The 283,074-nt window shown below is 47.1% G+C and overlaps 6 protein-coding genes across 12 annotated transcripts; 3 read left to right on the top strand and 3 right to left on the bottom strand.

Moving 5' to 3' along the window:
• The first annotated feature begins 2,668 nt into the window (after positions 1-2,668).
• LOC134346490 (cytochrome P450 2K6-like) lies at positions 2,669-40,763 on the top strand. The gene is made up of 9 exons (XM_063047865.1): positions 2,669-2,899; positions 3,521-3,683; positions 12,657-12,806; positions 22,923-23,083; positions 29,611-29,784; positions 33,397-33,538; positions 36,624-36,811; positions 38,168-38,309; positions 40,503-40,763. Exons 1-9 carry the CDS (start codon positions 2,699-2,701, stop codon positions 40,679-40,681), a joined length of 1,500 nt encoding a protein of 499 aa, XP_062903935.1. The 5' UTR covers positions 2,669-2,698; the 3' UTR covers positions 40,682-40,763.
• Positions 40,764-66,164: 25,401 nt separating this feature from the next.
• Positions 66,165-101,853, top strand: LOC134346415 (zinc-binding protein A33-like). The gene is made up of 8 exons (XM_063047785.1): positions 66,165-66,519; positions 73,742-73,917; positions 75,757-75,933; positions 83,003-83,098; positions 86,878-87,111; positions 88,886-88,908; positions 89,000-89,115; positions 101,195-101,853. Exons 1-8 carry the CDS (start codon positions 66,165-66,167, stop codon positions 101,842-101,844), a joined length of 1,827 nt encoding a protein of 608 aa, XP_062903855.1. The 3' UTR covers positions 101,845-101,853.
• Positions 101,854-104,103: 2,250 nt separating this feature from the next.
• On the bottom strand, positions 104,104-199,801 carry vps52 (VPS52 subunit of GARP complex). Of its 2 annotated transcripts, none has more exons than XM_063047866.1 (20): positions 199,673-199,801; positions 194,020-194,107; positions 189,797-189,849; positions 185,673-185,748; positions 184,268-184,335; positions 177,339-177,514; positions 172,848-172,998; positions 156,262-156,362; positions 152,206-152,338; positions 148,511-148,568; positions 140,189-140,322; positions 137,013-137,168; positions 132,786-132,904; positions 126,234-126,357; positions 123,170-123,265; positions 109,426-109,533; positions 108,637-108,702; positions 106,437-106,548; positions 104,756-104,874; positions 104,104-104,483 (listed from the first exon to the last, which is right to left on the bottom strand). In XM_063047866.1, exons 1-20 carry the CDS (start codon positions 199,751-199,753, stop codon positions 104,337-104,339), a joined length of 2,166 nt encoding a protein of 721 aa, XP_062903936.1. In that variant the 5' UTR covers positions 199,754-199,801; the 3' UTR covers positions 104,104-104,336. The 2 variants fall into 2 exon arrangements, with proteins under 2 accessions (XP_062903936.1, XP_062903937.1); XM_063047867.1 differs by having other exon boundaries at positions 199,655-199,703.
• Positions 199,802-200,572: 771 nt separating this feature from the next.
• On the top strand, positions 200,573-224,603 carry gpank1 (G patch domain and ankyrin repeats 1). The gene is made up of 3 exons (XM_063047868.1): positions 200,573-200,825; positions 202,049-202,397; positions 216,534-224,603. The coding sequence occupies exons 1-3, from the start codon at positions 200,573-200,575 to the stop codon at positions 216,985-216,987; spliced, it is 1,056 nt and encodes a 351-aa protein (XP_062903938.1). The 3' UTR covers positions 216,988-224,603.
• Positions 224,604-224,725: 122 nt separating this feature from the next.
• Positions 224,726-243,819, bottom strand: LOC134346493 (uncharacterized). 3 transcript variants are annotated; one of them, XR_010017938.1, is made up of 6 exons: positions 241,922-242,268; positions 235,751-236,110; positions 233,315-233,575; positions 232,709-232,793; positions 226,739-229,634; positions 224,732-225,419 (listed from the first exon to the last, which is right to left on the bottom strand). XR_010017938.1 is itself a non-coding variant. In XM_063047869.1 (5 exons), the coding sequence occupies exons 1-5, from the start codon at positions 241,968-241,970 to the stop codon at positions 229,592-229,594; spliced, it is 798 nt and encodes a 265-aa protein (XP_062903939.1). In that variant the 5' UTR covers positions 241,971-242,268; the 3' UTR covers positions 224,726-229,591. The 3 variants fall into 3 exon arrangements, 2 of the variants coding, with proteins under 2 accessions (XP_062903939.1, XP_062903940.1); XM_063047869.1 differs by having other exon boundaries at positions 224,726-229,634; XM_063047870.1 differs by lacking the exon at positions 226,739-229,634 and having other exon boundaries at positions 224,739-225,419; positions 241,922-243,819.
• Positions 243,820-247,878: 4,059 nt separating this feature from the next.
• LOC134346494 (uncharacterized) lies at positions 247,879-260,632 on the bottom strand. Of its 4 annotated transcripts, none has more exons than XM_063047871.1 (6): positions 260,545-260,632; positions 255,497-255,639; positions 253,088-253,447; positions 251,796-252,056; positions 251,189-251,273; positions 247,879-250,773 (listed from the first exon to the last, which is right to left on the bottom strand). In XM_063047871.1, exons 2-6 carry the CDS (start codon positions 255,543-255,545, stop codon positions 250,731-250,733), a joined length of 798 nt encoding a protein of 265 aa, XP_062903941.1. In that variant the 5' UTR covers positions 255,546-255,639; positions 260,545-260,632; the 3' UTR covers positions 247,879-250,730. The 4 variants fall into 4 exon arrangements, with proteins under 4 accessions (XP_062903941.1, XP_062903944.1, XP_062903943.1 ...); XM_063047874.1 differs by lacking the exon at positions 260,545-260,632 and adding an exon at positions 260,392-260,417; XM_063047873.1 differs by lacking the exon at positions 260,545-260,632 and adding an exon at positions 260,070-260,203.
• Positions 260,633-283,074: the final 22,442 nt, after the last annotated feature.

The following is a 283,074-nucleotide window of genomic DNA, read 5'->3' on the forward strand; positions in this document are numbered from 1 at the left end:
GCACAGTTCATAGGGGTAATTCAGGACCCCGTCACACAAGCGATGGAAATTATTTTAAGAGCGGAAAGAGAAACAATTCCAACTCAGGTTAGAGACAAAACCCAATACACATCAGCTCTGGCAAAGTTTGCAGGCTATTATTTCCTGCAAAATGAGAGCATTCATCACGAATGGTAGATAATGGCACTCAAAAACTTTTATACTTGTACTGTGGAATGCGTTCTGAGAGGCTGCATCACTGTCTGCTATGGAGGGGCTACTGCACAGGACCGAAAGAAGCTGCAGAGGGTTGTAAATCTAGTCAGCTCCATCTTGGGCACTAGCCTACAAAGTACCCAGGACATCTTTAGGGAGCGGTGTCTGAGAAAGGCAGCGTCCATTATTAAGGACCTCCAGCACCCAGGACATGCCCTTTTCTCACTGTTACCATCAGGGAGGAGATACAGAAGCCTGAAGGCACACACTCAGCGATTCAGGAACAGCTTCTTCCCCTCTGCCATCCGATTCCTAAATGAACATTGAACTCTTGGACACTACCTCATTTTTTTTAGTATAGAGTATTTTTGTTTTTTTGCATGTTTTAAAAATCTATGGTATATGGTGACAGAAATGCATTTTGATAATACTTTTACTTTAAACTTCGAACTAGCCATTTTAATTCCTCTTTCCACTCCCACACGGACTCCTCTCTTGACAGGATGAGGCGAAGCGCCAACGAGAAGTACATTACTTGGCTATTCTACCAGCTGACTGCCTGAACACTGAAGGCTCCATTTCACCTACCCTGCTCCCGCATCTTCACTGCAGTATATGGTGACTTTCTGCACTTTGACAATAAATAAGTGTATCTTTCCTCATAACTGAAGAGGCGGCAACCCAACACCTCAGACCCGGATTTAATCACGACCTCGGGTGCTGTCTGCATGAAGTTTGCACGTCCTCCCTGTGATCACGTCTGGTGCTCTCGGGCTTCTTCCCACATCCCAGAAATGTGGTGTGTCGGTGGAAACACACTCCACATGCTGGGGAATTCAACAAGTCAGGCAGCATCTCCGGAGGTAACTGAACGGACAATGTTTCGATTGAGACCCTTCATCGGACTGGAAGGGTGTGAGCGGTGATGGTGGCGGGGGAAAAGCCAGAAAAAGATTAGGGGAGGAGAAGGAGTATAAGCTGGTAGCTTATAGGTGAGACCGAGTGATGGGGAAGGTGCGTAAGAAGCTGGGAGAGTATAGGTGGGAGGGTATAGGTGGGAGGGTATAGGTGGGAGGGTATAGGTGGGAAGGTATAGGTGGGAGGGTATAGGTGGGAGGGTATAAGTGGGAAGGTATAGATGGAAGGGTATAGGTGGATGTATATAGGTGGGAAGGTATAGGCGGGAAGGTATAGGTGGGAGGGTATAGGTGGGAGAATATTGGTGAGAGGGTATAGGTGGGAAGGTATAGGTGGAAAGGTATAGGTGGATGTATATAGGTGGGAAGGTATAGGTGGGAAGGTATAGGTGGAAGGGTATAGGTGGGAGGGTATAGGTGGGAGAGTATAGGTGGGAGAATATTGGTGGGAGGGTATAGGTGCGAAGGTATAGGTGGAAGGGTATAGGTGGATGTATGTAGGTGGGAAGGTATAGGTGGGAAGGTATAGGTGGAAGGGTATAGGTGGGAGAATATTGGTGGAAGAGTATAGGTGGGAGGGTATAGGTGGGAGGGTATAAGTGGAAGAGGGAAGGACTGGAGAAGAAGGAATCTGATAGGTGTCAGTAGACCATGAATCAGAAATAGATTCAGGGTTGATATCACAAGCATTTCTCATGAAATATGTTGTTGAAGCTGCAGGATATTAGAATAGTTAATATAAAGCTATAATTTTCAATAAGAAAGTATTTATATTTAAAAGATAACATTTAATCTGTAGGGCAATACTCAACAGAAAAATGGCGAGGTAGTGTACATTCAGAAATCTGATGGCGAAGGGGAAGAAGCTGTTTCTGCACCGTTGAGTGCGTTTCCACGGGCTCCGGTGCGGTACCTTGACGGTTGTACTAAGAAGGGGGTGCGTCCTGGGTGATGGGGGTCCTCAAGTACGCACGGAAGCAAGAGCGGAACCGCTTCGTTACCTCACATACGTTGCAAGTTAGTGCAAGAGTTTCCAACCCTTTTATGCCAGGGGCTCCTCCCATAAACCGAGCGGTCTGCGGACTCCAGGTTGGCAACCCCTGGGCTCGTGTTAAATCGGAGCGGAGTGAGGGGCCGGTGAAGTGAGAGTTAATGGGACTGTGGAGTGTAATGGGTGGTCATTGTGATCTGGGCAGAACAGTCTGCTACCGTTCCGTATCTTTCTGCACCTCTGCGGCGTTGAGAAATTTCGCACTTTCGACTCCGCTGCCTTTCCCGTTCATTCCCGACCTGTGCAATCAACAGCAGCTCCCCTTTCCCCTACTGACTGCCGGCCTTCACAAGGAGACTAAAAAGCTATTCTACTCCCTGGGTCAATGCTGATAACGCGTCCTATCTGAATAGGGAGATTACCGATCAAACATGCCACACAATTTGTGTGCAACTTCTAGTTTACGGTTAACTTCGGTGCAAACAGATAAAGAGCGGAAGGTGCAGCTGATTGGCGGCGGTGAGCGGGTGGGGGCTCACCGTTTTAGGGGTTCTAAGAGGTTCGGCAAGGCGCAGTGGGCACAACGCTACCGACCATGGTGTTGCGGGATCTGCCCGCGCTCGACGCCGGAACAGGCTTGCTCCTGTGCGCGCTTCTCGTGATCTTAGTGCTGATGCTCCTAGTCAGGGAACAGAAGCGTTCCGCGCCCCGATACCCTCCCGGTCCGAAGGGGCTGCCGGTAATCGGCAACTTACACCAGGTCGATCTGCGGAAACTCCACCTGTCGCTGCAGGAGGTAAAGGGAAGCCAGGATGTCATTTAGGCAGAGAAGGGGCGCTCTTTCCCGGGACCAGGGACCCGGGTTCGATTCCGACCTCGGCGCTGGCTGTGTGGAGTTTGCACGTTACCCCTTCCCCCACTCCCCACCACACACATACACCGCGTGGTTTTCTCCCACATTCCAGAGACGTCTCAGGGCGTTCGGGTAGCGGGGGGTGGTTGGCGCAACGTTTTCCTGCGCTAGCGACCTGTCGCTATCTGTAAGGTATTTATACATTTTCCTTGTGCTGTGTGGGTTTCTCCGGATGCTCCGGTTTCCACCCACGATGACAGCTCCGGCGACCCGGGTTTCATTCCCGAGGGTGTTTGTCAGGGTTTGCTGTGGGTTCCAGTGCGTTTCCAGTCTGTTTGTTCTATACAGAGCAGTAAGCCTGGTCTGCGCTGCCCGGGGTAGTGGCAGGGGCAGGTACACCAGTTCGGCACATTACTGTTGAGAAAGTGGAAGGATATTGTGTCGGCAGAGGTGATGTTCAGTTCGCCATTAGACTACTAATTTAATTGGCTGTACACAACATTGTGGGCCGAAGGGCCTGCCCCTGTACTGTATTGTTATATCGTCTATGTTCCATGTTCCAAGCTGTCCAAGATTTACGGACCCATCTTCTCACTGCGCCTGGGCTTGGAGCGGGCGGTGGTGCTGAGCGGCTACGAGGTGGTGAAGGACGCGCTTGTCAACCGTGCTGAGGAATTCATGGGGCGACACCAGAACAGAATGACCCAGAAGATCAGGAAAAATCACGGTGAGTTCGCATCGCCAGCGCCCGGTGGCCGGGCCTGCAAAACCAGCACGGCAGCTTCGAGGTTAGCACGCCCTTACTACAGCTCAGAGCGTGGGAGCTTGGGGCTCCACTCCGATAACATCTGTGAAAGGTTTGTACTTTCTTCCCGTGACAGCGTGGGCGTCCTCCGGGTACCCCGTTTCCTCCCGCCGTTCAAGCACGTTCCGCTTCGCAGGGTAATTGGCCATTGTAAGTTGCCCTGTGTTTAGGCTAGGGTCAAACCGATGTGTTTCTGGGTGGTCCGGTTCGATCGGCGTGGAAGGTCTTTTCCACGCTGTTTCTGTCAATAAATAGACCGATGGAGAAGTAATTAAACAAACAAATAAATAAATAGACATGCGAATGACGTGTGTGAGAAATGGGGCGAAAGTTCGAGAGCGAGTCGCGCACGGGGCCCTTCCGAACTCCAGCCGGAGGTACACGGCAGGCCAGGCAGCGTCTGTGGAGAGAAATAGGAAGCTGACGTACAAGTCCCAAGTGTTGACTGTCCCTTCCCCTCCACAGAGGCTGCCCGATCTGGCTGTTTCCCCCCCCCCCCCCACCACCCCTTCTGCTTGGCAAGTGCATCCAACTTTCCGGCATCTCCCATCTCTGCAGACTTCAACCGGCGTTGGAGGAGGGTGAATGGGGATGGGGGTGGGGGGTGAGAATCAGAATGTGAGTGCAGAGATTAGGGTAGAAGGACAAGGGCATGATGCTATGTGTTCTGAGTTGGTGAGGAAGGACAGGCAGGGGACAAAACATAAATGTAGCCAGTTAGAGGGGTTGACGTATTTCAACGCTAGGAAAAAGGGAGCTGAACTTAGAGCATGGATCAGTACGTGGGACTACGATGTTGTGGCCGTTACTGAAACTTGGCTGGAGGAAGGGCAGGATTGGCTGATGCAGTTACTGGGGTTTCAGTGTTTTAAAAGGAATAGGATGGGAGGTAGAAAAGGGGAGTGGGGAGTAGCATTACTGGTCAGGGATAGTATCACGGCTATAGAAAGGGATGACGCTGCAGAGGGAGTGTCCACTGAGTCGGTGTGGGTGGAAGTCAGAAACAGGAATGGATCAATCACTGTGCTGGGAGTAGTCTATAGGCCCCCAAATAGCCCTCGGGACAAGATAAGCAGGCAGATTTTAGAAAATGGTGCAGGAAATAGCGAGAGGATTCGAGTACAGGAGCAGGGAGGTACTACTGCAGTTGTACAAGGCCTTGGTGAGACCACACCTGGAGTATTGTGTGCAGTTTTGGTCCCCTAATCTGAGGAAAGACATCTTTGCCATAGAGGGAGTACAAAGAAGGTTCACCAGATTGATTCCTGGGATGGCAGGTCATTCATATGAAGAAAGACTGGATGAACTGGGCTTGTACTTGTTGGAATTTAGAAGATTGAGGGGGGATCTGATTGAAACGTATAAGATCCTAAAGGGATTGGATAGGCTAGATGTGGGAAGATTGTTCCCGATGTTGGGGAGGTCTAGAACGAGGGGTCACAGTTTGAGGATAGAGGGGAAGCCTTTTAGGACCGAGGTTAGGAAAAACTTCTTCACACAGAGAGTGGTGAATCTGTGGAATTCTCTGCCACAGCAAACTGTTGAGGCCAGTTCATTAGCTATGTTTAAAAGGAAGTTAGATATGGCCCTTGTGGCTACAGGGGTCAGGGGGTATGGAGGGAAGGCTGGGTTCTGAGTTGGATGATCAGCCATGATCATAATAAATGGTGGTGCAGGCTCGAAGGGCCGAATGGCCTACTCCTGCACCTATTTTCTATGTTTCTATGTTTCTATGAAATACAGGGTTGTAGTTATGGGTGATTTCGACTTCCCTCATATTGACTGGCACCTCCTGACTGCAAAGGGGATAGATGGGACTGAATTTGTCAGGTGTGTTCAAGAAGGATTCCTGACACAGTATGTGGACCGGCCGACGAGAGGAGAGGCCATACTGGATTTAGTTCTGGGTTATAAACCTGGTCAGGTGGCAGACCGCTTGGTGGGGGAGCATTTTGGTGAGAGTAACCACAACTCCCTTAGCTTCAGCATAGCTATGGAAAAGGATAAAAACAGACAAAATAGGAAAGTGCTTAACTGGGGAAGGGCTAACTATGAAGGATGAGGCAGCAACTAGCGAGAGCAAATTGGAAACAGATGTTCAGGGTGAAAGCAGAGAAGTAATGTGGAGGAAGTTTAGGGACCACTTTTGCTGGGTTCAGGATAGGTTTGTCCCACTGAGGCAGGAAAAAATGGTAGGAAAAGGGAACCGTGGTTGACAAAACACATGAGGCAACTTGTCAAGAGGAAGAAGGAAGCATATGTTAGATATAAGAAGCAGGAAGGGCTCATGAGAAATATAGGGTAGCCAGGAAGGAGCTTAAGAAAGGATTTAGGAGAGCTCGAAGGGGGCATGAGAAGGCCTTGGCATGTAGGATTAAGGAGAATCCCAAGGCGTTCTATGCGTATGTGAAGAACAGAAGGATGACAAGAATGAAGGTGGGGCCGCTAAAGGATAAAGAGGCAACATGTGCCTGGAGGCGGAGGAGGTTGGGGAGGTCCTAAATGAATACTTTGCTTCAGTATTCACAAGTGAAAAGGATCTTGATCAGGGTGAGGTCGAAATAGAACAGGCCTGGGTGCTGGACAATGTGGAGATTAAGGAAGAAGAAGTGTTGGATTATCTTAAAAACATCAAGATTGATAAATCCCCAGGCCCCGACGTGATATACCCCAGGTTGCTGTGGGAAGTGAGAGAAGAGATCACTGGAGCAGTAGCTATGATCTTTGAATCCTCTCTGGCTGCAGGGGAGGTGCCGGTGGGTTGGAGAATGGTGAATGTAGTTCCCTTGTTTAAAAAAGGTAATAGGGAGAATCCTGGGAACTATAGACCGGTGAGTCTTGCGTCGGTGGTCTGCAAACTATTGGAAAGGATTCTTAAGAATAGGATCTACGAGCACTTGGAGAAGTACAGTCTACTCAAGGATAGTCAACATGGCTTTGTGAAGAGAAGGTCGTGCCTCACGAGCCTAATTGAGTTTTTTGAAGAGGTAACAAAAGAAATTGATGAGGGCAGGGCAGTAGATGTGGTCTACATGGATTTTAGCAAGGCATTTGACAAGGTCCTTCACGAGAGACTCATCCAGCAAGTCATGAGGCATGGGATCAGTGGAATCTTGGCTGTCTGGATAAAATATTGGCGTAAAGGAAGAAAGCAGAGGGGAGTTGTGGAAGGAAAGTATTCTGACTGGAGGTCAGTGACCAGTGGAGGGCCATAGAGATCTATCCTGGGACCCCTGCTATTTGTGATTTTTATAAATGAACTGGATGAAGAGGCGGAAGGATGGGTGAGTAAGTTTGCGGATGATACGAAGATTGGAGGAGTTGTGGATGGAGCTGTAGGTTGTCGAAGGTTAGAAGAGGATACAGACAGGATGCAGAGTTGGGTAGAAAAGTGGCAGATGAAGTTCAATCCGGATAAGTGTGAGGTGATGCATTTTGGAAGAACAAACCAAAAGGCTGAGTACAGGTTTAATGGTCGGTTGGATGAACAAAGGGACCTTGGGGTTCAAATCCATACATCCCTCAAGGCCGCTGCACAGGTTGATAGGATAGTTAAGAAGGCCTGTGGGACGCTAGGCTTCATTAATAGGGGGATTGAGTTCAAGAGTAGAGAGGTCATGTTGCAACTCTACAAATCTCTGGTGAGACCACACTTAGAGTACTGTGTTCAGTTCTGGTCACCTCATTATAGGAAGGATGTGGAAGTTATGGAGAGGGTGCAGAGGAGATTTACCAGGATGTTGCCTGGATTGGAAAACAAGTCTTATGAGGCAAGGTTAGCAGAGCTGGGACTTCTCTCTTTGGAGTGTAGAAGAATGAGAGGGGAGTTGATAGAGGTCTACAAGATTATGAGAGGCATAGATAGGGTGGATAGCCAGTACCTGTTTCCCAGGGCAGAAATAGCAAACACTAGAGGGCATATGTACAAAGTTAAGGGAGGGAAGTTTAGGGGAGACATCAGGGGTAAGTTTTTTACACAGAGGGTTGTGGGTGCCTGGAATGACTTGCCAGGGATGGTGGTGGAGGCTAAAACATTCGGGGTATTTAAGAGCCTCTTGGACAGGCACATGGATGAAAGAAAAATAGAGGGTTATGGGGTAGTGTGGGTTTAGTTCGGTTTTTAAGGATTATATGGGTCAGCACAACATCGAGGGCAGAAGGGCCTGTACTGTGCTGTAATGTTCTATGGTCCTATGGTTCTATGGTGTGGAAAGGATGTTTCCCATGGTGGGGGAGTCTAGGACAAGGGGGCACAGCCTCAGGATAGAGGGGTGTCCATTCAAAACAGATGGTGAAGTTGTGCAATTTAATAGGTTGGGTAGGTGTGGATGCCAGGTTGCTGGTGTATTTAAGGGAGTGCTTGATAGGTTCCTGACTGGACATGGCATCAGATGTTATAGGGAGAAGGCTGGCGTGTGTCACTGAGGAGTAGGAAGGATCAGCCATGATGGAATGGTGGAGCAGCTTGACGGGCCTTTGCATCTCAGTTTTTTTTTGTATTTTCTCTCCATTTAGAAATTGGTTAACCCCTTTAATTTCTTCTACCAAAGAACACAGCCATCAATTTCCCTCCACTGTATGCCTTCTGCCACATCTTTGCCCATTCATCTTAATCTGTCTAACTCCTTTTCCTTTCCTCAAAATTACCTGCCTATCTTCACATCTTGCCACATGCCAAGAATTCCATCATCCATATCTTTGATATATACCATAAATAGAATCGGTCGCAATACATACACCTGTGGACCATCACGTGTCCCCGGCAGCCAGTCAAAAAGGCTCCCTTTATTGCCCGACCATGTCTCCTGCCATTCAGCCACTGCTTTATCCATGCCAGAATCTTTCCTGTAATGCCAAGTGTATGTACCTTGTTCAGCAGCCTCATGTGTCAAAGACCTCCTGAAAATCCAAGTTCACAACATCAGCTGATTCCCCTTTGTCTATCCAGCTTGTTATTTCTTCAAAGAATTCCAGCTGATTTGTTGGGCAAGCTTCTCCCTTGAGGAAACCATGCCAACTATGGCCTATTTTATTATGAGCCTCCATGTACCCTGAGACCTCATCCTTACTAATCAACTCCAACATCTTCCCAATGACTGAGAAACTAACTGGCCTATCGTTTCTTTTCTTCTGCCTCTCTCCCTTCATAAAGAGTGGAATGACCTTTGCAATTTTCCAGTCTTCTGGAAGAATTCCAGAATTTAATGATTCTTGAAAGATCAAGAGAGATTGGGAAACGAAATGGTCTGAAGTTAGATAAGACTGGGCTTGTACACGCTGGAATTAAGGAGATTGAGGGGGGATCTGATTGAGACATATAAGATTATTAAGGGATTGGACAAGATAGAGGCAGGAAATATGTTCCAGATGCTGGGAGAGTCCAGTACCAGAGGGCATGGTTTAAGAATAAGGGGTAGGTCATTTAGGACAGAGTTGAGAAGGAACTTCTTCTCCCAGAGAGTTGTGGAGGTGTGGAACGCGTTGCCTCAGAAGGCAGTGGAGACCAATTCTCTGGATGCTTTCAAGAAGGAGCTAGATAGGTACCTTATGGATAGGGGAATCAAGGGTTATGGGGACAAGGCGGGAACGGGGTATTGATAGTAGATGATCAGCCACGATCTCAGAATGGCGGTGCAGGCTCGAAGGGCCAAATGGTCTACTTCTGCACCTATTGTCTATTGTCTATCATTACTATTGCTTGCACGATCTCTTCAGCCTTCTCTTTCTGAATTCTGGGGTGTGCACCATCTGGTCCAGGTGACTTATCTAACTTCAGACCATTTCATTTCCCAAGAACCTTCTCTCTAGTTATGGTATCTTCACATATCATGCCACCAGACACCTGGAACTCCTACCACACTGTAGTATCTTCCAAAGTGAAGATTGATGTAAAATGCTGTACTAATTTGTTGTCTCCCAGCATCATTTCCCAGTGGTATGATATCCAATCTCGCTTCTCTTTTACATGTTATGTACCCAAAGAAACTTTTGTTACACTCCTTAATATTATTGGCTAGCTTACTTTCATATACCATCTTTACCTTCTTAATTATTTTTCATTGTCTTCTGTTGGGTTTTAAAAACTTCCCAATCCTTTTACTTCCTACTAATTATATCTCAATTATATGACTTCTCTTTAGCTTTTAGGTTGGCTTTGACTGTTCTTGTTAGCTGTAATTGTGTCATCTTTCCTTTAGAACACTTCTTTCTCTTCGGGATGTAGATATCCTCTGCCTTCCAAATTGCTTCCAGAAATTCCTGCCATTGCTGCTCTGCTGTCATCCCCGCCAAGGTTCTTTTCCAATCAATTCTGGCCAATTCCTCTCTCATGGCTCTGCAATTCCCTTTATTCCACTGTAATAATTATACATCTGAATTGAGATTCTCCTCAAACTTTAGGGTGAATTCGATCATATTATGATCGCTTTCTCCTGAGAGTTCTTTTACATTAAGTTCCCTGATCAATTCTGGTTCAATAAGGCAGATGAATTTGTAGCACAGTATGAGATTGGCATGTATGATGTTTTCGGCATTACTGAATCATTGGAAGCTTAACATCCAAGGATACACACTGTAAAAAAAGATCAGACAGATAGGCCCAGGGGGTGGGGTCGTTCTGTCGGTAAAAATAAAAGAAATCAAATAATTAGAAAGAGGAGGTGTAGAATAAGAAAGTGTAGAATCATTTTGCGTAGAGCTAAGAAACTGCCTGGGTAAAGAGATCGGAATGAGAATTAAACATAGACATCCCAACTGTAGTAAAGATGTGGCCTACAAATTACAAAGAGTGATAGAAAACGCGTGTCAAAAGGGCAAAGTTATGGTAGTCACGGGAAATTTAAATATGCAGGTTGATTTGGAAAATCTGATTGATGCTGGATCCTAAGCAGAGGAATTTTAGACTGGCCACAAGATGGATTTTTAGAGCAGTTCATGGTTCAGCCATGAGTATTCTGGATGTATGTTGTGCAATGAACTGGAATTGATTAGAGAGCTTGAGGAAAATGATCCTTACAATGACCATAATATGATACAATTTACCATGCAACTTGAGAAGGAGAAGCTAAAGTCAGATGTATCAGTATACACTATGTCAAGGGAATTGCAGAAGCATGAGACAGGCTGCCTAAAATTAATTGAAAGGGAACACTAGCATGGATGGCAGCAGAATGGCAATGGCTGGAATTTCTGGGAGCAATTCAAAAGGCACAGGATAGATATATCCTAGAGAAAAAGAAAAGCAGGATGACGCAACCATAGCTGACTAGAGAAGTTAAAGCCAGCATCAAAGCCAAAGAGAAGGCATATAATAGAGCAGAAATCAGAGGGGAGTGAGAGAATTTGAAAGCTTTTACAATGCAACAAAGCCACATAAAGTCATAAAGAAGGAAAAGGTGGACTACAAAGGGATGATAGGAAATAATATTACTCATATACCAGGAGTTTCTTCAGATGTATAACGAGAGTAAATGTCAGACCACTGCTGAGGTGGTGCTAATGGCGCCAAGGAAATGGCAGACAAACTGAATAAGTACTTTCCATCAGTCTTGATTCAGGCTGTTGACAAGGTGCCACACATGAGCTGGTGAACAAGCCAGGAGCCCATGGTATTACAGGAAATATACCAGCATGGAGAGAGCATTAGCTGATGGGCCAGAGGCAAAAGAATGTGAATAAAGGGGTCTTTTTTGTGGCTGGTCATGGCGACAGGTGGTGCTCTACAGCGTCAGCGTTGAGACCACTTATTTTTAGGTCATCTATCAATGACTTGTATCACAGAATTGACGGCTTTGTGGCCAAGTTTGCAGACAGAACAAAGATATGTGGGTGTCACGTAGTGTTGAGGAAGCAGAAGGGCCAAGAAAGATGAGGAGAATGGGCAAGGAAGTGACAGATTGGAATTCAGTGTCAGGACATGTATGGTCATGTACTTTGGGGGAAGAAATCAAAGTTTTAATTATTTGCCACATGGAGGGAAAGTTGAGAAATCTGAGATGCAATGGGCCTCCAGCGTCATTGTGCAGGATTCTCTAAAGGTCAGTCGGCGGTGAGGGAGGAAAACGTGATGTTATCAGTCATATCGAAAGGACAGGAATATAAAAGCAAGGCTGTAACATTGAACTATTAGAAGGCGCTGGTGAGGCCTCACTTGGAGCATTGCGAGCAGTTTTGAGCTCCTTATCTCAGAAAAGATGTGGGGCCTTTGGGGTGGGGTCAAAGGTGGTTCACGATAATTATTCCGGAATTGAAAGGCTTATTATATGATGAGCTTGTGATGGCTCTGGGCCTGTAATCACTAGAATTCAGAATAATGTGGGTGGGGTGGGGGCTCATTGAAGCCTGCCGAATGGTGACATGCCTCATAAGGGTGGATGTACTGTATAGAGATTGTTTCTTATAGTGGGCGAGTCTAGAACCAGAGGACACCACCTCAGATTGAGGGCTGTCCGTTTTGAACGGAGTTGATGAGTATTTCCTTTAGCCAGAAAGTGGTGAATCTGCAGAATTTGCTGCCGAAGGTGGCTGCGGAGGCCAATTCATCTGGTATCTTTACAGTAGAGGTTGATAGGTTCTCGATTAGCCGGGCGTGAATGGGTAAGTAGGGAAGGCAGTTTGATGGGGATAATAACTCAGCCTTGATGGAACAGAGGAGCAGGCCACAATGGCCAAACGTTCTCTGCTCTTACATCTCCTGGTCTTACGGACATCCGTGGGTTTGCAGGGTTTGATCGTGGGGTGGAGAGGCATGTGGCCATGCATCGTTGGGATTAAATTCCACATAGTGACAACATAGCTAGCTAGAGAATCACGTTGGCACAGACCCCGGATGCACGGTGACACGGGCAACCCGAAGGCCCGCCAAGGCGATGATTAAACTTTTCCTGCTCTCCACAGGTATTATCTTTGCTGAGGGAGAGTCCTGGAAACAGATGCGACGGTTCACCATCTCCACCCTGCGGGACTTTGGCATGGGCAAGCGGAGCATTGAAGAGAGGATATTGGAAGAGGTGTCACACCTGAGGGATCTGTTTCAGTCCTTTGAAGGTCAGGATCGAGAACATGGTCAGGGACGGGCGAGGGGTGGGGTCACTGTTCCGGAGAGAGACGGGTCTGCCCTGATGCTGTAATATTATGCTCGGATCGTCGGAGTTCCGTCTTCAATTCTGGAGCCGTGTGTAAGGAGTCTATACGTTAATAACTTAATTAGTACGTCCTCTCTGTGGAATGCGTGGGTTTTACTCAGAGCTCCGCTTTCCTCCCACGGTACAAAACATAGAACGTAGAATAGTACAGCACAGTACAGGCCCTTCGGCCCACAATGTTGTGCCGAGCCTCAAACCCTGCCTCCCATATAACCCCCCACCTTAAATTCCTCCATATACCTGTCTAGTAGTCTCTTAAACTTCACTAGTGTATCTGCCTCCACCACTGACTCAGGCAGTGCATTCCACGCACTGTTACGTACCCCGTAACTGGGTTGCCAAACCAGCAGAAATGGATCACTCAGTTGGAGTCTGGATTACTAGAACTAAGAAAGTTTTATTAAAGAAACAAGCAACACCATGATCAAAAGGATAATAAATGCAACAGTTCAGCAATGATAAACACACATGTGCACAGAATTAAGATAACAGCATCAATCAAGCTCTATTGTTGTCTAGGGGTAAATGACCAATTTCAAAGTGACACAAAAGTTCAGTCCAATTTAGTAGTTCAGTTCGCAATAATCGTTGCCATGGCGATGGACAACGTGGGGGGAGGGAGAGAGAGAGAACGGGAACGACTGATCATTCAGAAACGGCTTCCACTCACAGACCGGCGATATTTGCTCACAAGCAGCTTTCGGGCGGGTCCTTTGTGATGTCACCTGAGGTCACCGACTGTGACCCCTCCTCCAGATGCGGTCGATCCTCTGCAGTGAACCCGGCACCCAGGCAAGGGCGGACACACACCGGGTTCCCGCTGATCGTACCTTTCCACCCTGTGCGTTTAAGGTCCGATGCTTCCCACCGACTCGTGAGAGGTGCACCGCTTCCAGGGTCTCGTTACCCCGGGTGTCGTGTGTGTCCTGCCTTAGCGAACCTGTCCCTTTTTATCCCCCTGCTGGGGTATCGCCTGTCCATCACTTCAAACAGTTCAGAGTTCAAAGGGGGAGCCACTCCAGACAGCTCTCTCCCGTCCCTTCATTACACATCTCCAGATGCTGCTTCATTGTTCCTTAATCTCTCCTTCCCCTGAGGACAGGTGGCAGACCAACTGCTGATGCCACTGATGCTAACCCAGGCCAGCAAACATCTTAATTTTATGTGTATTCTCGTCACAGCACCAACCACTCTCTGAGTGAAAAACCTTCCTCTAATATCCCCCTTGAACTTCCCACCCCTTACCTTAAAGCCATGTCCTCTTGTATTGAGCAGTGGTGCCCTATGGAAGAGGCGCTGGCTATCCACTCTATCTATTCCTCTTATTATCTTGTACACCTCTATCATGTCTCCTCTCATCCTTCTTCTCTCCAAAGAGTAAAGCCCTAGCTCCCTTAATCTCTGATCATAATGCATACTTTCTAAACCAGGCAGCATCCTGGTAAATCTCCTCTGTACCCTTTCCAATGCTTCCACATCCTTCCTATAGTGAGGCGACCAGAACTGGACACAGTACTCCAAGTGTGGCCTAACCAGAGTTTTATAGAGCTGCATCATTACATCGCGACTCTTAAACTCTATCCCTCGACTTATGAAAGCTAACACCCCATAAGCTTTCTTAACTTTCAGAGATCTGTGGACATGTACCGCCAGATCCCTCTGCTCCTCCACACTACCAAGTATCCTGCCATTTACTTTGTACTCTGCCTTGGAGTTTGTCCTTCCAAAGTGTACTACCTCACAATTCTCCAGGTTGAACTCTATCTGCCACTTCTCAGCCCACTTCTGCATCCTATCAATGTCTCTCTGCAATCTTCGACAATCCTCTACACTATCCACAACACCAACCTTGGTGTCATCTGCAAACTTGCCAACCCACCCTTCTATCCCCACATCCAGGTCATGAATAAAAATCACAAAAAGTAGAGGTCTCAGAACTGATCCTTGTGGGACACCACTAGTCACAACCTTCCAATCAGAAAGTGCTCCCTCCACCACGACTCTCTGCTTTCTGCAGGCAAGCCAATTCTGAATTAACCTGGCCAAACTTCCCTGGATCCCGTGCCTTCTGACTTTCTGAATAAGCCTACTGTGTGGAACCTTGTCAAGTGCCTTACTAAAATCCATATAGATCACATCCACTGCACTACCCTCATCTATATGCCTGGTCACCTCTTCAAACACAGAAACATAGAAAATAGGTGCAGGAGTAGGCCATTCGGCCCTTCGAGTCTGCACCGCCGTTCAGTATGATCATGGCTGATCATCCAACTCAGAACCCTGTACCAGCCTTCCCTCCATACCCCCTGATCCCTTTAGCCACAAGGGCCATATCTAACTCCCTGTTAAATATAGCTAATGAACTGGCCTCAACTGGTTCCTGTGGCAGAGAATTCCACAGATTCACCACTCTCTGTGTGAAGAAGTTTTTCCTAAGCTCGGTCCTAGAAGGCTTCCCCTTTATCCTCAAACTGTGACCCCTCGTTCTGGACTTCCCCAACATCGGGAACAATCTTCCTGCATCTAGCCTGTCCAATCCCTTCAGGATTTTATACGTTTCAATAAGATTCCCCCTCAATCTTCTAAATTCCAACAAGTATAAACCTAGTCGATCCAGTCTTTCATCATATGAAAGTCCTGCCATCCCAGGAATCAATCTGGTGAACCTTCTTTGTACTCCCTCTATGGCAAGAATGTCTTTCCTCAGATTAGGGGACCAAAACTGCACACAATACTCCAGGTGTGGTCTCACCAAGGCCTTGTACAACTGCAGTAGTACCTCCCTGCTCCTGTACTCGAATCCTCTTGCTATGAATGCCAGCATACCATTCGCTTTTTTCACCGCCTGCTGTACCTGCATGCCCAAAGAACTCCATATGTCTTGTTAGACACAAAGCCACGCTGACTCTTCCTGATCAGACCATAATTCTCTAAATGCCTAGAGGTCCTAAGAATTTTTTCCAACAGCTTTCCCACCGCAGACGTAAGACTCCCTGGTCTATAATTACCCAGACTATCCCTATTACTTTTTTTGAACAAGGGGACAACATTCGTCTCTCTCCAATCCTCCGGTACAATTCCCGTGGATAATGAGGACATAAAGATCCTAGCCAGAGGCTCAGCAATCTCTTCCCTCACCTCATGGAGCAGACTGGATATATTCCGTCAGACCCTGGGGACCTATCTGTCCTAATGTATTTTAATAACTCCAACACCTCCTCTCCCTTAATATCAGCATGCTCCAGAACATCAACCTCACTCATATTGTCCTCATCGTCATCAAGTTCCCTCTCATTGGTGAATACCGAAGAGAAGTATTCATTGAGGACCTCACTCACTTCCACAGCCTCCAGGAACATCTTCCCACCTTTATCTCTAATTGGTCCTATCTTCACTCCTGTCATCCTTTTGTTCTTCACATAATTGAAGAATGCCTTGGGGTTTTCCTTTACCCTACTCACCAAGGCCTTCTCATGCCCCCTTCTTGCTCTCCTCAGCCCCTTCTTAAGCTCTTTTCTTGCTTCCCTATATTCCTCAATAGACCCATCTGATCCTTGCTTCCGAAACCTCATGTATGCTGCCTTCTTCCACCTAACTAGATTTTCCACCTCACTTGTCACCCATGGTTCCTTCACCCTACTATTCTTTATCTTCCTCACTGGGACAAATTTATCCCTTACATCCCGCAAGAGATCTCTAAACATCGACCACATGTCCATAGAACATTTCCCTACAAAAACATCACCCCAATTCACACCCTCAAGTTCTAGCCTTATAGCCTCATAATTTGCCCTTCCCCAATTAAAACATTTCCTGTCCTCTCTGATTTGATCCTTTTCCATGATAATGCTAAAGACTGTCCCCCACCTGTGTTTAAACCAACCCACTGTGGGTAATGTTCCGAGGTTCATTGTCCGTTCAGAAATCTGATGATGGAGGGGAAGAAGCTGTTCCTGAATCAATGAGTGTGTGCCTTCATGCTCAGCTACATCCTACTAGATGGTAGCAACGAGAAGATGGGACATCCTGGATGGAGGAGGTCCTAAATGATGGTTGCCTACTTCACCAGGAATCAGCTTCTGAAGATGTCTATTACTGGGCAGCTAGAGTTTGTGACGAAACAGGCTAAGTTTCTCTGCAGCATTTTCCGATCCTGTGTGCACCAGACGGCAATGCCAGCATTCAGAGTGCTCTCCATTACACATCTGTACAATTTTGCTCGAGTCTTTGGTGACATACCAATTGTCCGCAAATGTCTTCTCACATGTAGCTGCAGACGTGCCTTCTTTCCAGTTGCATTATCCTGTTGAGCCGAGGATACTCAGAGATGTTGACACTTAGCAGCGCGCATATTCTTACCCCCAGGGTGCATCGATGTTGGGTGTCAGCCCTGACTGCGGTCTCCGGTGGGCAAGTGAAGGATCTAGTTGCGGTGGGAGGCACGTAGGCTCGGATTTTGGAGTTTGTTAATCAGTACTGAGGGTATTGACAGGTGAGAGTAGATATAGGACCGATAGAAAATGATGCTGGAGAAATTGTAATGGGAGATGAGGAGATGGCAGAGGAACTGAACAAGTATTTTGCATCAGTCTTCACTGAGGAAGACATCAGCAGTATACCGGACACTCAAGGGTGGCAGGGAAGAGAAGTGTGCGCAGTCACAATTATGACAGAGAAAGTACTCAGGAAGCTGAATAGGCTAAAGGTCGATAAATCTCCTGGACCAGATGGAATGCACCCTCGTGTTCTGAAGGAAGTAGCCGTGGAGATTGTGGAGGCATTAGCGATGATCTTTCAAAAGTAGCTAGATTCTGGCATGATTCCGGAGGACTGGGAGATTGCAAATGTCACTCCGCTATTTAAGAAGGGGGCAAGGAACCAAAAAGGAAATTATAGACCTGTTAGCTTGACATCGGTGGTTGGGAAGTTGTTGGAGTCGATTGTCAAGGATGAGGTTACAGAGTACCTGGAGGCATATGACAAGATAGGCAGAACTCAGCATGGATTCCTTAAAGGAAAATCCTGCCTGACAAACCTATTACAATTTTTTGAGGAAATTACCAGTAGGCTAGACAAGGGAGATGCAGTGGAGGTTGTATATTTGGATTTTTAGAAGGCCTTTGACAAGGTGCCACACATGAGGCTACTTAACAAGATAAGAGCCCATGGAATTACAGGAAAGTTACATACGTGCATAGAGCATTGGCTGATTGGCAGGAAACAGAGAGTGGGAATAAAGGGATCCTATTCTGGTTGGCTGCCGGTTACCAGTGGTGTTCCGCAGGGATCAGTGTTGGGGCCGCTTCTTTTTACATTGTACATCAACGATTTAGATTATGGAATAGATGGCTTTGTGGCTAAGTTTGCTGATGATACGAAGATAGGTGGAGGGGCCGGTAGTGCTGAGGAAACAGAGAGTCTGCAGAGAGACTTGGATAGATTGGAAGAATGGGCAGAGAAGTGGCAAATGAAGTACAATGTTGGAAAGTGTATGGTTATGCACTTTGGCAGAAAAAATAAACGGGAAGACTATTATTTAAATGGGGAAAGAATTCAAAGTTCTGAGATGCAACGGGACTTGGGAGTCCTCGTACAGCACACCCTTAAGGTTAACCTCCAGGTTGAGTCAGTAGTGAAGAAGGCGAATGCAATGTTGGCATTCATTTCTAGAGGAATAGAGTATAGGAGCAGGGATGTGATGTTGAGGCTCTATAAGGCGCTGGTGAGACCTCACTTGGAGTACTGTGGGCAGTTTTGGTCTCCTTATTTAAGAAAGGATGTGCTGACGTTGGAGAGGGTACAGAGAAGATTCACTAGAATGATTCTGGGAATGAGAGGGTTAACATGTGAGGAACGTTTGTCCGCTCTTGGACTGTATTCCTTGGAGTTTAGAAGAATGAGGGGAGACCTCATAGAAACATTTCAAATGTTAAAAGGCATGGACAGAGTGGATGTTGCAAAGTTGTTTCCCATGATGGGGGAGTCTAGTACGAGAGGGCATGACTTAAGGATTGAAGGGCGCCCTTTCAGAACAGAAATGTGAAGAAATTTTTTTAGTCAGAGGGTGGTGAATCTATGGAATGTGTTGCCATGGGCAGCAGTGGAGGCCAAGTCATTGGGTGTATTTAAGGCAGAGATTGATAGGTATCTGAGTAGCCAGGGCATCAAAGGTTATGGTGAGAAGGCGGGGCAGTGGGACTAAATAGGAGAAAATGGATCAGCTCATGATTAAATGGCGGAGCAGACTCAATGGGCCGAATGGCCTACTTCTGCTCCTTTGTCTTATGGTCTTGTGGTCTTATGATGGTGTTGAGCACTGGGCTGTAATCAGTAAACATCAGTCTGACGTACGGGATACAACACCGGGTGGAGAAAAGAGAAAACAAAGTCCATTTAAGTGCAAAGTGATCGAAGTAGTCGTAGTTGCTAAATTGTCATGATTAGTGTTGTGCTGGTTGGCTCAAGATCTGAATAGTTGAAGGGAAGTAGCTTTTATTGAACCTGGCAGTGTGGCACTTCAGGTTTCTGTACCTCCTGCCCCATGGCGCTGGAACAGATGGCGCATCTTGGACGGCGGTGATCTTTCATGGCAGATGTTGCTTCTTGAAGCAGCGCCCCTGTAGGTACCACAGACACTGCTCGCTGCAGTGATACAGCTTTGAACGGGGAGTGAATAATGCCGCCACGTTACCAGTAAAGCAGATTCGGATTCGAATTGATTTATCACGTGTACACGGAAACGTGCATTGAAATGCGCCGTTTGCGTTAACAACCAGCACAAATGGCGATATGTTGTGCAGCCCGCAAGCGTCAAAACACATTCTGGTGCCAAACTAGCATGCAGAAGAAGTTCAGCAGAATAACTCAAGCAGAAAAACGTCACCAACAACAACAAAACGACAACAGGGAAAAATCACTTCTCTACCCTCCCATCCGCTCAGATAAGCCTTCATCCTCAGGATGTCTAGTCCTCAGCTCCAGACTCACAGATTGGCAGGCATCGAGGCTCCGACCTCCAGTTCCCGGCCCAAGCTCACATCTCCCGATTCTACCCCTCACCCGCACACCATTGTAAACCAACAGCCGCCAATTAACATGCTGAACTGCAGGCGTTTGGGTTGTGGGTAGAAACGGAAGCATTCTGGAGAGACCTGGGCGTGGGCTGTTTGAAGGAGGTGGAGGTTACGAGGCTCTGGAGCTGTGGAGAATGGGACGTGTGACTGGTTGAGAGGTCGTTGGAGGGGACTGCTCTACCCATGACTGTGTGGCCATGTACAACTTAAACCATATGTGGACGAGGAGGCTTACAGGAATGAAATAGATCATGCGGTTGAGTGATACAACAAGCTCGCTGGCACTCAATGCCAACAAGACCACGGGATTGACTGTGGACTTCGGGAAGGTGTGTGTGTGTGTGTGTGTGTGTGTGTGGGGGGGGGGGGTTGGCAAGGACCCCATAAGAGCATAAGGCATAGGAGCAGAATTGGGGGTGGCATGGACCCCTTCATGCCCTGACCAATACAGAATCTGCCAACCCGTGCCTTAAATATGCATAAAGACTTGGCCTCCACAGCTGCCTTTGGCAAAGAATTCAACAGATTTACCACCCTCTGGCTAAAGAAATTCCTCCTCATCTCCATTCTAAAAGGATTCTGCCCTATTCTCTCCCACCATAGGAAACATTCACTCCACATACACTCTGTCAAGGACTTTCACCATTCGATACGTTTCAATTAGGTCACCCAACATTCTTCTGAATTCCAGAGAATTCAGGCCCAGGGCCCTCAAACGCTCTTCACATGACAAGCCATTGAAACATCGAACCATTTTGTGAACCTCCTTTGAAAGCTCCCTAGTTTCAGCACATCTTTTCCAAGATAAGGGACCCTAAACTGCCCACAGTACTCCAAGTGAAGTCTCGCCGGTGCTTTATAAAGTCTCAACTTTACATCCTTGCTTGAAATGAGGGCTAATATCGCATTTGCCTTCCTCAACACAGCCTTGGGGAATCTTGCAAGGACACTCCAGTACCTTTGCGACTCAGATTTTTGAATTTTCTCTCCATTTAGAAATAGCCTACCCTTTTATTTCTTCTACCAAAGTGCATGACCTTATACCTCCTGATACTGTATTCTATCGACCATGTCTTTGCCCATTCTCCTAATCTAAGTCCTTCTGTAGCTGCTCTACTTCCTCAAAACTACCTGCCCCTGCAGCTATCTTCATATTGTACGCAAGATTTGCAACATCTTACATGCAGTGCAAAGAGAGTCGGTCCCAGAATAGACCCCGCGGAACACTATTACCGGCAACCAACCAAAAAAGGCTCCCTTTATTCCCACTCTGCAATACCATGGGCCCTTAACGTGTTAAACTGCCTCATATGCGGCACCTTGTCAAATCCTTCTGCAAATCCAAGTACGCAAAATCAACCGATTCTGCTTTGCTTATCCTGCTTGCAATTCCTTCCAACAATTCCATCAGATTTGTCAGGCATGATTTTCCCTTGAGGAAACCGTGCTGACTATCGCCTATTTTATCACGTGTCTCCATGTACCCCCAAAGAACATCCTTAACAATAGACTGTAACAACCACTGAGGTCAGACTAACTGAGTATAATTTCCCTTCTTCGGCTCCTCTCTCTCCTTGAAGGGTTGTGTGCATTGGCAATTTTACAATCTTCTGGAAACAATCCAGAATCTAGTGATTCTTTAAAGATCATTACTGAGGCCTCCAGCACCTCTTTCAGAACCCTGGGTGGACACCAACTGGTCCAGGTGACTTTTCTAACTTCAGATCTTTCACCTTCCCAAGGATCTTCTGTCTGGTAATGGCAAGGTCACACACTTCTGTCCCCTGACACTCTGGAACTTCCAGCGTACAATCTCCCACAGTTAAGACAGATGCGAAAACTTGATCAGTTCACCCTTCATTTCCTTGTCCCCCATTACTACCCCTGCAGCATTGTTTTCCAGCAGTCCGATATCCACTCTCCCCTTATAGTTTATGTATCTGAAGACACTTTCATATCCTCTTTAATATTATTGGCTCGGTGAATTTCGTATTTCATCTTTTGCTTCTCAATGACTTTTTATTGCCTCTGTTGCTTTTTGAAAGCTTCCCAATCCTCTAACTTTCCACTAACCTATGCACTGTCTTTGGCTTTTATGTTGGCTTTGACTTCTCTTGTTATCCATGGTTGTGGCATCTTGCCTTTAGGATACTTCTGCCTCCTTGCGATGTATCTATCCTGTGCCTTCCAATTTGCTTCCAGGAATTGGAGATGAGGAGGAATTTTCTTTAGCTAGAGAGTGATCAATCTGTAGAATTCTTTACCATAGGCTGCTGTGGAGGCCATGTGTTTATGTATATTTAAGACAGAGGTTGATGGATTCTTGCTTGGTCAGGGCATGAGCGGCAGGAGACTGGGCCTGAAAGGAGAATTAGATCAGCAATTGTGATCCTTTTAAACCTTGATCTCAGACCTGATTGACAGCTGGCTCTTGCCACTTGTTCACTGGTCGCTGCCAACTCAAATCTATTCTCTTGCCTTCTTCCCGAAACTTTTGATGTCATGACTAATTAAGGGCCAATCAACTTCCTCTTTAAATATACCAATGACTTGGCCTCCACGTGAATCTGTGGCAATCAGTCCCACAGGTTCACCATCATCTGGCAAAAGAAATTCCTCCTCATCGCTGTACAGAGCCAATAGTAAACACACATCGCAATCCTTTTATTCCCTTGATAATTCTCTTGAACCTCCCCTGGAGCCTCTCCAAAGCTAGCACGTCCATTCTCGGGTAAGGAGACCCAATACTGCTCCAAGTGTGGTCCAACCAATTCCAAATGGAAAGGGTTGCCTGTCCATCAGGCTGTGGAGACCATACCAGTCCCAGCAGGATACCATTCTTGGAATGTCAAGAATGGCCCAACAAGGACTGGGACCGGGAGGGAGGTGTGGATACGGCAGGATGAAGTGTGGGTCTCCTCTCTGACTCTCCCTTCTCTCTCCAGGTCGCCCCTTCGATACCACCATCCCTATGAACTGCACCATCGCCAATATCATCTGCACGATTGTGCTCGGAAAGCGATTTACTTATGAGGATGAAACGTTTGTGACCCTCATCAATCTGGTGAACGAAAACTTCCAGCTAGTTGCATCTCCTCTGGTCCAGGTGAGGTCCAAGAGTGGTAGCGTAATGCAGCACGGAGACCATGCAGTCTGTGTCAAATTATTATTCCGCCCGATCCCACCAACTCACACCCAGACCACAGGGGTCCATATCCCTTCCATTCATCTACCTATCCAAATTTCCCTCAAATGCCGAAATCAAACCCACGTCCACCACTCCGCTGGCAGCTCGTTCCACAGTCTCACCGCCCTCTGAGTGAAGAAGTTTCCCCTGAAATATTTGACCTTTCTCCCTGAACCCATGACCCCTGGTGCTCGTCTCACCCATCCTCAGTGGGGAAAACTTGTTTTCATTTACCTTGTCTATACCGCCCAAGTCTCTGTCCATCCTCCTTTGCCCTAAGGAATAAAGTCCAAACCTATGCACACTTTCCATACAACTCACGTTCCAGCACCTTCCTTGTAAATGTTCTATCTGCTCTTTCAATATTGTTTACATCTTTCCCATAGCTAGGTGACCAGAACTGAAAACAATACTTCAAATTAGGCCTCACTAATGTCTTACAGAATGTCAGCATTAACATCCCAAAACCTATATCTTTTCTCTGACCTGAAACCCCAGCCTACTCCTTCTGTCCCCAAATCGAATCATGGAACTCTCTGACCCCAACACCAAGCCTATTTGACCAAACCTGCTACTGATCCCGACCCCCAACCCCTACCCTATAACCATATAACCATATAACAATTACAACATGGAAACAGGCCATCTCAGCCCTTCCAGTCCATGCTGAGCTCTTATTCTCACCTAGTCCCACCGACCTGCATGCAGCCCATAACCCTCCATTCCCTTCCTGTCCATATATCTATCCAATTTAACTTTAAATGACAACATCGAAACTGCCACAACCACTTCTGCTGGAAGCTCATTCCACACAGCTACCACTCTCTGAGTAAAGAAGTTCCCCCTCATGTTACCCCTAAACTTTTGTTCTCTAATTCTCAGCTCATGTCCTCTTGTTTGAATCTCCCACACTCTCAAAGGAAAAAGCCTATCCATGTCATCTCTAACTATCCCCCTCATAATTTTAAATACCTCTATCAAATCCCCCCTCAACCTTCTACGATCCAAAGAATAAAGACCCAACTTGTTCAACCTTTCCCTGTAACTTAGGAGATGAAACCCAGGTAACATTCTAGTAAATCTTCTCTGTACTTCCTCAATTTTGTTGACAACTTTCCTATAATTTGGTGACCAGAACTGTATACAATACTCCAAATTTGGTCTTACCATTGCCTTGTACAATTTTAACATTACATCCCAACTCCTATACTCAATGCTCTGATTTATAAAGGCGAGCATACCAAAAGCTTTCTTCACCACCCTATCCATATGAGATTCCACCTTCAGGGAACTATGCACCAAGAAGGAGTCTGAGAGTCTGAGTGGGAGTGCCGAGAAAGACATTTTTGAAATTTTCGTTATTTTTTTTTCTCCAACGGCTTTCAGAGAGGCGGGACTGCGCAGGCGTGTGACGTTGGGCAGTGTAGCGCGGCAGATTTAAAAGGAACATAGCCTCATAGAGCGGGCAGCGTAGTTTGCGGGCTGCGGACTGAGCCGGGAGCAGAGTGAAGACTTAAGGCTTCAGCTCAACGGGCTTAGGCGGAAACGGGCGAGGCGAGGAAGGTTTGGCATTCATTTTCTGTTGCTATTTGAGGAGAGGGGCAGTATGAGTGTGAGGGCAGTTTGTTGTTCTCGGTGTCGGATGTGGGAGGCCCTGGAGTCTCCAAGCCTCCCGGACGTCTACATCTGCGCCAAGTGCATCGAGATGCAGCTCCTAAGGGACCACGTTACGGAACTGGAGCTGCAGCTCGATGACCTTCATCTGGTCAGGGAGAGTGAGGAGTTGATAGAGAGGAGTTGAAGGCAGGTGATCACGCCGGGGCCACGGGAGGCAGACAAGTGGGTCACGGTTAGGAGGGGGAAGGGGAAAAGTCAGGTAATAGGGAGTACCCCGGTGGCTGTGCCCTTTAACAATAGGTACTCCTGTTTGAGTACTGTTGGGGGGGACAGCTTACCTGGGGGAAGCAACAGTGGCCGTGCCTCCGGCACAGAGTCTGGCCCTGTAGCTCAGAAGGGTAGGGCAAGGAAGAGGAGGGCAGTTGTGATAGGGGACTCGATAGTAAGGGGGTCAGATAGGCGATTCTGTGGACGCAGACCAGAGACCCGGATGGTAGTTTGCCTCCCTGGTGCCAGGGTCCGGGATATTTCTGATCCTGTCCAAGATATCCTGAAGTAAGAGGGTGAGGAGCCAGAGGTCGTGGTACATATAGGTACCAATGACATAGGTAGGAAAAGGGATGAGGTCCTGAAAGGAGAATATAGGGAGCTAGGAAGGGAGTTGAGAAAAAGGACCGCAAAGGTAGTAATCTTGGGATTACTGCCTGTGCCACGCGACAGTGAGAGTAGGAATGCAATGAGGTGGAGGATAAATGCGTGGCTGAGGGATTCGAGCAGGGGACAGGGATTCAAGTTTTTGGATCATTGGGACCTCTTTTGGCGCAGGCGTGACCTGTACAAAAAGGACGGGTTACACTTGAATCCTAGGGGGACCAATATCCTGGCAGGGAGATTAACGAGGGCTACTGAGGTGACTTTAAACTAGAATGGTTGGGGGGTGGGAATCAAATTAAAGAGGCTAGGCGTGAGGAGGTTAGTTCACAACAGGGGGATGGGAACCAGTGCAGAGAGACAGAGGGGTGTAAAGTGAGGGTAGAAGCAAAAAGTACCAAGGAGAAAAGTAAAAGTGGCAGGCCGACAAATCCAGGGCAAGCATTAAAAGGGGCCACTTTTCAACACAATTGTATAAGGGCTAAGAGAGTTGTAAAAGAGCGCCTGAAGGCTTTGTGTGTCAATGCAAGGAGCATTCGTAATAAGGTGGATGAATTGAAAGTGCAGATTGTTATTAATGATTATGATATAGTTGGGATCACAGAGACATGGCTCCAGGGTGACCAAGGATGGGAGCTCAACGTTCAGGGATATTCAATATTCAGGAGGGATAGACATGATGGAAGGGGAGGTGGGGTGGCGTTGCTGGTTAAAGAAGAGATTAACACAATAGAAAGGAGGGACATAAGCCGGGAAGATGTGAAATCGATATGGGTAGAGCTGCGTAACACTAAGGGGCAGAAGACGCAGGTGGGAGTTGTGTACAGGCCACCTAACAGTAGTAGTGAGGTCGGAGATGGTATTAAGCAGGAAATTAGAAATGTGTGCAATAAAGGAACAGCAGTTATAATGGGTGACTTCAATCTACATGTAGATTGGGTGAACCAAATTGGTAAAGGTGCTGAGGAAGAGGATTTCTTGGAATGTATGCGGGATGGTTTTTTGAACCAACATGTCGAGAAACCAACTAGAGAGCAGGCTATTCTGGACTGGGTTTTGAGCAATGAGGAAGGGTTAATTAGCAATCTTGTCATGAGAGGCCCCTTGGGTAAGAGTGACCATAATATGGTGGAATTCTTCATTAAGATGGAGAGTGACATAGTTAATTCAGAAACAAAGGTTCTGAACTTAAAGAGGGGTAACTTTGAAGGTATGAGACGTGAATTAGCTAAAATAGACTGGCAAATGACACTTAAAGGATTGACGGTGGATATGCAATGGCAAGAATTTAAAGGTTGCATGGATGAACTACAACAATTGTTCATCCCAGTTTGGCAAAATAATAAATCAAGGAAGGTAGTGCACCCGTGGCTGACAAGAGAAATTAGGGATAGTATCAATTCCAAAGAAGAAGCATACAAATTAGCCAGAGAAAGTGGCTCACCTGAGGACTGGAAGAAATTCAGAGTTCAGCAGAGGAGGACAAAGGGCTTAATTAGGAAGGGGAAAAAAGATTATGAGAGAAAACTGGCAGGGAACATAAAAACTGACTGTAAAAGCTTTTATAGATATGTAAAAAGGAAAAGACTGGTAAAGACAAATGTAGGTCCCCTGCAGACAGAAACAGGTGAATTGATTATGGGGAGCAAGGACATGGCAGACCAATTGAATAATTACTTTGGTTCTGTCTTCACTAAGGAGGACTTAAATAATCTTCCAGAAATAGTAGGGGACAGAGGGTCCAGTGAGATGGAGGAACTGAGTGAAATACATGTTAGTAGGGAAGTGGTGTTAGGTAAATTGAAGGGATTGAAGGCAGATAAATCCCCAGGGCCAGATGGTCTGCATCCTAGAGTGCTTAAGGAAGTAGCCCAAGAAATAGTGGATGCATTAGTGATAATTTTTCAAAACTCGTTAGATTCTGGACTAGTTCCTGAGGATTGGAGGGTGGCTAATGTAACTCCACTTTTTAAAAAAGGAGGGAGAGAGAAACTGGGGAATTATAGACCGGTTAGCCTTATGTCGGTGGTGGGGAAACTGCTGGAGTCAGTTATCAAGGATGTGATAACAGCACATTTGGAAAGCGGTGAAATGATCAGACAAAGTCAGCATGGATTTGTGAAAGGAAAATCATGTCTGACGAATACCATAGAATTTTATGAGGATGCAACTAGTAGAGTGGATAGGGGAGAACCAGTGGATGTGGTATATTTGGATTTTCAAAAGGCTTTTGACAAGGTCCCACACAGGAGATTAGTGTGCAAACTTAAAGCACATGGTATTGGGGGTAAGGTATTGGTGTGGGTGGAGAATTGGTTAGCAGACAGGAAGCAAAGAGTGGGAATAAACGGGACCTTTTCAGAATGGCAGGTGGTGACTAGTGGGGTACCGCAAGGCTCAGTGCTGGGACCCCAGTTGTTTACAATATATATTAGTGACTTGAACGAGGGAATTAAATGCAGCATCTCCAAGTTTGCGGATGACTCGAAGCTGGGTGGCAGTGTTAGCTGTGAGGAGGATGCTAAGGGGATGCAGGGTGACTTGGATAGGTTGGGTGAGTAGGCAAATTCATGGCAGATGCAAATTAATGTGGATAAATGTGAAGTTATCCACTTTGGTGGCAAAAATAGGAAAACAGATTATTATCTGAATGGTGGCCGATTAGGAAAATAGGGGAGGTGCAACGAGACCTGGGTGTCATTATACACCAGTCATTGAAAGTGGGCATGCAGGTACAGCAGGCGATGAAAAAGGCGAATGGTATGCTGGCATTTATAGCGAGAGGATTTGAGTACAGGAGCAGGGAGGTACTACTGCAGTTGTACAAGCCCTTGGTGAGACCACACCTGGAGTATTTGTGCAGTTTTGGTCCCCTAATCTGAGGAAAGACATCCTTGCCATAGAGGGAGTACAAAGAAGGTTCACCAGATTGATTCCTGGGATGGCAGGACTTTCATATGAAGAAAGACTGGATGAACTGGGCTTGTACTCGTTGGAATTTAGAAGATTGAGGGGGGATCTGATTGAAACGTATAAGATCCTAAAGGGATTGGACAGGCTGGATGCAGGAAGATTGTTGGGGAAGTCCAGAACGAGGGGCCACAGTTTAAGGATAGAGGGGAAGCCTTTTAGGACCGAGATTAGGAAAAACTTCTTCACACAGAGAGTGGTGAATCTGTGGAATTCTCTGCCACAGGAAACAGTTGAGGCCAGTTCATTGGCTATACTTAAGAGGGAGTTAGATTATGGCCCTTGTGGCTATGGGGGTCAGGGGGTATGGAGGGAAGGGTGGGGCGGGGTTCTGAGTTGGATGATCAGCCATGATCATAATAAATGGCGGTGCAGGCTCGAAGGGCCGAATGGCCTACTCCTGCACCTATTTTCTATGTTTCTATTATTCCTAGATCCCTCTGTTCTACTACATTCTCAATGCCCTACCACTTACCATGTCTGTCCTATTTTGATTAGTCCTACCAAAATGTAGCACCTCACATTTATCAGCATTAAACTCCATCTGCCATCTTTCAGCCCACTCTTCTAACTGGCTTAAATCTCTCTGCAAGCTTTGAAAGCCTACTTCAATATCCACAACTCCACCTATCTTGGTATCATCTGCATATCCTCGACCCCCAACCCCTACCCTATCCCCACCCCCAACCCCTCCTCCATCCTCGACCTCAACCCCTACCCTATCTCTGACCGCCAACCCCTCCCCAATCTCCGACCCCAACCCCTCCCTTATCTCTGACCCCAACCCCTATCCCCGACCCCCAACCTCTACCCTATCCCCAACCCTAATCCCTCCCCTGTCCCCGACGCCCAACCCCTACCCTATCCCGCCCCCAAACCCTACCCTATCCCCGATCCCCAGATCCTCCCCTATCCCCGACCCCCAACCCCTTCCCTATCTCTGACCCCAACCCCTCCCCTATCCCCAATCCCCAACCGCTCCACTATCCCGACCCCCAACCCTTGCCCTATCTCTGACACCAACTCCTGCCCTATCCCGCCCCCAAACCCTCCCCTATCCCTGACCCCCAAGCCCTTCCCTATCCCCGATCCCCAACCCCTGCCCTATCTCTGACCCCAACCCGTTCCCTATCTCCGCCCCCAGTGCTACTCCCGCCGCGGCCCTTCTGCTCCTAACCTCTCACCTCTCCTCACCTTTCCTGCTGCAGCTTTGGAATTCGTTCCCAGCGCTGGACATCTTCCCGGGGTCCCACCACAAGGTATTGAACAATATCAGGAAGGTACACGACTTGCTCCGCTATTTCCTAAAAAAGAACCGGCAGGGGCTGGAAGAGGAGTGCTTACGCAGTTTCACGGATGTCTTCATGCTGAGGCAGGAGGAGGTAAAACGGGCTGCCAGGTAGGACGGGGCGGGGCACGGAAAGAAGGTGGGAAAGGTGTCCAACAAAGAGCTTTGGAGATGGGATAGATATATATATGTGTGTGTGTGTAGAGACAGTGAGTGCCTGTAGTGACCTACCAGGTGCACCGTTGCTGCACGCTGATTTGCGAGGGTTCACCCGCTTTAAAGGTGTTCTGATGTCGGCCTCTGAGACACAGATGAGAAGGGTCACCAGATGCTGCAGGGGTTCCCACAGGAAGGGTTTTATTCCACCTTTCAAAGGGTGCATAAAAAGACTTTGAGCCCATCTGGGAGGGAAGCATCTCCGAATCGGGTTTACTATCACCGCCATGTGACGTGAAATTTGTTAACTTAGCAGAAGCAGTTCCATGCAATACATAATATAGAAGAGAGAAAAAAATAAATAAAATAAAAATGATAATAAATTAACAAGTAAATCAATTACAGTATACGTATATTGTGTTGGCGCGTGGCCAAGTGGTTAAGGCGTCGGTCTAGTGATCTGAAGGTCGTGAGTTCGAGCCTCAGCTGAGGTAGCGTGTTGTGTCCTTGAGCAAGGCACTTAACCACACATTGCTCTGCGACGACACTGGTGCAAAGCTGTGTGGGTCCTAATGCCCTTCCCTTGGACAACATTGGTGGCGTGGAGAGGAGAGAGGGGAGACATGGGCAACCAGTCTTCCATACAACCTTGCCCAGGCCTGCGCCCTGGAGACCTTCCAAGGCACAAATCCATGGTCTCATGAGACTAACAGATGCCTATATATATTATAATATTGAATAGATTTTTAAAAAACGTGCCAAAATAAAAATACTGTATATTAAAATACGTGAGGTAGTGTCCATGGTTTAAATGTCCATTTCCCAGAGGGGAAGAATCTATTCCTGAATCACTGAGTGTGTGCCTTCAGGCTTATGTACCTCTTACCTGAGGGTAACAGTGAGAACAGGACATGCCCTGGGTGCTTATGGTCCTTAATAACGGACCCTGCCTTTCTGACCCAAGATGGAGCTGACTAAATTTACAACCTTCTGCAGCTTCTTTCCGTCCTGTGCAGTAGCCCGTCCTCACCAGACAGTGACACGGCCTGTCAGAATGCTCTTCACGGTACAACTGTAGAAGTTTTGAATACCATTCTCTACCATTCACGATCATTGCTTTCGCTTTGCAGGACAAAATAGCCTGCAAACTTTGCCAGAGCTGACGTGCATTGGGTTTTGTCTCGAACCTGAATTGGAATTGTTTCTCTTTCCGCTCTTAAAATAATTTCCATCGCTTGTATCTGAACTTCTAGAAGATTTGTGCATCACCGGTCAGAATGAGAGAATGGGCAAAGGATTGGCGGATGAAATCTGGTGCACTGAAGTGGGCGGTGATACACCTCGAGAGAAGGAATAAAGGCAGAGGCTGTTTTTTTTTTAAAGCGTGTGAGAATTCTTTCCGTCGAACACCGGGAAGACGGTTCAGGGCAACGAGGCTCCCCGGCACGCCTCAGAACTTGGCAATCAACTGGTGTTGTTTCACCGCACTCCGCCACACCGGGGAGCTGCTTCACCAGAGGGTCTGCTGCCGTTCTGAGATCTTAACATTTCCATGACACGCGTTTGACTTACCCATTGTAAAGCCTTCCTGCCCACCACAGTGCAGTTTCCGCGCTGAGCTGTTAGGATATTAGCTTGCTAGGATGCTCTGGTCTGCGCCTTTGCAGAATGAGGTGAACATAGGCCAGCTCCGTTCGGCCTTCTCAGATCACGGAGACGTTGCTGAGCATTCCTGGTTGTGCACGATGCATTCGGGGACCATGACAGGTTCTGTGAGATGTGCAGTCCCAGGAGTTTGTAGCTGCTCGCAGTTTTCACTGCTGTGTCATGTGTGGTGAGCGTTCTCCTGAAGCCGGTAGCCAGGATGCTGCCTGGTTTAGAGAGTATGCATTATGATCAGAGATTAAGGGAACTAGGGCTTTACTCTTCGGAGAGAAGGAGGATGAGATGAGACATGATGGAGATGTACAAGATAATAAGAGGAATAGATGGAGTGGATAGCCAGCACCTCTTCCCCAGGGCACCACTGCTCAATACAAGAGGACATGGCTTTAAGGTAAGGGGTGGGAAGTTCAAGGGGGATATTAGAGGAAGGTTTTTTACTCAGAGAGTGGTTGGTGCATGGAATACACCGCCTGAGTCAGTGTGGAGGCAGATACACTAGTGAAGTTTAAGAGACTACTAGACAGATATATGAAGGGATTTAAGGTGGGGGGTTATATGGGAGGCAGGCTTTAAGGGTCGGCACAACATTGTGGGCCGAAGGGCCTGTACTGTGCTGTACTATTCTATGTTCTATGTTCTATCTCCTTTGTCTTGTTGGCATTGTACTTACTTATGTAGCCTCCTGGTAAGCCTAGGGATCGCTCAGCTCGCTTTCGTCTAGGGGGAGCAGTCTTCGGCCCCACCAAACTGGGTAATCAAGTTTCTGTTGATACCGTGTGATGTACCCCACCCCGCCAAATATAGATCTTACTGGAACTATGTAATTAATAGAGATACAATATAAAAGGAAAGTAAAAGGCGCCAAACTTATCAAGGTTCAACCACCTCGTGCACAGGTGTTGGAGTCCAATTAACGGAATCTTCTTTCCACCATTTGATCTACTCCGACCTCCTCGACCCGCCGCCTGGGACCAACCGCGGTGGTCGACCAGAGCGCGTCCAGCACGGCCTCCCTTTGCGTGCTGGAGGTCCTTAAGCTGGCCAATCTTCTGCCAATGCGAGTGCATATTCTGTAGTTTGTCAAGCAGCAGCATGTGCGGCACCTTGTTGAAGGCCTTCTGAAAGCCCAGCGACTCTCCTTTGTCTATACCGCTTTTTGTTTCTTCGAAGAATTCCAAGATTTGTCAGACAACGTTCCTCCTTAAGGAAACCATGTTGACGTTGGTCTACTTTATCACGTGACTCCAAGTACCCTGAAGCCTCGCCTTTAATCATGAAGTCCAAACTCTTCCCGCACACTAAGGTGTAACAGTTGTAGGTAAAGTGTACGGATCGGTACAAAAGAGGCATATTCTGGTTGGTTTGTGGTGACCAGTAATGTTCCGCAGGGGTCAGTATGGGCCTCGTTGTTTTCACGCCATATGTCAACGAATTGACTGACTAAATTGATGAGTTTGTGGCGAAATTTGCAGACTATATAAAGATAGGTGGTGGGGGGGGGCAGTTCGTGTTGAAACAGCGAGTCTGCAGAACGTCTTGGACAGTGAGAGAATAGGCAAGGAATACTCAGATAAAGTCTGCTGCGGTGAAGTGAGTGGTGATACGCTTCGGAGAAGCAATAAAGGCGAAGACTATTTTTTAACGGGAAGAAAATTCAGAAATCGGATGTGCAGGTGGACCTGGGAGTTCTGGTGCTGAATGGGGTTGATAGAGATAATAAATCAGCCATGATGGAAAGGCAGAGCGGACTCCACGTACCGAGATCCCTAATTCTGCTCATCTGTCTTATGATCTTATGGTCTGAACAAATAACAGCCAAAGGGCAGGTGCGGAATAAAGTGTGACATTTAAGGAGAAAGTACATTTGTCCTTTTCCATTCCCCAGGAAGCAGGGAAACCAGGGACGCACTTCCATGAAGACAACCTGTTGATAACGACCAGCGATCTGTTTGTCGCTGGCATGGAGACCACGTCCACGACCCTCCGCTGGGGGCTGATGCTGATGGCTATCCGACCGGAGATACAGAGTGAGGGGACTCCTTACTCCCCCACCCCCCGGCCCCCCGGCCGACTCTGAATTCATCCGACCAGGCGGCATCAACACCCATTCTCAGACCTCCTGTGCCAGGGTCTGTCCCTCCCTCTCTCTCTCTCTCTCTCTCTGTCTGTCTCTCTCTCTCTCCCTGTCTGTCTCGCTCTCTGTCTCTGTCTCTCTCGTCTCTCTCTCTCTGTCTCTCTCTCTCTCTGTCTCTCTCTCTCTGTCTCTCTGTCTGTCTCTCTCTCTCTCTGACTCTCTCTCTGTCTCTCTCTCTCTCTCTGTCTCTCTGTCTCTCTCTCTCGTCTCTCTCTCTCTCTCTGTCTCTCTCTCTCGTCTCTCTCTCTCTCTTTCTCTCTCGTCTCTCTCTCTCTCTGTCTCTCTCTCTCTGTCTCTCTCTCTCTCTCTCTCTCTGTCTCTCTCTCTCGTCTCTCTCTCTCTGTCTCTCTGTCTCTCTCTCTCTCTCTCTCTGTACTCGCTCTCTCTTTCTCTGTATTCTCTCAATATTGTTCATTCCTTTATTTATTTATGTTGGCTCTCTATTCTCTCTATTCTCTTTCTATTCTTTCAATATTGTTCATTTATTTATTGATTTATTTATGTTCGCGATGCAGCGCGGAGTACTCCTTCCATCCCTTCCAGCCACGCTGCCTCAGCAACTCTACAATCCTGATTAACCCTAAGCTAATTACGGAACGATTTAAAATTACAATTACTGTCCCCGGTAGGTCTTTGGACAGTGGGAGGAAACCGGGGCATCCGGGGAAAACCCCACGCATTCCATGGGGAGGGCTTACAGGGAGCCCTCACCGAGCGGTACCGGAATTTAGCTCCGAACTCTGGATCGGCTTCAGCGAAATTAACGTCGCGCTAGCCGCAATGCTACTGTGGCGCCCATAAAGGGTATCAGTGAAATGGAGAAGGAAATGATCGTTTCTCCCCATCCGATTGTCTACCTGCCCCATCACACCATGTCTCCCCACCATCCACCCCGACCCCTCGTCCGATCAGCCTAACACCGACACCTTCTTCCCCCCAGCTCTCGTCCCCACCGCCTTCCCTTTATTGCACGGTCTACCGACCTCATCCAACAGGTTCTGCCTTCAACGATAGACACGGAGCACTCTAACATGGGAAAAAGCCCTTCAGCCCATCAAGTTATTCTGTCTAGTCTATGGACCTGCGCCCGTGCTGTAGACCTCATATGCATGTACCTATCCAATTTTGTCTTCAGTGATGAAATTGAACCCGCATTCACCACTTCCGCTGTCAGCCCATTCCACACTCTAACGGCCCTCTGAGAGACGAAGTTCCCCCTCTTGTTCCCTTAAATATTCCATCTTTCACATGTAAAACCATGACCTGTAGTTCTAGTCTCACCCTGCCTCAGTAGCAGAAGATTGCTTGCACATACCTTATCTGTACCCCTCATAACTGTGTAGACCTCGATTACTTCCTCCCTCATTCTAGCCAATAAAATGATAACCTATTCAACCTGTCCCTATATCTCAGGTGTTGAGGTCCCGGCCACAGCCTTGTAAATTTTCCTTTTCCTTGTTCACCCTTCAACTCCCAGCTTCTTATATTGTTTCCGCGGTGTCTCTCCCACACTTGCCTATCACCTCTCCCTTTCAGCTGATTCCACTGGTCATCGCCACTCGCTCCACCGCTCCCCTGCACTTTTCCACACGCTCCGACTGTCCTCGGACGCAAGCGCCGACTGCTTGCTCTTTGGCGTAGATACGGTCTGATCTGCTGAGTTCCTCCAGCATTTTGTGTGTGTTGCTCTCCACCCTATCTGACAGTCCTGGGGAAAGATCTCGGCTGGAAATCCCCTACAGATACTGCCCCACACATTGAGTTTCTCCAGGGTCTGTGCGCATTACAGCTGTCCCGTATCTCAGGATCAACCGGGCCTTTTGTAAAGTCTGCAGCTCTCATTTTTATTTTCATTTATTGCGAGATACAGCGTGGAACAGTCTCTTCCCGCCACCGAGCCACGCGCCCAGAGAACCCACTGATGTAAAAGGCATCCGTAAGTCTTGCGAGACCATGGATCTGCGCCTGGGAAGTCTTCACTCTCCAGGGCGCAGGCCTGGGCAAGATTGTATGGAGGACCGGCAGTTGCCCATGCTGCAAGTCTCCCCTCTCCACGACACCAATGTTGACCAAGGGAAGGGCAAGGGCCGATACGGCTTGGCACCGGTGTCGTCGCAGAGCACGGTGCGGTTAAGTGCCTTGCTCCAGGACACAACACGCTGCCTCGGCGAATGCCTTAACCACGTGCCCACCGATTTAACCCCAGCCTAATAACAGGGCAGTTTACAGTGACCAATTAACCTACTAACCGGTTCTTCCTTGGGCTGTAAGAGGAAACCGGGGCGCCCGGAAGAAACAGATGAGCTCACGGGGAGAAGGTACGATCTCCTTAAGACGGGGTCGGAACTGAAACCCGAACTCCTTCGACCTGAGCTGTAACAGCGCCGCACTAACCGCGGGGCTACCTTGGCGACTTCTGATAAAGGGATGTCCACTTGTCCTCCTCTCCACCACCGCCCATGGGGCTGTTCAAGGTGCTGAGTGTTACCGGCTCTATCCTGGTTTAATTCGGGATCTCCCGCAGTTTCAGCGTGTCGATTTCCAATCGACCAGCCCGCCATTCACTGAAACCCACGACCCAGATCCCAGGCGCCAGTGCCCGGACCAATAGAGCCAATTCAACCAATTTCCCCCGGGATCAATAAAGTATGACTATGAGTGAGTATAACCGCAAGGCAGCGGAGGTCCGAGCTCAGATTTGCCTTCTCCTAGACGAGTTACCAACCACCATTGAGGAACCCCCACCTGCACGAACAGGCTGGTTTAACGCTCCAGGAACCGGCCCTTGTCCTTTCTCCTGGCGGAAAAAACGGTTCCACCGGGCTTAGTAGCTAAGACAGACGTGAAGGCCAGGACTGCACCGGATTGTCAGAAGTTATTTTAAATGCACGCCATTGGTAGGTTGAGAGAGCCTGCAGGACACTAATCCCGAATCCAGACCAGGACTGAAACCCACCTCTCCTCCGCTCGCCCTCCAGAGAAGGTCCAGGAGGAACTAGACGCAGTGATCGGCCGGGAGCGGGAGCCGCGGCTGGACGATCGCCGACATCTGCCCTACACGGACGCCGTGATCCACGAGACGCAGAGATTCGCCAACATCGTCCCTCTTAACCTGCCTCACCGGACCACGACCGACGTCAGCTTCCGAGGGTTCCTCATCCCCAAGGTGCGAGCGAGCAGCAGTGGTCCTGGCAGCTTGGGTCGCGGAGGGTGGGCTGCGGAGGAAGGGGGGAGTTTGCCCCAGACGGAGTATCCAAAACAGCGGAGGAGTGGGCAGGGTAACGGGGGGAAGTGGAGAGAGAATTAAAAACATTCAGAGATGCAAAAGAGCAAAACAGACCTTGTGCAGGATTCTCGCCTGCTATAGGGAGGATGTGGAAGCATTGGAAAGGGTACAGAGGAGATTTACCAGGATGCTGCCTGGTTCAGAGGATATGCATTATGATCAGAGATTAAGGGAGCTAGGGCTTTACTCTTTGGAGAGAAGGAGGATGAGAGGAGACATGATAGAGGTGTACAAGATAATAAGAGGAATAGATAGGGTGGATAGCCAGCGCCTCTTCCCCAGGGCACCACTGCTCAATACAAGAGGACATGGCTTTAAGGTAAGGGGTGGGAAGTTCAAGGGGGATATTAGAGGAATGTTTTTTACTCAGAGAGTGGTTGGTACGTGGAATGCACTGCCTGAGTCAGTGGTGGAGGCAGATACACTAGTGAAGTTTAAGAGACTACTACACAGGTGTATGGAGTTATTTAAGTTGAGGGGATATATGGGAGGCAGGGTTTGAGGGTCGAAGGGCCAGTAATATTCTATGTACTATGTTCTAAGATTCCCTAAAAGTTAGCTTGTAGGTTGAATCGGTGGTAATTAAGGGATATGCTGTGTTAACATTTATTTGGAGAGAACGAGAATGTAAGAGATGTACTGCTGCAGCTTTTATATAACACGTTGGTCAGGCCGCGCTTAGACTATGGTCAGCAGTGTTATCTGAGGAATGATAGAGAGAGTGAAGGTATGGACAGCGTTTGAGGGCTCTGCATTTTTACTGGGAGTTTAGAAGAATGAGAGTGAAACTGGTTGAAACCTATCAAATTTGAAAAGTCTAGATAGGGTGGCTGTGGAGAGGATGTTCCCAATAGTAGCTGAGTCTAGGACCAGGCCACGGCCGAAGATTAGAGGGGAAGAGCTGCGGTGAGGAGGAATTTATTGAATCACAAGGTGGCGAATATGTGGAAAACATTGTCACAGAGCCCAAGTCATTGCGTGTATTGAAAGTGGAGTTTGACAGGTTCATGATTAGTCAGGACGTGAAAGGTTACTTAGCGACGACAGGTGAATGTGGTTCAGATGGACAATAAATCAGTAACAGCAGAGCAGACCCGTTGGGCCGAATGGCATAATTCTGGTCTGAACAGGAGCCCACTGTGGGTGGAAGTCGGCATGGATCCCGTCACTGAATGAGAGGTCAGAGGGGTAATGCGGCGCTGGGCCCTGTTTCAGTAAACGTCTTGGCCCTTCCAGGGGACGCACATCATTCCGTCGCTGACGTCGGTGATGCGGGATAAGTCGCAGTGGGAGAGACCGGAGGAGTTCCACCCGGCCCACTTTCTGGACGGAGAGGGCAAATTTGTCCGGAGGGAAGCCTTCATCCCTTTCTCCGCAGGTGAGGCCTGGGATGGGAAGGTGTTTGAAGGTCAACACACCCTGGCGGTCATTGGGTTCAGACCCGGGGATGGGGCGGAGAATTTCCCCCAGGTTCGGACCTGAGGATGGTGGGGGAGGCGTCAATGTGGGTCGCCCAGGTCGGTGATGAGAGGTCGAACACAACAATTGTGTGGAGTGAAGGTATGGAGTGAACTCATACCAAAGCCCTAAACTGTTATAAGCTTGAATATTTATTGAATTTACTTTTATTTAGAGATACCGAGTGGAATAGGCCCTTCCGCCCCAATATCTTGCACCCCATCACTTTACCCTTAACGTAATCACGGGAGAAATTTACAATGACTCATTAACCTCGGAGGAAGCAGACAGGGAGAATGTGCAAACTCTCTCATAGAGGTCGGCAGAATTGAACACTCGACTCTGCTACCTCGAGTTGAAACAGCATCACGCTAAACGCTCCAGTACCGTGGCTTGGAACCATCCACGGCGGAGTTATAGACAATCAGATTCGTTTCCCCGAGGTAGAAATGTCAAACAACAGACGAAATACCTTTAAATTCGGCAGGGTGGGGTGGGGGGCGGCGGAGCTTGGAGCTTCGGGACGATTTGAAAGGCAGGTTTTACACACAGAGAGCGATAGGCGCCTGTAAGGGGTGACCAGGTGTGGAAGCCGGCAGCTTAGCGGAGTTCGAGGGGATTTTAGACACGTGAACAGGAAGGAAAGGGAGGGGTATGGATGATACGCAGAATGAGAGCTTTTAGTGTAAATTGGCTCTAGAATCGGTTCAACCGCGCGGGCCGAATGGCCTGCAGTGCTTTACTGTGTCTGTTCTGTGTTTTCACCTGAGAGTGGGGGTGGGTGGTTTATTCCCCCACCGTTGGGGCACTCCGATTCCATCACCACTTCCGACCTGTCTCTGTGGGGTTTGTGAGTTCTCACTGTGACTCTGCGGGTTCCCCATCGGTGCTCCAATTCTCCCCCACATCCAGAGACAAGGGGAGCGGCGGTGAATCGGTCGCTGTGAATTGACTGTCCTGTGTGTAGGTGAGGGGTGGTTGCTGGGGAGAATGAATGGGATCGATGTAAGATTGGTGTGGGTGGGTGGGTGGGCACGGACCCAGTGGGCCGAAAGTCCTCCTTCTTCTCTCCCTATCGCTCTCTATCTTCATCTCCCTATATCCGAATCAAGCCGTCTCCATCGCCACCTCTATCCTCCCCCCCCCTTCAATCCCACTCCCTCGCCCGCTCCCAGTCCGTCTCGCTCTTCTATCTCCCTCTTCATCTCCAATTCTCAGTCTCTTACTTCCCAACACTATCTCCATATTATTAAGAATATTAATAATAAGAAGAAGGTTATTAAGAAGGCAAACGGAATGTTGGCCATTGCTAGAGGGATTGAATTCACGAGCAGGGAGGTCATGCTGCAACTGTACAGGGTACTGGTGAGGCCGCATCTGGAGTACTGTGTGCAGTTCTGGTCTCCTTACTTGAGGAAGGATATACTGGCTTTGGAGGCAGTGCAGAAGAGGTTCACCAGGTTGATTCCAGAGATGAGGGGGTTAGACTGTGAGGAGAGATTGAGTCACCTGGGACTATACTCTCTGGAATTCAGAAGAATGAGAGGGGATCTTAGAGAAACATACTAAATTTTGAAAGGGATAGATCAAATAGAAGTAGGAAAGTTGTTTCCATTGGTAGATGAGACTAGAACTAGGAGACATTGCCTCAAGATTCAGGGGAGAAGATTTAGGACGGAGATGAGGAGAAACTGTTTTTCCCAGAGAGTGGTGAATCTGTGGAATTCTCTGCCCAGGGAAGCAGTTGAGGCTTCCTCACTAAATATATTTAAGAAACAGTTAGATAGATTTTTACATAGTAAGGGAATTAAGGGTTATGAGGAAAGGGCAGGTAGGTGGAATTGAGTTTACCGATAGATCAGCCATGATCTTATTGAATGGCGGGGCAGACTCGATGGGCCGGATGGCCTACTCCTGCTCCTATTTCTTATGTTTTATATCCCTCTCCTTCTCACTCCCCATCACTCCCTCTCTCTGTCCATCTTCCCTCTTTCGCTCTCTCTTCCTACCACTCGATCTCAGTCTCTGTCGTGTACTCTTTCTGCCTCTCTCTCTCTCTCTCTCTCTCTCTCAGATTGGCTCAGTGTTTGACCGGCCCATATCTGTCCACCAGGCCGCAGATCCTGTGCGGGGGAGAGCCTGGCCAAGGCAGAGTTGTTCCTTTTCTTCTGCGCCCTCCTGCAGACCTTCTCCTTCCGAGTGCCGGCGGGGGCGAAGGCCCCGGACCTCACCGCCCGCGTGGGTGTCACCCTCAGCCCGCAGCCCCACGAGATCTGCGCCGTCCTCCGCTGACCCGCCACTCCGGGTGGGAGGAGGGCCCCGGCGGTAAAAAGGCACCGGGCCGCCCGGCCGGAATTCCAACTGCGCCGAATGGATTGGGCACGGGTGCGGTGGGTTGGGGTTGCGCTGGGGATTAGGGGAACCGTGACAGTAAACGAGAGCGCCGAGACAGGGGTGAGGAGTTGGGGAGGAGGGGTTGGGGAGTGGGTTTGGAGGGGTGGGGAGCAGTGGGATCAAGGGGGGGGGGGTGGGGAGGGGAGAGGGCGGTTTTGGAAGCGAGGATGGGGCAAAGGGAGAGAGGGCGGGGGGAGCGTAGATGTGGGATGTTTGTGGGAGGAAATAAGGAATGAATAGGGATAGAAGTGGGAAGCAGGGAAAGAGAGTGGGAGAACTGGGCGGAGGGTGGGGGAACGGGATGGAGGGTGAGGTTAGATGATGGGGAGAGCGGGGATAGGGCGTGTGGGATAGAAGAGCGTGGTAGTGTCAGGCCGGGTGGTGTGGTGTGGTGTGATTACGGAGGGGTGTGTGTGGGAGTGTTGTGGATGAGGCAGGGTAACGGCGGGGTTTGGGTTTGCGGTATGGGTAGGCGTGAAGGTTGGGATTTGGTGATTGGGGTACGGATGGGGGCGGGTAACGGTGCTGCTGGTGGCGGGGAAGTTTTCTTTTACTAATAACACTAGTTCCCACATCAAATCCAAATAAAACAGAACAGTGTGGAAACACTCAGCGAGATGTGAAGCGTCTTTGAGGAAAGAACCCAACAACAGGGACGTGTCGCATCACACACCGGCAGTGCGAGGGTATTAGTCTTTATACTTTATACTTTATTGTCGCCAAACAATTGGTACTGGAACGTACAATCATCATAGTGATGTTTGATTCTGCGCTTCACACTCCCTGGATGACAAATATTAAATATTATAAATATTACAAAATAGTTAAAATTAGTAAATATTAAAAATTTAAATTATAAATCATAAATAGAAAAATGGGAAGTAAGGTAGTGCAAAAAAACCAAGAGGCAGGTCCGGATATTTGGAGGCTACGGCCCAGATCCGGGTCAGGATCCGGGTCTGAAGGAGAGCGGGAGGGAATACCTCCGATTGGGTGGGACCGGGTTGCCATGGTGATGTCCAACTAGACGGGGGGGGGGGGTGTACAGCTGACGTTTCGGGCTGAGACCCTTCGTCAGGACTCCTTTTGATGCTGGCTGACCTGCTGCGTTCCGCCAGCATTTTGTGTCTATAATTAGGGGCTCAGGCAGGTGATTCTGTGGATGAAGGAATGAAACACGGATGATAGTTTGCTTACCCGGTGCCAGGGTCCGGGCTGTTTCTGATCGCGTCCTGAAGTGGGAAGGTGAACAGCCAGAAGCCGTAGAGTCCATATTGGTACCAATGACATCGGTCCTGAAAACAGACTACAGGGAGTTAGGAAGGAAGCTGAGAAGCAGGACCGTAGAGGTAGTAATCTCAGGATTACTGACTGTGCGACGTGACAGGGAGTATAGGAATAGAATGAGGTGGAGGATAAAATGAGTGGCTGAGGGATTGGAGCAGGGGACAGGGCTTCAGATTTCTGGATCATTGGGACCTCTTTCGGGGCATGATGATGATGCTGATGATGATAATGATGATGATGTTGTTGATGATGATGATGATGATAATGATGATGATGCTGATGATGATAATAATGATGATGATGATGATGATGACGACGATGTCGTCTCAGGTCTGAGAGGCCAGCGTCAGGCATTTTCATGCTTTACAAGGCGCGGATCGGAAGGCTGTGTGGGGCGCCACTCTTTGCATTATTTTACGAGACCGAGTTGCGAGCTCGACATCAACCCGGCCCAGATGGAAAGCGCGCTCGGGGCCGGTCTGTCACTGGATTGAACTCGGGAACCTCCGTTCTCGAGCCCGGCGCTGATCTCACTGCGCCACCAGCCGACCAGCAATTCATCATCATCATCATCACCATCACCATCATTCGGGCAGGAGTGACCTGTACAAACAGGACGGGTTAGGGGCTCACTTGAATCCAAGGGGAACCAATATCCTGGCAGGGAGGTTTGCTAAGGGTAATTTAAACCAGAATTGCTGGGGTTTGGGAACTGAACTGAAGAGACGGAGGAAGGGGCGATTGGCTTACAAATAGACAAAGCTTGTAGGCAGTGTGAGAGGGAGAAAAGGCAGGTGACAGAGAAGGGCTGCGTTCAGACTGATAGTTTGAGATGAGTCCATTTTATCGCAAGAAGCATTATAGAAACAGAGAAACATAGAAAACCTACAGCACAATATAGGCCCTTCGGCCCATGATGCTGTGCTGAACATGCAGTTACTTTAGAAATTACCTGAAGTTACCCATAGCCCTCTGTTCTTCTAAGCTCCATGTACCTATGCAGGAGTCTCTTAAAAGACCCTATCGTATCCGCCTCCACCACCGTCACCAGCAGCCCATTCCACGCACTCACCACGCTCTGCTTAAAAAACTTACCCCTCACATCTCCTCTGTACCTAATTCCAAGCACCTTAAAACTGTGCCCTCTCGTGTTAGCCATTTCAGCCCTGGGGAAAAGCCTCTAACTATCCACACGATCAATGCCTCATGAACAAAGCGGATGAGCTCAGAACGGGGATCAGTACTTGGAGCTATGATGTTGTGGTCATTACAGAGACTTGGATGGTTCAGGGGAAGGAATGGTTACTTAGAGTGCCAGGCTTTAGATGTTTCAGAAAGGACAGGGAGGGAGGCAAAAGAGGTGGGGGGCATGGCACTGTTGATCAGAGATAGTGTCACGGCTGTGGAAAAGGAGGAAGTCATGGACGGATTGTCTACGGAGTCTCTGTGGGTGGAACTTAGGAACAGGAAGGGGCTAATAACTCTACTGGGTGTTTTCTATAGAACACCCAATAATAACAGGGACATTGAGGTACAGATAGGGAGACAGATTCTGGAAATGTGTGATAATAACAGGGTCGTGGTGGTGGGAGATTTAAATTTCCCAAATATTAATTGGCATCTTCCCAGGGCAAGGAGTATAGATGGGGTGGAGTTTGTTAGGTGTGTTCAGGAAGGTTTCTTGACGCAGTATGTAGATAAGCCTGCAAGAGGAGAGGGTGTACTTGATCTGGTATTGGGAAATGAACCTGGTCAGGTGTCAGGTCTCTCAGTGGGAGAGCATTTTGGAGACATTGATCACAACCTTTACCATAGAATTGGAGAGAGATAGGAGCAGACAAGATAGGGAAACGTTTAATTGGAGTAAGGGGAAATATGAAGCTATCAGGCAGGAATTTGGAGGCATAAATTGGGAACAAATGTTCTCAGGGAAATGTATGGCAAAAATGTGGCAAATGTTCAGGGGATATTTGCGTGATGTTCTGCATAGGTACATTCCAATGAGTCAGGGAAAGGATGGTAGGGTACAGGAACAGTAGTGTATCATCATCATAGCTTGTCAGACCAGAGAGCCAGCCACTCTAGTGTTGTTTGGTTGATGTTGAGCAGGTCAGTGTCAGCTAAATCAGGTGAGAGTGGGCAGTTGCACAGAACGTTTTGCATAGTAAAACGTTTCTGCATAGGTAAGTTCCAATGAGACAGGGAAAGGATGGCAGGGTACAGGAACATTAGTGTACAAAGTCTGTTGAAAATCTAGTCAAGGAGAAAAGAAAAGCTTATGAAAGGTTCAAAAAACTAGGCAATGATAGATCTAGAAAATTATAAGGCTAGCAGGAAGGAGCTTAAGAATGAAAGTAGGAGAAGGGGCCATGAGAAGGCCTTGGTGAATAGGATTAAAAAAAACCCCAAGGCATTCTACTAGTATGTGAAGAGCAAGAGGGTAAGACATGAGAGAATAGGTCAAGTGTGACAGTGGAAAAGTGTATATGGAACCGGAGGAGATAGCAGAGGTATCTAGTGAGTACTTTGCTTCAGTATTCACCACGGAAGAGGACCTTGACAATTGTAGAGATGACTTAAAGTGGACCTAAAAGCTTGAGCATGTGGACATTAAGAAAGAGGATGTGCTAGAGCTTCTGATCCTCTGGTGATGATCTTTGCATCATCAATGGGGGCGGAAGAGGTTCGGAGGATTGGAGGGTTGCGGATGTTGTTACCTTACTCAAAAAAGGGCGTAGGGATAGCCCAGGAAATTATAGACCAGTGAGTCTTACTTCAGTGGTTGGTAAGTTGAAGTCCAGACCAAAAGCTGAGGATAAAGCAGAAGGTACGTCAGAATCAGAATCAGAATCAGGTTTATTATCACGGGCATGTGACGTGAAATTTGTTAACGTAGCAGCAGCAGTTCAATGCAATACAGAGAGAAGAGAGAGAAATGCAGGCTTCTGTACCTCCTAGCTGATGGTAACAGTGAGAAAAGGGCATGCCCTGGGTGCTGAAGGTCCTTAATAATGGGCGCTGCCTTTCTGAGACACCGCTTCCTAAAGATGCCCTGGGTACTTTGTAGGCTGGTGCCCAAGATGGAGCTGACTAGATTTACAACCTTCTGCAGCTTCTTTCAGTCCTGTGCAGTAGCCCCTCCATACCAGACAGTGATGCAGCCTGTCAGAATGCTCTCCAGGGTACAACTATAGAAGCTTTTGAGTTTATTTATTGACATGCCAAAACTCTTCAAACTCCTAATAAAGTATAGCCGCTGTCTTATCTTCTTTGTGACTACATCGATATGTTGGGACCATGTTAGCTCTTCAGAGATCTTGAAGCTGCTCACTCCCTCTACTTCTGATCCCTCTATGAGGATTGGTATGTGTTCCTTCGTCTTGCCCTTCCTGAAGTCCACAATCAGCTCTTTCGTCTTACTGACGTTGAGTGCCAGGTTGTTGCTGTGACACCACTCCACTAGTTGGCACATCTCACTCCTGTAGGCCCTCTCATCACCACCTGAGATTCTACCAACAATAGTTGTATCATCAGCAAATTTGTAGATGAAGGCTATCATTTGCTGAAGGCCAGATCTATGGCATTCAAGTCTGGTGACCCAGGCCTGTACCAGAAAACCAGGTAAGATTTGCAGCAAGCTATTCCAAGGGCGAGGAGACAACTTTGATCGAGGTTGGAGGCGACATTGGATGCACAGAAACTCTGGCAGGGTTTGCGAGACTTACTTCCTATAAAGCAAAACCCAATAGCATGAATGGCGGCGATGCTTCACTACCAGATGAACTCAATGCCTTCCATGCCCGCTTTGAAAGGGAGAACACAACCACAGCTGTGAAGATCCCTGCTGCACCTGATGACCCTGTGATCTCCGTCTCAGAGGCCGATGTTAGGTTATCTTTAAAGAGAGTGAACCCTCGCAAGGCAGAAGGTCCCGATGGAGTATCTGGTAAGGCTCTGAAAACCTGTGCCAACCACCTAGCTGGAGTATTCAAGGACATTTTCAACTTCTCACTGCGACAAACGGAAGTTACCACTTGCTTCAAAAGGGCAACAATTATACCAGTTCCAAAGAAGAATAATGTGAGCTGCCTTAATGACTATCGCCTGGTAACACTCACATCGACAGTGATGAAATGCTTTGAGAGGTTGGCCATGACTAGACTGAACTCCTGCCTCAGCAAGGACCTGGACCCATTGCAGTTTGCCTGTCGCCACAATAGGTCAACAGCAGACACAATCTCAATGGCTCTCCACACGGCTTTAGACCACCTGGACAACACGAACACCTATGTCAGGATGCTGTTCATTGACCATAACTCAGCATTTAATGCCATCATTCCCACAATCCTGATTGAGAAGTTGCAGAACCTGGGCCTCTGTACTTTCCTCTGCAATTGGATCCTCGACTTCCTAACCAGAAGACCACAATCTGTATGGATTGGTGATAACATCTCCTCCTCGTTCGCGATCAACACTGGCACACTTCAGGGGTGTGTGCTTATCCCACTGCTCTACTCTCTATATACACATGACTGTGTGACTAGGCATAGCTCAAATCATTATCATCATCAGGTGCCGTGCCCAGTTTGAGCTTTGACTGCCATGGCCCACCACTCCTGTTTCGGGTTAAGTGGATCAATTCATTGGTATTCATTTCCAGTTCTCTGGCTGCTGTCTCCATCATCATTTGTCTTTGTCTTCCTCTTGCTTTCTTTCCTTCAATATTTCTTAGAATTCCAAGAAGGGCCAAAAGGCCTGTTTCTGTGCTGTAGTTTCTATGGTTCTATGGTTCTAATTACCGTGCATTCTAACTCCTCTTTCCTAATCACATGTCCAATGTAGTTACATCCTTCCCATACAGGGAGTACAAAGAAGGTTCACCAGATTGATTCCTGGGATGGCAGGACTTTCATATGAAGAAAGACTGGATGAACTGGGCTTGTACTCGTTGGAATTTAGAAGATTGAGGGGGGATCTGATTGAAACGTATAAAATCCCAAAGGGATTGGACAGGCTAGATGCAGGAAGATTGTTCCTGATGTTGGGGAAGTCCAGAACGAGGGGTAACAGTTTGAGGATAAAGGGGAAGCCTTTTAGGACCGAGATTAGGAAAAACTTCTTCACACAGAGAGTGGTGAATCTGTGGAATTCTCTGCCACAGGAAACAGTTGAGGCCAGTTCATTGGCTATATTTAAGAGGGAGTTAGATATGGCCCTTGTGGCTATGGGGATCAGGGGGTATGGAGGGAAGGCTGGGGCAGGGTTCTCAATTGGATGATCAGCCATGATCATAATAAATGGCGGTGCAGGCTCGAAGGGCCGAATGGCCTACTCCTGCATCTATTTTCTATGTTTCTATGTTTCTATGTTGCCTTTTCATGATCTCATACATGATTTCTCTTTTTGTGTTTGTTCTGTTCATGACATCCTCATTAGATATTCGTTTCGTTTATGATATTCTTTCTATCCTCCTCAAAAACCACATCTCTGCCACTACAATTCGTTTCCTCATGTTATCAGATATTGTCCAACATTCAGAGCCATATAACATAACTGGATAAACGTAACATTTCAGTACTCTGACGCGGGTTGTCATACCTAGTTTAGTGTTGGTCAGTATACTCTTCATTCTCGTAAAGGTGTCTTTTGCCATCCCCATTCTTCTTTTGATGTCCATGTCGCACCTGGCATCTGATGTCACCCAGCTTCCTAAGTAGCAAAAGTTCTGAACTTGTTTTATGTCTTCCCCGTTTATTCTCAGCCTGCAGATAGGAATCTCCTTCTTTTTGGATATCACCATACATTTTTTTTTTGCAGTTCATAGTTAAACCCATTTTTGCACCTTCTTCAACAATAATATCAATTAAGTTTTGTAGTTCTTCCTCTGTACTTGCAATTAACACCAAATACCATCTAAAAATTTGCTAACGATAAAACCATTGTTGGTAGAATCTCAGATGGTGACGAGAAGGCGTACAGGAGTGAGATATGCCAACTAGTGGAGTGGTGCTACAGCAACAACCTGGCACTCAACATCAGTAAGACAAAAGAGCTGATTGTGGACTTCAGGAAGGGTAAGACAAAGGAACACATACCAATCCTCATAGAGGGATCAGAAATGGAGACAGTGAACAGGTTCAAGTTTCTGGGTGTCAAGATCTCTGAGGACCTAACCTGGTCCCAACATATTGAAGCAGTTATAAAGAAGGCAAGACAGCGACTATACTTCATTAGGAGTTTGAAGAGATTTGGTATGTCAACAAATACTCTCAAAAACTTCTATAGACGTACTGTGGAGAGCATTCTGACAGGCTGCATCACTGTCTGGTATGGAGGGGCTACTGCACAGGACTGAAAGAAGCTGAAGAAGGTTGTAAATCTAATCAGCTCCATCTTGGGCACCAGCCTACAAAGTACCCAGGGCATCTTCAGGGAGCGGTGTCTCAGAAAGGCAGCGTCCATTATTAAGGACCTCCAGCACCCAGGGCATGGCCTTTTCTCACTGTTACCATCAGGTAGGAGATACAGAAGCCTGAAGACACACACCCAGCAATTCAGGAACAGCTTCTTCCCCTCTGCCATCCGATTCCTAAATGGACATTGAACCCTTGGACCCTACCTCACTTTTTAATATACAGTATTTCTGATTTTTGCACAATTTTTAACATCTTCTATATACTATACTTTAATTAATTTTTTTCTCTTCTGTATTATGTACTGCATTGAACTGCTGCTGCTAAGTTAAAAAATTTTGTGTCACATGCCAGTGATGATAAACCTAATTCTGACTGTGAAGCCGTGTCAGATTGCATGGGAATCGTGAGTGAACAACCCTTTTCAGTTCAGCCAAAATTCTGAATTGGATTGAGGTCTGGACTCTGACTTGGCCACTCCAGGACATTAACTTTGTTGTTTTAAGCCTTTCCTGTGTAGCTTTGGCTTTATGCTTGGGGTAGTTCCCTTGCTGGAAAACAAATCTCCCAAGTCGCAGTTCTCTTGCAGACCACATCAGGGTTTCCTCCAGGATTTCCCTGAATTTTGCTGAATTCATTTCACCCTCTGCCTTCACAAGCCCTCCAGGGCCTGCTACAGTGAAGCATCCCCACAGCATGATGCAGCCACCACCATGCTTCACGTGCTAGCCATTTCACCCTTGGGAAAAAGCCTCTGACTATCCACATCATCAATGTTTCTCATCGTCTTAGACACCTCAGTCATGTCACCTCTCATCCTCCGTTGCTCCAAGGAGAAAAGGCCAAGTTCACTCAACCTATTCTCATAAGGCATACTCCCCAAATCCAGGCAATATCCTTGTATATATCCACTGCACCCTTTCTATGGTTTCCACATCCTTCCTGTAGTGAGGCGACCAGAACTGAGCACAGTAGGCCAAGTGGGGTCTGACCAGGGTCCTATATAGTTGTAACATTACCTCTTGGCTCCTAAACTCAAACCCACAATTGATGAAGACCAATGCACCATATGGCTTCTTAATCAGCTTTGAGTGTCCAATGGACTCGGACCCCAAGATCCCTCTGATTCTCCCCACTGCCAAGAGTCTTACCATTAATACTATATTCTGCCATCATATTTGACCTACCAAAATGAACAACCTGAAAGAGTCTTTCTCTGCTGATCTGTGTTAAAATAGCCAAACTAAATCCACTGTGATTCAATGTTGTAGAACGATAAAACATCCAAACTTCCAAGGGGTGTGAATAGTTTTTATGGGCACTATGTATATATATGTCACCATATATATGTATGTATCTATACATATATATGTCACCATCCTGAGAGTCATTTTCTTGTCAGCATTTACAGGAAAATAAGAAAGACAATAGAATTTATGAAAGACTATACAGAAACACAGAATGACAACAACTAATGCACAAAAGAAGACAAACTGTACAAATATAAAACAACACTGAGAACATGAGTTGTAAAAACTCATTAAAGTGAGAGTACAGGTTATAGAATCAGTTTCGAGTTGAGGATGAGTGAAGTTATCCACACAGGTTCAAGAGTCTGATCATGGTAGGGTAATAACTGTTACTCAATCTGTTGGGACCTACGGTTCCTGTATGTCCAACCGAATGGAAGTAATGAGAGGAGAGCTTCACACATCAAAGTTGCTGGTGAACGAAAGTGGGGGACAGATACCAGAATAGGTTTGGAACATAGATTGTTAGAGGAGAGCTTGGCTGAATTGTGGGGGTCCTTGATAATGAAAGAATGTTGGTTTATCTGGTCAGTCAGAGAGTGTGGGTAGAGTAGCAGTTGAGAAATACAGAGAATGGATTTTGCATTTCTATGGTATGAGTTTTCACTATCTTTACGAAATAGCTTACAGCTGAGCCTGCCATGGAGTTGACGCCAGAAATCTCTCAGAACTGGCCAAATTCAGTTGGCTCCAGCTTAAAGGTGTGTGGAGAGGGAGTGGAGAAGTCTAAATGCTCTCCAAAAGACGTTGCTGCACGTCACAAGTTTGCAAAGACCACCTGGATGTTCCATGATGCTTCTTGGACAAAGTTCTGTGGACAGATTAGATGGATGTTGAACTTCTTGGCAGAAATGCACTCTGCTTGTTTGGAGGGAAAAGGGCACTGCACACCAGCACCAAAACCGCATTGGAACTGGAAGGAGCACGATGGTTTGGGGCTGCTTTCTTCCTCGCGTCGTGCAGATCAGCAGCTACAGAAAATATTTGGTGGAGGTTATTGCTGCAAAAGAAGGTTCTATCAGTTAGTAAATACAAGGGCTGGCATACTTTTTTTGCAGCCTGGACTGTGAATGATTAAACAATGTGTTCAACAAAAACATGAAGAGTGCAATTGTTTGTGTGTTAGTTTAGGGAGATTGTGTTTGTCTATTATTGTGACTGAGAACAGCGTCAGACCACGTTTTATGAGTAATTAATGCAGAAACCATGTAATTGCAGAAAGTTCCCTAACTTTTTCTTGCAATTGTATGCCCCATGTTAAAGACTCTACTACACCTGGAGTATTGTGTGCAGTTTTGGTCTCCAAATTTGAGGAAGGACATTCTTGCTATTGAGGGAGTGCAGCGTAGGTTCACAAGGTTAATTCCCGGGATGGTGGGACGTTCATGTGTTGAAAGATTGGAGCGACTGGGGTTGTATACGCTGGAACTTAGAAGGATGAGAAGAGATCTGATTGAAACATATAAGATTATTAAGGGATTGGACACACTGGAGGCAGGAAACATGCTCCCGATGTTGGGGGAGTCCAGAACCAAAGGTCACAGTTTAAGAATAAGGGGTAGACAATTTAGAATGGAGTTGAGGAAAAACTTTTTCACCCAGAGAGTTGTGGATCTGTGGAATGCTCTGCCTCAGAAGGCAGTGGAGGCCAATTCTCTGGATTCTTTCAAGAAAGAGTTAGATAGAGCTCTTAAAGATAGCGGAGTGAAGGGATATGGGAAGAAGGCAGGAAAAGGGTACTGATTGTGGATGATCAGCCATGATCACAGTGAATGGTGGTGCTGGCTCAGGCCTACTCCTGAACCTATTGTCTATTGTCTATAATCGAAACATCTCAACATCTACTGAATTGTGCTTCTTCCTCACACTTTCTTCTAAACTCCAAAGAATACACATCCAACCTCTCCCGACAGGACAAGCTTTCCTTACCCTTCAATCCAAAGAGAAAAGACAGCTAATCCTCTCCTCATCAGACATGCTCTCTAATCCAGGCAGCGTTCAGGCCAGGACCATCAGACTCAAAAACACTTTACTTCCCCAAGTAGTAAGGCTGATCAGTACTCCACTCACTAACTCAACCCTCCACAATCCCAACCACCACGACTTTATCATTTTCTGTCAGTCACCTCATGTACAGGTAGTCCCATGTCTAGCATCACTTTATACTCTGATAAAGCATACTATGAGTCCAGAATGGATTCCTGTCACAGTATGTTGACAGGTCGACTAGGGGGATGCCATACTAGATCTAGTACTAGGTAATGAACCGGGTCAGGTCACAGATCTCTCAGTGGGTGAGCATCTGGGGGACAGTGACCACCGCTCCCTGGCCTTTAGCATTATCATGGAAAAGGATAGAATCAGAGAGGACAGGAAAATTTTTAATTGGGGAAGGGCAAATTATGAGGCTGTAAGGCTAAAACTTGCGGGTGTGAATTGGGATGATGTTTTTGCAGGGAAATGTACTATGGACATGTGGTCGATGTTCAGAGATCTCTTGCAGAATGTTAGGGGTAAATTTGTCCCAGTGAGGAAGATAAAGAATGGTAGGGTGAAGGAACCATGGGTGACAAGTGAGGTGGAAAATCTAGTCAGGTGGAAGAAGGCAGCATACATGAGGTTTAGGAAGCAAGGATCAGATGGGTCTATTGAGGAATGTAGGGAAGCAAGAAAGGAGCTTAAGAAGGGGCTGAGAAGAGCAAGAAGGGGGCATGAGAAGGCCTTGGCAAGTAGGGTAAAGGAAAACCCCAAGGAATTCTTCAATTATATAAAGAACAAAAGGCTGACAAGAGTAAAGGTAAGACCGATTAGAGATAAAGGTGGGAAGTTGTGCCTGGAGGCTGTGGAAGTGAGCGAGGTCCTCAATGAATACTTCTCTTCGGTATTCACCAATGAGAGGGAACTTGATGATGGTGAGGACAATATGAGTGAGGTTGATGTTCTGGAGCATGAATGATATTAAGGGAAAGGAGGTGCTGGAGTTGTTAAAATACATTAGGACAGATAAGTCCCCAGGGCCTGACGGAATATTCCCCAGGCTGCTCCACGAGGTGAGAGAAGAGATTGCTGAGCCTCTGGCTAGGATCTTTATGTCCTCATTGTCCACGGGAATGGTACCGGAGGATTGGAGGGAGGTGAATGTTTTCCCCTTGTTCAAAAAAGGTAGTCGGGATAGTCCGGGTAATTATAGTCCAGTGAGCCTTACGTCTGTGGTGGGAAAGCTGTTGGAAAAGATTCTTAGAGATAGGATCTCTGGGCATTTAGAGAATCATGGTCTGATCAGGGACAGTCAGCATGGCTTTGTGTAGGGCAGATCATGTCTAACAAGCCTGATAGAGTTCTTTGAGGAGGTGACCAGGCATATAGATGAGGGTAGTGCAGTGGATGTGATCTGTATGGATTTTAGTAAGACATTTGACAAGGTTTCATACGGTGGGCTTATTCAGCAAGTCAGAAGGCATGGGATCCAGGGAAGTTTGGCCAGGTGGATTCAGAATTGGCTTGCCTGCAGAAGGCAGAGGGTGGTGGTGGAGGGAGTACATTCAGATTGGAGGATTGTGACTAGTGGTGTCCCACAAGGATCCGTTCTGGGACCTCTACTTTTCGTGATTTTTATTAACGACCTGGATGTGGGGGTAGAAGGGTGGGTTGGAAAGTTTGCAGATGACACAAAGGTTGCTGGTGTTGTAGATAGTGTAGAAGATTGTCGAAGATTGCAGAGAGACATTGATAAGATGCAGAAGTGGGCTGAGAAGTGGCAGATGGAGTTCAATCCGGAGAAGTATGAGGTGGTACACTTTAGAAGGACAAACTCCAGGGCAGGGTACAAAGTAAATGGCAGGATACTTGGTAGTGTGGAGGAGCAGAGGGATCTGGGTGTACATGTCCACAGATCCCTGAAAGTTGCCTCACAGGTGGATAGGGTAGTTAGGAAAGCTTATGGGGTGTTAGCTTTCATAAGTCGAGGGATAGAGTTTAAGAGTCACGATGTAAAGATGCAGCTCTATAAAACTCTGGTTAGGCCACACTTGAAGTACTGTGTCCAGTTCTGGTTGCTTCACAATAAGAAGGATGTGGAAGCATCGGAAAGGGTACAGAGGAGATTTACCAGGATGCTGCCTGGTTTAAAGAGTATGCATTATGATCAGAGATTAAGGGAGCTAGGGCTTTACTCTTTGGAGAGAAGGAGGATGAGAGGAGACATGATAGAGGTGTACAAGATAATAAGAGGAATAGATAGAATGGATATCCAGCGCCTCTTCCCCAGGGCACCACCGCTCAATACAAGAGGACATGGCTTTAAGGTAAGGGGTGGGAAGTTCAAGGGGGATATTAGAGGAAGGTTTTTTATTCAGAGGGTGGTTGGTGCATGGAATGCACTGCCTGAGTCAGTGGTGGAGGCAGATACACTAGTGAAGTTTAAGAGACTACTAGACCGGTATATGGAGGAATTTAAGGTGGGGGGCTTATATGGGAGGCAGGGTTTGAGGGTCGGCACAACTTTGTGGGCCGAAGGGCCTGTACTGTGCTGTACTATTCTATGTTCTATGTTCTATGTTCAAATCAGAAAGAGTGAAGTCGTGCATCTTGGAAGGTAGAATTTGATGGCAGAGTACAAAGTTAATGCCATGATTCTTGGTGCAAAGGAACAGAATAATCTTGGGGTTCACAGCCATAGATCCCTCACAGTCGCCAAGCAAGTTAACAGGGTGGTAAAGAAATTTGTATGGTATGTTGGCCTTCGTTAGTGGGGAGATTAAGTTCAAGAGCTACGAGGTAATGTGGCAGCTCTAATCCCCGGTGGACCACATTGGAATATTGTGTTCAGTTCTGATGCCTCAGTATTGGAAGGATGTGGAAGTTTTAGAGAGGTTGCAGAGGGGATTTACCAGGATGCCGCCTGGATTAGAGGGCATGTCTCATGAGGAGAAGTTGACTGAGGTAGGACACTTGACTCTGAAGTGAAAAAGGATGAGAGGTGACTTGAAGGAGGTGCACAAGATGAAAAGAATCATGGATAGAGTGGATGGTCAGAGACTTCTTCCCAGGGCAGGATTGGTGAATATGTTGAGCCATTTCCACACCAAGTTTAATACATACTGTAATTCGAAGGTGACTGGATGCAAAGGGACATTGCAGAGGTACTGTGTTTATTTTACACACATATAAGGGGTTTCTTCTTTAATGTTACTGCATAGGCTAATTAAAATGGCTTCTTTGTTATGTTATAATTGAAATAGCTTCTTTGTTATGTTAACTGCTGAGAAAGTCCTCCCGCTAGTAGTTTGTTTGGATTGTGTTATTGATAAGAGGATGAAAGAACCAATGGGGATAGATGTTATTCTTTCTAGTGTGTCTGTAAGTTCGTGTGATGCGCGGGTTTTTGGGCAGAAGGCGCACGAGAGAGAGAGAGAGAGAGAGAGAGAGAGAGAGAGCGCGGATGGACCAGGTGCTGTGAGTCGGCTAATGGGGTCGGACCCCGAGCAGGAGTCCGAGGTTCAGGGTGTCCGGCGAGGAGAGGTGACGTAGACGGACTCGTGTGGAGCGTCTGGTCGACCATCGTTGTTGGTCCCAGGCGGCAGGTCGAGGTGGTCCGAGGGGATCGCAGGGTGAAGAATGAAGGTCCCGAGCTCCAACTGTTTGTGTACGAAGAGATTGAACTTTGATAAGTGTGGTGCCTTTTATTTTCCTTTTATATTTTATTCTCTATTAATTATATAGTTCCAGTAATGTCTATAAACTGTAAATCATTTAATCGTATCGGGTGTATTGTCTGTTGTTTGGCAGGGTGGGGTACATCACATAGCATCAACACTAACTTTTTTACCAAGTTTGGAGGGGCTGAGGGCTGTTTCCCTAGACGACAGCGATCTGAGCGACCCTGAGGCTGGCCAGGGGGGCTACACACAGGTTGTGGGTGTGTGGAGCACGCTGCCAGGAATGGTGGAGGCAGTTGCATTAGGGACCTTTAAGAAACACTTAGATGGGCGCATGGATGAAAGAAAAATAGACAACTATGTGGGAGGGAAGGGTTAGAATGATTTTGGGGTACGTTAAAGGCTTGACAGAACATTGTGGACTGAAGGGCCTGTTCTGTTCTAAGTTCAGACCTCCCTAGTTATAAACTACAGGCCTTTCTGTAAATAATAACTTCATTTACAGAGCACTTTCCTTACTGATGTTGTTGTTCAAAATGCTCTATAATGGGATAAGGGAAAAACATGAAAATCAAATAAAAAATAAATTGAAATCAAAGGAGAAAAAGATTTTAGTTAAAAGGTTAAATAAATAGGGTTTGAGCTACATTTAAAAGTGTATAACATCCGTTATAGTTTTAGGATTTGAATTCCACAGTTTAAGAAAGTAGTTCCAAAAAGCTGAGCTACCAATTACCTGTTGAGGGGGCAACACATACGAAATGCTGGAGGGAGCAACTGAAAGGTTACTAAAGAAGTTTAGATGGCATACAAAATACACCTATCTATCATATTTAAGAGGATGCCAGAAGTTTCTTCAGATACACAAAATCCTAATGAAAGGCAAGCATGTATATTGGACCACTGGAGAACGATGCTGGAAAGGTAGAAAAAGGGGACACGGATTTGGCGGATGAACTGAACAAATATTTTGCATCAGCCTTCACTGTGGAAGATACTAGCAGCTTGGTGGAAGTTCCAGATGTCAGGGGTCATGAGCTGTGTGAAGTTGACATTACTAGAGACGCTGAAGGGCCTGAAGGTAGATAAGTCACTTGGACCTGATGGTGTACACCCCAGAGTACCAGAAGGGGTGGCTCAAGAGATTCTGGTGGCATCAATAATGATCTTTCAAGAATCATTAGGTTCTGGCATGGCTCCAGAAGATTGGAAAATTGAAAATGTTACTGCAGAGGGAGAAAGGCAGAAGAAAGGAAACTACAGGCCAGTTAGTCTGACCTCAGAGGTTGGGAAGATGTTGGAATTGATTATTATGGATGAAGTCTCAGGGTACTTGGAGGCACATGGTAAAGTGGGGTTTAGTCAGCATGGTTTCCTCAAGGGAAAATCTTGCCTGACAAATCTCTTGGAATTCTTTGAAGAAATAAGGCTGCTTTACAAGCTACGAGCCCATGGTATTACAGGGAAGATTCTAGCATGGATACAGCAGTGGGTGACTGGCAGGAGGCAAAGTAGGGGAATAAAGAGAGCTTTTTCTGATAGGCTGCCGGTGACTAGTGTTGTTCCACAGGGGTCTGTGTTGGATCCGATTCTTTTTATGTTATATGCCATTGATTGGGATGATGGAATTGATGGCTTTGTGGTTAGGTTTGCAGATCATATGAAGAGAGGTGGAGGGGCAGGTAGTTTTGAGGAAATAGAGAAGCTACAGAAGGACAGACAAATTGGGAGAATGGACAAAGAAATGGCAGATAGAGTAGTGTTGGGAAGTGTATGTTCATGCACTTTGGTAGAAAAAATGAAAGGACTAGTTATTTTCTAAAAAGAAAAGATAATCAAAAAAACTGAGATGCAAAGGGAGCTGGGAGTCCTTGTGTAGAATTCCCTAAGGGTAAATTTGCTGGTTGGGTCTGTGATGAGGAAGGCAAATGCAATGTTAGCATTCGTTTCAAGAGGACTTGAATATAAAAGCCAGGATGTAATGTTGAGACACTAGCGAGGACTCACTTGGAGAATTGTGAGCAGTTTTGGGTCCCTCATTGTAGTAAGGATGTTCTGAAACTGGAGAGAGTTCAAAGGAGTTCATTGAAAATGATTCCAGGATTGAATGGGTTGCCATGTGAAGAGTGTTTGATGGCTCTGGGCCTGTATTCACTGGAATTCAAGTGAATGATGGGTGACCTCATTGAAACCTATCGAATGGTGAACGGCCTTTATACAGTGAGTGTGAAGAAGGTGTTTCCCAAGTTGGGAGACTCTAAGACCAGAGAACAGTCTCAGACTAAAGGGTAGTAAAATGGAAATGAGGAGGAATTTCTTTAGCCAGAGAGTGGTAAATCTGTGGAATTCTTTGCCAAGGGCAGATGTGGAGGCCAGGTCTTTATGGATATTTAAGGCAGAGGTTTATAAATTCTTGATTGGACAGGGCATGAAGGGATACGGGGAGAAGGAAGGAGATTGAGGCTGAGAGGAAAATTGGATCAGCCGTGATGAAAAGGACGAGCAGACTCACTGGGCCAAATGGCCTAATTCTCCTTATGATCTTATGGTATAACTCATGTAGGATTATAAAATGAAAACAATTCTGTGATGTAATCAGGTCCCAGTCCACGTAAGAGCTTTAAAGTAGTTAGAAAACTTTAAAATCAATTTTAAAAGATACAGGAAGCCAGTGCAGAGAAGCTAGGAGTGGAGAGGTATGTTCCTCAGAAGTTTTCGTAATGTTCTGCATGAATGTAACTTTATCAATAGGCTGCTTTGGAAGGTCAGTAGAAAGTGTATTGCAGTAATCCAGTCTGTTCCACCCACTGGCAGTTTCTTTCCATTCAAATAATAATCTGCTTTTTGATTCTCTCATCAGTCTATGACCTTGCACCTCCCAAATTAAACTCCATTTGCCAGCTCCCTATCAGCAACTGTACAAGCCGATAAGAGGCTCAGATTCAGTGGACAACAACAGACCTTTCCCCAGGGCAGAAATGGCGACTGGGAAAGGGCATCATTTTAAAGTGATTGGAGGAAGAGAGAGAGGAAATGTTAGAGATAGTTTTCTTACACAGTGGTGAGTGTGTGGAATGCCCTGACATGGGTGGTAATAGACATTTAGAAGCTCGTAGATACGCAGATGAATGACAGAAAAATGGAGCATTATGTGGGAGGGAGGCAGGGAAGAGGGAAGGAATTGTGGAAGCTTTGGGTCCAAACGCTGCTCCAGGACTGAGAGAGGTCAGCAGGATTAGACAGAAAAACACATTGACATGGACGAGATGTGCCAGAAGGCCTGTTTCTCTGCTGTAGTGCTATATGGTGCTGTGAAGGCAAAGTGGTGTTTCTTGTCATTTACACATAAAAGTTCTCGGGTGCAATGAAAACCTGCAGCAAATAACATTATAAAAGCAACTATGTCGAGAAAACATGAATTAAACATAAATTGCTGCATAATTTTTACCAAGAAGAGCACAATTAGAACAAGATAATACAAAGCCCATTTAGTGTAAAATTCAAGATTGAAGATGGTTTAATGTCATTTCCAGTAGAGAAGTGTAAAGGAGAATGAAATCATTGTTACTCCACATCCGATGCAGCATACAAAAACACAGTAAGATAAAGAACACACCAAAAATTTAAAAAAATACAATAAGTTTAAATACATAAGGTAGGTTTTATATGCAGAGATTGATCAAATGTCCATAAAGTGACACTTGCCACAGGAATGTGTACATAAAGTGACTGACGGGAGATGATAAATTAGTGGTGGTTGGAAGTGTGGAATGATATAGGCCAGTGGGTGGAGGTTTAATCACCCTTACAGCCTTCTGCCTATTCTCAGTCTGTTGCATCTGGTCCAAGTCTCCCCCATTATAGGAAACACCCTCTCCACGGTCACTCTATTGAGGCCTTTCAAAATTCGATAGGTTTAATGAGATAGATTTCAATAGTCAAAGAACCTTGATCCATCAGTTTTTAGTCATGGAGAAACCGGTGGGTGGCTTTCTCTTCAATGGTGTTCACAGTAGAAGAGTGTTGGGTTGGTCTAAACTGGGGTGACAGAGCACAGAAACAGACCCTGCAGCCGCTGTGAGTTAACTAGCCCAGGTCTCCTTAAGCTGTTCTGACTCTTTGGTCCCGAGTTGTCTTCAGCAAGGCAGATGCCAGGAATTGAACACAATACTGGGGGAACACAGCACGTCAGCCAGCATCTGTGGAGAGGAATAAACAGTTGAAACTTCGGACTGATGGAGAGAGGGTCTGTGTTATGGGCCGGATTGTAAACACACTGCTGGGGAACTCAGCACGTCAGGCAGCATCTATGAAGAGGTATAAACAGTCAACACTTTGGACCCAGAACCTCCCTTCATCAGTCCTGCAGCTGTGTTGTTCTGCATTTCCAGCATCTGCAGAATCTCGTGTTTATGGCCAGCGTTGTAAACTGATACATAATTTCTCCTGATTAGGGTCAATGTTCTGGCCCCGTTTGATAAGAACAGTACACAAAACAATCTTTGTCTCGAGCACTCTCTGCCTTTGACTGCAGCTCCGTTGATTCAATGTTTGTTTTACCTTGACCCACTGTTCACGCTTTTTCTCCAAACCATCGCTGAAAAACCGGAACACTATTTTTACCTTGGGAAACCGAGGTAATGTGATCGTGCCGTCGGAACTGGAAGGGCCCATCATAGTGCCCCATGCAGCACAGAAGAATGATACTCGGGTAAGCTTGGCCATCTCTAGAGAGTAGGCAGCCCCCTCAGACTGATATTCAGATGTATTTATGACATGCACAGGGAAACATACAGTGAAATACGTCGTTTGCATCAAGGACCAGCAGAATTCTAATGCTGTGCTGGGGACAGCCTGCAAATGTTGCCACGTGTGCCAATGCCAATGTAGCAATCCTACCATGCTTGGCAGAATAACACAACAAAATAACACCAGCAAGGCAACCAACCTCAGGAAAGGTCGCCTCTGGCCACTGACCACTGACCCCTGACCCCATTCCTTGGTCCTGGACTGCAGACATCAGGTTTCTACTTCCATTCCCTGGCCTGGACTCTCAGATACGTAGACATCACCCCTCCAACCTCCATTCCCTGGCCTGGACTCTCAGATACGTAGACATCACCCCTCCAACCTCCATTCCCTGTACTGGACTCTCAGATACGTAGGCTTTGGGGATTCTTGAAAGATTATTACTAATGCCTCCACAATCTCTAATGCTACCTCTTTTAGAACGCTAGGGTGCAGTTCATCTGGTCCAGGTGAATTATGTACCTTTAGGTCTTTCAGCTTTTTGAGCACCTTCTCCCTTGTAATCGTGACTGCACCCACTTCTCTTCCCCTACACCATTCAACACCTAGCACACTGCTAGTGTCTTCCACAGAGAAGACCCATGTAAAATACTCATTTCCTTCGTCTGCCATCTCCTTGGCTCTCATCATTATTTCTCCGGCTGCATTTTCTAGCGGTCCTACATCCATTTTAATCTCTCTTTTAGTTTTTTATATATGAGAAAAAACTGTGTCTATCCGCCTTGATATTGTTTGCCAGCTGGCTTTCATAATTCATCTTTGCCCTCATAAAGATGCTTTTAGTTCCTTTCTGTAGATTTTAAAAGCTTCCCAGTCCTCCATCATCCGACAAATTTTTGCTTTACTATACATCCTCTCTTTTGCTTTTACATTAACTTTGACTTCCCTTGTCAGCCACCGTTGTACTATTTTGTCATTTGAGTACTTTGTTTTTAGAATACATCTATCATACACTTTCTTCATTTTCCCAGTAACCTACACCACTACCGCTCTGCTGTCATCCCTACCAGAATCTTCTTCCAATTTACTTTGGCCAGCTCCTCTTTCTGTAATTTCCTTTACTCCACTGAAATTAAATAAGTATTTTGTATCATGTTCATTTTGGAAGACACCAGCAATGTGCCAGATGTTGAAGGGTGTGAGGAAAAAAAGGATGTTACTATTACAAGGGAGAAGGCGCTCAAAAAGCTGAAAGACCCAAGGGTACATATATAAGTCACCCAGACCAGATTAACTGCACCCTAGGGTTCTGAAAGAGGTAGCAGTAGAGATTGTGGAGGCATTTGTAATGATCTTTGAAAATTCATTGGAGCTTGGCATGGTTCCAGAGGACTGGAAAATGGCAAATGTCACTCCACTCTATAAAAAAGAAGGAAGGCAGGAGAGATGAAATTATGGACCAGTTAGCCTGACCTCAGTGGTTAGGAAGATGCTGGGGTCAATTGTTAAGGATGAGGCTATGAAGTATTTAGTGGCACAGGACAAGATAGGTCAATAGCAGTATAGTTTCCTTAAGGGAAAACCTTGCCTGAGGAACCTGTTGGAATTCTTTGAGATTACATGTAGGATAGATAAAGGGGATGTAGTGGATGTTATATATTTAGACTTTCAGAAGGTCTTTGACAAGGTGCCACACACGAGGCTGCTTACCAAGTTAAGATCCTGTGGTATTACAGGAAATTTACTAACATCGTTAGAACATTGGCTGATTGGTAGGAGGTAGCGAGTGGAAATAAAAGGATCCTTGTCTGGCTGGCTGCCAGTGACTAGTGGTGTTCCGCAGGGGTCGGTGTTGGGACAGCTTCTCTTATGCTGTATATAAATGATTTAGATAATGAAAAAGATGGCTTTTCCATCATAGTTGCCAAGTTTGAAATGCAAATGAGACAAAGACTGGTGGAGGAGCAGATAGTGTTGAGGAAATAGGTAGGCTGCAGGAGGCCTTAGACAGATTAGGATAATAGACAAGAGAATGGCGAATAAAATATAATGTTAGAAAATGGAAAGTCATAAATATGCGGACAATTTTCTAAATAGGGAGAAAGTCCAAAAATCTGAGCTGCAAAGTCCTTGTGCAGAACACTCTGAAGGGTAACTTGTAGGCGTGGCCAAGTGGTTAGGGCGTTCGTCCAGTGATTTGAAGGTTGCTAGTTCGCACCTTGGCTGGGGTAGCGTGTTGTGTCCTTGAGCAAGGCACTTAATCACACATTGCTCTGCAACGACACTGGTGCCAAGCTGTATGGGTCCTAATGCCCTTCCCTTGGACAACATCAGTGTCGTGGAGAGGGGAGACTTGCAGCATGGGCAACTGCTGGTCTTCCATACAACCTTGCCCAGGCCTGCGCCCTGAAAACCTTCCAAGGCACAAATCCATGGTCTCATGAGACTAATGGATCCTTATAAAAAAAAAGGGCTGAGTCAGTGTTGAGGAAGGCAAATACCATGTTAGCATTCATTTCAAGAGGTCTAGAATACTAGAGCAAGGATGTGATGCTGAGGCTTTATAAGGCACTGGTGAGGCATCACCTTGAGTGTTGTGAACAGTTTTAGGTTCCTCATCTAAGAAACGATGTGCTGGTATTGGAGAGGCTTCAGAGGAGGTTCACAAGGATGATTCCGGGAATGAAAGGATTATCTTGCAAGGAACATTTGATAGCTCTGGGCCTGTACTCACTGGAATTTAGAAGTATGATGGGGATCTCATTGAATGTTGAAAGGCCTAGACAGAGTAGATGTGGAAAGGATGTTTCCCATGGTGGGAGAGTCTAGGACAAGAGGGCATAGCCTCACGATAGAGGGGCGTGCATTCAAAACAGAGATGCAGAGAAATTTCTTTAGCCAGAGAATTTGTAGAATTTATTACCACAGGCAGACGTGGAGGCCAGATTGTTGGGTGTGTTTAAGGCAGTGTTTTTGATCGAACACAGCATCAAAGGTTATTTAGAGAAGGCTGGGGAATGGGTGCTGAAGAGAGGGAAAAGCTATGATTGAATGGCAGAGCAGACTCGATTGGCCAAATGGCCTAATTCAGCTCCAATGTCTTATGGTCTTATACATATACAAACAGGCTAAACACATATACAAACAGAGAGTCGAGGAGCATTTCAACTCCTCAGAACCCCAGCGCACGTGGCATGGCATACAGGTCATTACAGAATTTAAACCACCTAGTTCTGTGCCCCCTTCCAGCTCTGCTTCCCTCCCTGATGAGCTCAATTACTTCTACGCTCGCTTTGACCGAGAGAACAAGGTCACCCTCAAAGCGGATCTCCCACCTGGTGAACTGCCTCTCTCACTTTCCACCTCTGACATTTGCACCACCCTGAGCAGGGTGAATGTACGGAAGGCAGCTGGTCCGGATGGAATATCACCCGTGTGCTCAGAGTCTGTGCAGGACAGTTGGCCGGGGTCTTCACAGACATTTTTAATCTGCCCCTGGCCCAGGCAGTGGTCCCCACAAGCTTCAAGATCGCCACCATCGTGCCAGTGCTGAAGCATTCCACTGCCACGGGCCTGAATGACTTCCGCCCAATTGCACTCACCCCCACCATTGCAAAGTGCTTTGAGAGACTGGTTCTGTCACATCTGAAATCCTGTCTACCCTCTACACTGGACCCCCATCAATTTGCCTATCGCACCAACGGGTCAACAGAGGACGCCATCTCCACAGCACTTCACTCTGCCCTGACCCACCTGGACAGCCCCAACTCTTACGTCAGAATGCTGTTCATCGACTTTAGTTCAGCATTCAATACTATGATCCCCTCCAAGCTGACTGCCAAACTTCGCCAGCTTGGTATCAGCTCATCACTCTGCAATTGGACCTTGGACTTTCTGACTAACAGACCCCAATCAGTTAAGTTAGACAACCTCTCCTCCTCCACTCTCACCCTGAACACCGGCGTGCCTCAAGGCTGTGTGCTGAGCCCTCTTCTGTACTCCTTTTTTACCTATGACTGTGTTTCTAACTCCATAATCAAGTTTGCAGACGACACCACGGTGGTTGGTCTGATCAGAGGGGATGACGAGATGGCCTACAGGGACGAGATCCGGCACCTGGCCGCGTGGTGTGCTGACAACAACCTGACCCTTAATACCCAGAAGACCAAGGAGATCATTGTGGACTTCGGGCATGCTAGGAGTCACACTCATGTCCCCATCTACATCAATGTAGTGGAGCGTGTATCAAGCTTCAAATTCCTTGGTATCCACATTTCCGAGGATCTCACCTGGTCCCTGAAATCCTCCATCCTGGTCAAAAAGGCACAACAGCACCTTTATTTCCTGCGGAGCATCAAGAAAGCTCTCCTCTGTCCCAGGATACTGACGGACTTTTACCGCTGTACCATTGAGAGCATACTCACCAACTGCATCTCAGTGTGGTATGGCAATTGTCCCGTATCGGACCACAAAGCACTCCAGCATGTGGTGAAAACTGCCCAGCGGATTATTGGCACCCAATTGCCCACCATTGAGAACGTCTACCATAAACACTGCCTGGGCAGGGCGAAAAGCATTATCAAGGATACATCTCACCCTAACCATGGACTTTTTACTCTCCTCCCATCCGGTAGGCGCTACAGGAGCCTCCACTCCCGCACCAGCAGGCACAGGTAGAGCTTCTTCCCTGAGGCTGTGACCCTGCTGAACCTCACATCACAGCGTTAAGCAGTATTGCACCCATATTGTACTGTCTCAGTACTTTTATATTTGTGTGCTGTAGCACTTACTTTTTATTCACAGTTATTTTGTAAATAACACTATTCTTTGCATTTCTGGTCAGATGCTAACTGTATTTCATTGGCTTTGTATCTGTACTCCGCACAGTGACAATAAAGTTGAATCTAATCTAATCTAATCTTATGGAAATACTGCTATGTCAGACTTTACTTTCTCCTTATCAAATTTCACGTTGAACTCAATCATATTGTGATCACTGTCTCCTAAGGGTTCCTTTACCTTAACCATCCTAATCGCTTCCGTTTCATTACATAACACCCAATCCAGTTTCATTATTAGGCTCAGCAGAAGCTGCTCTAAAAAACCATCCTGCAGGTATTCAACAAACTCACTCTTTTCAGTTCCATTACCAACCTGATTTTCCCAATCGACCTGCATGTTATAGTCTCCCATGACTAACATAACATTGCCATTTTGACACGCCTTTTCTATTTCCCATTGTAACCTGTGGTCCACATCCCAGCCACTGTTGGGAGGCCTGTATATAACTGCCATCAGAGTCCTGTTACCCTTGCAGTTTCTTCACTCAACCCACAAGGATTCAACATCTTCCGATTCTATTTCACATCTTTCTACTGATTTGTCGCCATTCTCTATCAGCAGATCCCCACCCCCTCTACCTACCTTCCCATCCCTCTGATATAACGTGTAACCTTGTACATTCAGCTCCCAACTACAACCAACCTTCAGCCTCGATTCAGTGATGGCCGCAACTTCATATCTGGCAATCTGTAATATTGCAACAAGTTCATCCACCTTATTTCTTAACACCACGCACATTTAGATACACCACCTTGAGCACCGTATTTACTATCCTTTCTGACTCTGCATCCTTAATGTTTTGATACTCAGCCTGTTGGCTGTAACCAAGTCCTATCACCTGCCTGCCCTTCCTGACAGTCTGACTGCACGCTTTGTTTTTTTACCATCCGTCCTATCTTCACTACGGTTCCGATCCCCGGGCCAAATTAGTTAGTGTTCAGCTTCAAGCGGTGTCTCATCACCATGGAATAATACCCGATGTCCAATGTGTTCAATATTTTACAATGAGATGCCCCTGCCCCCAGCTTTCTAAACCCCAGAGAGTAGGCGGAGGCTCAGTGTTGCTCGCTCCGTCTTTGAGGTCCGAACTGAAAAAGTAGAGAGTCTTGCTGAAGGTTTGGAGATGAACCATCCCGTCTATATTGTAGAACCACAACTGTCCACCCTCGTAGTCCAAGTAGACACTCACCGTTCGGGTGCTAAGCCGGGTGCGGGGCTCCATCAGCGCCCCCTAGTCGCGGCCGTTCCGCAGCTACACTCTCCAGTACCCGGGCGACAGGCCATGGTGGCTCCACGCCCCAACTCTGCTTGCCGCCGGTTTCTACCTCCCGGGGGCGCCGGAAGCGAGAGCCCGCGCACACGTGGCAGCGACGAAAGCCGGACTCAGTCAGGGGCAGGCTGCCGTCGCCGTGGCAGCCACGAAGAGCAGGGGGAGGCGCTGAGCGGTATCGGGGCCAGGGCGGGGACCGGGGTAAAGCGTGAGAAGGGAGAAGTGGGTGGAAGAAAGAGGGGGCGTGGGTGAAGAAAGGGAGTGGGGTAAAGAGGGTAGAGAGTTCGGTCCACCGCTCCATCAGCCTTATCTCCCTGGTCTAATATAAATAAGGCGAGATCACCAACAAATTCTCCCCCCTCACCCAACTATTCCGCCGCAGACCGTCGGACCACTTCCCGATACGCACCATCCACTCCCCAACCTTCGATACCCTGACTAACTCAAAACATTATCAAACTAGGATTTGCATATTGTGACAAAGTGACAATGAATTCCACACATTCACTACCCTTTGACGAAAGAAATTCCACACCTCAGTCACAGAACCAACAAAGCCGAGAGCTCCGGTATCCCCTCCGACGTCCCCACTCCCTCACTGTGGTACCATCCCCACCCGCGGGCGACACACGACCCACCCCACCGGAGGCCCGCAGCACAGAGACAATAATCCTCATCGTTACGTTCGCTTCCCCACTTTACCAGAGAACCTTCGATTTTCACAGCCTGGCCATCATCTCTCAGAGACCTTTACTTCCAGCCCACCGACCCCGCTGTCCCAGAATCCCCACACGTCCCATCCCCTCTCCCGACCCCGCTCTCCCAGAGATCCCACACTTCCCTTCTCCTCTCCCGACCCCGCTCTCCCAGAGTCCCCACACTTCCCATCCCCTCTCCCGACCCCGCTCTCCCAGAGTCCCCACACTTCCCATCCCCCTCCCGATCCCGCTCTCCCAGAGACCCCACACTTCCCATCCCCCTCCCGATCCCGCTCTCCCAGAGACCCCACACTTCCCTTCCCCTCTCCTGACCCCGCTCTCCCAGAGTCCCCACACTTCCCTTCCCCTCTCCTGACCCCGCTCTCCCAGAGTCCCCACACTTCCCTTCCCCCCTCCCGACCCCGCTCTCCCAGAGACCCCACACTTCCCTTCCCCTCTCCCGACCCCGCTCTCCCAGAGACCCCACACTTCCCTTCCCCTCTCCCGACCCCGCTCTCCCAGAGACCCCACTTCCCATCCTCTCCCGACCCCGCTCTCCCAGAGACCCCACACTTCCCTTCCCCTCTCCCGACCCCGCTCTCCCAGAGATCCCTTCCCCTCTCCCGACTCCACTCTCCCAGAGACCCCACACTTCCCTTCACCTCTCCCGACCCCGCTCTCCCAGAGTCCCCACACTTCCCATCCACTCTCCCGACCCCGCTCTCCCAGAGACCCCACACTTCCCTTCCCCTCTCCCGACTCCGCTCTCCCAGAGACCCCACACTTCCCTTCTCCTCTCCCGACCCCGCTCTCCCGCAAACCCCACACTTCCCTTCCAATCTCCCGACCCCGCTCTCCCAGAGACCCACGCTTCCCTTCCCCTCTCCCGACCCCGCTCTCCCAGAGACCCCGCACTTCCCTTCTCCATCCGACCCCGCTCTCCCAGAGACCCCACACTTCCCTTCCCCTCTCCCGACCCCGTTCTCCCAGAGTCCCCATCCTTCCCTTCCCCTCTCCCGACCCTGCTGTCCCAGAGTCCCCACACTTCCCATTCCCTCCCGACCCCGCTCTCCCAGAGACCCCACACTTCCCTTCCCCTCTCCCGACCCCGCTCTCCCAGAGACCCCACACTTCACTTCCCCTCTCCCGACCCCGCTCTCCCAGACACCCCACACTTCCCTTCCAATCTCCCCACCCCGTTCTCCCAGACACCCACACTTCCCATCCCCTCTCCCGACCCCGCTCTCCCAGAGTCCCCACACTTCCCATCCCCTCTCCCGACCCCGCTCTCCCAGAGACCCCACTTCCCATCCCCTCTCCCGACCCCACTCTCCCAGAGTCCCCACACTTCCCTTCCCCTCTCCCGACCCCGGTCTCCCAGAGACCCCACACTTCCCTTCCAATCTCCCGACCTCGCTCTCCCAGAGTCCCCACATTTCCCTTCCCCTCTCCCGACCCCGCTCTCCCAGAGACCCCACACTTCCCTTCCAATCTCCCGACCTCGCTCTCCCAGAGTCCCCACATTTCCCTTCCCCTCTCCCGACCCGCTCTCCCAGTCCCCACTACTTCCCTTCCCCTCTCCCGACCCCGGTCTCCCAGAGACCCCACACTTCCCTTCCCCTCTCCCGACCCCGGTCTCCCAGAGACCCCACACTTCCCTTCCAATCTCCCGACTCGCTCTCCCAGAGTCCCCACACTTCCCTTCCCCTCTCCCGACCCCGCTCTCCCAGTCCCCACTACTTCCCTTCCCCTCTCCAGACCCCGGTCTCCCAGAGACCCCACACTTCCCTTCCCTCTCCGAAACCCGGTCGCCCAGCGACCCCTCTCACCCTTATTCTCTTCCGACTTCCGTCCCCCAGAGATGCTCCACCCTCACTCTCCTACCTTTTCCCCCAAAGACCCCACTCTCACCCAAATACCCTCCCCTCCCCGCACTGCCAGAGTCCCCTCCATTCTACCCTCCCCTCCCGACCCCTCTTTTCGAGGGTCCCCTCCATTCTCCCGCTCCCCTCTCGCCCCTCCTCTCCCCGATACCCCCTCCCGATCCCGCCCTTCTAGAAACCCCTCTCATCCCACAGTCCTGACCCCGCTCTCCCAGAGACCTCTCCCTTCCCCTTCACTTGCGAACCGGCTTTCCCGGAGACCTCTTCCGATCCCGCTCTCTCTCCCACCCCTTTGCCCCAACGACTCACCTCCTCCGAATGCCTCTCCCATCCTCAAACCCTCCCTTCCCCGCTCTCCTCGAAACTTTTCCCTTCGCCCTTCAGTCCCGAAGCCGCTCACCCGGAGACTCCACTCTTCCCCCGCCCTCTGAACCTGCTGTCTCTGAGATCCCTCTCTTGCCCGCTCTCGTTCCCCTCCTCTCCCCTCCCAATCCCGCTCTCTTAGAGACCCCTCACTTCCCTTATCACTCCCAATCCCACCCTGCTAGTGCCCCTCCTTCCCCTTTCCCCATCGATGCCCCACAGCCGGAGACACGCCTCTTTCGTCCTCTTCCCCCCTGCCGACCGCGGTCTCTCAGAAACCCGAATCCTGCACCCTACCAAACCGGCCCACTGAGAGACCCTTTTTATCCCGCTCCCCTCGAGACCTCTCTCCCCCAGAGACCCCCGACCCCGATCGCCTGGAGATGTCTCTCATCCCCCTCCCTTCCCGACTACGCTCTCACAGACACCCCCACCCCTTTACTTCCCCGCTGTTCCAGAGACCCTCCCCTTCTCTGTCGTACATTCGTTGTGGTTTGGAATTTTCCCTCATTGGCTCCTAAATAGGATCACGGCCTATGTGTTTGATTGCAGAATTGTTGGTGGGAAACCAAGCTTCTGGGAATTCCCTTACACGAGTAAAGCTACAGATTATTCTCGTTCCCCGGCTCTCCCGTTCGTTCGTTCCTCCCTCCATCTCTCTCTCCCTCTGTCCAATGCCTCCCTTTTCCCTCCTTTCCTCTCTCTCCCCGACTCTGACATTTTCTCTCGCCCTCTCTCCTCCCTCTCCGCCTCTCCCTCTCTTTATTGTCACCCTCTCCCTCCGTTGCTCTCCCATCCTCTCGCCTTCCGTTCCCCCATAGAACAGTACAGCAAGGCCATTCGGCCCACAATGTTGTGCTGAGCAGCTAAAAAGCAAATCAATAACACCAGAATACTAATCCTTCCTACCTAAACCATCTCCATATCCCCCCAAACTCCTTACATGGTGCCTTTCCAAACCCCCCCTTAAAAGCCCCTAATGTATTTGCCTCTACCACCATACCAGGCAGCGCATTCCAGGCGTCCACAACTCTCTGAGCAACAAAAAACTTACCCCCACATCCCCCTTGAACCTACCCCCTCTCGCTTTCGATGCATGCCTCTGGTGTTAGATATTTCAACCCTGGGAAACAGATGCTGTCTGTCCACTCTATCTATACCTCTCACAATCTTACAATCCTCTCTCAGATCTCCCCTCAGCATCCGCCGCTCCAGAGTAAACATTCAGAAAGATTTATCCAGCCTCTCGAGATAGTACATACCCTTTAAACCGGGCAGCACCAGCATCTTCTGCATCTTCTCCAAAGCCCCAACACACTTTCTACAGTGGGGCGACCAGAACTGATGTGACGTAACCAGAGTTTGCAACCAAAGCTGTAATATAACCTCCTGACCTTTGAACTCAATGCCTCGACTAAAAATGCAAACATTCCATAAGCATTAATCACTTCTAAGAAGCTACGAACTTGGATCCCAAGAACTCTTTGCTCATCAACATTTTTAAGGATCTTGTCTTAAGTGTACTGTCTCCTCGTATTTGCCCCGACCAAGGTGCCACACCTCACATTTAGTTGTATTAAACTCCATCTGCCACTTCTCTGCCCATATCTGCAACTGATCTATATCGTGCTGTATTCTTTGCTAGTCTTCATTATCCACAATTCCGCCAATCTAACCCACCCATCTACATTTTCATCCAGATCATCCAGATATACATCACAAACAGCAGAGATCCCAGCACAGATCCCTGAGAAACACCACCAGCTTGAAAAAGTCCCTTCATCCAAAACCCTCTGTCATCTATGTGCATGTCAGTGCTGAATCCAAACAGCCAATTCACCTCAGATCCCATACATCTGAACCTTCTGGATGAACATTCCGTGAGGGACTTTGTCAAACACCTTAGACAACACCAGTTGTCCCACCCTCATCAATCTCTCTCGTCACCTTGTCAAGTTGGTAAGGATCAACGTGCCCCACAGAAAAGGCATGCTGGTTCTCCGTAATTAGGTTATTGGTTTTCAAATGCTTGTAAATCCTACACTAAGAATTTTCTCCAACATATGCCTTACGACTGACCTGAGACTCACCGGTCTATAATCCCAGGATTTTCCATTGTTCCCCTCTTAAATATAGGTACAACACTAGCCACTCACCAGTCCTCCGGGACCTCACTGTGCCTGGAGAGGACACCAAGGTACAGGTCAAGGGCTCAGAAATTTCTGATTCTGATTATGATTCTGAATTTCATCTCTTGCCCTCTGCAATAACCTGGGGGAAATCCCACCAGGTTCTGGGGACTTATCCACCTTCACGAGAAGGCCCAGCACTCCCTCCTTCTTGACTTCTAAAAGTCCTAACATATTTATATGCTCAGCACTGATCTCCTGGTCCTCCAAATCCTTTTTCTTGGTAAATATTGAAGCAAAGTACTCTTTACATACTACACTCGCATTCTCTGCAAGCCAGCAAATGTTCCTGCTCTTTATCCTTGAGTTGTCCTACCTGGTTATCCTCTTGCTCTTCATATAGAATGCCTTGGAACTGACCTTAATCCTGCTTGCCAGGGACTTTTCATGGCCTCTCCTGGTCTTCCTAATTCCCTTTAGTTCTTTTCTGGCTTCCTTATACTCCTCATGTGCTTCGTCTGATCCTGACTTCTGAAGCTTTACATACTTTTCCCTTTTCCTGTTGAGTAAAATCATCACCTATCTGGAATCCGAAGTTCTCTTATTGTCCCATCCCCGTCCTTCCTTCTAACAGCAACATCCCTTTCGTCTACTCTGTGCAATTGATCTCCACACGTCTGATGTGGACTTGCTAGAGAAGAGTCGGTCTCAATTAATCCTTCTTAGTTCCTGGCTAATGCCCTCGTAATTTGACCTACTGCAATTTAAAACTCTCCCAAAAGCTCACCTATACTTAACTATCCTGAAAGTTAAGGAGTTGTGGTCACTGTTTCCTGACTATTCGTCCGCTGAAAGGTCAGTCATCTGGCCAGGCTCATTACCCAACTCCAGTACGGCACCTCCTCCTGTTGGACTGCCCACATATTGAATTAAGAAATCTTCCTGGACACACTTAACAAATTCTGCCTCGTCTAAAACTCCTTGCACTAAGAATGTCCGAGTTTATATCAGGGAAGTTGAAATCCTCCATGACAACAAACCTAAAACGAGGAAATCTGCAGGTGCTGGAATTTCAAGCAACACACATAAAAATTGCTGGTGAACGCAGCAGGCCAGGCAGCATCTCTAGGAAAAGGTACAGTCGACGTTTCAGGCTGAGACCCTTCGTCAGGACTAACTGAAAGAAGAGATAGTAAGAGATTTGAAAGTGGGAGGGGAGGGGGAGATCCAAAATGATAGGAGGTGGATGGATGGAGCCAAGAGCTGGAAAGTTGTTTGGCAAAAGGGATACCAGGCTGGAGAAGGGAGAGGATCATGGGACGGGAGGCCCAGGGAGAAAGAAAGGGGGAGGGGAGCCGAGGATGGGCAAGGAGTTATAGTGAGGGGGACAGAGGAAGAGAAAAGAGAGAAAAAAGGGGAAATAAATAAATAAACAAACAAATAAATGAATAGATAGATAAATAAATAAATAACTGACGGGTACGAGGGAGAGGTGGGGCATTAGCGGAAGTTAGAGAAATCGATGTTCATGCCATCAGGTTGGAGGCTACCCAGACGGAATATAAGGTGTTGTTCCTCCAACCTGAGTGTGGCTTCATCTTTACAGTAGAGGCGGCCGTGGTTAGACATGTCAGAATGGGAATGGGATGTGGAATTGAAATGTGTGGCCACTGGGAGATCCTGCCTTCTCTGGCGGACAGAGCGTAGATGTTCAGCAAAGCGGTCTCCCAGTCTGTGTCGGGTCTCACCAATATATAAAAGGCCACATCGGGAGCACCGGACGCAGTATATCACCCCAGCCGACTCACAGGTGAAGTGTCGCCTCACCTGGAAGGACTGTCTGGGGCCCTGAATGCTGGTAAGGGAGGAAGTGTAAGGGCGTGTGTAGCACTTGTTCCGCTTACACGGATAAGTGCCAGGAGGGAGATCAGTGGGGAGGTATGGGGGAGACGAGTGGACAAGGGAGTCGCGTAGGGAGCGATCCCTGCGGAAAAGCCGGGGGGGGGGAGGGAAAGATGTGCTTAGTGGTGGGATCTTGTTGGAGGTGGCGGAAGTTACGGAGAATAATATGTTGGACCATATAATTTTTATATATTTCCTTAATCTGATTACACGTCTGTTTCTTGATGTCGTGGTCTGCCCCAGTCTCAATCATAATACTCCCAGCATTAAAATATACACACTTCAAACTATCCGACCCAACATCACTGTTTTTTCCTGTTATTTCGATTGTCTTCCTCTCCCTCTCCCCCGCCACCTCTCTTTCTCTCGCTCTCTCTCTCTCTCCCTCCCTCCCTCTTCTCCCTCCTTACCTGTCCCTCCTTCCCTCTCCCTCGTCCCCTCCCTCCCTCGCACAGACTGCAGGGAATCAGGAAGTCGAGTCCCGCTCTGCTCAAGGATCGAACCGGCCTCCCGCCGCGCCGAGCGTCCCGCAAAGCCAGTGGCTCGGCCTCGGAACTGGCGGCCGCAGAAGCGGAGGGTCCCCGGCAGAGCCCGGTCCAGCCCCGCAGTGAGAGCTCGGCCGCCAGTGGGCGTCAGAGAGAGGGACAGAAAGGGGTCTAAGGGAGAGGGAGAGGGACCGAGAGGGGTTTGAGGGAGAGGGAGAGGGACAGAGAGGGGTTTGAGGGAGAGGGAGAGAGGGACAGAGAGGGGTTTGAGGCAGAGGGAGAGAGGGACAGAGAGGGGTTTGAGGGAGAGAGAGTGGGACAGAGAGGGGTTTGAGGGAGAGGGAGAAGTGGTGAGTGAGTGAGTGAGAGAGAGAGGGGGGACCATTGGGGAAGTGGATAGGACAGGGAGGAGTCACAGGGGGAGGGAGGAAGAGATGAGGAAGGGGGAGAGGGAGGGGAGGGGAGGGGAAAGGAGGGGAGGGGAGGGGGAGAAAGACTGGAGGGGAAATGAGATGCAGAGTGTGAGGGAGGAGGACGAGGTTAGAGAAAGGGCGCCGGTGAGGCAGAGAGGTGGCGAGGGAGAGAGAGGGAGGAGAAGGGAGAGAGATAGTGTGAGCCAAAGGGTCGGGATGAGTGAGAGAGGGGAGGTGAGGGAGAGAAAGAAAGAGGGGGAAGGAGAGGAGATTGAGAGAGGCAGCTGGAGGGAAAGGGAGGGTGCGAGAGAGAGGCAGAGAGTGAGGGAAGGGGAAAGGGCAACAGAAGGAGAGGTGAATGAGAGAGAAAGATGGAGAGAGAGAAAGGGAGAGGGGCAGAGAGCAAGGAAGGGGGAGAGTGAGAGGCTCAGGGAGGGTGGGGGTGAGAGTGAGAGGCAGAGGCTCAGGGAGGGTGGGGGTGAGAGTGAGAGGCAGAGGCTCAGGGAGGGTGGGGGTGAGAGTGAGAGGCAGAGGCTCAGGGAGGGTGGGGGTGTCACAGAGACGGAAGGGAATGGTGCGCGGGTGGGGGAGGGTGAGAGGGCGAGGGAGCAGGGGGACAGGCGGAGGGACAACAGGAAGCTGAGGGAGGGAGAGAGAGTGACACTGATGGGTGGGGATAGTGAGGGAGGGAGGCGAGGGGAGAGGGACAGTGGAGGGGACAGGCAGAGAGCGAGGAAAAGGGAAAGGGAGAGAGCAGAGGTGAGTGAGAGGGAAAGGGGGGGTGGGAGGACAGGAGAAGGGGAGCAAAAGGAGGAGAGGTGGAGGGGGGGTGAGGGGGTTGTAGAGAGAGTGGGGAATGGTGCGAGGACAAGGGAGAGACGGAGAGGGGGTGAGGGCGAAGTGGTGGAAGTCAGGCCGAAGGAGGGAGCAGGTGCAGGAGTGACCGAGGATGAAGAGGAGCAGTGGAAGATGAGGGCGAGGGGAAGGGACAGAGTGAGGGAATGGACGAGGGAGAGTGAGAGAGAGAAGCAGAGGGAGAGGGGGGAGGAGGATGATAGAGAGGGGGAGAGAGAGGAGGGGGAGAGGATTAGGGAGTATGGGAGGGTGGGAAACACTGCAAGGAAGAGCGAGGGTAAGAGGGAAAGATGGAGGGAGAGGGGAAATGAGGATGAGAATGAGGGAGAGAGTTGGAGGGAAATTGGGAGGGTTTCAAAGAGGGAGAGAGCACAGCTAAGGGAGAAAGGAAGGGTATGGGATGGGGAGGAGGAGAGGTGGAGGGAGGAGTCGGGGGATACAGGGTCACATTTGGAGAGTGAGAGAGCAGGGCCAAGGGAGGAGGGAAGGGTGTGGGATGGGGGGGAGGAGAGGTGGAGGGAGGCATCTAGGAAGAGAGAGTCAGGTTTAGAGAGGGAGAGGATGACAGGCTGGGAGGGTGGGAGGGAGTGGGATGAGGAGAGAGAAAGAGAGCACAGGAGGAGGGAGGCTGGGAGGAATGGGGAGGAGGGACACAACAGGAAGGAGGGTGGGAGGGGGAGGAGTGAAGAGGAGGGAGAAAGTTGTGGGGAGGGACAGTGGGAGGGTGACAGGGGGTGCAGGCATCTCCCACGCCTCTTCTGCCCACTCCACGAGGAGGAACTGAAACTGTTCTGCGAGACGGACGGGAAGCTGATCTGTGGGATTTGCCGGGACAGCCGGGAGCACAAGTATCACCACTACATCCCAGTGAATGAGGCGCTGGACATCTACCAGGTGAGCCTCGCCTCAGAACACTCCCCCCCCCCACCTCCGAGAGGACGCCAGCTTCACTCCAATTTCCCTCATCGGGGGGACCCTCATTTGGGATCAGACTCTGCTACAGGGGCAGGGAGTGGGTGGCAGGACAGCTGGCCAAGTGGGAGTGGGGTTGGGTGTAGGGTGGTGGGACTGCTTCTTCCAACAGGACTCCCTGATCCATAGCAGAGCCTTCCTCTACACAGTTTCCATTCAGTGCAACGATGGGAAGTTCTCTGCTGTGCATCTGTGCAAAGACATAACAATGTGAGCATGAGTGTGCAGAGTCCAGTTCCCTTCAGCTTCCTCAGAAATCATTACTCCTCATGGCTTCATACACCTTTATAAAGTTACCTAACAGTCTCCTCAGCTCCAGGGAATAACGTTCTCCCAAACACTCACCATCACCTGGTCCCAGCAACTTCCTCATAAATTTCCTCTGTACTCTGTCCAGCATAATGGCATCTTTCCCAGTGCAGGTCAGCCAGGACTGTACACAATACTCCCCTACCTTCCACCCACCCTGGTCTCGCCCAATCACTTTGTAGTTTGTAGCCCTTCCCTTCCCTCCACCTTCTTACTCTGGCTTCTTCCCCCTTCCTCTCCCGTCCTGACGAAGGATCTTGTCCTGAAACGTCGACTGTTTGTTCCCCTCCATAGACGCTAGCTGACCTGCTGAGTTGTTCACTCTGCACACAGTACTCCAAGTGTGGCCTCACTGACACTTTCTACATCTGCAACATAACATCCAACTTCTGAACTGAATGCTCTGGCTGATAAAGGCCAGTGTGCCAAACACCTTCTTCACCGGCACAAAGTACTGGAAGAACTCTGCAGGCCGGGGAGTATCTAGAAACAGTCGACATTCATGCCGAGACCCTGCGTCACGATTGGAAAGGAAGTGGGGCAGAAGTCAGATTAAAACCTCATAGAAACATTTCGAATGTTGAAAGGCATGGACAGAGTGGATGTGGCAAAGTTGTTTCCCATGATGGGGGAGTCTACTACGAGAGGGAGTGACTTAAGGATTGAAGGGCACCCATTCAGAACAGAGATGCAAAGAAATTTTTTTAGTCAGAGGGTGGTGAATCTATGGAATTTGTTGCCACGGGCGGCAGTGGAGACCAAGTCATTGGGTGTATTTAAGGCAGAGATTGATAGGTATCTGAGTAGCCAGGGCATTAAGGTTATGGTGAGAAGGCAGGGGAGTGGGACTAAATGGGAGAATGGATCTGCTCATGATAAAATGGCGGAGCAGACTCGATGGGCCAAATGGCCGACTTCTGCTCCTTTGTCTTATGGTCTAAAATGATGGGGAAGGAGTGAAGGGGAGGGAGTACAAGCTGGCAGGTGAGAGGTAAAACCAGGTGAGGGGAAGGTGTGCAGGTGGGGCAGACTGGATGAGGTGAGGAGCTGGGAGGGAATAGGTAGGCTGAAGAAAATGGCAGAAGAAATAAGGTGACCAGAGGGAGGTAAGAAACATAGAAACATAGAAAATAGGTGCAGGAGTAGGCCATTCGGCCCTTCGAGCCTGCACCGCCATTTATTATGATCATGGCTGATCATCCAACTCAGAACCCTGCACCAGCCTTCCCTCCATACCCCCTGATCCCCCTAGCCACAAGGGCCATATCTAACTCCCTCTTAAATATAGCCAATGAACTGGCTTCAACTGTTTCCTGTGGCAGAGAATTCCACAGATTCACCACTCTCTGTGTGAAGAAGTTTTTCCTAATCTCGGTCCTAAAAGGCTTCCCCTTTATCCTCAAACTGTGACCCCTCGTTCTGGACTTCCCCAACATCGGGAACAATCTTCCTGCATCTAGCCTGTCCAATTCCTTCAGGATTTTATACGTTTCAATCAGATCCCCCCTCAATCTTCTAAATTCCAACGAGTACAAGCCCAGTTCATCCAGTCTTTCTTCATATGAAAGTCCTGCCATCCCAGGAATCAATCTGGTGAACCTTCTTTGTACTCCCTCTATGGCAAGGATGTCTTTCCTCAGATTAGGGGACCAAAACTGTACACAATACTCCAGGTGTGGTCTCACCAAGGCCTTGTACAACTGCAGTAGTACCTCCCCGCTCCTGTATTCAAATCCTCTCGCTATAAATGCCAGCATACCATTCGCCTTTTTCACCGCCTGCTGTACCTGCATGCCCACTTTCAATGACTGGTGTATAATGACACCCAGGTCTCGTTGCAGCTCCCCTTCTCCTAATTGGCCACCATTCAGATAATAATCTGTTTTCCTATTTTTGCCACCAAAGTGGATAACTTCGCATTTATCCACATTAAAATGCATCTGCCATGAACTTGCCCACTCACCCAACCTATCCAAGTCACCCTGCATCCTCTTAGCATCCTCCTCACAGCTAACACTGCCGCCCAGCTTCGTGTCATCTGCAAACTTGGAGATGCTGCATTCAATTCCCTCATCCAAGTCATTAATATATATTGTAAACAACTGGGGTCCCAGCACTGAGCCTTGCGGTACCCCACTAGTCACTGCCTGCCATTCTGAAAGGGTCCCGTTTATTCCCACTCTTTGCTTCCTGTCTGCTAACCAATTCTCTATCCACATCAATACCTTACCCCCAATACCGTGTGCTTTAAGTTTGCACACTGATCTCCTGTGTGGGACCTTGTCAAAAGCCTTTTGAAAATCCAAATATACCACATCCACTGGTTCTCCCCTATCCACTCTACTAGTTACATCCTCAAAAAATTCTATGAGATTCGTCAGACATGATTTTCCTTTCACAAATCCATGCTGACTTTGTCCGATGATTTCACCGCTTTCCAAATGTGCTGTTATCACATCTTTGATAACTGACTCCAGCAGTTTCCCCACCACCGATGTTAGGCTAACTGGTCTATAATTCCCCGGTTTCTTTCTCCCTCCTTTTTTAAAAAGTGGGGTTACATTAGCCACCCTCCAATCCTCAGGAACTAGTCCAAAATCTAACGAGTTTTGAAAAATTATCACTAATGCATCCACTATTTCTTGGGCTACTTTCTTAAGCACTCTGGGATGCAGCCCATCTGGCCCTGGGGATTTATCTGCCTTTAATCCCTTCAATTTACCCAACACCACTTCCCTACTAACATGTATTTCACTCAGTTCCTCCATCTCACTGGACCCTACTATTTCTGGAAGATTATTTATGTCCTCCTTAGTGAAGACAGAATCAAAGTAATTATTCAATTGGTCTGCCATGTCCTTGCTTCCCATAATCAATTCACCTGTTTCTGTCTGTAGGGGACCTACATTTGTCTTTACCAGTCTTTTCCTTTTTACATATCTATAAAAGCTTTTACAGTCAGTTTTTATGTTCCCTGCCAGTTTTCTCTCATAATCTTTTTCCCCCTTCCTAATTAAACCCTTTGTCCTCCTCTGCTGAACTCTGAATTTCTCCCAGTCCTCAGGTGAGCCACTTTCTCTGGCTAATTTGTATGCTTCTTCTTTGGAATTGATACTATCCCTAATTTCTCTTGTCAGCCACGGGTGCACTACCTTCCTTGATTTATTCTTTTGCCAAACTGGGATGAACAATTGTTGTAGTTCATCCATGCAACCTTTAAATTCTTGCCATTGCATATCCACCGTCAATCCTTTAAGTGTCATTTGCCAGTCTATCTCAGCTAATTCACGTCTCATACCTTCAAAGTTACCCCTCTTTAAGTTCAGAACCTGTTTCTGAATTAACTATGTCACTCTCCATCTTAATGAAGAATTCCACCATATTATGGTCACTCTTACCCAAGGGGCCTCTCACGACAAGATTGCTAATTAACCCTTCCTCATTGCTCAAAACCCAGTCCAGAATAGCCTGCTCTCTAGTTGGTTCCTCGACATGTTGGTTCAAAAAACCATCCCGCATACATTCCAAGAAATCCTCTTCCTCAGCACCTTTACCAATTTGGTTCACCCAATCTACATGTAGATTGAAGTCACCCATTATAACTGCTGTTCCTTTATTGCACACATTTCTAATTTCCTGTTTAATACCATCTCCGACCTCACTACTACTGTTAGGTGGCCTGTACACAACTTCCACCAGCGTCTTCTGCCCCTTAGTGTTATGCAGCTCTACCCATAAGGAAAGATGAGGAGAGAAGGGGCGAGAGGGGAATGAAAATAGAGAGGGCGGCGGGGGATTACTGGAAGCTAGAGAAGTCAATGTCAGGTTGAAGGCTGCCCAGACTATGAGGTGCTGTTCCTCCAACCTGACAGTGGCCTCATCAGCACGCTGCCTACCAACAATGCCACTTTCAGGGAACCATGTAGTTCTACTCTTAAACACAAAATACTCTGCAGATGCTGGGGTCAAAGCAACACTCACAATACGCTGGAGGAACTCAGCAGGTCAGGCAGCATCCATGGAAACGATCAGTCAACGTTTCAGGCCGGAACCCTTCGTCAGGACTGTAGAGGGAAGGGGCAGAGGCCCTATAAAGGTGGGGGGAGAGTGGGAAGGAGAAGGCTGGTAGGTTCCAGGTGAAAAACCAGTAAGGGGAAAGATAAAGGGGTGGGGAAGGGAGGCAGGGAGGTGATAGGCAGGAAAGGTGAAGAGAGAATAGGGGAAAACACAATGGGTAGTAGAAGGAGGTGGAACCATGAGGGAGGTGGTAGGCAGCTGGGGGAGGGGGCAGAGTGAAACTGGGATAGGGGAAGGGAGGGGGAGGGAATTACCGGAAGTTGGAGAATTCTATGTTCATACCAAGGGGCTGGAGACTACCTGGACGGTATATGAGGTGTTGCTCCTCCAGTTCTACTCTTGGGTCTCTCTGTTCTACAACATTCCCCAGGGCCTGACCTCCCCTCAATCATCTTCCCAAGGTTCAGCAGTGGTGTAGCAGTTCTTCTTGGCCCAATCACCCCTTCTAGGGCATGGGTGGTCAACAGCAGCTCTACCCTTGATCACTACTTCATACACCTACCAGGCGACCATCCTTCCTCTCCCACGAATGAGGTCTTTGGAGCTTCTGTTGGCATTTCTGCCACGCTGGGTTTTTCTGGGACGGGGCAGCTCGCCTCACGCCCAGCCCTCTTCCTCGCGCAGTCAGGCTTGGTGAGCTAGCGTTGCGGCTAGCACGGTGCCAGTACAGCTCAGGGCATCGGAGCTGAGTTCAGTTCGGGTGTCGTCTGTACCTCCTCCCCATGGGTGTGTGGGTTTCCTCCCACAATCCAAAGACGTACACTTAGTGGGTTAATCAGTGATGGTAAATTTTCCTGTGATTGGGCTAGGGTTGAATAGGTGAGTCACTAGGCAGAGGGGGTTCGTTGGACCAGAACAGCCTGCTCCACCCTGTGTCACTAGACGCCATTTTCCATTCCTTGTCTGTGATTCTTGACCACCTGCACACTGTCTACAACACCTCCTATTGTATTGTGGGAACGTTGCTTTCCTGCAGTGAAGCTCCGCGCACCGCTGCCGACCCCTCCCTCAGTGTGCTCAGGAGTGTCCTGCCGTGATGGAGACCAGAGCAACTGTCCTGCTTTGCAGACCTGAATCCGCCTCCTCTGCTACTGGCATCCATTACTGGAGACAGCTGCCCCCTCCTGAGTGACAGTGTCGGGGTGACGAGGCTGGCTTGGTTCTCCCAGGAGCAGAGGGGGCTGAGGCAGGGGAGATCAGATGAGGTGCACAAAACAATGAGAAGCATGCTTAGTTGGAACTTCTCCCCCCTGCAGTCAGACATTCCGAGAAACACACAGTCGTGTGGTCATGCACATCGGCAGAAGAAATAAAGGCATAGACTATTTTCTAAAATAGGAGAAACTTCAAAAGTGAGAGTTAGACCATAAGATATAGGAGCAGAATTAGGCCATTTGGCCCATCGAGTCTGCTCCACTATTTCATCGCGGCTGATCCATTTTCCCTCTCAGTTCCAATCTCCAACCTTCTCTCAGTATCCCTTCATGCCCTGACCAATCAACCTCTACCTTAAATATACCCAAAGGCCTGGCCTCCACAGCCGCCTGTGGAAACAGATTCCACAGATTTGCCACCCTCTGACTAAAGAAATCCCTCCTTATCTTTGTTCTAAAAGGATGCCCATTTACTCTGAGGCTGTGTCCTTTAGTCCTAACTATAGGAAATATCCTCTCCACACCCACTCTATCAATGTTGCAAAGAACGGGTAAACCCAAACACAGGACGCTAGCACGGAGATAGAGTCAGGATGCAGACGAGAGCGTGAGCGTGGCGGGAGCTGAACGGCAAACAGGAAGGTGAACGGAAAAGCAGGAGGCAGGGAAAACTTATCTTGACACACGGCGTTGCTGGAGCTGAACGGCAGACAAGAGACAGGCAGCACGCAACAGTTACCTTGACACGGAGCGTTAAATGGAAAGGCAAATGGCAGGCAATACTTATCTTGACACGGAGAGACAGAGTTACACAGGCAAACCTCAGTACTGAAACAAGACCTAGAATACACAATCCTAAGCAGCCAGGAATGTGAATTACCGCACTGGCTGAAACAACGATCTGGCGATGAGTGGATGCAAAGCCGGGGTGTTTATGTTGCAGGTCTAGATGCGAATCAGGTGTGCCACAATCAAAGGGAATTAGGAGAAAATGGGGAATTAACAGTTGGGACCGTGACAATCAAGGCCTTTCACCATTCGATAGGTTTCGATTAGTGGTTGGCTACGGTGGCAAGTTAGTGTCGTGGTGAGTTCCACCTGCTTGCAGCTGCCCAGGGGAGGTTGTTGGAGTGAAGCAGTCCACTGGAGTGCCAGAGGCTGTGTGGCATAGTGTCGTCACTGGATCCCATGTTGCCCCAAGTGGTCATCAACAGAAGACAAGCTGTATTGTGTTCATCTGCAGACTGGTGCAACATTCAGGGAGTCAGGGATTTGGATTATATATTTTGTGTGTGACTTGCTATCTTATATGTGCTGTGTGTGACTGTTGGGTCTGTGTTTTGCACTTTGGCCCCAGAGTAACGATTTTTCATTTGGCTGTATTCGTGTATGGTTACTTGACAATTGAACTTGAACTAATCGGCCATGATGTCTCTCTTGCCTCCTCCCAGGATAAGCTGAGGTCTCACCGGGAGACTGCCAGGCAAAGGAGGGCCGCTGCCCTGAAGGCCAGGCTCCAGCAGAGGCAGAAGATCTCTGAAGTGCGGGTGAGGCTGGGGTTTCAGTGGGGTCTCTCAGTTCCTCCCTCTCCACCGGCCACTCTCCCACTTCACTGTCTGCACTCAGAACCATGTAGCCCGACAACACCGAAACTATTAATCTGTCTAGTCCCATTGACCTGCACCCAGACCATAGCCCTCCATGCCCTTCCCACCCAAACTTCTCTTAAATATTGCTTTCAAACCCACATCCACCACCTCTGCTGGCACCTCATTTCACACTCACCACCCTCTGAATAAAAACGTTCTCACTGAGGTTCCCCTGAGCAGTTCACCTTTCATCCTTAACTAATAACCTTTGGTTGTAGTCTCGTTCGACCTCAGTGGAAAAAGTCTGCTTGCATTTACCCTATCTGTATCCCTCATAGTTCTGTACACCTCCATCAAATCTCCCCTCATTCTCCTGCTCTTCGGGGAATAAAGTCCCAACCGATTGAGCCTTTCCCTATAACTCGGGTCCTCAAGTCCTTCTAACTGTTCTCTGTTCTCCCTCAATCTTATTTACATCTTTCCTGTAGGTGGGTGACCAGAACTGCACACGATACTCCAAATGAGGCCTCACTCTCACCAGCATCTTGTACAACTTTACCTCCTGTACTAAATACACTGATTTATGAAGGCCAATGTGCCAATATCTTTCTTTAAGACCTTATCCATGTATGTGATGCCACTTTCAAGGAATTGTGTATCTGTATTCAAAGTTCAAAGTAAATTTGTTGTCAAAGTACAAATGCACCCCTGAGAATTGTTTTATAACACTGTAAGAGCATAAATCATTGGACATTTTCTTGCAGGCATACTCAATAAGTCCAACAGCCATAACAGAATCAATGAAAGACGTCGTCAATATGGCAGACAACTAGCAGGGGAAACAACAAAAGCCGTACACATACTAAAAGAAAGAAAAAAAAGTAATAATAAATTCACTTTGGCCCTATCTAGCTTTAAACCCGTCTCTAACTGATTGAATTGGACAACAACTGGATATCAGATCAGAAAGAAACAAACAAATTACACATTGACGCATCCTCTATTGATTTGAAATTATGCGCTCCTTCATAAGTAAAACTAAAACAATTCAGCCAACTAGAACTATTTTCTGAAGAAGTGAACATGAACTTTGGATGGGATAATTGCAGAACATTAAACATAAAGGTGCAATAGAGCTCATTGAGTACAAAACAGAGCATTAGGATATGATACAACCGACGGATGAATAAGAAACGTAAGCATTTGGGATATCAACAAGCAAAGAAGATAGATCATAGTGCAATAATGGGAAAACTTTTGACAGGATTTCTTCAAGGCTTAAGAAAATATGTCAAGTTGAGCTCAATGGTAAAAATATAACCAAGGTGATAACACTTTCACTGTACCCATGTTCATGTATTGTTTTGGAATAATATCTGGAAAATTTACAAAGAATATCATAAAAATGATCACAAATACATAATAAAAGACCAACAAATTTAAGATGATAAATGCAGGAAATGCCAAGTGAAACCAGAAACAGTTGAACAAGTTACAGGATCCTGTAGCAGTTTAACTCAATCTGATTACTTACACAGGCACAATCAAGTGGCAAACATCATTCACCAAAATCTTGCTTTAAAATACAAACTCATAAAAGACCATACCTTACTATAAATACCTGCCTGATCCAGTTTTAGAGCCTGAGTCCCACAAATTATATTATGACCAATCCATTATTACCGATAGGAGAGCCTCTAATAACCACCCAGCTATAATAATTCTGGGTAAATAAGCAAGAACAATTTACTTAACAGATAGAGCCATTCCAAACTCACATAACTTACAGAAATCAATAAGTGAAAACACCAGAAATATGCTGAAATGAAAGAGGAAATTGAAAGACTATGGAACATGAACGTTGTCGACAACTGGTAGCATCCCAAAGGCGCTACACAATAGAATTAAACAATTAGGCCTACACTGCACTACTTATGTAAATCTCCAGAAAGCCACAAAACTAAACACCATGAGAATAGCCTGAAAGCTCCTTACAATTGAGAAATTAATGTGCTTGGCTGTGCTCATACCTCAGGTTTCACCAGTTTGAGCTAAGAAAATATAAAAAAACACAATAATAATAGTAAATAATTAAGCAATAAATACCAAGAACACGAGATGAAGAGTGGCCTCAGTCGTAGTGAGGTCTAGGATCCCTCTGTTCTCCCGCACTCGTCAATGATCTACTGCTCACCGTACAAGTCCTACACTGGTTGGTCATCCTAAAGTGCAATGCTTCACTAATGTATGTCTGCATTAAATTCCATCTGCCATTTTTCCAGTTGATCCAGCTTTGATAATCTTCCTCGCTGTCCACTACACCCCCAGTCCTGCTGTCATCCCCAAATTTGCCATTTTAGTGGATTGCCATGCTCTCTTCTTGCTGCCACCATCAGGCAGGAGGTACAGGAGCCTCAGGACTCACACCCCCAGGTTCAGGAGCAGTTATTACCCCTCAACCAGCAGGAACCACCACCCAGGACATGCTGTTGTCTCACTGCTGCCATCATCAGGCAGGATGTACAGGAGCCTCAGGACTCTCACCACCAGGTTCAGGAACAGTTATTATTCTTTAACTGTCTGGCTTTTCAACTAGAGGGGATAACTTAACTTCATTCGTCCCATCACTGAACTGTTCCCACAACCTCTGGACTCCCTTTGAAGAACCCTTCATCTCGTGTTCTTGATACTTATTACATACAGCTCATTGCCTTTTGCACATTGATTGTGCAACCTCTCACCATGGCTCGTTAGCTAACTCTGCTAACAGGCATGAGACTCAGTGGTGAGACTCACCTTACAGAAGTAAAATACGTCTAGGGTCGGTGTGATTTGGGGTTCAACCAAACCGGAAGATAAGGATGTTCCAATTAGGGAACTTTGATTGTAGCGAATGCTGTGTAAATATTGCTCACACTCAATTACCAGTCACCAAGAAATGACAGATCATACACCAGAATAAAATTTCAACTTTGTCAAATAGTTAACAGGAAAAGAAAAGAAAGAGGAAAGGGCCTATTACAGTTAAACCCATCCATATGTGCACATGAACATTGGAGCTCATTTCTGATTTAGTTGGGATGCTTTGCTTTGATTACTTACGCTGAACCCACATTCTGCACTAAGGACACAAGCTATAGTTTGAACTTCCTTCGAAGGCCATTTCAAGTGAACTGGCTAACCCAGGAGTATTGGTACTCCCTCCTTCAAACACATAGCTTCCTGAACCATTCTTCAGCTCAAAACACTTCTTACAATGGGGTCTCTCCTTCGGACAGCACTTGGTGGCATCTTCCCTTGAGCCCTGCTCCCAAACCAGACTACCGTCATTCAGAAATCTATTCCCACCCAGCTCTCAAGAATATGCATTCCCATCACACTGGGCAGAAAGCTACAACACGACCCAAGGCAATCCTCAATGGCTGATACAACATCCCTAAGTTGGACACCATGGTTCCTTACCTTTAGCCAAAACCAAGACACTCTTACCAGCAGAGCACCGCTTTTACGGAAAACTGCTAAAATAAAATACCTCACAGTATATATCTTAACTAGGGCATTACAATTGTTTCTCTATCTTGTGTCCAGTCTTTCATTGGTTCTATTGTATTTACTGTGAATGCCTGCAAGAAAATGAATCCCAGCATTGAATATGGTGACATATATGTACTTTGATAATAAGTTTACTTTGAACTTCTTGAACTTTGATTTTTCAGCCCATTTTTTCTGCCTCACAGGAGCAGTCGAGCAGCCTGCAGAGCCACATCAGGTTCGAGTTCGCAAGGATGCACCGCTTCCTTAACGAGAGGGAGGAGCAGCTGAGCCGGGACCTCCGAGAGACAGAGGGCCGGATCCTGGAGGAGATGGAACAGAACCTGCAGCAGATTCAGGATGTACTGGATGCCATTGAGCGTGTACTGGGAGAGCTGCAGTCCCAGATGAACCAACGGGACATAATGGCCCTACTCAAGGTAGGCAACCAGATTGTAATAATCCTCGTTAGGGGATTGGATATGAAGAGGTTCAGTAACTTTAAATTCCTTGGCGCTGTCATATCAGAGGTTCCTCAAGGTTGTCATATCCAGGGGAGGTAGTGGGGATGAGCTCCCACTATCTTAAATGCTTCTGCCAGACACAACCAAGTCCAGCTCCTGGCCTTCACGTGTGGCTTGGCTACTAAGCCCAGCAGAACCGTATCTACTGATAGGAATGGTGGGTGACCCTGCGCCTTAAAACCAGTCAGTTTGGACAGATGGGGGTCATCAACCGTGGTTGCCAGCTCATCTAGAAGGAAATCTCTGATCTCAAAGCTCCACTGCCTTGTGGCTGGCTACACCCGCACATGGGGAGAGCTTCAGGAGTAAACCCCAAGGAAAGAAAGCTCCAGAGCTGGAGTCCTATGTTGAGTTCAATGCTGACTGGTAACTCCTGTGATGCTGCTGGTACCAAACCATATAGGTCTCTGATATTTCTTTGGATTCATTAGCTGCACGGAAAGGGGGAGCCTGCTACACGGGCAACAGCTTGCTCTCCATATCGTACTGCTCTGACTTGACTGCTGTCCATGTAGAACAGCTAGGACACAACATCCATGATTGACCCTGGTCAACAGAGGGCTTTAAACCTATCAGGCTATCTCCCTGGGATGAGCACACATGTACGATTATGGAGAAGACACTACAGTCACTCTACTTCCTCAGAAGTTTGTGTAGATACAGCATGTCATCTAAAACTTTCACAATCTGCTATAGCTGCTTGATGGACAGTACTCTGGTTGCATCATGACCTGCTATGAAAATAGTGAGGGGGGGAGAGAGAGAAGAGAGAAGAGAGAAGAGAGAGGAGAGAAGAGAAAGAGAGAGAGAGAGAGAGAGAGAGAGAGAGAGAGAGAGAGAGAGAGAGAACAAACAATGATTGCTTTTATTCTCAGCCTCTCTTCCCTCACACAGACTAGCCCCACTCACTGGGGTACACAAATTCCCTCACTCCCCTTGCCCCTTACCCTCACCCTCACCTTTAAATCTGTATCTCTGTTCCATGAATTGTCAGCCAGAGTGAACAGATTCCCTGTGCCCAGCTGCTCAGTACACCCTGATCTTGTCCATCCCCATCCCATCTCTTCCCAAAATTCTACCGGGGTGGGGAGAGTCCTGGCTTCTGCAGTCTCTCACCTCATGCCTGAGATCCCTCCTCCCTGGAACCATTGTGGTAACTCTCCCCTCCCTCTCCAGGACCTCCTGATGGAATGGAGAGCGATTGGACTCAGCCTGAAGTTTATGTGTAGACAGTGGTGGAAAGCCATGTACTGGCGTGGGGCTTCCTGTGTTAAAGTTTTTGGGTTTTGTTAAAACCAAACAATTGAAGGGAGATTTGATAGAGGTATATAAATTTATGAGGGGTATAGATAGGGCAAATACAGGTAGTTTTTTTTCCACTGAACTACAACCAGAGGTCATGGGTTAAGGGCGAAAGGTGAATTGTTGAGGGGAATCTTTATCACTCAGATGTGGAACAAGTTGCTAGTGCCATTGGTGGATACAGGGTTGATAATCAATATTAATGAGAGATTTGTGTAGGCACATGGATGGTAGGGGTAGGGAGGGCTCTGGTCTGGGTACAGGTCGATGGGACGAGGCAGAGTAATAGTTTGGCACAGACTAAATGGGCCAAAGGGCCTGTTTCTGTGCTATCATGTTCTATGAGTTTGTGACTCTGATACTAAGACCTACCTCTTGTCTGTTTCAGGAGGAAAGCATTTGGAACAGGAGGTGAGAGATACCATCACATTCTTGAAGTAACGAGTCAAACTTTAAACCAATCACAGCTGTGTTGCTGCAACATGCAAACTTTAATTTGCAGGTTCAGCGATAAAGGCAGTTCAATAGAAACGGTTGATCTGGATCTGCCCCTGGGGATATTCAAAGGCCCATTGCAATATGCAGCATGGCGCGCCATGATGGATGTTATCAAGCCTGGTGAGCTGCTTTACATCTCTCAGTTCTCGTCTGTGGAATAGTGGGGGTGTACAAGCATTTACTGAGATGCAGGCCACACACAAAACACTGGAGGAACTCAGCAGGTCGAGCAGCTTCTATGAAGGGAAATGGACAGTCATTTCTGGTCAAGACCCCTCACTTGGACTGATTTTCTGACCATAAAACGATAAGGCCCACAATGTTGTGCCAATTTTTTAACCTACTCTAAGATTAATTAAACCCTTCCCTCCCACACAGCCCCCCACTTTTCATCATCCATGTGCCTATTCAATGTCCCTAGTGTAAATAAATGTCTCTACCACCAACTCTGGCACTACTCAATCGTTAGGCATTAATATTGAAGTAGTAAAATGGATTCAGCAGTGGCTGGATGGGAGATGCCAGAGAGTAGTGGTGGATAACTGTGTGTCAGATTGGAGGACGGTGTGCAGCGGTGTGCCTCAGGGATCTGTACTGGGTCCCATGTTATTTGTCATATATATTAATGATCTGGATGATGGGGTGGTAAATTGGATTAGTAAGTATGCAGATGATACTAAGATAGGTGGTGTTGTGGATGATGAGGTAGGTTTTCAAAACTTGCAGAGAGATTTAGGACAGTTAGAAGAGTGGGCTGAAAGATGGCAGATGGAGTTTAATGCTGAAAAATCTGAGGTGCTACATTTTGGTAGAACTAATCAAAATAGGACATACATGGTAAATGGTAGGGCATTAAAGAATGCTTTAGAACAGAGGGATCTAGGAATAATGGTGCATAGTTCCCTGAAGATGGAATCTCATGTGGATAGGGTGGTGAAGAAAGCTTTTGGTTTGCTGGTCTTTATTAATCAGAGCATTGAGTATAGGAGTTGGGATGTAACGTTGAATTTGTATAAGGCATTGGTAAAGCTAAATCTGGAGTATTGTGTACAGTTCTGGTCACCGAATTATAGGAAAGATGTCAATAAAATTGAGAGAGTACAGAGGAGGTTTACTAAAATGTTACCTGGGTTGCATCTCCTTAGTTACAGAGAAAGGTTGAACAAGTTAAGTCTTTATTCTTTGGAGCGTAGAAGGTTGAAGGGGGACTTGATAGAAGTGTTTAAAATTATGAGGGGGATTGATATAGTTGACTTGGTTAGACTTTTTCCATTGAGAGTGGGGGAGATTCAAACAAGAGGACACGGGTTGAGAATTAGAGGACAAAAGTTTTGGGGTAACATGAGGGGGAACTTCTTTACTCAGAGAGTGGTAACTGTGTGGAACGAGCTTCCAGCAGAAGTGGTTGAGGCAGGTTCAATGTTGTTGTTTAAAGTTAAATTGGATAGATATATGGACAGGAAAGGAATGGAGGGTTATGGGCTGAGTGCAGGTCGGTGGGCCTAGGATAGGGTACGAGTTCGGCACGGACTAGAAGGGTCGAGATGGCCTGTTTCCGTGCTGTAATTGTTATAGAACCATAGAAACTACAGCACAGAAACAGCCCTTTGGCCCTTCTTGGCTGCGCCGAACCATTTTCTGCCTAGTCCCACTGACCTGCACACGGACCATATCCCTCCATACACCTCCCATCCATGTATCTGTCCAATTTATTCTTAAATGTTAAAAAAGAACCCGCATTTACCACCTCGTCTGGCAGCTCATTCCATACTCCCACCACTCTCTGTGTGAAGAAGCCCCCCCTAATGTTCCCTTTAAACTTTTCCCCCCTAACCCTTAACCCAAGTCCTCTGTTTTTTTTCTCCCCTTGCCTCAGTGGAAAAAGCCTGCTTGCATTCACTCTATCTATACCCATCATAATTTTATATACCTCTATCAAATCTCCCCTCATTCTTCTACGCTCCAGGGAATAAAGTCCTAACCTATTCAACCTTTCTCTGTAACTGAGTTTCTCAAGTCCCGGCAACATCCTTGTAAACCTTCTCTGCACTCTTTCAACCTTATTTATATCCTTCCTGTAATTTGGTGACCAAAACTGAACACAATACTCCAGATTCAGCCTCACCAATGCCTTATACAACCTCATCATAACATTCCAGCTCTTATACTCAATACTTCGATTAATAAAGGCCAATGTACCAAAAGCTCTCTTTACGACCCTATCTACCTGTGACGACACTTTTAGGGAATTTTGTATCTGTATTCCCAGATCCCTCTGTTCCACTGCACTCCTCAGTGCCTTACCATTAACCCTGTATGTTCTACGTTGGTTTGTCCTTCCAACGTGCAATACCTCACACTTGTCAGTATTAAACTCCATCTGCTATTTTTCAGCCCATTTTTCCAGCTGGTCCAAGTCCCTCTGCAGGCTCTGAAAACCTTCCTCACTGTCTACTACACCTCCAATCTTTGTATCATCAGCAAACTTGCTGATCCAATTTACCACATTATCATCCAGATCATTGATATAGATGACAAATAACAATGGACCCAGCACTGATCACTGTGGCACACCACTAGTCACAGGCCTCCACTCAGAGAAGCAATTTTCTACCACCACTCTCTGGCTTCTTCCATCGAGCCAATGTCTAATCCAATTTACCACCTCTCCATGTATACCTAGCGACTGAATTTTCCTAACTAACCTCCTATGCGGGACCTTGTCAAAGGCCTTACTGAAGTCCATGTAGACAATATCCACTGCCTTCCCTTCATCCACTTTCCTGGTAACCTCCTCGAAAAACTCCAACAGATTGGTCAAACATGACCTACCATGCACAAAGCCATGTTGACTCTCTCTAATAAGCCCCTGTCTATCCAAATGCTTGTAGATTCTGTCTCTTAGTACTCCCTCCAATAACTTACCTACTACTGACGTAGGTAAGTTATATGGTTATACATGTGTAAAAAACCTACTGACTTTCCCCCTAGACTTCCCTCCGATCATATTAAAATTATACCTCCTCAAATTAGCTATTTCCACCCAGGGGAAAAGTCTCTGTATATCCACTCAATCTATATCTCTTATCATCTTGTAAACCTCTATGAATTCACCTCTCATCCTCCTTCACTCCAAACACAAAATTCCTGGCTTACTCATAAGACATGCTCTCTAATCCAGCCAGTAACCTGGTAAATCTCCTCTGCACCCTCTCTAAAGCTTCCACATCCTTCCAATAATGAGATGACCCAAACAGAACACAATATTCCAAGTGTGGCCCAACCAGGGTTTATAGACCTGAAACAGTACCTCGTGGATCTTGACCACAATCCCTGATAAATGAAGGCCAACACAACATACACCTGTTTAACCACCCTATCAACTTGTGCAGCAACTTTGAGGGATAGATTGACGTGAACCAGAAAATCCCTCCATTCCTCCACATGGTCAAGAATCCTGCCATTAACCCTGTATTTTGCCCTTAAAATTGACCTACCAAAGGAGCTGTGACTGGTATGGCTCAGACCTTGAACAGCCAGGCAGGCTTGATGGGTGGATCACCTCCTCCTGCTCCTGTTTTTTTACTGTGTGGGTGAAACCAGAGCAGCCAGAGGAAACCCACCTGGTCACAGGAAAAATGTGTAAGCTCTATGCCTACGGTCATGATGAGGCAGCAATAGTTGGGTGTATGAAGGGAGGACTGGAGGGTGAATACGGAGCCCTGGTGGAGGACTTTGTCAGATGGTGCAGGCTTTATCATCTGCAGCTCAACATTAGCAAGAAAAAGGAGATGGTGATGGATTTTAGGAGGACTAAGCCCTATTACTATTGATGGTGAGGACTTACAAGTACCTCAATGACAGGCTTGAAACATAGAAAACCTACAGCGCAATACAGGCCCTTCAGCCCTCAAAGTTGTGCTGAACATGTCCCTACCTTAGAAATTACTAGGCTTACCATTGCCACCTATTTTTCTAAGCTCCATATACCTATGCAAAAGTCTCTTAAAAGACCGTATTGTATCCGCCTCCACCACCATTGCCGGCAGCCCATTCCATGTACTCACCACTCTCTGCGTAAAAAAACTTACCCCTGACATCTCCTCTGTACCTACTCCCCAGCACCTTAAACCTGTGTCCTCTTGTGGCAACCATTTCAGCCCTGGGAAAAGCCTCTGACTATCCACACGATCAATGCCTCTCATCATCTTATACACCTCTATCAGGTCACCTCCCATCCTCCATCACTCCAAGAAGAAAAGGTCGAGTTCACTCAACCTGTTTTCATAAGGCATGTTCCCCAATCCAGGCAACATCCTTGTAAATCTCCTCTGCATCCTTTCTATGGCTTCCACATCCTTCCTGTAGTGAGGTGACCAGAACTGAGCACAGTACTCCAAGTGGGGTCTGACCAGGGTCCTATATAGCTGCAACATTACCTCTCAGCTCCTAAATTCAATTCCATGTTTATTGAAGGCCAATACACTGTATGCCTTCTTAAACACAGAGTCAACCTGTGCAGCTGCTTTGAGTGTCCTATGGACTCGGACTCCAAGATCCCTCTGATCCTCCACACTGCCAAGAGTCTTACCATTAATACTATATTCTGCCATCATATTTCACCTACCAAAGTGAACCACCTCACACTTATTTAGGTTGAACTCCATCTGCCACTTCTCAGCCCAGTTTTGCATCCTATCAATGTCCCGCTGTAACACCTAACAGCCCTCCACACTATCCACAACACCTCCAACCTTTGTGTCATCAGCAAACTTACTAACCCATCCCTCCACTTCCTCATCCAGGTCATTTATTAAAATCACGAAGAGTAAGGGTCCCAGAACAGATCAGTGGAGTAGCAACACAGATGCTGTGTACAGGAAAGGCCAGAGTCACCTCACCTTCCTGAGGAGACTGAGGAGGGAGTGCAGGCTTCACCTTCACATGCTCTCCCAGTCTGTTCTCACCAGTACAACCTTCTATGCGGTGATGTGCTGGGGCAATGGCATCAACACAGTTGCTGCCAACAGGCTGAATAAATTGATTAGAAAGGCTGGCTCTGTTATAGGAGTCAAACTGGACACACTGGAGGCTGTAGTAGAAAATCCTGGCAATTCTGGACAATGTTTCTCACCTTCTGGCTGAACAGAGGAGCACTATTAGTAATAGACTAAGACAAATGTGGTGCTCCAGAGTGCAAAACGAGGTCAGTCTTACCCTCGGCCATTAGGCTCTATGAGAGTCAACCTATAGCCGGGGAAGTGATGGCCCCCTCCTGTTTGTGGTAACATTTTTATTCTTCCTTACTTCTCTAATATTTATATATCTGTGAACTTGTAATGCTACTGAGACACTGTAATGTCCTTTGGGATCAATAAAGTATCTATCTACCTGTGATGCCAAGAGGATCACCAGGGCCTCCCCTCCCCCAGTATCTGTGACATTTAGTAGGAGCGTTGCAGATGAAGAGCCCAAAGCACCACCCATCCCACAATCTGTGACCCACCACCCGTCCCACAATCTCTCTGGCCCACCACCCATCCCACAATCTCTGTGACCCACCACCCACCCCACAATCTCTGTGACCCACCACCCATCCCACAATCTCTCTGACCCACCACCCACCGCACAATCTCTGTGACCCACCACCCGTCCCACAATCTCTCTGACCCACCGCCCGCCCCACAATCTCTGTGACCCACCACCCACCCCACAATCTCTGTGACCCACCACCCATCCCACAATCTCTCTGACCCACCACCCGTCCCACAATCTCTCTGACCCACCACCCACCCCATCATCTCTCTGACCCACCACCCATTCCACAATCTCTCTGACCCACCGCCCGTCCCACAATCTCTCTGACCCACCGCCCGTCACACAATCTCTCTGACCCACCACCCGTCACACAATCTCTGTGACCCACCACCCGTCCCACAATCTCTGTGACCCACCACCCACCACACAGTCTCTGTGACCCACCACCCGTCCCACAGTCTCTGTGACCCACCACCCACCCCACAATCTCTGTGACCCACCACCCATCCCACAGTCTCTCTGATCCACCACCCGTCCCACAATCTCTCTGATCCACCACCCACCACACAGTCTCTGTGACCCACCACCCGTCCCACAATCTGTGTGACCCACCACAACCTCCACAATCTCTCTGACCCACCACCCGTCCCACAATCTGTGTGATCCACCACCCATCCCAGTCTCTCTGACCCACCACCCATCACACAATCTCTCTGACCCACCACCCACCACACAGTCTCTGTGACCCACCACCCATCCCACAAGATCTCTGACCCATCATCCATCCCACAATCTCTTTTACCTCCATCCATCCCACAATCTCTGTGACCCATCACCCATCCCACAAGCTCTCTGACCCATCACCCATCCCACAATCTCTGTAAGCCACCATCCATCCCACAATCTCTTTCACCCACTACCATCAGGAGCATCAGGACTAGGACTGCCAGACTGGGTTGCAGCCTCTACCCTCTGTCTGTGAATGACCCTGCCACCACAGAGGCCTCGTCATTAGGGCGGAAAGCTGTTTACTTGTGCTGCGGAATACATGCACTACATTATATCTTATTTATGGTAATATTTTGATTTATGTGCTGTGTGTGATGTGTTCTGTGGAAGCACGTGGTCCGTAGGAACGGTGTTTCATTTGGTTGCAACTTCAACTTGAACTTGAGGATGGAACCTGGGTTACCGGGTGGCTGGGTGAATTTTAAGCAAACCACACAATATGCTGGAGGAACTCAGCAGCTCAGTCGGCATCTATGGAATTGAAGAGACAGTCGGCGATTCGGGCCATGTCCTCTTTTCAGGTCTAGAAAGGCAGGGGGAAGACACCAGAATAAAAAGATGGGGGTAGGGGGAGGAGGATAGCTGGAAGGTGATAGATGAAGCCACGTACATGGGAAAGGTAAAGGGCTGAAGAGGAAGGAATGTGATAGGCGGGTGAGAAGAGATAATGACAAGTGGAGCAAAGAAGAGCAGAGGAGAAGGATTTTTTTTAACCAGAAGGAGAAATCTATATTCTTGCCATCAGGCTGAAGGCCAGCCAGACAGAATATAAGGTGTTGCTGCTCGACCCTGTGGGTGGCTTCATTTTGGCCTTTCAGAATTTGTAGTTCAAGTCCGGCAGCCTTGGGCCGACATGTCAGAATGGGAATGGGAATGGGAATGGGAATTTAAACGTCTGGCATTCGGGAAGTGTATTTAATAATGGTTTCAGTTACCAATACAATTGCTACAGAAATTTTTTCAAGAGTCAAATAAATGTGTGAGAAAATTTCTTTGGAAAGGTAAAATGTCAAGAATATCATTGGAAAAATTGACATGTAAATTTGGGTTAGGAGGGTTACAACTTCCAAACTTTAAAAACTATTATAAAGCAAATCAACTCAGATTTATTGCATCTTTCTTCGATGATCGAAAACCAGCATGGATTAAAATAGAACTAGACAAGATAGGAGAAAATAGACCTGAAGATTTTATATATAAATGGGAATCTAAATCGATACGGGAAAAGAAAGAATCTCCTATATTAACACATTTGATTGATCTATGGAATAAGATAAATGTTGATAATGAAACACAGAAATCTCTATTAGCAAGGAGACCTTTGTTCCAAAACAGACTTATTCCTTTTACAATGGATAATCAACTTTTATATAATTGGTACCAAAAAGGGATTAAATTTATAGGAGATTGTTTTGAACGAGGTATATTGATGTCATTTGAACAATTAAAGGATAAATATAAAATATCTAATAATACTTTCTTTTGTTACTTTCAATTAAAGGCTTACTTAAAAGGTAAGCTGGGTCAAACAATGTTTTTGCCAAAACCTAATGAAATTGAAATTTTAATTCAAAAAGGGAAAATTAAAAAATTTATTTCTTGTATGTATAATTTGATTCAAGAACAGACAATTAAACAAGGAACCCATAAGTCAAAGCAAAAATGGGAAACAGATCTGAATATTATTATTGATGAAACAAATTGGTCAAGACTTTGTCTTGACAGTATGACAAATACAATAAATGTTCGACTTAGATTAGTACAATATAATTTTTTACACCAATTATATATTACACTGCAAAAAATAAATAGATTAAATTCAAATTTATCTGATAAATGTTTTCGGTGTAATCAAGAAATTGGTACTTTTTTACATTCTACTTGGTCTTGTTTTAAAATTCAACCCTTTTGGATAAATTTAAGAATCTTATTGGAACAAATCACTGCAACTCAACTTCCACATAACCCTGTATTATTTTTATTAGGTGATAGTGAAGGGATAAAACCGAAACTTAAATTGAATAAATATCAGAAAGAATTTATAAAAATTGCATTGGCAGTAGCTAAGAAGACTATAGCAGTTACTTGGAAATCTGATTCATATTTAAGTATGGATCGTTGGAATAATGGTTAGTTCTATTCCACTCGAAAAAATTACTTATAATTTAAGAGATAAATATGTAACATTTTTGAATATTTGGCGCCCTTATTTACAAAAGATAGGATGGCATATTTAAGTGCTCCGATAAAGACTTTGGTCACTTGGGGAAAGTAACGAATAATTATACCAAATTTATTTTGAATCCCATGGAGCATGTGGAAACCTTCCAATACCCAGGCGGTTCTTTTCTTTTCTTTTCTTTTTCTTTCTTTTTAGGTAGGACTATATATGGGGGGGGGGGGGAGGGTTAAGGGGAGGGGGAGGGTAGATTCTATTTTTTCATGTATTCTTTTTGAAAATTCAATAAAAATTATATTACAAAAAAATAATGGTTTCCGTCGGGTTGAGACAGGATTCCCTATGGAAATCTGGAACAGGGGGAATACAAAGGGAGTGGGATCACTCAGTGTAGATGGCAATAGTGGGGAGGGGACATAGACCTGGAACCCTCTCCCATCACCTAGCGATGGGTCCCAGCTCAGACAGATCAGGACAGGGAGACTGGGCTACACCTCAGCTGAGTCAGGTAAGTGGGGTTATTACAGCTCCGGGCATTCCAGAGTTGATAGTTCAATTCTGGCGCAGTGACTGGCTGCAGCTTCTTCCACAGTCCAAACACATACTGGTTGGTAGGTTAATTGGTCGTTGAAAACCGTCTGTGATTCAGGCCAGTGTTAACAAGGTGGATGTCTTGTCGGGCTGGAAGGGCCTGTTCCACACAGTGTGTCTAATAAAATCAGTCAGAAGCAGGGAATGAGCAAGTCCCAAGGTAGCAGAGTCAGCAGCTAGCATAGTCAATGGGCCGAATGGCCCCATTCTGAGCCAGAGCAATTCATTCGAGGGTTAAAGATTTCATAAGTTTTAATCTACAATTTAAGAGCGAGAAGGGAAACTCGGAAGTGTCAGTATTACAGTTGAACAAAGGGAACTATGGTGCTATGGGGGAGGAGCTGGCCAAAGTTCAATGGAACAATACCCTAGCAGGGACGACAGTGGAACAGCAATGGCAAGTGTTACTGGGAATAATGCGGAAGGTGCAGGATCAGTTCATTCCAAAGAAAAATCCTAAGGGGAGTAAGGGGAGGTCGTGGCTGACAAGGCAAGTAATGGACAGTATAAAAATAAAAGAGAAGTATAACATAGCAAAGACGAGTGGGAAGCCGGAGGATTGGGAAACATTTAAAGAGCAACAGAAGGTAACTAAAAAGGCAATACAGGGAGAAAAGATGAGATACGAAGGTAAACTAGCCAAGAATATAAAGGAGGATAGTAAAAGCTTCTTTAGGTATGTGAAAAGGAAAAAAATAGTTAAGACCAAAATTGGGCCCTTGAAGACAGAAACGGGTGAATTTATTATGGGGAACAAGGAAATGGCAGACGAGTTGAACAGGTGCTTTGGATCTGTCTTCACTAGGGAAGACACAAACAATCTCCCAGATATAATAGTGGCCAAAGGACCTAGGATAATGGATGAACTGAAGGAAGTTTATATTAGGCAGGAAATGGTGTTGGATAGACTGTTGGGTCTGAAGGCTGATAGGTCCCCAGGACCTGATGGTCTGCACCCCAGGGTACTTAAGGAGGTGGCTTTAGAAATCATGGATGCATTGGTAATCACTTTCCAATGTTCTATGGATTCAGGATCAGTTCCTGTGGATTGGAGGGTGGCTAATGTTGTCCCTCTCTTCAAGAGGGGAGGAAGAGAGAAAACAGGGAATTATAGACCGGTTAGCCTGACGTTGGTGGTGGGAAAGATGCTGGAGTCAATTACAAAAGATGAAATTATGACACATCTGGATAGCAGTAACAAGATCGGTCCGAGTCAGCATGGATTTACGCAGGGGAAATCGTGCTTGACTAATCTGGAATTTTTTGAGGATGTAACTATGAAAATGGACAAGGGAGAGCCAGTGGATGTAGTGTACCTGGACTTTCAGAAAGCCTTTGATAAAGTCCCACATAGGAGATTAGTGGGCAAAATTAGGGCACATGGTATTGGGGGCAGAGTACTGACATGGATTGAAAATTGGCTGGCTGACAGAAAACAAAGAGTAGCGATTAACGGGTTCTTTTCGGAATGACAGGTGGTGACCAGTGGGGTACCGCAGGGTTCAGTGCTGGGACTGCAGCTGTTTACAATCTATATTAATGATTTAGATGAGGGAATTAAAAGTAACATTAGCAAATTTGCCGATGACACAAAGCTGGGTGGCAGTGTGAAATGTGAGGAGGATGTTATGAGAATGCAGGGTGACTTGGACAGCCGGCTGAGTGGGCAGGCTGTGGTTATGCTGTTTCTGGAGTAGTGCATACAGTTCTGGTCACCCTGTTATAGAAAGGATGTTGAGGCTTTGGAGAGAGTGCAGAAGAGATTTACCAGGATGCCCGTCTGGATTGGAGGGCATGCGCTCTAACGAGAGGTTGGACAAACGGGGTTGTTTACTCTGGAGTAGAAGAGGCTGGGCAGAGATCTGATAGAGCTTTATAAGATTATGATAGAGTAGACAAGACAGTGTCTTTTGCCCAGGATTGAAATCTCTAATTCGAGAGGGCATGGGTTTAAGATCAGAGGGGTAATTTCAAAGAAGATGTGAGGGGCAAGTTTTTTAAAAAACCAAACAAAGTGATTTGTGCCTGGAATGCGCTGCCTGGGGTGGTGGGAGAGGCACCAGAGATGTCTGGATAGGCACACGAATGTGAAGAAATGGACATTGTGTAGGTAGAAGAGATTAGTGAGCCATTTGATTACAAACTTGATGGTAATCGAATGGTGGGTGCCTGGAGTGTGCTGGTCGGGGAGAAATACAGGCAGACATAGTAGGCATTTAAAAGGTTTTAGATTGGCTCAGAAATGTGTGGGGAAGAACTTTGTGAAGGCAGATGGGATTTGTTTGGTTTGATATTTAATTACCGCAAATTAGCTTGACACAACTTTGTGGGCTGAAGAGCCTGTTCTTGTTCTGTACAGTTCTGTGCTCTGTGAGAACGTACTGTCAGTCAGCCTGGTGATACAGCTTTGATTTCAACATTTAAGAGAAATTGGCATAAGTATATAGATGGAAAAAGTATGGTGGGCTGTGATCCACATAGATCGATGGGACTGAGCAGAACAGTTCAGCAGAGACTAGATGGGCTGAAGAGCCTGTTGCTGTGCTGTAGTGTCTATAACTCCGTGAGAAAGTGGTGTTGAGCTGACTTCTGCAACTGTCGCAATAGCTGAGATTTGGGTACACCCCCAGTCATGCTGTAAGGAATTTCTACGGTCGCTGTTTCCTCCCACATCCCAAAGACGTTCGCGTTAGGGTTGGTAAGCTGTGGCATGACATGTTGGTGCCAGGAGAATGGCGACACTAGTAGGACGCCCCTGGCACACCCTCGGACTGCGTTGGTTGTTGACGCAAATGATGCATTCCACCGGATGTTTCGATCTTCTCTTCATCGATTTAAAACTGCCAGGCACCGTATGTGCAGGCTGTCCTGTGCCTGCATCACATTATGGACATACAATCTATGTATGCATGCTATCTTATGTATTTATATTTAATGTTTTTGTTATTTTTGTGTTCTTTATCCTATTGTGTTTTGTGCTGCATCAGATCTGAAGTAACAATTATTTTGTTCTTCACACATGTGAACTGGAAATAACATGAAGCAAACTTGAATCTTGAATCTAATCTCTTCTTAACCTTTTGTGTGTGTTTTTCCCCTCAGTACCGGTGCCTCTGACGCTAAATCCCGATACTGCTAACCCCTGGCTCGTCCTGTCCGAGGACCTGCACAGTGTGAGGATGGGGGAGCAGCGGCGGACGGTGCCAGAATCAGCAGAGAGATTCGATCGGTGCGCCTGCGTCTTGGGCATGGAGGGATTCTCTGTGGGGCAGCACTACTGGGAGGTGGAGGTGGGACAGAAAACAGAGTGGGATCTCGGGGTAGCCAGGAAATCCTGCCAGAGGAAGGGAAGAATCCGGCGCTATCCCAACGATGGGTACTGGAGATTAAGCCTGAGGCGGCACAATGAGTACAGAGTGTTCACGGACCCTCCCACTCTGCTCAGTCTGACCCGCAGCCCACACACGGTGGGCATCTACCTGGACTATGAGGGCGGGCAGCTATCGTTCTATGACGCGGATGGGATGGTTCACCTCCACACCTTCACTGGCACCTTCACTGAGACCCTCTACCCCTATTTCTGCCCCTGTCTCGGGGACGGAGGGAAGAACTTGGAAGCCATGAAGATCTGCTGGGTGAAAAGCCCCACTCAACATAAAGTGCCTGAGACGTTAATTCGCCATAGTCTGAACTCTGATACTTCTGCTGCTGGGTCCCGGCAGGAGCGCACACCAGAGGCTATACTTCATTAGACGTTTGAGCAGATGTGGTATGTCGCTAAAAGCTCCAGCAAATTCCTACAGACAGCGTTCTGACTGGTTACATCAATGTGGAGGGGCCACTGCACAGGGTCGGAAAAAGCTGCAGAAGGTTGTAAAGTCAGTCAACTGCATCATGGGCACTAGCCTCGGCCCTATTGAGGAGGTAGCATCCTCTCCGTCCTCCTCTTCTCGTGAGTCAACACTCCAGGAGCGGCTATCCCCTCCACCGTCAGATTTCCGAATGGACCATGAACAATTCCTCGCTTTTCCTCTCCTTATCTACTAATTTATTAATTTTAGATTTCTTATTGTAATTTCCAGTATTTTTTTCTGTAATGCACTGTACTGGTGCCACAAGAGAACAAATTTCACAACCTATGTCAGTGATAATAAAACCAATTATGATTCTCGCAAATTCCAAAGACATATGAGTGAGTTGTGGCTGGGCCCAGCACGTCCTCGGGCTGTGTCTGTCGCTGATACAAACAGTGCATTGCGCTGTGTTCTGATGTACACGTGACAGATACAGCTAATCCTCAATCTTGTCTTGCACCTTCCCCAATCCCCACATCTCTCACAGTGAGGAGATGCTCAGCCCTGGTTCCACTGTTTTAATTCTGGGATGAATTCCAGAGGAAACCCCTGCCCCGTCAGACCTCCCACTGATCGTTGTGCTGTCCGGACCCAGGGCCATTTCTGGATCAACACAGAGGTGTGGAGCAGAGCCCAGTGTCCAAACACCACTGGGACCTTGTCCCACGTTCTGCACCACCATCCTGAATTTTCAAACAGCCGACCAGATGAGAAGAGTTGAGCAGGTAGTGGAGAGGGAATGTTACTGCAGCAGGGCCCATGGGTCGGTCCATCGGGTTTTGCTGTTTACTACACATGCACCAAGGTTATTGACATCCACCGACCCACAGCACCTGCACTGTACTTAAAGGGTAACGCACATCGGAGGGGAAGAGTGGGGGAGAGGAGGGATGGAGTGTGGGAGAGGAAGGGTGGAGGAATGTGGATGGAAGAGTGGGAGAGGAGGGTTGGAGGAATATGGGAGAGGAGGGATGGAGTAATGCAGGAGAGGAGGGATGGAGCAATGCAGGAGAGGAGGGATGGAGGAAGGCAGGAGAGGAGGGATGGAGGAACGTGGGAGAGGAGGGATGGAGGAATGTGGGAGAGGAGGGATGGAGGAACGTGGGAGAGGAGGGATGGAGCAATGCAGGAGAGGAGGGATGGAGCAATGCTGGAGAGGAGGGATGGAGGAAGGCAGGAGAGGAGGGATGGAGGAAGGCAGGAGAGGAGGGATGGAGGAATGTGGGAGGGAGGATGGAGAAACGTGGGAGAGGAGGGATGGAGGAACGTGGGAGAGGAGGGATGGAGGAATGTGAGAGAGGAGGGATGGAGGAACGTGGGAGAGGAGGGATGGAGGAACATGGGAGAGGAGGGATGGAGGAACGTGGGAGAGGAGGGATGGAGGAATGTGGGAGAGGAGGGATGGAGGAACGTGAGAGAGGAGGGATGGAGGAACGTCAGAGAGGAGGGATGGAAGAAGGTGGGAGAGGAGGGATGGAGGAACGTGGGAGTGGTGGGACGGAGGAACGTGGGAGATGAAGGGTGGAGGAATGTGGGAGTGGAGGGATGGAAGAAGGCGGGAGAGGAGGGATGGAGGAACGTGGGAGTGGAGGGATGGAGGAATGTGGGAGAGGAAGGATGGAGGAACGTGGGAGAGGAGGGATGGAGGAATGTGGGAGAGGAGGGATGGAGGAATGTGGGAGAGGAAGGATGGAGGAATGTGGGAGAGGAGGGATGGAGGAATGTGGGAGAGGAGGGATGGAGGAATGTGGGAGAGGAAGGATGGAGGAATGTGGGAGAGGAGGGATGGAGGAACGTCAGAGAGGAGGGATGGAGGAATGTGAGAGAGGAGGGATGGAGGAATGTGGGAGAGGAAGGATGGAGGAACGTCGGAGAGGAGGGATGGAGGAACGTGGGAGAGGAAGGATGGAGGAATGTGGGAGAGGAGGGATGGAGGAATGTGGGAGAGGAGGGATGGAGGAATGTGGGAGAGGAGGGATGGAGGAACGTGGGAGAGGAGGGATGGAGGAACGTGGGAGAGGAGGGATGGAGGAACGTGGGAGAGGAAGGATGGAGGAACATGGGAGTGGAGGGATGGAGGAACATGGGAGAGGAGGGATGGAGGAATGTGGGAGAGGAGGGATGGAGGAACGTGGGAGAGGAGGGATAGAGGAATGTGGGAGAGGAGGGATGGAGGAACGTCAGAGAGGAGGGATGGAGGAATGTGGGAGAGGAAGGATGGAGGAATGTGGGAGAGGAGGGATGGAGGAATGTGGGAGAGGAGGGATGGAGGAATGTGGGAGAGGAGGGATGGAGGAACGTCAGAGAGGAGGGATGGAGGAACGTGGGAGAGGAGGGATGGAGGAACGTGGGAGAGGAGGGATGGAGGAAAGCAGAGCGGTACACATGGATCAGAAATTAGGTTTGTGTTTTTTCACTTCCACCATGAGGTGGTGAATGTTGATGAGGTCAGAGCGGACGGCCAGGCTGCGCAGGGGTGGTTGTGACAGCACCCGGTGGAATCGGTGATAATACTGGATCAGCTGGGTCAGCGCTCCCTGTTGGGGGGGGAATAGAGGTTACTGCCGGCACCACACGCCCCTTCCACACATACACCCTCCGACCTCAGCCCGCAATACACAGTTCCCACGCACCCACCCCTTCCGTCTGCCCAGCACAGGCCTCAACCCCCCGTGACATCACCACTCCTTCACCCCCTCACACACTCCGGAACCCACCGCCTTCACATAACCTCCACCTCCCCCCAGGACTGTGACCCCTGCGTCCCCAACACAGCGTTACCGTCCCCCACCCCTCTACCAGCACCCACCTGTATGATGCCTGTGCCATTGCGGAAGTTGGTGAAGGACCTCATCACGTCCTGGCTCAAAGCTTCTACTGACTGCTTCCAGGTAGCAGCAAACCCCCGAACCAGCTGCACCACACGTCCTGGGACAACGGGGAAGGTGACAGTCAGCAGGGGTGAGTGAGGGGTCCCACGCTGGGCCACTGGCTCTGCAGTGCACCATTTTACAGCACTAGTGACTGGACTATGACACCAGGCACTATCTGTAAGGAATTTTTACGTTCCCCCTCAGACCAGGTGGGTTTCCTCAGGGTGCTCCAGTTTCCTCCAACAGAGACAAAGATCTACAGGTTAGAGTTTGTGAGGTGTGGGCATGCTATGTCAGCGCTGGAGATGTTAACCGTTGTGGATTTTCCCTGCCTCGTTCTCGAACTGTGTTCATCATTCACGCAAACGATGCATTTCCCCGGATGTCTTGATTTCCAGAAACTCATCTTATCTGTGTGAGGAGTCTCTTTTGATTGTTGTGGGAAAAGTGGGTTTGAACTTGTGGGGCATGGTGGGGAAGAAGGCAGCTGTAGCAATGGGAAGGGAACTATCTGGTTCTAAGCTTCTATTATTCTGAAGCGGTAAGAATTTAACTCCAGGCTGAAATGGAGATAAGAATGTAGATTTAAAAATTTAAAGTTTAAATGGTGATAACAGGACTGACAGGGTTATATTTGAATGCACACAGTATACAAAATAATGAAGATGATCTTGTTCAAAAGATGAGGTTTCGGGCATTTGGAGGCACATGATAAAACAGGCCAAAGTCAGCATGGTTTCCTTCATGGAAAATCTTGCCTGACAAATCTGTTGGAATTCTTTGAAGAAATAACAAGTAGGATAGGCAAAGGAGAATCGGTCAATGCTGTGTACTTGTATTTTCAGAAGGCCTTTGGCTGTTATGAGCCCATGGTATTACAGGAAAGATTCTAGCACGGATAAAGCAGTGGCTGATTGGCAGGAGGCAAAGAGTGGGATTAAAGCAAGCCTTTTCTGTTGGAAGCTGGTGACTGGTGGTACTCCACGGGGGACTGTGCTGGAACCGCTTCTTTTAATTTCATCGATGAAACTGATGGCTTTGTGGCTAAGTTTGCAGACGATACAAACATAAGTGCAGGGACAGGTAGTGTTGTGATGATAGGGAGTCTGCAGAAGGACTTGGACAGATTGGGAGAATGAGCAAAGAGGGAGATGGAATATAGTGTCGGGAAGTGTATGGTTATGCACTTTGAGTTAAATAATAAAGGTGTAGACCATTTTTCAGATGGGAAGCAAATTCAGAAGTCAAAGGTACAAAAGGACTTGTAAGTCCTCATGTAGGATTCCAAAGGTTAACTTTGAAATTGAGTTGGTGGTAAGGAAGGCAAATGTAATGTTGACATTTGTTTCGAGAGGACTGGAATATGAAGGTAACCTGAGGCTGTATAAAGCATTGGTCAGACCAATGAGGAGGAGGGGGTGCCACTGTGGGAGGGAGGCTGCAGAGAGGTGTGATGTTTGTGACTATTAGAGCGATACCTTAGGACCAAAACTGACCGACAGATGGTGATGGTGGTCTCCCAAAGCTCGGAGTTAGGTTGGACCCTGCACAGGGCTTGCTGTGTGGTGGGGGCAGGGGGGTGGTCTCTGCTTCTGCCTGGATCCATTCCACACTTACCCTCCTCACTTTTCAGCTTGTCCGCCTGACCTTTCTCCATGAGGCTCTCCGCCTCCTTCACAAATGCAATCATCCCTCCGAATGGCGGCGAGAGGATCTCCTCGATGAACTCCTGCCAGGAAACACACACAGGTATCAAAATGAAACCCAGTACAGACCCAGAAGGAAACAGGGCAATATCGGGTATGTACACGATGGGAAACAGGGCAATATCGGGTATGTACACGATGGGAAACAGGGCAATATCGGGTGTGTACACGGTGGGAAACAGGGCAATATCGGGTGTGTACACGGTGGGAAACAGGGCAATATCGGGTATGTACACGATGGGAAACAGGACAATATTGGGTACATACACAGTGGGAAACGGCAATATCGGGTATGTACACGATGGGAAACAGGACAATATCGGGTATGTACACAATGGGAAACAGGACAATATCGAGTACATACACAGTGGGAAACAGGACAATATTGGGTATGTACACAGTGGGAAACAGGGCAATATCGGGTACGTACACGATGGGAAACAGGACAATACTGGGTACGTACACGATGGGAAACAGGGCAATATCGGGTACGTACACAATGGGAAACAGAGCAATATCGAGTACGTACACAATGGGAAACAGGACAATATTGGGTACAGACACAGTGGGAAACAGGACAATACTGGGTATGTACACAGTGGGAAACAGGACAATATCGGGTACGTACACGATGGGAAACAGGACAATACTGGGTACGTACACGATGGGAAACAGGGCAATATCGGGTACGTACACAATGGGAAACAGAGCAATATCGAGTACGTACACAATGGGAAACAGGACAATATTGGGTACAGACACAGTGGGAAACAGGACAATACTGGGTATGTACACAGTGGGAAACAGGACAATATCGGGTACGTACACAATGGGAAACAGAGCAATATCGAGTACGTACACAATGGGAAACAGGACAATATTGGGTACAGACACAGTGGGAAAAAGGACAATACTGGGTATGTACACAGTGGGAAACAGGACAATATCGGGTACGTACACGATGGGAAACAGGACAATATTGGGTACAGACACTGTGGGAAACAGGACAATACTGGGTATGTACACAGTGGGAAACAGGAACATCCCAGCACAGACACAGTGGGAAACAGGACAATATCGGGTACAGACACAGTAGGAAACAGGAACATCCCAGCACAGACACAGTGGGAAACAGGACAATATCGGGTACAGACACAGTGAGAACCAGAAAAATCCCAGCACAGACACAGTAGAAACCAGGAAAATCCCAGTACAGACAAGAAGGAAACAGGACGATATCGGGTACAGACACAGTGGAAACCAGGAAAATCCCAGTACAAACACAGTGGGAGACAGGACAATCCTAGTACAGACACAGAGGGGAAACAGAAAAATCCCAGTACAGACAGAGGGAAACAGGAAAATCCCAGTACAGAAACAGTGGGAAACAGAAAAATCCCAGTACAGACAGAGGAAAACAGGACAATCTCAGTACAGACGCAGTGGGAAACAGAAAAATTCCAGGACAGATGCAGCAGCAAATAGGAAAAGCCCAATACAAACTCTGTGGGATCAGGAAAATCCCCAGTACATACACAATGGAAAACAGGAAAATCCCAGTGCAGACACAGTGGGAAACAGAAAAATCCCAGTACAAACAAAGAGGGTAACAGGAAAATCCCAGTACAGACACAGTGGGAAACCGGAAAATCCCAGGTAAAGTGGCAGTCATGTACTATTCATTCTTGGGCTGGGAATACTGAAACTGAGACTGGGAATGTTGGAGCAAGAAATCAGAAATTCTGAGCCACAGGGTGTCAGGGATGTTGGAGAACAGTCTGGATATATTGGGGAAAGGAGATCAGGAATGTGGGAGTACGCATCAGAATCGAAGAATAATCCACTATTTGTAGGCTGGGAATGTTGGGAGCATGGGAGCTAGGAACATTGGAACACACCCCCTCCCACACACACCCCCCGCAGTTCCCATTCTAGGAATGCTACAAAATGTGCAGCTGGCCTCTCAGTTCACAGGCTGGCGATGCCAGATATTCAGGAGCACGCCAATGTCTGTAACCCCACGTTACCCGTGGCTGAGGTTAACCGCCAGGCATCAGATTGCAATCCTTGTCCTGGCCTGTCCAAAAACTGGATGAGGAGGGGTTACTCACTTGAGTTCGAGCACCCAGAAGCTGCTGGAAACTCTCCACCTCCTTGCTGTCATCAGCCGCCCGCTCCTGGAGACAGAAATTCCAGGATAAGGAGCAGGTATCATAGTGACTGGCATACTGACACATCCAGAGATGTACTGGATGTGGTTGTGTTACAGAAGCTGACACGCTAACCAGCTCCATTTCTTGCCCGTACTTCAAACCCCTCCCAACGCCCTCTCACACCCATCGCCCAACCTTGTCTCTTACCCCCTCTCCGTGTGACCATAAGAGATAGGAGTATTCAGCCCATTGAGTCTGTTCTGCCATTTTATCATGTCTGATTTATTATCCCTCTCAGCCCCATTCTCCTGCCTTCTCCCCATAATCTTTGACTGCTTGACTGATCAGGAACCTGTCAACCTCAGCTTTAAATACAGTCAATAACTTGGCCTCCACAGTTGTCTGTGACGATGAATTCCACAGATTCACTACCCTCTGGTTGAAGAAATTCTTCCTCTTCTCTGTTCTAAATGGACGTCCCTCTAGACTGAGGCTGTGCCCTCTGGTCCTAGATTCCCCCACTACAGGAAACATCCTCTTCACATCCACTCTATCTGGACCTGTGAATATCCAACGGTTTCAATGAGACCCCCCGCTCATTTTTCTAAACTCCAGTGAATACAGGCCCAGAGCCATCAAAAGCTCCTCATACGTTAACCCTTACATTCCTGGGATCATTCTCATGCTCTCCAATGCCAGCCCATCTTTCTCGGATAAGGAGTCCAAAGGGGAGAGGATGGGACTCACCATTAAGACGCCCAGCATCATGTCATAGTTGTTAATGAGGAAGATCAGCTGCTCCCTCCGAGACGCAAACTCCGCTGCCATCCGCAGCACAAAGTTCTCCACCTCCACCTGAGCGGCCGAGGACAAACAGTGTCATTAGAGTCTGAATCAGAATCAGGTTTAACATCACCAGCGGTTGTCATGAAACTTGTCCTTTAGCAGCAGCAGTACAATAACAAAAAAAAACATAATATAAGAAAAAATACATAAAAAGTAAATTAATACGTAGTGCAAAAAGACAGCAAAAACACGGGAGGTGGTGTTCATGTGTTCATTGTCCACTCAGAAATCTGATGGTGAGGGGGAAGAAGCTGTCCTAAAATGCTGAGTGTGTGTCTTCAAGCTCCTTGATGGTAGCAATGAGAAGAGGGTATGTCCTGGGTAATGGGAGTCTTCACTGATTGATGTCACCGTCTACTGAACATGCCCTTGGTGCCCATCAGGGAACTGGCTGAGTTTGCAACTTTTTGCAGCAGTTTCTGATCCAGTGCAGTGGCCCCTCTACACCAGACAGTGCTACAACCCGTTAGAACACTCTCCACCATACATCTGTAGACAGTTGTGAGAACATTTGGTAACATACCAATTCTTCTCAAACTCCTGATGAAATATCGCCACTGTTGTGCCTTCTTTGTAATTGCATCAATATGTTGGGCCCAGGACAGATGCTCAGAGATGTTGTCACCCAGGAACTTGAAACTGCTCACCCTCTCCACTGCCGACCCCCCGACAAGGTCCGGGGTGTGTTCCTGGACTTCCTCTTCCTGAAGTCCACGGATTTCTTGGTGTTACTGAAGCTGAGTGTAAGGTTGTTGTTTTGACTGATCTATCTCACTCATTACTGCCCGTCTGTCACCCAGAAGGAGTGTGTGCGCAGGGGAGGGGGACGAGAAAGAGCCCATCATGCTGGCCAGCAAGACACTGCATAAACAGGGTGACACAGTAACGCATCGGTCAGCGTAAATATTTATTTTCTGTTCAGAGTTACAGGATGGTAACAGGACCTTCCTGCCCAACGAGCCCACGCCACCCAGTTAAACGACACTTGCAGCTCATCCTCGTACTGTGTTGGACGTTGATGCAAACAACACATTTCACTGTATGTTCACTGCGTGAGTGGGCCAGTGAAGGAGTGGAGCTTTGAGGCTTTGACTCGAAAGGCTTCGACAAGAAGAGGCGGAGGACAAGCTAGCTCGCAGTTAGTCTTTACAATGTCTCCTGAGACGGTGATGTGCCTCTCATGTGAGATGTGGCAGTCTTGGGGGAATGCCCCTCTCCTGCAGAGTCACATCTGCCAGAAGCGCATACGGCTGGGCGATCTGGAAGACTGTGTAAGGAATCTGGAGCAGCAGCTGGATGACCTTCGGCTCATAAGGGAGAATCAGGCAGTCATAGATGAGAGCTACAGGGAGGTAGTCACACCTAGGCTGTCGGAAGCAGGTCGTTGGGTGACAGTCAGAGGGGGGAAAGCGAAGGTGAGCAGACAGGTAGTGCAGAGCACCCCTGTAGCCATTCCCATGAATAATAAGTTTACCTTCCTGGATACTGTTGGCGGGGACGACCGACCAGGTGTGAGCCACGGTGGCAGGGCCTCCGGCACTGAGTCTGACCCTGTGGTGCAGAAGGGTGGGACGGAGAAGAGGAGAGCTGTCGTCATTGGAGACTCTATAGTCAGGGGAGCAGACAGGAGATTTTGTGGACGTGAGAAGGACACCCACATGGTTTGTTGCCTCCCGGGTGCCAGGGTCCGGGATGTCTCTGACCGGGTGCACGGCATCCTGGTACGAGAGGGAAAGCAACCAGAAGTCGTGATTCATGTTGGTACAAACGACATAGGCAGGAAGAGGGATGAAGTCCTGAAGTCTGAGTTTCAGGAATTAGGCAGAAGGCTGAAGAACAGGACCTCAAGGGTGACGTTCTTAGGATTGCTGCCAGTGCTACGTAACAGTGATGGTAAGGATTGGAGGAGATGGCAGTTGAATGCGTGGCTGAGGAGTTGGTGCAGGGAGCAGGGTTTTAGATTTTTTGATCATTGGGATCTCTTCTGGGGAAGGTGGCACCTGTACAGATTGGATGGGTTGCACCTGAACTAGAGGGGGAGCAATATCCTTGCAGGTAGGTTTGCTAGCATGGTTCGGGAGGGTTTAAACTAATTTGCGAGGGGGATGGGACCCAGAGCGATAGAGCAGTGAAAGAAGTGCATGGAGTAAAGCCAGATCTAACATACAGAGAGGCTTTGAGGAAAGAGAAGCAGAATAAACAGTGTAAAGACAGTAACGTAGAAGGGCTGAAATGTGTGTACCTCAATGCAAGAAGCATCAGGAACAAAGGTGATGAACTGAGAGCTTGGATACATACATGGAATTATGATGTAGTGGCCATTACAGAGACTTGGCTGGCACCAGGGCAGGAATGGATTCTCAATATTCCTGGATTTCAGTGCTTTAAAAGGGATACAGAGGGTGGAAAAAGGGAAGGAGGGATGGCATTACTGGTCAGGGATACTATTACAGCTACAGAAAGGGTGGGTAATGTAGCAGGATCCTCTTTTGAGTCAGTATGGGTGGAAGTCAGGAACAGGAAGGGAGCAGTTACTCTACTGGGGGTATTCTATAGGCCCCCTGGTAGCAGCAGAGATACAGAGGAGCAGATTGGGAGGCAGATTTTGGAAAGGTGCAAAAATAACAGGGTTGTTATCATGTGTGACTTTAACTTTCCTAATATTGATTGGCACCTGATTAGTTCCAAGGGTTTAGATGGGGCAGAGTTTGTTAAGTGTGTCCAGGATGGATTCCTGTCACAGTATGTGGACAGGCCGACTAAGGGGAATGCCATACTAGATCTAGTACTAGGTAATGAACCGGGTCAGGTCACAGATCTCTCAGTGGGTGAGCATCTGGGGGACAGTGACCACCGCTCCCTGGCCTTTAGCATTATCATGGAAAAGGATAGAATCAAAGAGGACAGGAAAATTTTTAATTGGGGAAAGGCAAATTATGAGGCTATAAGGCTAGAACTTGCGGGTGTGAATTGGGATGATGTGTTTGCAGGGTAATGTACTATGGACATGTGGTCGATGTTTAGAGATCTCTTGCGGGATGTTAGGGATAAATTTGTCCCGGTGAGGAAGATAAAGAATGGTAGGGTTAAGGAACCGTGGGTGACAAGTGAGGTGGAAAATCTAGTCAGGAGGAAGAAGGCAGCATACATGAGGTTTAGGAAGCACGGATCAGATGGGTCTATTGAGGAATATAGGAAGCAAGAAAGGAGCTTAAGAAGGGACTGAGAAGAGCAAGAAGGAGGCATGAAAAGGCCTTGGCGAGTAGGGTAAAGGAAAACCACAAGGCATTCTTCAATTATGTGAAGAAAAAAAGGATGACAGGAGTGAAGGTAGGACCGATTAGAGATAAAGGTGGGAAGATGTGCCTGGAGGCTGTGGAAGTGAGCGTGGTCCTCAATGAATACTTCTCTTCGGTATTCACCAATGAGAGGGAACTTGATGATGGTGAGGACAATATGAGTGAGGTTGATGTTCTGGAGCATGCTGATATTAAGGGAGAGGAGGTGTTGGAGTTGTTAAAATACATTAGGACAGATAAGTCCACGGGGCCAGACGGAATATTCCCCAGGCTGCTCCACGAGGCGAGAGAAGAGATTGCTGAGCCTCTGGCTAGGATCTTTATGTCCTCGTTGTCCACGGGAATGGTACCGGAGGATTGGAGGGAGGCGAATGTTGTTCCCTTGTTCAAAAAAGGTAGTAGGGATAGTCGGGTAATTATAGACCAGTGAGCCTTACGTCTGTGGTGGGAAAGCTGTTGGAAAAGATTCTTAGAGATAGGATCTATAGGCATTTAGAGAATCATGGTCTGATCAGGGACAGTCAGCATGGCTTTGTGAAGGGCAGATCGTGTCTAACAAGCCTGATAAGAGTTCTTTGAGAGGGTGACCAGGCATATAGATGAGGGTAGTGCAGTGGATGTGATCTATATGGATTTTAGTAAGGCATTTGACAAGGTACCACACGGTAGGCTTATTCAGAAAGTTAGAAGGCATGGGATCCAGGGAAGTTCGGCCAGGCGGATTCAGAATTGGCTTGCCTGCAGAAGGCAGAGGCTGGTGGTAGAGGGAGTACATTCAAATTGGAGGAATGTGACTAGTGGTGTCCCACAAGGATCTGCTCTGGGACCTCTACTTTTCGTGATTTATATTAACGACCTGGATGTCGGGGTAGAAGGGTGGGTTGGCAAGTTTGCAGACGACACAAAGGTTGGTGGTGTTGTAGCTAGTGTAGAGGATTGTCAAAGATTGCAGACAGACATTGATAGGATGCAGAAGTGGGCTGAGAAGTGGCAGATGGAGTTCAACCCGGAGAAGTGTGAGGTGGTACACTTTGGAAGGACAAACTCCAAGGCAGAGTACAAAGTAAATGGCAGTATACTTGGTAGTGTGGAGGAGCAGAGGGATCTCGGGATACATGTCCACAGATCCCTGAAAGTTGCCTCACAGGTGGATAGGGTAGTTAAGAAAGTTTATGGGGTGTTAGCTTTCATAAGTCGAGGGATAGAGCTTGAGAGTCGCGATGTAATGATGCAGCTCTATAAAACTCTGGTTAGGCCACACTTGGAGTATTGTGTCCAGTTCTGGTCACCTCACTATAGGAAGGATGTGGAAGCTTTGGAAAGGGTACAGAGGAGATTTACCAGGATGCTGCCTGGTTTAGAGAGTATGCATTATGATCAGAGATTAAGGGAGCTAGGGCTTTACTCTTTGGAGAGAAGGAGGACGAGAGGAGACATGATAGAGGTGTACAAGATAATAAGAGGAATAGATAGAGTGGATAGCCAGTGCCTCTTCCCCAGGGCACCACTGCTCAATACAAGAGGACATGGCTTTAAGGTAAGGGGGTGGGAAGTTCAAGGGGGATATTAGAGGAAGGTTTTTTACTCAGAGAGTGGTTGGTACGTGGAATGCACTGCCTGAGTCAGTGGTGGAGGCAGATACACTAGTGAAGTTTTTTTTTGTTTTTTTTTTGTTTTTATTTTTTTTATTTTCAAAAAGAATACATGAAAAGATAAAATCTACCCCCCCTCCCCCCCCATATATAGTCCTACCTAAAAGAAAGAAAGAAAAAAAAAGAGCCGCCTGGGTATTGGAAGGTTTCCACATGCTCCATGGGATTCAAAATGAATTTTGTATAATTATTCGTTACTTTCCCCAAGTAACCAAATTCTTTGTCGGAGCACTTAAATATGCCATCCTATCTTTTGTAAATAAGGGCGCCAAATATTCAAGAATGTTACATAATTATCTCTTAAATTATAAGTACTTTTTTCAAGTGGAATAGAACTAACCATTTCATTATTCCAACGATCCATACTTAAATACGAATCAGATTTCCAAGTAACTGCTATAGACTTCTTAGCTACTGCCAATGCAATTTTTATAAATTCTTTCTGATATTTATTCAATTTAAGTTTCAGTTTTATCCCTTCGATATCACCTAATAGAAATAATACAGGGTTATGTGGAAGTTGAATTCCAGTAATTTGTTCCAATAACATTCTTAAATTTATCCAAAAGGGTTGAATTTTAAAACAAGACCAAGTAGAATGTAAAAAAGTACCAATTTCTTGATTACACCGAAAACATTTATCAGATAGATTTGAATTTAATCTATTTATTTTTTGTGGTGTAATATATAATTGGTGTAAAAAATTATATTGTACTAATCTAAGTCGAACATTTATTGTATTTGTCATACTGTCCAGACAAAGTCTTGACCAATTTATTTCATCAATATTAATATTCAGATCTGTTTCCCATTTTTGCTTTGACTTATGGGTTCCTTGTTTAATTGTCTGTTCTTGAATCAAATTATACATACAAGAAACAAATTTTTTAATTTTTCCTTTTTGAATTAAAATTTCAATTTCGTTAGGTTTTGGCAAAAACATTGTTTGACCCAGCTTACCTATTAAGTAAGCCCTTAACTGAAAGTAACAAAAGAAAGTATTATTAGATATTTTATATTTATCCTTTAATTGTTCAAATGACATCAATATACCTCGCTCAAAACAATCTCCTATAAATTTAATCCCTTTTTGGTACCAATTATATAAAAGTTGATTGTCCATTGTAAAAGTCTGTTTTGAAACAAAGGTCTCCTTGCTAATAGAGATTTCTGTGTTTCCTTATCAACATTTATCTTATTCCATAGATCAATCAAGTGTGTTAATATAGGAGATTCTTTCTTTTCCCGTATCCATTTAGATTCCCATTTATATATAAAATCTTCAGGTTTATTTTCTCCTATCTTGTCTAATTCTATTTTAATCCATGCTGGTTTTTGATCATCGAAAAAAGATGCAATAAATCTAAGTTGATTTGCTTTATAGTAATTTTTAAAGTTTGGAAGTTGTAACCCTCCTAACCTAAATTTACATGTCAGTTTTTCCAATGATATTCTTGACATTTTACCTTTCCAAAGAAATTTTCTCACAGATTTATTTAACTCTTGAAAAAATTTCTGTGGCAATTGTATCGGTAATGTTTGAAACAAATACTGTAATCTAGGAAATGTATTCATTTTTACAACATTGACTCTACCTACTAATGTTATTGGTAGTATCATCCATTTGTCAAGATCTTCTTGAATTTTTTTCAATAGTGGTAAATAATTAAATTTATATAAATTCTTTACATCACTATCAAGTCTTATACCTAAATACTTTATACCATTTACCAGCCATCTAAATTGGGTTACTAATTGACATTGACTATAGTCTCCTTTAGTAAGAGATAAAATTTCACTTTTATCCCAGTTTATTTTGTAACCTGATACCTTCCCATATTCATCCAATCTAGAAGATAATTTATGTAATGAATGTTGTGGGTTTGTTAAATAGATCAAAACATCATCGGCAAAAAGATTAATTTTATATTCCTCTTGGTTAACTCTAAAACCCATAATATCTGGATCCAATCTAATTAGTTCTGCTAATGGCTCTATTGCCAATACAAATAGAGCAGGTGATAATGGACAACCTTGTCTAGTTGACCTTTTTAGCTGGAATGGTGTTGAAATTTGAGAGTTTGTCACTACTTTAGCTTTAGGGTTAGAATTTAAAGTTTTAATCCAATTTATAAAAGACGTTCCTAACCCATATTTTTCTAATACTTTAAATAAAAAATCCCATTCTAATCTATCAAATGCTTTTTCTGCATCCAAAGCTACTACTATACTCTTCTCATCCCTTTTTTGTGCCAAATGAATTATACTGAGTAGCCGAGTTACATTATCTGCCAATTGTCTATTTTTAATAAATCCTGTTTGATCCATATGTATTAATTTTGGTAAATATTTAGATAATCTATTCGATAAAATTTTTGCTATTATTTTATAATCCGTATTCAATAAAGAAATAGGCCTGTATGATGTTGGTTTCATAGGATCTCTGTCCTTTTTTGGCAATACTATTACAATCGCTGTTGAAAAAGATTCTGGAAGTTTATGTATTTTTTCTGCTTGACGTATTAGTTCCATAAAAAGAGGAAATAATAAATCTTTAAATTTTTTATAAAATTCAGGTGGAAAACCATCTTCTCCTGGAGATTTATTACTTTGAAGTGATCCTAAAGCTTCTTCAACTTCTTTTAATGTAAAAGGCATATCTAATCCCTCCTGTTCTTCCAAATTCAATTTTGGAAGAGAAACTTGTGATAAAAACCTTTCTATCTCATTAACATCGTTTTGGGATTCTGATTGATATAATTCAGAATAAAAATTTTTAAAGGTTTCATTTATTTCAAGAGGTTTATAAGATATTTTATTTGCCCTTGTTCTAATTGCATTTATTGTTTTGGAAGCTTGTTCTGTTTTCAACTGCCAGGCAAGAATTTTATGTGCTCTCTCACCTAACTCATAATACCTTTGTTTAGATCTTATAATTGCTTTTTCCGTTCTATATGTCTGAAGCGTATTATATTGTAACTTCTTATTGACAAGTTGTCTTCGTTTTTCTTCTGACATATATCTTTGTGATTCTTTTTCTATTCTTGTAATCTCTTTTTCCAATTGATCTAGTTCTGCCATATATTCTTTCTTAATTTTAGACGTATAACTTATTATCTGTCCCCTAAGATATGCTTTCATCGCATCCCATAATATAAATTTATCCTCCACTGAATGAAAATTTGTATCCAAAAAAAATTGAATCTGCTTTTTCATAAAATCACAAAAATCTTGACGTTTTAATAATGTTGAATTAAATCTCCATCTATAAGCCACTTCTTCCTTATCAGCCATTATTATTGTCATTAATAAAGGCAAATGATCTGATAATATTCTTGCTTTATATTCCATATTTTTCACTCTGTGTTGAATATGCATTGATAATAGAAAAAAATCTATCCTTGAATAAGTTTTATGTCTATAGGAATAGAACGAATAGTCTCTTTCTTTAGGATTGATTCTTCTCCATATATCAATCAAATTTAAATCTTTCATCAATGATAAAGTTAGATTTACTACCTTCGATTTTACAACAGCCTTGGTTGATCTATCCAAGACTGGGTCTAAGCAAAAATTAAAGTCTCCTCCAATTAATATTTTTTCATGTGCATCCGCCAAATTCAAAAAAGTTTCTTGTATGAATTTTGCATCATTTTCATTTGGTGCATAAATATTCATAAAAGTCCATAGTTCGGAAAAAAGTTGACAATGTATAATCACATATCTCCCCGCAGAATCAGTTATTACATTTTGTATTCTAATTGGTAACGTTTTATTGATCAAAATTGCTACTCCCCTCGCTTTTGAATTAAATGAGGCCGTAACAACATTACCCACCCAATCTTTCTTTAGTTTCTGATGTTCTGTTTCTGTTAGGTGTGTTTCCTGTAAAAAAGCTAAATCTATCTTCATTTTTTTAATATATGTTAAGATTCTTTTTCTTTTCACTGGTCCATTAAGCCCATTAACATTAAAACTCAAAAAATTCAATAAATTAGTCATTATTCTTAACAAAGTTACTCCAATCTAAAACATTACTTATCTTCTCAACTCTCATAGTTCCTTGGGGAATCTCTTTAAACTTCACCATGATGCTATGTGTTCCCCCCCCAACCTTCCAGGCAAAAAGAGAAAAAAAAGATAGAAAAAAAAAAGAAAAAACAAAATACCCCCCCACTAATGTTGTGAATGAAAAGATACACAACACTACCCCCCTCCATTTTACGGGTCGCGGCAAAAGCCACGCTTGCACACATGATTAACGTAGCAATCGATCAGTGCTTCTTCCAGCTCCCCCGCAACAAAAAAAGTTATATATATATAAACAAAATTAGTATTATTATTCCCAGCTAATTTCCTCCAGTGTTAACCTTTCTTACCCCCCTCATATAATTAATACTATATTTATACATTCATCCAGCTTCAAAAATCCAACAAATCCATTCTTAAGCCCAATCTTCATCTTCAATCTATCTCGCTCTCCTGAGTTTGTTCTTGTATCTGGTGAATATTCAGAGAATCTTGCACAAACTGCTCTGCTTTCTGGTAGTCATCAAAAAATCTTTTTTCTCCACCAGACAAAAAAATCTTCAAAGTTGCAGGATAACGCAGTATAAATTGATAACCATGCTCCCATAGGGTTTTTTCCACTGGATTAAACTTCTTCCTTTTCTTCAAAAGTTCGTAACTTATATCAGGGTAGAAAAAAACTCTTTTCCCTTTAATTATCAATGGCCCTTTTCTATCTTTGGCAGCTCGAACAGCTGCCTGAAGAATCCTTTCCTTGTCTTGAAATCTTAAGAATTTTATTAAAATCGATCGTGGATATTGGTCATCTTTTGGTTTTGGTCTTAACGCTCTATGTGCCTGCTCAATTTCAATTGATCGAGCCTCCTCTCCCATTTGCAAAACCTCCGGGATCCATCTTTGAAAAAATTCTATTGGCTTTTCTCCTTCCATACCTTCTGTAAGACCAACAATTTTAATATTATTACGTCTACTGAAATTTTCCAACATGTCCACTTTCTCCAAGAGTCGGTTTCTTTCCGAGTTCCAGACAAGCAAATCATTTTCTGTTTTTTTCACTCTATCATTCATAAGCCCCATTTCTCTTTCCATCTTCTGAAGCTTCTTTTCCATTTTGTCCTGTCTTTCCATAACTTTATTATAGCATCTCTTCGTATCTCTTAGCTCCTCTCTTACTTTCCTTAATTCAGCCGTTGATTGCAATACAGCCTCTCTTATGTCTCTATCATCTCCTTTACTTCCACTCGCTTCCAATTTCTTCCTCCTCTTCTTCATCTGTGTTCTCTGCAGAATCCAGTTCTGACTCTGAGTCACTTTCAATTGCAGTGGGTGTCGGTTCTTGTAGTTTGCGTTGTGTCGATTTGCGCATGCGCAATTCCGTTGTCTTCTTCGGAGCAACCGTTGCCACCGCCGTTGCTCCCTGTTCTACCGAAGGAGATCCAACCTGAGTCCGAGGCTCCATCGTTGCAGTAGGCCCTTTTTTCTTCCCGTCTTGCGGCTGCTTCGCAACAGCAGACTTCTTTTGTTGCGGTTTAGGAGGCATATCGTAAAGTAATCTTACAAAGTTTATAAATAGTTTTCAAAAAATATTTACCAACTTTGTTTTACTTAAACGGTACTTTACTGATTTGTTGCAGGAGAGCTGAATTTACACGTCTCAATCCCACGTCATCACGTGACGCCCCCCTAGTGAAGTTTAAGAGACTACTAGACAGGTATATGGAGGAATCTAAGGTGGGGGCTTATATGGGAGGCAGGGTTTGAGGGTCGGCACATCATTGTGGGCCGAAGGGCCTGTACTGTGCTGTACTATTCTATGTTCTATGTTCTATATGTTTTGATGTGTGTGTGACGCAAGACTAATCCCTTTAAAAGAACCAGAACAGCCGGCCAGGAGCTACAGGGAGAAACCCACATTTTCATTGCTCTGTGCGGCCCAGGCACTGCCCCAGATAAGCAGACTCACCACTGAGCCACACCACACAACCTTGCCCCGGATCCCTGGCTCAATCCCGTTGGTCAGGCTGCTGCGGGAGGAGGACCCCACTCATGCATGACGATGAGTGTAGGCTGAACATCGAAAAGGCCACTGGCACAGAAACCACACATGGCTGGCATTGGAGAGAGTTCAGGGGAGGTTCATGAGAATGATTCTGGGAGTGAAAGGGTTAACCCATGATGGCCCTGGGCCTGTACTCACTGCAGTTTCGAAGAATGAGGGCGAATCTCACCGAAACCTATCGAATACAGAAAGGCCTTCATAGAGTGGTTCCATTAGACAGACGCAGCATAGATTCACAAAGGGCAGGTCCTGTTTGACAAACTTACCGCAGTTCTTTGAGCATGGAATGAGTGCAGTGGATAGAGGGGAACAGTTGGATGTCGTATACTTCGATTTCTAGAAGGCGTTTGATAAGGTGCCGCACAAGAGACTTATAAATAAGATACAGATGCATGGAGTCAGAGGAAGTGTATTGGCATGGATAGTGGATTGGTTAACCAACAGAAGCAGAGAGTTGGTATAAATGGGAGACAGTCTGTGGTGAGTGGGCACCCGCAGCTGTTTACCATTTACATCGATGATTTGGAAGCGGGGACTGAGTGTAGTGTAGCAAAATTTGCTGCTGACACTAAACCGAGTGGAAAAGCAAATTGTACAGAGGATGTGGAGAGTCTGCAGAGGGATATAGATAGGTGAGTGGGCCAAAGTCTGGCAGATGGAATACCATGTTGGTAAATGTGAGATCATCCACTTTGGAAGGAATAATAGAAAAGCAGATTATTATTTAAATGGTGAAAGATTGCAGCATGCTGTTGTGCAGAGGGACTTGGGAGTGCTTGTTCATAAATTGCAAAAAGTTGGCTTGCAGGTACAACAGGTTATTAAGAAGGCAAACAGAATGTTGGACTTCATTGCTAGAGGGATTGAACTGAAGAGCAGGGAGGTCATGCTGCAACTGTACAGGGTACTGGTGAGACCGCACCTGGAGTACTGTGTGCAGTTCTGGTCTCCATACTTGAGGAAGGATATACTGGCTTTGGAGACAGTGCAGAGGAGATTCACCAGGTTGATTCCAGAGATGAAGGGGTTAACCTATGAGGAGCGATTGAGTCGCCTGGGACTATACTCTTAAGTTCAGAAGAATGAGAGGGGATCTTATAGAAATGTATAAAATTTTGAAAGGGATAGATAAGATAGAAGAAGGAAAGTTGTTTCCATTGGTAGGTGAGACTAGAACTAGGGGACATTGCCTCAAGATTCAGGGGAAGATTTAGGACGGAGATGAGGAGAAACTGTTTTTCCCAGAGAGTGGTGAATCTGTGGAATTCTCTGCCCAGGGAAGCAGTTGAGGCTTCCTCACTAAATATATTTAAGAAACAGTTAGATAGGTTTTTACACAGTAAGGGAACTAAGGGTTATAGGGAAAAGGCAGGTATATGGAGCTGAGTTTACGGACAGATCAGCAATGATCTTATTGAATGGTGGGACAGGCTCGATGGGCCAGATGGCCTACTCCTGCTCCTATTTCTTATGTTCTTATGAGTGGATTTAGAGAGAATGGGGGGGAGGGGGTCTCGGACCAGAGGCACAGCCTCAGAGTAGAGGGATGTCCATTTAGAACAGAGGTGAGGAGGAATTTCTTCAGCCAGAGGGTGGTGAATCTATAGAATTCATTGCCACAGACGGCTGTGAAGGTCAAGTCATTGGGTGTAGTTAAAGTGGAGGTTGACAGGTTCTTGATTAGTCAGGGGGTGAAAGGTTATGGGGAGAAGGCAAGACAATGGTGGTGCAGACAGATGGGCTGAATGGCCTACTTCTGCTCCTTTCTGTCATGGTCTTATTCCAGCAGAGCCATTCTGCAGAAGCTTGATGAGGTTACTATTTAGAGGGCCACTCACATTTGCATTATAATAAAGTTAGTGGTCCTGGAAGCTGTTCACCCAGGGCATACGTACACACACTCACACACACACGGAGCTAGGAGGTAGGGTCTGGCCCTGGGGTGGCTTGTCTGGAGATCAAAGGCCCAATGCCTGCAGGTCTGAGAGGCCAAGCCTGGAGGTGCCCTGCCCCGGTGTCTCGAAATCAGAACCAGAAATCAGGTTTCACGTTTTTGGCATATGTTGTGAAATTTGGTGTTTTACACCAGTGCAGGTCATAATAAAAAACTATAAATTATAGCAAATATATATATAAATCAAATCAAATAAGCTGTACAAAAAGAAAGCAAAAAAAATTAACAGAAGTGGTGAGGTGTTGTACGTGGGTTCATTATTCATTCAGAAATCGACTGACAGGGGAAGAAGCAGCTGAGTGTGTGTCTGGGTGTACCTCCTCCCTGACGGTAGCAATGAGAAGAGGACGCGCTCTGGGTGATGGAGGTCAGTAATGACGGAAGCCGCTTTTTTGAGGCATCAGCTTTCGAAGTCCGTGATGGAGACGGAGCAGTCTGGGAGGGTGAGTGCACGGGTGGTGGAAAAGGGGGCCTGTCTTGGTTGGTGTTGTTATTGTTTGTGTTATTCTGCTGAACACTGTCAGTATGCTATGGTGGTGCTGGAATACGTCACCACACCTGGGTGCTGCCCCAGCACATTCTCAGGTGTTACACTCTGGGATTTGAGCAACGCCCATTCACTGTGAATGCTGAGCTGGGCAGAAACACCGACCTGAAGCTGTGCGAGCAGATTATGCGTCTTCTCATTCGGGTACGTTTCATTGATGCTGACGATCGCTGAGGAGAACTCTGCATACCTTCTGGTGACCTGCGGGGGGAAGTGACCACAATACACAATCAGTGAGGGATGAAAGAATTGAATTGAATTGACTTTATTTCTTACATATTTCACATACGTGAGGAGTAAAAATCTTTAAGTTATGTCTCCATCTAAATGTGTAATGTGCAATCATAGTAATTTATAATAAATAGAACAATCAATGTAATATAGAGTACACTCAAATCAGCGTGAGTTCATCAGTCTGATGGCCTGGTGGAAGAAGCTGTCCTGGAGCCTGCTGGTCCTGGCTTTTACGCTGCGGTACCGCTTCCCGGATGGTAGCAGCTGGAATAGATTGTGGTTGGGATGGCTTGGGTCCCCAGTGATCCTACGGGCCCTTTTTACACACCTGTCCTTGTAAATGTCCTGACTCATGGGAAGTTCACAACTACAGATGTGCTGGGCTGTCCGCACCACTCTCTGCAGAGTCCTGCGATTGAGGGAGGTACCGTTCCCATACCAGACAGTGATGTAGCCAGTCAGGATGCTCTCAATTGTGCCTCTGTAGAAAGTTCTTAGGATTTGGAGGCCCGTACCAAACTTCCTCAACTGTCTGAGGTGAAAGAGGTGCTGTTGTGCCTTTTACACCACACAGCCCGTGTGTACAGACCACATGAGGTCCTCAGTGATGTGGATGCCGAGGAACTTGAAGCTGTTTACCCTCTCAACCCCAGAGCCATTGATGTCAATAGAGGTTAGCCCATCTCCATTCCTCCTGTAATCCACAACCAGCTCCTTTGTTTTTGTGACATTGAGGGAGAGGTTGTTTTCTCGACACCACTGTGACAGAGAGATGACTTCTTCCCTGTAGGCCACCTCGTTATTGTTTGCGATAAGGCCAATCAATGTAGTGTCGTTGGCAAATTTAATTAGCAGGTTTAGAGCTGTGGGTGGGGATACAGTCATGGCTATACAGGGAGTAAAGAAGGGGGCTTAGTACACAGCCCTGAGGGGCTCCTGTGTTGATAGTCAGGGGGGTGGAGGTGAGGGAGCCCACTCTTACAACCTGCTGGTGATCTGACAGGAAGTACAGGATCCAGCTGCACAAGGCAGGGTCAAGGCCGAGGCCTCTGAGCTTCTTGTCCAGTCCGGACAGAACTATGGTGTTGAATACTGAATTGTAGTCCAAGAACAGCATTCTCACATAAGCATCCTTCTTCTCCAGATGTGTAAGGACGGTGTGTAGAGCTGTCGTTATTGCGTCAGGTACACAATCAGTGAGGGTCGAGGGAGGGACCACAGGTACACAATCAGTGAGGGTCGAGGGAGGGACCACAGGTAGACTATCAGCCTCTTGACCAAACAGTGTTAGAGTTATAGAGCCCTGCAAGAACAATACCTGGCCTTTGGCCCATGTAGCCCATGCCAAACTAGTCTGGTTCCATCAACTCACCACTGGACCATAGCCCTCCATACCCCTCTCATCCATGTACTTCTCTGAATTTCTGTTAAACGTTGCAGTCGAACGCACATCCACCACTTCTGCTGGCAGTTCGTCCACACTCTCACCACCCGCTCAGTGAGAAGTTCTCCCTCAGGATCCACTGACCTCTAGTTGTACTCCCACCCACCCTCAGTGGAAAAAGCCTAATTGCATTTACCCTATCTATTCCCCTCATTATTCTGTATACCTCTATCCAATCTTTCCTCATTCTCCTGCACTCCAGGGGGTAATGTCCTAACCTATTCAACCTTTCTCTATTACTCAGGACCTGAAGTCCTGGCCACAGCCTTAGAAATTTCCCTGTTCTGTTTGAATCTTATTGACATCGTTTTCTGTACAGAGGTGACTAGATCTACACATAATACTCAAAAATTGACTTCACGAACATCTTAGACAACTTCAACATAACTACCCAACTCCTAGACTCAGTACTTTGATTTATAAAAGCAAATGTGTGCTATGCTCTCCTTATGCCCCTCTCCTGTGACACCACGTTGAAAGAATTATGGACATCTGAAATGTTTGAAACAGGAAGAGAATCTTCAGCCCGCAATGTTGTGCTGAACCGATTGAGTTAGTCATCTAATTGTGAATTAATCTCTTTTGCCTCCTCCATGTCCACATCCTTCCATTTTCCTCACACTCATGTGCCTATCTAAACATCTCGTACGCAGCACATTCCAGGCACCCACCGCTGTCCGTATAAATAAAAACTTGCCCTTCAAGCCTCCTTTGAAATTACCCCCTCTCACCTTAAATACATGCCTTTTGGTATTAGACATTTCACCTGTGGGAAAAAGATACTGTCTTACTCTCTTCCGCCTAACTCTGCCATGGACTGTCCCAAACCCCGCTGTGAAAGGAGGAGGATTTGGCCTGCGTGTTGCAAACCCATCCTGTAAAAACATAACCTGCAGAAATGACAGCAGAGGCTCCAAAGGCCTCAGTCCCAGGCCAGAAAGGATCTTTGCTTGGAGGATGTATAGCTGGCCAACACCTAGACGTAAAGCACTGGCCCAGAACAGAGGGCTCTGACAAGCTGCTCTTGGCGGCCTAGGCTCCAGTAAATGTGAGTAGGCTCTTTCCACTTAGATTAGGAGAGATAAGTACGAGAGGACATGGCTTTAGGGTGAGGGGGAACTTCTTCACTCAGACAGTGGTGGGAGTGTGGAATGAGCTGCCATCTGACGTGGTAAATGCTGGCTTACTCTTATGTTTTGAGAATAAATTGGATGGATACATGGATAGGAGAGGTCTGGAGGGTTTTGGACTGAGTGCAGGTCAATGGGACTAGCGGAATAAAGTTTCGGCACAGACTAGGAGGACCGAATGGCCTGTTTTCTGTGCTGTAGTGTTCTATGGTTCTATGGTTCTAAGGGGATGGGCTTAAGAAGACGTCTCTTATACCTCTCAGGCTGTGCCTGGGACGTGAGAGTTGTGTTAGCCTGTCCAACACTCTAACATAACCGGCAACCCCACCCCCCAGCCCTCAGAGGCCCGGGAGACCCTTACGTAGTGTGGGCGGGTGTCGAGGGCACCAAGTCTCTGTGGGTCTGTGTTACGAATGCTCTGAATGTTCAGCTCCAGGATGTATTCAAACCTTGGCCAGAGGATTTCCAGTAGGGTGTCCCAGTACCTGCAAAGTTCAATATTGTTTAACGTCATTCCTGTACACAAGGGGAAAGGAGAATGAAATAATTTTCACTCCACATCCAATGCAGCACAAAAGAAGCAATAGAAGATAAAGAACACAATAATAATAATCATAAAAAACATAAAGGTAAATACATAAGATAACTTCTATACATACATATGTGCCTAGACTGTACACAAGGTGACTAATGGGAAATAATAAAGTAGTGGTGGAGTTTGTGGTGGAGGTGTTGATCGGCCTTACTGTCTGGGGAAAGTAACTGTTTTTGAGTCTGGTGTAGCCTCCTCCCTGATGAGAGTGGGACAAGCAGTCCATGAGCAGGGTGAGTGGGATCCTTCATGATCACACACACACACACAAACACACAGAAACACACACACGCAGAAACGCACACACACACACACACACACACACACAGAAACACACACACACAGAAACACACACACACATACAAACACACACACACACACACACACACACACACACACACACAAAAACACAGAAACACACACACGCAGAAACGCACACACACACACACACACACAGAAACACACACACGCAGAAACGCACACACACACACACACACACACACACAAAAACACAGAAACACACACACACATACAAACACACACACACAAACACACACACACACACAAAAACACACACACACAAACACACACACACACACACAGAAACGCACACACACACACACACCCACACACACATACACACCCTGTTACTCACTGGCTCAGTGTTACCTGCTCCTGTCTGAAATTGTTTTTTCATCAAAATAAACTTCTTAAATAATAAAAATAAATATTTACAATAATAAACTTATGCTTTCCATTCTTACGCATAGTCAATGCTTTCAGGACTATTGGGAAATAAGTGGAAGTGGGTGCAGAGATCTCCCCGGATGCTGTCTGGATTGGTGACCATGTCTTACGAGGATAGGTTGAGCAAGCTACAGCTTTTCTCTTCGAAGCAAAGGAGGATTGATAGAGGTGTATGAGATGATGAGGCGTAGATCAAGAGGACAGCCAGAGACTCTTTCCCAGGGCAGAAAGGGAAGTACACAGTGGGGGGGAGGAGATGACAGAGGTAGTTTTTTAAATCTACACAGAGTGAAGGGTGTGTGGAATGCCGTGCCAGGGATGATGGTAGAAGCAACAACATTATGGATATTAAAGATAGGCACATGGATAGGTAAATGGAGGGCTTTCTAAGATGGGGAGGGTTAGACTGATCTTGGAGTAGGTTAAAAGGTTGGCACACATCATGGGCTGAAAGGCCTGTACAGCACTGTACAATTCAATGTTATGCTCTAGTCAGGGCTTGTCCATATGGCTTTGTGTGGGGCAGACTGAGGAAGTGTTGTAGTAGCTATACCAGACCTGGTTAAACCGCGTATGGAGGGTTCAGTTCAGACTACCTGCAGGTCATTAGGATCAGATAAACTTGTCCCCTGGAAGTTTTAGACCACAAGACTATAAGATATAGGAGCAGGAGGAGGCCATTCCGCCCATCGAGTCTGCTCCACCATTCAATCATGGCTGATCCGATTCTTCCACTCATCCCCACTCCCCTGCCTTCTCCACATCCCCTAATCAAGAACCTGTCTATCTCTGCCTTAAATACACCCAATGACTTGGCCTCCGCAGCTACTCGTGGCAACAAATTCCACAGATTTACCACCTTCTGACTAAAGAAATTTCTCCGCACCTCAGTTTTAAATGGACGTCCTTCAATCCTGAAGTCGTGCCCTCTTGTCCTGGACTCCCCTACCATTGGAAATAACTGCCATATCTAATCTGTTCAGGCCTTTCTATGAGATCCCCCTCATTCTCTTGAACTCCAGGGAATACAGCCCGAGATCTACCAGACGTTCCTCATATGGTAACCCTTTCATTCTTGGAATACTTCAAGCAACACACATCAAAGTTGCTGGTGAACGCAGCAGGCCAGGCGGCATCTCTAGGAAGAGGCGCAGTCGACGTTTCGGACTAACTGAAGGAAGAGCTAGTAAGAGATTTGGAAGTGGGAGGGGGAGGGGGAGATCCAAAATGATGGGAGAAGACAGGAGGGGGTGGGATTGAGCCAAGAGCTGGACAGTTGATTGGCAAAAGGGATATGAGAGGATCATGGGACAGGAGGCCCAGGGAGAAGGAAAAGGGGGGGGGGGAACCCACAGGATGGACAAGGGGTCTATTCAGAAGGACAGAGGGAGAAAAAGGACAGAGAGAGAGAGAAAGAATGTGTGTATATAAATAAATAACGGATGGGGTACAAGGGGGAGGTGGGGCATTAGCGGAAATTTGAGAAGTCAATGTCCATGCCATCAGGTTGGAGGCTACCCAGACGGAATATAAGGTGTTATTCCTCCAATCTGAGTGTGGCTTCATCTTTACAGTAGAGGAGGCCATGGATAGACATATCAGAATGGGAATGGGATGTGGAATTAAAATGTGTGGCCACTGGGAGATCCTGCTTTCTCTGGCGGACAGATGGTATCCAGAACTAGATGGCACAGCCTCAAAATTAAGGGGCAACCGTTTCGAATGAAGGTAAGGCGGAATTTTTTTTTAGCCAGAGGTAGTAAATCTGTGGTATGCTCTACCACAGCCTGTGGTGGAGGCCAAGTCCATGCATATATTTAAGGCAGAAGTTGATCATTTCCTGATCAGTCAGGGCATCAAAGGATACGGCAAGAAGGTAGGTGTAGGGGATTGAGTGGAATCTAGGATCGGCCATAATGGAATGGCAGAGCAGACTCGATGGGCTGAATGGCCTAATTCTGCTCCCATGTATTATAGTCTTATAGACCATGCCAGAATCAAGTGTTTTTTTGAAAGATCATGACCAATGCATCCATTATCTCTTCAGCAACCTCTCTCAGGGCACTGGGATGTAGTCCATATGGTCCAGGTGACATCCATCTTAAGACCTTTGAGTTTGCCTAGCTTTTGTAATAGCAATGGCACTCTCTCCTGCTCCCTGACACTCACGGACCTCTGGCACACTGCTAGTGTCTTTCACAATGAAGATTGTTGCAAAGTACTCATTAAGTTCATCTGCCGTTTCTTTGTCCCCCATTCCTACCTCGCCTGCATTATTTTCCAGTGGTTCAATATCAACTCTCAACTCCCTTTTACTCTTCACATAACTAAAAAAAACTTTTTATATCCTACTTTTCATTATTGGCTAGTTTGTCCTCATATTTCATCTTCTCCCTTCTTACAGCTTTTTTAGATGCCTCTTGTTGGGTTTTAAAAGCTTCCCAATCATCCAGCTTCTCACTCACTTTTGCTACCTTTGATATTGAACTTTTTACTGTTGGACTTCGGCCACATTCCACCGTGATACAGCACTGGCGGCACGGGAGGTCGTTCCTGCCTGTGGCCATCGAATGTGCAGCTCCTCCTGTGGAGGGTCAGACACCCTGAGCCAATAGACTGGTCCTGGACTTATTTTCCATCTGGCATAGTTTTGCATTTTGTTGTTTGATTGTTGGAGTTTTTTATATTGCTATATTTACGTTCTATTCTTGGTTGGCGCTGCTGTAACAAAACCAAATTTCCCTCGGGATTAATAAAGTATATCTATCTATCTATCTACCTTATATGCCCATTCGTTAGTCTTTATGCAGTCCTTAACTTCCCTTGTCAGTCATGGTTGTCTCCCCCTGCCACTTGATAACTACTTCTTCTGTGGGACATATCTATCCTGCACCTTGTGAACTATTTCCAGAAACTTTAGTTGCTTTTGCTCTGCCAGTATCCCCACCAGTGTGCCCCTCCAATTAAACTGGGCAAGCTCCTCTTTCACGCCTCTGTAAGCCCCTTTATTCCATTGCGATACTGATACATCTGACTTGTGCTTCTCCCTTCAAACTGCAGTATGAATTCAATCATATTATGGTCACTGCCTCCTAAGGGTTCCTTTACATTAAACTCCCTAACAAGATCTGGGTTATTACACAACACCCAATCTAAAATAGGCTTTCCCCTCGTAGGCTCAAGCACAAGCCGGTCCAAAAAGCCATTCCGTAGGCATTCAACAAAATTCCATCTCTTGCGATCCAACACCAACCTGGTTTTCCTAATCCCCTTGCAGCTGGAGGTTCCTCATTACAATTGTGACATTACCCTTATTACATGCCTTTCCCAGCTCCCCTTGTAATCTTCACCTCACATCTTGGCTACTATTTGGAGACCTATATACGATTCCCAAAACGGTTTTTTAACCCCAGCAGTTTCTTAACTCCACCCACAGAGATTCACATTTGCTAACCCTGTGTCACCTCTTCTTAAAGTTATAATCCCATCTCTTACCAACAAATAACACCACCACCTACGCCTTCCTGCCTGTCCTTTCGATACAAAGTATATCCTTTGATGTTAAACTCCCAACTATGATCTTCTTTCAGCCACGACTCAGTGATACCACAACGTCATACCAACCCATCTCTAATTGCACCATGTTCATCCACCTTATTCCAAATGCTACCTGCATTTAAATACAGCACCTTCAGCCCTGAATTCTTTGCTCTTTTGGTTGGTGCCTCTGTGGTACAATTTAACTCTGCTCTGTTGGCATTTGTACCCAATCATTGGTCGATTGGTAAGAAACTGTTCCTAAAACATTGAATGTGTGCCTTCAGCCTCCTATACCTCCTCCATGATGGTAGCAATGAGAAGACGGCATCTCCCAGATCATGAGGGTCTTAATGGTGGATGCCACCATCTCGAGGCATTACCTTTCATGACATATGTCAGTAAAAATAAAACTGATTTCGGATTCTGGAGCAGGGTGGGACATTGAGACAGACAGAGGTTATAGGGAGACAGGTTTCGAGATTTGAGGAATGGCTAACAGTGTGAATTTACCCCAGGAGGGGGAGAAGATTGGAGATTAGGGAAAGGGTAACTGTGATTTTACCCCAGAGGGAGAGGGGATTGGAGATTTTGGGAATGGGTAACAGAGTGATTTTACCCCAGAGGGGGAGATGATTAGAGATTTGTGGAATGGCGTGATTTTACCATAGAGGGGCAGATGATTGGAAATTTGTGGAACGGGTAACAGAGTGATTTTACCCCAGAGGGGGAGATGACTGGAGATTTGTGGAACGGCTAATAGTGTGATTTTACCTTAGAGAGGCAGATGATTGGAAATTTGTGGAATGGGTAACGAGTGATTTTACCCCGGGGGCAGATGATTGGAAATTTGGGGAAAGGCTAACAGAGTGATTTTACCCCGGGGGGGTGAAGAGGATTGGAGATTTGTGGACTGAGTAACAGTGTGATTTTACCCCAGGAGGAGGGAAGAGGATTGGAGATTTGTGGACTGAGTAACAGTGTGATTTTACCCCGGGGGGAGGTAAGAGGATTGGAGATTTGGGGACTGAGTAACAGAGTGATTTTACCCCGGGGGGGGGAAGAGGATTGGAGATTTGGGGACTGAGTAACAGTGTGATTTTACCCCGGGGGGGGGAAAGAGGATTGGAGATTTGGGGACTGAGTAACAGTGTGATTTTACCCCGGGGGGAGGGAAGAGGATTGGAGATTTGGGGACTGAGTAACAGTGTGATTTTACCCCGGGGGGAGGGAAGAGGATTGGAGATTTGGGGACTGAGTAACAGTGTGATTTTACCCCGGGGGGAGGGAAGAGGATTGGAGATTTGGGGACTGAGTAACAGTGTGATTTTACCCTGGGGGGGGGAAGGGAAGAGGATTGGAGATTTGTGGACTGAGTAACAGTGTGATTTTACCCCGGGGGGAGGTAAGAGGATTGGAGATTTGGGGACTGAGTAACAGAGTGATTTTACCCCGGGGGGGGGAAGAGGATTGGAGATTTGGGGACTGAGTAACAGTGTGATTTTACCTTGGAGGGGGGGAAGAGGATTGGAGATTTGGGGACTGAGTAACAGAGTGATTTTACCGTAGGGGGAGGGAAGAGGATTGGAGATTTGGGGACTGAGTAACAGTGTGATTTTACCCCGGGGGGGGAAGAGGATTGGAGATTTGGGGACTGAGTAACAGTGTGATTTTACCCGGGGGGGGAGGGAAGAGGATTGGAGATTTGGGGACTGAGTAACAGTGTGATTTTACCCCGGGGGGGGAAGAGGATTGGAGATTTGGGGACTGAGTAACAGTGTGATTTTACCCCGGGGGGGGGGAAGAGGATTGGAGATTTGGGGACTGAGTAACAGTGTGATTTTACCCCGGGGGGGGAAGAGGATTGGAGATTTGGGGACTGAGTAACAGTGTGATTTTACCCCGGGGGGGGAGGGAAGAGGATTGGAGATTTGGGGAACATTTAGCAGTCTGTTTTTCTATCTCCACAGACACTGCCTGACTTGCCCAGCTGCTTCTGTGTCACATCGTTTCCCAAAGACTTAAATCTTTCATTACTTATCGACAGCAGGGACGTTTCGCTTTGCCATGATGGTCTTGAAGCGGAGGATGATGTGGATGCACAGGAAGATGGCAATACTGTCAAAGCTATCGGCAACGTAGGTATCCATGTGTTTCTGAAAGAAAAAGAAATTATAAACAGTAAATGAGCCACCAACACAAAGCAATAGGCAAAGTCTCCCAGCGCTCACTGTCACCTTGATCGAACCGCCCAATTTCATTTATTTATTTAGAGATGCAACGTGAAACAAGCCCCTCTGGCCTTTCAAGCTCAACAAACGGGACAATTTATCTACTAAGTGTTACGCTTTTGGACTGTGGGAGGAAACCAGAGCACTCAGAGGAAACCCATGCACACACAGAAAATATACAAACTTGCTTAGAGAGAACTCCAAACTCAGACGCCCCGAGTGGAGTAACGTGACAGTAACCACTAGACTACCATGGCACCCAACTGCCCAAGAATGGCTGGTGATGTTGTGTCGGATTCAGCCACACTGAGATTGAGTACAAAGAAAGGATATTAATGGATCTTAGGAAAGGGCTGAATAGGTTCGAACTTTATTCCCTAGAGCACAGGAGAATGATGGAGATTTGGGAGAAGTATATATAATTATGAGCAGTATTGAGAGATTAAACACAAGCAGGCTTTTTCCACTGAGGTTGGGTGAGACTGGAACTAGAGGTCATTAGTTAAGTGTGGAAGGTGAAATGAACTGCCAGTGAAAATGGTGGATGTGGGTTTGGTTGCAACATTTAAGGGAAGTTTGGCTAGGTACATGGATGGAAGGGATATGCCTCTAAGAGCAAAGAGGTCCTTCTGCAGCTGTACAGGGCCCTGGTGAGACCACACCTGGAGTACTGTGTGCAGTTTTGGTCTCCAAATTTGAGGAAGGACATTCTTGCTATTGAGGGAGTGCAGCGTAGGTTCACAAGGTTAATTCCCGGGATGGCGGGACTGCCATATGTCGAAAGATTGGATCGACTGGGCTTGTATACACTGGAATTTAGAAGGATGAGAGGGGATCTTATTGAAACATATAAGATTATTAAGGGATTGGACACGCTGGAGGCAGGAAGCATGTTCCCGCTGATGGGTGAGTCCAGAACCAGAAGCCACAGTTGATATGGCTATCAGTTGATATTGATATGGAAGGCCATGGTTCGGGTGCACGCTTGATAAGACTAGGCAGCTTGGCACAGACTAGATGTTCCAGCGAGAAAAGCAAGACCAGATCCTGCCCAGAGAACAGACTCAAGATGCTTTCTTGAATCAAATTAGGATGGATAAATCCTCAGGGCCTGACAAAGTGTTCCCTTAGATCTTGCAGGAAGCAAGTGTAGAAATTGCTGGACCCTAGCAGACATAAGAGTCCTGAGCAGTTTCAAGTTCCTGGGTGTCAAGATCTCTGAGGAACTAACCTGGTGCCAACATATCGATGCAGTTATAAAGGAGGCAAGACAGTAGCTATACGAGGGGTGATTGATAGGTTTGTGGCCTAGGATAGAAGGAGTCAATTTTAGAAAACCTAGCACATCTATTTTTCAACATAGTCCCCTCCTACATTTACACACTTAGTCCAGCGGTCGTAGAGCATACAAATCTTGGACCTCCAGAAAGTGTCCACAGCAGGGGTGATTGATAAGTTCATGGCCTGGGGTAGAAGGAGATGAGTCTGACCAGGGTTCTATATAGCTGTCAGAAGTGTTTTTTACGCAGAGTGGTGGGTGTGTGGAATGGGCTGTCGGTGGTGGTGGAAACGATAGGGTCTTTTAAGAGACTCCGAGATAGGTACATGGAGCTTAGGAAAATAGAGGGTATGGGTAAGCCTGGGTAGTTCTAAGGTAGGGACATGTTTGGCACAACTTTGTGGGCCGAAGGGCCTGTATTGTGCTGTAGGTTTTCTATGTTCTATGTTAACATTACCTCTCAGCTCCCAAACTCAATCGCACGGTTGATGAAGGTCAATGCACCGTATGCTTTCTTAACCACAGAGTCAACCTGCGCAGCAGCTTTGTGTGTCCTATGGACTCGGACCCCAAGATCCCTCTGATCCTTCACAATGCCAAGAGTCTTATCATTAGTACTATATTCTGCCATCATATCTGACCTAACAAAATGAACCACCTCACACTTATCTGGGTTGAGCTCCATCTACCACTTCTCAGCCCAGTTTTACATCCTATCAATGTCCCACTGTAACCTCTGACAGCCCTCCACACTATCCACAACACCTCCAACCTTTGTGTCATCAGCAAATTTACTAACCCATCCCTCCACGTCCTCATCCAGGTGATTTATAAAAATCACGAAGAGTAAGAGTCCCAGAACAGATCCCTGAGTCACACCACTAATCACCGACCTCCATGATTGAGCCATCTACAATCACTCTTTGCCTTCTGTAGGCAAGCCAGTTCTGGATCCACAAAGCAATTTTCCCTTGGATCCCATGCCTCCTTACTTTTTCAATAAGCCTTGCATGGGGTACCTTGTCAAACGCCTTGTTGAAATCCATATACACTACATCTACTGCTCTACCTTCATCAATGTGTTTAGTCACATCCTCAAAAAATTCAATCAGGCTCGTAAGGCACGACCTAACTTTCACAAAGCCATGCTGACTATTGTTAATCATATTATCCCTCTCCAAATGTTCATAAATCCTGCCTCTCAGGACCTTCTCCATCAACTTACAAACCACTGAAGTAAGACTCACCAGTCTATAATTTCCTGGGTGATCTCTACTCCCTTTCTTGAATAAGGGAACAACATCTACAACCCTCCAATCCTCCGGAACCTCTCCTATCCCCATTGATGATGCAAAGATCATCGCAGAGTCTCAGCAATCTCCTCCCTCGCCTCCCACTGTATCCTGGGCTACATCTCATCCAGTCCCGGTGATCTATTCAACTTTATGCTTTCTAAAAGCTCCAGCACATCCTCTTTCTTAATACCTACATGCTCAAGCTTTTCAGTCCGCAGTAAGTCATCACTACAATCGCCAAGATCCTTTTCCGTACTGAATACTGAAGCAAAGTATTCATTAAGTACCTCTGCTATCTCCTCCGGTTCAATACACACTTTTCCACGGTCACACTTGATTGGTCCTACTCTCTCGTCTTATCCTCTTGCTCTTAAATTACTTGTAGAATGCCTTGGGGTTTTCCTTAATCCTGTCCGCCATGGCCCCTTCTGGCTCTCCTACTTTCTTGAGCTCCTTCCTTCTAGCCTTATAATATTCTAGCTCTCTATCATTACTTCGCTTTTTGAACTTTCTTCAGCTCTTCTTTTTTTCTCAACTAGATTTACACCACGGTTCCTGTACCCTACCATCCTTTTCCTGTCTCATTGGAACATACCTATGCAGACCTCCACACAAATATCCCCTGAACATTTGCCACATTTCTTCCATACATTTCCCTGAGAACATCTGTTTCCAATTTATGCTTCCAAGTTCCTCCCTGATAGCCTCATAATTCCCCTTACTCCAACTAAATGCTTTCCTAACTTGTCTGTTCCCATCCCTCTCCAATGCTATGGTAAAGGCCACAGAGTTGTGATCACTATCTCCAAAATACTCTCCCAGATCAAGTACAGCCTCTCCTCTTGTAGGCTTATCTACATATTGTGTCAAGAAACCTTCCTGAACACACCTGACAAACTCCACCCCATCTAAACCCCTCACTCTAGGGACATGCCAATCGATATTTGGGAAATTAAAATCTCCCACCACGACAACCGTGTTATTATTACACCTTTCCAGAATTTCACGCACAACAGTCTCTAGAATTGACAGAGAATGATGCAAAAAAAAACATGAGCAGCAGGTCTGTGGTCAAAAATGCCTTGTTAATGAGGGGAGTCAGAGAAGATTGGCCAGATTGGTTCAGGCAGGCAGCAAAGTGACAGCAACAAATAAACAAATAAAGATTGCAAAAATGGTGTGCAGAAGAGAATCTCTGAACACACAATTTGAACCTTGAAGTGGATGGCCATAGCAACAAAAGAACACACTGGGTCCCACACCTGTACCTAATAAAGTGACCACTGATTGTATACCTCTTTATTATGATTTATAGTGATATTCTATGTATTGCAATATATTGCCACATCAAAACAAGAAACTTCACTAATACTGTCAGTGATTATAAAAACGGAGTCCGATTTTGCAGTGAAAATCGCACCAGTACAGGAGGAGTTTGGTTCCGTAAGGTTTAAATTACCAAGAACATGGTGAGAGTCTTCCCCATGACGGCGTTGAAGAGGTCCTGAGCAGAGTTCCCAGTCACCATGAAGAAATCACAGAGGAAGAGGTACTCCCGGCAGCTGTTATCGAGGAGAGCATAATGCTGGCTGCGGAACAGACTCTCAAAGGGATACTGAGGGGTGGAACAGATTGGTGTCACATGGGAAGCATATCAAATGGTTAAAAGCAAATTATTTTACCAGTCACCACATTTTCTTAAAAGGCTTCCAGATTCAGATTTATTTATCAAGTATACATCGAAACAAACGGTGAAATGCAAGCAACAGATTTCAAATCTGACTATGAATGAGAACAGTCAGCAGTCCTGATGGGGGTGTCAGTGAGTCTCAGGGTCAGAGGACTGTGGAGCTGTAGTCCTGGAGTTCAAAGCCCTATGATCAGGAAAACAATCATGAAGCAATCAGTTTCGATTGGACAAAAACCATCAGAATCCAGGGACCCAGTCGCTGGGTCAGTGTGTCAGGAAGTTAGAACCCAATGTCTACGCCTCTGAGAGTCCAGCCCAGGGAATGGAGTTTGGAGGGGTGATGTCTATGTGTCTGAGAGACCAAGCTAGGGAATGGAGGTTGGAGGGATGATGTCAATATCTCTGTGTCGAGGCCACGGAATGGAGGTTGAAGACCTGGTGTATACGTGTCTGAAACTCCAGGACAGAGAATGGAGGTTGAAGACCCTGATGCATACATGTCTGAAACTTCAGGCCAGGCACTAGAGGTTAGGGGCCTGATGTCAGATCTATCAGTAGAAAGAATCAGTCCCAACACAGACCTCTGTGGAACACCACTATTCACCGGCAGCCAGCCAGAAAAGGCTTCCTTCAATCCTACTCTTTCCAGAAGACTGGAAAATTGCAAATGTCACTCCACTCTTCAAGAAGAGAAAGAGGCAGTAGAAAGGAAACGATTGGCCAGTTATCTGACCTCAGTGGTTGGGAAGATGTTGGAGTCAATTTTAAAGATGAGGTCTCAGGGTACTTGGAGGCACCTGATAAAATAGGCCACAGCCAGCATGGTTTCCTCAGGGGAAAACCTTGCCTGACAAATCTGTTGGAATTCTATGAAGAAATAACAAGCAAAATAGACAAAGGAGAATCGGTTGATGTTGTGTACTTGGATTTTCAGAAGGCCTCTGACAAGGTGCCACACGTGAGGCTGCCTAACAAGGTAAGAGCCCATTGTATTACGGGAAAGATTCTAGCATGCATACAGCAGTGGCTGATTGGCAGGAGGCAAAGAGTAGTATTGAAGGAAACCTTTCCTTGGCTGGCTGACGGTGAATAGTGGTGTTCCACAGAGGCCTGTGTTGGGACCGATTCAATTTACATTACATTTCAGTGAGTTGAATGATGGAATTGATGGCTTTATTGAAAAGTTTGCAGATGATATGAAGATAGGTGGAGGGGCAGCTGGCTTTGAGGAAGTAGAGAGGCTACAGAAGGACTTAGAGAAATTAGGAGAATAGGCAAAGAAATGGCAGATGGAATATAGTGTTGGGGAGTGTATGGTCATGCACTTTGGCAGAAGAAATGAAAAGTTGGCTGTTTTCTAAAAGGAGAGAAAATACAAAAGACTGAAGTGCAAAGTGACTTGGGAGTCCTTGTGCAGGATTCCCTAAAGGATAATTTGCAGGTTGGGTCTGTGGTGAGGAAGGCAAATGCAATGTTGGCATTCATTTCAAGGGGACTAAAATATAAAAACAAGGATGTCATGTTGAGACTTTATAAAGCACTGGTGAGGCCTCCCATGGAGTACTGTGAGCAGGTTTGGCCCCTCCATCTTATGCTGAAATAGGAAAGGGTTGAAAGGAGCTTTACAAAAATGATTCCAGGATTGAATGGTTTGTCATACGAATAGTGTTTGACTGCTCTGGGCCTGCATTCACCAGAATTCAGAAGAATGAGGGGTGACCTAATTGAAACCTATCGAATGGTGAAAGGCCTCGATAGAGTGGATGTGGAGAGGATGTTCCAATGGTGGGAGAGTCTAAAACCAGAGGACACAGCCTTAGGATAGAAGGGCGTCCTTTTAGCACGGAGATAAGGAGGAATTTCTTTAGCCAGAGAGTGGTGAATCTGTGGAATTCTTTGCTACAGGCAGGAGGCCAAGTCTTTATATATATTTTAGGTAGAGGTTGATAAGATTCTTTATTGGTCAGGGCACGAAGGCATATGGAGAAAGGGCAGGAGATTGGGGCTGAGAGGAAAATTGGATCCGCCACGATGAAATGGTGAGCTGATACAATGAGCCAAATGACCTCCTATATCATATAGCCTTATGTTCTAAGTCCAGGCCAGGAACTGGAGGTTGGTGATCCGACGTTACATGTCTGGGAGCCCAGGCCAGGAACTGGACGTTGGAGGCCTGATATCTACAGGGAATGGAGGTTGAAGCGGTGATGTCTACGTGTCTGAGAGTCCAGGCTGGGGAATGAAGATTGGAGACCCAATGTCTCCATGTCTGAGAGTCCATGCCAGAGAATAGAGGTTGGAAGGGTGCTGTCTGAGTTTCTGAGAGTTCAAACGAGGAAATGAAGGTTGGAGGTCCAATGTCTATATGCCTGAGAGTGCAGACCAGGTAATGGAGGTTGAAGTGGTGACATTTACATGTCTGGGAATCCAGTACAGGAAATGGAGGTTGGAGAGGTGATGTCTACGTGTCTGAGAGTCCAGGCCAGGAAGTGGAGGTTGGAGGGGTGATGTCGACATGTCTGAGAGTCCAGGCCAGGGAATGGAGGTTGGAGGGGTGATGTCGACATGTCTGAGAGTCCAGGCCAAGGAATGGAAGTAGAAACCTGATGTCTGCAGTCCAGGACCAAGGAATGGGGTCAGGGGTCAGTGGCCAGAGGCGACCTTTCCTGAGGTTAGAGGCTCGTCTGTGTGTGCAAACGGCTGGGAAGAGCACTTGCCTTGCTGCTGTTACTTTGTTGTGTTATTCTGCCAAGCATGGTAGGATTGCTACATTGGCATTGGCACACGTGGCAACATTTGCAGGCTGTCCCCAGCACACCATTAGAATTCTGCTGGTCCTTGATGCAAATGACACATTTCACTGTATGTTTCCCTGTGCATGTCATAAATACATCTGAATATCAGTCTGAGGGGGCTGCCTACTCTCTAGAGATGGCCAAGCTTACCCGAGTATCATTCTTCTGTGCTGCATGGGGCACTATGATGGGCCCTTCCAGTTCCGACGGCACGATCACATTACCTCGGTTTCCCAAGGTAAAAATAGTGTTCCGGTTTTTCAGCGATGGTTTGGAGAAAAAGCGTGAACAGTGGGTCAAGGTAAAACAAACATTGAATCAACGGAGCTGCAGTCAAAGGCAGAGAGTGCTCGAGACAAAGATTGTTTTGTGTACTGTTCTTATCAAACGGGGCCAGAACATTGACCCTAATCAGGAGAAATTATGTATCAGTTTACAACGCTGGCCATAAACACGAGATTCTGCAGATGCTGGAAATGCAGAACAACACAGCTGCAGGACTGATGAAGGGAGGTTCTGGGTCCAAAGTGTTGACTGTTTATACCTCTTCATAGATGCTGCCTGACGTGCTGAGTTCCCCAGCAGTGTGTTTACAATCCGGCCCATAACACAGACCCTCTCTCCATCAGTCCGAAGTTTCAACTGTTTATTCCTCTCCACAGATGCTGGCTGACGTGCTGTGTTCCCCCAGTATTGTGTTCAATTCCTGGCATCTGCCTTGCTGAAGACAACTCGGGACCAAAGAGTCAGAACAGCTTAAGGAGACCTGGGCTAGTTAACTCACAGCGGCTGCAGGGTCTGTTTCTGTGCTCTGTCACCCCAGTTTAGACCAACCCAACACTCTTCTACTGTGAACACCATTGAAGAGAAAGCCACCCACCGGTTTCTCCATGACTAAAAACTGATGGATCAAGGTTCTTTGACTATTGAAATCTATCTCATTAAACCTATCGAATTTTGAAAGGCCTCAATAGAGTGACCGTGGAGAGGGTGTTTCCTATAATGGGGGAGACTTGGACCAGATGCAACAGACTGAGAATAGGCAGAAGGCTGTAAGGGTGATTAAACCTCCACCCACTGGCCTATATCATTCCACACTTCCAACCACCACTAATTTATCATCTCCCGTCAGTCACTTTATGTACACATTCCTGTGGCAAGTGTCACTTTATGGACATTTGATCAATCTCTGCATATAAAATCTACCTTATGTATTTAAACTTATTGTATTTTTTTAAATTTTTGGTGTGTTCTTTATCTTACTGTGTTTTTGTATGCTGCATCGGATGTGGAGTAACAATGATTTCATTCTCCTTTACACTTCTCTACTGGAAATGACATTAAACCATCTTCAATCTTGAATTTTACACTAAATGGGCTTTGTATTATCTTGACGAAGGGTCTCGGCCTGAAACGTCGACTGCGCCTCTTCCTATAGATGCTGCTTGGCCTGCTGCGTTCACCAGCAACTTTGATGTATGTTGTTTGAATTATCTTGTTCTAATTGTGCTCTTCTTGGTAAAAATTATGCAGCAATTTATGTTTAATTCATGTTTTCTCGACATAGTTGCTTTTATAATGTTATTTGCTGTAGGTTTTCATTGCACCCGAGAACTTTTATGTGTAAATGACAAGAAACACCACTTTGCCTTCACAGCACCATATAGCACTACAGCAGAGAAACAGGCCTTCTGGCACATCTCGTCCATACCAATGTGTTTTTCTGTCTAATCCTGCTGACCTCTCTCGGTCCTGGAGCAGCGTTTGGACCCAAAGCTTCCACAATTCCTCCCCCTCCAAGATCATCCTAACCCTTCACTCCCTCCCTCCCACATAATGCTCCAGGTTTCTGTCATACAAGCCTTCTAAATGTCTATAATGTGTACCACCAGCCTTGACAGGGCATTCCACACACTCACCCGGTGTAAGAAAAAAAAACTATCTCTAACATTCCCTCTCTACGTTCCTCCAATCACCATACAATTATGCCCTCCCACAGTAGCCATTTCTGCCCTGAGAAAAACTCTCATGTTGTCCACTCTATAAATAAAGTTATTATTAATATTTTTGTTAAAGTCCTGGAGTTTATAACTGTGGAACTTTGAACATAATATAGTACAAGCACCTCAGCCCACGCTGTTCAGCCAACTCTTCAATCTACTCCGAGATCAATCTAATTCTTCCCTCCCACATAACCCTCCATGTTTCTATTATCCATGTGCCTGTCTTAGAGTCTCTTACAGGTCCCTAATGCATCTGCCTCCATCACTCCTGGCAGCGGGCTCCACACACCCACCACAGTCTGTGTGTAAAATAAATTTACATAGAATAGCACAGCACAGTACAGGCCCTTTAGCCCACAATGTTGTGCTGACCCTCAAACTCTGCCTCCCATATAAGCCCCCACCTTAAATTCCTCCATATACCTGTCCAGTAGTCTCTTAAACTTCACTAGTGTATCTGCCTCCACCACTGACGCAGGCAGTGCATTCCACGCACCAACCACTCTCTGAGTAAAACCCTTCCTCTAATATCCCCCTTGAACTTCCCACCCCTTACCTTAAAGCCATGTCCATTGAACTTCCCACCCCTTACCTTAAAGCCATTTCCTCTTGTATTGAGCAGTGGTTCCCTGGCGAAAAGGCGCTGGCTATCCACTCTATCTATTCCTCTTATTATCTTGTACACCTCTATCATGTCTCCTCTCATCCTCCTTCTCTCCAAAGAGTAAAGCCCTGGCTCCCTTAATCTCTGATCATAATCCATACTTTCTAAACCAGGCAGCATCCTGGTAAATCTCCTCTGTACCCTCTCCAATGCTTCCACATCCTTCCTATAGTGAGGTGACCAGAACTGGACACAGTACTCCAAGTGTGGCCTAACCAGAGTTTTATAGAGCTGCATCATTACATCGCGACTCTTAAACTCTATCCCTCGACTTATGAAAGCAAACACCCAATAAGCTTTCTTAACTACCCTATCCACCTGTGAGGCAAATTTCAGGGATCTGTGGACATGTACACCCAGATCCCTCTGCTCCTCCACACTACCAAGTATCCTGCCATTTACTTTGTACTCTGCCTTGGAGTTTGTCCTTCCAAAGTGTACCACCTCACACTTCCCCGGGTTGAACTCCACCTGCCACTTCTCAGCCCACTTCTGCATCCTATCAATGTCCCTCTGCAATCTTTGACAATCCTCTACACTATCTACAACACCACCAACCTTTGTGTCGTCTGCAAACTTGCCAACCCACCCTTCTACCCCCACATCCAGGTCATTAATAAAAATCACGAAAAGTAGAGATCCCAGAACAGATCCTTGTGGGACACCACTAGTCACAATCCTCCAGTCTGAATGTACTCCCTCCACCACCACCCTCTGCCTTCTGCAGGCAAGCCGATTCTGAATCCACCTGGCCAAACTTCCCTGGATCCCATGCCTTCTAACTTTCTGAATAAGCCTACCGTGTGGATCTGCCCTTCACAAAGCCATGCTGACTGTCCCTGATCAGACCATGATTCTCTAAATGCCTATAGATCCTATCTCTAAGAATCTTTTCCAACAGCTTTCCCACCACAGGCGTAAGGCTCACTGGTCTATAATTACCCGGACTATCCCTACTACCTTTTTTGAACAAGGGGACAACATTGGCCTCCCTCCAATCCTCCGGTACCATTCCCGTGGACAACGAGGACATAAAGATCCTAGCCAGAGGCTCAGCAATCTCTTCTCTTGCCTCGTGGAGCAGCCTGGGGAATATTCCATCAGGCCCCGGGGATTTATCTGTCCTAATGTATTTTAACAACTCTAACACCTCCTCTCCCCTAATATCAGCATGCTCCAGAACATCAACCTCACTCATATTGTCCTCACCATCATCAAGTTCCCTCTCATTGGTGAATACCGAAGAGAAGTATTCATTGAGGACCTCACTCCCTTCCACAGCCTCCAGGAACATCTTCCCACCTTTATCTCTAATCAGTCCTACCTTCACTCCTGTTATCCTTTTTTTCTTCACATAATTGAAGAATGCCTTGGGGTTTTCCTTTACCCTACTCGCCAAGGCCTTCTCATGCCCCCTTCTTGCTCTTCTCAGCCCCTTCTTAAGCTCCTTTCTTGCTTCCCTATATTCCTCAATAGACCCATCTGATCCTTGCTTCCTAAACCTCATGTATGCTGCCTTCTTCCACCTGACTAGATTTTCCACCTCACTTGTCACCCATGGTTCCTTCACTCTACCATTCTTTATCTTCCTCACTAGGACAAATTTATCCCTAACATCCTGCAAGAGATCTCTAAACATCGACCACATGCCCATAGTACATTTCCCTGCAAAAACATCATCCCAATTCACACCCGCAAGTTCTAGCCTTATCGCCTCATAATTTGCCTTTCCCTAATTAAAAAATTTCCAGTCCTCTCTGATTCTATTCTATTCTATTCTATTCTTGTCACCCACATACTGTGACAGGAATCTGTCCTGGACGCACTTAACAAACTCTGCCCCATCTGAACCCTTGGAACTAATCAGGTGCCAATCAATATTAGGAAAGTTAAAGTCACACATGATAACAACCCTGTTATTTTTGCACCTTTCCAAAATCTGCCTCCCAATCTGCTCCTCTGTATCTCTGCTGCTACCAGGGGGCCTATAGAATACCCTCAGTAGAGTAACTGCTCCCTTCCTGTTCCTGACTTCCACCCATATTGACTCAAAAGAGGATCCTGCTACATTACCCATCCTTTCTGTAGCTGTAATAGTATCCCTGACCAGTAATGCCATCCCCCCTTCCCTTTTTCCACCCTCTGTATCCCTTTTAAAGCACTGAAATCCAGGAATATTGAGAATCCATTCCTGCCCTGGTGCCAGCCAAGTCTCTGTAATGGCCACTACATCATAATTCCATGTATGTATCCAAGCTCTCAGTTCATCACCTTTGTTCCTGATGCTTCTTGCATTGAGGTACACACATTTCAGCCCTTCTACCTTACTGTCTTTACACCGTTTATTCTGCTTCTCTTTCCTCAAAGCCTCTCTGTATGTTAGATCTGGCTTTACTCCATGCACTTCTTTCACTGCTCTATCGCTCTGGGTCCCATCCCCCTCGCAAATTAGTTTAAACCCTCCTGAACCATGCTAGCAAACCTACCTGCAAGGATATTGCTCCCCCTCGAGTTCAGGTGCAACCCATCCAATTTGTACAGGTGCCACCTTCCCCAGAAGAGATCCCAATGATCAAAAAATCTAAAACCCTGCTCCCTGCACCGACTCCTCAGCCACGCATTCAACTGCCATCTCCTCCAATTCTTACCATCACTGTCACGTAGCACTGGCAGCAATCCTGAGAACGCCACCCTTGAGGTCCTGTTCTTCAGCCTTCTGCCTAGTTCCCAAAACTCACACTTCAGGACCTCATCCCTCTTCCTGCCTATGTCGTTGGTACCAACATGAATCACGACTTCTGGTTGCTTTCCCTCTCATACCAGGATGTCGTGCACCCGGTCAGAGACATCCCGGACCCTGGCACCCGGGAGGCAACAAACCATGCGGGTGTCCTTCTCACGTCCACAAAATCTCCTGTCTGCTCCCCTGACTATAGAGTCTCCAATGACAACAGCTCTCCTCTTCTCCGTCCCACCCTTCTGCACCAGAGGGTCAGACTCAGTGCCGGAGGCCCTGCCACCGTGGCTCACACCTGGTCGGTCGTCCCCGCCAACAGTATCCAGGAAGGTAAACTTATTATTCATGGGAATGGCTACAGGGGTGCTCTGCACTACCTGTCTGCTCACCTTCGCTTTCCCCCCTCTGACTGTCACCCAACGACCTGCTTCCGACAGCCTAGGTGTGACTACCTCCCTGTAGCTCTCATCTATGACTGCCTGATTCTCCCTTATGAGTCAAAGGTCATCCAGCTGCTGCTCCAAATGCCTTGCTAAAATCCACCGCCTTACCTTCATCAATTTCTTTTGTTACCTCTTCAAAAAACCCAGTTAGGCTCATGAGATATGACCTTCTCTTCACAAAGCCATATTGACTATCCTTGAATAGACTGTACTTCTCCAAATGTTCGTAGATCCTATCCTCAAGAACCCTTTCCAATAGTTTGCAGACCACTGACGTAACACTCACCGGTCTATAGTTCCCAGGATTCTCCCTATTACCTTTTTTAAACAAGGGAACTACATTTGTCATTCTCCAATCTTCCAGCACCTCCCCTGCAAAGAGGATTCAAAGATCATAGCTACTGCTCCAGCGATCTCTTCTCTCACTTCCCACAGCAACCTGGGGTATATCACATCCGGCCCTAGGGACTATCAATCTTGATGTTTTTAAAAAGATCCAACACTTCTTCTTCCTTAATCTCCACAGGCCTGTTCTATTTCAACCTCACCCTGATCAAGGTCCTTTTCACTTGTGAATACTGAAGCAAAGTATTTATTTAGGACCTCCCCAACCTCCTCCGCCTCCAGGCACATGTTGCCTTCTTTATCCTTTAGTGGCCCCACCTTCATTCTTGTCATCCTTCTGTTCTTCACGTACACATAGAACGCCTTGGGGTTCTCCTTAATCCTACATGCCTTCTCATGCCCCCTTCAAGCTCTCCTCAGCCCTTTCTTAAGCTTCTTCCTGGCTACCCTACATTTCTCATGAGCCCCTCCTGCTTCCTGCTTCTTATATCTAACATATGCTTCCTTCTTCCTCTTGACCAGTTGCCTCACGTGTTTCGTCAGCCATGGCTCCCTTTTCCTACCATTATTTCCTTGTCTCAGTGGGACAAACCTATCCTGAACCCAGCAAAAGTGGTCTCTGAAGTTTCTCCACATTACTTCTCTGCTTTCACCCTGAACATCTGTTTCCAATTTACTCTCGCTAGTTGCTGCCTCATCCTTCATAGTTAACCCTTCCCCAGTTAAGCACTTTCCCATTTTGTCTGTTTTTATCCTTTTCCATAGCTATGCTGAAGCTAAGGGAGTTGTGGTCACTCTCACCAAAATGCTCCCCCACCAAGCGGTCTGCCACCTGACCAGGTTTATAACCCAGAACTAAATCCAGTATGGCCTCTCCTCTCGTCGGCCGGTCCACATACTGTGTCAGGAATCCTTCTTGAACACACCTGACAAATTCAGCCCCATCTATCCCCCTTGCAGTCAGGAGGTGCCAGTCAATATGAGGGAAGTTTAAATCACCCATAACTACAACCCTGTATTTCCTGCACCATTCTAAAATTTGCCTGCTTATCTGCTCCTCGGTGTCCTGAGGGCTATCTGGGGGCCTACAGACTACTCCCAGCACAGTGATTGATTCCTTCCTATTTCTGACTTCCACCCACACCGACTCAGTGGACACTCCCTCTGCAGCCTCCTCCCTTTCTATAGCTGTGATACTATCCCTGACCAGTAATGCTACTCCCCACTCCCCTTTTCTACCTCCCATCCTATTCCTTTTAAAACACCCAAACCCCAGTACTTGCATCAGCCAATCCTGCCCTTCCTCCAGCCAAGTTTCAGTAACGGCCGCAACGCCGTAGGTCCACGTACTGATCCATGCGTTGAAATAGATACATTTCAACCCCTCTAACTGGCTACATTTATGTTTTGTCCCCTGCCTGTCCTTCCTCACCAACTCAGAACACATAGCATCATGCCCTTGTCCTTCTACCCTAATCTCTGCACTCACATTCTGATTCCCACCCCCCCCCCGCCAAACTAGCTTAAACCCTCCCCAACAGCTCTAGCAAACCTGCCCGCCAGGATATTGGTCCCTTTCCAGTTCAGGTGCAGCCTGTCCTTTTTGTACAGGTCAGACCTTCCCCAGAAGAGATCCCAATGATCCAAAATTCTGAACCCCTGCCCCCTGCACCAACTCTTCAGCCACACATTCATCTGCCATGACTTCCTGTTCCTACCCTCTCTGTCTCGTGGCACAGGCAGCAATCCCGAGATGGCCAGCCTTGAGGTCCTGCTTTTTAACTTCTTTCCTAACTCCCTATATTCCTCCTTCAGGACCTCATCCCTACTGCTATCTATGTCATTGGTCCCCACGTGGACCACGACATCTGGCTGCTCACCCTCTCTCCTGAGAATACCGAGAACTCGATCCGAGATATCACAGACCCTGGCACCAGGGGGGGGCAACAGACCATCCGGGATTCTGGATCTCTCCCACAGAACCTCTTATCTGTCCCCCTAACTATCTAAATGATGACATTTAGCCTTCCCCACTCCCTGTCCACATCCCTTTAAGCTGCAGCCAATTGAGTTTGGCCAATTCTGAGAGAGTTTCTGCTGTCAACTCCATAACAGGCTGAGTTGTAAGGTATTTTGTAAAGATAGTGAAAACTGCATACCATAGAAAAGCAAAATCCATTCTTCAGATAGTCACGCTTACTTTGTATGTTCAGGGAGGTTCAGTAGTGTCACCGGCATCACCTTGCAACAGTACTTACAGTCAACACTGCCAAAGGATATCTTTCTTTGCTGTGTCCTCCACTCCCATCAGATCATCCTTATCAGCCACCTCCTCGTACTTGAGGGAGGAAGAAGGTTAGTGAGGTTAGATTATAGACCCCAAACATCTTTGAATTTGTCAGCTAACACCTTAACGGAAAATGCAACTGGTGGGTTCAGCCCCAAGCCCCACCTCCATCCACCCTGAACATGCATCCCACCCCAACAACAATCACCAAATAACCAACACAGCCCCAACCCAACTCACCTACCCCACCTCAAACCCACAAATCTCCACCCCAACAGCCAGCTCCACATTAACACCAAACTATCCCATCATAAACCCTCCCACCCCAATTCACCACCAAAACCCACCCTACAATCAACCATTTCCACCCCAACACAACATGCCACCAATACCTTACCACACATCAACCCATCAACTCATTCCACTCAACACTCATCTCAATGACAACACACCACCAAATAACCCACCCCACACACAACCCATCAATTCCTCCCATCCCAACACCCAGTTCAATGCCAACACACCACCAAATCACCCCATCAAAAACTTACCCTACACCCAATGAATCAGCCAATCCCAACCCAACTCTAACACACCACTAAGTTACCTCACCAAAAACACAACCCACAGTCAACCCATCAACTCATTCCACCCGATATCCATCCATCGCCAACACACCAACAAAAACCCAGAAACCCTGACCAGATTCCAACTAGGGTCTCAAAGGAATGCAGTGCAGAACTTGCAAGTCCTCTCAGCCGCCTCTTCCAGCTATGCTTCTCGAGTGGTGTATTCCCACAACAATGGAAAATAGCATCAGTAACACCAGTACACAAGCAGGATTCCAGAGTTGATCCGACAAATTATTGCCCCATATCCTTAGTGTCATCAGCAAGGCAATGGAAGCAGCAGTTCACAAACAAGTTCAGAACTACCTACTCCGTAACAACTTAATTTCAAGTAGGCAGTATGGATTTAGATCTGATCACAGTACAGCCGATCTCCTCACCACCTTATCTCAAACGTGGAACACCTTCGTAGACAAAGGTGGAGGAGTGTGTGTCATAGCCCTGGATATCAAAGGAGCATCTGACAAGGTCTGGCATAATGGACTCTGTGTTAAGCTGAGATCCAAAGGAATATCTGGAAAGCTGCTTAGATGGCTGCAGAGCTGCCTTCATGGACGGACCATCAAAGTTGTTATCTCTGGTCAGGCTTCTGATTCTTCAACCATCAATGCATCTGTACCACAGGGTTCAATACTTGGACCACTTCTGTTTTCCATCTTTATTGACGACTTGGTTGATGCATGCAGTAACGAGCTATACCTGTACGCTGACGACTCCACACTATTTGCACTAATTAGAGCAGGAGAGACTAATACAGCGGCAGCAGGCCTGAATAGGGATCTTGACAGGATGAAAGCCTGGGCAGGCGACTGGAATGTCACTTTTGAGCCTACTAAGTGCAAGGCGATGGTGATGTCTAGGAAGAGGAATCCATCTAACCCTGACCTGTATTTTGGGAACTGCAAGCTGGATTTAAAGAAGGAGCTAGTAATCCTCGGTGTTAATATTGACAGCAAGTTGGTGTGAGATAAACACCTTTCCACTATTTCAAACAAGGCTGGACAAAGGCTTGGAGCCCCGCGGAAAGTAGCATCCAAACTAGACAAAGAGGGCAGAGCCATGGTTTACAAAGCCCAGGTATGAAGTATCGGCCCAGCAGAGATTGCACTTTCTGAGGAAGCTTAAACAAGCATCACTCCCCACTAACATCTTAACTACATTCTACAGAGGCGTGGTTGAGAGTGTGCTGACCTTTTGCATCACAACCTGGTACTCCAGCTGCAGTGCTGTCGACATAAGAGCCTTGCAGAGGGTGGTTAGGGGAGCAGGGAAGGTTATTGGGGTCTCCCTACCTTCTGTCCAAGACCTCTTTCAGAGTCGATGCCTCCAGAAGACACAATACATCATTAAAGACCCCTCACACCCTCTCCATGAACTGTTTGTTCTTCTGCCATCAGGCAAATGTTACAGGAGCATCAAAACTAAAACCACAAGGCTACTAAACAGCTTCCTCCCACAGGCAGTCAGACTATTTAATAGCTGCTCTACCTGACTCTGCTTTGGACACGTTTAACTTGCACTGGACACTTATAACTGATTTAACTGACATGTGGCTGTTGCGTTTTACTATTTATTGTTATGTTTATGATTTAGTGTTGCGTATGTTATGTTATGATTGCACTGCCCCTGAGGAATGCTGTCTCATTCTGCCCTGCAGAGCTGATGTACGGTTAGAATGACAATAAAGTTTTTTGAATCTTGAATCTTGAATCATGGAGTATGCCTGCTTATCCTCACAGATGAATGCCTCACAGAGTGTCCTCAGCCAGCTTGATTCCATTCAAAGAAAGGCTCCCAGGATTGTAGGTGTAGATGAAGCCACAGCTCGTGAGAAGCTAGCCAGCAGTAGCTTACACCACAGATAACAGGTTGCCGCAGCTACTGTGCTAAACGAAATGCCCACCAGCCACAGCCCTGCAGACCTTCGCGCCATGCTGCCTTCATCTTATGAGAGACGGTGCACCACACGATCAGGTTTATCTATGCCTGTTCATGCTGTTTCTATGCCTGATGCAAGAACCTACACACTGGATAGAAGCTTCCTTCACTGTGCATTCAGAATTTGGAACAGCCTTCCAGATGCTGTGGTTGGAAACATCTGCGACGATGGGGTCCAAGCCTTCAAGAGGCGAGTGCACAAACACCTATCTCTGGGAGGGAAGTCACATGTTTCTTCATAAGCTATCATGAAGGGGACCAGGATGGCAATGCTTGGTTGTTGGTAGGTAGGGTTAATACCTGACTTTCAAGAGCACTTGTGAGTTATGTTCCAGCTGGACTTAGTCCTTAAACTGCTGGAGAACAGTGCAGAAAGAACAGATGCTGTCTTCTCCCGGTAAGGATTAGTTTTTAGTTCCAAGTGCTCCCGCCACGTTTTGTCACCCTGCAACCTTATCCTTCAATCTCTTCGAGTTATGGAGGACAGCATGTGTATAAATGTCTCTCTCTAGCAGACTTCATCATGATCATCATGACTTCAGTATTTCTACTATCTTTTAATGTTTCTTAATGGTACATATGATTATTTTGTGTTCTATCGCTGAGCAGCAGTGAACCATCTGATTGGCCTATCAGTTCTCTCTAGGAGCTAATTGACTTGATCAGCATTTCAGATCTGGCTATTGTTCACGATTGCACTTAATAAAAAAAAACTCTCCTACCCCAACACGTACCTCAACGCCAACAAACCACCAAACAACACAACCTACCTAAAGCCCACCCTGAAACCCACCTCAATGCAAACACACCAAATTACACCACCCGACCAAAAACTCACCTCAGACTCAACCCACCAACCCCTCCCACCTCAATGACAACATACCAAATTACCCAACCCCACTCAACACATAAACTCTGACTGCAGCATCCACCTCAATGCCAACATCCACTCCTCACCTTACCCAACCCATCAACCCTTTTCACTTCAATACCCATCTTCACACCAACACCCATCCAACCATGCCATACACAACCGATCCAATCAACTTCCACCCCCTCGACAACCCCCACCCTTAACCCTTCCCCCACCTATATCCTCCCTGGACTGTGAGGTCTCTGACCTGCACTTTCATCAGGCGGCTGCTGTACGATTTGAAGTAGGATAGGTACATCTTGCTCATGGTGTCGACGTACTCATCCCGAATCTCCTTCGCCACATGCCGCTCATTCGCCAGCAGAAACTGGTAGAAGAACCTAGCAGGGAGACCAGAGCACCTCAGTCAGGGCAGAGGACGGTGGGGGGGGGGGGACGGGGGGGCAGAGAAAAGAAGGGCACTTTCCTTAGGTCTTAAGAAGAAAATCTGAGTGAGCTAGGACTTTTCTCTTTGGAGTGAAAGAGGATGAGAGGTGACTTGACAGCGGTGTACAGGATCCATCACGCTGAGCACTGGTGCCCTCCAGGGTTGAGTTCATGCTACTGACTCACAACTGCACTGTCAGAAATAAACCAAACCGTATCATCCAGTTCACCATTGATACAACAGTGACTGGCTTCATCAGCTGCAATGATAAGTCAGCATACAAAGAGGCGGGAGAGAGGCTTGTTAAATGGTGCAAGAATAATAGCTCGAGCCTCATTGTGGACAAGACAAAAGAGGTGATTATGGACTTCAGGAAGGCACAGGTTAACCACCCTCCATTGCACATCAATGACCCTGCTGTAGAGAGAGTGAAGGGTACAAAGTTCTTCAGTGTGCACATAATGGATGATCTAACCTAGGCCCACAACACATTCTCATTAATCAGGAAGGCTCAGTAGCATCTGCACTTTGAGGAGAGGTGTGGAAGGTCCGCTACTCCCATTCTAACAAATTTCTACAGGTGCACCACCAAAAGAGTCCTGTCTGGCTGCATCATTGTGTGGTAAAGAAGCAGCAAGGCATCAGACGCAAGACCTTGCAGAGGATAGTAAATACCACTTAGAGGATCACTGGGGACTTGCTTCTCCCATTTGTGACATTTACCAGGAGCATTGCAGATGAAGGCCCCAAAGCATTTTTGAGGATCACCTCCCATCCCACAATCTCTTTGACCCACCACAATCAGGAAGAAGATACGGGAGGAGCATCAGGACTATGATTGCCACGCTGGGTAACAGCTTCTTCTCTCAGGCTGTGAGACTAATAAACACCCTGCCACCTACGAGTCACGTCACTAGAACAGCGAACTATCTAATGCTTACTGTACTGTTTACTGTTTCCATGTGCTGCACTTACATGCATTTTGAACTCTATTTTAATTAAATTATTTGTGATAATATTTTGTTATAAGTGCTGTGTGTGATAGATGTTTTGTGGGTGCCCTGTGGTCCGAAGGAACGTTGATTCATTGTTTGCATATATACACAATCAGATGACAATAAACATGAACTGGAGGAGGCATAGATGGTGTGAATAGCCTGTGCCTTTTTCCCAGAGTGCAAATGGCTAATTGGAGGGGAATATAACTTTAAGGAGATTGGAGGACAGTTTAGGGGGATGACAGAGGTAGGAGGATTTTTTGTACACAGAGTGCGGTGGGTGTATGGAAAGCGTTGCCGGGGTGGCAGTAGAGGTAGGTACATTAGGGGCATTTAAAAGACTTGGATAGACACATGGACTATAAAAAAATGAAGGGTTCTGAAGGGAGGGAAGGGTTAGATTAAAGTGTTAGCACAATATCATGGGTCGAAAGACATGTTCAGTGCTGTGGTGTTCTATGTTCAATGACACGGGACAGTGAGGACTAGGTCAGAGTCAAGAAAGGAGAGTGAAGTGAGTCAGATTTCTCAGCAGACACAGGCAACAGACAGGCTAAGATCGGTCAGCTTCTGTGCCAGTGACTAGTCAACTATGAGGGGAGTTGGGTGATGCGGACTATCCCACTCTAACTATGGCATATCTGGAGTATTGCATATAGTTCTGGTCAACCCATTATAGGAGGGATGATGAGGCTTTAGAGAGGGTGCAGAAGGCAGGTTTACCAGGATGCCGCCTGGATTATAGGGCATGTGCTCTCTCAAAAGGCGAGATAAATGGGTTGTTTTCTCTGGAGCAGCGGAAGACGAGGGGAAATCTGATAGAAATATGCGGCCCAAAACAGTTGACAATACTCCGTGCGGCCTGACTAGTGTCTTATAAAGGCTCAGCATTATCTCCTTGCTTTTGTATTCTATTCCCCTTGAAATAAATGCCAACATTGCATTTGCCTTCTTTACCACAGACTCAGCCTGTAAATTAACCTTCCAGGAGTCTTGCATGTGGTCTCCTAAGTTCCTCTGTACCTCTGATGTTTGAACCGTCTCCCCATTTAGATAATAGTCTGCACTATTGTTCCTTTTACCAAAATGAATTACCATACATTTCCCAACACTTGCATTCCACCTGCTGCTTTTTTTGCCCGTTCTTCTTGCGCATTCTTCCAATTTGTCCAAGTTCTACGGCAATCTCATTGCTTCTTCAGCACTATCTACCCCTACACCCATCTTTGTATCATCCACAAACTTTACCATAAAGCCATCAATTCAACTCAGCCTGCACATTAATCTTCAGGCAATCCTGCACGGGGAGTCCCTTTGCCTCTCAGATTTTTGAATTTTCTCTCCATTTAGAAAATAGTCTACGCTTTTATTTCTTCTACCAAAGTCACGACTATACACTTGGTGATACTATATTTCATCTGCTACTTCTTTGCTCATTCTCTTAATCTCTGAAAGAAACTGCAGACGGTTGTAAATCGGGTACTAGCCTACAAAGTACCCAGGACATCTTCAGGGAGCGGTGTCTCAGAAAGGCAGCGTCCATTATTAAGGACCTCCAGCACCCAGGGCATGCCCTTTTCTCACTGTTACCATCAGGTAGGAGGTACAGAGCCCAGAAGGCACACACTCAGCGATTCAAGAACTGCTTCTTCCCCGTCGCCATCCAATTCCTAAATGCACATTGAACCCTTGGACACTACCTCACTTTTTTTAATAGACAGTATTTCTCGTTTTGCTCATTTTTAGAATCTATTCAATATACGTATACTGTAATTGATTTCAAAAATTTTATTTGTTATTATTTTTTCTTCTATATTATATATTGCTTGAACTGCTGCTGTTAAGTTAACAAATTTCATGTCACATGCTGGTGATGATAAACCTGATTCTGATCTGTCTAAATCCTTTTGCAGACACTCTGCTTCCTCAACACTACTTGCCCCTCTACACTTCCTCTGATCTAAACGGATGTCTCTCTTGTCTGAGGCTGTGCCGTCTGGTCTCAGACCCCCCACTACTGGGTGCAGTGCAGACAATAAGGTGCAAGGGCTTTGACAAGGCTCCATATTATCATATAAAGAACTGTACAATAATCTTATAACAGCAGGGTGGAAGCTGTTCTTGAGACTGGTGGCGTATGCCTTCAGCTTTTTGTATCTTCTGCCCGATGGGAGAGAGGAGGAGAGAGAATGTCTGCGGTGGATGCAGCCTTTGATTATTCTGACGGCTTTACTGAAGCAGTGGGCAGTGCAGACCAAGCCATGGAGGAGAGGCTAGCCTACATGATGGAAAAGAACACATCAATCAGAAATAGTCTCCCCTGTACATCAGCAGTGAATTTGGGAAGCAGAGGAATGTACCTCCCCTGTACATCGGCAGTGAATTTGGGAATTTACCAGGTATGTATCTCACCTGTACATAGCAGTATGTTTGGGAACTGGGCAGGAACATATCTCACTTGTACATTGGCAGTGTGTTTGGGAATTGGGCAGGACCATATCTCACCTGTACATCAGCAGTGTGTTTGGCAACTGGAGAAGTACGTATCTCACCTGTACCTCAGCAGTGCATTTGGGAATTGGACAAGTATGTATCTCACCTGTACATCAGCAGTGTATTTGGTAATTGGACAGGAACATATCTCACCTGTACATCAGCAGTGTATTTGGGAATTGGACAGGAACATATCTCACCTGTACATCAGCAGTGTATTTGGGAATTAGACAGGAACATATCTCACCTGTAGATCAGCAGTGTGTTTGGCAATTGGGCAGGAATATATCTCACTTGTACATTGGCAGTGTGTTTGGGAATTGGACAGGAACATCTCTCACCTGTAGATCAGTGTTTCTGGGAATTGGACAGGAATGTATCTCACCTGTACTTCAGCAGTGCATTCTGTGGAACCTGGTAGTTTGTCATTGGCTTGCGGAACGAGTAGATCTTCTGGAGAATAAATTCCCGGATTTTCGAAACTGCCTGGACAAGAGGATCTGCAATCATTACCCTTTCCAGCCAACAGCAGGACCCTTACACTTCACCAGGGAACTTAGTTGGCGACTGGGCCCATCTGAAAGGTCTAATACCATGCTCTAACCCCACTTCCTGTGTTTCCAAACACCTGCCAATCCATTTTCTGTATTTCCCAACTGCTATTCTGCCCACACTGTCTCACTGACCAGATAAATCAACAATTATGATCAAGGACCCCCACCATCCAGGCCAAGCTCTCTTCTCGTTACTACCATTGGGTAGTATGTACAGGAACCTTTGGTCCCACCAGATTCGGTACATTATTACCCTACCACCATCAGATTTGAACCAGTGTGGATAACTTCATTCACCTTCACTCTGAAATGATTCTACAGCTCATGTTCTCAGTATTATTTTATATTTGCACACTTTGTCTTCTTCTGCACATTGGTTGTGGTCACTGTTTATTTATGTAAACACACACAAAATGCTGGAGGAACTCAGCAGGTCAGGCTGTATCTATGGAAAAGAGTACAGTCGACGTTTCAGGCTGAAACCCTTTATCAAGACTGTTGGATGGTATATAGTAAATTTACTTTGTCTTTAAGTGGGTTATTCCATCTTGGAGGAATCTAGCACAGGGGGAAAAATTAAACATTTGAGTGAAAGATGAAAGTTAAGCAACTCTTACCCAACAGAGAGGCTTAGTAGCAACTGAATCAGGTCAGTGGTTAACTTCAGATCTCAGATATCAAGGGATATGCTCAAAGTAGGTCAGGGATTATCCATGATCTTACCAAGCCGAAGGGCTGAAAGGCTTTCAAAGTTGAAAGTTCAAATTTATTTTCAAATTATCTACTTCAGATACAACCTTGAGATTCATCTTTTTCTCAGCCACTCAGAAAGCGAAGAAACACAACGGAACTCACTAGAAAGCACACACAGCAAGGCTCCCACATTTCCAATTCGCAAATAAGGATAAACTGTGCAAATAGTGAAAGAAAGTAATGCAAAACACATGACTGAGGTACAGAGCAGAACAGGCCCTTCTGGCTCTGCAAGCCACACCACCCAACAACCACCTACTTAACCTCAGGACAACTCCGATGATCGATTAACCGACTAACCTACAGGTACTTGGGCTGTGGGAGGAAACCAGGGCAGCCGGAGAAAACCCACGTGGTCATACAGACAGCGGCAGATATTGAACCCAGGTCGCTGGTACTGTAAAGCATTGTAACGTACTGCTGCTACAAAGCAACAAAGTCCATGGTGTACGCCGGCGGTGTTAAACCCGATTCTGATCCTCAGAGTCCATGGGAAGGTCATTTTTTTAAAAAGGTTCCAATGTGTAAACAGACTCATCAGCCCAACTGCACAATACTGACCCAGATGCCCATCTGAACTAGTCCCACTTATACAATGAGACAATAAAAGTGCAGATGAATTCCACAGATTTACCACCCTCTGGCAAAGAATTTGCTCTTCATTTCTGTTCTAAATGATCGTCCTCGGTTCTAAGGCTGTGCCCTCCAGTCCTAGACTCTCCCACTGTGGGTAACATCCTCCCCATATCCACTCACACTCAGGTTCAGTAGCCTTATAACAGTGGGATAGAGCAGGCTGTTTTTGACCCTGGTTGTAAACGTTTTCATAGTTTTCCATCTTCCGCCCAATGGGAGAGAGGTTTGCCTCAGCCTGGCCCATTTCTCTCTGAACCTTTCCAATCCATATGCCGACAAAATGACTTTCAAATACTGTTATTATGCCTGTCTGAACCACTTCCTTTGGCAGCTCGTTCCATATTCCCACCACCCCTCAAGTCTATTTTAATTCTTGACCCACACATCCCCAACACACAAAATGCCGGAGGAACTCAGCAGGTCAAGCAGCATCTGTGGAGATGAATAGAAAGTTGACGCTTAAGGTCGAAAACCTTCATCAGGACTGGAAAGGAAGGGGACAGTTGCCAGAATAAGCAGGTAGGAAGAAGCAGCGATCAGGAGTACAAGCTGGTAGTGATGGGTGTGGCCAGGTGAGGGGAGGTGGGGAACAGGAGGATACAAACTGGTAGTGATGGGTGAGGCCAGGTGAGGGGAGGTGGGGAACAGGAGGATACAAACTGGTAGTGATGGGTGTGGCCAGGTGAGGGGAGGTGGGGAACAGGAGGATACAAACTGGTAGTGATGGGTGTGGCCAGGTGAGGGGAGGTGGGGAACAGGAGGATACAAACTGGTAGTGATGGGTGTGGCCAGGTGAGGGGAGGTGGGGAACAGGAGGATACAAACTGGTAGTGATGGGTGTGGCCAGGTGAGGGGAGGTGGGGATCAGGAGGATACAAATTGGTAGTGATGGGTGTGGCCAGGTGAGGGGAGGTGGGGAACAGGAGGATACAAACTGGTAGTGATGGGTGTGGCCAGGTGAGGGGATGGGGAACAGGAGGATACAAATTGGTAGTGATGGGTGTGGCCAGGTGAGGGGAGGTGGGGAACAGGAGGATACAAACTGGTAGTGATGGGTGTGGCCAGGTGAGGGGATGGGGAACAGGAGGATACAAATTGGTAGTGATGGGTGTGGCCAGGTGAGGGGAGGTGGGGAACAGGAGGATACAAACTGGTAGTGATGGGTGTGGACAGGTGAGGGGAGGTGGGGATCAGGAGGATACAAATTGGTAGTGATGAGTGAGGCCAGGTGAGGGGAGGTGCGACACAGGAGTTGTACAAACTGGTAGTGATGGGTGTGGCCAGGTGAGGGGAGGTGGGGAACAGGAGGATACAAATTGGTAGTGATGGGTGTGGCCAGGTGAGGGGAGGTGAAGATCAGGAGGATACAAACTGGTAGTGATGGGTGTGGCCAGGTGAGGGGAGGTGGGGAACAGGAGGATACAAACTGGTAGTGATGGGTGTGGCCAGGTGAGGGGAGGTGAAGATCAGGAGGATACAAACTGGTAGTGATGGGTGTGGCCAGGTGAGGGGAGGTGGGGAACAGGAGGATACAAACTGGTAGTGATGGGTGTGGCCAGGTGAGGGGAGGTGCGACACAGGAGTTGTACAAACTGGTAGTGATGGGTGTGGCCAGGTGAGGGGAGGTGGGACACAGGAGGATACAAACTGGTAGTGATGGGTGAGGCCAGGTGAGGGGAGGTGGGGAACAGGAGGATACAAACTGGTAGTGATGGGTGTGGACAGGTGAGGGGAGGTGGGGATCAGGAGGATACAAACTGGTAGTGATGAGTGAGGCCAGGTGAGGGGAGGTGGGACACAGGAGGATACAAATTGGTAGTGATGGGTGTGGCCAGGTGAGGGGAGGTGGGGAACAGGAGGATACAAACTGGTAGTGATGGGTGAGGCCAGGTGAGGGGATGGGGAACAGGAGGATACAAACTGGTAGTGATGGGTGTGGCCAGGTGAGGGGAAGTGGGGAACAGGAGGATACAAACTGGTAGTGATGGGTGTGGCCAGGTGAGGGGAAGTGGGGAACAGGAGGATACAAACTGGTAGTGATGGGTGTGGCCAGGTGAGGGGAGGTTGGGAACAGGAGGATACAAATTGGTAGTGATAGGTGTGGCCAGGTGAGGGGAGGTGGGGAACAGGAGGATACAAACTGGTAGTGATGGGTGTGGACAGGTGAGGGGAGGTGTGGATCAGGAGGATACAAACTGGTAGTGATGGGTGTGGCCAGGTGAGGGGAGGTGGGACACAGGAGGATACAAACTGGTAGTGATGGGTGTGGCCAGGTGAGGGGAGGTGCGACACAGGAGGATACAAACTGGTAGTGATGGGTGTGGCCAGGTGAGGGGAGGTTGGGAACAGGAGGATACAAATTGGTAGTGATGAGTGTGGCCAGGTGAGGGGAGGTGGGACACAGGAGTTGTACAAACTGGTAGTGATAGGTGTGGCCAGGTGAGGGGAGGTGGGGAACAGGAGGATACAAACTGGTAGTGATGGGTGTGGACAGGTGAGGGGAGGTGTGGATCAGGAGGATACAAACTGGTAGTGATGGGTGTGGCCAGGTGAGGGGATGGGGATCAGGAGGATACAAACTGGTAGTGATGGGTGTGGCCAGGTGAGGGGAGGTGCGACACAGGAGGATACAAACTGGTAGTGATGGGTGTGGCCAGGTGAGGGGAGGTGCGACACAGGAGGATACAAACTGGTAGTGATGGGTGTGGCCAGGTGAGGGGAGGTGGGGATCAGGAGGATACAAACTGGTAGTGATGGGTGTGGACAGGTGAGGGGAGGTGGGGATCAGGAGGATACAAACTGGTAGTGATGGGTGTGGACAGGTGAGGGGAGGTGGGACACAGGAGTTGTACAAATTGGTAGTGATGGGTGTGGCCAGGTGAGGGAGTGGGGAACAGGAGGATACAAACTGGTAGTGATGGGTGTGGACAGGTGAGTGGAAGTGGGGAACAGGAGGATACAAACTGGTAGTGATGGGTGTGGCCAGGTGAGGGAGTGGGGAACAGGAGGATACAAACTGGTAGTGATGGGTGTGGCCAGGTGAGGGAGTGGGGAACAGGAGGATACAAACTGGTAGTGATGGGTGAGGCCAGGTGAGGGGAGGTGTGGATCAGGAGGATACAAACTGGTAGTGATGGGTGTGGCCAGGTGAGGGGAGATGGGGAACAGGAGGATACAAACTGGTAGTGATGGGTGTGGCCAGGTGAGGGAGTGGGGAACAGGAGGATACAAACTGGTAGTGATGGGTGTGGCCAGGTGAGGGAGTGGGGAACAGGAGGATACAAACTGGTAGTGATGGGTGTGGCCAGGTGAGGGAGTGGGGAACAGGAGGATACAAACTGGTAGTGATGGGTGAGGCCAGGTGAGGGGAGGTGTGGATCAGGAGGATACAAACTGGTAGTGATGGGTGTGGCCAGGTGAGGGGAGATGGGGAACAGGAGGATACAAACTGGTAGTGATGGGTGTGGCCAGGTGAGGGGAGGTGTGGATCAGGAGGATACAAACTGGTAGTGATGGGTGTGGCCAGGTGAGGGGAGGTGGGACACAGGAGGATACAAACTGGTAGTGATGGGTGAGGCCAGGTGAGGGGATGGGGAACAGGAGGATACAAACTGGTAGTGATGGGTGAGGCCAGGTGAGGGGATGGGGAACAGGAGGATACAAACTGGTAGTGATGGGTGAGGCCAGGTGAGGGGATGGGGAACAGGAGGATACAAACTGGTAGTGATGGGTGTGGCCAGGTGAGGGGAGGTGGGGAACAGGAGGATACAAACTGGTAGTGATGGGTGTGGCCAGGTGAGGGGATGGGGATCAGGAGGATACAAACTGGTAGTGATGGGTGTGGCCAGGTGAGGGGAGGTGGGGAACAGGAGGATACAAACTGGTAGTGATGGGTGAGACCAGGTGAGGGAGTGGGGAACAGGAGGATACAAACTGGTAGTGATGGGTGAGGCCAGGTGAGGGGATGGGGAACAGGAGGATACAAACTGGTAGTGATGGGTGAGGCCAGGTGAGGGGATGGGGAACAGGAGGATACAAACTGGTAGTGATGGGTGTGGCCAGGTGAGGGGAGGTTGGGAACAGGAGGATACAAACTGGTAGTGATGGGTGAGACCAGGTGAGGGGAGGTGGGGATCAGGAGGATACAAATTGGTAGTGATGGGTGTGGCCAGGTGAGGGGAGGTGGGGAACAGGAGGATACAAACTGGTAGTGATGGGTGAGACCAGGTGAGGGAGTGGGGAACAGGAGGATACAAACTGGTAGTGATGGGTGAGGCCAGGTGAGGGGATGGGGAACAGGAGGATACAAACTGGTAGTGATGGGTGAGGCCAGGTGAGGGGATGGGGAACAGGAGGATACAAACTGGTAGTGATGGGTGTGGCCAGGTGAGGGGAGGTGGGGAACAGGAGGATACAAACTGGTAGTGATGGGTGTGGCCAGGTGAGGGGAGGTGCGACACAGGAGGATACAAACTGGTAGTGATGGGTGTGGCCAGGTGAGGGGAGGTGGGGAACAGGAGGATACAAACTGGTAGTGATGGGTGTGGCCAGGTGAGGGGAGGTGGGACACAGGATTTGTACAAACTGGTAGTGATGGGTGTGGCCAGGTGAGGGGAAGTGTGGAACAGGAGTTGTACAAACTGGTAGTGATGGGTGTGGCCAGGTGAGGGGAGGTGGGGATCAGGAGGATACAAACTGGTAGTGATGGGTGTGGCCAGGTGAGGGGAGGTGGGGAACAGGAGGATACAAACTGGTAGTGATGGGTGTGGCCAGGTGAGGGGAGGTGGGGAACAGGAGGATACAAACTGGTAGTGATGGGTGAGGCCAGGTGAGGGGATGGGGAACAGGAGGATACAAACTGGTAGTGATGGGTGTGGCCAGGTGAGGGGAGGTGCGACACAGGAGGATACAAACTGGTAGTGATGGGTGAGACCAGGTGAGGGGAGGTTGGGAACAGGAGGATACAAATTGGTAGTGATGGGTGTGGCCAGGTGAGGGGAGGTGGGGAACAGGAGGATACAAACTGGTAGTGATGGGTGTGGACAGGTGAGGGGAAGTGGGACACAGGAGTTGTACAAACTGGTAGTGATGGGTGTGGCCAGGTGAGGGGAAGTGGGACACAGGAGTTGTACAAACTGGTAGTGATGGGTGTGGCCAGGTGAGGGGAGGTGTGGATCAGGAGTTGTACAAATTGGTAGTGATGGGTGTGGCCAGGTGAGGGGAGGTGGGGAACAGGAGGATACAAATTGGTAGTGATGAGTGAGGCCAGGTGAGGGGAGGTTGGGAACAGGAGGATACAAACTGGTAGTGATGGGTGTGGCCAGGTGAGGGGAGGTGGGGAACAGGAGGATACAAACTGGTAGTGATGGGTGAGACCAGGTGAGGGAGTGGGGAACAGGAGGATACAAACTGGTAGTGATGGGTGAGGCCAGGTGAGGGGATGGGGAACAGGAGGATACAAACTGGTAGTGATGGGTGTGGCCAGGTGAGGGGAAGTGGGGAACAGGAGGATACAAACTGGTAGTGATGGGTGTGGCCAGGTGAGGGGAGGTGCGACACAGGAGGATACAAACTGGTAGTGATGGGTGTGGCCAGGTGAGGGGAGGTTGGGAACAGGAGGATACAAATTGGTAGTGATGGGTGTGGCCAGGTGAGGGGAGGTGCGACACAGGAGTTGTACAAACTAGTAGTGATGGGTGTGGCCAGGTGAGGGGAGGTGGGGATCAGGAGGATACAAACTGGTAGTGATGGGTGTGGCCAGGTGAGGGGAGGTGGGGATCAGGAGGATACAAACTGGTAGTGATGGGTGTGGACAGGTGAGGGGAGGTGGGGATCAGGAGGATACAAACTGGTAGTGATGGGTGTGGACAGGTGAGGGGAGGTGGGGAACAGGAGGATACAAACTGGTAGTGATGGGTGAGACCAGGTGAGGGGAGGTGGGGATCAGGAGGATACAAACTGGTAGTGATGGGTGTGGCCAGGTGAGGGGAGGTGGGGATCAGGAGGATACAAACTGGTAGTGATGGGTGTGGACAGGTGAGGGGAGGTGGGGATCAGGAGGATACAAACTGGTAGTGATGGGTGTGGACAGGTGAGGGGAGGTGGGGAACAGGAGGATACAAACTGGTAGTGATGGGTGAGACCAGGTGAGGGGAGGTGGGGATCAGGAGGATACAAACTGGTAGTGATGGGTGTGGCCAGGTGAGGGGAGGTGGGGATCAGGAGGATACAAACTGGTAGTGATGGGTGTGGCCAGGTGAGGGGAGGTGGGGATCAGGAGGATACAAACTGGTAGTGATGGGTGTGGACAGGTGAGGGGAGGTGGGGATCAGGAGGATACAAACTGGTAGTGATGGGTGTGGCCAGGTGAGGGGAGGTGCGACACAGGAGTTGTACAAACTGGTAGTGATGGGTGTGGCCAGGTGAGGGGAGGTGGGACACAGGAGGATACAAACTGGTAGTGATGGGTGTGGCCAGGTGAGGGGAGGTGGGACACAGGAGTTGTACAAACTGGTAGTGATGGGTGTGGCCAGGTGAGGGGAGGTTGGGAACAGGAGGATACAAACTGGTAGTGATGGGTGTGGCCAGGTGAGGGGAGGTGGGGAACAGGAGTTGTACAAACTGGTAGTGATGGGTGTGGCCAGGTGAGGGGAGGTGGGGATCAGGAGGATACAAACTGGTAGTGATGGGTGTGGCCAGGTGAGGGGAGGTGCGACACAGGAGGATACAAACTGGTAGTGATGGGTGAGACCAGGTGAGGGGAGGTGGGGAACAGGAGTTGTACAAACTGGTAGTGATGGGTGAGACCAGGTGAGGGGAGGTGGGGAACAGGAGTTGTACAAACTGGTAGTGATGGGTGAGACCAGGTGAGGGGAGGTGGGGAACAGGAGGATACAAACTGGTAGTGATGGGTGTGGCCAGGTGAGGGGAGGTGGGGAACAGGAGGATACAAACTGGTAGTGATGGGTGTGGCCAGGTGAGGGGAGGTTGGGAACAGGAGGATACAAACTGGTAGTGATGGGTGTGGCCAGGTGAGGGGAGGTTGGGAACAGGAGGATACAAACTGGTAGTGATGGGTGTGGCCAGGTGAGGGGAGGTGGGGAACAGGAGGATACAAACTGGTAGTGATGGGTGTGGCCAGGTGAGGGGAGGTGGGGAACAGGAGGATACAAACTGGTAGTGATGGGTGTGGCCAGGTGAGGGGAGGGGGAACAGGAGGATACAAACTGGTAGTGATGGGTGTGGCCAGGTGAGGGGAGGTGGGACACAGGAGTTGTACAAACTGGTAGTGATGGGTGTGGCCAGGTGAGGGGAGGTGGGGAACAGGAGTTGTACAAACTGGTAGTGATGGGTGTGGCCAGGTGAGGGGAGGTGGGGAACAGGAGTTGTACAAACTGGTAGTGATGGGTGTGGCCAGGTGAGGGGAGGTGGGAACAGGAGGATACAAACTGGTAGTGATGGGTGTGGCCAGGTGAGGGGAGGTGGGGAACAGGAGGATACAAACTGGTAGTGATGGGTGTGGCCAGGTGAGGGGAGGTGGGGAACAGGAGGATACAAACTGGTAGTGATGGGTGTGGCCAGGTGAGGGGAGGTGGGGAACAGGAGGATACAAACTGGTAGTGATGGGTGTGGCCAGGTGAGGGGAGGTGGGGAACAGGAGGATACAAACTGGTAGTGATGGGTGTGGCCAGGTGAGGGGAGGTGGGACACAGGAGGTACAAACTGGTAGTGATGGGTGTGGCCAGGTGAGGGGAGGTGGGACACAGGAGGATACAAACTGGTAGTGATGGGTGTGGCCAGGTGAGGGGAGGTGGGGAACAGGAGGATACAAACTGGTAGTGATGGGTGTGGCCAGGTGAGGGGAGGTGGGAACAGGAGGATACAAACTGGTAGTGATGGGTGTGGCCAGGTGAGGGGAGGTGGGGAACAGGAGGATACAAACTGGTAGTGATGGGTGTGGACAGGTGAGGGGAGGTGGGACACCGGAGTTGTACAAACTGGTAGTGATGGGTGTGGCCAGGTGAGGGGAGGTGGGACACAGGAGTTGTACAAACTGGTAGTGATGGGTGTGGCCAGGTGAGGGGAGGTGGGAACAGGAGTTGTACAAACTGGTAGTGATGGGTGTGGCCAGGTGAGGGGAGGTGGGGAACAGGAGGATACAAACTGGTAGTGATGGGTGTGGCCAGGTGAGGGGAGGTTGGGAACAGGAGGATACAAACTGGTAGTGATGGGTGTGGCCAGGTGAGGGGAGGTGGGGAACAGGAGGATACAAACTGGTAGTGATGGGTGTGGCCAGGTGAGGGGAGGTGGGGAACAGGAGGATACAAACTGGTAGTGATGGGTGTGGCCAGGTGAGGGGAGGTGGGGAACAGGAGTTGTACAAACTGGTAGTGATGGGTGTGGCCAGGTGAGGGGAGGTGGGGAACAGGAGGATACAAACTGGTAGTGATGGGTGTGGCCAGGTGAGGGGAGGTGGGGAACAGGAGGATACAAACTGGTAGTGATGGGTGTGGCCAGGTGAGGGGAGGTGGGGAACAGGAGGATACAAACTGGTAGTGATGGGTGTGGCCAGGTGAGGGGAGGTGGGACACCGGAGTTGTACAAACTGGTAGTGATGGGTGTGGCCAGGTGAGGGGAGGTGGGGAACAGGAGGATACAAACTGGTAGTGATGGGTGTGGCCAGGTGAGGGGAGGTGGGGATCAGGAGGATACAAACTGGTAGTGATGGGTGTGGCCAGGTGAGGGGAGGTGGGGATCAGGAGGATACAAACTGGTAGTGATGGGTGTGGCCAGGTGAGGGGAGGTGGGGAACAGGAGGATACAAACTGGTAGTGATGGGTGTGGCCAGGTGAGGGGAGGTGGGGAAGAGAGGATACAAACTGGTAGTGATGGGTGTGGCCAGGTGAGGGGAGGTGGGGACAGGAGTATACAAACTGGTAGTGATGGGTGTGGCCAGGTGAGGGGAGGTGGGGAACAGGAGGATACAAACTGGTAGTGATGGGTGAGACCAGGTGAGGGGATGGGGATCAGGAGGATACAAACTGGTAGTGATGGGTGTGGCCAGGTGAGGGGAGGTGGGGATCAGGAGGATACAAACTGGTAGTGATGGGTGTGGCCAGGTGAGGGGAGGTGGGGAACAGGAGGATACAAACTGGTAGTGATGGGTGTGGCCAGGTGAGGGGAGGTGGGACACCGGAGTTGTACAAAGTGGTAGTGATGGGTGTGGCCAGGTGAGGGGAAGTGTGGAACAGGAGGATACAAACTGGTAGTGATGGGTGTGGCCAGGTGAGGGGAGGTGGGGATCAGGAGGATACAAACTGGTAGTGATGGGTGTGGCCAGGTGAGGGGAGGTGGGACACAGGAGTTGATACAAACTGGTAGTGATGGGTGTGGCCAGGTGAGGGGAGGTGGGGAACAGGAGGATACAAACTGGTAGTGATGGGTGTGGCCAGGTGAGGGGATGGGGAACAGGAGGATACAAACTGGTAGTGATGGGTGTGGACAGGTGAGGGGAAGTTGGGAACAGGAGTTGTACAAACTGGTAGTGATGGGTGTGGCCAGGTGAGGGGAGGTGGGGAACAGGAGGATACAAACTGGTAGTGATGGGTGTGGCCAGGTGAGGGGAGGTGGGGAACAGGAGGATACAAACTGGTAGTGATGGGTGTGGCCAGGTGAGGGGAGGTGGGGAACAGGAGGATACAAACTGGTAGTGATGGGTGTGGCCAGGTGAGGGGAGGTGGGGAACAGGAGGATACAAACTGGTAGTGATGGGTGTGGCCAGGTGAGGGGAGGTGGGGAACAGGAGGATACAAACTGGTAGTGATGGGTGTGGCCAGGTGAGGGGAGGTGGGGAACAGGAGGATACAAACTGGTAGTGATGGGTGTGGCCAGGTGAGGGGAGGTGGGGAACAGGAGTTGTACAAACTGGTAGTGATGGGTGTGGCCAGGTGAGGGGAGGTGGGGACACAGGAGGATACAAACTGGTAGTGATGGGTGTGGCCAGGTGAGGGGAGGTGGGGAACAGGAGGATACAAACTGGTAGTGATGGGTGTGGCCAGGTGAGGGGAGGTGGGGAACAGGAGGATACAAACTGGTAGTGATGGGTGTGGCCAGGTGAGGGGAGGTGGGACACAGGAGGATACAAACTGGTAGTGATGGGTGTGGCCAGGTGAGGGGAGGTGGGACACAGGAGTTGTACAAACTGGTAGTGATGGGTGTGGCCAGGTGAGGGGAGGTGGGACACCGGAGTTGTACAAACTGGTAGTGATGGGTGTGGCCAGGTGAGGGGAGGTGGGGAACAGGAGGATACAAACTGGTAGTGATGGGTGTGGCCAGGTGAGGGGAGGTGGGGAACAGGAGGATACAAACTGGTAGTGATGGGTGTGGCCAGGTGAGGGGAGGTGGGACACAGGAGTTGTACAAACTGGTAGTGATGGGTGTGGCCAGGTGAGGGGAGGTGGGGAACAGGAGTTGTACAAACTGGTAGTGATGGGTGTGGCCAGGTGAGGGGAGGTGGGGAACAGGAGGATACAAACTGGTAGTGATGGGTGTGGCCAGGTGAGGGGAGGTGGGGAACAGGAGGATACAAACTGGTAGTGATGGGTGTGGCCAGGTGAGGGGAGGTGGGGAACAGGAGGATACAAACTGGTAGTGATGGGTGTGGCCAGGTGAGGGGAGGTGGGGAACAGGAGGATACAAACTGGTAGTGATGGGTGTGGCCAGGTGAGGGGAGGTGGGGAACAGGAGGATACAAACTGGTAGTGATGGGTGTGGCCAGGTGAGGGGAGGTGGGGAACAGGAGGATACAAACTGGTAGTGATGGGTGTGGCCAGGTGAGGGGAGGTGGGACACAGGATTTGTACAAACTGGTAGTGATGGGTGTGGCCAGGTGAGGGGAGGTGGGACACAGGATTGTACAAACTGGTAGTGATGGGTGTGGCCAGGTGAGGGGAGGTGGGGACACAGGAGTTGATACAAACTGGTAGTGATGGGTGTGGCCAGGTGAGGGGAGGTGGGACACAGGATTTGTACAAACTGGTAGTGATGGGTGTGGCCAGGTGAGGGGAGGTGGGACACAGGATTTGTACAAACTGGTAGTGATGGGTGTGGCCAGGTGAGGGGAGGTGGGGAACAGGAGTTGTACAAACTGGTAGTGATGGGTGTGGCCAGGTGAGGGGAGGTGGGACACAGGAGTTGTACAAACTGGTAGTGATGGGTGTGGCCAGGTGAGGGGAGGTGGGACACAGGAGGATACAAACTGGTAGTGATGGGTGTGGCCAGGTGAGGGGAGGTGGGGAACAGGAGGATACAAACTGGTAGTGATGGGTGTGGCCAGGTGAGGGGAGGTGGGGAACAGGAGGATACAAACTGGTAGTGATGGGTGTGGCCAGGTGAGGGGAGGTGGGGAACAGGAGGATACAAACTGGTAGTGATGGGTGTGGCCAGGTGAGGGGAGGTGGGGAACAGGAGGATACAAACTGGTAGTGATGGGTGTGGCCAGGTGAGGGGAGGTGGGACACAGGAGTTGTACAAACTGGTAGTGATGGGTGTGGCCAGGTGAGGGGAGGTGGGGAACAGGATTTGTACAAACTGGTAGTGATGGGTGTGGCCAGGTGAGGGGAGGTGGGACACAGGAGTTGTACAAACTGGTAGTGATGGGTGTGGCCAGGTGAGGGGAGGTGGGGAACAGGAGGATACAAACTGGTAGTGATGGGTGTGGCCAGGTGAGGGGAGGTGGGGAACAGGAGGATACAAACTGGTAGTGATGGGTGTGGCCAGGTGAGGGGAGGTGGGGAACAGGAGGATACAAACTGGTAGTGATGGGTGTGGCCAGGTGAGGGGAGGTGGGAACAGGAGTTGTACAAACTGGTAGTGATGGGTGTGGCCAGGTGAGGGGAGGTGGGACAGGAGGAACAGGAGTTGAGTTGTACAAACTGGTAGTGATGGGTGTGGCAGGTGAGGGGAGGTGGGGAACAGGAGGATACAAACTGGTAGTGATGGGTGTGGCCAGGTGAGGGGAGGTGGGGAACAGGAGTTGTACAAACTGGTAGTGATGGGTGTGGCCAGGTGAGGGGAGGTGGGGAACAGGAGGATACAAACTGGTAGTGATGGGTGTGGCCAGGTGAGGGGAGGTGGTGGAACAGGATTGTACAAACTGGTAGTGATGGGTGTGGCCAGGTGAGGGGAGGTGGGGATCAGGAGGATACAAACTGGTAGTGATGGGTGTGGCCAGGTGAGGGGAGGTGGGGAACAGGAGGATACAAACTGGTAGTGATGGGTGTGGCCAGGTGAGGGGAGGTGGGGATCAGGAGGATACAAACTGGTAGTGATGGGTGTGGCCAGGTGAGGGGAGGTGGGGAACAGGAGGATACAAACTGGTAGTGATGGGTGTGGCCAGGTGAGGGGAGGTGGGGAACAGGAGGATACAAACTGGTAGTGATGGGTGTGGCCAGGTGAGGGGAGGTGGGACACCGGAGTTGTACAAACTGGTAGTGATGGGTGTGGCCAGGTGAGGGGAGGTGGGGAACAGGAGTTGTACAAACTGGTAGTGATGGGTGTGGCCAGGTGAGGGGAGGTGGGACACCGGAGTTGTACAAATTGGTAGTGATGAGTGTGGCCAGGTGAGGGGAGGTGGGGAACAGGAGGATACAAACTGGTAGCGATGGGTGTGGCCAGGTGAGGGGAAGTGTGGAACAGGAGGATACAAGCTGGTAGTGATGGGTGTGGCCAGGTGAGGGGAGGTGGGGAACAGGAGTTGTACAAACTGGTAGCGATGGGTGTGGCCAGGTGAGGGGAAGTGTGGAACAGGAGTTGTACAAACTGGTAGTGATGGGTGTGGCCAGGTGAGGGGAGGTTGGGATCAGGAGGATACAAACTGGTAGTGATGGGTGTGGCCAGGTGAGGGGAGGTTGGGATCAGGAGGATACAAACTGGTAGTGATGGGTGAGACCAGGTGAGGGAAAGTGGGGATCAGGAGGATACAAACTGGTAGTGATGGGTGAGGCCAGGTGAGGGGAGGTGCGACACAGGAGGATACAAATTGGTAGTGATGGGTGTGGCCAGGTGATCAGGAGGATACAAACTGGTAGTGATGGGTGTGGCCAGGTGAGGGGAAGTGTGGAACAGGAGGATACAAGCTGGTAGTGATGGGTGTGGCCAGGTAGAGTGGACGAGCATAATGATTTTATTTATTTACTCACTCATTCATTCAGAGATACAGCATAGAAAAGACACTTCCAGCCCTCCGAGCAGCACCTCCCAGCAACCCGCTGATTTAGCCCTAGTCTACTGTCATCACAGGACAGTTCACAATGGCCAATTAACCCACTAACCACTATGTCTCAGGACTGTGGGAGGAAACCGGAGCACCCGGAGGAAACGCACGCCCATGTGGTCACGGAAAGGTCGCGCAAACTACTTCGAGAAGCTGCTGGAATTGAACTCTGACATCCGCAACGCCCTGCGCTGTAACGGCATCAAGCTCACCGCTACGCTGCTGTGGTGCTGGAAGTAAGAAGTGAGGGTGAGAGGTGAGAGAGACAAAGTGCTGGAGAGGGAGGGATCTGATCGGCAAGGAGAGTGGGTCACAGGGCAAGGAGAGTGGGTCACAGGACAAGGAGAAGGGGGAGGAGTTCCAAAGGGAGGTGACGAGAAATGACGAGGTGACGGGGGAACCACAATGGGGATTGGTAAAACTGAGATGGGGGAAGGGTGAGAAATCATGAGATGCTGGAGAAATTGATGTTCATGTCGCGCAATGCTGTTACAGCCTGAGGCATCGGAGTTTGGAATTCAATTCCAGCATCCTCAGTACACACATTTCTTCCCAGGTACGTGTGGGTTTCTCCAAATGCTCTGTTCTCCTCCCACAATCCAAAGACATGCTGGAGAGTTGAGTAATCAAATTGTCCCATGATTAGGCAAGGGTCAAGAATGTGGTTTGCCAGGTGGCTCAGCTCTAGGAGCCTCAGGGGCCCACTCCGTGCTGTATCAATCTGTGCTGACAATAAACTGGACTGGTCAAAGAACACTGAGGCTGTCTACAAGAAGGGTCAGAGCTGTCCCTATTTCCTGAGGAGATTGAGGTCCTTTAAAATCCGCCGGATGATGCTGAGGATGTTCTACGGGTCTGTGGTGGCCAGTGCTATCATGTTTGCTGTTGTGTGCTGGGGCAGCAGGCTGAGGGTAGCAGACACCAACAGAATCAACAAACTCATTCGTAAGGCCAGTGATGTGGTGGGGATGGAACTGGACTCTCTGACGGTGGTGTCTGAAAAGAGGATGCTGTCCAAGTTGCATGCCATCTTGGTCAATGTCTCCCATCCACTACATAATGGACTGGGTGGGCACAGGAGTACATTCAGCCAGAGACTCATTCCACCGAGATGCAACACAGAGCATCATAGGAAGTCATTCCTGCCTGTGGCCATCAAACTTTACAACTCCTCCCTTGGAGGGTCAGACACCCTGAGCCAATAGGCTGGTCCTGAACTTCATAATTTACTGGCATTATTTACATATTACTATTTAACTACTTATGGCTCTATTACTATTTATTATTTATGGTGCAACTGTAACGAAAACCAATTTCCCCCGGGATCAATGAAGTATGACTATGACTATGACTATCCCTAAATAAACGAATTAATAGAACCCATCGAAATATTCATTGTTTGCATCAACAACCACCACAGGCTGGGCATCAGCTGGTGCCAGCCTGCAAGTGTTACCACATTTCCAGTGCCAACACAGCATGCCCACAACTTATTAACCCAAAATGTACGTCTTTGGAATGTGGGAGGAAACCAGAGCACTGAGCCACACGGCCACAGGGAGAACATACAAACATTTTACAGACAACGTCGGGAATTGATTCTGTGTCGCTGGTGCTGTAAAACACCACGCTGCTGTGCCCGCCTGTCTTTCTGTCATTCCATCTTTGTAACATTTTGATTCCCTTTCCCTGCAAACAAATTTCTCAGTGTTTGTCGCCATGAGACGTTGCTGGGCCCAGTTCCCTCAGCCCTACCTTGATCTTGAGACGATCGAGGATATCTTGCACATCAGAACACGCCAAGGTCTCCTTGAAGGACTGCTCCTTGACATAGTTGATTTTGTTATTGAGCTCATGGAGCTGTTCCAGAAACTGCTGCTCCGTCACCGGGGTGTCCAGGATGATGCTGCAATAGAAGGGAGGGGACAGTGAGGATCAGCAGCGGAAAACGGGTGTGGGCAGTTACTGGCAGCCATCGGGAGTCTCCAGGGTGTCCAGGATGATGCTGCAATAGAATGGAGGGGTCAGTGAGGATCAGCAGCGGAAAACGGGTGTGGGCAGTTACTGGCAGCCATCGGGAGTCTCCAGGGTGTCCAGGATGATGCTGCAATAGAAGGGAGGGGACAGTGAGGATCAGCAGCGGAAAACGGGTGTGGACAGTTACTGGCAGCCATCGGGAGTCTCCAGGGTGTCCAGGATGATGCTGAAATAGAACGGAGGGGTCAGTGAGGATCAGCAGCGGAAAACGGGTGTGGGCAGTTACTGGCAGCCATCGGGAGTCACCAGGGTGTCCAGGATGATGCTGAAATAGAAGGGAGGGGACAGTGAGGATCAGCAGCGGAAAACGGGTGTGGACAGTTACTGGCAGCCATCGGGAGTCTCCAGGGTGTCCAGGATGATGCTGAAATAGAACGGAGGGGTCAGTGAGGATCAGCAGAGGAAAACGGGTGTGGGCAGTTACTGGCAGTCATCGGGAGTCTCCAAGGTGTCCAGGATGATGCTGAAATAGAATGGAGGGGACAGTGAGGATCAGCAGCGGAAAACGGGTGTGGGCAGTTACTGGCAGCCATCGGGAGTCTCCAGGGTGTCCAGGATGATGCTGAAATAGAACGGAGGGGTCAGTGAGGATCAGCAGCGGAAAACGGGTGTGGACAGTTACTGGCAGTCATCGGGAGTCTCCAGGGTGTCCAGGATGATGCTGCAATAGAACGGAGGGGTCAGTGAGGATCAGCAGTGGAAAACGGGTGTGGGCAGTTACTGGCAGTCATCGGGAGTCTCCAGGGTGTCCAGGATGATGCTGCAATAGAACGGAGGGGTCAGTGAGGATCAGCAGCGGAAAACGGGTGTGGACAGTTACTGGCAGCCATCGGGAGTCACCAAGGTGTCCAGGATGATGCTGCAATAGAACGGAGGGGACAGTGAGGGGCAGCAGTGGAAAACGGGTGTGGACAGTTACTGGCAGCCATCGGGAGTCTCCAGGGTGTCCAGGATGATGTTGAACAGAATGGAGCCGGACAGCGTTCGGATAACAGGCGCGGACACAAGATTTGCAGATACTAGGGCTCTAACTATTCCTCTATGGGATGGGGACAACACTGGCACTAGTTATTGCCCCCCCCCCCCCATCCAGCATATAGCCTACAAAGCCATTTCAAAGTTCTAGATGCTTAAAGTAAACTTACTATCAAAGTACATATATGTCACCATAAACTACCTTGAAAATCATTTTCTTTCAGGCATTCAGAATACAACAGAGATATACAATAAAATCAATAAAAGACTGATAAACAACCAATTGCAAAAGAAGACAAACTATGCAATTTTTAAAAAAAATAATGAATAAGATTCAACGTTGTTTAATGTCATTTCCCGTACACAGGTGTAAAGAGAACAAAATAAACGCTACTCCCGATCAGATGCAACACAAAAAATAAACACAAAAGATAAAGTACACAATAATAATAATAGAAACAAAAATTATCCAGTAAATACATAAGATAGCTTACATACATAAATTGATTGTTCGTCCATTAAGTGACACGACGCTGTACATAAGGTGACTGATGAGAAATGTGAAAAACATAGTAAAAATATGGGAGAATAAAGTGAGCACCATTATTTGGAGCAGAATAGTCACTGTGTCCCTGTGTACCGCCATGTTGGATGCAAATTTTAAAATTTAAATATAAATAAGTAAATAACACTGAGGACGCGTGTTGTATTGTCCTTGAAAGTGAGACTGCAGGTCGAAGTACAGATATTTGGTGAGTGAAGTTATCCATGTCTGTTCAGGAGCCTGATGGATTTCAGGTAATAACTGTTCCTGAACCTGCTGGATTAGTCCGTAAGTAGTGGAATAGTTCAGAGTTGTGGTGAGTAAAGTTATCCACACCGGTTCAGGAGCCCGATGGTCGAAAGGTTTCATTCTTGTCAGGGGTTGGAGTCATGAACTTCTGTAGATGCACAATGGAGAGAATACTACCTGACTGCATCACGGCCTGGAATGGAAACACCAATGCCCAGGAATGGGAGAAACTACAGAAAGTGGTGGATACAGCCCGGTCCATCACAGGCAAAGCCGTCCCCACCATTGAGCGCCACTGCAACGAGAGCTGCCACAGGAAAGCAGCGTCCATCGTCAAGGACTCCAACTATCCAGGCCTTGCTCTCTTCTTGCCACACCATCGGGTAGAAGGTACAGGAGCCTGAGATCCCACACCACCAGGTTCAGGAACAGCCAATACCCTAAATCCATCGGGCTCCTGAATCAGTGTGGGATAACTTCACTCCCCACAACTCTGAATTGATCCTATAACTTACAGACTGACTTTCAGGGACTCTTTTCAACTCATGTCCTCAGTTTTTTTTTCTATAATTTGTCTTCTGCACACTGGTCCTTTGTCAGTCTTTGCTAATGGAGTCTTTCATAAATTCTGTATTTTATTTTTTTCTGCAAATGCCTGCAAGAAAATTACACTCAAGATAACATATAGTAACATACACATAACTTGAAAATAAATTTTATTTCGATTTGGACTCTGAACAAAGCATGTGATCAAATATGGTCGTTCTCCCCACTTCCCCCCCCATCTGGATGTAAATCCAGTGGCTTCAGGGTCGGGGTTACTGGAGACATAAGAAACTGCAGACAGGTCTCAACCCACAACATTGATCGACTATTTGCCTCCAGCATTTCAGAGCATCACGTGCTGCTGCACAGAAACAGGCCCTTTCACCTTTCTGGTCTTTAATGGCCTGTTTTCTTGCCCAATTCCATCAACCTTCACCTGGACTGTTGCCCTCCGTAACCCTCCCGTCCACGTACCAAATTTCTCTTAAATGTTGAAATCGACCCCACATCCACCTCTTGCACTGGCAGCTCGTCCCACACTCTCACCACCCTCTGAATGAAGAAGCATTTCACCTTTCATCGTTAACTCCTGATCTGTAGTTCCAGTCCCACCCAAACTCAGAGGAGAAAGCCTGCTCGTATTTACCCTATCTATACCCCACATAATATTGTATACCTCTATCAAATCTCCTCTCATTCTTCCACATTCCATGGAATAAAATCCTAACCTATTCAACCCTTCCCTATAACTCAGTCCTCAAAACCTTGAAATATCTTTGTACATTTCCTCTACACTCTTTCAACCTTGTTGATATCTTTCCTGTATGTAGGTGACCACAACTGCACACAATACTCCAAATTTGGCCTTGTACAACTTCAGCAGAACATCCCAAACACCTGTACTCAAAACTTTGATTTATGATACACAAAGTGACAAAAGCTCTCTTTACGACCCTATCTACCTCTGATGCCACTTTCAAGGAATTATGGATCTCTACACCCAGATAGATTGGTTCTACCGCACTCCTCAGTGCCCTATTGTTCATTTTGTAAGTCATACCCTGGTTTGTTCTCCCAAAGTGCAACACTTCACACTTGTCAGCATTAAATTCCATCTGCCGCTTTTTAGCGCACTTTTCCAGCGAGACCAGATCCTACTGCAAGGTACGATAAGCCTTCCTCACTGTCCAGTACACACCCAGTCTTGGAGCAATCTGCAAAATGGCTGAACCAGTTACCACGTCTATATGATCTGCCCTCAATGTCCTACACAGCAGGGAATAAAACCCCAGCTTCCCTGTAAATCAGGTCCTCTAGTCCCAGCAACATCTTTGAAAATTTTCTCTCAATTCATTAATTTTATTTATACCTTCCCTGTAGGTAGGCGACCAGAACTGGACAAAAATACTCCAAGTTTATCTTATACAACTTCAACAGCCCCTGCACTTGATGCCCAGATTTTGGCAGTGTTCTCCGGTCATAGTTTTGGAAGCTGCTTCCTATCCCACATCCACGGTACCGGATTCAGTTCTGTAGCCAACACAGTGAAGGTCAGAATCAGCGGAGTAGATTAAGCTGTCACCTTGAACACCCCACAGTGGGCGAGGCTGCGGGGGGTGTATGGGGATGGAGAGCTGAAACAATAGGACTGAGGACGGTGAGAACTGGACGACTGCATGGATCATTGAAGCACATTTAACCACCAGGCTGACATTGCTCCCGTTGAGCTCAGCACTGTGAGTGAGGCTGCGAGTGGTGGGGGGGGATGAGGTTGGGGCAGGCCAACCGCGACTGACAGCTGAAGCACCTTGGGCGAGGCCGGATGGGGTCGGGGAGGTCTGGGAGAGGTTGACGCAGGGGCCACAGATGGGACACGGGAAGCGTCGCTGACTCACGCGATCATGGCGTTCGGCACCACGAGCTCGTCGACTAGCTGGCTGAGCTCGCTGCGGACAGACTGGCGGTTCTTCAGCTTGATGTTCATGGCGATGGACTGCTCCTGCAGTGTCTGGATCTCACAGCTGATGCTGCTGAGGTCACTCTGGAAGGTGCTGAGCATCTGCTCCATTCTCTGTGCAGCGGGATAATGGGGTGGCGTTAAGGGACAGAGCGAAAGAAGCTTTCCCGTACTGCACAGTGCCCAACACATCACCGGCCATCAAGGACATAGGGTACGTACATAAAGGTGCCGGAAAGGGGCCAGTACGGTAGTGAAGGATCCCTCCCGCCCTGCTCACGGACTGTTTGTCCCGCTCCCATCGGCGAGGAGGCTACGCAGCATTCATACCAGGACCACCAGACTCAAAAACAGTTACTTACCCCAAGCAGTAAGACTGAGCAACACCTCCACACCCCCAATCACCACGACTTGATCATTTCCTGTCAGTCACCTTACATACAGACACTCCTGTACCTAGCGTTACTTTACAGACATACAATCAATCTCATCTCCCCACTCCTACATCCCTAAGACCCTGCACACCGTCTTTGATTCTTTCTGTCAGTTACCCCGCCTAGAGACAATTAACACTGGCCAATTACCGTTGGTGGCACGGTAGCGTAGTGGCTAGCGCAATAGTTTACAGCATCAGCATAAGACCACAAGTCATAGGAGCAGAATCAAGCCATTCAGCCCATCGAGATTCCACCATGGCTGATCCCAGATCCCACTCAACCCCCTGCTTTCTCACCATATCCTTTGATGCCCTGATAGATCAGGACACGATCAACTTCCGCCTTAAATATACCCACAGACTTGGCCTCCAGCTCAGTCTGTGGCAGAGCATGCCATAGACGTACAACTCTCTGGCTAAAAATAAATTCCTCCTTAACTCTGTTCTAAAGGTCGCCCCTCAATTTTGAGGCTGTGCCTTCCAGTTCTGGATACCCCCACGATAGGAAACATCATCCCCATATCCACCCTATCTAGTGCTTTCAACATTCGGTAGGTTTCAAAGAGATCCCCCCCCCACCCCCCCCGCATTCGTCTAAATTTCTGTGACCACAGACCCAAAGCTGCCAAACACCCGTCACACGTTAACCCCTTCATTCCTGGAATCACCCTTGGGAATCTCCACTGGACTCTCTCCAATAACAACACGTCCTCAGCATTATCTCCTTGCTTTTATATTCTATTCCCCTTCAAATAAATGCCAGCAATTTATTTGCCTTCTTTACCCCAGAGTCAACCTGTAAATTAACCCTCTGGGAGTCCTGCCGGAGGACTCCCAAGTCCCTCTGCACCTCTGATGTTTGAACCTTCTCCCCATTTAGATAACAGTCCGCACTATTGTTCCTTTTACCAAAATGCATTATCATACATTTCCCAACATTGTATTCCATCTGTCACTTTTTTGCCCATTCTTCCAATTCGTCTAAGTTCTGCGTCAATCGCAACACTTTCTCAGCACTACCTACCCTCTTACTTATCTTCATATCATCCACAAACTTTGCCACAAAGCCATCAATTCCATTATCCAAGTCATTGACAAAAAATGTGAAAAGTAACCGTGCCAATACTGGCCCCTGAGAAACACCACTAGTCACTGGCAGCCAACCAGGAAAGGCCCCTTTTATTCTCACTCACTGCCTCCTGCCTGTCAGCCATTCCGTTATCCATGCCAGTGTCTATCCTGTAACACCATAGGATTTTATCTTGTTAAGCAGCCTCATAGGTGGCATCTTCTCAAACGCCTTCTAAAAATCTAAGTAAATGACATCCACTGTCTCTCCTTTGTGCACCCTGCTTGTTACTTCCTCGAAGAACTCTAGCAGATTTGTCAGGCAAGATTTCCCTTTACAGAAGCCATGCTGACTTTAACTTATTTTATCATTAGTCTCCAAGTACCTCAAATCCACATTAATAATAGACTCCAACACTTCCCCAACCACTGAGGTTAGGCTAACCAGCCTGTAATTTCCTTTCTTTTGCTTTCGTCCCTTCTTAAAGAGTGGAGTGACATTTGCAATTTTCCAGTCCTCTGGGACCATGCCAGAATGAAGTGATTCTTGAAAGATCACGACCAATGCATACATTGTCTCTTCAGCAACCTCCCTTAGGACTCTGGAATATAGTCCATCGGTCCAGGTGACTTACCCACCTTAAGACTTTTGAGTTTGTCTAGCCCTTTTTCCTCTGTAATATCAATGGCAGACACTCCTACTCCCAGACACTCACAGGCCTCTGGTGCACTGCTAGTGTCTTTCACAATGAGGACTGATGCAAAGTACCCATTAAGTTCATCTGCCATTTCTTTGTCCCCCATTACTACCAGCATCATTTTCCAGTAGTCCAGTATCAACTCTCACTTCCCCTTTGTATAACTCAAAAAACTTTTGGTATCCTGCTTTATATTACTGGCTAGTCTGCCCTCATATTTCATCTTTTCCCTTCTTAAGGCTTTTTTAGTTGCATTTTGTTGGATTTTAAAAGCTTCCCAATCATTCAAATTCCCACTCACTTTTGCTACCTTATCCTTGGCTTTTATGCAGTCCTCAACCTCCCTTGTCAGCCACAGTTGCCTATCTCTGCCATTTGAAAAACTCTTCCTCTGTGGGATATACCTATCCTGCACCCTGTGAACTATTCCCAGAAATTTCAGCCATCTCTGTTCTGCTGTCATCCCCACCAGTATCCTCCTCCAATCCACCTGGGCAAGCTCTTCTCTCATGTCTAAATTCCCTTTACTCCATTGTGATATAGATACATGTGAGTTATACTTCTCCCTCTCAAACTGCAGTATGAATTTAATCATATTATGATCACTGTCTCCTAAGGGTGTCTTTATGCTAAGCTCCCTAATAAGATCTGGGTTATTACACAACACCCAATCTAAGATAGCCCTTCCCCGAGTAGGCTCAAGCACAAGCTGCTCTGAAAAGCCATCTCATAGCCACTCAACAAATTCCCTCTCTTGTTATCAGACACCAACCTGATTTTCCCAATCCCCTTGCATATTGAAGTCCTCAATTACAATTGTAACATTACCCTTATTACATGCCTTTTCCAGCTCCCTTTGCAATCTCAACCCCACATCTTGGCTACTATTTGGAGGCATACATATGATTCCCATAATGTTCTTTTTACCCTTGGAGTTTCTTAACTGCACCCACAAAGATTCAACATTCTCTGACCCAATGTCACCTCTTTCTAAAGATGTAATTCCATCTCTTACCAACAGAGCCACACCTTCATGGCTGTCCTGTTGATTGAAAGTAAATCCTCTGATGTTGAACTCCCAACTGTGGCCATCTTTCAGCCACTACTCAGTGATGCCCACAATGTCACACCGACCAATCTTTAATTGTGTCACGAGTTTGTCAGAATGCTACGTGCATTTACACAGAGCGCCTTCACTCCTTCATTCTTCACCCTTTTGAATTTTGCCTCTGTGGTACAATTTAACCCTTTGCTATGCCTGCATTTGCACCCGAACACTGGTTTGACCTTTCTTACATTCATGTTACATATTACATCATCTGCTTGTGAACCTGCTGGCTCATCCCCAGCTCATTTGCCCATTTAGGAATTGGATGGCAGAGGGGAAGGATCTGTTCCTGAATCGCTGAGTGTGTGCCTTCAGGCTTCTGTACCTCTTTCCTGATGGTAACAGTGAGAAAAGGGCATGCCCTGCGTGATGGGGGCCCTTAATAATGGGTGTCACCTTTCTGAGGCACCACTCCTTGAAGATGTCTTAGATACTATGGAGGCTAGTACCCAAGATGGAGCTGATTAACCTTACAACTTTCTGTAGCTTCTTTTGATCCTGTCCAGAGGGCCCGCCCCCCCACGCCCCACACAAGACAGTGATGCAGCCTGTCTGAATGCTCTCCAAGGTACACATGTCGAAGTTTTCGAGTCTCCTCAAACTCCTAATGAAATACAACTTACTTGTGGCAATATTTTGTTTTATGTGCTGTGCGTGATATATGTTTTGTGGGTACCCAGTGGTCCAGAAGAACATTATTTCGTGTGCCCTACATATGTAGTCAGATGAACTTGAATTCCCTGCCGTCACGGGCAAGTAAAGCTAATCTCTCCAGAACACCAGATCCTTGACTTTTTCATTGGGAGTCTGCAGTCAGTGCGATCAGAAATAACACCTCCTCACCAGGCACCTCAGGGGTGTGTGCTTAGCCCACTGCTTTACTCTCTCTTCACCATGACTGCGTGGCTAGGCACAACTCAGGCACCATCCATACATTCTTCGACGGCACAACTGTGTTCGGCAGAATCTGATGATGCCGAGGAGGCATACAGGAGTGAGATAGGTCAGCTGGTTGAGTGGTGTCACAACAACCTTGCGCAGGAAGACCAAGGAACTGACTGTAGACTTCAGGAAGGGGAAGTCGTGGAGACATACATGTCCTCATCGAGGGATCAACAATAGGAAGAGTGAGCAGATTCAAGTTCCATTACTACCATCACAGAGGAGGTCCAGGAGCCTGAAGACACCCACAACGTTTAGTTACAGTTTATTCCCATCTGCCAGTACTTTCCTCGCCTTTTACCCAATTTATTTTTATATATATTTATTGTAATTTATGGTATTTTTCATGACTGACACTGTCATGCTGCCACAAACCAACAAATTACACCACATGGGTTAGTGAGAATAAACCCGTCCGATTCTAAAAACACCTCTATTACAGGACAAAGTCCTCATACCCCTCATCACCTCAAGTCTGCTGGAGGCCGCCTGCACTGGGATCGGAGGACCATTCCTGTGTGTGTGAGTGGGTGGGAGGGAGGGAGGAAAAGAGCTCGGCGGACTGTCTGTGTGTGAGAGGGAGGGAGGAAAAGAGCTCGGAGGACCGTCTGTGTGTGAGTGGGTGGGAGGGAGGAAAACAGCTCAGAGGACTGTCTGTGTGTGAGTGGGAGGGAGGGAGGGAGGAAAAGAGCTCAGAGGACTGACTGTGTGTGAGTGGGAGGGAGGGAGGAAAAGAGCTCAGAGGACTGACTGTGTGTAAGAGGGAGGGAGGGAGGAAAAGAGCTCGGAGGACCGTCTGTGTGTGTGTGGGAGGGAGGGAGGAAAAGAGCTCGGAGGACTGACTGTGTGTGAGAGGGAGGGAGGAAAAGAGCTCGGAGGACCGTCTGTGTGTGTGTGAGAGGGAGGAAAAGAGCTCGGAGGACTGACTGTGTGTGAGAGGGAGGGAGGAAAAGAGCTCGGAGGACCGTCTGTGTGTGTGTGAGAGGGAGGAAAAGAGCTCGGAGGACTGACTGTGTGTGAGTGGGAGGGAGGAAGGAAAAGAGCTTGGAGGACTGACTGTGTGTCAGAAAGAGGGAGGAAAAGAGCTCGGAGGACCGTCTGTGTGTGAGTGGGAGGGAGGAAAAGAGCTCAGAGGACCATCTGTGAGTGGGAGGGAGGAAAAGAGTTTGTTTTGCTGTTGTGTTCCATTACTTTGTTGTGCTGCTGTTGTTTGTTTTGTTCCACTGAACATTTCTTTTAGGCATCCGTTAGCTTCGCGAGACCATGGATTTGCGCCTTGGAAGGTTTCCAGGGTGCAGGCCTGGGCAAGGTTGTATGGAAGACTGGCAGTTGCCCATGCTGCAAGTCTCCCCTCTCCATGCCACTGATGTTGTCCAAGGGAAGGACATTAGGACCCATACAGCTTGGCACCGGTGTTGTCGCAGAGCAATGTGTAGTTAAGTGCCTTGCTCAAGGACACAACACGCTGCCTCAGCTGAGGCTTGAACTAGCGACCTTCAGATCACTAGACCAACACCTTAACCACTTGGCCATGTGCCAACACATACTGAACATCATGGGCATGGTTATCTTATAGAATCACAGAAACAGAGAACACTACAGCACAGATCTGTGTCAAACAATTAATTTGTCTAGTCCTGTCGACCCAGAACATATATCTCCATACCCCTCCCATTCATGTATCTATCCAAGTTTCTTTTCAATGTTAAAATCACACCAGCATCTTCCACTGGCAGCTGTTCCACACTCTCACCACCCTGAGAGAAGAGGCTCCTATGAGACATTTCACCTTTCATCTATGACCTCTAGTTGTAGTCTCTCCCAACCTCCATGGAAAAAGCTTGCTTGCATTTACTATATCTATACCCGGCATAATTTTCTATACCACTATCAAATCTCCCCTCGATCTTCTCTGCTCCAGGGAATGAAGTCCTAACCAATTTAACCTTTCCCTGTAACTCAGGTGGTCAAGACTTGGCAACATCCTCGTAAATTTTCTCAGTACTCTTTTAATCATATTTACATCTTTCCTGCAGGTAGTTAACCAAAACTGGACACAGTAGTCCAAATTTAGCATCACCAATGTCTTACACAACTTCAACATAACATCCCAACGCCTGGACTCAATACATCGATTTATGAAGGGCAATGTGCCAAACACTCTCTTTACAACCCTATCTGCTGAATGAGGGATCTGTATTCCTACCACTCACCACAGCAAGTCCTAGACCCCTCAATGCCCTATCACTCACCACAGCAAGTCCTACTCAGGCTTGTCCTCCCAAAGTGCAACACCTCACACTTGTCTACACTGAATTCCATCTCCATTTTTCTGCCCACTTCACCAGCTGATCCAACTCTCACTGCAAGCTTTGGTAATCTTCCTTGGTGCCCCATACACCCACTCTATCTTGGCATCATTGCCCTTCCTTTCCAGTCCTGATAAAGGGCTTTGGCTCAAAATATCGATGGTTTATTCCCCTCCATAGATGCTGCCTGACCTGCTGTTCTTCTAGCATTTTGTGTGTATGTCAGTTATATGTCATATATGCTGTTCTTCTAGCATTTTGTGTGTATATGTCAGTTACAGTAAACCTAAATGTGATTCCACCTACCTCTAGGATAGTGTCACAGGCTGTGATCTGGTTGTGCAGGCTGGCAATGTTCTCACTCTCCTTGATGTCTGGTGGTTGACGGTAAGGAACGCAGAGAGTGTGGGAGAGATCCTCCCCAGCCCACATTGCAGGGTGGGGAAGCATTCTAAACCTTGTTCCATGATCACTGAAACTATGGCCCCGAGATCCCCCTCACAAAACCAACCAACAGGTTGCAGGGGGAAGAACATCAAGGCACCGTCTGTGGGACTGGGGGAACAGGATCTGAGACTATGGGCCAGAGTGGACCCGACCCGCCCCCCCGCCCCCTTCCCGACAAGCTGTAGGGGGATAAACAGCAGGATGCTGTCTTGGATCCTGTTCCCACAGACATTAGGCCAGAGTGAACCCTACAGCCCCCTCCCAACAAGCTGCAAGGGGAAGATGAGCAGAGCCCTGTCTATGGGACAGCAGAGCAGGATCCCAGACTATGGGCCTGAGTGAACCCCACACCCAACTGGCTGCAGGGGAAGAACCAGAGGGCCCTGTCTGTGGGACTGTGGAACAGGATCTGAGAGTATGGGTCAGAGTGAACCCAACTGGCTGCAGGGGAAGATGAGCAGGAACCTGAATGAGGAACAGCGGAACAGGATCCGAGACTATGGGCCAGAGTGACCCCCTTACCCAACAAGCTGCAGGGGGAGAACAGGGCCCTGTCTGTGGGAGCAGGATCCAAGACTATGGGTCAGATTGAACCAACCCCCCCCCCCTCCCCAACAAGCTGCAGGGGTAAACAACAGGGCCCTATCTGTGGGAGCAGGATCCAAGACTATGGGTCAGATTGAACCAACCCCCCCCCCTCCCCAACAAGCTGCAGGGGTAAACAACAGGGCCCTATCTGTGGGAGCAGGATCCAAGACTATGGGTCAGATTGAACCAACCCCCCCCCCCCCACCAACAAGCTGCAGGGGTAAACAACAGGGCCCTGTCTGCCGGACTGCGGGAACAGGATTCCAGACTATGGGCCAGAGTGAACCCTGACAGGTTGTAGGGGGGAGAACAACAGTCTAGACTAGACTGTTTAATTGTATTTTCTTTGCAGCCTAACACTGAACTTTAAGTACTGTAGTTCTTGTATACAGGCAACAGTCTAGCAAGCGTTCTAGTGGTCACAGTACATATATGCAATTGATCATTATACCCCTAGTGGTTACATTTGTATAATTGTGGAATGTTCTGGAACCTTCTCTTCCAGTTTATTGTCTTGTACACAGGTTGTTTGTCCACCTTGTTGTGTACGGTTTTTCATTGATTCTGTTCAGTTTCGTTTCATTTACCGTGAACGGCCAGAAAACAATGAACCTCAGGGGTGTGTATGGAGACATCTATGTACTTTACTATGAAATTTGTCTCTTTGAAAGGATACAGTCTTTAATGGAGGCATGCTCGATGTATTGTAACTCAGTCTCCACCTGCTTGGAGTAGTGCCTCAGGTCTACACCCTGAAAAGAAAGATTAATTCCGGTTAATCACACACTGTCAGTCACCGTGCTAAAAGCTAGCTACCACAGAACCTCCTGGAAGTTAAAGGTTTTCAAAGAGTGAGCTGGAAGAACTCAGCCGGTCATACAGCATCTGCGGAGGAAATGGGCAGGCAATGTTTTAATTGTTACCAATACCCTTGTGCAGATACAGCCTAGTACATCACAGGCAAACCCTCCTCACCACTGAGGAGATCTACATGGAGCTGTTGCAGAAAAGCAGCATCCACAAAAGACCCCCTGCATTCAGGCCACTCTCTCGTCTCACTGCTGCCATCAGGAAGGTGGTACAAAGCAACACTCACACCATGCTGGAGGAACTCAGCAGGTCGGGCAGCATTTGAAAGTGAATTTGAGGCTGGCTGGAAGTTTTTCAAATTCACTTGGTCTATCTCGGACACTTCCCTCCCCTTTCTCGATGTCTTGGTCTCCATCTCTGGAGACAGACTGTCCACTAACATCTTCTACAAGCCCACTGACTGTCATAACTACCTTGACTATACCTCTTCCCACCCCGCCACATGCAAAAATGCCATTCCCTATTCCCAGTTCCTCCATCTCTGCCGCATCTGCTCCCAGGATGAGGCTTTCTGTTCCAGGACATCTCAAATGTCCTCTTTCTTTAAGGATTGTGGTTTCCCTTCTACCGTCATCAATGATGCCCTCACCCACATCTCCTCCATTTCCCGCACTTCGGCCCTCACCCCATCCTCCCATCACCACAACAGGGACAGAGTTCCCCTTGTCCTCAGCTACCAGCCCAGCACCCTCCGGATCCAGCACATTATCCTCTGCAACTTCCGCCACCTTCAACAGAACCCCACCATTAAGCACATCTTTCCCTCTCCACCCCTCTCCACTTTCCGCAGGGATCGGAGCCTCCGTGACTCCCTTATCCACACGTCCATCCCCACTGATCTCCCACCTGGCACTTATCACGATAAGCGTAAGTGCTACAGCTGTCCCTACACCTCCTCTCTTGCCACCATTCAGGGCCCCAAACAGTCCTTCCAGGTGAGGCAACACTTCACTTGTGAGTCTGTTGGGGTCATCTATTGCATCCGGTGCTCCCGGTGCGGCCTCCTCTACATCGGTGAAACCCGACGCAGATTGGGGGACCGCTTCATCGAGCACCTCCGCTCCGTCCGCCACAACAGACAGGATCTCCCGGTAGCCACCCACTTCAACTCTGCTTCCCACTCCCATTTAGATATGTCCATACATGGCCTCCTCTACTGCCATCATGAGGCTAAACTCAGGTTGGAGGAGCAACACCTCATATACTGTCTAGGTAGTCTCCAGCCCCTCGGTATGAACATAGAATTCTCCAACTTCCGGTAATTCCCTCCCCCTCCCTTCCCCTATCCCTATGTCACTCTGCCCCCTCCCCCAGCTGCCTATCACCTCCCTCATGGTTCCGCCTCCTTCTACTACCCATTGTGCTTTCCCTTATTCCTTCTTCACCTTTCCTGTCTATCCCCTCCCTGCCTCCCCACCCCACCCCTTTATCTTTCCCCTTACTGGTTTTTCACCTGGAACCTACCAGCCTTCTCCTTCCCACTCTCCCCCCACCTTCTTTATAGGGCCTCTGCCCCTTCCCCCTACAGTCCTGACGAAGGATTCTGGCCCGAAACGTTGACTGATCGTTTCCACGGATGCTGCCCGATCTGCTGAGTTTCTCCAGCGTGTTGTGAGTGTTGCCTTGAACCCAGCATCTGCAGAGTATTTTGTGTTTAGGAAGGAGGTACAGGAGCCTCAGGACTCACACCTCCAGGTTCAGGAACAGTCATTGCCCTTCAACCATCAGAAGCCACCACCCAGGATGTGCTCTCATCTCACTGCTGCCACCATCAGGCAGGAGGTACCGGAGCCTCCGGACCCACACTCCCAGGTTCAGGAACAGTTATCACCCCTCAACTATCAGGCTCCTGAACCAGAGAAGATAACTCCACTCATCCCAACACTTACCTGTCTCCACAATCTACAGACTCACTTTCAAGGATTCTTCATCTTGTGTGGAAGGGAGGGGAGCCGGGGGGGTGGGGGGACTTTGGGGTTCTTACATTTAACGGTCATTCATTCTTTGGGGCACTTCTCTGTTTCTGTGGATGGTTGCGGAGTGAAAGCATCTCAGGATGTATATTGTATAATTTCTCTGACATGAAATTGGACCTTTGAACCTTTGATTTTGTTTGTGTTTTTTTCTTTGTACGTACTAGAATGCCTGTCAGAAAAGTAATCTCATCGGGTATCTGGTGACATATATGTACTTTCACTATCCAGGCCTTGCTCTCTTCTCGTTAATACCATCGGGCCTTAGGTCCCACACCACCAAATTTGGGAACAGTTACCTGAACCAGTACAGATAACTTCACTCACCACAGCTCTGAACTGATCCTGTGACCTACAGACTCACTTTCAGACACTCTTTATAACTTCTGCTCTCAGTATTATTTTTATTTGCAGTTTGTCTTCTTAGAGAAATAGAGGACTACACGGTCGGGTAATTCTAGGCGGTTTCTAGAGTAGGTTCATGGTCAGCACAACATTGTGGGCCAAAGGGCTTGTAATGTGCTGTAGATTTCTATGTTTCTAAACATTGGTTGTTTCTTTGTTCATATATAGATTTTAAAAATTTTTTTATTGTATTTCCTGTTTTCTTGTGAATGCCTGCAGGGGCCTGAATCTCGATATACTATATAGTAACAGATAAGTACTCTGATAATAAATTTATTTTGAACTCAAATCTGGACATAGTCACTGCAACAACTGACGGACTCACCCCATCTTAACCCCCTGCACCCTCTGTGGTGTTCAGGAAAGACACCAGCATGGACAGAGAATGGCTGATCAGCAGCAGGCAAAGAGTGGGAACAAAGGGCTCCTCTTCAGATTGACTATGATGTTCTACTGGTGTCTGTGTTGGGACCGCTTCTTTTTACATTATATTTCAATGACTTGGATGATGAAATTGATGGCCCTGTGGCCAAGTTTGCATACCATATGAAGATAAGTGGATGAGAAGATAGTTTTGAGGAAGTAGAGAGGTTACAGAAGGAATTAAACACATTAGGAGAATGGGAAAAGAGGTGGCAGTTGGAATATAGTGTCCGCAAGTGTATGGTATGGGAGGGGAGAGGGGAAGGAATAAAAACTCAGACTACTTTCTAAACAGGAAGAGAATTCAAAAATCTGAAGTTCGAAGGGATTAGGGAGCCCTTGGGCAGGTGAATCGGTGGTGAGGAAGGTACATGTGATGTTAGCATTCATTTCAAGAGGATTGCAATATAAAAGCAAGGATCTAATGCTGAAGCTGTATGGGGCATTGGAGAATTGTGAGTAGTTTTGGACCACTTGTCTCAGAAAGGAAGTGCTGACATTGGGACAGGGAGGGGTCATGAGAATGATTCTGTGAATGAAAGGCTTGTCATAGATTGCGCTTGTCCTCACTGGAGTTTAGAAGAAGGATGGGGAGATCTTATTGAAACCTATTGAATATTGAAAGACCTAGACAGAGTGGATGTGATTTTTCCACTGATGTGGGAGTCTAGGACCAGAGGGCAAAGCCTCAAAATAGAGGGATGCCCAAATAGAATAGAGGAATTTCTTTAGCCAGAGGGTGGTGAATCTGTGGAATTCATTTGCACAGGCAGCTGTGGAGGCCAGGTCACTGGGTGCATTTAAGGAGGAGACTGATGGGTTCTTGATTAGTGAAAGGTTATGGGAAGAAGGGGTGAGAGGGAACTGGATCAGCCATGATGAAAGGGCAAAGTAGATTTGATAGGCCTAATTCTTCTCCTATCTCTTCTAGGTTTTTGGTCAGACAAGCTTCATAAATTCTTTCCAATCCTGATGAAAGGTGTTGGCCCAAGACATCAACACTTTACTCCTCTCCACAGATGCTGCCTAACCTAGTCTGTTCCCTCAGCATTTTTATGTGTTATCTGAACTCTTTGCAGAGTTCCTTACTGGCAAACTTCACCAGCTGTGTCCCATCTTGAAAACGTACCGTCTTTAATGCTTCCTTCACGAGCTCATCCTCCAGATTGGCTTGTATGTGTGCTGCAACATGAAACAAAACAGCTTAGAAGATGGAATCTCAGGCTTGGAGGAAAGTTAAAACTCAAGATTGCTTAATATAATTGCCAGTACACAATTGTAAAGGAGATCAAAATAATTGTTACTCAGATCTGATGCAGCACAAAAAAAACAGTAAGATAACGAACACAATAAATATAAACAACAGGAATTCTGCAGATGCTGGAAATTCAAGCAACACACATCAAAGTTGCTGGTGAACGCAGCAGGCCAGGCAGCATCTCTAGGAAGAAGTACAGTCGACGTTTCAGGCCGAGACCCTAATCCTGACGAAGGGTCTCGGCCTGAAACGTCGACTGTACCTCTTCCTAGAGATGCTGCCTGACAATAAATATAAGATAGCTTATGTATATAGATTAATTGTATAGCAGGCACAGGGCTATGGTCTGGGTGCATGTCCATGGGAGTAGGCAGTTTAAATGGTTCATCATGGACTAGTTGCTGTATGGCCTTTTTCTGTGCTGTACTAATCTATAACTTTATGCTCATAAAACACTGGAGTGTCTGTACATAATGTGACTGACAGGAAATGATGAAGTGATGGTAATTGGAGGTGTGATGGGGGGGGTTAGTGGGTGGAGGTGTTGATCAGTCTTACTTCTTGGGGAAAGTAACTGTTTTTGAGTCTGGTGGTCCTGGCGTGGATGCTCCGTAGCCTCCTCCCCGATGGGAGAAGGACAAACAGGGTGGGTGGGATATACGTCCTTGACGGCAGGTAGGCTGGTGCTGTTGAGTAGTTTGAAATACCAGTTGTGGAGCCTCCCTGTCCACTGCAGTGCAGTTTCTATACGGTGCACTAATGCAACTTGTTAGGAAGTTCTCTACTGCACATCTGTAAAAGGAGTGAATAGAGATGTGCAAAGTCCAACTCTCTTCAGTCTCCTCACAGAGTGGAGGTGTTGGTGAGCTTTCCTGATTGTTCTGGGACCATAACACAAGTTAATAAGTGACAGCAGTGGTGCAAAAACTAACTGAAAAGAATGAGTTCTTAGATCGCAAGGAATCCCAGTCTGCCAGGAAAGCCAGCTTCTCTCCACAGTTTACCCTTCCTGCTGCTTCGGAAGAGCAGCCAAAGTACCTAAAGACCCCTCCCACCCTTCAAGAAGGCAGCATCTATCATAAGGTACCCTCACCACCCTGGACATGCCGCCTTCTCATTGGGGAGGAGATACAGGTGCCCAAAGATGCACACTCAGTGTTTTAGAAACAGCTTCCTCCCCTCAACCATCAGATTTCTGAACTGTCCATGAACACTACCCCACTATTCATCTCTTGCACTATTTTATATTTTATCGTATCTTATCTTATTTTTTTACATAGCGTCCTGTGCAGAAACCTCAGCTTTGCTCCCATCAGATTTACAAACTCGCTCTCTGCTCCACATTGACAAATACAGTACCATGCAAAAGTACTTCTGCATAGTATTGTATGTCTTGCACTGCTGCCACAAAACAACAAATTTCACAACGCACATCAGTGATAATAAACATGATTCTAACTCCAATGGGGAGAAGATGCAAAAGCTTGAAAAGACATGCACTGCTGGACTCAAAGACAGCTTCAATCTTGCTCTTCGAACACTGTTAAATGGACGTCTTCAATGATGAGGTGAACTGTCAATCTCTCAAACTACCTTATTATGGTCCTTGCCCTTTCTCTGTAAGGTAACACGACACTCAAACCAATTTCCCTCAGGATCAATAAAGCATGACTATGACTCTGCATTTTGGTGCTACTTTTCCCCTGCTATTACTCCTCAATCATCAGGCTCTTGAACAAGAGAGGATAACCTCGCTCAACTTCACTCACCTCAACAATAAACTGATCCTAGAACCTATGGATTCACTTTCTTCATCTCATGTTATTATTTATTTATTTATTATTACTACCTTTTTTTGCACGTTTGTTGTCTTTTGTAAATTGGTTGTTTGTCTGTCTTGTTGGGCACGGTCTTCAATTGGTTCTTCTTTATTAATCTCGTGGTAGAACGTGGAGCAGCCCTTCTGGCCCTCCCAGCAACCCCGTCAGAACCAAAATTCTATTCCATTCTGTTTCCTTGTATTTACTGTGAATGCCCACAAGTAAATGAATCTGAGGGTTGGATATGGTGGTAAAAAGGCAGAACCCATCATTAAGGACCCCCACCACCCAGGTCAGGCCTTGGTCTTATTGCTACCCTCAGGAAGGAGGGACAGAAGAGTGAAGGCGCACTCAACCATTCAATAACAGCTTCTTCCCCTCCACTATCAGTTTTCTGAACGCATGAACACAACCTCACTACATTTTTCCAATTTCTATTTCTGCACTATTTATTTAATCCAACCATTTTAGATATACATATATGTGTGTATGGTTTTTAAACAGCAATTCGTGATGGTTCTTTATTATTATACATTGCAATGTACTGCTGATGAAACTTAACGAATTTCATGACACATGCCGGTGATATTAAACCTGATTCCGATTCTGCTGTACGTACAGTGACAATAAATTAACTTTGAACTTTGATGTGCTGATGTTTGGAATGATCTGTACGGATGCCTTGCAAAACAAAGAATATAAAACAGCCCAGCGTAGGGCAGGCCGTTCGGCCCACCAGGTTGTGCTGGTCTTCGTGCCACTTTGCACTAAATGCACTTCCCCGTCTATCATTCACATCCCTCCATTCCTCTCATATTCATGTGTCTGTCTAAAACTCTCTTCAATTCCACCAAGCTGCCTGCTTCTACTAATACCCCTGCCACCTATCACTCTCCGTGTAAAAAAAACTCCCTCCTCCAACCACTAAAGCACGCTCTCCAGTGTTTAATATTTCTCCCCGGGGAAAGAGTACGACTGTCACCCTTAATTTTAAAAACCTTTAACAGGGTCTCTCCTCAGCCTCCAACACTCTCGGTTTGTCCCACTTCTAATAGCTGCTGTCAGGATGCAGAAGCACATCTGCACCCTCTCTACAATCTTCACTGCATCTTGGTACATGTGACATTAATGAGAAAAGAGAAATTATTATTTACAATTTACAGCAAGGCATTTGATGAGGTACCCCATGCAAGGCTTATGAGAAAGTAAGGAGGCATGGGATCCAAGGGGAACTTGCTTTGTGGATCAAGAACTGGCTTGCCCACAGAAGGCAAAGAGTGGTTGTAGATGGGTCATATTCTGCATGGAGGTCGGTGACCAGTGGTGTGCCTCAGGGATCTGTTCTAGGACCCCTACTCTTCGTGATGTTTATAAATGACCTGGATGAGGAAGTGGAGGGATGGGTTAGTAAGTTTGCTGATGACACAAAGGTTGGAGCTGTTGTGGATAGTGTGGAGGGCTGTCAGAGGTTACAGCAGGACATTGATAGGTTGCAAAACTGGTCTGAGAAGTGGCAGATGGAGTTCAACCCAGGTAAGTGTGAAGTGGTTCATTTTGGTAGGTGAAATATGATGGCAGAATATAGCATAAATGGTAAGACTCTTGGCAGTGTGGAGGATCAGAGGGATTTTGGGGTCCGAGTCCATAGGACGCTCAAAGCAGCTGCGCAGGTTGACTCTGTGGTTAAGAAGGCGTACAGTATTTTGGCCTTTATCAATCGTGGAATTGAATTTAGGAGCTGAGAGGTAATGTTGCAGCTATATAGGACCCTGGTCAGACCCCATTTGGAGTACTGTGCTCAGTTTTGGTCACCTCACTACAGGAAGCATGTGGAAGCCATAGAAAGGGGGCAGAGGAGATTTACAAGGACGTTGCCTTGTAAAATTGCCACAATCAGCTGTGGAGGCCAAATCATTGAGTATATTTAAAGTGGAGGTTGATAGGTTCTAGATTAATCAAACTGTCAAAGGTTATGGGGATAAGGTAGGAGAATGGGTCGAGAGGGATAATAAATCAGAGAAGATGGAATGGCAAAACAGACTCAATGGTTCCTATGTCTTATTATCGTTAAACTAATATACTTAAGTAAATGTACCGACAGAAAATGGTGATAATTTGTTTACTCATAAAGTGACTGCAATATCCAACAGTAAACCTGCTGCCTGTCCAGACAATTCTACAATCAGCAAAAAGGCTTTTATTAAGAAAAAAATTGTTAAGGCGGAATCAGCCAGCAAGTGACACAGTGTTATGCTCAGGAGAAACGGTACTCACTGTCAACTTCATCGAGAATAAACTCATCAGAGGTTATGTCCAGTTCACCCAGAGCGAGCTCGCTACCGTCCACCTGACTCCTCTCCCCCTGCACAGGAGAAAACACAGACACAAGATTCAGCAGATGCTGGAAATCCAGAGCAACACACACAAAATGCTGGAGGAACTCAGCATCATCTATGGCGCTGGGAAGGTGGATGGGTGAGGGGGGAACGAGGTGGGAAATTGAGGAGATAGGTAGAAGAAGCAAAGATTGAAGATTTTTTTGAGCAGCAGCCAATCGAGGATCCAAAGTGCGAGAAGACCTAGCTCACTTGGGTTTGCTGATTGAACACATAAGGCAGTGACTCGCGGCAGAGTGCTGTTTTCAGCAGCGGCAAATCGAAGATCGAAGTGTGGGAAGACGGAGCTCACTCACGTTTGCCGATTGAGTACACAAGGCATTGACTCACAGCAGACTGGTGTTTTGAGCAGAGGCCAATCAGCGACTAGGATTGATTGGTAAGAACAAATTAAAATAAGGTAGGGGCAAGCGAAGCGACTATAGTGTGAGTGGGCAGGGATAGACTGGGGATTTTGAGGGCTTCAGCTCTTCGAGGCTTCAGTGAGGAGAGTCTTGAGTGAGAGCTGTAGGTAGATCTTTTCCCCACAGTTTATTTATTGCTTTTCCTTCTTTGGATTATGAAGACGCACAGTCCTCTTTTATTGCCATTTAGTAATGCATGCATTAAGAAATGATACAATATTTTATACAATATTTATATTTGTTTCATTAGAACGGTAAGGATGCCAGGGAGGCTAGAATGTTTCTCTTGCCGGATATGGGAAGGCAAGGAGACCTCCGGTGTCCCTGACAACTACACCCGCAAGAAGCGCAGGTAGTTACAGCAAAGGCGCAGGACACAGGAAACTGGGTGACAGTCAGGAAGGGGAAAGAGGTTAAGGAGCCAGTGCAGAGTACCCCGTGGCCATCCCCCTTCAACAGCAAGTATGTCATTTTGGACACTGCTGGGGTGAATGACCTAGCAGAATAAAGTCACAGCGGTCAGGTCTCTGGCACTGAGTCCGGCTCTGTGCCTCAGAAGGAAATGGGCGAGCTAAACAGGGGATTCGTTAGTAAGGGAATAGATAGTAGGTTCTGTGGGACGAATGAGATTTCCCGATGGTATGATGACCCCAGGTGCCAGGGTCCAGGGCATCCCGGATCGAGTCCTCAGCATTCTTAAGTAGGAAGTTGAGCAGCCCGAGGTCGTGGTCCAAGTAGGTGCCAATGACATAGGTAGAAACGTGAAGTGGTTCTGCAAACTGAGTTCAGGGAGTTAGATGCCAGGTTAAAGGGTAGGACATCCAGGGTCATGAAATCAGGATTTTTTACCCGAGCCATATGCTAGCAAGGCCAGAAATAGGAAGATCATACAATTTAACACGTGGCTAAGGAGTTGGTATTGGAGGGCAGACGTCAAGTTTTTGGATCACTGTGCTCTCTTCTAACAAAGGTGGGACCTGTACAGAAGAGACTGTTTGCAGCTGAACTGAAGGGTCCTAGCGGGTATGTTTGATGGTGCTGCACGGTGGTGGGGGTGGGGGGGGGGTAGTGAAACTATAGTTGCAGGGAGATGGTAAGATGGTAACCAGAGTGCCAGAACAGGTAGTGGAGAGGTTGTGGAGACAGATATTGTTAAGCCCTCAAAGTCAGGAATTGAAAAGTTGAGCATGGTGCAAATAATGTCCTGAGCTGCACGTACTTCAATGCAAGAAGTATCGTAGGAAAGGTGGGTGAGCTCAGGGAAATGATCAACACCTAGAATTATGATATTGTGGCTATTAGTGAGACTTGGTTACAGGATGGGCAGGACTATTAGCTCAATATTCTGGGGTTCCATTGTTTTACACGTGACAGAGCAGGAGGGATTAAAGGGGGAAAGGTGGCAGTACTAGTCAGGGAAGCTGTCAAGGAAGTGCTCAGTCAGGGAAGTTGAAGAACTCGTCTATGATGCTTGATGGGTGGAACTGAGAAATAAAAAAGGTATGACCATGTGAATGGGGCTATGTTATAGACCACCAACTAGTCCATGGGATTTAGAGGAACAGGTTTTGTTGCAAGAAACAAAAGGTTGTTAAAGGATGAGATTTTAACTTTCTGCTTATCGACTGGGACCCCCATTCAGTAAAAGGACTAGATGGGATACAGTTCGTCAAATGTATTGAGGAAAGTTTCCTTAATCAGTACATAAGAGTCTCAATGAGAGGGTGTGCAATACTTGATCTGCTATTAAGGAATGAGACAGGGCAGGTGACAAAGTTTGTGTAGGAAAACACTTTGCATCTAGTGATCATAATGCCATTAGTTTCAAGTAAAGATGGAAAAAGATAGGTCTGGGCCAGATGTTGAGATTCTAAATTGGAGAAAGGCCAATTTTGATGGTATCAGAAATGATCTGGCAAGACTGGTTTGGGACAGGCTGTTTTTTGGCAAAAGTGTACTTGGTAAGTGGGAGGCCTTCAAAAGTGAATTTTTGAGGGCACAAAGCTTGTATGTAGCCGTCAGAATAAAAACGTAAAGGTAACAGGTGTAGGCAACCTTTGTATTCAAGATATTGAGGCCCTGGTTAAAATAAATGGAGGAGCACAGCAAGCAGGAACAAGTGAGGTACTTATGCAGTATAAGAAATGTAAGAGAACACTGAAGAAAGAAATGAGCAGGGTGAAAAGAAGGCTTTTGTTGCCTTAGTGGACAAAGTGAAGGAAAAACCTAAGGGAGTCTACAGTTATGTTAAGAGCAAAGAGACAAAATTGGTCCTCTGGAAGGCCAGAATGGTAATCCATGCGTGAGGCCGAAACGGATGGGGGAGATCACAAGTGGATTTTTTCCATCTGTATTTACTTAGGAGACAGACACAGAGTCTATAGAAGTGAGGCAAAGCAGCATCAACTTCATTGACCCTATACAGACTACAGAGGAGGAGGCATTTGCTACCTTGAGGCAAATTAAAATGGATAAATCCACAGGTGCTCCCTTGGACCCTGCGGGAGGCAAGTGCAGAAATTGTAAGGGTCCTGGCAGAGATATTTAAATCATCCTTAGTGACAGGTGAGGTACCAGAAGACTGGAGGATATCTAATATTGTTCTGGTGTACAAGAAAGCCTCTAAAAATAAACCAGGAAATTATAGGCCTCTGAGCCTGACATCAGTGGTGGGAAAGTTACTGGAAGATATTCTAAGGGACTGGAGATATGAGTATTTGGACAGAAAGGGAATGGCTACGGATAGTCAGCAGGGCTTCGTGGGTGATAGGTCTTATGGAGTTTTCCGAGGAAGTTACTGGGAAAGTTGATGGAGGAAAGGCAGTGGATGTTGTCTACATGGGTTTTAGTAAGGCATCTGACAAGGTCCCGGATGGGAGGCTGGTCAAGAAGGTTCAGTCGTTCGGCGTTCAAGACAAGATAGTAAATTGGCTTTGTGGGAGAAGCCAGAGCGTGGTAGTAGTTGGTTGCCTCTCTGACTGAAAACTTGTGACCAGTGGAGTTCACAGGGATCAGTGCTGGGTCCGTTCTTCATCATCTATATCAATGATCTGGATCATAGTGTGGTTACCTGGACCAGCAGATTTCCAAATGGCACCAAGATTGGGGGTATTGTAGACAGCAAGGAAGACAATCAGAGCTTGCAGCGGGATGGGTTAATGGGGAGGTGCTGATCAGCCTTAGTACTTTGGGATATTAACTTATGAGTCTGGTGGTCCTGACATACACTGCCCTCTAAATTGTACAGATGCACATCTGCATAGACTGGAATGTCGCACACACACAGCTGGAATTGGACACAGCTCGAAAATGTTTACAAACATTCAAGATTTTCTTTGTTGCACTGTACGTCAAAATACCCTTACTAATGAAACCAAAGTACGTGATTTTTCAATTCTCATTGTAAATATTCACAGCATGCATACTACATAAAAAAATCCTCACCATCCCCAACAGCAGAGCGATCCCCTCCCTTAACACCTCCCCAACACAGTGACGATCCCTCCTCATCACCTCCCCAATACAGTGACGATCCCTCCTCACCAACTCCCCAACACAGTGACGATCCCTCCTCACCAACTCCCCAACACAGTGACGATCTCTCCTCACCAACTCCAACACAGTGACGATCCCTCCTCACCAACTCCAACAGTGACGATCCCTCCTCACCAACTCCAACACAGTGACGATCCCTCCTCACCAACTCCAACACAGTGACAATCCCTCCTCACCAACTCCCCAACACAGTGACGATCCCTCCTCACCAACTCCAACACAGTGACAATCCCTCCTCACCAACTCCAACACAGTGACGATCCCTCCTCACCAACTCCAACACAGTGACAATCCCTCCTCACCAACTCCCCAACACAGTGACGATCCCTCCTCACCAACTCCAACACAGTGACGATCCCTCCTCACCAACTCCAACACAGTGACGATCTCTCCTCACCACCTCCCCAACACAGTGACGATCCCTCCTCACCAACTCCAACACAGTGACAATCCCTCCTCACCAACTCCAACACAGTGACGATCCCTCCTCACCAACTCCAACACAGTGACAATCCCTCCTCACCAACTCCCCAACACAGTGACGATCCCTCCTCACCAACTCCCCAACACAGTGACGATCCCTCTTCATCACCTCCCCAACACAGTGACGATCCCTCCTCACCAACTCCAACACAGTGACAATCCCTCCTCACCAACTCCCCAACACAGTGACGATCCCTCCTCACCAACTCCCCAACACAGTGACGATCCCTCCTCATCACCTCCCCAACACAGTGACGATCCCTCCTCATCACCTCCCCAACACAGTGACGATCCCTCCTCACCAACTCCCCAACACAGTGACGATCCCTCCTCATCACCTCCCCAACACAGTGACGATCCCTCCTCACCAACTCCCCAACACAGTGACGATCCCTCCTCACCAACTCCAACACAGTGACAATCCCTCCTCACCAACTCCCCAACACAGTGACAATCCCTCCTCACCAACTCCCCAACACAGTGACGATCCCTCCTCATCACCTCCCCAACACAGTGACGATCCCTCCTCATCACCTCCCCAACACAGTGACGATCCCTCCTCACCAACTCCAACACAGTGACAATCCCTCCTCACCAACTCCAACACAGTGACGATCCCTCCTCACCACCTCCCCAATACAGTGACGATCCCTCCTCACCACCTCCCCAACACAGTGACGATCCCTCCTCACCAACTCCAACACAGTGACGATCCCTCCTCACCAACTCCAACACAGTGACGATCCCTCCCCAACACAGCTGTGATCCATTACTTCCTCCCCAACACTACGGTGATCCCTCCTCACTCCCTCCAACACCGCGACCATCCCTCCTCACCACCACCCTGACAACCGGCGATCCCTCCTGGTCTCCACAGCACCACGGCGATCCCTCACCACCCCAGCACAGTGGCGATCCCTACTCCCCTCCCCAACACCACCTCCAACACTTTGGCACTCCCTCAGCACCCGAGACTCCGCGGCGCTCCCTCATCTCCGCCCCACTACCCTGGCGCTCCCTCATCATCGCCTCCAACACCGCGGCGCTCCTTCACAATCACCCGTACCTCACCTGGACGCTGCTACCCACCTCCGTCGCCATTGCAGCCTCATCCGGGTGATCTGTCACCTCAGCGGAAAGACAACTGAAATTAACTACAGCTCCCAGCATTCCTCACCGCCATTCTGACGTAATGTCCGCCAGTTCTCTGGGACTCACGGCCTTCCTCGTTTCCCGTAGCCTGGGACTTTATTTTTGCTGCATCTCCACCCCTACTACCGGGGCTTTTCCGAGGCTGTCATATTACCCGACTTCAGCTCGGGTGCAGCAAAGAACTACAGCTGGCGTCCCTGGGAGAAGAGGCCTGTGAGTGGAGGTCCTGCGGCCGATAAAGCGCTGGGAGTGACGGCCAGTGTTCCGGATCCCTGCAGGGTAGTGAGACCCGGACTCGGGCCGCAGGAGTCCCCCCGGTTCGGGATCCCTGCAGGGCTGTGAGACCCGGACTCGGGCCGCAGGAGTTCCCCCGGTTCGGGATCCCTGCAGGGCTGTGAGACCCGGACTGGGGCCGCAGGAGTCCCCGCTGTTCGGGATCCCTCCAGGCCTGTGAGACCCGGACTCGGGCCGCAGGAGTTCCCCCGGTTCGGGATCCCTGCAGGGCTGTGAGATCAGGACTGGGGCCGCAGGAGTCCCCGCTGTTCGGGATCCCTGCAGGCCTGTGAGACCCGGACTGGGGCCGCAGGAGTCGCCCATATTCGGGCTCCCTCCAGGGCTGTGAGACCCGGACTGGGACCGCAGGAGTCACCCATATTCGGGCCCCCTCCAGGGCTGTGAGACCCGGACTGGGGCCGCAGGAGTCGCCCATATTCGGGCTCCCTCCAGGCCTGTGAGACCCGGACTGGGACCCCCTGGACTGGTCCCTCACGCTCGCTCCATTGAACCGAAGCCTCTGGCCACTGGTGTCCCTCCTCCGGAGGCGTGGGAGTCCTCGCCATGAGCCACGGCCGTCTGATCCATTTCACCCGGGCGGCGGACAAGGGGCAGGAGGAGGGCGACGAGCGGCGATCCCCCCGCCCCGGGCATCAACGGGGCCTGGACGGCGAGCAGGCGAAGAGTTTCTACGAGGGACTTCTGGCGTCCAGCGGCCAGGCCGCCTCCAGACCCAGACCCAGACCCAACCCGGTCCGTCAGCGCTCGGACGTGCGGAGGAGAGCGAGAGGATTTGCAGAGCACGCTTCCTACAGTGGTAAGTTTAGAAGAGTGAGGAGGGAGGGGAATCTCATTGAAACCGATTGGATATTGAAAGGACTGGGGAGAGTGATTGTGGAGAGGATGTTTCCAAAAGTGGAGGTCTCTCACCATAGAGCACAGTCAGACAGAGATTCTGAAGGAGGGCCTCCGCCCGAAACGTCGACTGTTTCAGACATCCCACCCTGCAAAAACTCATTTCAGGGAGATATCACCCCCCCCCCAACCTCCGCGACCTCCAAGGGTGCATGTATACAGGACATTTGATTATCACAACAATTTATTTGCTGGAAGTCTCAACCTCTTAAAATATGTACTTGTATTATCATGGAATCATTTTATTTTTATTCTATTACGTACAACTTTAAGCAAGTCTACAGGGAGTTTGGCCTCATCACGTAGGACATTAATAGAGTAGCTCCTTAGCAGCTAGCCAGCTAGTTTAAATAACGTTAGCTATGCTAATGGACGAATGACACCTGTTAAACTCACCTCAACATGTCTTTTACATTTTAACCCACCATGGGCAATGGAGAAGTCACTGTTGCAAACAGTGAAGCGAGTAACACTGTCATTATTTTTTTTTACCCCTATAGGCAGAGGTACACTTTAGTGTAGTCTGGGGTGAAGTACGTTTTGTTTTGGAACACTGTGCCATAGCGCTGCAGGACACTAAACTGAACTGATGGACAATGAAAGAGGGAGATTGATTGTAAAGCTTGCCCATGGAGAAAACTGATTGGTCTACTTAGCACAAAGAGAGACCAATCAGGATGCTCTTTCTGTCACTCTCTCGCTGTGTCTGTTACTCCCTCCCGGGATATCGTATATAATTTGTGGGCATCAGGGAACCACTATCAATATGCAGGAGACCCCTGGAACTTCCGGGAGAGGTGGGATGTCTGCTGTTTACCCTTTTCTATAGATGCTGCCTGGCCTGCTCAGTTCCTCCAGCATTTTGTGCTGTTGCTCAGTGTAGAAGGATGTCCATTTAGAACAGAGAAGAGGGAGAATTTCTTCAGCCACAGGGTGGTGAATCTGGAATTCATTGCGGGGTCCGAAACGTCGAGTATACTGAAAGCAGAGCTTTATAGGCTCTTTATTTGTCGGGGTGTCCATGAGGGTTTGAGAGGGATAATAAATCAGTCATGATGGAACGGCGGTGAAGGAGCAGACTGGATGGGCCGAACGGCCTGATTGTGCTGTTATGTCTTGTGGCAGAGGGCAGCGGTGGTCAGGCGGAGGGAGCGCAGAGGCGTGGACACCTGTTGCTGAAGGCGGCCCAGCACGGCGACCTGAGGACTCTCCGGAGGCTGCTGGAGAAGGGAGCCTGCGACATAAACTTCCGGGATGGCTTCTACTGGACCGCCACCATGTGCGCTGCTCACAGCGGACAGTCGGAGGCAGTGGGCTACCTGCTGGACAACGGGGCCGCCTGGATCGGGGTTTGCGATGCCGCTGGTCGCGACGCCCTGGACCTGGCCCGGCAGGCGGGGCATGCAGCAGTTGCCGCTCTCCTGGAGGGGTACCGGGGATGTCGGAACTGGCCAGGGGGACGAGAGGACCAGAGGTAAGTCTCCATGGCAGTCGGTGTGTGAGTGCGTGACTTCCCAAACCATAGTCCATCTTTTCCTTCTCGTATACCACCAGACCCAAAAGACAATTACTTTCCCCAAGCAGTTATTAAACCTTATACACAGACGGGTGCTGGGAAAGGGCCCGGAACATCATGAAGGATCCCACCACCCTGCTCATAGACTGTTTGAACCACCCCCATCGGGGATGAGGCTATGTGGCATCAACTCCAGGACCACCAGACCCAAAAAGTTTCTTTCCCCAAGCAGTAAGGCTAATCAACCCCTCCACACCACTACTCTATCATTTCCTGCCTTCTGTACCGATACACCTGTGCCTAAAGTCACACGACCAATCAACGTTTACAAGATGTCTTGCGTAATTATATTATGTATTTTTTATATTGTGTTCTTTATCTTATTGTATTTTTGTGCTGCATTGGAGCCAATTATTTCGATCTCCTTTATACTGGTGCACTGGAAATGGTATTAAACAATCGTCAGTCTCCTACTCAAGGGGTCCCCAACCTTTTTTCACCGCGGACCGCGGTTTAATATTGGCAATATTCTTGTGGACCGGGGGGAGGGGGGGGTGCGGGGGTGCTGTTCAAGTTCAACAGAGAGTGATGGAATGAGGAAAGGTGCAGTTGACTCATATCGTTTATTTGCGGCCTGGTGGTTGGGGACCACTGTTCTACTCTATCAGGTCTGTCTTCTTCCCCCTTCCTTTCCAGCCCTGATGATGGGTCTCGGCCCAAAAGGTAACTGTTTCAGAGATGCTGCCTGACCTGCTGAGTTCCTGAAATGTTATGTGGATGTTGCTGAAGGTTTCTTGTGTTTATAATTGGATACAGAATTGGCTTGCTGGTAGAAATCAGCACAGGTGCATCACAGGGCTGTGTGCTAAACATTTAACGCTGATGACTGTGTGGCTAAGCACAGCTCCAACACCCTATTCAAGTTTGCTGTTGACACCACTGTTGTGGGGTGTATCAGAGGTGGTGAATCAGCATACAGGAGGGAGATTGAAAATTTGGCTGAGTGGTTTAATAACAACCTCTCGCTCGATGTTAATAAGACGAAGGAACTGACTATAGACTTCAGGAAAGAGAAACCAGAGGTCCGTGAGCCAGTCACCATTGGAGGATGAGAGGTGGAGAGGGTCAGTAACTTCAAATTCCTGTCTGTCACTATCTCAGAGGACCTGTCCGGGACCCAGTATGTAAATATAATCACAAAGAAAGCACAACGACGACTCTACTTCCTCAGGAGTCTGCAGAGATTAAGCATGACATCAAAAACCTCGACCCACTTTTACGGACATTGGGTAGAGAGTGTATCAGCTGGCTGGATTACAGCCTGGTATGGGAGCACCAACGCCTTTGAATGGCAAATCCTACCAAAGGCAGTGGATTTGGCCCAGTACGTTACTGGTAAAACCCTCCCAACCATTGAGCACATCTACGTGAAACGCTATCAGGAAAGCAGCCATCCATCAGCAGAGATCCTCATCACACAGGCCAAGCTCTTTTCTTGCTATTGCTGCCATCAGGAAGAAGGTACAGCAGCCTCAGGATTCAAGAACAGTTACTCTCCCTCGACCATCAGGCCGTCGAACGAAAGAGGACAACTACACTCATCTACTGAGATGTTCCAGCAATCAATAATCTCACGTTAAGGACTCTTTATCTTGTTATTTCATGTTCTCGTTATTTATTGCTGTTTATTTGCGCAGTTGTTTTCAGATCTTACTTTGATCCTGTTAGAGTTACTATTGTTTAGATTTGCTGAGTATGCCTGCAAGAAAATGAATCTCGGAGTTCTATGTGGTGACGTGTATGTACTCTGACAATTAAATTTGCTTTGAAATCAGGAGGGTGATGTTGGGTTTAGGACTGGAAGCCGGTGACTAGTCTTGTAACTTCCCACCATCTTTCCCTTTCACTTTCTCAAGGTTCTGCGTGTTAGATGTCGAGGGAGTCCAGGGATAGTTGTCTAATTGGATACAGAATTAGTTTTAATTTATAATAAATCTTATGTACAACAGGATAGTCAACATAGCATAGAAATACAGTTGTGTCAGTATGAATTAATGAGTCTGATGGCCTGGTGGAAGAAGCTGTCCCAGAGCCTGTTGGTCCTGGCTTTTATGCTGTGATACCGTTTCCCAGATGGTAGCAGCTGGAATAGATTGTGATTTTGGTGACTTGGGTCCCCAGTGATCCTTTGGGCCCTTTTTACACACCTGTCTTTGTAAAATGACTTGAATAGTGGGGAGTTCACATCTACAGATGCGCTGGGCTGTCCACACCACTCTCTGCAGAGTCCTGAAGTACAGTCCCCATACCGGGCAGTGATGCAGCCAGTCAGGATGCTCTCAATTGTGCCCCTGTAGAAAGTACTTGGAATCTGGGGGCCCATACCAAACTTCCTCAACTGTCTAAGGTGAAAGTAGCGCTGTTGTGCCTTTTTCACCACACGGCTGGTGTGTACAGACCACGTGAGGTCCTCGGTGATGTGGATGCTGAGGAACTTAAAGCTGTTCACCCTCTCAACCCCAGATACAGTGATGTCAATAGGGGTTAGCCCGTCTCCATTCCTCCTGTTATCCACAACCAGCTCCTTTGTTTTCTTGACACAAAGCCTCCTTTGTAGGCTGCCTCATTATTATTTGAGATTATGCCAATCAGTGTATTGTTGTCAGCAAATTTGATTAACAGATTGGAGCTGTGGGTGGCGACACCGTCACGTGTATACAGAGAATAAAAGAGAGGCCTTAGTACACAGCCCTGAGGAGCTCCTGTTTTGAGAGTCAGAGGGGTGGAGGTGAGGGAGCCCACTCTTACCACCTGCCAGTGATCTGACAGGAAGACCAGGATCCAGACGCACAAGGCCGAGGTCTCTGAGCTTCTTGTCGAGCCTGGAGGGAATTATGGTGTTGAATGCTGAACTGTAGTCCAAGAACAGCATTCTCACAAAAGCATCCCTCTTCCCCAGATGTGTAAGGACGGTGTGTAGAGCTGTCGCTATTGCGTCATCTGTCGATCGGTTGTGTCGGTAGGTGAATTGTCAGGGGGTCCAGTCTGGGTGGTAGCAAGCTGCAGATGTAATCCTTGACCAGCCTCCCAAAGCATTTGCTTATTATTAAGCCACAGGACGCCTGTCATTCAGACATGTTACCTTGGTCTTTTCTGGTCAGGGACCATGGTTGATGCTTTGCAGCAGGAGGGCACTCTACCCTGGGAGAGGGAGAGATTAAAAATGTCTGTAAACACACCTGCCAGTTGTGCTGTGCACATCCCGAGTACTCACCCTGGGATGCCGTCCGGTCCCGCGGCCTTGCGACTGTCCACCTGTTGTAAACATCTGCGTACCTCAGTCTCAGTTTACCAAGCTGCTGGCCGTGTCATCTGCAGGTGTCCTCAGGCTGGGGCTGGGAATCAGAAAGTAATGCTGCTGGTGGGCACCCATGTTCCCATTCTGACGTGTCTCTTCATGGCATCCGCTACTGCCCTGATGAAGACACACTCCGGTTGGAGGAACAACAGCTCATTCTATCTGTGTGGCCTCCAACCTGATGGCATGAAAATTGATTTCTCTAGTATATTCCTCTTTATCTCTTTTTTTAATCCCCATTTTGGTTCCCTTCTCACTCCCCCTCTCCTGCCCATCTCCTCTGCCTTCAGCCCGTCCGCCAATCCGGTACTAGCTTCTTGATTCATCGCCGCCCCCGTCCCGCGCCAGCCCACCTTCCCCCTCGCCGATCACTGCCCCCGTCCCGCACCAGCCCACCTTCCCCCTCGCCGACCCCCCGTCCCATACCAGCCCACCTTCCCCCTCACTGATCACTGCCCCCTGTCCCACGCCAGCCCACCTTCCCCCTCACCGATCACCGCCCCCCGTCCCACGCCAGCCCACCTTCCCCCTCGCCGACCCCCGTCCCATACCAGCCCACCTTCCCCCTCACCGATCACTGCCCCCTGTCCCACGCCAGCCCACCTTCCCCCTCGCCGATCACCACCCCCCTGTCCCACGCCAGCCCACCTTCCCCCTCGCTGATCACCACCCCCCTGTCCCACGCCAGCCCACCTTCCCCCTCGCCGACCCCCGTCCCATACCAGCCCACCTTCCCCCCCACCGATCACCGCCCCGCTGTCCCACGCCAGCCCACCTTCCCCCTCGCCGACCCCCGTCCCATACCAACCCACCTTCCCCCTCACCGATCACTGCCCCCGTCCCGCACCAGCCCACCTTCCCCCTCGCCGACCCCCCGTCCCATACCAGCCCACCTTCCCCCTCGCCGATCACTGCCCCCGTCCCGCACCAGCCCACCTTCCCCCTCGCCGACCCCCCGTCCCATACCAGCCCACCTTCCCCCTCACCGATCACTGTCCCCTGTCCCACGCCAGCCCACCTTCCCCCTTGCCGATCACCGCCCCCCTGTCCCACGCCAGCCCACCTTCCCCCTCGCCGACCCCCGTCCCATACCAGCCCACCTTCCCCCTCACCGATCACTGCCCCCTGTCCCACGCCAGCCCACCTTCCCCCTCGCCGACCCCCGTCCCATACCAGCCCACCTTCCCCCTCACCGATCTCTGCCCCCTGTCCCACGCCAGCCCACCTTCCCCCTCGCCGATCACCGCCCCCCTGTCCCACGCCAGCCCACCTTCCCCTTCGCCGACCCCCGTCCCATACCAGCCCACCTTCCCCCTCACCGATCACTGCCCCCTGTCCCACGCCAGCCCACCTTCCCCCTCGCCGACCCCCGTCCCATACCAGCCCACCTTCCCCCCCACCGATCACCACCCCGCTGTCCCACGCCAGCCCACCTTCCCCTTCGCCGACCCCCGTCCCATACCAGCCCACCTTCCCCCTCACCGATCACTGCCCCCTGTCCCACGCCAGCCCACCTTCCCCCTCGCCGACCCCCGTCCCATACCAGCCCACCTTCCCCCTCACCGATCACTGCCCCCTGTCCCACACCAGCCCACCTTCCCCCTGTAGGTTTGCTCTTTCATTGATTCTAGTATGTTTCTTGGATTACTGTGTATGTCCAGAGGAAAGCGAATCTCAGGGATGTATACAAACATATACGTTATGAATTAGCTGTGAACTTTGATAAGAGTGAGGTGTCACATTTTGCAAAGTCAGTTGAGGCAGGACATGCGCAGTGAACGGTCGGGTCTCAGGCCGTGTTGCCGACCGGAGGGATCTGGGAGTGCAAATACCTGGTCCCTGAAGATTGTTTAATGTTAATTCCAGTACAAGAGTAAAGGAGAATGAAATAATTGCTACTCTGGAACCCATGCAGCCAAGGAACACAATAAGTTAAAGAACACAATAATATTTTTTAAAAAACAGTAAATATAAATACATAAGATGGCTTATGTATTGGTTGTGTGTCCATAAAGTGACCCTAGGCATAGTACATAAGGTGACTGACAGGAAACGATAAAGTAATGGTGGTTGGGGGTGTGGAGGTGTTGATCAGCCTTGCTGCTTGGGGAAGGTAACTGTTTTTGAGTCTGGTGGTCCTGGCGTGGATGCTGCGTAGCCTCCTCCTCGATGGGAGTGGGACAAACAGTCCATGAGCAGGGTGGGTGGGATCCTACATGATATTACTGGCCCTTTACCGGCACCTTTCTGTTCATGTGTCAGACATTGACTATAGAAGTTGGTATGTTATGTTGTAGTCCGATAAATGTTGGTGAAGCCATATATGGAACATTCTGTTTTGGTCGTCTCACTATGAGAAAGATGCCATTTAGTTGGAAAGACTGCACAAGTAATTTCCAAAGACACTGCTAGGATACGGGGGGTCTGAGTTATGGAGACATGTTGGGACTTCTTTCATTGTATCATGGTAAATTGAGGGATAATCTTGTATCAAATGGTGAGGGGCATACAGAGGGTCAGTGTGCACAGTCTGCTTCTCAGGGCTGGCAGATCAAGAACTTGAGAGCACGGGTTTAAGGTGAGAGGAACGATTTGATGGGAGTCTGAGGGGTAACATTTTTACCCAGAGCACAGCTGGTATGTGGACCGGGTTGCCAGAGCAGGCTGGGCAGGTGCATTAGCATTTAAAATAATACACTTGGACAGACAGCTGTGCAGGCCAAGTCGTTGAGCGCATCGGAAGCAGAGGTTGATTGGATCGTGGTTAGTCAGGACATCAAAGGTTACGGGGAGAAGGCAGGAGAATGGGGTTATTATGAAACGAATAACTGAACTGGGTGAGGTTACCTCTTTGAAGGTTGGATGGACTGGGTTTGAGTGTAGAAAAGTGAGCAGTGCTTTACTGACATGACGGACGAGGAGGGAGTATTGCCTCTTGTCCAAAAATCTAGAACTGGGATGGCCATTTAAAATGAAGGGACCTCTGAGGAGAAACCCCTTCAGATAAGTGTGAATGCAGTCTTTGAATGCAGAGAACATGGCTTCAATCCCGGTGAAGCAAGGCAGAGATATTGGACCATGTGCCATTGGAATAGAATTAGGCCATTGAGCCCACTGTGTCTGCTGCACCATTCTCCTGCCTTTGTTTCAAGAATCTTTGACACCCTAATTAATCCAATACCTATCAACCTCCATCTTAAATACACCCAATGACCTGGCCTCCGCAACCATCCGTGGCAGTGAATTCCACGGATACACCACCCGCTGGCTAAATAAAGTCCTCCCTATCTCTGTTCCAGAAGAACGCCCTTCTATTCTGAGGCTGTACCTTTTGATCTTAGACACACCCACTATAGCAAACGTCCTCTCCACATCCACTCTGTCTTGGCCTTTGAATATTCAATTGGTGTCTCTTTCAATATTTTTATCAGTTTCTGCCTAGAAGAATACAGAATACATGAAGATATATTATAAGTCAAAAGAAAAAAATAAAATATTACCAAATACATTGTATTAAAAACAGTTACAATCACAAAACCCTGAAATCATAAAAATTAAATTAAATGGTAATATTGAAATATTATTTTGTTATACAGAAAAAAATCTAAACCCATTACGAAGGTCAGAGCTGTTAGGAAAAGCAAGAAAAAAGGGGAGGAAACCCTTATCATATAATAAAATATATTATTAACCACCATCTATACCTTTACAACAAATCAAAGGTTTTGAAAATAACTCAAAAATGGTCCCCACAATGTATAAAAGTCTTGGCTAGATTCAAAATAGATTTAAGCTTGACATAACATCACGTAAACATTGAGCATGAGTAGACGGAACAGCATCCTTCCATTTAAGCAAGAGCGCCCTCCTAGCTACAAGAGAGATAAAAGCCAAAATATGCAGATCAGGTGTCTCCAAAATAAAGTCTTTTCCTCCAACAATACCAAATAATGCGCTCAAAGGGTTAGGCTTAAAATTTACCTTGAAAAGTACCAAGAAAGGTATACTTCCTCCCAGTATCTTTCAAGGATCAGACATGTCCAAAACATGTGAATTAATGAAGCTTCTCCATTATTACATCTATCACACAAAGGAGATATATCCGAGATAGCTTATAGAAACATAGAAACATAGAAACATAGAAACATATCTTTAGATGTGTGAACCCTATGAACCCTATGAACCACTTTAAATTGTAAGACGGAATGAGGGGCACTTAACGATGAAGTGTTTAAAAATTCCATTCCAAGTTTCCCCAGAGATTGAAGTCTGTAAATCTTGATCCCAAAGATTTTTAATTTTGTCTATAGGAAAATTTCTGATTCCTAGCAACATACTATAAATATTGGATATTGAACCATTATAAAAAAGTTTCCATAAGACCATAAGACAAAGGAGCAGAAGTGGGCCATTTGGCCCATCGAGTCTGCTCCGCCATTCTATCATGCGCTGATCCATTCTCCCATTTAGTCCCACTCCCCCGCCTTCTCACCATAACCTCTGATGCCCTGGCTACTCAGATACCTATTAATCTCTGCCTTAAGTACACCCAATGACTTGGCCTCCACTGCTGCCCGTGGCAACAAATTCCATAGATTCATCACCCTCTGACTAAAAAAAATTTCTTGGCATCTCTGTTCTGAATGGGTGCCCTTCAATCCTTAAGTCATGCCCTCTCGTACTAGACTCCCCCATCATGGGAAACAACTTTGCAACATCCACTCTGTCCATGCCTTTTAACATTCAAAATGTTTCTATGAGGTCTCCCCTCATTCTTCTAAACTCCAAGGAATACAGTCCAAGAGCGGACAAACATTCCTCATATGTTAACCCTCTCATTCCCAGAATCATTCTAGTGAATCTCCTCTGTACCCTCTTCAACGTCAGCACATCCTTTCTTAAATAAGGAGACCAAAACTGCCCACAGTACTCCAAGTGAGGTCTCACCAGTGCCTTATAGAGCCTCAATATCACATCCCTGCTCCTATACTCTATTCCTCTAGAAATGAATGCCAACATTGCATTCGCCTTCTTCACTACTGACTCAACCTGGAGGTTAACTTTCAGGGTATCCTGTACGAGGACTTCCAAGTCCCGTTGCATCTCAGAACTTTGAATTCTTTCCCCATTTAAATAATAGTCTGCCTGTTTATTTTTTCTGCCAAAGTGCATAACCATACACTTTCCAACATTGTATTTCATTTGCCACTTCTCTGCCCATTCTCCCAATCTATCCAAGTCTCTCTGCAGACTCTCTGTTTCCTCAGCACTACCAGCCCCTCCACCTATCTTCGTATCGTCAGCAAACTTAGCCACAAAGCCATCTATTCCATAATCCAAACAACAGGAATTCTGCAGATGCTGGAAATTCAAGCAACACACATCCAAGTTGCTGGTGAACGCAGCAGGCCAGGCAGCATCTGTAGGAAGAGGTGCAGTCGACATTTCAGGCCGAGACTCTTCGTCAGGACTAACTGAAGGAAGAGTGAGTAAGGGATTTGAAAGTTGGAGGGGGAGGGATAGAGCCAAGCCCTGTCCCATGATCCTCTCGTATCCCCTTTTGCCTATCACCTGTCCAGCTCTTGGCTCTATCCCTCCCCCTCCTGTCTTCTCCTATCATTTTGGATCTCCCCCTCCCCCTCCAACTTTCAAATCCCTTACTCACTCTTCCTTCAGTTAGTCCTGACGAAGGGTCTCGGCCTGAAACGTCGACTGCACCTCTTCCTACAGATGCTGCCTGGCCTGCTGCGTTCACCAGCAACTTTGATGGGTGTTATTCCATAATCCAAATTGTTGATGTACAGTGTAAAAAGAAGCGGCCCCAACACTGATCCCTGTGGAACACCACTGGTAACCGGCAGCCAACCAGAATAGGATCCCTTTATTCCCACTCTCTGTTTCCTGCCAATCAGCCAACGCTCTATCCACGTATGTAACTTTCCCGTAAGTCCATGGGCTCTTATCTTGTTAAGTAGCCTCATGTGTGGCACCTTGTCAAAGGCCTTCTGAAAATCCAAATGTACAACATCCACTGCATCTCCCTTGTCTAGCCTACTGGTAATTTTCTCGAAAAATTGTAATAGGTTTGTCGGGCAGGATTTTCCTTTAAGGAATCCATGCTGAGTTCTGCCTATCTTGTCATATGCCTCCAGGTACTCTGTAACCTCATCCTTTACAATCGACTCCAACAACTTCCCAACCACCGATGTCAAGCTAACAGGTCTATAATTTCCTTTTTGCTTCCTTGCCCCCTTCTTAAATAGCGGAGTGACATTTGCAATCTTCCAGTCTTCCAGAACCATGCCAGAATCTATCGACTTTTGAAAGATCATCGCTAATGCCTCCGCAATCTCCACAGCTACTTCCTTCAGAACACGAGGGTACATTCCATCTGGTCCAGGAGATTTATCTACCTTTAGCCTCTTCAGCTTCCTGAGTACTTTCTCTGTCGTAATTGTGACTGCCCGCACTTCTCTTCCCTGCCACCCTTGAGTGTCCGGTATACTGCTGACGTCTTCCTCAGTGAAGACTGATGCAAAATACTCGTTCAGTTCCTCTGCCATCTCCTTATCTCCCATTACAATTTCTCCAGCATCATTTTCTATCGCTCCTGTATCTACTCTCACCTGTCTTTTACTCTTTATATACTTGAAAAAGCTTTTAGTATCCTCTTTGATATTATTTTCTAGCTTCCTTTCATAGTTAATCTTTTCTGTCTTAATGACCTTCTTGGTTTCCTTTTGTAAGGTTCAAATTAAAACTTACAGGAAATGTATATAGTTGAGAACGCAGAAAGTCTCGAATTTGTAAATAACGAAAAAAGTGAGTTTTGGGTAAACTATATTTAGCTGACATTTGCTCAAACGAAAAAAACTTCCTCCAACTAACAAATCCTGGAAGTATTTAATACCCAATCTATCCCATTCTTTAAAAACTGAATCAGTCATCGAAGATTTAAAAAAATAGAACAAATGGGACTAGACAAAGAAAATCTCAATAGGCTAAAGAATTTCCTAAATTGTACCCAGATCCTCAAAGTATGTTTACCTACCAAATTTTCAGTTAGTTTACTAAAGGATAAAGGGAGTGAGAATCCGAGAAGAGAAATAATAGAAAATTTATTAACAGAGTTAGCTTCTAAATAAACCCATATCAGACAGTCCTCACGGTTAATATAATATGTCCAAAACGTAAGATTTTGTATATTGACTGCCCAATAATAAAACTTAAACTTTGGTAAAGCTAAACCTCCATTCTTCTTAGATTTCTGAAGATGAACTTTATTTAGTCGAGATTGTTTGTTTTTTCATATATAAGAAGATATAATAGAATCGAGAGAATCAAAAAAAGATTTAGGAATATAAATGGGTAATGCCTGAAAAAGGTATATAAATTTAGGTAAAATATTCATTTATCAGCCAATCAAGGATAACGAAAAAGACGACCAGTTTGATAGTGTCCTGTTTACAAAATTCAGTAAGGTAAGGAAATTTTCATTAAAATAATGAAAATATTCATTAAATAGGTATTTATAATTCTTGGTAATTGTTACACCCAAATACTTAAATTGATTTCTTACAATTTTAAAAGGAAGGTTAGTATTAATAACAAATTATTCAGAGGAAAAAGTTCACTCTCATGTAAATTCAGTTTGTATCCTGAAAACTGGCTAACACAAGAACGTAGAGAAAGCACGGGAGATAGTGAAGTCTCGACATTAGAAATAAAAAGCAATAGGTCATCAGCACAAAGCAAAACTTTATGAACTGTCCCTCTCCTTAGAACACCAGTAATATCATTAGATTCTCGAAAAGCAACGGCTAAGGGTTCTAAAGCCAGGCCAAAGAGCAAAGGGCTCAGGGGACAACCTTGTCCAGTTCCACGTTGAAGTTTAAAAGGATTGGAATACTGAAAATTAGTAAGGACCCTAGCAGAAGGAGAAGGAGATAGATAAAGTAATTGAATAAAATTGGGCCCAAAATTAAAATTTCCTAAAGTTTTAAATAAATCATTCCATTCAACTCAATCAAAAGCCTTGTCAGCATCCAAAGAAATCGCACATTCCGATATCCCCTTAGAAGGGGAATAAACAACGTTTAATAAACTCGATTAGTTTCAACGAGACCCCCCACCACTACACCTCTTCTGAAGTCCAGTGAATACGGGCCAGGAGCCATTAAATGCACCTCATATGTTAACCCTTTCTTTCCCAGAATAATCTGGGCCCACTTCAATGCTAGCACATATTTTCTTAGATAAGGGCCCAAAACTGCTCACAGTACTCCAAATATGGTCTGACACTGCCTTATAAAGCCTCAGCATTACATCCGAGTCCCCTGGAAATGGTAACGTTGCGTTTGGTCTTCCTTACCGCCAGAAATCTGTATCCAGGGGAATCCAGAAATTGGGCAGGGAGCTGCATTTGAGGGAAATATCGATTCCCACCCGGGTGGTACGGCAGACAGGAGGGACTAAGTGTGCTTCCCCTGATTCTCACGAGTGTTCGTTGTGAACTCTGGGATCCAGGGCAGTTAGACTGAACGGTGCAGGCTTGTTTGTCAGAGGTGGGTGAGATTTACCACTCTTCATAGCCGAGTTTCTGTCTACAAGCTGCAGTAAATGATATCCCCAAGCTGTGTCAATGTTCCATTCCTGCTGCCTCTCAGTTCAACAGCCTAACTTGTAGGCATTGAGAAGCCAACTACAGAAGAAATTCATTTGAGTCGGCATCTATCGTGATAGGACCCCCATCACTCTGTCTGTCCCCCTGGCTCATTCAAACCTCCCCAGACACTTTCCCCTGAAATCCTAGAACTTCCCAGTTCCAACTTTGGTCTCACCAGAGCCTAATGGAAGTCTCAGTCATACAACATCATACAGGTCCTTTGGCCCAACCAAGGTTCCCGTGTAAACTTCCTCACTCCAAAATCAATCTAAACCTTCCCTCCCACATCTCCCTCAATTTCTCTTTCATCCATGTGCATAACTAAGAGTTTATTGAAGACCCCTGATGATTCTGCCTCTCCCAGCTCCCCCGGCAGAGCGTTCCACACATCCACTCTCTGTGTAAAGAACTTGCTTCTCACACCGCCCTCCAATTAAAATGATGCTCCCTGGTATTGGCCATTTCCTCACTGGGAGAAAGTCTCTGGCCATCTGTGAGTCTTATCAATTTTTAACGCTCCTATTAAGTCACCTCTCATCCTCCTCCACGGCAAAGAAAATGTCCTGAGCTTGTCGCAGCAGGCAGTCTCTCTGATCGTGGTACCTGCCAGAGGAAGTGGTTGAGACCAGTGCCGTAGTATCATTTAAAAGGCACTTCAGGTGAGCATGTGTGGGGAGGGGGCGTGGGCCGAATGCAAGGAATTGGGATGATCTGTGAGGGCACGGTGGTGGCCAGGCAATGGTTGGGCCGCAGGGCCTGTGTCTCTGCTGCATTTCTCAACAGCCCTAGGGAGAAAAATGAGCAAACTTTCCACAAAATGGCTACTCTTTCTGGTTGGAGACTTCTACTCAGGAGCACGTGTTGTTGAGAAGGCAGGGTCCTGAGCAGGGACAGCAAATGGCCCAACTGTTCTTCTGCCAGTGGCACTGCTGGGACATAACACCATGAAGTGCAGGAGCAGGATTAGGCCATTTGGCCCATCGAGTCTGCTCTGCCGTTCAGTGATAGTTGTAGTTTTCTCAACCCCATTTGCCCTCCTCCTGTAACCTTAACCTCTCAATCCCTGCCTTCAGTACACCCCATGACTTGGCCTCCACAGCCTTCTTTGACAATGATTTCCTACTCAGTACATCTGAACTTGCATTGTATACATGCCAGAGACATAAAGTGCCCATCAAACCCTGGGATCGTTCTTGTGATCCTCCCCCGGGCCAGCACGTCTTTCCTTAGCTCTGGCGCTAAAGTTACTCTCAACGTGTGGCCAATACATTAGAAAGCCTCCGCAGTATATCTACACTTTTATATTGCAGTCGTTCAGAAACTGCACTTCCCTCAACCTGCAAATTAACCTTTAAGGGAATCCTCATCTGAGATTCCCAAGTCTCTTTGCACCAGCGATTTCATTTAAAATCTTGTCTATACCTTTATTCCTTCTGCCAAGGTACATGACTGTACCTTTCCCTACACTGTATTCAGGGCCTTTATCGAAGAAAAGTGAGCTGGAATTGGAGAGGGTACAGAAAAGTTTCACGAGAATTATTCCAGGAATGAAATGGTTAATGTGTGAAAACTCTGGGCCTGTACACTAGAGCTGAGAAGAGTGAGGGGGAGGGGGAGATCTCTTTAAAACCTGTCGAATATTGAAAGGCCAGGACAGAGTGGATGTTTCTTATACTGGGTGAGTCTAGGACCAGAGGGCACGGCCTGAGAATAGAGGGGCGTCCATTTCGATCAGACATGAGGAGGAGTTTCTGTAGCCAGTGGGTGATGAATCTGTGGAAGTCATTGCCACAGATGGCTGTGGAGGCCAAATCATTGGGTATATTTAAAGCAGAGGCTGATAAGTTCTTGATTTGTCGAGACATCAAAGGCTGTGGGGAGAGGTCAGGAGAACGGTGTTGAAGGGTAGGCCATGATGGAATGGTGAGGAAGGTTCAATGGGCCGAATGGCCTAATTCTGTTCCCATGTCCTGCGGTGTTTCGCCACTCTCCCAAACCGTCCCCGAGCTTTGGTTGTTTGCAAAATGGCCGCTGTTCGGATGCAAAGTTAGGTCCTTGCTTTCTCTCACAGGGCGAGGCCGCCACAGAAGAAGTTTTGCCAGGCCTGCAGACTGGAATACCAGGAGGACACTGTTGAGCAGCACGAGAGCTCAACACTGCACCTGCTCAGCACGAGCGATAAGCTGCCAGCAACCCACTACTTCATTCCCGAAAGCAACGTCGGCTTCCAGATGCTGCTGAAGGGCGGCTGGGACCAGGAGACGGGACTCGGGCCAGACGGGAAGGGCCGGAAGTTTCCCGTCAGAACGGTGCTCAAGAGGGACCAGAAGGGGCTGGGCTTCCAGACTGACCTGAGGCCGAAGGTCACCCACTTCGACGCTCGCGACCCTGAGGCTGTGCAGCTGCCGAGGAGCGCCGTCGGCCGTGCGCCAAGGGCCGCCACCGTCAGCAGGAGGGAGGAGCGCAGGCGAGAGGCGAGGCAGAAAGCCTGGGAGAGGGATCTGAGGATGCACATGAACTTTTAGGGACTCCTGTTGATTTTGAAATATTTGATTAAAAGCCAGTCAGTGTTAAGAACACGGAACTGTACTGACCTTTAAGTCCACAATGTTGTGCTGACTTTTTAACCTACTCCAAGATCAATCTCACATAGCCCTCCATTTTCCTATCGTCTGTGTACCTATCTAAGGGTTTCTTGTGTATCAGCCTCTGCCACCACCCCTAACAGGGTGTTCCACACACCCACCACTCTGACACCCCCCTCTCAAATCACCTTAAAGTTCTGCCCCCTTGGGTATACCCACCCTGGTAACAACCCTCTGTCTATCCACTCGATTTGTGCCTCTGACCATCGAGGTTGCCGGGTAAACTGGTCCCTGCCAAGTGGCCCTGGTGTGTGGGTGAGGGGTAGGGTGGGGAGAACAATGAACTTGTGTTTAATGTGGGAGTGGTGTGAAGGGGTATGAAAGGGTCTGCATCTCTATTTCTCTATGAAACGTTCCCCCATCTTGTTTTGTTTTAAAGATCAGCTTTATTTGTTACGCGCAGAGAATGACCAACGCTCTCCGAGGATGTGTCGGGGGCAGCCGCTGGTTTCACTGTGCTTCTAGTGTCGAGATAGCATGCCCACAACTCACAAACCCTAACCATACGTCTTTGGAAAGTGGGTGGAAATGGGAGCACTCAAAGCAAACCCACACAATCACAGGAAGAACTGGCAGACAGTGACCAGAATCGAACCTGGATCACTTCAAAGCATCATGCTGGCTGTGACGCTCAGATCCATCCCTGGGAGGACTCAACCAGGGACGGTGATGCCAGTGTCCCGGAGGGTGAAAATTTAATCTGTCTCATCATGTCCTTCCACATGCAAGTTGGCAGCGGTGTTTTACTGCACTGAACTACCTGCCTGTGAGGTGCTGAGGGCTCGAGCTGAAGCTCTCGGCGGTCCAAGATGACCAGATCGAATGTTGTCTGCAAAGACGCTAACTTCTGCGATCAGATTCCAGTTTATTGTTCACATGCACGTTAGAATATACAGTGAAAGGCACTATTGGCATTAACGACTAACCCAAGGATGTGCTGGAGACAGCCGGAGTTAGATATGGCCCTTGTGGCTAAAGGGATCAGGGGGTATGGAGAGAAGGCAGGTACAGGGTTCTGAGTTGGATGATCAGCCATGATCGTACTGAATGGGGGTGCAGGCTCGAAGGGCCGAATGGCCTACTCCTGCACCTATTTTCTATGTTTCTATGTCACCACACATTTCAGCACCAATGCCGTAAACCTACAGTATTTGAGAAGGAATTTCTTTAGTGAGAGCATTTTGTTTTTTTGAATTTATTTAGAGATGGTGTGGAATGCTGCCCAGCATTTCCCCTGGTTTAATCCTAGCCTAGTCACTGGACAATTTACAATAACCAATTAGCCTCCCAACCTGTACGTCTTTGAACTGTAGGAGGAAACCGGAGAACAGCGAGGAATCGCACGTGGTCACAGGGAGAACGTATAAACTCCTGACAGGCCGTGGCAGCAATTGGGCCTGGGTCGCTGGTACTGTGAAGCGTTGTGCTAACTACACGACCATGGCTGTCAATCTGTGGAATTTGTGCAAGAGTTAGTAAAATATAAAGCCTGTTTGTTTTGCTCTTTAATGGCAAGTTTATATCTTCAACACTGGCATAACTGTAGAGAAAGGTGTTAGCTGAGAAAGTGACATCCTTTTGCGTGAATCTGCCAAGGGAATCACTAAATATACCTGCCCTGAGATAGCACAAGTGAATTGTACACACTCAGACACTGCATCATTGTTACTGTGGTAACACGCTGCAAGCTTTCACTGCTAATGTAAAGGTTTCTCTGAAGCTGCAATGTTTGGGTTGGACTAGCGATAACGGAGTTTGAAATCTGGGGGCTATCCGGTGAGAGAGATGTTGTTTGTTCTTGTGAGTCTGGAAGAGAGAGTTTTGCCGTCTTTTGCCAGCGAGACTCCAGCTCTCCGGGTCACGGAGGCACACAAGCTCCAGGCAACAACAGAGCTGTGCTCCTCTCGGAGGAGTGACCTTATAGAGCTGTATCAAATCAGGAGGGGCTTAGAATGGGGTCAGTCCTCTCTCCCGCACCCCCCCCCCAGGGAGAAGAATCAGGAACCTCACACAAGATTTCAAGGATCCAGAGTCAGGAAGGGGGTATTGGGCTGAGATCTGAGAGCAGGGAGATACAGCCTGCTGCTGGTCACAGTGAGAAGAGGGAAGGTCCAGGCAGTGACAGGGTCACCTGGGTGGTTTCTGTGTTCTGGAGATCAGAAAGTCTCGTGGTGGGGTCAAACAGGTGGGAAAGGTGGGGGCTGTCTCTAAAACATGGACATTGCCAGGACCCGAGGACCTGAGTGAAAGGGGAGAGGTTGAACAGTTTAGGACCGTAGTCCTTCGAACATAGATGATTGAGGGGAGATTTGATAGATCTGTACAAAATTATGTGGGGTTATAGATAGGGTAAGTGAAAGCAGGCCTTTCCACTGAGTTTCCCCAACATCACATCCCCGCTCTCATATTCTATACCTCTAGAAATGAAGCCAACATTTCATTCAACTTCTTCACCACCAACTCAACCTGGAGGTTAACCTTTCGGGTATCTCACACAAGGACTCCCAGGTCCCTTTGCATCTCTGCATTTTGAATTCCCTCCCCATCTAAATAATAGTCTACCATTTTATTTCTTCCACCAAAGAGCATGACCATACACTTTCCAACATTGTATTTCATTTGCCACTTCTTTGCCCATTCCCTTAAACTATCTAAGTCTCTCTCTGTTTCCTCAACACCACCCGCTCCTCTACCTATCTTTGTATCATCGGTAAATTTAGCCACAAGTCCATTAATCCCATAGTCCAAATCATTGACTTACATTGTTAAAACCAGTGGTCCCAACGGTGACCCTGTGGAACTCCACTGGTAACCGGCAACCAGCCAGAATAGGATCCCTTTATTCCCACTCTTTGTTTTCTGCCGATGAACCAATGCTCCACCCATGCTAGTAACTCCCCTGTAATTCCATGGGATCTTATCTTGCTAAGCAGCCTCATGTACGGCTCCTTGTCAAAATCCAAGTACACCACAACTATTGCATCTTGTAATTTCCTCAAAAAATTGCAGTAGATTAGTCAGGCAGGATTTTCCTTTCAGAAAACCATTCTGGCTTTGGCCTATCTTGTCATGTGCCTACAGGTACTCCGTAATCTCATCCTAACAATTGATTCCAACAACTTCTCAACTACTGATGTCAGACTACAGGTCTATAGTTTCCTTTCTGCTGCCTCCCACCCTTCTTAAATAGCGGAGTAACATTTGCAATTTTCCAGTCATCTGGTACAATGCCAGAATCTATCGATTCTTGAAAGATCATTGTTAATGCCTCCACAATCTCTCCAGCTACTTCCTTCAGAACCTGAGGGTGCATTCTATCAGGTCCAAGAGATTTATCCATCCTCAGACCATTAATTTACTGAGCACCTCTTCAGTCATAATTTTCACTACCCATACTTCATCTCCCTGACACTCTTGAATGTCCGGTATACTGCAGATGTCTTCCACTGTGAAGACTGATGCAAAATGCGTATTTAGTTCCTATATCTACCCTCAACTCTCTTTTACCCTTTATATAGTTAAAAAAGCTTTTTGTATCTTCTCTGATATTAGTCACCAGTTTCCTTTAATTATTCATCTTTTCCTTCCTAATGACCTTCTTAGTTTCCTTCTGCAAGTTTTTAAAAACTTCCCAATCCTCTGTCTTCTCACTAGCTTTGGCTTCCTTGCATGCCCTCTCTTTTGCTTTTACTTTGGCTCTGACTTCACTTGTCAGCCTCAGCAGTGTCCTTCCTTTTGAAATTTTCTTCTTATTTGGAATGTATGTCTTGCACTTCCCTCATTTTTCGCAGAAACTCTGTCCTTTCTGCTAGTGTCCCTTTCCAGTCAACTCTGGCCAGTTCCCCCTCAAGCCACTGTAATTTCCTTTATTCCACTGAAATGCCGACACATTGGAATTCAGTTTCTATGTTGTAAAGGGAACCTTTTCTGGTTTGCTACTGTAACTAATGGGGTCTGTGTTGGGACTGCTTTTATATGTCAGTGACTTGGGTGATGGAATTGATGGCTTTGTGGCCAAATTTGCGGATGATACGAAAATAGATAGAGGGGCAGGTAGTGTTGAGCAGAGGCTGCAGAAGGACAGATTGAGAGAACGGGGGAAATGTGGCAGATGGAATGCAGGGTAAGGAAGTGTATGGTCATACACTTTGTTAGAAGAACTGGAAGCTTAGACTATTTTCTAGATGGGGAGAACACGATGCTGCCGGTGTGAATTCGGCAGCTTTTTCTGATCTGGTGCAGTGGCTTCAGCATACCAGATGGTGATACAACCAGTCAGAACGGTCTCCACGTTGTTCCTGTACAACCAGTTATCAATTAAGATAAAAAGCACGCGTGCGGGAAGTGGATAAACTGCTGTATTCACAGAGCAGCGGGTGAGAGACAGCTTGTGTAGTCTACAGATCAATTTGCATGGGCAAGCTATCAGTCCATATATAGTGGTAAGGGGAGTCATTGCTCTAAAAGAAATAGATCCATACATTACTCTCCACGGTACACCTGTAAAAATTTGTGATTGTGTTGCTAATCTTCTCAGACTCCTAATGAAATATAGTCACTGTTGTGCCTTCTGTGCAACTGCAGCAACGTGTTGGACTCAAGATAGATCCTCAGAGATATGGATACCCAGGATCTTGAAGCTGCTCACTTCCATTCGTCCCTCAATGAGGACTGGTGTGTTCCCGTGACCTCAATCAATTCCTTAGTGTTTCTGATGTTCAGAGCAAGGCTGTTGAGCGACACCACTCAACCAGCTGATCTGCCTTGCTCCGGTGTGTCACCTCCTCGTCACCGTCTGCTGCTCTGACAACTAGAGTTGAGCCAGCGGCAGATTTTCAGATGTCATTTGAGCTGTGCCTGGCATCATGGTCAGGCGTAGAGAGAGTGGGGCAGGGTGACTAAGCACACATCCTTGAAGTGCGCCCATGTTCATAGACAGCGAGGTGTTATTACCCATCTGTACAGCCAGTGGACCTGCGGTTAGGAAGCCGAGGGTCCAGTTGTAGAGGGACGTAAAGAGACCCAGGCGTTGGAGCTTTTTAATCAGAACTGGAGGAATTAGTATTGTCCAGGTGATCCAAGGCCACGTGATGACCCACTGGAGACCAACTGTGGTGATAGGCAAATTGCACTGGATACAACACAACGGATGGATGAATATGAAACAGGAAAGTATCCGGGATATCAACAAAGAAAATAGATCATAGCGTAATAAAGGGAAAACAGGACAGAATTTACTCCAAGGCTTAAGAAAATCTGCTATAGAGCTCCACAGGGTCCTGTGATCACAAAAGCCTGTTGGACATTGTTAATGTGAAATACTGCAATCCCGATTCGCTGATTTATTGATGGGCAGCGGGGAGCTGTGTGACCTCGGTCATTGCAAGGACTAGGTCTGAAGGCTCAGTATCGCCTGGTTGGAGTCGGTGGTTCGAGCGAGGTGCCGGGGTCAGTGTGGCGTGGTGTCCAAGCTGGAGTCAGTGCTGCCCCCCCCTCCCCGGGTGTTCGGTCTGCAGAAGACAAGCCACATTCTGTTTGACCACAGACAATGATTTTTTTTTTGTGTGACTATTTTACTAAGACTTTAAATATGTTATATGCAGTGAGTGTCTGGAGGCACTTGACCCCAGAGTTATGCTGTTCTGTTTGGCTGTATACATAGGTAACCCTTATGATTTAATGACAGTTAAACGTGAACTTGTGCCTTGGCTTTACCCATGAGAGAGGGAGAGCGAGAGAATATCAGACATCAGTCCCCAGACACTGAGGAGGTAGGAAAGGTCATCCCACCCCAGGTCTGGGGCCAGTACTAAGGTCACCAGTCTGCACAAAAGAGCTGGGTTCAATTCCGAGCTCAGGCACTGTCTGTGTGCAGTTTGCATGCCCCGCTGTAATTACATGGGTTTCCCCTGGTGTGCCCCAGTTTCCTTCCTATCCCAAAGACATGAGGTCAGGTTGCTTAATTGGTTGATACAAGTTGTTCCTTGCGTGACAGACTTTTCGGCAGGGTAGGGGACTCCAAAACCAGGGGGTACAGATTAGGGGTGAGAGGAGACAATTTAAGAACTTGAGAGGCAATTTCTTCACCAGAGTACAGTGAGTTTATGGAATGAGCTGCCAGAGGATGTGGTTGAGGTGAGTACAAAACTATCATTTTAGAAGCCTTGGGAAGGTACAGGGAGGGGTGAGGCATGGAGGGATATGGACCAGACACAGGAAATTGGACTGAACATCAGAGATTGTGCAGATGCAGGAGATCCAGGGTGACACACACAAAGTGCTTGAGGAACTCAGCAGGTCAGGATGGCGAGACGGCCTACAGGGATGAGGCGGCCGCGTGCTGTGCAGATGATAACACCCAGAAGACCAAGGAGATCATTGTGGACCAGGCATGCTAGGAGCCACATTTGCATCCCCATCTACATCAATGGAGCTGGAGTGAAGAGTGTATAAAGCTTCAAATTCCTTGGCATCTACATTTCCGAGGATCTCACCTGGTCCCTGAACTCCTCCATCCTGATCAAAAAGGCACAACAGCACCTTTATTTCCTGTGGAGCATGAAGAAAGCTCACCTCTGTCCCAGGATGCTGACAGACTTTTACCACTGTACCATTGAGAGCATACTCACCAACTGCATCTCAGTGTGGTACGGCAATTGTCCCGTATCGGAATACGAAGCACTCCAGCGTGTGGTGAAAACTGCCCAGTGGATTATCGGCACCCATTTGCCCACCATTGAGAACATCTACCATAAACGCTGCCCGGGCAGGGTGAAAAGCATTATCAAGGATACATCTCACCCTAACTATGGACTTTTTACTCTCCTCCCATCCGGTAGGCACTACAGGAGCCTTCATTCCCGCACCAGCAGGCACAGGAAGAGCTGAACCTCACATCACAGCGCTAAGCAGTATTGCACCCATATTGTACTGTCTCAGTACTTTTATATTTGTGTGCTGTAGCACTTACTTTTTATTCAGTTATTTTGTAAATAACACTATTCTTTGCATTTCTGGTCAGATGCTAACTGCATTTCATTGGCTTTGTATCTGTACTCGGCATAATGACAACAAAGTTAAATCTAATCTATGGATAGGAATAAACAATTGATGTTTTTGATTGAGACCTTCCATCAGTACTTGAGGAATAATTGGGACTAGTTCGGTGGATATGGTGTTTGGCATCAACTGGATGGGCACAAGGGCCTGTATCAGGATGACTCTGTCAATGAGCAGTAAAACCTGAAGGTGTAGGTGTATCTGTTATAAAGTGGGCAACATCACTGGATGTGTTGCTGAAAAAATTAAAAATTCCACAAATGATAAATTAAAATAAACTGAGACAATAGCAATTAGATACAAATATAGTTAGGTATAATTGAGGGATAAGCATTACTCAGAGATATAGACAATAATTATGGATATTAAGGGATAAATATTAACGATAGATACTGATGGATAAATCTATTAATAATGAGATCTATCGAAGGCTAGCTGGCCATTTCTGCTTGTTTTTTTTAGGATTATTACCACCGGGCCCACTCTTCATGAACCCGTGAATTTCTCTACACATCCCGGACTGCATTTTTTACTTGCCTTCCCTTTGTAACTGCAGTTTAGTACGAATGCCTCACTGGGCTTCAGGTCAAGAGCCATCGCAGGTTCATTCGAAAAACACCTCATTGCCAAGGTTAGGCATTGAAACTTCAAAACATTAAATTATTTCAAAGGACGACAGTGGGGTCCAAAACGTGAGTCTAACTTTGTGATCTCTTTAAGTGAGGTACACACATGTCATTCGGTAGCAATAGGATGTCTTTTAATAGATATTCACATATTTTTACAGAGAGGCAGGAATGATTTATTTCAACAAAAGTGTATTTAATCAACAATGTACAGAAAATTTATACATTCAAACAAAGTAGATTAACATGAATCATTAAACGTACAAGAATAAATCAAAATATTTTCACAAATATTACAGAAATATTAAATACACAATGGAATTATCTACACGGCACCATTTCAATCAGTTCCCCAGTAGTTGCTACAGTCAGGAACTGCCCCACACTGGGGAGCCCAGCATCTCAGTGACACCTCCCACACAGTGTAAGGTGCAGACGTCCTGTGATCAGGGGCTGAGTGGGTGGGGGTCACGGTAGAGACAGCAGTTGGAGGGAGGGACATGTTCAGCACTGTCCCGGTTCCAGTTCACACTGGATCAGAGGAGCTGAGAGATTCCAAGATAGGACAGTCCGTACCCTCATCCTCATTGGAACTCTCCTGGCCCTTGGTTTCTGGGTGGGCTTGACCTGTGAGAGAAAATGTAACGCGTCACTTCCCAGCCAGTGACGAGGTGGGGTAGTTATTCCCTCCCGAGCACCAGGGACGGGGCATCCATTCTCAGTCCCTGAAATACACCTGGTTTACCTGTGGACAGGGGACTGGTGTGGTGCAGGAGGTACTTAGATATATCGAGGGATGAGTGTATCAATTATTAGTAATAACAAAGGATAAAGATAGTAATTAGTTTCACAAAGGATAAAGATAATAATTAGTTATAACGAAGGATAAAGATAATAATTAGTTGTAATGAAGGATAGAGATAATAATAATTAGATATATCGGGCCTGTTTATTCCCCTTGTACATGCTCCCTATGTCACTCTGAGGTGGCTTCTTTAGCTCATATGTTTTGGTCCTGTCCTCTTTTGGAAAAATATTAGAAAGATATTTTTGATATTATTTCGACAGTTCTATGTTCTGATTTAAAATCCCATCCTATTACAGCAACTTTTGGATTGACAATGGTAGATCATATATCTTTGTCTTCTTCAGCCTGTCGGATGATAACATTTGTTACTTTAATGGCTAGAAGATCTATTTTGCTGAACTGGAAGGAAATCAATCCTCCTACTACATTCCAATGGTTTTCCCAAACTATATTAAGTTTAAATTTAGAAAAAAATTAGAAGTGATATTTTTGACCCTTCGGTTAAATTTCAAGAAACTTGGAAAGCTTTTATGCAACATTTTCATATGATGTAATCTGGGAGGTAGGATGGTACAGTAGGACAGGACACAGTTACGCCGCCGGTTTCATTAATCCCGCCCAAATGTACAGAATTCAAATCACTCCGTTCCCTTAATGTGTGAGTGTCTGTGTAAATGCCCCTGACACATCACAATCATATCTGCTTCCACCCCAACCCAGAGCCCGTTCCAGGCACCCATCACTGTGTGAAACAACTTGCCCTCAACGCCCCCTCCCCACTCCCCGTCATCTTTACCCCGCGCCCTCTCCTATTTGACATTTTACCCTGGCAAAGAGACTGACCGCCAACCCTAATTATTTAGAGATCCGCCCCAGAAACCCTTGACACCCAATTCCACCCTTGTGAACAATTAACCTTCTAACCAGGACCTCTTTCCCCGGAGGAAACCCGGACGGTCCTGGGCAGAACCGATTAACTCCTTACAGACTGCGGTGGGACTTGAACCCGGCTCTCGGCGCTACGCGAACCACTACACTGCCGCGGCTAGCGAGTTCCCAGCGGGGCTGCGGGTCCGTGAGGGACGCCGTCAGTCCGCGGGAGAGGGAGCGCAGGGTGTCGGGGATAATGGTCACTCACCGGTCCGTGGACACGCTCCGCTCACGGTCTCATCCTGTTTCACAGCAAACCATTCCCGCAACGTATTGAAATTAAATATGTTGTCACCTCTTTATGTGATTGATTGAAATTCAGCCAATGATCAGGGAAATAGGGCGGGGTGTAATCTCCAGTATCCAATTACGTCCCCGCTAGACAATCGCTTTAAACGTCCCGCCCCAACCCTCGACTCTGGGACGGTTCACAACCCGGAAATGGACCGCCAGCAAACTGCAGCTGGTAAATCAGTAACAGGATAAAGGAGGTTCACTCGCATCACCCACAGGAGCAGCAGCCTGAAAAACAGCTTTCCCTCAGTAGAAAGGCTGATCATAACCCCCCTCTCCACACCCCAACCACCACTACTTTATCCTGCTGCCTGAGAAATTCTCAGAAGCTGGAAACCTGGGCAGTAAACAAAGACTGCTGGAGGAACTCAGCAGGTCAGGCAGAGCGCAGTGAGGTCTCCGTCGGTCAGTGTGTCGACCATGGATGTCGCGTCCGACTTGTCCGGATACGCGAGCCGGGGCAGTACAATACAGAGAGCAATTTCAAAGGAAGACATGGGGGATCCAAAACTTTGTGATCACTTTAAGCGCGGCCCACACGTATCATTTGGTAGCAACAGGGCATTTTTACATATTCACTTATTTTTACAGCGAGCCAGGAATGATTTATTTCTAAGACTGTGTAATCACAATGTACAGAACGATTATAATTCTAACAAAGAATAGATTAACAACATGAAGAATCTTTAAACAAGTATAATCAATAATAGATAATAATCCAAATGAGTAATCAACATTTACTCAAATATTAAATCCACAACAGAATTATATACACAGCGTCATATATTCATTTCATTACAGGCATTCACAGCAAAATACACAAATATAATAGAAATTGTGAAAAACTACACAATAACAAAGCTGACAAAGAACCAACATGCAAAAGACAGAGAACCAATAACTAAAATAAAAGCAATACGCATAAAAGTTGCTGGTGAACGCAGCAGGCCAGGCAGCATCTCTAGGAAGAGGTACAGTCGACGTTTCGGGCTGAGACCCTTCGTCAGGACTAACTGAAGGAAGAGTTAGTAAGAGATTTGAAAGTGGGGGGGGGGGAGATCCGAAATGATAGGAGAAGACAGGAGGGGGAGGGATGGAGCCAAGAGCTGGACAGGTGATTGGCAAAGGGATATGAGAGGATCACAGGATGAGAGGCCCAGGGAGAAAGTGGGGGGTGGGGGTGAGCCCAGAGGATGGGCAAGGGGTATAGTCAGAGGGACAGAGGGAGAAAAAGGAGAGTGAGAGAAAGAATGTGTGTATTTAAATAAATAACGGATGGGGTACGACGGGGAGGTGGGGCATTAGCGGAAGTTAGAGAAGTCAATGTTCATGCCATCAGGTTGGAGGCTACCCAGACGGAATATAAGGTGTTGTTCCTCCAACCTGAGTGTGTCTTCATCTTTACAGTAGAGGAGGCCGTGGATAGACATATCAGAATGGGAATGGGATGTGGAATTAAAATGTGTGGCCACTGGAGATCCTGCTTTCTCTGGTGGACAGAGAAATAAAATAAAATACAATATAGAACATAGAAAGTCTACAGCAGATCACAGGCTCTTCCCCTCACTATGTTGTGCTGACCATGTAACCTACTCTAGAAACTGTGTACAATTTCCTCTACTTTTCGAAGCTCCACGTACCCATCCAAGAGTCTCCTGAAAGACCCCGTTATAGCCGCCTCACCCACCAACACCGCTGGCAGCCCATTCCACACACTCACCACTCTCTGTGCGGAAAAACTGACCCCTGACATTCCCTCAGTACCAGTTTCCAAACACCTTAAAACTGTGACCCCTTATGTTAGCCAATTCAGCCCTGGGAAAAAGCCTCTGACTATCCACACGATCAATGCGTCTCATCATCTTATACACCTCTATCAGGTCACCTCTCATCCTCCGTCACTCCAAGGAGAAAAGGCCGAGTTCACCCAACCTATTCTCAAAAGGCACACTCTCCTATCCAGACAAAATCCTTGTAAATCTCGTCTGCACTCTCTCTATAGCATCCACATCCTTCCTGTAGTGAGGTGACCGCTTAGGGAGCTGGTCCGATGAGGAGAGGTTGAGTGAGCTTGGCATTTTCTCTTCGCAGTGAGGGAGGATGAGAGTGACTTGGAGTTGTACAAGTTGATGAGAGGGACAGACAGTGGACAGTCAGACCTTTCCCCAGGGTGGAAATGGCCAACACAGACGGCATCAATTTATTGTGATTGGAGGAAAGTACGAGGGGGGATATCAGAGATGTGTTTTTATAGAGAGTGATGGATGAAAGGAACATGCTGCCAGGGGTGCTGGTAGAGGCATTTTAAGGAACGTGGATGATAGAAAAATGGAGAGTTACGTCGGAGGGGAGAGTTCGATTGATGTTAGACTGGATTACAAAGTCAGCACAGCATTATGGGCCAAAGGGGCTGTATTGTGCTGTAATGTTCTGTGTAAAACCTGAGACAGAACAAATAAACAGGACAGAGACACAGACACCCTGAGCTCCCATCTCAATGCACACAATCATCGATCGGTTCCCCAGTAGTTGCTACAGTCAGGAACTGCCCCCACAGTGGGGAGCCCAACATCTCAGTGACACCTCCCACACAGTGTGAGGCACAGACGTCCTGTGATCAGGGGCTGGGTGGGTGGGGGTCACGATAGAGACAGCAGCTGGAGGGAGGGACGTGTTCAGCACTGTTCCGGTTCCAGTTCACACTGGGTCAGAGGAGCCGCGAGATTCCAAGATCGGACAGTCAGAACCCTCATCCGAACCCCCATCCTCACTGGAATTCTCCTGGCCCTTGGTTTCTGAGTGGGCTTGACCTGTGAGAGAAAACGTCACACATCACTTCCCAGACAGTGACGAGGTGGGGTAGTTATTCTCTCCCGAGCACCAAGGACGGGGCATCCATTCTCAGTCCCTGAAATACACCTGGTTTACCTGTGGACACGGGACTGGTGTGCTGCAGGAGGTACTTAGATATAGCGAGGGATGAATATATCATTATCAGTTATAACGAAGGATAAAAATAATAATTTGTTATAAGGAGGAATAAATATATTAATAATTAGATATATTGAAGAAAAGATATTAACAAATAGATATATTGAGGGACAAAGATATTAATAATTCACAAACTGCCCAAAAAATGTTAGTTCCTTCAAAGAGCAAATGCAAAACTGTGTGAACCAAAGGATTCATGTTTGCTGATTTAAGCAACCTCTTGGATAAGATTTATCCAGGGATCCTCTTTCTGGGGCTGTGCATTGGAGGTTACTCATGAGGTAAAAGTGAAATTTAACAGCACAAGACATAGCAGCTGAATGAGGCCAGTCAGCCTCTCAGCCTGTCTATTCCCGTCGTAGATTCTCCCTGACCCCCTGAATCCTCCAGCATTGTAGAACATAGAACAGTACAGCACAGTACAGGCCCTTCGGCCCACAATGTTGTGCCGACCCTCAAACCCTGCCTCCCATATAAGCCCCCACCTTAGATTCCTCCATATATCTGTCTAGTAGTCTCTTCAACTTCACTAGTGTATCTGCCTCCACCACTGACTCAGGCAGTGCATTCCACGCACCAACCACCCTCTGAGTAAAAAACCTTCCTCTAATATCCCCCTTGAACTTCCCACCCCTTACCTTAAAGCCATGTCCTCTTGTATTGAGCAGTGGTGCCATGGGGAAGAGGCGCTGGCTATCCACTCTATCTATTCCTCTTATTATCTTGTACACCTCTATCATGTCTCCTCTCATCCTCCTTCTCTCCAAAGAGTAAAGCCCTAGCTCCCTTAATCTCTGATCATAATGCATACTCTCTAAACCAGGCAGCATCCTGGTAAATCTCCTCTGTACCCTTTCCAATGCTTCCACATCCTTCCTATAGTGAGGTCACCAGAACTGGACACAGTACTCCAAGTGTGGCCTAACCAGAGTTTTGTGGAGCTACATCATTACATCGTGACTCTTAAACTCTATCCCTCGACTTATGAAAGCTAACACCCCATAAGCTTTCTTAACTACCCTATCTACCTGCGAGGCAACTTTCAGGGATCTGTGGACATGTAGCCCCAGATCCCTCTGCTCCTTCACACTACCAAGTATCCTGCCATTTACTTTGTACTCTGCCTTGGAGTTTGTCCTTCCAAAGTGTACCACCTCACACTTCTCCAGGTTGAACTCCATCTGCCACTTCTCAACCCACTTCTGTATCCTATCAATGTTTCTCTGCAATCTTCGACAATCCTCTCCACTATCTACAACACCATCAACCTTTGTGTCGTCTGCAAACTTGCCAACCCAACCCTCTATCCCCACATCCAGGTCGTTAATAAAAATCACGAAAAGTACAGGTCCCAGAACAAATCCTTGTGGGACACCACTAGTCACAATCCTCCAGTCTGAATGTACTCCCTCCACCACCACCCTCTGCCTTCTGCAAGCAAGCCAATTCTGAATCCACCTGGCCAAACTTCCCTGGATCCCATGCCTTCTAACTTTCTGAATAAGCCTACCATGCAGAACCTTGTCAAATGCCTTACTAAAATCTATATAGATCACATCCACTGCACTACCCTCATCTATATCACCTCCTCAAAGAGCTCTATCAGGCTTGTGAGACATGATCTGCCCTTCACAAAGCCATGCTGACTGTCCCTGATCACACCATGATTCTCTAAATGCCCGGAGATCCTACCTCTAAGTATCTTTTCCAACAGCTTTCACACCACAGACGTAAGGCTCACTGGTCTATAATTACCCGGACTATCCCGACTACCTTTTTTGAACAAGGGGACAACATTCTCCTCCGTTACCATTCCCGTGGACAATGAGGACATAAGGATCCTAGCCAGAGGCTCAGCAATCTCTTCCCTCACCTCATGGAGCAGCCTGGGGAATATTCCATCAGGCCCCGGGGACTGAATGTATTTTAACAACTCCAACACCTCCTCTCCCTTAATATCAACATGCTCCAGAACATCAACCTCACTCATATTGTCCTCACCATCATCAAGTTCCCTCTCATTGGTGAATACCGAAGAGAAGTATTCATTGAGAACCTCGCTCACTTCCACAGCCTCCAGGCACATCTTCCCACCTTTATCTCTAATCAGTCCTACCTTCACTCCTGTCATCCTTTTTTTCTTAACATAATTGAAGAATGCCTTGGGGTTTTCCTTTACCCTACTCACCAAGGCCTTCTCATGTCCCCTTCTTGCTCTTCTCAGCCCCTTCTTAAGCTCCTTTCTTGCTTCCCTATATTCCTCAATAGACCCATCCGATCCTTGCTTCCTGAACTTCATGTATGCTGCCTTCTTCCTCCTGACTAGATTTTCCACCTCACTTGTCACCCATGGTTCCTTCACCCTACCATTCTTTATCTTCCTCACCGGGACAAATTTATCCCTAACATCCCGCAAGAAATCTCTAAACATCGACCACATGTCCATAGTACATTTCCCTGCAAAAACATCATCCCAATTCACACCCGCAAGTTTTAGCCTTATAGCCTCATAATTTGCCTTTCCCCAATTAAAAATTTTCCTGTCCTCTCTGATTCTATCCCTTTCCATGATAATGCTAAAGGCCAGGGAGTGGTGGTCACTGTCCCCCACGTGCTCATCCACTAAGAGATCTGTGACCTGGCCCGGTTCATTACCTAGTACTAGATCTAGTATGGCATTCCCCCTGGTCGGCCTGTCCACATACTGTGACAGGAATCCATCCTGGACACACTTAACAAACTCTGCCCCATCTAAACCCTTGGAACTCATCAGGTAATCAGGAACTAATTGTGTGTGTGTTGTCCCAATTTCCCACACTACCTCACACCAGCGGTGGGATGGGATGAAAGGGAGCTAGACGGAGAGTGGGATGATAGTGAAGAGGATACTCACTGATATTTCCTGAGCAGATACAGACCCAAGATCAATATCACAACGACTGTAAAGCTGAGGACACTGGCCCAATCATTTCTGGACTCTGGGGACAGAAAGACAGACACCATTAAACCTCAGTTCACTGATCCATTCCATGGTCAGAAACCCACAACCAGAACCTTTGTGTCTGGAAACTGGAACTCCCTCCTCCCCTCTCTCAGTCCAGCCCCTGTCCAGTCGGGTCCTGGCGCATGTTCTCGATTCCAAGCAGTCCCCGCTTCACACCCGACTCTAGGAGATGATATGACTAGAACACAGGAGCAAAAGTAGGCCATTCAGCCCATCAGGTCTGCTCTGCCATTCCACTGTGGCTGATTCATTGTCCCTCTCAATCCCATTCTCCTGCCTTCTCACTGTAACCTTTGACACCCTGGATAACCAAGAACCGATAACCTCCGCTTTAAATACTCCCAATGACTTGGCCTCCACAGCCGTCTCAGGCAATGAATTTCACAGATTCTCCACCCACTGGCTAATGAAATTCCTCATCTCTGTCCTAAATGGACACCCCCATATCCTGAGACTCCCCCAGTATTGGAAACACATCCACTGTGTCCCACTCACTGCTGGCTGGGTTGAAGTCGACAGAGACTGGGAGACTGATCTGCCGACTGCAGCAATCTTCAGCAATGCAGTTGTCGATGTGGCCACTCAGCCCATCGTCCTGCAGGACCAGCAGGGCTCCATGGAAGGTGTCGTTTCCAACAGCAGCGTCTGTCTGCCTTTCCCACCGATAGGTGATCTGTCTGCTTCCGAGAGCCGTGCAGTTCAGCGTGACGTGGGAGGCATTCCTGCTGATCTCCACTATTGGCTCAGACACCGGCTCTGCCAGGAGAGATTTCATTATGAATTAACATTAAATTCTTGAAAACATTCCCCTCAACAAACCCCCCACAACCAAATCCACTCCACCCCCATAGATTTTACCCGTCACCCACACACTGGGGAAAGATTCAGTCAGGTGCTGGTCGAGGTTCTTTAACATTGTTACAGCCGGGAGAGCGGGTAGTGAGGATACAAACTCCACAATTTATTAAATGCTCCCAATGGCGTGTCTCAAATAGCCTCTGACAACCAAGTCCAGCTCCTGACTCTCACGTACACCTCAGCGATTAAACCCAGCAGGATCATTTCTGCTCACAGAAGGGCCAAAGGCCAGTTACTGTCACCTTCAAGCGGGTTGCTTTGGGCAGATGGGGCTCCTCAGCTGTGACTGGCAGCTCACGTCGGAGAAGGAAAACTCTGATCTCAAACCCACTCATGGGAAAGGCTTCAGGAGTAAATCCCAAGGAGAAATCCGGAACCGGATTGTATCTTCAGTTCAACGCTGACTGGCAACTCCAGCGAGGCCGCGGGTGTCAGACTGTTTCAGTCTCTGCCGTGCCTTCGGATTCATCAGCTGATGGTGAGAGGGAGCCTGCGGCATGGACGACAGCTTGGTCTCCGTATTGTAATGGTGTGGCTGGTGTATTCATAGACAGCTGGTCGACCCCGATCAACAGAGGGACTCTGTCTCTCCCTCCTCTTCATGGGGTTGAGGGGAGGAAACTGGGACAACAATTGCAAGTGGGGACGGGGCAGTGGGAGCTCACACGTGCAAACTCCACACAGAGAACCCTCGAATCTCCAGAACCAAGAGGTAGGGCACCTCAGGGCTGTGGGGATTGTCCATGTCCCAGGAGGATAAGAACATGGTTCCCTGAAAGTGGCTCCACAGGTAGACAGGGTGGTGAAGGAGACGTTCAGCGTGCTGGCCCAATCGAGTCAGGGTATTGATTACAGGAGTGAGGGCCATCACGTCACAGTTGTACAAGATGTCGGTGAGGCCACACTTGGTGGTGTGGTTACCCTGTTAAAGGGTAGGTGTGGAAAAAATGCAGAGGAGATTGACAAGGATGTGAGCAACACGAACACACACACAAAATGCTGGAGGAGAATTCAGTAGGTCAGGCAGCATCCATGGAGTCGACATTCCAGGCCAGGACCTGCCTGGATAAGGAACAGGCTTATAGGGTGAGGATAGGCAGGCTCCAACATTATTCCCTGGATTACGGAGTGACTTTATACTGATTTACTTCCCGTTACACCTGCTGGTGTTCAGGGCAGAAATGAAGGTCCTCCATCTCTGTCTGTCCTCGGTCACTCAGATGCAGAAAGATTTTTCATTGCTGTTTCCGTAACACTTATACACCTTAAAGATGTGTATTATAAAGGGGCTTAGAATGGAGTCAGTACTCTTCCCCCAGGGAAAAGAATCAGGAACTCCACACGAGATTTCAAGGATCCAGAGTGAGGGAGGGGGTGATTGGGCTGAGATAGACCCTGCTGCTGGTCACAGTGAGAGGGGGATGGCACAGTGGGTGGAGGGGGGGGAAGGTCAAGGCAGTGACAGGGTCACCTGGGTGGTGTCTGGGTTCTGGAGATCAGAAAGTCTCGTGGTGGGGTCCAGCAGGAGGGAAAGGTGGGTGGTGTCTCTAAAACATGGACATTGTGGGACACGAGGACCTGGGTTACAGGGAGAGGTTGACTGGTTAACACTTTATTCCTTGGAACACAGACGATGGAGGGGTGATTTGATGGAGGTGTACAAAATTATGTGGGGTATTGATAGGGTAAACGCAAGCAGGCCTTTTCCACTGAGTTTGGGTGAGACGACGAGAGGTCATGTGTTAAGGGTGAAAGGTGAACTATTTAAGGGGAAGAGGAGGGGGAACTTCAGCACCGAGAGGGTGGTGAGAGCATGGACTGAGCTGGCAGAGCAAATGGTGGATGTGGGCTTGATTTCCATATTGAAGAGAAATTTTGGATGGTACATGAATGGGAGAGGTAAGGAGGGCTATGATCCACGTATGGGTCAATGCGACTCGGGAGAATACAGTTCGACAGACCACACGGACCGAATGGCTGTGGCGATCTATGACACTTTCATAATCCAGTACAGACTGGATGGGCTGAACGGCCTGTTTCTGTGCTCTCGTGCTTTCTAAAACTACTACTCACCGAACACATGGATCTCAAACTGGTCAAGGTCACGGTTTCTCAGCTCCCTCCCAAAGTAGTTTGTCTGCACCTCGTACGTCCCCTGGTCACTCATCTTAATGCCTCGCATCTCGATAACACCATCTCTCCGGAAGTGAATCCGGTTCATGTAGGACGGCTGGATCACGTACGGACTCTGCGGTCGGTCTGACATCCAGGCCACGATCTTCAGCTGGTTCGAGGACGTTTTCTCCAGAGTCACCTCGTACATGTCCTCACTGCCATGGAGGATGGGGAAGTGGACGGATCCACCAACAGGAACGGTGGTGATTGAGTCCGGGGAGGCCATGGCCGCTCTGCACTGGACCACAGTGGGAAGGACTGGAATAAAACATGGAGAAGTTATCATCCTCACATCCGTTACAGGGAGCAGAGAATTTCTGTAGAAATTGGATCGAATTTGGCGCCACCAAATCTTCTGAGAAACTCCGAATGAAGTATATAGTCAGTGGTGTGGAAGTTAGGGCGAGGCAGGGGATAAAGACAATGTCCAGTCAAGATGGATCTGGGGCAGTTGTAGTCCACCAGACCTTCGAACTGAGAATGTGCATTACTGCAGATGGAATAGGTAATGTTGATTGTGACCGTGTGTAATCTACCCGGAGATGGTTTGTCTGGACACAGACCTTTTTATTTTGGAAAGGTCTTTGAAGAACCTCGATTCTGGAGGTGCTGGAGACAGATGAGATAGGAATAACAGAATGATGTGAAACACATTGGACAACTAAGGGTTTGATTTTGGAACTCACAGCCTGACAGGGAGGTGGAGGCAGAGACTTCCACAATGTTAAACAAGTCTCTGGACCAGCACTTGTATTGCCAGGGCACAGGCCAAGTGTTGGGACTAGAACAGATTGGTTCAATATCCAGCATGACCAGGACGGGCCGAAGGACCTGATTCAGTACTGCACACTTTTGACAGGATCTCAGATGGAGACGAGGAGACGTTCAGGAGTGAGATGGATCAGCTGCTTGAGTGGTGTTACAACAACAACCTCACCCACAACGACAGTCAGACCAGGGAACTGATTGTGGATCAGTCCTCACTGAGGGATCAGCGTTGGAAAGCGTGAGATCGGGATTACATTAATAACAGGTAACATGTACCAGCACAGATTCCAAGTAACAAATATAGTTCAGCCTCCCAATCTCATAGTAAGTAACCATGAAACAGATATTTTATAAAGAGAGAAGAACCCCTAAACTAAAAAAAAATTGTGCTATCATATTACATCAGCTAAAATTATTATTTGTCGTTAACTTCACTGCTCTATACATGAACAAAAAATTACTACAGAGAATTCAGAAAGGGTCAACCTACATCGTATGAAAATATTCAATAAATGGCCTCCAAGTTTCTTCAAATTTAACCAAAGGCTCCTAACGTTTTCCCAAGTTGAGGCATACTATCGTTTGGGAAAACCATTGAAATGTAGTTGGAGGGGGTGGAATTATAAGCTTTCCATCTTCTGGCTATTAATGTAACAAATGATATTAGATGACAAGCTGACGAGGATAAACGACTAGAGTCTATCACTGGTAGTCCAAAAATTGCAGTAATAGGATGAGGTTGTAAATCAATACCCAGAACTACTGAAATAATATCAAAAATATCTTTCCAATACTTTTCTAGAACAGGACAAGACCAGAACATGTGTCAAGGAAGCTACCTCAGAATTACATCCATCATAAACAGGATTTATGTGGCAGTAAAAATGAGCTAACTTATCCTTGGACATATGAGCCCTGTGAAACACCTTAAATTGCACCAGGGTGTGTCTGGCTCACATTGAAGAAGTATTAACTAGCTGAAGAACTTCCTCCCATTTCTCTGTAGATCAAGATACTTGAAGTTCTCTTTCCCACTCATTCTTAATTTTATCAGATGTACCTAGACATGTTTTCATAATCAGATCATAAACAATTGTTATTAAACTCTTCTGATAGGGGTTTAAACCTAAAATTTTTTCTGTAACTTCAATCTGATGCGATATCGGAAAGGTAGGTAAAGTAGTGTTCAGAACGTTTCTAATCTGATAAAGTGTGATCTTGGCAAATTACATTTATTAGACAACTGTTCAAAAGACATAAAACAATCATCCATGAATAAATCACAAAAACATGTTATTCCCTTTGTTTTCCATAGAAGAAAACTTTGATCAATTCTGGACGGTTGAAAGAAAAAATTAGATATAATACAACTTGACAGGATAAACTTGTTCAATCCAAAAAATTTACAAAATTGAAACCATAATTGTATTGTAGGTTTAATTACTGGATTTATCATTTGTTTATTCAATTTAGTAAGTGCAAAGGGAAGCACAGCTCCTAGAACAGAAGCCAGTGAAAATCCCTGTACAGACTCCCGCTCGAGGTTCATCCATCGTGGACAACCAGTTTCATCCAACTTTTGTGTCCAACACGTTAAATATCAAATGCTAATTGTCCAGTAATAAAATCTAAGATTCAGCAAAGCTAAACAGCCTTCTTTTTCTGATTTCTGTAAGTATTTCTTACTCAACCTGGGATTTCTATTCTGCTATATAGAAACATAGAAAATAGGTGCAGGAGTAGGCCATTCAGCCCTTCGAGCCTGCACTGCCATTTATTATGATCATGGCTGATCATCCAACTCAGAACCCCGCCCCAGCCTTTCCTCCATACCCCCTGATCCCTTTAGCCACAAGGGCCATATCTAACTCCCTCTTAAATATAGCCAATGAACTGGCCTCAACTGTTTCTTGTGGCAGAGAATTCCACAGATTCACCACTCTCTGTGTGAAGAAGTTTTTCCTAATCTCAGTCCTAAAAGGCTTCCCCTCTATCCTCAAACTGTGGCCCCTCGTTCTGGACTTCCCCAACATCGGGAACAATCTTCCTGCATCTAGCCTGTCCAATCCCTTTAGGATCTTATACGTTTCAATCAGATCCCCCCTCAATCTTCTAAATTCCAACGAGTACAAGCCCAGTTCATCCAGTCTTTCTTCATATGAAAGTCCTGCCATCCCAGGAATCAATCTGGTGAACCTTCTTTGTACTCCCTCTATGGCAAGGATGTGTTTCCTCAGATTAGGGGACCAAAACTGCACACAATACTCCATGTGTGGTCTCACCAAGGCCTTGTACAACTGCAGTACTATCTCCCTGCTCCTGTACTCGAATCCTCTCGCTATAAATGCCAGCATATATATTAAGAAATTTTAGAATCAATAATATCAAAAAAATTTAGGGATAAAAATTGATACTGGCTGAAATAGATACAGAAATTTAGGTAAAATAATCATCTTAATGGTATTAATTTGACCAATCAAAGATAAGGACAATGGGGCCATTTAGTAAACAGTTGTTTAACATGATGAATTAAGGGTAAAAAATTAACTTTACATAGATCCTTACGCTTCTTAGTAATTTTAATACCCAAATAAATAAAATAATCAGTAACCAATCTAAATGGGGATTGTTTATAAATTGAAACTTGCATATTTAAAGCACACTCCTATCAAGATTCAATTTATAACCAGAAAAACTACTAAACTGAGCAAATGATGTTATTACTGCAGGAATGAATTTCTCTGGGTTAGAGATATATAGTAACAGGTCATCTACATTTGTACATATAGTGATACTTTATGCATCCCATTCCCACAAATAATGCCAAATATATTAGGTGAATCACGAATAGCGATTGCCAAGGGCTCCAGGGCAATATCAGATAGAAAAGGGCTTAAAGGACAGCCCTGTCTAGTACCTCGAAAAACCTAAAAAAACAGGGATCTCTGATTGTTGGTAAATACAGCAGCCAGAGGTGTATGATATATCAATTGAATCCAGGATATAAATTTTGAGCTGAAATTATATTTCTCAAGATGAAGGAATTGGTTGTTGACTTCAGAAGGAGTAGCGGACCGCACGACCCAATTTACATCGGTGGTGCACAAGTGGAACAGGTCAAAAGCTTTAAGTTCCTCGGGGTCAATATCACAAATGACCTGACTTGGTCCAACCAAGCAGAGTTCACTGCCAAGAAGGCCCACCTTCCTGAGAAAACTAAAGAAATTTGGCCTGTCCCCTAAACCGTCACTAATTTTTATAGATGCACCGTAGAAAAAAGCATTCTTCTAGGGAGCATCACAACCTGGTATGGAAGTTGTCCTGTCCAAGACCGGAAGAAGCTGCAGAAGATCGTGAACACTGCGCAGCACATCACAGAAACCAATCTTCCGTCCTTGGACTCACTTTACACCACACGCTGTCGGAGCAGTGCTGCCAGGATAATCAGGGACACGACCCACCCAACCAACCAACACACTTTTCGTCCCTCTTCCCTCCGGGAGAAGGCTCAGGAGCTTGAAAACTCGTACGGCCAGATTTGGGAACAGCTTCTTTCCAACTGTGATAAGACTGCTGAAGGGATCCTGACCCGGATCTCGGCCATACCCTCCAAATATCCGGACCTGCCTCTCAGTTTTTTTGCACTACCATTTTTCTATTTTCTATTTATGATTTATAATTTAAATTTTTAGTATTTTCTAAGCAGTGTATACAATGTTCGTTAGCCTCCTAACATTAAAATATGAGTAACGATTTTTAATAAATCCTGTCTGATCTTCGAGACAATTTGTGGCAGTACCTTCTCCATTCTAATTGCTAATATTTTGGAAAAGATTTTAGAATCCACATTCAACAAAGAATGTGCTTAATACACATTCAGTGGACATATATGTGTGGTATATAAGTATATATACTTTAAAGGTATCCCATAATATCCCACTGGAAGTTTCTTCGATTGAGTTAGATGAAAAGAAAAATGCAATCTGTCCTTTAATGAAATTATCAAAATTTAAATCCTGAAGCAAAATAGATTTGAACCGCCATTGTCTAGAACTAAAAATTACATCCCTAAATTTAATTGATAATTTCAAAGGTGCGTGCTGGGAAATGGCAATTGTATCATACTCACAGGAAGTGAGAAATGAAACTAATCAATAAAGAAGTAATCGATTCTCGAGTAATTATAATATACATGAGAAAAGAAAGAGAACTCCAAATGTCTAAAATTCCCGAGTCAACTAAAAAGGAATTAATAAAAGTAGCAGATTTGTTTGGAAGTACCTGATTGGGCGCAGACCAATTAATTAATTGGCCACAGACCAGTTCAAACAACAATTAAAATCACCATCCGTTATTAACATGTATTCATTTAAATCGAGAAGAGACACAAATAAATGCTTAAAGCATTCAGGATAATCAATATTTGGTGCATAAACATTAACCAAAACTACATTCAAACAACAGTTTCTATCCTGGGACCAAGATGTTGATGGAATCATGAAGAAGGCACACCAACATCTCTACTTCATTGCAAGTTTGAGAGGATTTGTTATGTCATCAAAGACATACAAATCTCCACCATAGCCTTTTTCAGCTCCGCTATGAAAGGTTGAGGGTTGGGAACAGGGGGCGGGTGTGGTGTGGCTAGCAACAGAAGCTCCAAAGACCTCATCCCTGGAAGGGGAAGGATCTTGGAAGATCGGCTGCATCTGCAGACAACTTGAAATACTGGCCCAGGTCAGAGGAATTTGGAGAGTTGCTGTCAATAGACTACGTCCCAGCAGAGTATAAGTTCTCCAGATGTACCAGAGAGAGCATTGTGATCGGTTGCATTACCACCTGGAACTGCCCAGGGTCAGATGAAGCCACAGAGGGTTGTAAACTCAGCCATCTCCATCACAAACACAACCCAACCACCAGCAGATGATCAAAGGCGAAGCCTCAGGAACGCAGCATCCAACATGAAGGACCCTCACCACCCAGAACATACCCTCTTCTCATTGCTGCCAAGAGGGAGGAGGGACAGGAGCCTGCAGACACTCACTCAATGATTCAGCAACACCTTCTTGTCCTCAGACAGGTTTCTGAACTCTCCATGAACAACTCCTCACTATTTTTCTCTTTACTTGTTTTTATAATCGATAGATTTTTGTCTTTACACTGTACTGCTGCAATAAAACATAGAATTTCACATGACAGAGCTAATAAACCCAATAACGATAGCCGTATGACATCAAGCCCACAGTGTTTCAGAATGAACCCACATCTCGGCCTCTTCTCCAGAGTGGGATCTCCCAGTACCTGTCAGTATCCACAGGAGCATCTCTGCCTTCCCATTGGAGTGCGGCATCCTCACGGGTATCTCAGTCTCTCAGCTCGCTCTAGTTCCTTCTGTAGGCAGAATTCCGGCTGTGCAGAATTCCCAATTCCAGGGCTGGAAGAACCTGGAACGCAGGACAGGACACAGTCACCACGCCGGTTTTAACTAATCCCACCCAAATGTACAGAATTCAAATCACTCCGTTCCCTTAATGTCTGAGTGTCTGTGTAAATGCCCCGACACACCACAATCATATCTGCTACCATCCCACCCCGGAGCCCATTCCAGGCACCCATCACTGTGTAAAACAACTTGCCCTCAACGCCCCCTCCCCACTCCCCGTCATCTTTACCCCGCGCCCTCTCCTATTTGACTTTTCACCCTGGCTAAGAGACTGACCACCAACCCTAATTATTTAGAGATCCGCCCCAGAAGCCCTCGACACCCAGTTCCACCCTTGTGAGCAATTAACCTTCTAACCTTCTAACCAGGACCTCTTTCCCCGGAGGAATCCTGGATGGCTGTGGGCAGAACCGATTAACTCCTTACAGACTGCGGTGGGACTTGAACCCGGCTCTCGTCGCTACGCTAACCACTACACTACCGCGGCTAGCGAGTTCCCAGCGGGGCTGCGGGTCCATGAGGGAGAGGGAGCGCAGGGTGTCGGTGATAATGGTCACTCACCGGTCCGTGGACACGCTTCATTCACAGTCTCATCCTGTTTCACAGTAACCCGCGTCCCTGTCTGTCTGTGTCTTGTTTTACGGCGGTTGGCATCCAGCTTAATGATGCATTACCGCCACCTTCTGTTCCGGAATGTGCACTAGACATACATTCTAAATCCCTTCACCCAATCTCTCTCTCACACACACACACAAACCTACACTTTACCCTCCCATCTTTGACCATCCTAGTACCCTTTTCCTGTTTATCCATCATATCCTATAAAAAACCCCTGTACCCCTTAAGAACGCTAAAAATACCCAGACCTGTGCTCTCTCACCCATGCCCAGCAACCCTTTTAATGTGAATTCCTGCACCCCCAATTCCCTTAGTTTAATTGTCAACATCTCTCTCTGTATCCCATACTTCCTGCAACTCAGAACTACATGTTCTACTGACTCCTCTTCCTGACATTCCTCACACAATCCTGTCTGGTGTTTCCTTATCATTTTCAATGTTTTGTTTAGTGCGCAATGCCCCAGTCTTAACCTAGTCCACACAGTCTCCTCTCTTCTGTATCCACTACCTACCCTAGTACCTGCAACACTCTTTTGTATTTGATATAAATGCCTCCCTTTCCCCTCCCTGTCCCATCTTTCTTGCCACATTCGGTTGACTTTTTCCCAGATTACACACTTAACCTCTGCTTTACTGATACTAATGTGCATTTCTACATTTCCTTTCTTTAACGCCCTCTTTGCCAACTCATCCACCCTCTCATTCCCCTTCACCCCTACATGTGCTGGAACCCATAGAAATTTTACCTGACCTCGCTGATTTGCAATTCTTGTAACTAACTGAAGTACTTCATAAAGTACATCTTGCCGACTGTTTGAGTGAAAAGACCTTAAACTTGCTAGAGCTGAGGATGAATCTGAACATATCAATGCTTTGACTTGTCTGGCTTTCTGCACCCATTGCAACGCAACCAACATTGCCAGCATCTCCACTGTAAACATCCCTAACTTATTAGATGTTCTTCTGCTGATTCCAATTTCTTTTGCTGGTATAACCACCCCAAACCCTGTCACTCCTGTTTCAGGTTCCTTCGCACCATCCGTATAAATGTGAGTATAATCACTATAGAAACAGAAAATAGGTGGAGTAGGCCATTCGGCCCTTCGAGCCTGCATCGCCATTTATTAAGATCATGGCTGATCATCCAACTCAGAACCCTGCACCAGCCTTCCATACCCTCTGATCCCCCTAGCCACAAGGGCCATATCTAACTCCCTCTTAAATATAGCCAATGAACTGGCCTCAACAGTTTGCTGTGGCAGAGAATTCCACAGATTCACCACTCTCTGTGTGAAGAAGTTTTTCCTAACCTCGGTCCTAAAAGGCTTCCCCTCTATCCTCAAACTGTGACCCCTCGTTCTAGACCTCCCCAACATCGGGAACAATCTTCCCGCATCTAGCCTGTCCAATCCCTTTAGGATCTTATACGTTTCAATCAGATCCCCCCTCAATTTTCTAAATTCCAACGAGTACAAGCCCAGTTCATCCAGTCTTTCTTCATATGAAAGACCTGCCATCCCAGGAATCAATCTGGTGAACCTTCTTTGTACTCCCTCTATGGCAAAGATATCTTTCCTCAGATTAGGGGACCAAAACTGCACACAATACTCCAGGTGTGGTCTCACCAAGGCCTTGTACAACTGCAGTAGTACCTCCCTGCTCCTGTACTCGAATCCTCTCGCTATAAATGCCAGCATACTGTTCGCCTTTTTCACCGCCTGCTGTACCTGCATGCCCACTTTCAATGACTGGTGTATAATGACACCCAGGTCTCGTTGCACCTCCCCTTTTCCTAATCGGCCACCATTCAGATAATAATCTGTTTTCCTATTTTTGCCACCAAAGTGGATAACTTCACATTTATCCACATTAAATTGCATCTGCCATGAGTTTGCCCACTCACCCAACCTATCCAAGTCACCCTGCATCCTCTTAGCATCCTCCTCACTGCTAACACTGCCACCCAGCTTTGTGTCATCCGCAAACTTGGAGATGCTGCATTTAATTCCCTCATCCAAGTCATTAATATATATTGTAAACAACTGGGGTCCCAGCACTGAGCCTTGCGGTACCCCACTAGTCACCGCCTGCCATTCTGAAAAGGTCCCGTTTATTCCCACTCTTTGCTTCCTGTCTGCTAACCAATTCTCCACCCACACCAATACCTTACCCCCAATACCGTGTGCTTTAAGTTTGCACACTAATCTCCTATGTGGGACCTTGTCAAAAGCCTTTTGAAAATCCAAATATACCACATCCACTGGTTCTCCCCTATCCACTCTACTAGTTACATCCTCAAAAAATTATATTTTTTCTCAAGCTCATACGATAACCTTTCTGTTATCATCCTTTCCATTATCTTACATACACTTGATGTTAATGCAATTGGTCTGCAGCTAGTGGGTTTTGACGTATCCTTGCCAGGCTTCCTTATTGGAATTACTACTGCTTCTTTCCATGCACTTGGTAATCTTCCTTCCTCCCACACTCTGTTATAAAAATGCAGCAACTTCAAGAGCACTCCTTCTCCTGGATTTTTTAGCATCACAGAGCACATCAGATCTTTCCCTGGGGAGGTTGGTCTCGATCTCTTTATTGCTCTCACCATTTCTGCTAATGTAAATGGATCATCAATTATATCATCTGTTCCTTCCCTCCTGTTTAACACACCTCATTCTTTCCCTTCTCCTTCTCCCTTCAGACAAATTTTCTGAACTGTGTATCAGTACAAATGACTTGGCCATGACCTCAGCCTTATCCCTACTGGAGACTGCAGTTTCCTCCTCAGATATCATTACTGGATATTCCCATTCCCTTCTATCTCCTCCCATCCTCTTAATCATTCCCCATACCTCTCCCACAGGTGTTGTTCTTCCTACCTTGTCACAAAAGCTCCTCCAACTTGCCCTTTTAGCTTGACGTATAGTTCTTCTCACCACTGCCTGTGCTTTCTTATATTGAACCAAATGCTGCATATTATGGGTTCTTTTCACTAGGCTGAATGCTCTATTTCTGTTTTTTACAGCCTGACAACATTCCTCTGTCCACCATGGTACCAGTTTTCTATTCATCCTATTTTTACTCCTAGGTATGGATCCTTCTGCTGCCATGATAATTGCTGAAGTCACCTGACTGTTCAATTCATCTACATTTCCAGAAATATTAATCTTTGTCAACCCTTCTTCACTCAACTTCTGGAACTTACCCCAATCTGCTTTTCCAAACACCCACTTTGGGGTTCCGCCACCTGGTCTTACTTCAACTCTTTCACCCACTGAACACAAAACTGGGTAGTGATCACTGCCTACTGTTGAAGCAGTCCAAACTCCCCAGTTACTAATGCCAGCCAAGGTATTAGACACTAACGTAATATCTAACACTGACTCAGTTCCTGTTGTTATATCTATCCTTGTGCCGCTACCATCATTCATACACACCAAATCCCTTTCTTCCATCAAATCTTCAATTACCTTTCCGTTTGAATCTGTAATCGGATCCCCCCATATTCTGCTATGAGCATTGAAATCTGCACACCACACTACTTTATGTCTGTTTTGTCCTTGTATCTTTAATAGGCTGTCCAATTCCAACCTTTTACATGGATTGTAGTAGTTAATTATAACCACTCCCTCCCCTCTCTCCCACACTTCCACCACTATGTATTCCTGATCATCTCCTTTTTCCAGTACCCTATATGGTATACCTTGCTTGATTAACATAGCACAACCCCCTCCTCCCCCTAGATTTCTATCTTTCCTTATCATTGTATACCCATATACCACAAAGTCTAAAGTTAGTTTCAACTAAGTTTCCTGAATACACACTACATCCGGTTTTACAACCATTTCTTTAATAAAGTGCTTGAATTCCTGGGCTATTGGCCAGTAAGCTGCTTGCATTCTATTGTAAAAGAATCACCATAATTAGAATTAACCAACACATGACACTTCCTGGCTTGACTGATTAGTAAGGTTCTCCCTCACTTCTTCCCATGTCAGTCCTACTAACCCTAAATGGTTTACTGCTGCTTTTACCACCAGCTGAATTTTGTCACTTTTTGACTTTACCTCAGCCGTACTATTAATCACTCCTGCAATGAATGTTACTGGAGCCTTTCTGTCTACATAAATCCTGTCATTTGTTCTTTGTTGCATCTCTCGTATCCCTATTGCTCCCTGTTCATTAGGAGCATTATTCTGTTCTCTTGACATTCTTACAGCTTCTGCATAAGTGATCTTTCTTTTCACTCTTATTTCTTGAATTTTAGTCTCCCGTCTCATAACCTCACACCCACTATATGCCACATTATGAGCTCCTCCACAATTGCAGCATTTTGGTTGAACTCCTGTTCCGCACTTTCCATATTCATGATCACCCCCACATCTAGCACATCTCCTCTGCCTTTTACAGTTTTTAGCTATGTGTCCAAACCTTTGACAATTATAGCACCTCAGTGGCTTTGGCACATACACCCTTACTGGGTAACTCATGAAACCCAGGAACACCTTCCTTGGCACTCTTTCTTCTTCAAAGTCAATCAATACTGATTCACTTTCCTTTTTCACTCCCTCCTTTGCTGTTTCAGTCTTTGAACATTCATTACTTTCCCTCCTTTGATATTCCTCTTTATCTCCTCCATATTTATACTCATTGGTATCCCCGTGATCACTCCTTTACAACCACTGTTTTGTGCTCCCACCCTCCCAGTATATTCCACCTTGAATTTTCCTATCTCTTTTAGCTTGAGTGCTTTCACAAGTTGTTCCTCATTCGCACATCTTACCAATAAGTTGCCATCATTAAGGACTTTTACAAATACTATTTCCCCTATCTTATTTGCCAGAGTTGTTGTTAGCACAAACGGGTTAATTTTCTTCATATGTCCCTGAGCCTTCTCATTAAACCTAATTATAAGAACACCTCCTCTCTGAGCTTGTTCATCTTCCTCACTTTCAGAGCTTTCTCCACTATCATTTCTTATTCTTTTATTCCCTTTGTCTTGGTTTTTATTCATCCGACCCCTCACTACCTCCTCATTCCCTTTATTTCTCCCTTCACAATAATCCACCTCTCCCCAGCTGCCTACCTCTGATCCCAAGTCCCTATCCCGCTCCTTCTCCACTTTCTTTCCCTCAACCCACCCTCCCCCACCATCCTGTCCACCATTACTGGACCCACACGACCCCCTCCCAGCAATTTCCGTTCCTTCCCCACTCTCTTTCCCTCAACAGGTTCCAAACCACATTCACGCATCAATCAAAACACAGCCAGCCAAATATCCCCACTCCTGCTCTGCTCCGGCCCCCACCAACCCACTTTTTTGCATTATATGTTATTCAGCCAATCATCAGGGAAACGTGACTTGGTGTATCCAATCACGTCCCCAGCATTCTTTAAACATCCCGCCCCTACACGAAACTCTGGGACGTATTTCCGGTGCTGGGAGAACAGGTGCATGCCTGAATGTGGTTGCGGGAATCGTTGAGGAGGAGCAGGGACGAAGGGTCCCGCAAACACGAGGAATTCTGCAGATGCTGGAAATTCAAGCAACACACAAAGTCGGTGGTGAAGAAGGCGAATTCAATGTTGGCATTCATTTCTAGGGGAATAGAGTATAGGAGCAGGGATGTGATGTTGAGGCTCTATAAGGCACTGGTGAGACCTCACTTGGAGTACTGTGGGCAGTTTTGGTCTCCTCATTTAAGAAAGGATGTGCTGACGTTGGAGAGGGTACAGAGAAGATTCACTAGAATGATTCCAGGAATGAGAGGGTTAACATATGAGGAACGTTTGTCTGCTCTTGGACTGTATTCCTTGGAGTTTAGAAGAATGAGGGGAGACCTCATAGAAACATTTCGAATGTTAAAAGGCATGGACAGAGTGGATGTGGCAAAGTTGTTTCCCATGATGGGGGAGTCTAGTACGAGAGGGCATGACTTAAGGATTGAAAGGCGCCCATTCAGAACAGAGATGCGAAGAAATTTTTTTAGCCAGAGGGTGGTGAATCTATGGAATTTCTTGCCACGGGCAGCAATGGAGGCCAAGTCATTGAGTGTATTTAAGGCAGAGATTGATAGGTATCTGAGTAGCCAGGGCATCAAAGGTTATGGTGAGAAGGTGGGGGAGTGGAACTACATGGGAGAATGGATCAGCTCATGATAAAATGGTGGAGCAGACTCCAGGGGCCAAATGGCCGACTTCTGCTACTTTGTCTTATGGTCTTAAGTTGCTGGTGAACACAGCAGGCTAGGCAGCATCTCTAGGAAGATGTACAGTCGACGCTTCAGGCCGAGACCCTTCTTCAAGACTAACTGAAGGAAGAGCTAGTAAGAGATAGTGGGAGGGGGAGGGGGAGATCCAAAACGATAGGAGAAGACAGGAGGGGGAGGGATGGAGCCAAGAGCTGGACAGGTGATAGGCAAAGGGATATGAGAGGTTCATGGGACAGGAGGTCCGGGGAGAAAGACAACAGGGGGGAACCCAGGGGATGGGCAAGTGGTAGAGTCAGAGGGACAGAGGGAGAAAAAGGAGAGAGAGAGAGAAAGAATGTGTGTATAGAAATAAATAACGGGACATAGTCATTTTAAAGAGAACACAGAAATGCTCGGAAAGAGCAACACCCCAACAGAGTTACGACCTTAAGACAAGGTTGAGGGTGGGGCCTTTGCGGTGTCAGGGTGGTGGTAGAGGGACGTCCATTTTGAACAGAGACAAGGAGGAATTTCTCTAGCCAGAGGGTGGTGAATCTGTGGAATTCATTGTCACAGACACTGTGGAGGCAAAGTCATTTAAAATGGACTATATAGTAAAGTGTCCCGCGGGCTGGCAGAGGGAACGAGTGCCTTACACCTCCTTTAGTAGAGATGTACCTCCACCTCAACAACCGAAAGGTTAGAGAGAGGAAATTTAAAGGGATCAGAAAGGGCATTTTTTTTTTTTTTACAGAGAGAATGGGAAGTGCCCGGATTGTGCAGCCAAAGGTGGAGATGTGATGGAAGTGTTTATGAGGCTCTCAGGCTCATGAATGTGCAGGAAACAGAGGGATACGGACGTTGTGTAGACAGGAAGGGTCAGTTCAATTGGGCATTTGATTACAAATATGTAATTGGCTTGATACAATACTGTGGGCCTGTAAACGTAAATTTGCTGGATCAAATAACGACAGCACAAAAAGATTGCTACTTATCTTTTCAAACAACACACATCAAAGTTGCTGGTGAACGCAGCAGGCCAGGCAGCATCTCTAGTCGATGTTTCAGGCCGAGACCCTTCATCAGGACTAACTGAAGGAAGAGCTAGTAAGAGATTTGAAAGTGGGAGGGGAGGGGGGGATCAAAAATGATAGGAGAAGACAGGAGGGGGAGGGATGGAGCCAAGAGCTGGACAGGTGATTGGCAAAGGGGATATGAGAGGATCACAGGATGAGAGGCCCAGGGAGAAAGTGGGGGGTGGGGGTGAGCCCAGAGGATGGGCAAGGGGTATAGTCAGAGGGACAGAGGGAGAAAAAGGAGAGAGAGAAAAAAAATAATAATAATAAAAATAAATAACGGATGGGGTACGAGGGGGAGGTGGGACATTAACGGAAGTTAGAGAAGTCAATGTTCATGCCATCAGGCAACCCAGATGGAATATAAGGTGTTGTTCCTCCAACCTGAGTGTGGCTTCATCTTTACAGTAGAGGAGGCCGTGGATAGACATGTCAGAATGGGAATGGGATGTGGAATTAAAATGTGTGGCCACTGGGAGATCCTGCTTTCTCTGGCGGACAGAGTGTAGGTGTTCACACATTTTAATTCTGAGAATTAAAAGGGAAGGGGAAGAGGGAGGGGAAGAGGGAGGGGAAGAGGGAGGGGAAGAGGGAGGGGAAGAGGGAGGGGAAGAGGGAGGGGAAGAGGGAGGGGAAGAGGGAGGGGAAGAGGGAGGGGTGGGTGGGGGTCATGGTAGAGACAGTAGCTGGAGGGAGGAACATTCAGCGCTGTCCCGGTTCCAGTTCACACTGGATCAGAGGAGCCACGAAATTCCAAAATAGCACAGTCCAAACCCTCATCCTCACTGGAACTCTCCTGGCCCTTGGTTTCTGAGTGGGCTTGACCTGTGAGAGAAAACGTCACACGTCACTTCCCAGCCAGTGACGAGGTGGGGTAGTTATTCCCTCCCGAGCACCAGGGACGGGGCATCCATTCTCAGTCCCTGAAATACACCTGGTTTACCTGTGGACACGGGACTGGTGTGGTGCAGGAGGTACTTAGATATATCGAAGGATGAGTGTATCAATTATTAGTAATAATGAAGGATAAAGATAATAATTAGTTATAACAAAGATAAAGATAATAATAATAATGAGATATATTGGGCCTGTTTATTCCCCTCGTAGGTGCTCCCTGACCCACTAAATCCTCCAGCATTGTGTGTGTGTTGTCCCAACATCGGGCTCACCTTACACCAGGGCTGGGATGGATGAAAGGGAGCTAGACGGAGAGTGGGATGATAGTGAAGAGGATACTCACTGAGATTTCCTGAGCAGATACAGACCCAAGATCAATATCACAACGACTGTAAAGCTGAGGACACTGGCCCAATAATTTCTGGACTCTGGGGAACAGAAAGACAGACAGCATTACACCTCAGTTCACTGATCCATTCCATGGTCAGAAACCCACAACCAGAACCTTTGTGTCTGGAAACTGGAACTCCCTCCTCCCCTCTCTCAGTCCAGCCCCTGTCCAGTCGGGTCCTGGGGCACGTTCTCGATTCCAAGCAGTCCCCACTTCACACCCTATTCTAGGAGATGATATGACTAGAACACAGGAGCAAAAGTAGGCCATTCAGCCCATCAGGTCTGCTCTACCATTCCACTGTGGCTGATTCATTGTCCCTCTCAATCCCATTCTCCTGCCTTCTCACTGTAACCTTTGACACCCTGAATAACCAAGAACCGATAACCTCTGATTTAAATACACCCAATGACTTGGCCTCCACAGCCGTCTGAGACAATGAATTTCACAGATTCTCCACCCTCTGGCTAATGAAATTCCTCATCTCTGTCCTAAATGGACACCCCCATATCCTGAGACTCCCCCAGTATTGGAAACACATCCACTGTGTCGCACTCACTGCTGGCTGGGTTGAAGTCAACAGAGACCGGGAGGCTGATCTGCCGACTGCAGCAATCTTCAGCAATGCAGTGGTAGGTGTGGCCACTCAGCCCATCGTTCTGCAGGACCAGCAGGGCTCCATGGAAGGTGTCGTTCCCAACGGTAGCGTCTGTCTGCCTTTCCCACCGATAGGTGATCTGTCCGCTTCCGAGAGCCGTGCAGTTCAGCGTGATGTGGGAGGCATTCCTGCTGATCTCCACTCTTGGCTCAGACACCGGCTCTGCCAGGAGAGATTTCATTATGAATTAACATTAAATTCTTGAAAACATTCCCCTCAACAAACCCCCCACAATCAAATCCACTCCACCCCCATAGATTTTACCCGTCACCCACACACTGGGGAAAGATTCAGTCACATGCTTGTCGAGGTTCTTTAACATTGTTAGAGCCGGGAGAGCGGGTAGTGAGGATACAAACTCCACAATTTATTAAATGCTCCCAATGGCGTGTCTCAAATAGCCTCTGACAACCAAGTCCAGCTCCTGACTCTCACGTACAGCTCAGCGATTAAACCCAGCAGGATCATTTCTGCTCACAGAAGGGCCAAAGGCCAGTTACTGTCACCTTCAAGCGGGTTGCTTTGGGCGGATGGGGCTCCTCAGCTGTGACTGGCAGCTCACGTAGCCACGAAGACAGTGACAGGGTCACCTGGGTGGTGTCTGGGTTCTGGAGATCAGAAAGTCTCGTGGTGGGGTCCAGCAGGTGGGAAAGGTGGTTGGTGTCTCTAAAACATGGACATTGCGGGACACGAGGACCTGGGTTACAGGGAAAGGTTGACTGGGCTGACACTTTATTCCTTGGAACACAGACGATGGAGGGGAGATTTGATGGAGGTGTACAAAATTATGTGGGGTATCGATAGGGTAAATGCAAGCAGGCCTTTTCCACTGAGTTTGGATGAGACTATGAGAGGTCATGTGTTAAGGGTGAAAGGTGCACTATTTAAGGGGAAGAGGAGGGGGAACTTCAGCACCGAGAGGGTGGTGAGAGCATGGACTGAGCTGGCAGAGCAAATGGTGGATGTGGGTTTGATTTCCATATTGAAGAGAAATTTTGGATGGTACATGGATGGGAGAGGTAAGGAGGGCTATGGTCCACGTATGGGTCAATGCGACTCAGGAGAATACAGTTCGACAGAACACACGGTCCGAATGGCTGTGGCGATCTATGACACTTTCATAATCCAGTACAGACTGGATGGGCTGAATGGCCTGTTGCTGTGCTCTTGTGCTTTCTAAAACTACTACTCACCGACAACACAGATCTCAAACTGGTCACGGTCACGGTTTCTCAGCTCCCTCCCAAAGTAGTTTGTCTGCACCTCGTACGTCCCCTGGTCACTCATCTTGATGCCTCGCATCTCGATAACACTATCTCTCCGGAAGTGAATCCGGTTCCTGTAGGACGGCCGGATCACGTACGGACTCTCCGGTCGGTCTGACATCCAGGCCAAGATCTTCAGCTGGTTCGGGAACGTTTTCCCCAGAGTCACCTCGTACTTGTCCTCACTGCCATGGAGGATGGGGAAGTGGACGGATCCACCAACAGGGACGGTGGTGATAGTGTCCGGGGAGGCCACGGCCGCTCTGCACTGGACCACAGTGGGAAGGACTGGAATAAAACATGGAGAAGTTATCATCCTCACACCCGTTACAGGGAGCAGAGAATTTCTGTAGAAATTGGATAGACTTTGGTGTCACCAAATCTTCTGAAAAACTATTAAAGTATAGCCACTACTGTGGACATTAAGGTAAGACGGGATAAATACAATGTCCAGTCAAGATTGGCCTGGAGCAGTTGTGGTCAACCCAGACCTCTGAAGTCAGAATGTGGAGCCACCCTTGCTTCCGGCAGATGGGACAGGGAAGGTTGATCATGACAATGTGTAATCTACCTGGAGATGGTGAGTCTGGAAACAGAACTTTTACTTAGGAAAGGTCTTTGAAGAACTTTGGTTCCCTTTATACATCGGGGTTGCTGGAGACAGATGAGATAGGAATAACAGAAAGATGTGAAACACATTGAACAACTAAGGGACAATCGCTTTACCAACTTCAAAGTATCATCTGTTGCCAGCTTGCAGTTTCGATTCACTTTTAACACGTGTATTGTGAATGGCAATTGTTCTGCCAAGGCCAGAATTCAAAGACAAACATTTTACCAGATGGTCAATATTCGTAACTGATACAATTCATGATTGCGTCAGTATGTTGGGCCCAGGAGAGAGCTTCAGAGATGTTGGCACCCAGAACCTCGAAAGTGCTCACCCTTTCCACAGTTTACCCCTTGATGAGGACTGGTGTTTGATCCCCTTCCTGAAGTCCACAATCAGTTCCTTGGTCTGACTGACATTGCTGTTGCAACACCACTCAACCGAGCGGTCTTTAACCAAAGGGCACACACTGGGGCAAGTTCAAGGGGGCTCAAGCAGAGGGTGGTTGGAATTGGAGCACACAGCCTGACAGGGAGGTGGAGGCAGAGACTTCCACAATGATTTTACAAGTCTCTAGACCAGCACTTGTATTGCCAGGGCACAGGCCAAGTGTTGGGACTAGAATAGATAGGCACAATGTCCAACATGAGTGCGATGGGCCAAAGGGTTTAATTCTGTCCTAAACACTTTTGACAGGATCTCAGATGGAGACGAGGAGACGTACAGCAGTGAGATGGATCAGCTGCTTGAGTGGTGTTACAACAACAGCCTCACCCACAACGACAGTCAGACCAGGGAACTGATTGTGGATCAGTCCTCACTGAGGGATCAGCGTTGGAAAGGGTGAGCAGTTTCAAGTTTCTGGGTGTCAGCATCTCAGAATTTCTATCCTGGGACCAAGATATTGATGCAATAATGAAGAAGACACACCAACATCTCTACTTCATTGCAAGTTTGAGAGGATTTGTTATGTCATCAAAGACATACAAATCTCCACCATAGTCTGTTTCAGCTCAGCTATGAAAGGTTGAGGGTTGGGAACAGGGGGCGGGTGTGGTGTGACCAGCAACAGAAGCTCCAAAGACCTCATCCCTTAGGGAGGAAGGATCTTGGAAGATCGGCTGCATCTGCAGACAACTTGAAAGACTGGCCCAGGTCAGAGGAATTTGGAGAGTTGCTGTCAATAGACTATGTCCCAGTAGAGTAAAAGTTCTCCAGATGTACCAGAGAGAGCATTGTGATCGGTTGCATTACCACCTGGAACTGCCCAGGATCAGATGAAGCCACAGAGGGTTGTAAACTCAGCCATCTCCATCACAAACACAACCCAACCACCAGCAGATGATCAAAGGTGAAGCCTCAGGAAGGCAGCATCCAACATGAAGGACCCTCAGCACCCAGAACATACCCTCTTCTCATTGCTGCCAAGAGGGAGGAGGGACAGGAGCCTGCAGACACTCACTCAATGATTCAGGAACACCTTCTTGTCCTCAGACAGGTTTCTGAACTCTCCATGAACAACTCCTCACTATTTTTTCTCTTTATTTGTTTTTATAATAGATAGATTTTTATGTCTTTACACTATACTGCTGCAATAAAACACAGAATTTCACACCATAGGACAGAGCTAATAAACCCAATACTGATAGCCATATTACATCAAACCCACAGTGTTTCAGAATGAACCCACATCTCGGCCCCTTCTCCGGAGTGGTATCTCCCAGTACCTGTCAGTATCCACAGGAGCATCTCTGCCTTCCCATCGGAGTGCGGCATCCTCACGGGTATCCCAGTCTCTCAGCTCGCTCTAGTTCCTTCTGTAGGCAGAATTCCGGCTGTGCAGAATTCCCAGTTCCAGAGCTGGAAGAACCTGGAACGTAGGACAGGACACAGTCACTACGCCGGTTTCATTAATCCCACCCACGGGTACAGAATTCAAATCACTCCGTTCCCGTAATGTGTGAGTGTCTGTGTAAATGCCCCGACACATCACAATCATATCTGCTTCCACCCCACGCCGGAGCCCGTTCCAGGCACCCATCACTGTGTAAAACAACTTGCCCTCAACGCCCCCTCCCCACTCCCCGTCATCTTTACCCCGCGCCCTCTCCTATTTGACATTTTACCCTGGCAAAGAGACTGACCGCCAACCCTAATTATTTACAGATCCGCCCCAGAAGCCCTCGACACCCAGTTCCACCCTTGTAGAAACATAGAAACATAGAAAATAGGTGCAGGAGTAGGCCATTCGGCCCTTCGAGCCTGCACCGCCATTTATTATGATCATGGCTGATCATCCAACTCAGAACCCAGCCTTCCCTCCATACCCCCTGACCCCTGTAGCCACAAGGGCCATATCTAACTTCCTTTTAAACATAGCTAATGAACTGGCCTCAACAGTTTGCTGTGGCAGAGAATTCCACAGATTCACCACTCTCTGTGTGAAGAAGTTCTTCCTAACCTCGGTCCTAAAAGGCTTCCCCTCTATCCTCAAACTGTGACCCCTCATTCTAGACCTCCCCAACATCGGGAACAATCTTCCCGCATCTAGCCTGTCCAATCCCTTTAGGATCTTATACGTTTCAATCAGATCCCCCCTCAATCTTCTAAATTCCAACAAGTACAAGCCCAGTTCATCCAGTCTTTCTTCATATGAAAGACCTGCCATCCCAGGAATCAATCTGGTGAACCTTCTTTGTACTCCCTCTATGGCAAGGATGTCTTTCCTCAGATTAGGGGACCAAAACTGCACACAATACTCCAGGTGTGGTCTCACCAAGGCCTTGTACAACTGCAGTAGTACCTCCCTGCTCCTGTACTCGAATCCTCTCGCTATAAATGCCAGCATACCGTTCGCCTTTTTCACCGCCTGCTGTACCTGCATGCCCACTTTCAATGACTGGTGTATAATGACACCCAGGTCTCGTTGCACCTCCCCTTTTCCTAATCGGCCACCATTCAGATAATAATCTGTTTTCCTATTTTTGCCACCAAAGTGGATAACTTCACATTTATCCACATTAAATTGCATCTGCCATGAATTTGCCCACTCACCCAACCTATCCAAGTCACCCTGCATCCTCTTAGCATCCTCCTCACTGCTAACACTGCCACCCAGCTTCGTGTCATCCGCAAACTTGGAGATGCTGCATTTAATTCCCTCATCCAAGTCATTAATATATATTGTAAACAACTGGGGTCCCAGCACTGAGCCTTGCGGTACCCCACTAGTCACCGCCTGCCATTCTGAAAAGGTCCCGTTTATTCCCACTCTTTGCTTCCTGTCTGCTAACCAATTCTCCACCCACACCAATACCTTACCCCCAATACCGTGTGCTTTAAGTTTGCACACTAATCTCCTGTGTGGGACCTTGTCAAAAGCCTTTTGAAAATCCAAATATACCACATCCACTGGTTCTCCCCTATCCACTCTACTAGTTACATCCTCAAAAAATTCTATGAGATTCGTCAGACATGATTTTCCTTTCACAAATCCATGCTGACTTTGTCCGATCATTTCACCGCTTTCCAAATGTGCTGTTATCACATCCTTGATAACTGACTCCAGCAGTTTCCCCACCACCGACGTTAGGCTAACCGGCCTATAATTCCCCGGTTTCTCTCTCCCTCCTTTTTTAAAAAGTGGGGTTACATTAGCCACCCTCCAATCCTCAGGAACTAGTCCAGAATCTAACGAGTTTTGAAAAATTATCACTAATGCATCCACTATTTCTTGGGCCACTTCCTTAAGCACTCTGGGATGCAGACCATCTGGCCCTGGGGATTTATCTGCCTTCAATCCCTTCAATTTACCTAACACCACTTCCCTACTAACATGTATTTCGCTCAGTTCCTCCATCTCACTGGACCCTCTGTCCCTTACTATTTCTGGAAGATTATTTATGTCCTCCTTAGTGAAGACAGAACCAAAGTAATTATTCAATTGGTCTGCCATGTCCTTGCTCCCCATAATCAATTCACCTGTTTCTGTTTGCAGGGGACCTACATTTGTCTTTATCAGTCTTTTCCTTTTTACATATCTATAAAAGCTTTTACAGTCCGTTTTTATGTTCTCTGCCAGTTTTCTCTCATAATCTTTTTTCCCCTTCCTAATTAAGCCCTTTGTCCTCCTCTGCTGAACTCTGAATTTCTCCCAGTCCTCAGGTGAGCCACTTTCTCTGGCTAATTTGTATGCTACTTCTTTGGAATTGATACTATCCCTAATTTCTCTTGTCAGCCACGGGTGCACTACCTTCCTTGATTTATTCTTTTGCCAAACTGGGATGAACAATTGTTGTAGTTCATCCATGCAACCTTTAAATGCCTACCATTGCATATCCACCGTCAATCCTTGAAGTGTCATTTGCCAGTCTATCTTAGCTAATTCACGTCTCATACCTTCAAAGTTACCCCTCTTTAAGTTCAGAACCTTTGTTTCTGAATTAACTACATCACTCTCCATGTTAATGAAGAATTCCACCATATTATGGTCACTCTTACCCAAGGGGCCTCTCACGACAAGATCGCTAATTAACCCTTCCTCATTGCTCAAAACCCAGTCCAGAATAGCCTGCTCTCTGGTCGGTTCCTCGACATGTTGGTTCAAAAAACCATCCCGCATACATTCCAAGAAATCCTCTTCCTCAGCACCTTTACCAATTTGGTTCACCCAGTCTACATGTAGATTGAAGTCACCCATTATAACTGCTGTTCCTTTATTGCACACATTTCTAATTTCCTGTTTAATACCATCTCCGACCTCACTACTACTGTTAGGTGGCCTGTACACAACTCCCACCAGCGTCTTCTGCCCCTTAGTGTTACGCAGCTCTACCCATATCGATTCCACATCTTCCCGGCTTATGTCGTTCCTTTCTATTGCGTTAATCTCTTTTTTAACCAGCAACGCCACCCCACCTCCCCTTCCTTCATGTCTATCCCTCCTGAATATTGAATATCCCTGAACGTTGAGCTCCCATCCCTGGTCACCCTGGAGCCATGTCTCTGTGATCCCAACTATATCATAATCATTAATAACAATCTGCACTTTCAATTCATCCACCTTATTACGAATGCTCCTTGCATTGACACAGAAAGCCTTCAGGCGCTCTTTTACAACTCTCTTAGCCCTTTTTAATGCTTGCCCTGGATTTGTCGGCCTGCCACTTTTACTTTTCCCCTTTGTACTTTTTGCTTCTACGCTCACTTTACACCCCTCTGTCTCTCTGCACTGGTTCCCATCCCTCTGTTGTGAACTAACCTCCTCACACCTAGCCGCTTTAATTTGATTCCCACCCCCCAACCATTCTAGTTTAAAGTCACCTCAGTAGCCCGCGCTAATCTCCCTGCCAGGATATTGGTCCCCCTAGGATTTAAGTGTAACCCGTCCTTTTTGTACAGGTCACACCTGCGCCAAAAGAGGTCCCAATGATCCAAAAACTTGAATCCCTGCCCCCTGCTCCAATCCCTCAGCCACACATTTATCCTCCACCTCATCGCATTCCTACTCTCACTGTCGCGTGGCACAGGCAGTAATCCCGAGATTACTACCTTTGCAGTCCTTTTTCTCAACTCCCTTCCTAGCTCCCTATATTCTTCTTTCAGGACCTCATCCCTTTTCCTACCTATGTCATTGGTACCTATATGTACCAGGACCTCTGGCTCTTCACCCTCCCACTTCAGGATATCTTGGACACGATCAGAAATATCCCGGACCCTGGCACCAGGGAGGCAAACTACCATCCGAGTCTCTGGACTGCATCCACAGAATCGCCTATCTGACCCCCTTACTATCGAGTCCCCTATCACAACTGCCCTCCTCTTCCTTGCCCTACCCTTCTGAGCTACAGGGCCAGACTCTGTGCCGGAGGCACGGCCACTGTTGCTTCCCCCGGGTAAGCTGTCCCCCCCAACAGTACTCAAACAGGAGTACCTGTTGTTAAGGGGCACAGCCGCCGGGGTACTCCCCATCACCTGCCTTTTCCCCCTCCCCCTCCTAACCGTGACCCACTTGTCTGCCTCCCGTGGCCCCGGCGTGACCACCTGCCTTCCACTCCTCTCTATCACCTCCTCACTCTCCCTGACCAGATGAAGGTCATCGAGCTGCAGCTCCAGTTCCGTAACGCGGTCCCTTAGGAGCTGCATCTCGATGCACTTGGCGCAGATGTGGACGTCCGGGAGGCTTGGAGACTCCAGGGCCTCCCACATCCGACACCGAGAACAGCAAACTGCCCTCACAGTCATAATGCCCCTCTCCTCAAATAGCAACAGAAAATGAATGTCAAACCTTCCTCGCCTCACCCGCTTCCGCCTAAGCCCGGTGAGCCGAAGCCCTTAAGTCTTCACTCTGCTCCCGGCTCACTCTGCTGCCCGCTCTGAGGCTTTGTTCCTTTTAAATCTGCCGCGCTGCACTGCCCAACGTCACACGCCTGCGCAGTCCCGCCTCTCTGAAAGCCGTTGGAGAAAAAAAATAACGAAAATTTCAAAAATCTCTTTCTCGGCACTCCCACTCAGACTCTCAGACTCCTTCTTCGAATCCTTGTGAACAATTAACCTTCTAACCAGGACCTCTTTCCCCGGAGGAAACCCGGACGGTCCTGGGCAGAACCGATTAACTCCTTACAGACTGCGGTGGGACTTGAACCCGGCTCTCGGCGCTACGCGAACCACTACACTGCCGCGGCTAGCGAGTTCCCAGCGGGGCTGCGGGTCCGTGAGGGACGCCGTCAATCCGCGGGAGAGGGAGCGCAGGGTGTCGGGGATAATGGTCACTCACCGGTCTGCGGACACGCTCCGCTCACGGTCTCATCCTGTTTCACAGTAAACCAGTAGGCGGCCGGTATTGAAACAGGCGCGAATTCGGGACATGTTATTCAGCCAATGATCAGGGAAACGTGTCTGGGTGTATCCAATCACGACCCCGACATTCTCTACTGGTAATAGCAAAGTCCCGCCCCTGGGACGTTTCCGCTCGGTGGTTAAGCCGCAGGACCCGGACCGAAAGTCGACTGTTCCCCTTCCCAGAGATGCTGCCTGGGCAACTTTGATGTGTGTTGTTTGAATTTCCAGCATCTGCAGAATTGCTCATGTTTGTGTTCTGCAGCATGTTGTTATTAACGGAGAGGAGGACAGGGGAAACAGCGGCAGCGGTTCGGGCGGGTCCCGTAATGTCGGACGGAGAGAGAGGGGCGGAGAGGAGAGAGAGTGGGAGTGGGGTGGGGAAGGGAGGGAGAGGGAGAGGAGGAGGAGAAGAGGTGAAGGACAGAGGGAGAGGGAGGGGGATGGGGAGGGGAGAGTGGGGGAGGGAGGGGAGGAGGGGTGAGGGGGAAGGGGGAGAGTCGCGGAGTGGGGGAGTGGGGAGGGGAAGGGAGATTTATTTCAACTAAATATGTTTAATCAACAATGTACAGAAAACATACATTCAAACAAAAAGTAGATTAACATGGAGAATCATTAAACATGTACAATCAAGAATAAATAGTCAATATATTTACTCAAATATTACAGAAATATTAAATACACAACAGAATTATCTACACGGCACCATTTCGATCAGTTCACCAGTAGTTGCTACAGTCAGGAACTGCCCCAGACTGGGGAGCCCAGCATCTCAGTGACACCTCCCACACAGTGTGAGGCGCAGATGTCCTGTGATCAGGAGCTGGGTGGGAGGAGCCGCCAGATTCCAAGATCGGACCGTCAGAACCCTCATCCTCACTGGAACTCTCCTGGCCTTTGGTTTCTGGGTGGGCTTGACCTGTGAGAGAAAATGTCATACATCACTTCCCAGTCAATGACGAGGTGGGGTAGTTATTCCCTCCCGAGCACCAGTGACGGAGCATGTTAATTACTGCTGCTGCATGCCGGTGAGTTTCACAGTAAACCCGGGAGGATTTGAGATTAAATATGTTGCCACCATGTGATTGATTGAAATTCAGCCACTGATCAGGGAAATAGGGCGGGGTGTAATCTACAGTATCCAATTACGTCCCCGCTAGGCAATCGCTTTAAACGTCCCGCCCGTCTGGTGTATATGACCTTTTTAGGGCAAACACGAGGAATTCTGCAGATGCTGGAAATTCAAGCAACACACAGGAAAGTTGCGGGTGAACGCAGCAGGCCAAGCAGCATTTCTAGGAAGAGGTACAGTCGACGTTTCAGGCTGAGACCCTTAGTCAGGACTAACTGAAGGAAGAGCTAGTAAGTGATTTGAAAGTGGGAGGGGGAGGGGGAGATCCGAAATGATAGGAGAAGACGGGGGGGGGGGAGGGATGGAGCCAAGAGCTGGACAGAACTGCCCCACACTGGGGAGCCCAGCATCTCAGTGACACTTCCCACACAGTGTGAGGTGCAGACGTCCTGTGATCAGGGGCTGGCTGGGTGGGTGGGGGTCAGCAGCTGGAGGGAGGGACCCCCGTTCCAGTTCACACTGGGTCAGTGGAGCCTCGAGATTCCAAGATAGGACAGTCAGAACCCTCATCCGAACCCCCATCCTCATTGGAACTCTCCTGGGCCTTGGTTTCTGGGTGGGCTTGACCTGTAAGAGAAAACGTCACACGTCACTTCCCAGCCAGTGACGAGGTGGGGTAGTTATTCCCTCCCGAGCACCAGGGACGGGGCATCCATTCTCAGTCCCTGAAATACACCTGGTTTACCTGTGGACACGGGACTGGTGTGGTACAGGAGGTACTTAGATATATCGAAGGATGAGTGTATCAATTACTAGTAATAATGAAGGATAAAGATAATAATTAGTTATAACAAAGATAAAGATAATAATAATAATGAGATATATTGGGCCTGTTTATTCCCCTCGTAGGTGCTCCCTGACCCTCTGAATCCTCCAGCATTGTGTGTGTGTTGTCCCAACATCGGGCTCACCTTACACCAGGGCTGGGATGGGATGAAAGGGAGCTGGACGGAGAGTGGGATGATAGTGAAGAGGATACTCACTGAGATTTCCTGAGCAGATACAGACCCAAGATCAACACCACAACGACTGTAAAGCTGAGAATGATTCCCCAGTAATTTCTGGACTCTGGGGGACAGAAAGACAGACAGCATTAAACCTCAGTTCACTGATCCATTCCATGGTCAGAAACCCACAACCAGAACCTTTGTGTCTGGAAACTGGAACTCCCTCCTCCCCTCTCTCAGTCCAGCCCCTGTCCAGTCGGGTCCTGGGGCACGTTCTCGATTCCAAGCAGTCCCCACTTCACACCCTACTCTAGGAGATGATATGACTAGAACACAGGAGCAAAAGTAGGCCATTCAGCGCATCAGGTCTGCTCTGCCATTCCACTGTGGCTGATTCATTGTCCCTCTCAATCCCATTCTCCTGCCTTCTCACTGTAACCTTTGACACCCTGAATAACCAAGAACTGATAACCTCCGATTTAAATACACCCAATGACTTGGCCTCCACAGCCGTCTCAGGCAATGAATTTCACAGATTCTCCACCCTCTGGCTAATGAAATTCCTCATCTCTGTCCTAAATGGACACCCCCATATCCTGAGACTCCCCCAGTATTGGAAACACATCCACTGTGTCCCACTCACTGCTGGCTGGGTTGAAGTCGACAGAGACTGGGAGACTGATCTGCCGACTGCAGCAATCTTCAGCAATGCAGTTGTAGGTGTGGCCACTCAGCCCATCGTTCTGCAGGACCAGCAGGGCTCCATGGAAGGTGTCGTTCCCAACTGTCTGCCTTTCCCACCGATAGGTGATCTGTCCGCTTCCGAGAGCCGTGCAGTTCAGCGTGACGTGGGAGGCATCCCTGCTGATCTCCACTATTGGCTCAGACACCGGCTCTGCCAGGAGAGATTTCATTATGAATTAACATTAAATTCTTGAAAACATTCCCCTCAACAAACACCCCACAACCAAATCCACTCCATCCCCATAGATTTTACCCGTCACCCACACACTGGGGAAAGATTCAGTCAGGTGCTGGTCGCGGTTCTTTAACATTGTTACAGCCGGGAGAGCGGGTAGTGAGGATACAAACTCCACAATTTATTAAATGCTCCCAATGGCGTGTCTCAAATAGCCTCTGACAACCAAGTCCAGCTCCTGACTCTCACGTACAGCTCAGCTATTAAACCCAGCAGGATCATTTCTGCTCACAGAAGGGCCAAAGGCCGGTTACTGTCACCTTCAAGCGGGTTGCTTTGGGCAGACGGGGCTCCTCAGCTGTGACTGGCAGCTCACGTCGGAGAAGGAAAACTCTGATCTCAAACCCACTCATGGGAAAGGCTTCAGGAGTAAATCCCAAGGAGAAATCCGGAACCGGATTGTATCTTCAGTTCAACGCTGACTGGCAACTCCAGCGAGGCCGCGGGTGTCAGACTGTTTCAGTCTCTGCCGTGCCTTCGGATTCATCAGCTGATGGTGAGAGGGAGCCTGCGGCATGGACGACAGCTTGGTCTCCGTATTGTAATGGTGTGGCTGGTGTATTCATAGACAGCTGGTCGACCCCGATCAACAGAGGGACTCTGTCTCTCCCTCCTCTTCATGGGGTTGAGGGGAGGAAACTGGGACAACAATTGCAAGTGGGGACGGGGCAGTGGGAGCTCACACGTGCAAACTCCACACAGAGAACGCTCGAATCTCCAGAATCAAGTGGTAGGGACACTACAGGGCTGTGGGGATTGTCCACGTCCCAGGAGGATAAGAACATAGTTCCCTGAAAGTGGCTCCACAGGTAGACAGGGTGGTGAAGGAGACTTTCAGCGTGCTGGCCCATACGAGTCAGGGTATTGATTACAGGAGTGAGGGCCATCACGTCACCGTTGTACAAGATGTCGGTGAGGCCACACTTGGTGGTGTGGTTACCCTGTTAAAGGGAAGGTGTGGAAAAAATGCAGAGGAGATTGACAAGGATGTGAGCAACATGAACACACACACAAAATGCTGGAGGAGAACTCAGTAGGTCAGGCAGCATCCATGGAGTCGACATTCCAGGTCAAGACCTGCCTGGACAAGGAACAGGCTTATAGGGTGAGGATAGTCAGGCTCGGACATTATTCCCTGGATTACGGAGTGACTTTATATTGATTTACTTCCCGTTACACCTGCTGGTGTTTCGGGCAGCAACGAAGGTCCTTCATCTCTGTCACTCAGATGTGGAAGGATTCTGCATTGCTGTTTCCGTAACAGTTTTATTTGGCGAGTGGGGTTGGTAGCCCCGAGCTGGACCCCTGAACCTGGAGGACCAGTGGTGCAGCTTTAGTCTGACCTCTACCCTTTGACTTGTTTGGCATGGAAACCCAGACTCCAGCTCTCCAGGTCACAGAGGCACACAAGCTCCAGACAACAACAAAGCTGTGCTCCTCTTGGAGGAGTAACCTTATAGAGGTGTATCAAATCAGGAGGGGCTTAGAATGAGGTCAGTCCTTCTCCCCCAGGGAAAAGAATCAGGAACTTCACACAAGATTTCAAGGATCCAGAGACAGGGAGGGGATTGGGCTGAGATCTGAGAGCTGAGAGATACAGCCTGCTGCTGGTCACAGTGAGAGGAGGGAAGGTCCAGGCAGTGACAGGGTCACCTGGGTGGTGTCTGGGTTCTGGAGATCAGAAAGTCTCGTGGCGGGGTCAAACAGTTGGGAAATGTGGGTACTGACCCGAAAACATGGCCATTGCTGGGACATGAGCACCTGAGGTGTAGGGAGAGGTTGAATAGTTTAGGGCTTTAGTCCTTGGATATGGGTTTGATTTCCATATTTAAGAGAAATTTTGGATGGTACATGGATGGGAGGGGTAAGGAGGGCTATGGTCCAGATATGGGTCGATGGAACTTGGGAGAATACAGTTCGACAGACTACATAGACCGAATATCTGCTTCTATGCTGTGGCAGTCTAGGATACTTTCATAATCCAGTACGGACTGAATGGGCTGAACAGCCTGTTTCTGTGCTCTTGTGCATTCTAAAACTACTACTCACTGACAACACGGATCTCAAACTGGTCACGGTCACGGTTTCTCAGCTCCCTCCCAAAGTAGTTTGTCTGCACCTCGTACGTCCCCTGGTCACTCATCTTGATGCCTCGCATCTCGATAACACCATCTCTCCGGAAGTGAATCCGGTTCCTGTAGGACGGCCGGATCACGTACAGAGTCTCCGGTCGGTCTGACATCCAGGCCAAGATCTTCAGTTGGTTCGGGGATGTTTTCTCCAGAGTCACCTCGTACTTGTCCTCACTGGCATGGAGGATGGGGAAGTGGACGGATCCACCAACAGGGACGGTGGTGATTGAGTCCGGGGAGGCCACGGCCGCTCTGCACTGGACCACAGTGGGAAGGACTGGAATAAAACATGGAAAAGTTATCATCCTCACACCCGTTGCAGGGAGCAGACTACTTCTGTCGAAATTGGATGGACTTTGGTGTCACCAAATCTTCTGAAAAACTATTAAAGTATAGCCACTACTGTGGACATTAAGGTAAGATGGGATAAAGACAATGTCCAGTCAAGATTGGCCTGGAGCAGTTGTGGTCAACCCAGACCTCTGAAGTCAGAATGTGGAGCCACCCTTGCTTCCGGCAGATGGGACAGGGAAGGTTGATCATGACCATGTGTAATCTACCTGGAGATGGTGAGTCTGGAGAAAAACCTTTTTTTCAGGAAAGGTCTTTGAAGAACTTTGGTTCCCTTTATACATCGGGGTTGCTGGAGACAGATGAGATAGGAATAACAGAAAGATGTGAAACACATTGAACAACTAAGGGACAATCGCTTTACCAACTTCAAAGTATCATCTGTTGCCAGCTTGCAGTTTCGATTCACTTTTAACACGTGTATTGTGAATGGCAATTGTTCTGCCAAGGCCAGAATTCAAAGACAGACATTTTACCAGATGGTCAATATTCGTAACTGATATTCGTCTAAGTCTGATAAACATCGGCATGTTATTTTGCGATTTCATTACTTTCAAGATAAGAAGAAATTGCTTCGATTCGTCCGACCTAAAGGTTACATTGATTTTTTGGATCTTTATTTTCGAATTGTCGAGGACTTCAGTAAACAGATTCGGGATCGATGTGTCCGTTATAGATCTGTGATGTCGGAGCTCTACAAGATGGATTTAAAACCGGTGTTGCTGTACCCCGCGCGCTTAAGGATTCGCACGCCTGAGGGAACTTCCCGTTTTTTCGATTCTCCATCGGATGCCCAGAGTTACCTGGATCAATTTTCACCTTCAACGCCTTAATCGCAATTTTTAATTTTCTCCGGTTGACCGGAAGCTGTTAATCTGTTGGGTTTAATTTTTTTTCGCTTTATACGACGGCAGGGTGAGGGTAGGAATAGGATGCTCTGGAGGAGGAACAAGTGGCTGAGGAACTGGTGTAGGGGGCAGGGTTTCAGATTTCAGGATCACTGGGACCTCTTCTGGGGCAGGTGGGACCTGTACAAGAGAGACGGGTTACACTTGAACTACAGGGGGACCAATATCCTTTCAGGGAGGTTTGTTAGTGCTACTGGGGAGGCTTTAAACTAGATTTGCAGGGGGATGTGAACCAGAGTGTCAGAGCTGACAGTGTGGCTGGGGTGAAAATAAATGATGTTAAAAGTTCAAGCAAATCCGCTGATAGAAAGGTTGTGAGTGGTGGTAAAAATCTTCTGAGGTGTATATATTTCAATGCTAGGAGTATTGTGGGGAAGGCGGATGAGTTGAGGGCGTGGATTGACACGTGGAATTATGACGTTGTAGCAATTAGTGAAACTTGGCTACAGGAGGGGCAGGACTGGCAGCTTAATATTCCAGGGTTCCGATGTTTCAGATGTGATCGAGGCAGAGGAATGAAAGGTGGGGGAGTAGCATTGCTTGTTAGGGAAAATATTACAGCAGTGCTCAGGCAGGACAGATTAGAGGGCTTGTGTACTGAGTCCTTATGGGTGGAGCTGAGAAACAGGAAAGGTATGGCCACATTAGTGGGATTGTATTACAGACCACCCAATAGTCAACGAGACTTGGAAGAGCAAATCTGCAGAGAGATAGCAGGCAACTGCAGGAAACATAAAGTTGTGGTGGTAGGGGATTTTAATTTTCCATACATTGATTGGGACTCCCATACTGTTAGGGGTCTAGGGGTCTAGATGGTTTAGAGTTCGTAAAATGTTTTCAGGAAAGTTTTCTGAATCAATATATTGAGGGACCAACTAGAGGGGATGCAATATTGGATCTCCTGTTAGGAAACGAGTTAGGACAAGTGATGGAAGTCTGTGTAGGGGAGCACTTTGGTTCCAGTGATCATAACACCATTAGTTTCAATTTGATCATGGACAAGGATAGATCTGGTCCTAGGGTTGAGGTTCTGAACTGGGAGAAGGCCAAATTGGAAGAAATGAGAATGGATTGGGACAGGTTGTTCTCTGGCAAAGATGTGATTGGTAGGTGGGAAGCTTTCAAAGGGGAAATTCTGAGAGTGCAGAGTTTGTATGTTCCTCTCAGGATTAAAGGCAAATTGAATAGGAATAAGGAACCTTGGTTCTCAAGGGATATTGCAACTCTGATAAAGAAGAAGAGGGAGTTGTATGAAATGTATAGGAAACAGGGAGTAAATCAGATGCTTGAGGAGTATAAGAAGTGCAAGAAAATACTTAAGAAAGTAATCAGGAGGGGTAAAAGAAGACATGAGGTTGCCTTGGCAGTCAAAGTGAAGGATAATCCAAAGAGCTTTTACAGGTATACTAAGAGCAAAAGGATTGTAAGGGATAAAATTGGTCATCTTGAAGATCAGAGTGGTCGGCTATGTGCGGAACCAAAGGAAATGAGAGGGATCTTAAATAGGTTTTTTGCATCTGTATTTACTAAGGAAACTGGCATGAAGTCTATGGAATTGAGGGAATCAAGCAGTGAGATCATGGAAACTGTACAGATTGAAAAGGAGTTGGTGCTTGCTGTCTTGAGGAAAATTAAAGTGGATAAATCCCCGGGACCTGACAGAGTATTCCCTCGGACCTTGAAGGAGACTAGTGTTGAAATTGCGGGGGCCCTGGCAGAAATATTTAAAACGTCACTGTCAACGGGTGAGGTGCCGGAGGATTGGAGAGTGGCTCATGTTGTTCTGTTGTTTAAAAAAGGATCAAAAAGTAATCCGGGAAATTATAGGCCGGTGAGTTTAACGTCGGTAGTAGGTAAGTTATTGGAGGGAGTACTAAGAGACAGAATCTACAAGCATTTGGATAGACAGGGACTTATTAGGGAGAGTCAACATGGCTTTGTGCGTGGTAGGTCATGTTTGACCAATCTATTGGAGTTTTTCGAGGAGGTTACCAGGAAAGTGGATGAAGGGAAGGCAGTGGATATTGTCTACATGGATTTCAGTAAGGCCTTTGATAAGGTCCCGCATGGGAGGTTAGTTAGGAAAATTCAGTCGCTAGGTATACATGCCGAGGTGGTAAATTGGATTAGACATTGGCTCGATGGAAGAAGCCAGTGAGTGGTGGTAGAGAATTGCTTCTCTGAGTGGAGGCCTGTGACTAGTGGTGTGCCACAGGGATCAGTGCTGGGTCCATTGTTATTTGTCATCTGTATCAATGATCTGGATGATAATGTGGTAAATTGGATCAGCAAATTTGCTGATGATACAAAGATTGGAGGTGTAGTAGACAGTGAGGAAGGTTTTCAGAGCCTGCAGAGGGACTTGGATCAGCTGGAAAAATGGGCTGAAAAATGGCAGGTGGAGTTTAATACAGACAAGTGTGAGGTATTGCACGTTGGAAGGACAAACCAAGGTAGAACATACAGGGTTAATGGTAAGGCACTGAGGAGTGCAGTAGAACAGAGGGATCTGGGAATACAGATACAAAATTCCCTAAAAGTGGCGTCACAAGTAGATAGGGTTGTAAAGAGAGCTTTTGGTACATTGGCCTTTATTAATCAAAGTATTGAGTATAAGAGCTGGAAAGTTATGATGAGGTTGTATAAGGCATTGGTGAGGCCGAATCTGGAGTATTGTGTTCAGTTTTGGTCACCAAATTACAGGAAGGATATAAATAATGTTGAAAGAGTGCAGAGAAGGTTTATAAGGATGTTGCCGGGACTTGAGAAACTCAGTTACAGAGAAAGGTTGAATAGGTTAGGACTTTATTCCCTGGAGCGTAGAAGAATGAGAGGAGATTTGATAGAGGTATATAAAATTATGATGGGTATAGATAGAGTGAATGCAAGCAGGCTTTTTCCACTGAGGCAAGGGGAGAAAAAAACCAGAGGACATGGGTTAAGGGTGAGGGGGGAAACATTTAAAGGGAACATTAGGGGGGGCTTCTTCACACACAGAGTGGTGGGAGTATGGAATGAGCTGCCAGACGAGGTGGTAAATGCGGGTTCTTTTTTAACATTTAAGAATAAATTGGACAGATACATGGATGGGAGGTGTATGGAGGGATATGGTCCGTGTGCAGGTCAGTGGGACTAGGCAGAAAATGGTTTGGCACCGCCTAGAAGGGCCAAAAGGCCTGTTTCTGTGCTGTAGTTTCTATGGTTTCTATGGCAGAAAAGATTACTTTCGGTTTAATTAACATGGTTGCCAAACATTTTTTCAACTGCGTCATTCCCTTCTTTTTCCCTGGGGATTATGGGTGGCTTTTACCTCTGCGTCATTTTACGTGTTTCCTTCGAGGCCTTAAACTTTGTAGTTTTCAAACGTACTTTTTGTAGTTTTTCCTTACTAGTCTATGTTAATTATCATTTGCTTTTGTTTGTTTAATTATAGGGTCTGTTGTTCGTTAACGGTTTTCTTTATATTTAATGGCTTTTTCTTTGTGTGTTTTAATCGGTGTACTTTTTTTCTCATTCTTCTAATGTTTTATAACTTGAGCTGATCTTTTTATATATACACTTTTTTTTAGTGAGCGTATATCGGAAGTCGTGGGGGTAGTTTTAGTGCTTACTTCTTTCTGGCTGGTCTGTTTTAGATTTAGCTTTGGGGATACGGGGGGGTGGGGGTGGGGTTTCACTTTTTAGTTTTTTTCTTTTTGGGCTATTTACATTACCGAAGCATTGGTCACGTCCTCCTTCCTGTTATCTCTTGTTTGTTCTGTTCCCTTTCCGGGTTCGTGGGTCGAACCTATTGTCAATCCTTTTTTCTGCTGGTTGACTTTAGGGTTTATGGAGCCCGCTATTAATTTTCTGTCTTGGAATACTAACGGTCTTAATCATCCAATTAAAAGGAAAAAAGTTTTTGAAGTATTCCAGAGACTTAATGCACATGTTTTATTCTTACAAGAGACCCATGTGCGGAGGGGGGACAGACTACGTTTTTTTAAATTCTGGAAGGGTCAACACTTCCGTTCGAATTCTAACGCTAAGATTCGAGGTGTCTCTATTTTTATAGACCCCTCAGTTACTTTTGTACAACACGATATTATTTCCGATCCGAATGGTAGATTTTTATTGGTTAGTGGCCTACTCTTTAATAAAAAGGTAGTTTTAGTTAATATTTATGCTCCCAACCTGGACTGTCTGGAATTTTATAAATCATTATTTAATCTGTTCCCGAATTTGAATGAGTTTTCACTAATCTGGGGCGGGGATCTTAATACTTGTTTATCCCCAGCTTTGGACCGTTCGGCTCCTTTACGGACCTTACCCAATAAATCTGCAACTTTGATTAACTCATTCCTTTCAGATTCCGGGTCGATGGACACTTGGCGTTTTCTGCATCCTCAGGAAAAAGATTTTTCTTTTTTTTCACATGTTCACCATTCCTATTCAAGAATTGATTTTTTTTTATTGACTCTCGTCTTATTTCTTCAGTGATTAAATGTGATTATGACTCTATAACCAATTTAGACCATGCTCCACTTAAGCTTTCTATTAAAATTCAGGCCAATACACAAAATAATAGACAATGGCGTTTTAATTCGTTGTTGCTTCAGGACTCGGACTTTGTTAACTTCATGAATGAACAGATTGATCTCTTTTTTACAATTAACTATACAGAAGATATTTCTGTGAACATCCTTTGGGATACTTTTAAAGCTTATATTCGTGGTCAGATTATCTCGTACTCTGCCGCTTTGAGGAAGAAGCTGAAGCAGGAGGAGCTGGTAACTGTGGACAAGATTAAGGAAGTTGATAAGAAATATGCTACCGCTCCCTCTGAGAAGTTGTATAAACAAAGAACTGAACTTCAAATGGAACACAGTTTATTACTTGCGTCCTCGATTGCAAATCAATTAATGAAAACAAGAAGTGAATTTTATGTACATAGTGACAAAGTTGGTAAACTGTTGGCTAATCAGTTGAAGACTAATTATACTAAATTTCAAATTAATCAGATTTATAATCAAAATGATCAACTGATACTTGATCAAGCTGGGATTAATCAATCCTTTTTTGATTTTTATTCTTCCTTATATCAATCAGAGTCTCCACCAGACTCTAAATATATGTATGACTTTTTAGATAACCTAAATTTCCCTAAGATTTCACAGGATGTATCTTCTATGTTAGATACTCCCATTACCACTGATGAGATTAAGAATGTTATTTTTTCTATGAACCTGGGGAAAGCCCCTGGCCCTGACGGGTTTACGGTGGAATTTTACAGATTGTTTGCACCTTTATTAATCCCTTGGTTATTTAGGGTTCTGGAGACTTCATTAAAACTCGGTAAACTTCCCGAATCCTTCTATAGAGCGTTGATTTCTTTAATATTAAAGAAGGATAAAGATCCTGCTCAATGTGCATCTTATAGACTAATATCTTTATTAAATGTTGACTCTAAAATTTTTTCTAAATTATTAGCAAACAGATTAGAAAAAGCACTTCCTCATATTATTTCGGAAGACCAAACGGGTTTTATTAAAGGTCATTACTCTTTTTATAATATTCGCACACTGTTAAATATTGTTTATACTCCTTCACAAAACGATCCTGAGTGTGTCATTTCCTTAGATGCTGAAAAAGCCTTTGACAGAGTTGAATGGCCTTACTTATTTAAGGTGCTTGAAATGTTTAATTTCAGCTCGAAATTTGTATCCTGGATCAAATTGTTATATCATTCTCCTATGGCCTCAGTTCGTACTAACTCTTTAAGTTCACCTTTTTTCCCTCTTTCTCGAGGTACTAGACAAGGTTGTCCTCTTAGTCCTTTATTATTTGATATTGCATTAGAACCTCTTGCAATTGCTATTCGACAATCTCCAAATATTATTGGGATAACTCGGGGCCTAAAGTCCCATAAAATATCACTCTATGCTGATGACTTACTTTTATATATTTCTAATCCTCAAAAATCTATCCCTGCTGCTTTAGATCTATTAGCACAATTCAGTCTTTTTTCCGGTTACAAGTTGAATCTCAGCAAGAGTGAACTTTTCCTGATTAGTAAGCAACTTCCCTTGTATCATAACCTTCCATTTAAATTGATTAATAACCATTTTTCATATCTTGGGATTAAAATCACCTGTAAACAAAGACTTATTTAAGACTAATTTCCTACCTTTAATTGATCATATTACTCAACTTTCATTTAAATGGTCTCCATTATATTTAACTTTGATTGGTCATATTAATGCAGTTAAGATGTTTTTTCTGCCAAAATTTTTATATGTATTTCAGGCACTACCGATTTTTGTTCCAAAATCCTTTTTTGACAAAGTTGACTCTAAAATGTCTTCATTTATTTGGCAAAATAAAAACCCGAGATTGGGTAAAATACATTTACAGAAAGCTAAGAGAGGTGGAGGTTTGGTATTACCTAACTTTAGATTCTATTATTGGGCAATTAATATTCGAAACATGAATTTTGGTTACTTGACCAAGATACACTATCCATTCCTGAATGGGTAGTATTGGAATTACAATCTGCTCAAGGTTATGCACTTGGCTCCATTTTAGGTTCTTCTCTTCCTTTTGACTTGAAACGCCTCAAACAGGTCTGTAACCCGATAGTTAAATATACCTTGCGTATTTGGTTTCAATTCCGAAAATTTTTTGATCTTAATCAATTTGGGCTTGCGATTCCTATTTTAGGTAACATATTCTTTCCTCCTTCTTCTACGGATCGTGCTTTTCAAATTTGGAAGACTAAGGGCATTTCACGGTTTTTGGATTTATTTTTAGATGGCTCCCTCATGTCCTTTGAACAATTATCTAATAAATATAACTTACCGAGAATACATTTTTTTAGATATCTACAAGTTGGAAATTTCCTAAGTACTATGCTTTCTTCCTTTCCAACACTACCTCCTACATAAATTTTAGATACTATAATTAACCTTAATCCATGTCAGAAAGGTGCATCGGCTATGATTTATAATATTATTATGAAACTTAGGAAAGCTCCATTTGATAAGATTAGGGTAGATTGGGAACAGGAATTGGGGTCTATCATTTCCGTGGATGACTGGGGGCAGATTTTACAATTAGTCAATACTTCCTCTATCTGTGCTAAACATTCCCTAATTCAATTTAAAGTTGTTCATAGAGCACATATGTCCAAAGATAAATTAGCTCATTTTTATTCTCATATTAATCCTCTTTGTGACAGATGTCATGGGGAGATAGCCTCTTTAACTCATATGTTTTGGTCTTGCCCTACTCTCGAAACTTTTTGGAGAGATATTTTTAATATTATCTCAAAGGTGTTGAATGTAAATATCTCTCCCCATCCTATTACTGCTATCTTTGGATTACCTAAAATTTCCAGTAATCTTTCTCCCTCAGCCCGTAGAATGATTGCATTTCTTACTTTAATGGCGAAAAGATGTATTTTACAACATTGGAAAGAGACTAATGTTCCACCTATGTTCTTTTGGTTTTCCCAGATGATACTATGCTTAAATTTGGAGAAAATTAGAAGTAACCTTTATGATTCTTCAGCTAAATTTGAACAGACCTGGAGATCTTTTATTCAACATTTTCATTTAATGTAATTTTTTTTCTCTCTCTTGGTTCATATTTACATTCCCTTCTTGCTTTTTAACTGTTTTTAATGGAGGTCGGGTTTGAGGACGTGATTGTTTTAAGTTGTTTAACTCTACTTGATTCCTGGTTAGCCCATTGCTTTGCTTTTGCTTTTTAGATTAGTTGCACGGTGGTTTTTTTGGGGGGCGTTTTTTGGGTTTTTTTTTCCTTTTCTTATTGATATAGATAAAAATTAGTATACTATTATACTACCTAGTTATTTTATACTTAAACGGCACTCTTCGTACTAATTTTTTCTGTATTAATATTTCCTGTAAAGTTATATTGTAAGTGTATTAGTGCCTATATGGTTTACCATTTTGTGTACTAATTTAATTAAAAGATTTTTTTTAAAAATCCATGCTGAATTTGTCGAATAATTTCACTGCTTTCCAAATGTGCTGTTATCACATCTTTGATAACTGATTCTACCACTTTCCCCACCACTGATGTTAGGCTAACCGGTCTATAATTCCCCAGTTTCTCTCTCCTTTTTTAGAAAACGGGGTTACATTAGCCACCCTTCAATCCTCAGGAGCTTGTCTAGAATCTAAAGAGTTTTGAAAAATTATCACTAATGCATCCACTATTTCTTGGGCTACTTCCTTAAGCACTCTGGGATGCAGACCATCTGGCCCTGGAGATTTATCTGCCTTTAATCCCTTCAATTTACCTAACACCACTTCCCTACTAACATGTATTTCCCTCAGTTCCTCCATCTCATTGGACCCTCTGTCCCCTACTATTTCCGGAAGATTATTTATGTCCTCCTCAGTGAAGACAGAACCAAAGTAGTTATTCAATTGGTCTGCCCTGTCCTTGCTCCCCATAATCAATTCACCTGTTTCTGTCTGTAGGGGACCTACATTTGTCTTAACCAATCTTTTTCTTTTCACATATCTGTAAAAGCTTTTACAGTCAGTTTTTATGTTCCTTGCCAGTTTTCTCTCATAATCTTTTTTCCCTTCCTTATTAAGCCCTTTGTCCTCCTCCGCTGGATTCTGAATTTCTCCTAGTCCTCAGGTGAGCCACTTCTTCTGGCTAATTTGTATGCTTCTTCTTTGGAATTGATACTATCCCTAATTTCCCTTGTCAGCCACGGGTGCACTACCTTCCCTGATTTATTCTTTTGCCAAACTGGGATGAACAATTGTTGTAGTTCATCCATGCGATCTTTAAATACTTGCCATTGCATATCCACCATCAACCCTTTAAGTGTCATTTGCCAGTCTATCTCAGCTAATTCACGTCTCATACCTTCAAAGTTACTCTTCTTTAAGTTCAGAACCTTTGTTTCTGAATTAACTATGTCACTCTCCATCTTACTGAAGAATTCCACCATATTATGGTCACTCTTACCCAAGGGGCCTCTCATGACAAGATTGCTAATGAACCCTTCCTCATTGCTTAATACCCAGTCTAGAATAGCCTGCTCTCTAGTTGGTTCCTCGACATGTTGGTTCAAAAAACCATCCCGCATACATTTCAAGAAATCCTCTTCCTCAGCACCTTTACCAATTTGGTTCACCCAATCTACATGTAGATTGAAGTCACCCATTATAACTGCTGTTCCTTTATTGCACACATTTCTAATTTCCTGTTTAATACCATCTCCGACCTTACTACTACTGTTAGGTGGCCTGTACACAACTCCCACCAGCGTTTTCTGCCCCTTAGTGTTATGCAGCTCTACCCAATATGATTCAAAATCCTCCCAGCTAATATCCTTCTTTTCTATTGCGTTAATCTCCTCTCTAACCAGCAATGCTACCCCACCTCCTTTTCTTTCATGTCTGTCCCTCCTGAATATCGAATATCCCTGAATGTTGAGCTCCCATCCTTGGTCACCCTGGAGCCATGTCTCTGTGATCCCAACTATATCATAATCATTAATAACAATCTGCACTTTCAATTCATCCACCTTGTTATGAATGCTCCTTGCATTGACACACAAAGCCTTCAGGCGCTCTTTTACAACTCTCTTAGCCCTTATACAATTATGTTGAAAAGTGGCCCTTTTTGATGCTTGCCCTGGATTTGTCGGCCTGCCACTTTTACTTTTCTCCTTACTACTTTTTGCTTCTACCCTCATTTTACACCCCTCTGTCTCTCTGCACTGGTTCCCATCCCCCTGTTGTGAACTAATCTCCTCTCTCCTCATCTCTTTAATTTGATTCCCACCCCCCAACCATTCTAGTTTAAAGTCACTTCAGTAGCCCTCGCTAATCTCCCTGCCAGGATATTGGTCCCCCTTGGATTCAAGTGTAACCCGTCCTTTTTGTACAGGTCACGCCTGCGCCAAAAGAGGTCCCAATGATCCAAAAACTTGAATCCCTGCCCCCTGCTCCAATCCCTCAGCCACGCATTTATCCTCCACCTAATTGCATTCCTACTCTCACTGTCGCGTGGCACAGGCAGTAATCCCGAGATTACTACCTTTGCAGTCCTTTTTCTCAACTCCCTATTATCTCCTTTCAGGACCTCTTCCCTTTTCCTACGTATGTCATTGGTACCTATATGTACCACGACCTCTGGCTCTTCACCCTCCCACTTCAGGATATCTTGGACACGATCAGAAATATCCCGGACCCTTGCACCAGGGAGGCAAACTACCATCCGGGTCTCTGGACTGCATCCACAGAATCGCCTACCTGACCCCCTTACTATCGAGTCCCCTATCACAACTGCCCTCCTCTTCTTTGCCCTACCCTTCTGAGCTACAGGGCCAGACTCTGTGCCGGAGGCACGGCCACTGTCGCTTCCCCCAGGTAAGCTGTCCCCCCCAACAGTATTCAAACAGGAGTACCTATTGTTAAGGGGCACAGCCACCGGGGTACTCCCTATTACCTGACTCTTCCCCTTCCCCCTCCTAACCGTGACCCACTTGTCTGCCTCCCGTGGCCCCAGTGTGACCACCTGCCTGTAACTCCTCTCTATCAACTCCTCACTCTCCCTGACCAGACGAAGGTCATTGAGCTGCAGCTCCAGTTCCGTAACGCGGTCCCTTAGGAGCTGCATCTCGGCGCACCTGGCGCAGATGTGGACGTCCGGGAGGCTTGGAGACTCCAGGGCCTCCCACATCCGACACCGAGAACAACAAACTGCCCTCACACTCATACTGCCCCTCTCCTCAAATAACAACAGAAAATGAACACCAAGCCTTCTTTGCCTCGCCCGTTTCCACCCAAGCCCGTTGAGCAGAAGCCCTTAAGCCTTCACTCCGCTCCCGGCTCACTCCGCAACCCACAAACTACGCTGCCCGCCGTCTGTCTGTCTGTATCTTGTTTTACGGCGGTTGGCATCCAGCTTAATGGTGCATTACCGCCACCCTCTGCTTCAGAATATGCACTAGACATACATTCTAAATCCCTTCACCCAATCTCTCACACACACACAAACCTACACTTCACCCTCCCATCTTTGACCATCCTAGTATCCTATTCCTGTTTATTCGTCATATTCTATAAAAAACCCCTGTACCCCTTAAAAACGCTAAAAATACCCGGACTTGTGCTCTCTCACCCATGCCCAGCAACCCTTTTAATGTGAATTCCTGCATCCCCAACTCCCTTAATTTAATTCTCACTATCTCTCTCTGTCTCCCATACTTCCTGCAACACAAAACTACATGTTCTACTGACTCCTCTTCCTGACATTCCTCACACAATCCTGTCTGGTGTTTCCCTATCATGTAGGAGACTCTGTTCGTTTTAAATCTGCCGCGCTTCACTGCCCGCCGTCACACGCCTGCGCAGTCCCGCCTCTCTGAACGCCGATGGGAAAAACTGAAACATTCAAAAGTGGCCCCGCTCCGACTCTCAGACTTCCTTCTCCGACTGACCGCCAACCCTAATTATTCAGAGATCCGCCCCAGAAGCCCTCGACACCCAATTCCACCCTTGTGAGCAATTAACCTTCTAACCAGGACCTCTTTACCCGGAGGAAACCCGGACGGTCCTGGGCAGAACCGATTAACTCCTTACAGACCGCGGTGGGACTTGAACCCGGCTCTCGGCGCTACGCGAACCACTATACTACCGCGGATAGCGAGTTCCCAGCGGGGCTGCGGGTCCGTGAGGGACGCCGTCAATGCGCGGGAGAGGGAGCGCAGGGTGCCCGGGATAATGGTCACTCACCGGTCCGCGGACACGCTCCACTCACGGTCTGATCCTGTTTCACAGCAGCCCGCGCCCCGTGATGATCTGAAATTGAATATCCCCGCAAACAACAGGAATTCTGCAGATGCTGGAAATTCAAGCAACATACATCAAAGTTGCTGGTGAACGCTTTTTTTTTATAAAATGGTGAAAATAAAGCGGTGGGGGCCAGGTGGTGGGCATCCTACAGATGCTGCTTGGCCTGCTGCGTTCACCAGCAACTTTGATGTGTGTTGCAGTAAACACAGACTGCTGGAGGAACTCAGCAGGTCAGGCAGAGCACAGTGAGGTCTCCGTCGGTCAGTGTCGACCATGGATGTTGCGTCCGACTTGTCCGGATACGCGAGCCGGGGCAGTACAATACAGAGAGCAATCTGCTGCCCGTGTAGCAGCCCCGCAGCCGCCCCCACCCCTCTCCACACAACGGCAGAGACCGATCCAGGCAGAGACTCTCACCAGCAGCGTCGCAACAGTCGCCTGTCAGCGTCCAACTCATCGCGGACTGCCTGGAGCTCAAATGGATCACTTGTGTTGACAGCTCATTCCACACTCTCACGACCCTCTGAATGAAGAAGTTTCCCCTCATATTCCCTTTAGACTTCTCACCCATCACGCTTAACCCATGACCTCTCGTTGTAGTCCCACCCTCCCTCAGTAGAAAAGCCTGCTTGCATTTACCCTAAATATACCCCTCATAATCTGTATACCTCATCAAATCCCCTCTCAATCTTCTACGCTGTAAAGAATAAAGTCCTAATCTTTCCTGAGAACTCAGACCTGGCATCATTCTTGTCAATTTTCTCTGTGCTCTTTCAAACTTTATTACATCTTTCCTGTATGTAAGTGACCAAAACTGCACATAATATTCCAAATTAGGCTTCACCAACGGCTTAACAGCCCATCTCTTGAACAATAAAACTTTGATTTATGAAGGCCAATGTGACAAAAGTTTTCTTCACGACCCAGTCTACCTGTGACGCTACTTTCAGTGAATTATGGACCTCTATTACCAGACCCCTTTGTTCTACCACAGTCCCCAGTGCTCTACTGTTCGCTGTGTAAGACCTACTATGGTTTGTCCTACCGAAATGAAAACAGCTTGCACCTGCCGCCATTAAATTCCATCTGACACTTTTCAGCTGACCCAGATCCTGCTCAAGCTCTGATGGTCGTCCTTGACCTGACCACACACCAGCCATGCTGACGATCCGTAATCAGCCCCCGTCTATCCAAATGCCAATATCCGATGCCTTAGAATATCTTCCAATAACTTTCCCACCAATGATGTCAGACTCACTAGCCTGTAATTTCCTGGTTTATGTTTAGAGCCTTTTTTGAGCAGCCGAACAACACTGGCTGACAGAACTGCCAATCCTACCCCTCCACAACAGCAGCCGACAGAGTACCTCTCTCGTTGGGACACACCTGGAGTCTGGTTTTGCTGTTAACTAACACTATTTTATTAGTAACTACATAATAAAGTAACATAAAACCAGATAAATCAAGCAGCCAAACAATATTGGCGATCCTCCAATCCTCTCGTACCTCTCTCATTGCTGAGGATGATTTAAATATCTCTGCTGTGGCTCCAGCAGTTTCTGCATTTGCCTCCCGTGGGGTCTGAGGGAGCTTCTTCTCAGGCTCTGGGGATTTATCCACCCTGACTTGCCACAGGACAGTAAGCACCTGCTTATCTGTATGGGGTCTATGAAGCTGGTGTCGCTTTGCCTCGCTTCTGTAGAATCTGTGCCTGGCTTCAAGTGGACGGGGCCTGGGAAGTGAATATTCAAGGGTATATATCCTATCGAAAGGACAGACTGATGGGCAGAGGGGGTGGGGTGGCTCTGTTGGTGAGGAACGAAATTCAGTCCCTTGCGAGGGGGGACACAGAATCAGGAGACGTAGAGTCAGTATGGATAGAACTGAGAAATTGTAAGGGTAGAAAGACACTAATGGGAGTTATCTACAGGCCCCCAAACAGTAGTCTGGATGTAGGGTGTAAGTTAAATAAAGAGTTAAAATTGGCATGTCGCAAAGGTAATGCTACAGTTGTTATGGGGGATTTCAACATGCAGGTAGACTGAAGGAATCAGGTTGGTGCAGGACCCCAAGAAAGGGAGTTTGCGGAGTGCCTCCGAGATGGATTCTTAGAACAGCTTGTACTGGAGCCTACCAGAGGGAAGGCAATTCTAAATTTAGTGTTGTGTAATGAACCGGATTTGATCAGGGACCTCGAGGTAAAGGAGCCATTAGAAGGTAGTGACCATAATATGTTAAGTTTTAATCTACAATTTGAGAGGGAGAAGAGAAACTCGGAAGTGTCAGTATTACAGTTGAACAAAGGGAACTATGGTGCTACGAGGGAGGAGCTGGCCAAAGTTCAATGGAACAATACCCTAGCGGGGATGACAGTGGAACAGCAATGGCAAGTGTTTCTGGGAATAATGCGGAAGGTGCAGGATCAGTTCGTTCCAAAGAGGAAGAAAGATCCTAAGGGGAGTAAGGGGAGACCGTGGCTGACAAGGGAAGTAATGGACAGTATAAAAATAAATAAGAAAATGTATAACATAGCAAAGACAAGTGGGAAGTCGGAGGATTGGGAAACTTTTAAAGAGCAACAGAAGGTAACTAAAAAGGCAATACATGGAGAAAAAAATGAGGTACGACGGTAAACTAGCCAAGAATATAAAGGAGGATAGTAAAAGCTTCTTGAGGTATGTGAAAAGGAAAAAAATAGTTAAGATCAAAATTGGGCCCTTGAAGACAGAAGCAGGTGAATTTATTATGGGGAACAAGGAAATGGCAGACGATTTGAACAGGTGCTTTGGATCTGTCTTCACTAGGGAAGACACAAACAATTTCCCAGGTATAATAGTGGCCAAAGGACCTAGGGTAATGGATGAACTAGAGGAAATTTATATTAGGCAGGAAATGGTGTTGGATAGGCTGTTGGGTCTGAAGGCTGATAAGTCTCCGGGACCTGATGGTCTGCACCCCAGGGTACTTAAGGAGGTGGCTTTAGAAATCGTGGACGCATTGGTAATCATTTTCCAATGTTCTATAGATTCAGGATCAGTTCCTGTGGATTGGAGGGTGGCTAATGTTGTCCCCCTCTTCAAGAAGGAAGGAGGAGAGAAAACAGGGAATTATAGACCGGTTAGCCTGACGTCGGTGGTGGGAAAGATGCTGGAGTCAATTATAAAAGATGAAATTACGACACACCTGGATAGCAGTAACAGGATCAGTCTGAGTCAGCATGGATTTACGAAGGGGAAATCGTGCTTGACTAATCTTCTGGAATTTTTTGAGGATGTAACTATGAATGTAACGATGAGTCGACATTTCCACGGATGCTGTCCGACCTGCTGAGTTCCTCCAGCGTGTTGTGAGTGTTGCTTTGACCCCAGCATCTGCAGATTATTTTGTGTTCTTGTGCATCAGTCACTGAAAGCAAGCATGCAAGTACAGCAGGCAGTGAAGAAAGCTAATGGCATGCTGGCCTTCATAACAAGGGGAATTGAATATAGGAGCAAAGAGGTCCTTCTGCAGCTGTACAGGGCCCTGGTGAGACCACACCTGGAGTAGTGTGTGCAGTTTTGGTCTCCAAATTTGAGGAAGGACATTCTTGCTAATGAGGGAGTGCAGCGTAGGTTCACAAGGTTAATTCCCAGGATGGCGGGACTGTCATATGTCGAAAGATTGGAGCGACTGGGCTTTTATATTCTGGAATTTAGAAGGCCGAGAGGGGATCTTATTGAAACATATAAGATTATTAAGGGATTGGACACGCAGGAGGCAGGAAGTATGTTCCCGCTGATGGGTGAGTCCAGAACCAGAGGCCACAGTTTAAGAACAAGGGGTAGGCCATTTAGAACGGAGTTGAGGAAAAACTTTATCACCCAGAGAGTGTTGGATATATGGAATGCTCTGCCCCAGAAGGCTGTGGAGGCCAAGTCTCTGGATGCTTTCAAGAAAGAGATGGATAGAGCTCTTAAAGATAGTGGAATCAAAGGTTATGGGGATAAGGCAGGAACTGGATACTGATAGTGGATGATCAGCCATGATCACAGTGAATGGCGGTGCTGGATCGAAGGGGCGAATGGCCTACTCCTGCACCTATTGTCTATTGTCTCCCGAGCAAATACAAATGCAAAAAAGTATTTAATATCCTCCCATCTCCTTTGGCTCCACACATGGATTACCATTCTGATCTTGCAGAAAACCAATTTT

The sequence above is a fragment of the Mobula hypostoma genome, chromosome 5 (genome assembly GCF_963921235.1).
Source record: "Mobula hypostoma chromosome 5, sMobHyp1.1, whole genome shotgun sequence".
NCBI classification, from domain to species: domain Eukaryota; kingdom Metazoa; phylum Chordata; class Chondrichthyes; order Myliobatiformes; family Myliobatidae; genus Mobula; species Mobula hypostoma.

Coding starts and splice junctions, on each gene's coding strand:
- LOC134346494 (XM_063047871.1), bottom strand. CDS start 255,545: ATGCCGCACTCCGATGGGAAGGCAGAGATGCTCCTGTGGATACTGACA. Junction 253,448..255,496: donor GCTCCTGTGGATACTGACAG/GTACTGGGAGAT, acceptor GTTTTATTCCAG/TCCTTCCCACTGTGGTCCAG. Junction 252,057..253,087: donor GTTTGAGATCTGTGTTGTCG/GTGAGTAGTAGT, acceptor CTCTCCTGGCAG/AGCCGGTGTCTGAGCCAAGA.
- LOC134346490 (XM_063047865.1), top strand. CDS start 2,699: ATGGTGTTGCGGGATCTGCCCGCGCTCGACGCCGGAACAGGCTTGCTC. Junction 2,900..3,520: donor TCCACCTGTCGCTGCAGGAG/GTAAAGGGAAGC, acceptor CCATGTTCCAAG/CTGTCCAAGATTTACGGACC. Junction 33,539..36,623: donor TATCCGACCGGAGATACAGA/GTGAGGGGACTC, acceptor CTCGCCCTCCAG/AGAAGGTCCAGGAGGAACTA.
- LOC134346493 (XM_063047869.1), bottom strand. CDS start 241,970: ATGCCGCACTCCAATGGGAAGGCAGAGATGCTCCTGTGGATACTGACA. Junction 236,111..241,921: donor GCTCCTGTGGATACTGACAG/GTACTGGGAGAT, acceptor GTTTTATTCCAG/TCCTTCCCACTGTGGTCCAG. Junction 232,794..233,314: donor CGACTTCAACCCAGCCAGCA/GTGAGTGGGACA, acceptor TTCTGTCCCCAG/AGTCCAGAAATGATTGGGCC.
- LOC134346415 (XM_063047785.1), top strand. CDS start 66,165: ATGAACCATCCCGTCTATATTGTAGAACCACAACTGTCCACCCTCGTA. Junction 87,112..88,885: donor ACATAATGGCCCTACTCAAG/GTAGGCAACCAG, acceptor TGTCTGTTTCAG/GAGGAAAGCATTTGGAACAG. Junction 88,909..88,999: donor GAAAGCATTTGGAACAGGAG/GTGAGAGATACC, acceptor TTTAATTTGCAG/GTTCAGCGATAAAGGCAGTT.
- vps52 (XM_063047866.1), bottom strand. CDS start 199,753: ATGCTGGGAGCTGTAGTTAATTTCAGTTGTCTTTCCGCTGAGGTGACA. Junction 152,339..156,261: donor AATGCACTGCTGAAGTACAG/GTGAGATACATT, acceptor TCTCCCTGCTAG/GTTCTTCTACCAGTTTCTGC. Junction 123,266..126,233: donor TCGACACCCGCCCACACTAC/GTAAGGGTCTCC, acceptor TTCCCCCCGCAG/GTCACCAGAAGGTATGCAGA.
- gpank1 (XM_063047868.1), top strand. CDS start 200,573: ATGAGCCACGGCCGTCTGATCCATTTCACCCGGGCGGCGGACAAGGGG. Junction 200,826..202,048: donor AGAGCACGCTTCCTACAGTG/GTAAGTTTAGAA, acceptor GTCTTGTGGCAG/AGGGCAGCGGTGGTCAGGCG. Junction 202,398..216,533: donor GGGGGACGAGAGGACCAGAG/GTAAGTCTCCAT, acceptor TTTCTCTCACAG/GGCGAGGCCGCCACAGAAGA.